We start from the raw sequence: 288358 nt of genomic DNA on the forward strand, positions 1-288358 counted from the left end.
TAATGTCTCATTATTCCATGACGCTCAAAAATGTCTTCAAATTGATTTGATGTAAACTCACCTTCTCGATTTGATCTCAACCACTTAATTTTAAACCAATTTCATTTTCAATTAAGGCTTCAAAATCTTTTAATTTTCAAATGCTTCAGATTTTTCTATTAGAAAAGTAAATCATGTCATTCTAGAGTAATCATCAATAAGCAACATAAAGTAATTTTTTCCTTGCAAAGTTTGTGTTCTTGTAGGCCCACAAAGGTCTGGTTGGACAAGTTCCAATGGCTTTGTCATTGGATACTCCTTCAACCTGAAGCTTGCTCTTGTTTGTTTCCATGTTGACATTGTTTGGAAAGAGTATTTGATGGTTAAGTGATCTTTGGCATATCTCTCATAGCTTGTTTGGTTCTGATTTTTACTAGATTATCAAAGTTCATATAGCCCATTCCTTTATGTCATAACCAATTTTCATTTGTTTGTCCCATTTAGCATTTTTCTCCCTTGATCATATAGGTTATTTGCTATTCCATTTGCATCTGCAAATATTTTTTTTGTACTTGCCTTTCTTATTTGATAACCTTTAGCATTAATTGTCAAGGTGCGTCTTTGATTACACATTTGACAAACACAAAGAAAATTATGCTTCAAAATTTCAACATACAATACATTTTCTTATTTTGTCTTTCCAAATTATCAAGACTAAAAATACATTTTCTAGTTATCCTTGTTGTAGTATTATCTCCAAATTTTAGTGTACCTTTGTTTACATCCTTCAAAGTGAGAAACTTGCTCTTGTCCCCTATCATGTGCCTTGAGCATCCATTGTTAATATGCCATTGGTTTCCTTCATTTTGGGCATGAAAAGTAGTTTTCACAAGCATAGATTTCTCCTATTTTTCTTGCTCTGTTTCCTTTTCAAAACTTTTGTGGGTTCTTCATTTTGTTTAACAAGACTTATCAAATTTCTTGTTCTGTCTAGGAGGCGTTGATGCACCCAAGAGTCTGTGTTGCAAGCCAAAACACAAAACCTTCACCAAACAATGAGAAGCAATCATAATCAATTTCACCAATAAATGTACACAATGCATTGATGAGAATGAAATGTTTACAAACGTATAGACCTTGTTCTTATAAAGAAAAAATTGGGAGAGTAGAGTACAAACAACAAGACAGATGTCCCAATCAGCAAGAAGAGTAGGTATAACCACTATTGCACAAAAAATGGTATACCTAACGTAATAGCTAGTAAATAGTTGTGCATCTAGAAGATTGCCAAATTCCTAAGTAAACTTAAGAGTATGTGCATGGTTAGAAACGCGTACCCCAACACCCCCCCTTAAGTGCAACTTAAGGAGAAATATGCAATAGTTGCAATTAGCGAATAAAAATGCAATACAAGAAGCATTATTGGTCCCAACCACATTGTCACATTAGGTACCCATATACAACTACAATGCAATGAAATGCAAATCTCTCACCTACAGAGAAAAGGAGAAAAGCCCTATGGTAGAAAACTCCTCTCCAAAAGAGAGCACAAACAAAAAATTGATAAACAAAGGTGAAAGGAAGGAAGGAGGACTCCTCAAGAACCCCCAAGGACTACTTCCTTCACGAAGATACAAATGATATCCCCCCCATAGGAGGAAATTTGAGAGACTAAATAGTCCCCCCATAATGCATAATCTCCCACACGAATGGTAAGTGTTTGAAGACATAAAAAGATCCAATTCTTACAAACAAATTGTCTCCCCTTAAGAAGAAACAAAACCATGTAGAGATGTAAGTATGCTTCCCATTTTGAATAGGAATCCAAATGTATGATGATGTCTCTAAAAACTGCATGTGTCTCCTTGTCCATGAAAGATGATGATGTCACATTCCAAGTTGGTACATACCCAATCAAATGAAAAAGTGACAAGGTGGAATGGAACTATGTGAAAATTGATATGGAGCAAGAATCAAAGATGAATATGATGTGACAATAGGAATGCAATGACTGTCATCAAAGAGGAGAGAAATCCCCTCAAGAGTGTCCTCCAAATCTGAAATGTGAGACTCCACAAACAATGAACCAATGTTTGTCAAGTAGGAATCGCAATCAAGAAGACAAATAGATACCTCATGCAATAAATCACTAACAATGTGTCCTCTAGCCTTGTTTGAAATACAATGATGTTCCTTCTTATCAAGGATGATGGAAGTCTCAAGTGAAGGTAGATCAACTACCTTTGACAATGAATCGGGAACCTCAGAAGAAATCTCAACGTCAACTAAAGTTTCAAAATGCTCCAAAGTATAAAATTTCAAAATAGTATCATAATCATAAGGTATGTTCTCTACAGGATGAAGAGGCACACTACAATTTGAAAGAGGATCATCTTGGAATGGCTAAGAATCACAATCACCATTTAGCTCCCAAATTGTCATCATCTACATGCACACCAATAACTCCTAGGACATGATCTCTATTACAATGCCAAGCAAATAGCTTACCAGGTGTGCTAGGTAGAGGAACTAGATCATACGATTAAGGCAACAAATGAAGCCAACGAAAACGAGTAATGATTCCATCTCACCATTTGACATAGTTACCCCTCTTCAAAATAAATAATGATGGATGAAAAGAAAACGCAATAATAAACTATGACGATTCTTCAAAAAGATAAATACTAGCCATCACAATGGAAACCTAAAAAATGATTAAAAAATAGTCAATTAAGTAAAAACCTTATTTTGAGCCCCCAATTGCTCCATATGACCACAAATGACTCTTCAGCAAGAAAGAGGGCCCCTTAGGGCAATAAATTGTTGGGCAAGCCAAACCAAGTGAGCAATCACGACAAGACACCATAAGCCAAGTCTCACTCAATCGCCCAACTCGCATAGACAACTCCACCTATGACTTGACTAGCCTCCGAGTGATTGTCCACACATTTGAGCAATAATCCCTATGAACCAAAGGGATGGTTCATCGGGAGTGGGGTGGGTAGGAGGCTATAGATTGGGGTGGGTGGGAGGCCTAACTAATTATTTAGTGCACCCGGATGGGGGGAACTATTCGAAAATTGTGGGGGCAGAATTATCAATAGGTAGGCCTCTTTATCTACGTTACATGCGAAGCGTCACATCCGCCTCACATCGATCTCTAAAGGATCAGTCAGTTTTCCGATGAGGCCGCACATCCGATAAACGTCGTACATCCCCCTCACATCCGCCATTGATCTTAGGTAAAATAAAATCATCCTAGCACATCTGTTGCTGACCTTAGGTAAAATAAAATACACAACTAAGGATCAACACAAGTCAATAGCCAACATAGATTACAACCTCATGCGGGTGAGATGATGCCCACCACAGTCAACATAAATTAGTACTCACTATATCTCATGTGGCTATCAGATTATTTAAAGTTCTTAATTATGTGGTGCAACGAAGCCGATTTGTAGGACCACCAAAATGCATATTCTCAGGAAACCCTAATGGCTCTCAGAGTAGACAAACCAACTTGGATGCCCCGCATAGATTGCAAAGCCAAAATCATTTTGTTGTGATGTTGAATCGGCCAATACAAGCTGCTTAAGATGGGAGAAAGGTGTTTGCGTGAAGGAGAGAAGCATCTATGTGAGGAAAGAAGCTCGATCCACAAGCAGACAAACCCAAAAAACTACCTCAATCGCCAAAAACTGGACACAAATGGCCAATTGATGCAATGGGGTAAATAAGAGCAAGCCAACCATAAATCTAGTATGCATGCAAAGAATAATTCCTTTGTCTCTCAAAAAACTTGCAGCCTCAATTAGCATTCAGATCTCAAACCAAAACTGCATACCTCCCTCAAAGAGCTGCCAATAAACAAACACACACAAAACATGTAATTTTTCGTGAAGGAGCTCAAACAACCAAAAAATGTTATCATCTTGATCCAAAGAAGGAAGGCCCCTACTATGTTGCCACAAATTGTAGCACCATAGGAAATAAAATATGGTCTCGATTCCAATGAGCTAGAAAAGGGCGATAAGACCCATCCAAAGAACATGGGAAAAAGCTTGAAACATTGGTCAAAGTACCAAACAAAGTCGGCCCTGCAATGAAACCATAAAGCTACCTACCTCTATAAACAACTCTTCTCCGCAGGTGAGGATCGGTCCAGGTCTCAAAACCCAAGAACCTATCCCAATTTGAAGCAAAAAACTGGAACAAATTTCCAAATTAAATCTTACCAGGCAGGAGCAAAGACTCCAGTCTGCAAGGCATTAAAATAGCAAATACAAAGGGATGCCCAACCAAAATGCCACAAGAAACAAAAAAACCACAAATCTTTGTTGCCATGGCTTCAATGATTGAACCGTAAACAACAATTTGCTAGAAAAAAAACTTAGTAATAAACCTGAATGACAAAACAATATTTGGCAAATGAAAGGGCAAAATAATCTCCAAACAAGATGCCCTTGCAGGAAAACACTGGATCTCAAAATTGGTAAAAACTCACTGAGCGGGAAGGGGCTATAGTCACAGTCACTTTGATACCAAGTTGACATACCTAGAAGCTTGTGCTACAAGCCAAAACACAAAACCTTCACCAAACAAAGAGAAGCAATCACAAGCTAAATTACCAGTCAATATGCACAATCCATTGATGAGAATGAGAACAGATGTCCCAATCAACAAGAAGAGTAGGTATAACCACTCCCGCACAAAAAATGATATACCTAACCTGATAATTAATAAACAGTTGTGCATCTAGAAGATTGCCAAACTCCTAAGTAAAATTAAGAGTATGTGCATGGTTAGAAATGCGTACACCAATAGCAGGTTCCACAAAGCCACTTCTACAAAAGCATGCTATATGACCATAGTTGTTGCACTTATAATTTTGTAATCGAACAAATGAGCAAATTAATTAGTTTCTATTTAATTACTTCTTGCATGTGCCCTACACTTTGTTGCTTTATGACCAAAATGATTACAAAAAGAGAAATAACCAAAGAAAGAAGTCTTGAACCTAGTCATATGAGACTGTCTTAGAGAGAATGGTATTATGAATGCATTTTCTTTTGTGTTGTTATTGTAAGGGGTGCTAGTTTTCTATAGAATAGTTTATTTCTTCTTGTTGATTTCATAATCGATGGATCCCTTGAGCACATCTGCTTAGGCTTTTGGCTTTTATTCATTTATCACCTTTGGATTCTAAATATTCTTTTATATTTTCTTCATAGCCAAGACTAGTCTTCATGAATGGTGACTTTGGAAATTGATGATATCATCTCAGTTTTCAGTACTTTTCTCAAACTTCAAGCTTATGTTCAATTGACCATAGTTTTCTCCAATTCCTTTCTTAAGGAAACAATTTGATGCAACCATAACCGGTAAAATCCTCAAAGAGAATCAACTGGCTCATGCAGCAAGAGTAACACAATGAAAGCAACAGGAAAACATAGCAAGATTATAGAAACAAATCAAATTATTGCCTTAGAACTTCTGGCAACCAACTGGTTATCATCATACAATCATCATAGAACATCCGGTAGTTAACCGGTTACATGTAGGCTTCAAGCCAGATACAATCCAACCGAGACTCTAAGAACCAACCGGATCACAAAAGGCGAATATCAATCCTTATTCTCAATTCTACTTTCTCTGCACCTACAAATGATTACATAATGCCATATTTATACCCACCGGAACATTTCCGAGTCGGCCTCACAAGATTACATTTACCAATGTAGGAAAATGAAACGTGTAACTAGGTCGGCCCTAAAAATTAAAGAAATCTTTTCGGAAAATAACAACCAAGAAGTGTGGTTCAGCAGGAAGGTCGGCAACATGCCAAAGAACATCGGACAAGACCCAAAATAGATCCACATGCTAAGAATCGCTCTAGTAATGAAGGAAAGTCAACCGGTAAGCACAAGAATTGTCCCGGAACCCAGATAGCCAACCAAAAGCAATAACTGACTGGAAAAGAATCCAAATGGACTGAAAATCTAGAATTAAGCACATGAACCATCTTGGAAACCAGAAATAAGATCTGCAACGAAAAGCAAGCAACTACCTGTACCAACTGGTAAGACCACATAAAACTACACAATGAACTAAACAAGAACAAAACTGAAAGAAAATATTTTTGGTTGATGCAAGATTGCTCATTGACCGGGGATGCTCCTGCATCAAACACCCAAGGTAGGAAAAGATGTTCCATGAGAGGCAACTCATGGACATCTAAAAGGATTCGGAATAAAAACCCCATGCTCATTTATGATCCAAACATCTTCTTTATCTGCCAGCCTCTTCTTTAGCTCCTCCGCTACCTCAACCGTCTTCTCTAACACCTGACTCTCTTTGTTTCTCTTCCTTTGCTTCAAATCTGCACATTGTCTCTGTTTATTGCTCTCTTTCTTTTGTAACTCTGATTTGTTTCTGCCACAAGACTTCATCCGATTTGTTTCCATAAGCTTTTTGTCATCCGGTTCCATCTGTCCATCAGGCTCATATGTCAGATCCTTCTGCAAACTCATGTCACCCTCGAATATAACCTCCGCAACCGGTTCTATCAGATCTTTCTGCAAACCTTTCAATATAACCTCTGCAACCAATTTCTCAGTACTGCAACTTTTCCCAAGGTTCAGATTCTTCACCTCCTTCTCTTTCTCCTTGAAAGAAATCAATGTGAACTTCTGCCCATCCTTCTCAATAGTGACTAGGTTTCTTCTACAGTCATAAATAGCGCCTCTATCAAACTGCCAAGGTCTTCCCAACAAGACATGACAAGCACTCATAGATACAACATCACACAATACTTCATCCCTAAAAGGCCCAAAATTGAAATTCACCAAACATTGTTCCTTTACTTCTATCTTTTCATTATCTTGCAACCAACTTACCTCATAAGGGCAAGGATGCTCAAGCCTCTTCAATCCAAGCTTCACTACCATCTCTTCAGATACCAAATTGCCAGTACTTCCACTATCCACAATAACCTTGCAACACTTACCACCTGATTTGCACATAGTCCGTAAAAGACTCTTTCTCTGAGTAGATCCGGTATCCTTTCTTCTGAAAATAAGGGACTCTCCTTGCTCCGGTGCATAGTTAGATCCGGTACCTTCTCCTTCCGGTTCCTCACTTGCCACACAACTTCTTGCCATTCCCTGATTACATTCATAGAATCTATGTCCGGTTTCTCCACACTTGAAACATTTGCCAAGAAATTCTCTACCGGTACTGCCAGTGCCTTTCCTCTGTGTTTTCTGTTCCAGTTCTTTACTCCACTTAGGTTTTGATTCCTCCTCAACATTCTACTTCTTTGTACTCATTTGTCCCTTGAATCTCTCCTTCCCTCTAGGATTATTTGGTTGTCTTCTTCTCATCTTCTCCTCAGCCTTCAAAGCATACTGGTAAGCTTCTTCAACTATGGAAACCCTCAACATACTCATCTCATCCTGAATGTTAAATGCAAGTCCATTTATGTACCTTGCCACCTTTTCTCTATCCATCTCTCTATGTCCAGATCTAATCATCACCTTGTAGAATTCCTCAGTATATTCCTTCACAGTCATGTTTCTCTATTTCAAGTTCTGCAACTTCGTAAACAATTCCAACTCATAGTCTCCCGGTATAAACTTGCCCTTCAATCTTGCAACCATCTGTCTCCACCAGGTGATCTTCATTTCATCATTCTCCACTCTATCTTTCTGCAATTCTTTCCACCACAAGGCAGCATGCCCTTTCAACTTATTTTGTGCCCAACCGGACTCTCTATGGGTACTTGATATCTTCAAACTCGAAGTAATCCTCCAACTCTCCGATCCAATCGATTAGATCCTCCGGGTTCAGCGTTTCGGAAAAGTTTGAAACCTCCACTTTATGATCTTTACTCGCTTGCGCCACTACTCTTAGGAATCTTTCCTCTCTTTCATCTTCCAGTTCTTCAGCTTCTTCTGCTTCAAGTTCTTCATTGACTTCTTCATACTCATCCTCAGATTCAGGGTTTCTCCGCAAACTAGCCAAAGCGTTTCGGATTTCGTTCCTCACTTCATTCTTGAAGTCCTCCATCATCTACTCTACCCTCAAGGGGTTTGTCCTTCTAGGCGGCATCTCCTCTTTCGCTCCGGTGAACTGCCTCAACTCGGTGATCTGACTATTGGTTTCAATTGCCTCCCCTCGGCGATCTATTCAACACACGCGCAAGCTACCTCCAATCGACGATCTATCCACCCAAAGGAATGCCTCAATGTTCGCAAACAACTCTTCCACCAGCCAGTTCATAACCAACTTTGATACCACTTGATGCAGCCATAACTGGTAAAACCCTCAAAGAGAATCAATCGGCTTATGCAGCAACAGTAACACAACGAAAGCAACAAGAAAACATAGCAAGACTACAAAAACAGATCAAATTATTGCCTTAGAACTTCCGGCAACCAACCGATTATCATCATACAATCATCATAGAACTTCTGGTAGTTAACCGGTTACATGTAGGCTCCAAGCCATATACAATCCAACCGGGACTCTAACAATCAACTGGATCACAAAATGCGAATCTCAATCCTTATTCTCAATTCTACTTCCTCTGCCCCTACAAATGATTACATAATGCCATATTTATACCCACCGGAACATATCCGGGTCGGCATCACAAGATTACATTTACCAATGCAGGAAAATGACACGTGTAACTAGGTTGGCCCTAAGAATTAAAGAAATCTTTCTGGAAAATAACAACCAAGAAGTGTGGTTCAGCAGGAAGGTCGGCCACACGCCAAAGAACATCGGACAAGACCCAAAATAGATCCACACGCTAAGAATCACTCCGGTAATGAAGGAAAGTCAACCGGTAAGCACAAGAATGTCCCGGAACCCAGAAACAATCAACCCCATCTACGAAGGTGATGACAAAGTTGAGAAGGCTAAGCTCCAAACACATAGAAGACAGTTCAAGAGCTTGAAAATGAAAGATGAAGAAAATATTGTTGTCTATCTCCTCTATGTATATGAAATTGTTAACCCATTAGAGGACTTGGTGAAAAGATTGAATATTTGATGATTGTGCAAAAGGTGCTAAGTTGTCCCCACTTAAGATTTGATGCAAAAGTTTCCACCATGAAGAAAAGAACTTGAATATACTAACAAAATTTCTTTAATCAAAATTCAAAATTCAAAATTTCTATAATCAGTAATGATAAAGAATTTCAAGAGATATTAATGAAAAAATAAAACTTCTCACGTCACAAATTGATGTTTTCCTTCAAAATCTAAAACCGTTGTTAGAAGACCCAAATGATTCTTTATTTCAATAGGTTGCTGCTAGATTTCTAAATTGAAAGAGCAGTTTTAATCACAAGTTCCCATTTCATGAGGTTGATATTATTCGTGATACCAGTATCAAAACAAATTCAATAAAGAACAACTTACCAAAGATAATTTCGCTTTGGAGGCACCCGTTAGACCAAAATTTCACAAGAATTATTTTGTACTAGAGCTTAACATTTTTTTGTAAGTCCTTGAGAGCAAGCCTTTAGTGGAGAACACAATGAGTTCTCCTTTGACTCATCCTCAACTACAGTAGGTTTCATATGTTTATGCAGAAGAAATGGATCTTTTTCTCCAAAGTTATCAAATAAGAAGAATTCTTAATCAAAGAAAATGAAAAGTCATCAGAAAATCATATTTATGTTCTTGCTTGAGGGATGGGACACAATAATATCATGATTAATAATCGAGAACCTAAATACATTCATTGAAGCCTATTGCTTTAAATAGTTTAAAAAGAAACATTCTTTCCTAGAACTAACATTATGCAAAAAATCATTTGCAAAGTGAGCTATAAGATGATATTTTTCACCATGTGTACTTTGATAATAATTTGGTGGGCAAATATTCAATGCTTGATGATCTTTCATAATCAAACTTTGAAGGTTGGTAAGTCAAAGTCTAAATTGATAAAGCTGATCATGAAATGTTCCTACCTCAAAGTACCCTCCTAATATCAACTATGCATTCAATAGTTCAAGAGGCAAAAATGTCTAGCAGTTCCAAAGGTTAATAACTGAACTATGTTTACAATTACATGTATGTTGTAAAGACAAGTGAACAAGATAAATTTCAACACATCCAAATTATTATGCCTATAGATGTACTATAGCCATAGCACCTTGCTAGATACCTTCAAACAGAAGCTCAATATCTTCATTTGCTACAAATGTTTTTTTGTTATAGAAAACAGTCATCTAGAATGAATGTATATTAATCAATTCATGTTATATCTCTCACCATATGATCATTCCCACCCACCTAAACCCTAGATATTTGAGAAATTTGTGTAGGGGTTGCAAGCCTCTATACTATCACAACCCGATTTCCAACTTAGGAGAATCGGATACTTTACTCACTTGTAAATGGTTTCATGCAACTTTAGACACCTATTTCTAACCATCACCTAATGTCACATATTAATTGTAACACATTCCAATTTCTTAGTCCCCTTCTACATTACTCTCTCATTTCCTATCTTTAGTTAAATGATATCTCTAAGAGCCCCATCTCTAATAAATTATTAAAATGCATTTTAATATTCATTTATCTATATCCAAAATAAATCCATTTATCCATATTCAAATAAATATAATTTTCATTATCCATCAAATCCACAATATCCACTCAATACTATTTTGTAACCCGCCTCATTACACCACCACTATTTTTATCATATACACACTTATTTATCCAAAATAAACAAAATCTAATAGATAATTATCCTCACTTATTTGTAACTCCCTTGACTATTGTTAGTCAAGGAGGATTCCCTACTTTCGTCTATTTGATCTCAACAATCCATTAAGATTGAGTCTCCACTGTTCACATTCCTCTCTACAACTCTATAAATCCACTTTTATCCTTCACCCCTCCATATACTCGAATGATGATTTTGCAAGTACATATTTATTTGAGTACCTATATATTCCATCCAAGGGCACATCTAAAACATTTGAGGTTAACATTTGCTATTAATTCAATGATTTATCTTTTTCTTTTGCATTGCTTGCTTGCTCTATTTGAGGTATTTCCTTTGTTTTAGAATAAGATCTTAGATTTGTTATTGTTTCTTGTTTTGATTCAAAATACAGATACGCATTTTGGAACACCTAATGGGACCTTGTCCCTTCTCTATTTTTCTTTTTTCTAAGCATTTAGAGCTTGTTTTGTTATGTTCAGTATAAAGGATTTGTGTTGAACTTTTGTAGATTACACTCTCACTTAAAATGAACTACATTATAAGATTTGGAGCACCCAAAAGCCCAAAAATCCATATATAAAGTGTTTAATTTAGACAACAATGCAAGAAAAGAAAAAAATTGTCTACAGAGGCGACACAACATCAATACAAGTATACTAGCCAAAAAAATATATATTTTTGTTTTCTAAACTTTGTTTAAAGCTAAAAAAAATTACATTTAAATTTAAAAATCTAAAAAAGAAAATAAAAATAAAACAAAAACAAAATTTTAACACCCATGCAAAGAAAGGTATGGGGTACTGCATACCGAATGCCATGCCATTAGCAAATGTGGCAAGGTCTAGGCCCACACCACCTTTGTTGAGGCACTTAAGCCCCCACTAATAGCCTTAACAATTGCCAACTAACCATTCAAATTTACAGATATAAAAAACTAAAAAATATGAAAATTTAAAAAAATATATAAAATTAAAAAATATTAAAAATTAGAAAATTAATCAGTAAATAAATAATAAAAATTAAAACAAACAAAAAACAAAAATTAAATCCACCAGCCTAATAGAGCTCCACTCTAGCCCCTCCTAATAGAGCTCCACTCTAGCCCCTCTCTTTCATTTGTAAACTAGTTTTTTTCAACTCCAATAACCTTTGTGTAGTTGGAAAGCTAGTTTCGAACTCCTCGTTATGATTAAAGTGGTTTTTGTAGATTTTAGCCCACTTTTTAAAGGTACTTTCCTCTAAACCTCTCTTTAGTTTAAAATTTTCAAAGATTATAACATTTGCAAATGAGTGTTTGATCACAATTGAAATCAAACTTTCCTCTGAACCTCTCTTTATTTTGAAATTTTCAAAGATTATAACTTTTGCATAGTGTTTGCTCACGATTGAAATTAAACTTAAAATTAATTCAAATTTTGATTTGGGGCTTAAAATTTGTGTCTTTTGACCCTAAAGTTGTGTTTGAACTTTGCATATGCTCTCCTCTTGCACCTTGAGAAATATTGAAGATAAAAAACAATTATAATCTTTTGTTTTTTCTAGGAGGCTTTCCTAAGGATTTCATTGCCCCTTTAAGGATTTCATCACCCTAAGGGGCAACTTCAACCCTAGCATTTTGAAAGGATATAAATAGTGAGGGGTGAATTAAAAGACACCTCTCGGAAGTGGAAATTTGTCATTCTAGACTAAGCCCATTAAAAACTTACACCTTAAGAAAGTGAAGGTGGAATGTCAACTTACCCTCTCCTAATTGTTTGCCTTATTTTTATCTTCCTTCCATTTTCATGGAACTTACACCTTAAGAAAGTGAAGGTGGAATGTCAACTTACCCTCTCCTAATTGTTTGCCTTATTTTTATTTTCCTTCCATTTTCATGGAACCAAACCTCGCATACCCTTGGGGCATAACAAGGATACCCCCCTAGTTAATATTTTAAAGCTTAGTTTAAGACAAATTGTGCATCTTTTCTTGTGCTCACAAGGATTAATAAACCTATTTATTAATTTAAGCTTATTCATGTGTATCATTCATGTATTAATGTTTACATCACCCTCCCCACTTCCAACCAAAAAGAGGATGCTTACCAAAACTACACCATGGGATTGTCTTTGCTTTGTTTCTTTACGTGATTTAATCTTAGTCAAAAAATCCAAATGAACCAGAAAATTCGAAAAAATCCAAAAACAAAAGGAAAAACCAAAAACCTAAAGAAAAAATTTAGAAAGCCAAAAACCAAAAAGAGAGTTAAAAACCAAATCATGGATCTATATCCTACCTTAACAAAGCCAAAAGTCATAATCAAGCATAAACCAAACACTATGAGCACCTTAGATCAAATTCTAGTCTTAAATCAAGCCAAACACAATGATGATGATGGTGGTAGTTTTGTTTATCATGAATGAATTGATCCCTTCAAGCTCGATGATAATAGTCTTGTCCACCACAATGAGCTCTTGCAATCCCTAGATGCATTGGAGTTGATAGTGAACCCCACATCTCCAAGAATCACTTACAACCAAAATGCTTATCACATTGAGAGAAAAAGCAGAATTTTCCTATGCAACCTTGAAAAACGATCGAGGAGGATGAATAAAAAACCCATGATACCTCAAATAATTAAATAAAAGATTCATAATTTCAATACATGTAAATCAAATCAAATGAAGTCATCTCATACATATAGATCATTTTCAGGTTCCAAGTCATCAAAATGGAAAAAAACTACCTAGGGCATATTCTAGAATACATGCATGGATAGAATTGAAGAGCTCTAAAATACCTTTCCACACCAGAAGAATTGTGAAAATTGGAGATATAGGCAAAAGGTTGTGAACTTGGAAGCCAAAAAGGAAGATTTGAGTTCAACAAGCAATAAACTATACCAACATCAAAATTTGATAACGAGACTTGGCTAAGCCCGACATAAAAGCACCCTTGCTACGCACAACTAGAAAGTACTCAAAACCAACTTTTTGACAATATCTAGTTTCCCCAATTTTGACACTATATGCCCATGTTATTCCAAAAAGAAAAAAAGCTCCCTTATGACAAATTAGGGCTAGGAGGGGGCTTGTAGGGTTCATTAATGAAGCATAACATTACACAATGGAATATTTTTATTCCCCATTGGAATATTCCCCTGCTAGGAGGAAAAAATTGGTCCCTAAGAAAATTCCAAATTACCAAAATATACAATGGTGGAATATTCTTTTTCACTGCAAAATTTGACGTCCACCAAGATTCTAAGTGATTGTCAAAATTACAACCACCAAGATCTTCCATTAATGAGGCAGATTTCATTGAAAAGTGTCATTGTCAACAAAGGGTTTGAACATAAATAGTAAGATTTCTATTGCTAATGGTGAAATGTAAACCGTCGGTAAGTTGTAATGCTATTGGAAAAGGTGGAGAGGAGTCAATTTGTGAACATCAATGGTTTGTTTGAGCTGCCAAGATTTGATTTGACTATCACTAAAAAGAGTAGCACGTGCACCTTTGTATGAGCTTGTAAGGCATACATACATAGTTGTCCTATAGTTACCAAATTCTTAATAAATTCTTTTAAATTGAAAACCAAAAATTTTCTTGAGATCTATACAAATACAAAACATGCACAATAATGGCAATAGGGATCCATACGACACCATACAATTGTATAGACATATGGATGACTAGGCGAGATTCCCTACTGCTAAAAAAAAACTTAAATTTTTTTATCATTTTAGATCCAACAATGATGCTTAATTTGCTCCTAGATGAGCGAACTCTTCCCTCAAGGTTGAATCTCCCAAAAAACAAACAAGTCATAGATCTAGTTCTCTAATACCATGTTGAAGTTGATGGCTGAACCCCATAGCTCCTTAGATATCACCTACAATAAAATCTCCTATCACATGAAAAGAGAACAATTCATGATTGTGTGCTATGCAACCTTGAGAGAGAATTAATCCACAAAAGCATCTGATATTGAAAATGAATTTGGATGATTACAATGTACAATAATGAATGCTTATAAAAGCAAAAAAACACTAGGTGAGGATGAAGTTAGATCGTGATAACATCTTATGCTATGAGACAACATGACATAAATATAAAATAAAACACTTCTAGTTTTAGCTTAAGTGTAATAGAGTAAAAAGGGACTATAATATCCCCATTCGATCTCTAAAGCCAATCGATCAAAGGGAAAATCATAGTCCTTGGGCATCGCAAGCCTAAGATGTCCCATGCATGAAGTAGTTAGTAATAAACCTATCGTTATCCAAGAAGAGTAAACAATTCCATTAAATAATGATTAATTCCTTAACAAATGTTATTAAGAGTAATATTGATTAAGGAAGAGACAATGTTGTTTGCAAAAGTCATGGATGTAACTCCTCACATCATGCCAATTCGAGGAGTATAAGGAGAGGATCATGGATTCTCAAGAAGGCATTCAATTTTGGTTTTATATATTCAATTAAGATTGCAAGCGCTCAAGAGAGCCATAGCATTGTCGAGTAAAGGTGGTACTTAACCACCCGTCTACAAGGCTAAGATGCATGAATAGAGAGTAGACCAAGCAGAGACAATGTCAAGGGAACATCGCACCAGTTAAAGATTTATTCAGGGACAGCGACACATAGAGGCACCTCTCATACATACAACACATGATCATAAAGTCATAAATAAAAAACAACGAATATATCTTCTTGCTAGTTTACCATTCTTTCAGAATTCATATCAGAAGCATGGCATCATTATTACTAACATGATACTATCTTCTATCAATATGCGTTCAATAATTAGGACCATTTTTAATAAATCTAGTTAGAGTCATTCTTTAAGAAAATCAAAGGTACATAGTAGAGATCTATATCCATTTATACAATCTTTTAGAAGCTATTGATTCTTTGGCATACTTGATCTCTTGATTTATAAGATTGAAGGCAAAATTTACAGTGAAAGGGACATTACAGGGACCTAACTGGTTAATGATTAACTAATTAATTAGGTGTTGAACTATTTGCTCTAACATGATGACATTATTCTAAGCAAACTAGGACAAGACTCTAAAGTCAATCCATTTCTAAATCCCAAATCCTTGAGGAAAAAAACCAAGCCTTATCCTTGCATAAAAGTCCATCATCTAAGCCTTCATAATCATATCAATCACCCAATCCTACTTTATCGAAACAACATATTAAGTATCTCATTCAAGGACTTCTTGCAAAGGATCATAATCTCGACATAGAAAGAGAAAGGATGAGGAATCATGCAACAACCCCAATCCAATGACATCATCCTCTACTAAGTGCAAGTTTATGGTCATCAATGGAATAATTAAGATTGTCCCAATGCCTAGGGCATGTTCCTCTTTCCCCATTTAGTGCCTATATCTACTTTGTTTGAACCATTGTTGTTTCACAACACCATTTCAAAGAGGAGAAAAAATGTAGGCATCTATTTCTAACCATCACCTAATGTCGCATCTTAGTTGTAACTGATTCCCATTTACTAGTCTCTTTCTAAATTCTCCTTTTATTTCCCATCTTTAGTTAAATGATATCTCCATAAATACCCATTTATATTAAATAATTAAAATCCATTTATCTATATCCAAAAAATACCTATTTATCCAGATCCAAATTAATATAACTCATTATCGACATAAAATCATAGTATCCGCTTAATATTCCTTTGTAACACCCTTGCTATGGCACCATTATTTTTATCATATGCATACAAGTTTATCCAAAAAAAAGAGAGAATTATTCTCACCCATTTGTAACTCCTCTAACTATTCTTAGTCAATGACAATTCCCTAAATTTCTTTCATTTAATCGCAACCAACCATTAAGTTTGAATCTCCACCATTCAAGTTCCTCTTTGCAACTTTATAAACCCACCTTTATCCTTCACCCTTCTATATACTTGAATGATCATTTTGAAGGAACATGTCGATTTGAATACCCACATTTCATCCAAGAGCACATCCAAATTGAATCCAAGGTTTCCATTTGGTATTACTTTCAATTATTTATGTTTTGAGTTGCTCTTGTCTCATGTTTTGATTCCAAATCTAGATACACAATAACTCATATTGTTTACCTTGGTTGCTACTTGTAAAAGAGAATCCATGTTTTCCATAGCATTTGTATTGGGTAATCCCACAATAATGGGTTACAAAATTGTTAGATCCTAATTTTTACTTGAAATCATATATTTATTTAAAAATAGAATGACTTGAACCTTAAGAGGTTCCATTTAAAGGATTTTAATTGAAGTGGGTTAGATCAAACCACCCTGGATAGAACCCTCTAGATTTACATAATAACTGCAATGAAGTCTCCTTTGCAACTATCAAAATACCAACCAAAAATCACTTTTACTTTACAATTTTTCAAGGGTCAAATAAATTCAATTACAAGTTGTGTTTGTTACAAGTTGTGTTTGTTAGGTATGTATCCCTTATTATAAGTTTTCCAAAAAAGTATAATTTTGAATATGTTTAATTTCATTACTATATTTATTTTTTATTTATTGTGAATGTAGTTTTTTCATCGAACATTAAGGTCTTTGTTTTACACATGGATAAATAGGACAATAGAGAAAAAAGTTATGCATGACATACACCTCTGTCCAAATTATAATTATTTTGACTTCAAAGATATAGATATAGATATAGATATCAATATAGATATCGATATCGATATCTATATAGAAATAAATTATAAAAAAAAATATCCTACGTAGAAAGATTTATAGTTTATTTCTATTTTTTTTTTTAAATATATTTTTAGAATCTACAAAAATAAATTCATAAATCAGCAATGTTCTTCATTTAACAATTCTTAATGGTTTAGCTGTTGTAAGTGTTAGAAAGTAATTTCATTATGCTGATTTGGCCAAATAATGGGAACCATTATTGTGGGTTGATAGTATTATGTTTTCCAATTTGCGATGTTTTGTTATGTCACATTGTATTTTGTTGTTCAGTGATGTAATGCCATGTTTTCTTATTATTTACGTGATTTAAGATGTTCATTTTTAAGTGATTTAGGAATTGTCTAATCTCCCAACTAATAAAGTATCGATCTATTATAAAGTTATAGATTCGACAAAAAACTCGACATAGACTTGACAAAAAATCCTCAAAATTACACACAAAAAAAGATATCAATGCTTTTAGAGAACATAAAAGTCTAATTTGACTATCAATTTGTCATAATTCGAACATTACACCTACCATATGACACTCAAAACTCTTAAAATTTGAAATTTCAATCGCCATGTGTGTTATGTACAAGCGCTAGATAGTCTAGGATTAGTACTTGAGAGTCCAAGCCTAAGACTTGGGAGTCTTGGAGCATGAAGTTCGATCGAGTACTTGACCAAACTCAGCTAGCCTCAACCAACCCAAGGACTTGGGAGCTTGCAGAGTTTTGTAAAGTACTTGGAGAGTCTTCAAACTACATCTTGTCATCCCTTTGTGTTGTTCTAATGTTTGTAAGACTGCGAAAAAAGCCTCTTGAAAAAAACAAATCATTGAGGTCATGAAGACAAGTTTATCCTCTAGTTGTAGATGCACACTCAATAGAAGAAAATTCACACCAATGGACTAAGGACAGCTCAATTAAAGGGTCATCTTATAGGTTTTGAAATGTCATTCAAGCATCCAATCAGAGGTAAAGGGTATGCCATACAAAGATGTCCACTAATTGCTCATATCAAATCATCTTAATTCAAGGATATCTCAAGAATAAAGAACACACCACAATAGAAGGCCAAGAAAATAGATGCATGTTAATGTAAAGGAGGGAGAATATTAAAAATGTAAAATTCAATATATGGGGATGAGTGCCATAAGATTTTATTTTCTTATGAAAATTGGCTTTAGATGCAAAAGCACTTATGCATTGATAAACACACCAATATATTATATGATGATCAAGACCACAATGCTCAAGCATGTGAGAAAGCGGAGGAGTGATGTATTTAAGAAAACAAATAAGTTACAAGTGCATGGAAAATAGTGCAAGCATAGGTCAGAAGGAAGACTTCGAAAGAAATTAAGTTTGTGACCAAACATACACATCAAGGGATAGATGTGCATCTCTCCAAAGAATTGGCATTTTTCTTATAACAAGAAAGATGCATGAAGAATAAGAAGTGTGAGGGGCAAACCCTCAAATTTGTATCACACATCAAGCCAACTTATTAGCACAAATGAATTTAAGCATTTCAAATTGAAAGTCAATCTGTGTCACACACGTGGTCTAGCTAGAATTGTTCTAGATTGAAGGATTCAATTTGAACCACAACTTTTCCAACTAGAAGTGTATATTAAACACATATGGATCATCCCACAATGCTAGGTAGCAAACTTGGAACATGAACTTTTTGAACTTTAGTTGGGAGAAAAATTTCTTACTCAAACCTTTGAAAAAAGGTAATATGCTTGCTCAAAGGTACCTTCTTTCAAAGGTCCTTGGCTAGGTCTCTCCACCTTGCCTCTCCAACTCTTCTAACAATTTTTTCTTATAGAGCATAGATTGAGCCTCCAAACAAAATGATGTTGAAAAACTAATTTGCAAGACCATTGCCCTCAAAATGATCTTCCAAACAAGTATAATTTTAATATATTTTAGTTTTATATATTTATTTTTTATATTTCACTAAACATAGGTTTTACATCGAACATCAAGTTCTTTGTTCAACATGTGGAAAAATAGTAATTTAATGAAAAAAATTCTGAAAAATATCTTGGCATTAGGTATCAATGTCCTTGTTCCAAAAAAAAAACTAAACTCTAATACAAAACTATGCATTTCGACATACACCTATGTCTAAAAACTTAATTTAAAAAAAAAACGCAACAAAACATTATGGAACAAAATGTAAGCGCTAGATATTGGTGTTACAAATATATATTTAAAAAAATTACAATTGTATACTTAGTATAAGAAAATATGTGTTACAACATAAAGGACACTTTTAAAAACTACTGTCTACCACAAAAAAACAAGTTACTAAAAGTTACAAGAAAAAAAATGCAATTTATTTTCAAAGTTTTGTTCAAAAATATATTTCGAATCTATAGATGAAATCCCACAAGACATTAGTTCACATCATCTTCAAATTCTTAACCGTTCAATTGTTGTATGTGTCAGAAAGTGAATCATTCAGTTGAAATTATTAATTTCAATGTCCTCCTTTGGCCAAAATGTGGGACTCATCATTGTGGGATTACCCATATATAGTATCACCTTGTGGCCAATTTACCAAAACCATCAAGTTAATTAAAAAGATGATATTCTTATAACTTAGATATGACTATCTAAAAATATAATTTTATAAATTTATTATTTTTTAAAATTATAATATTTTTGTATTTTAATTATTTTTTGTTTTTACTAAAACTAGATCACTACCATGAGAACATAAGGTTGATTATATTGTCAAAAACAATACTCAAGTTTATTAAAAAAATGATGCACTAGAAAAGAGATTCAATGTTAACATATAGTTTTTTTTTTTAAAATATGTATCAAAATGGGAAAAAAAAATTCACGTGCTTAAGTTTCAAGTATTATACACACTTAATCTCACTTTTTCTTTTTTCAACATTTTATCATCACATGAATTAAAGTATATATAAAAGTATACATAGAATTTTTTAACTTCTCTAAAATTATAGAGACGTAAAATACATTTCAAAACTACATTAAATTATATAGTTTCAAAATTCAAAACATGTATGCCACATTCTAATCATTCAAGTTAAAAAATTAGATCGACGTTAGCCATTTCCTTTATAAAAGTGTGATATAATTTTGAACTTTCACCCTGCTAGGTGGATTGAATAGGTGCATACCTCTCTAAACGATCAAAGTTCTCTCGTGTTTGAAGGTGTGTTAAACCATTTACAAACAAAGGAAAGGATCAACCAATGCCTATAGAAAGAATCAAGGGGTGTGTGAAGAATAAGTACCCATTTATAGAAGACAATTTTAAAAACACAAAAAATGATAGTGTTTATTTGTGCACCAACATAATGGAGTGGAAGTTCATCTTAAAACTAAACTTTCACCTCAATGCACCAACATGCAACAATGTATAATATTATAAAGGCATTCCACAACAATAAATAATGTCTACAACTAAAAATTTGGGCACGTGTCAATAAAAACAATTTCATCAACATCATAATCTTCAACCAAATACATAGGTGCATGTATTGTTCAAATAGCATGCTTCTATAGAGTACTGAAACTCCCAATTTTGAGGTGTATACAGAATGATGTATACAAGCACATATGAAGGAATTGACATGTACACTAGCAAGGAAAACAAATGTTGGATTCAATGTTCATGTGGTTGTATAGTAGAATAGTGTGCCTAATATGAAGAAACCTCTTTCTACTCAAACATGCCTAGGCAAGCTATTGTGCACAATTATAAAAGTACCAAATTTTTTGGAAAACTATTTTAATGTCAAGGTGTGCACTTGGGCATTGGCACACACCTCATGTAAGGACCTACTTTCCTATTTAAAATGCCTCCCAAAGCATTGGAACATGCTTGAGATTGTTAGTGCACCTACCTAAAGCCATTATCGACAATAGTCATTTTTTAATGCTAAGTAATTAAGTAGGAAGCTTTCAACGATCTACAAGAACAAATTTAATTTGAGTTGCCCAGTTATGGCCATTATTAGCTTGTGACAAACAAATACATTGACTTATTAATATCCAACCTTCATCAAAGAAGTGCTTAATTCCAACAATACTTCTAATTTTTCAGCAATTTTCATTCACAATCAAGTTGAATAAAAACTTGAAAGATGAAGGTCTCAACATCATCATATGGCATGTTCGACAAATGATATCTTTTTGCATTTCAAGTTAAAGGACTATAATTTCTACTAGGTTTGATGCAAAAAAATCGACGACACAAGGGAATTTTTAGGCTAGTCACCAAGAATCAGAAATCATTAAGAGTTTCAACACTTCTTTAGAGAGATCACAATGGTCACAAAAAAATTAAAAAAAATTAAAAAAATAAAAAATAAAAAAATCTTAAAAAAATGAACTCCGAACTTTTTAGAAAAGCCAATTATTAGGGCAATTTTTGATCTCCCTATTTTTTGCTTCATAGTTTTTGAGTATAGCATATTCTAGGATAAACTTTTTTTAGTCAAATCTCATCATGTATAGTTTCCCAAAACTTTTAGCATCCTGGAATAGCTCGAAGTCAACTATTTTTAAATTGTATATTTCATCGTGCAAGGGACAAGAGCTTTTAAGGTATAGTTGTAATGATTTTGATTGTTAGTTCAAAAGGCAATCACATGTAATATTAGAATTACTAAATAATATTAATTTGTAGTAAAGCTTGTAAATGATGCAACAGACCATAGTTTCTTTTTTTTTTAGCATAAGGAAATAAGCTTGAGTAATTATATTAATATAAGCATAATTACAATTTATATAGTTTGAGTATATGGGAGTGCTTACAATAAAATCCTTTATGCTGATTTTGAAAGGGCCATAGCCAAAATAACAAAGAGCTGGACCAAAAAAGTCCTAAAGCCATGATAAGACTTGTGACTAAATTAGAAAGGGGTATGCTCAAAACACATAGAATTGACCATAATTGACGTAGAAGTGAAATTAAATTGTTTCATTTATTTTCATACAATTGTTTGTAAATAGCATATATAAGTGATCTTTTACACGTATATGGATGAATGGTAATTCTCATGCTAGCATGTTGTTTAAGTTGCCATTCATCAAAGATTTTATTATTATTGTTATCCTAAATTTGTTATTGGTTTGATGATATTTATTATGCATGGCTTTCTCATGAATGTTTATTCAGATGTATAGATATGTGTGTTCAAGGTTAAAATTGCTTTGGCATATTTGCTAGCTAAGTATTGCAAATGAGTGTACAAGTGTAGCTTGTGGCTTTATGCCAAGTCCTAAATTTAATTTAACCACATGTCATTCATGCTTATGTGTTAGCCTATTCAAATCTATATGTACTTACCCTACTTAGCCTTTGTTTTTAGCTAGATGGCATAAGCATGTAGTCATTGTATTCATTTAAAGTAGAAAAGCATAAAACCCTTTACCAAGTGTTGAAACTAAGTCTAAGCCTTTTACCCTACGCAAAAGAAAGATGCATATTTTCATTTTATTTAGCATGAATTTGAACCCTAAAAATCATTGTAAAGAATATGATTCATAAGTACATATTGTGTAGTTTTAATTTAGATTACTTTAGTTTATAGGGCACTTCCCCTCCTACTTCAAATAGAAGTTTTATTGCAACTATGTTATGTTTTGTGAAAGGTGTGAAATAAAATGTTAACTAGCCCTCATGTAATCACCATTGCTCTAATACTACTATTATTTTAAATGCAACAATATGCACTTACCCACATAACATATTGATTTAAACCCAAGGATTGATCCTTGTGCACATTAATTTATCACCAAATATAAAGTATACTATGGTATAATACAAATTTTCTAATAGTGGAAAATTCAAGGGGAGTGCAGCCCCTTCTAGCCCTCTGACCCCCACATATTAATTTCTCAAACCAATACCCCCCTATTCTAGCAGGCTAATTAATTAACCCCTTTAGAATAGTAGGGCGCCTTCTCGTCTTGTATCTTTGGGAAAAGCTCCCTAATATTTGGTCCAATTGCGTCTTCACTTGCTTGAAGAACTACGTGTCGTCATGTGTATGATAGCTCTAAACCATTAATAGTGGAAAATTCTCTAATACTCAAAACTATACTCTAAATCATAAGGAAGTAATGAGGATAAGACAGAAATATATGCAATATGCATTAATATAAATATATATCATATTAAACAAAAGAACAAAAGAGTGAGTAAATATAAACAAGAGAAAGGGGACATGGGTATAGAGACACATCCCCACAAAAAGATAGACGATATTGACTAATTCTTGTTAGGGATTGCACCCAACCCCAAAAGCTAATATGCAAACCATCCTTCACAACAAAGGGAGAACCAATAACTGAGATGGTATTTCACCTATAACCAAAATGTATAGAGATGAAGTGAGCACAAATGTACATTAACCTTGATTATAAAACAAAAAGGCAATAGGTAGGAGTACACGAGATCTTGACATGTCTTAATCCTATGTGAGCGTAGGTAGATTATAACCACCCCCAACTACCCAGTAACAAATATTAATGTGCTTTGAAAATATTAAATAATGTTGGTTACCTAAGTTGGACTTAAGTAAACTTGAATAGGAAAATCTATTACTCCAACATCTCCCCTTATAAGCAACTTATGGAGCGAACGAAAATGCAATATGAGATGCATTATGGGTCTTGACACAATAGAGCCATATTAGGCACCCATGTACAACCACAATGCTAATCTCTCACAAACGGAGAAAAACCTTGTGGGAGAAAACTCCTCTCCAAAAGAGAGAACATGAAGGACTAAGAAGCCTCCAAGACAATGTCCCAAAACAAGAACATTAAGAACATCACTGAAGCATGGAGAACTTGCAGATAGTTGTCAAAAGATGACTGATATGGTGTTGTAACTAAAGAACCTCCTTTGAAAAAGATGATGATCAGGATCAAGAAGACAACAATCTACATGAGTGCCCCAAAAGACACTACTCGAACAATGATCAGATGACAACAACTGCAATAAATTATGTCAATCAAAAATACAGATGGCACATAAATCTATATGAGTGACCCCAATGTCACTACTCAGCCAATTAAGTTGCATGAATGATCTCATCATCACCACTCAACCAATGAAGCTGAAAATATAGGTGCAATAGTCCAAAGAACCACAATCAATGGAGGAATAAAAGTTGCCTCAACAAAAAAGGAATGCAAGATTGTCTCAACTCACTGCAAGCGAAACCAAGGAAGCACTAGCACAAATAGTATAATACCCACCCCCCCCCCATAATGTTGTCTAGGGAGAAGCAAGATAGATCCACTAAAACCGTGTCACAAAGCAATATAGGAAGGACATGATACAATATCTAAAGTGACCAAGAGAGTACGTACAATTGAACAAAGGGTGTGCATGAAAACTGCTCACATGCATGAGGCAAAATCTTGAAGATCCTATTGTTTTCATGGAGAGATGCTCACTTGATAAAAATGTGATTGGCAAACAACAAAGGCACTACACAACACCGCATGGCACTTTATAATACAATGAAAGTACAATAATATGCCACAACATTTAATGCAAAATCCCCCCAAAAAAACATGTACAAGAAAGTGGCATTGTTTCAATGTGTCTACAAAAGATGCTAAAACTAATTCAAAAGGACAAAAAATGTAAGAACAATATTTGCACCAATGGAAAGTGCACGGAACCATCTTTCTAATGATACCTCATTTGCCAAGAATGGATGACAAAATGCCCAAGTTATGGCAAGTGAATGCGAAATTACGGAAGGAATTGATGATAAAAACAAATTGCCAACCATTCAAGAGAACCCGCTACGAATTTAGAAATATTTTTGCAAAGAATGTGAATACTCGACCAAACAATGGAATCTCACTAGTGTAATTGAGAGCACCCCCTTCAAAGACACAAAACTCTAGAAAAGAAGAAACAACACAACCTAACAATAGTGCAAACCAAGAATATGTTTTCCACAAAGACAAATAAAAGAGATTCTTCTAACCACAAAACTTGTCAAGACAAATCTGAAACAACAAAGCTTGGAATGAAAAACCAACTTCTAATTAAGAGCTCAACAAATAAATAAAACGTAGGATCAAGCAACAATAATGGCTTGCAAAAGTGATTGATTGCACCAAATAGATGAAGGCTGCATCCAATGGATGAAGCTGATAAAAAAAATTAGGCGTTGGAGCCTATTTGCATGGCATTGGTGCCAAATGCAAAAACATAAAACTCCACATAGGTTAATCACCTAAAGACTCCAATTTCGAGGCGAATGAAGCTCTACTAGAGTAAATAACTCGCTACTAGTCAAACCTAAATCTGCCTACACGAACATCATGGGCACCAAGTTACATGAAAAGAGACCAATTGAACACATCCTCCTCATATGTTGGGCACTCTTGCAAGGACCTCAAACAGGAATGGTGAGAACTCTCAAACTAGAAGGGGATTCGTGATTGTGGGCTCTAATGCCATGTTAGGGTTTACACCCAATCCCTAAAGCCAATTTGCAAACAATCCTTCACAACAAAGAGAGAACTAACAACTGAAATGACATTTCACCAATAACCAAAATGTATTCAGATGACATAAGTACAAATGTACATTAGCCTTGCTTATAAAGAAAATAGGCAGTAGGTAAGAGTACACAAGATCTTCGCATGTGTCTTAATCCTATGTGAGGGTAGGTACATTATAAACATCCCCAACTATCCAATAACAAATATTAATTCACTTATAAAATATTAAGTAATGTTGGTTACCTAAGTTGGATTTAAGTAAACATAAATAGGGAAATCTATTCACTCCAACGACCCCTATTATAAAGAAGATTCATAGTACAAATGCCATAGCTCAATGAAAACATTAAGTTTAAAAGAAAGCATTGTAGTCGACCATGATGAAAAACTTTAAACATTTAATGGTCCAAAAAAATGGGAGTACATGAATAGTTAGGAGTAGTTCTAGATGAATGCTTACAACAATTATAGGCATAGCCATCCACAACCCTTCAAAGGATTTGAAGCACCATCTCATGGGAGTACATGGTCAACCTTTAAAGTTCTTAGTAACTCCATGGCATGGGAGTATAGCCAAATAAGCCAATTCTACAAAGGGAGACAACTCAAATTGATATTGGGTTTGAGAGAAAGAAGTTTCAACAAGAAGAAAACCTTCCCTTCATCCTCACAAAAATTCTACCCAGGGCACCCCTTTTGTCTCCCCAACTATTGCTACTATAGCCACTTTCATCACAACTCCATTCAAATTGAAAATTGTAGTTTCATCCTTGGCGACAACTTTGTCCTAGGAAACTAAAGTTGCATTCTATCCATTGAAATTATGGGGATAGATGTAAACTTGCAACATAAATAACAAATACATATACAGGGAGAGAAATTTTCTAAATCATGTTAATAGGAGTTATTCAATTAACCTTTGTATACACAAAAGTTTTAATGGTTTTGAACTTCAATCGTTGCGCCTAATCCCTTTAGACTTTGATATATGTATATTACTACTAAGAGGATAACTATCTAATCATCCTATATAGAATCTCATTGTATGAGCAACACGATGAAGTAACAAACTATTACATGTGTAGTTCAAACAATTTATATCAATAGCTAGCTATTCAAGAATATTTTGACTAATGTATTCTATATATGTTGGAGAAGATTGTGTAGAAGGTGGACATAAAATAAAAAGGTTAAAGATTGTATTGAATAATCTAGCTACATATGTAGTGGCAAGAAGACTACTTAAGGAGAGGTACCCAACACTTTTTTGAGCCCTTGTGCTATCATTTGCCTAACATTCTCTTAGAAAAAAATGCAAACTTGATTGGTCGAGACCCATGTTGTAAGATGCTAAGAAAAAGTGGAACAATTTGCAACTAACTTCTTTAAAATGTCAAGCATTTATAGTTCGTTAACATCTTTGAGAAAAAAACATGTAATCCAAGCAAAGAAGAATTCTTCTTATAATAAAGTTAATTGAGAGAGGGATACAAAGATATCTTTTATGATGTCTTTGCAAAGAGAGAAACAAAGATCATCAAGGTAACTTTAAACTTCGATTTACACTTTAAATTGTTTCGTTTAATTTGGTGACATACAATGTCTGAGAATTTGCCAAGATCTAGAGTCCAATTGATAGCACATGAGAGATAAAATATTGATAAGAACAAATTGTATTCTCATCAAGATGCAAAATACCATCAACTAGATTATCAAAAATTACGTATAATGTAAATGGGCCTGCTTAAATAAGCAAGGCTATGAGAGCACACAATCATGACATGTGGCCCAATGAGATATAAGGATGGGTAGGAGAAACAATAAAATATTCCAAAAGAGGTGGATCACTGACCGAAGGTGGAATGTAACAACAAGATAAGACCACAAAAGGTGGAATTTCTCCTACAAGCAACTTCCCTATGTGCACACTTCCCTAAGTGTTTCATATGCAAACTACTATGAAATGCATTACCCTAAGTCAACTTAAGTAAAGTGTAATTATGAAACATAATTTACACTAACACCCCCCTTAAGTGCAACTTAGGGGAATGTAGACTCAAGCTAACAATGCAAGATGGGTCCTGGCTACTAGGCCATGTTAGGTACCCAGCTACAAATGCAATGTAATCTCTCACAAACGAAGAAAGAGAGAAAAACTCAATGGGACAAAACTCCCCTCCAAAAGAGAGATCAAAACACACAATGCTCTCAATGATGAATGAGAAGAACAAAACCTCATGTGAGGAAAAAATCCCCCGATAAGAGATAGGAAGAGAGACCATGAAGCCCCCCCCTCAATGTAGAATCTCCTGCAATGATGGTCCAATGATGTTGATAAAAAAATCCTTCCTATTAGGGAGAAAGAGAGCCAATGTTGCACCAAGAATGTCAAAGTGTGACAAAACCAGGTACCAATGTCGATGAAGAATGACCAATGAATCACTCACTACAACAAAATGAAGATTAGTAATAAAGGCAACCTGCTTTGAGCATCAACTAGATACTCGTCAATGGCAGATTGGTACAATCTAAGTCTCACTAGAGCCATGCACAATCTTGCACAATCTAAGTCTCAACTGAATTCATGCACCAAGTCTCACAAGATATTTCCTAGTCTACGAAGTACAAGAGGATTACATCAAAATATGTCATCAATGACAAAGTAGAAAGAGGTGTGGCACTTTATTTTAGTGTGTTACAACATAGCACATGCAAGAGAATACATGATGATGCAAAGCTAGAAATATGAAGATGATGGCACCAAAAAGATGCCATGTAGAAGACTACAGATAAAGATGCCTCTGATTGGGATGTTGTCAAGAAAAATGTAGGAGCAAACTGACATCCCCCCCCCCCTTAGTTGTCGGTTAGAGAATGTTGCAAATAGGTATAATACACAAGAAAAAAATGGTTCCTAATTTTGCTTATTTAATGACAGTTTTGTTTTTAAAAACTTAATTAAAAGTTAATAAAAATATTTATTAAAAAACTTTATTAAAACTTAATAAAGAAAAATTGAATTTTTTTAATGAGATTTTTGAATATTTGACAAAAAAAAAAAATTTAAATAACAACAAAGAAAAAAAAACCTATGATTTTATTTTTATATTTGATAATAAAACTTCATTAAAAATAATAATAAAGGAACTTTTTTTATTTTTTAAACATAAAAACATTAAAACAGTAAATATTAAAAAGTTTTTGTTAGAGTTATCATGTATTAGCTAATAATTATTTATTTAATTATTAGTCTCTTATACTCTACGCTTAAGCTAAACTTAGGCATTTAATAATATTGTAGGTATTTAATAACTATTTCTAATTATTAAATACACATTATCCTTTTAGGGTTTCTTTAGGGTTGCACACCTTTAGGGTTGTTAATATCCTTTTATAAGGATTGTATTGGACTTTTTCATTACCGATTCCCTCTTTGAATGATAATCTTCTTCTTCAAAGCCATACTTATTTTTTGCCTCCATTCTTCTCTTGTGACATGTTATTTTCTTGTAGGTGTTCTTGGGATCTCTGAAGTTGTATTTTCTCAACTTCTTCATGGTATCAGAGCCTACAACTACTACTGCTTGTTCCTGATTTTTTAGATTTTTTTTTTGAGGGTCTCAAACTTTTTCAGAGTTCTTTTATTTGCATCTGGGGAGCTTTTTTGTTTTTGGGAATTTTGGGCTCAAATGGACCTCATTGTTGAGCTCAGAACACCCAAAAACCCACGTTTTCATATAAAATTTGTCCAATTTGGACAACTGTGGCTTTGGCAAAAAAAAATATTTTTGCCTCTTGGACACGTTTTTTGAGACAAAAAATCAAAAAAAAAATTGGGAAATTTAACGACTTGCCCAGGCCGAATGCCCAAAAATTGGTGGATTTTTTTTTTTTAAAAAGAGAAGTTCCAAAAAAAAAAAAAGCGAACCCATTGGTAGCGGGGTCAGCGGCCTCTACAAGTCCGTACAGCCTGCAGCAGGCCGTGGACTCGGCCACCGTGCCGCCAACTATTGTCCTCCCGACCACCCTCCACTCCCGGTTGCCATCCGCGCTTTGACCGCCCTCTGCTCCTGGCCGCCTGCCGCTGCTCCTCCCGCCCTACGACCACCGCCTGTCACTCCCGTCGGCCTCCCTGCAGCCACCACCTACCGCTCCGGCCGCCCTCCGCTATCACAGACAATACCCTACCTCGGAAGGCACTTTTTGTTTGTTTTAAAAAAAAGATTTTTTCAAATTATAATTTTTTTAATGTGTTTTTTAATATTTTTATATTAAGTTTTTTAAAAATAAAATTGAAGAAGTTGAGAAAATACAACTTCAGAGATTCCAAGAACACCTGCAAGCAAAATACATATCACAGGAGAAGAATGAAGGCAAAAAACAATAATGGCTCTGAAGAAAAAAATTATTATTCGGAGAGGGAATCAGTAATGAAAAGTACCTGCCACGGCAAAGTTGTACCTGCCATGACAAGGACAGAGACCCTAAGGGGCCGCAGGTCCCCTGTAGGATATGGGTTGGCCCCAAAAAACAAAAAATTTTGTTTTTTTTGTTTTTGTAAATTCAAACCTGTACATACAAGTTAGTACGAGGAACATACAAAGGATTTTTTTTCAACTCGGAGTGACAGGTCGATTTGGATGAGTGGACAAGCGATATTGAGATTTTTGGGTGTTTTGAACACGATGGTGATGTTAGATCTTACCCAAAGTGCTCCAAAATTGCAAATCGCTCTTGGGACAAGTCACCACCCTCCACCTTCAAACGACACTAGATTTGACCTCCGGTGTCGGATTTGAACGAAACAAAAATCAATTCTAAGTTTCTTGAACCTCCTCAATCCAATGGTGACCTCAAAATTGACCCAACAAGCTCTAATAATAGCTGCAATAGAAAGCTCCAAAATGCAAAACCCCAAATTACATCAAATTTCTCTTAATTGGCAAACCAATGACACTCTAATGGCTCTAATACAATGAGAGAATTTGTCAAAAATAACCACAATCTAGAGTTCCAATGGAAAGCACAAGAGAGAGAAAATATTGATAAGAACAAATTGTATTCTCATCAAGATGCAAAATACCATAAAATACCATCATCTGGATTGTCAAAAATTACATACAATGTAAATGAGCTTGCTTATATAAGCAAGGCTATAACAGCACACAATCATGACATGTGGCCCAATGAGATACAAGGGCAAGTATGTGCAATTAGAAGAAATAATACAATATACCACAGGAGGTTGATCACCCACCGAATGTAGAATGCATTAACAAGATAAGACCACAAAAGGTGAAAATTCTTCTACAAACAACTTCCCTATGTGTGTTTTATATGCAAACTACTATGAAATGCATTACCCTAAGTCAACTTAAGTAAAGTGTAGTTATGAGACATAATTTACACCAACACAATGTATCCGACTTTTTCAGTATTTTTGGCTGTCAAAATCAACATTTTGTACATTTTGTCAATTACAACAAACAAATTATCAACAATTTAAGAACGGTGTAATTTAATGATTTGTGATATTTTCTATGTAGATTGAATTATAATTTAAAAAAAAATGTCTCTATCATATTTGGTTAGTTTTTTACTAAAAAACATTATATTTCTACTATTTTTTACTAGCATTTTACCCCAACACAACTTAAACTACAAATAACCATATTTTCATGATTTGTTGGACAAAGATCATAAACAACAAACTCTAGTGTATGAATACTTTTTGGTAATTTTTTATTAAACATTCTATTTATTATTATTTTTATTGATGATAACAAAATTTTCAAACCTAGCTTCTACAATATTTTACCATAATGGATCCTTTTACATATATATCAAAAATATGATTTTTTCATTGAAACAAGGACATTGATGCATAATCTAGTGCATCTTTTTAAGTTTCTTTTAGCATAGTTTATTATTTTTTCCTAATGTCTCAAATGAAGGTCATTATATTTTGTAAGATCTATGTTGATTATTATTTTTTAAAATATAATATTTCAAAAACATAGTATGTTATACATTTTAGAAAGCCAACATTACAAGTTATATACCTATAAATCTTCCTTTTCATATAAATTTGTTTGATCTTGAAAACCATGAGGCGAATCAGCAATCTTTGTTATGAGGTGGATAGGAGCAAAGAAGACTATAGAGGCTCCACAAAGGGAGCTTGATCTAACCCTAGGGAATTTCAATTGAAGGAGACTATATATCTACCCTCTCAAGGCTTAAATTGACCCACCCTACTTAAATCAAAACCCCCATGCAATTTTCAATCATGGCATCATCTCATCTCATCCAACATGTGGGACATAGCATTGTGTTGCACCTTATTTTCATCTTTTATTAATTCTAATTATAACATAGAATTCAATTTTTATAATTTTTATTTATTTTCATCACAACTTAAATTTTGTTTGTTGATTTTGGCGCCTTTGATAAAGTTTGGTGCTTGGTAAATCAAAAGTACCCTATGGGTTACATTTATGGCCATTCACATGCTCAAGGAGACCATCCAAAACTACAAATGGAGAGAAAAGAAAATTTAAGCTCATTTGAAAAGTCATTGACCAAAGGCGAAACTATCAACACTACCAACTTATTCATCCAATAAGGAACTACCTTAACCCCAACTATCTTGATATAAGACTTTAGGGATATAGATATGGAGGTTTTGTTGGGCCTCTTAGCATGCATCGTGAAGATGAGGATTGACATTGAAGTGATTAACCTAATTATTGAGGAGTTGCAAATGTATAGATAGGTTAAGAGAGCTCGTTTTCTTTCCATTAACTATCTTAGAAAGAGTCACCCAAGCACTAGATAACAAAAAATCTCAACCATCACTTTAATAAATACTTACAATTATTTCTTTCTTACAAAGTTTTGAAAGTCTTTAATTATAATTGTTCGGTGGAAAAATTGAAGTGGCAAGGCCCCAAACCTTGAAAAGCTAGCTCTCTTAAGTTTTTCCCAATATTGCACTTCTAGATGTGAGTGCAACTAGACATTATTTGAACAGGGAAGCACAAGAAGTTAACACAAATCACCTCAATGACTTCATCTTCTTAAAATATACCTTTGTCCAAACAAGGTGGACACGTCTACTTTTTTAACTTGAATAATTGATCTACATTGTGCCTAAACCAAACTAGATGATGACCTACATGTATATTGAAGATATGGTTGATTCGGTAGGGCAAGTAAAGGAAGGTGCAACAAAAGCAACAAACATTAGATTGGATATTTTTGAATATGAAGATTTTGATCTTAAGGAATCGCATGTTCCATTTTAGTTCAACGGTTGAGAAAACTTTTTAATTTGAGGGTGGACACATAATCAATAGCAAGGAGGATATAAACCATCACTATGATGTATGTGGGGAAGGGACAATCATAAATTACCAAACCGTGTGTTAGTGTTTTGATTTGACCCTTTAAAAATAACACAAAACAAATTAGCATATAAGGTAGAACCATCCTTTAGATTTTAAGGGGTAGGTCCCTTTTGAAAAATGGAAGAAGCACTAAGTTCCCTTACGCAGAAAATTACAATTAAAAACTACAAATAGAAATATTTTTCCAGTATTTGAAAAAAACTTAAAACAAAACATATCCTTTTGTTCTTGAGAGCACAAGACTCTTTAGCACTGATGCACGAAATAAGATTTTAAATATTTTTTACATGATGTAGACAACTTAAATTAATAGTAAACAATCACTATTTATGTAAAAACAAACAAAAAAATATAAGTAACACACGAATCAAATTGAATATCAGAAACTTCAATAAATTGAATCAATGAATTAAGTACAAAGCCATCATCAAACACTTTAAGGAAACCAATAATATAAAACCTACAAACCCAATAAAGTGATTTCCTTGACCTAAAGTACACATAATTTCACAAGATTCTAAACAACAATTTTAGTGGCAAGCAGGCACATAAAATTCTAGTCAAAAATATAATTTCAAATAGCACTTATTAACACTCTAAAATAGCAAGCCCTTGATGAAGAGTTCGACGTGCCAATTCTAAGCAATAGACATGGATACCCATGCACATACGACAAATGCATGGGAAACCTCAAAAGAGGGATGGATCATATCAAACTGATAAATTATAGGGGAAATACGTACAAGAATAAGAGTGCAAAGAAATTAAGAAAAAAACAAGAGACAATGTGCCAAAATAACATATCAATTCAATCTTGTCTACAATATTCAACCTATATTAATTCTTAATATTATGACTATAGTCAAAGCTTATTCAACCCACGACTTGCCTCATGTGTGGAAGCAAAAACAAGGCCACTTAGCCAAATAACCCGACATGTAGCAAAAGGCATGAAATTAGAGATCTTAACTTCTGGAAGACATAATACATCAATACTAGAATATTTTTGTCAACTATCCAACTTGGACTACTTCCAAGCGAGGTTAGTGAGACCTCAAATATTCCATGACAAAAAATTCAAAAATCAATATCATGCATATCATTCCCATCCTCAAGATAGGAGAAACAAGTATACAAAATATCAACAGTAGACTAAAAGTTGGGAAGGCAATTTTGTTGTTTTTTTGGAACCATCTTGCCCTCTTCTATATACCCAAAAGGGCTACGAGAGTAACACAAGCTATTTGGTTGAGACGAAAGCATCAATGCAAGTTGGGATGTTTGCACAAAGGTAGGACGAATAGAAGCCTCAACTGCAACAGGAGCTATAACGTCATTCCCCTTCTTAGAAGAGTTTGAAACGGGCACTGAGGATGGCGATTGCTTGGCAATTGTTTCACTTATATTAGTTGAACCATTATAGGATGCAAAGGGTTTACCCTTGCAGATAACTATAGTTCATTGTTCTTTTGGCTTTGAAACTTCTAGAGTGCGCTAAGTGTCAGAAACCTTAGGAGGTGACCGAGCCCTTGAAGCAGCTAAGGGGCAGTCCTTAATTCTATGCTCTGAAGACTAGCAACGAAAACAACTACTTGCCAAATTCAGATAGAGCACACATTGAGTGTGGCAAAGACCTATCTAAATATCTTGAATTGTCTCTTTAAGGTCACGAGACAAATCAACTTCAACACAGATCCTTTTTGGGGGTCAAGCATGATAAAAGCGGTCGTGTTCAACACAAACAACTTTACCAAGAGACTGGGCAATGGCATGCAAAAACAACCAACAAGGCAAAGGCAATCCATGGAATTCAACCTCAACTGGAACATTTGACATCAAAGACAATAAAGTCTCCAGACCAAGGCTGAAAAACCATTGGAGAACACCTAACATACTAAGGTCCATGTTGTAAAATAGCCTAGACATGGTTTACCTCATAAAAGTGGAAAAGAAAAAAAACCTTTCGTCAAGTTTTGGACGCCATTCAGGCAGACCCCATGAGGGGTACATGCCTTGGCAACCCAATACTAGATCATGCTTTTAGGGGTACCCTCCCAACAAAATAACCTATAGGAGTATGTTGCTCTAACAATTGACATGCATTATTAAAATCATGAATGGGTAAAATGACATCTACAAGCTTATCAGAAGATGTACCTCATGAAACACTTTGGGCAACAATGTTTTAGGATGTTTGTTCACAAGAGCCATTATTGCTAGTCACCAAAGCATCAACACTAGCAAAAACTATTGTGTTGAGCCTGGTCGAGGCCATCATAAAACTAAAAGACTCCCATAGTTAATGTGGTATGATGCAAGGCTAAGGAAAAAACACATCATAAGCAAGGAAAAAATGGTATTTATGTTGTAAGGTGTGTGCCCTTGGTCTCCGTGTGTTGTTCAGTGTAGTGCTTGGGTTTGTGACATGGCTTAACCACCTCTTGTGAATTATATAAGTCTAGTGGTTGTATCGGGCATTAACAGGTTGATCTTTTGGTGCAACCATAACCACACTTGTAATAAGTGATATCAGAGCTTGGTCACAGGTTCAAACCCCTCGCTTGCATTGGGGGGTGGGGGGATCATTGCAAGGTGTGCGCCCTTGGTCTCCTTGTGCTATGCAGCATAGCGCTCGGGTTTGTGACATGGCTTAATCGCCTATTGTGGATTTTGTAAGTCTAGTGGTTATATCGAGCATTAACAGGTCGATCTTTTGGTGCAACGACAACCACACTTGTAACAATTTCTTATGCCTCTTATTATGTATACCCCTCATACATGCAACCAGACATTTCATTTCCACCACTATCATATCCAACTCCAAACAAAAAATCATGAAATGAATCTTCATACGAGATTATGAAAATAAGATAGATTACAAATATTTATGTACCATACTAATTTGACATTGATCCCTAGAATGGAAAATATAATTGAAAAAATAATTTAATAGGAAACCCAATCCTTTTTTGCTTCCATTAGGTGTGGATTGAAAAATTAAATAAATAATTGTGCATAGAGTAAACCACAAGAAACTAGAAATATAATTGTTTGTCCATCTTGCATCTAGCAAAAAAATTCAAAAATCCCTCTTTAGCAATATCAATGTTGCAATAATTTAATAAAATATCTATTAACCTCAACAAATTTTACAAAATCAAAGTAAAATGGTAAAAACTCTAAACGTTTTTTATCTCATTGTTGCCAAGTGAGACAACTTTAATGAATGAAACCCCCAAATGGTAGTTGTCCACAAGGAGTAATTCCCCATTTACCTAATATATTGTTTTACAATGTAAATCAGTCAAATCCTTCTATTCAAATCAAACATGTATCTCTTGTATGGTGTACTCGTCACTTTGACTACTTAGGAGTAAACAATTCTATATATAATTACTACATAAATAGCATAACCGATTTATCTTTTTGGCCTCATAAAAGAAAAAAGAAAAAAGAAAAAGAAGAAAATTTATTAATTTTTACACAATTTCATATCCTTTACAACTAACTCCCAACCCATTCTACGCTCTTCCCCATAATAGTTAAGAAAAAAACATTAATATAACTACTGATGCAGGATCATTTGGGCCCATGAGAAAGCTTACATCAACGAAAAGGATTTCCTAGTTTTAAGTTTCAACTATTGTTGCTTTGTCTATTTTTTGTACAACAATAGATGATCAAATTCCCAAAAATTGTAGTCAGTTTAAGGCCGAGTTATATCATTATCTCCTTAAGAGGCCAAATAGGTATCCACATTTCAAATATGGTGAAACTCTGACAAAAAAGGAATGAGTTATCAAATTGCGGAATTTCACCCAATAATCAAAAATTGTGGAACTATAGACCATCTTAGATACTTATGTTGATCTCTGCTAAACTCCATGGAATAGGGAATCACAACTAAGTTCCTTGATAGTCAAATTGTAAAACTTTGAGCTTTGCTTAGACAAGTCACAAACCCCATAAAATTCCTGCAACTCTTGACATTTGTTGATTCTCAATGTTCCTTTCTAATGGGCAGCCTTATGGAATTTCATCAAGATGGTGGCTACATCTCAATGGCATTCAATTTTTTGCGAAACCTAGAAGTACCTTGTTTCCCCTTAACATCAGCAAATATTGTCTTGCAAAACTTTCGATTAACACCTAATATTGTCCGATTATCCCTCAAATCTATGCAAATTACCTTTAGACCTTCTTTCCCCCAAAAAATATTTACAAAGAGGCGGAAACTATATATTTATAGTTTTCCGAAAAAGGAAAGCCAAACTTCGATCATTAATCTAAAAAGGGAATCTATTAGATGAGATGAAAGAACGTTTAAGCTAAAAATGAGTCTCCTTGTTGGACTATTTGCCCCACACTCCTCATGCAAAGAAACAAGGTATTAGATTAAATTAAAGAGACCACAATCTACAAATTTAACTACTCACATACTAAGTACTCAATAGTATTTTAATAAAAAAATCATTTTTTTTAAAACCAAATCTAGTGAAAAATTCACTACAACACTTATTTATACAATACTTTGCATGAAAAATAAATAAAAAGCCAATTGTAGCTCCTATGGTAAAGACAGTTTGAATAAACACAAAGTAAGGATTAAAATACAAAATTGCCCTTATATATTTGTACTAAATTTATAAACCTTCAAAACAATTTTTGACAACATATATCTCTATGGATGGACCTTGTCTAGAAGATCATCTAAAAATAGTTGTTCCCCAAAAATAGCTTGTCAAATAGTTGGCTCCTCACATTGCTTCCACATTCTAATCATGGCAGATCTAAACAAGTCATGGAATACTAATAACCATTGATGACTCACCAAGCAATCTCGGTGATTTGAATCTTACCCCTTTCTCAAAACATCTAAAATTTGATGTCCAATGTCTTGAACCTTGTCCATGATCAAAACCTTTAATGCGACAAAACCATCAATCTTGAACTAGAAGATATGATAATCAATGTCTCATAATTATTATTCTTGATGTGGAAAGAAAGGAAACAATTGTTGACCTTCAAACTCTTATAACTAAACCAAAGAATCTACTACTAATGACAATAAGATGGGAAATGTGTTCCAATGGTGTCTTTTGTGTTTTGAAAGTAAAATTGGACTTCTCTATGTAGAAGGTGTGCCTTTGAGACCACCTTGCTCTTTTTGTATAATTTGGCATTACATCATCATCAAAGAGACTTTCTCTCTCTAAGTGCATGTTTGAGCTCCTTAGAGCAATGGTTCACACTTTCAATGAAGCTAACATTTAAGTGTCTAAAAGCATGCAAAATGGGACTTGGGAAAACCTTTTGTCATGTTTTCAACTAGACACTGACACTCAACCCTCCTAGATTGCACATGATTGTAGTATTTCACTCCTAATTTATCATCAACAAAATAACATTTATGTGACATAGGACGTCCCTAAGGTCTGCCATTCACTTTTTCATTTTTTTAACTTTAAATATTTTGGCATGTAAATGGCCTCCTAGGACACCCTTATATGTTATATGTGGTTTCCTTCTAATTATTGTTTTGTTTCATCTTTAAGTGAAAAGGTGCACTTTTTAGTTAACTAAGTGAATTCAAGCTCTAATTTGTCATTATCAATTAGAAGCTTATACAAATTTTCACTTTAAACTCACTTTTTATTAAAACCTTTTATTGAAGCACTTTTTCATGTTTGAAATTTCACTTAAGTGAATGAGGCATTTCTTTTGGGATCTCATTACGCATGTTCATGTTTTAAATTTCATTGAACTAATTTTATGTCCAAAAAGTTAATTTGAAATTGACATACTATAGCCTTCCGCCTCTCACTTAACAAACCAAAAATGCAAATTTGACCTACTAGAACCCTTCTCACCCTCAAAAGTGCACTTATATTGACCTACTAAGTACTTATTTCACTTGAAACCAATAAAAAAGCAATATTTCTCCTCAAGAGCACATGCTTGGGAACTCATACACCCTTATTCCAATTTTCTAATATTGAAACATGTGATTCCTTTGTCCATGCAAACTATAGAAGCCTTAATGACCATATCCCTATCATAAATTGTTGTTGCCTTCTTTTTATCGTCCAAGTTTATCTTCAACTTGTTGGAGTAAATCATTCTATTCTATTTATGTTTACTTAATTCAAACTTAGGTGACCGGCATATTTTATTAGTTGCATTGCATTTAATATTTCCTATGTGCATTGATATTTGCATCATGATAGTTGTACAGACCATCAGATCCTATTGAGACACTTGTCCTTATCCCGTGTTCTCTCATCTCTCGCTCTTGCCTATTTAAGAAAAGCCTATTGTACATCTGTAAATTATTTCAGCATTATCATTTATCTTTCTCGGTGAAATATTTATCTCTCTTTCTTTGAAAGTTGTTCCAGTCAACAAAAATTACGAGCCTAAGATACAAAACCATGTCGGAGAAAAAGAGACCCTGCCAAGAATAACACCAAAGGTAAAAAAAATGGTATGGATTCCTAGCAATATATGACAGCACTAATCACAACTGATACACCAACAAGACATGTAGGAACGCAACCGATCCAAGGTCAATTAGACCATCTGTAAGTGTCAATCAAGTTGAAAATGCCTGCTCTTTAAGAACAATAAAGATCCCATGCTACACAAGTGAAGGCAATAAAAATTGCCTTTCAACAAAGTTCATCGACCCCAACAAAATGACAAGAGAGCATGAGAAACTCAATCGCCTGACAACTTTTAGATATACATTGTTGCCTTGCAACGGAACAAAACTTGTGGATTTGTTAAGCAAAATGCTTGCAATGGCAAAGGTGCACAGGCTCAACCAAAAATAAGGCCTCCTCAAACACAAGGAAATCGTCATGATAATATAGCGACAATATAAACTCTCTTGATCAAGGCAGTAAACCGCTGGATAAATGGATGGCAGATCTACAAATGATGTTGAGTGCCAAATGATAATAGAACAATAAAACACCATAAAACAATGCTCCCAACTACAAACCAAAACCACCTAGTGAGAGACTTCCCAATGCAACCTCAAAAACCAAATTGATGAAAACTCTCTAATTTGGAAGGGGATGCAAGATTGCAAACTTATACCATGTTAGTGTTTCCACCCAACCCAAGAACTCAATTTGCATACCCATAACCTTCACAAACGAGAGAAAAGCAACCTTCCAGATGTTATTCCACCAATAAAAGGAAAATGTATTGAGGTGAGGTACCATGTACAAATTCTTTGCTTAAATAGGCAAGAGCGAGAGATGAAAGAACACAAGATAAAGACAAGTGTCTCAATAGGAGGTGAGGGTAGGTACAACAACCATGATGCAAATATCAATGCACTTAGGTAATATTAAATGTAATGCAACTAATAAAATATGAACATAGTTACCTAAATTGGACTTAAGTAAACATAAATAGAATGAAACTATTTACTCCAACACCCCCCTTAAGTACAACTTTGGGAGAAAAATTGTTATGCAAATGATGCAATACTAATACGAGCATGCAATATATGGGTCCCAACAACTACGCTATGTTAGGTACCTATGCACAACTAATCTCTTACAAAGAGAGAAAAGAAGAAAACCTCATAGGACAAAACTCCTACCAAAAAAAAGAGATGCAAATCATGTACAAGTGAAAGATGGAGTGATGTATGGAGGTCTCAACACCAATAAAGATGTGAGAAGACTTATTCCATTAGTGCTATAAAGATGTAATTAAAACCAACAATGGCAACTTGTATTCATACATAATTTTTTATGATGATATTCAACTATCATAATACATACCATATTTATCGGTTGATGTAGTAGCATGTTGATGTGATATTGTACTCTATTTGTATTCAAAACTAATAAAAAACACTTAAGTTTTATACACTCTATTTGATGTGATGTGCAAACATATTTTGCATGAAATTTGTCTTTAAAGAAATTAAACATTTTTAATTTGCCTTGTCAAGTTTTTGTTCTCACCGAGTCCAAGTCAAAAGTATGATTGTAAGTTTTGGCAAGTGACAAGCTTTTGAACTAACTCACTTGATATTGATATCTCCTAGTGTCCATTAGATGTATATAAGATGCATATGCTAGTATTATGTTCTTGCCTATCCATCATGGAGTCCTCAATTCATATTCCATAGAGCTGTTATATCCCCTTTCCAAGAGTAACTCATAAGGAGACCCTTAATCTATTATTTTATTTCCCATTGGCTAATGGATTGGTGCAAAAGAAATAATTTAATAATTTTACATAAATTATCCAATAAGTATTTTTATGATATATTCATAAACAAATAATACGTTTTTATTACAAAAGTCTAAAAAACGGGACAAAAAGTGTTCCTAAGAATGAGGCCCAGAAATAAAGTAAATTAAAAAAAAAAAAATCTAGACACTTTTCAAATATTATATTTTGGAGGGAAAAGCAGAAAAAAAAAATTATGTTTTGGAGGGAAAAGGAGAAAAAAATAATATTATATTTTTCCTCTAAGGCCTATATAAGAAGTTTGGCATTGGATAAAGTTACCAATTTTATGTTATCAAACCCATTTCTCTTAAATATTGACTTTAAAACAAAAATTCTTTAGCAAAAAGTGGACCCAACGATGAAAACCCCCATATTCATATGAATAATTCCATCTAGGAATTATTATTGTGCGGAATAGTTGCAAAGTTTTTCTAGTTTTGGTTATTTTGGTTCTGTGGGATTTTCAAGATACATTACAGTTTAGGGTGTGTGGAGTTTCCAGATTTGGTTTGAGAGAAGTTTTGAATATCTGTAAGAAGATTTCAGATACTTTTTTTAATGATATATAATTGGTTAAATCTGTTCTATTATTTTGTACCATTATCCTTGGCTAACCATACCATTTCTTTCACCAGTTCTTATTATCATTAGTTATAATCATTAAGGTATTCTTATTATTGTTGATTATAATCACGATGGTGCTGATTTCATATTGACTAATTTCTATTTAAAAGGTTATGAATTATTGTATTTTATATAGAGGTTGTGATTCATATTGTGAGGAAGTACTAATATATTTTTGGGAGTATGAATATTGCTTTCATACCAATCAAGATTAGGGTGATCCATTTTATGAGGCATCACTAATATATTTTGAATATTTGAAACTGTTATCGTATAGTGCTAAGATCGTTAGCAATCAAGATTAGGGTGATCCATTTTATGAGGCATCACTAATATATTTTGAATATTTGAAACTATTGTCGTATAGTGCTAAGATCGTTAGCAATCTTTAAAGGCTGCAACCATATTATAGTTTGGCCTGTTGTACATTTTCAAAGGCAGTTGTACCATGCTGTATATATGTCGTTTGGTTTTATATTTCACCCCTTACAAAATATATCTTTTTTTTATATTATTTCGCAAAAAGTTGTGTAGTTGCCATTCAATATTTTAGACCATTGAATATTTGAAACTGTTATCGTATAGTGCTAAGATCGTTAGCAATCAAGATTAGGGTGATCCATTTTATGAGGCATCACTAATATATTTTGAATATTTGAAACTATTGTCGTATAGTGCTAAGATCGTTAGCAATCTTTAAAGGCTGCAACCATATTATAGTTTGGCCTGTTGTACATTTTCAAAGGCAGTTGTACCATGCTGTATATATTTCGTTTGGTTTTATATTTCACCCCCTACAAAATATATCTTTTTTTTATATTATTTCGCAAAAAGTTGTGTAGTTGCCATTCAATATTTTAGACCATTGAAATGCTATCTTATTCTAATTTTCTTTATGGTTTACTGCCAAAATGATATAAATTTGGTAGTTGATTTCAGTATTGTAATTCTGAATGTCTATGCCACCATGACATCAATGAATTAATTTCATTTCTAATATTTGATGTTTTTGATTAAGGCACAAACAAGTTTTGAATAGACCCAAAACCCTTTACAAGCAGATTTTGAATGGATCTGGAACCCTCAACCAGAAAGTTGTCCTAACATAAGGAACATGAAAGCACCAGACAACCATGGGTTAAAAAGGCACCCACAGCCAGATACATAGGTTTTTTTTTTAAAAAGGCTCCCACAACCTAAAACAAAGCTGCAAAAAGAACAGCCAACAGCCAGCCTAAAACCAGTCCCCAACCAAGAACCATCGCTACTCTTGCCGGATCAGAGAGTCATGTCAAAAGAAGGCTTAGAGAGCTTGGCTTTCTTGCCCTTAACAGAAATCCAGCCCTCATCCACTTGCGCTGCCTTATCATGCCAAGCCAGCGCACAATTATCCTGAGAATGAATGCTTGCAACCACCGTCTCAGAGATATCATCAATATTCCTCCCTGTAGGCAAGGTCTTATCAGAAACGCCACCAGATTTGATAGCCGGAACGCTATCACTAGAAATTGCAGCCTGAGGCCCAATCTCTCTCTCTCTCTTTAGGGGTTTCAACATGATAATCTTGCACAGCTTCAGCACCCCCACCATTTATGACATCTGAGAGGATGCCCCAAGATCCTGTGATTCCCTCGCAACCACCTCAGAAAAACTCCTATGTTGTTCAGATTTCTTCTCAACTGTATAATGTTGTTGAAAAGCACCTTTCCACCATGTAGCCGTCATTGCCTTTTTTTCAAATTTACATTGTGTAGCCGCATGACCTATTTTAAAACATCTTCTACAATGGAAGGGAATCCCTTCATAGTCCAATGATTGAACCCAAGAACCCTTAGAAGATTTAAGTAAAATCTCAACAGGCAACCCTTTTCAAACATCCATTTCAACCAAAATACGAGCAAAGGTGGAGTGAAAAATATCATAGGATCCATCATCCACCATCAAAAAATCTCCAAGTGCATCACCCACTTCCTCTAAAAGAGTATCGACCCATAAATGAAGGGGGAGATTAGGAAGCCGAACGCCAATCAGGATCTTATTAAACGTTTCAGAAGAAGGGTTCAAATCATAGTGCTAGGGCTTAATCATCAACAAAAATCTGTCCTCCCAACTAAAATAATGATCACACAAAATTGTTTCAATCCTAAGCATTATCAAACTTAGCAATAAAAAACCCCTTAGCCATGGGGAAAATATGAACTTTACCAGTAATAAAAGGCTCCCATTACTCTGAGATCCAGGTGTGCGGCTGAGGGAGGCAAGGCCAAAAACCCCTAAATTGACAAATCACACCATGTAAGGAAAAAACAAAAGCATTATGATCTATTTCCTCTTCCATCTCTGTTTTCAGATTAACGGAAATGGCATTTGCAACAGGAACGAACCCACCATCAAACGACTATCTCCCTTGTCGTGAACTCAGAGCCTTCTGCCCACCAGACACAGTCACGCCAGTGGTGGCATTCAACAACTTTCCAAAAGGTCGCACTCCCTGTGGACAATTAGCAAAGGGTCGAGACGAAACACGGTTCGCAACAGAGAACTCCGCATCATCCACAGGGGAGGCCGAGGGTCATGAAGTGCTTGATGCAAAAATTGAAATCACCCCATGGGCGGGAAGAACCGTTGCAACCATGGGTTCTCGTAATAATGTTTTGGCATAAAACCCTTTGTTACAAATCCAAAATAGTTAATTTTACAACTTGCATGTTGATGTTTTTACATTACATTAATTCTTTATATCACAGGCCTCTCAAGTTGAAGATCGAATAAGAATTGGGGGAGGTTCGGAAGGACATGGAAAACAAGAGGTATTTCCAATACTTAATGTCAATCTATGCAATTCACTATTAAATTTAATATGAAATTTGTAAATTGTTCTAGAATGCTTGCGGCCAAAATAAGCATTTCATTACTTCCAAATTTTGTAACAAACAATATTGAGTTGCCTGAATTGACGCCAACAACAATTTTACTCAGGTGCAGGTCAAAGTCCAAGGCTCTATCGATCTACTAGATCATGAAACAACGTAAAATTTATAGAACAACAAATCTGAAAAACCTCTTATTAATATGCAACTTAAACATTACAACATTACAGCAGGAGTATAACATACAATACATTACAATTCAACAAACACACTCGGCTTTTTAAAGGCCTGGGCATAAGCCTTACAATCACAAATATTTGACCTCGACAACTTCCTAAATATTCGCATAGAAACCAACTTCAATCTGCAATTCGTCTCCAACTTCTCTTTGATTCAACCCTTAAAGGTGAAGCCCCAACGAGAAACTCCCTCCAAAGGACCTCAACATACTTACTTATGGCTCACAAAGGAGTAGTGGTGGTTTCTATTGTGCGATGTACAACTCGTCCCCATCTGTTTTGATGGGGACCCTCTCCTGTTCCCCCCGGCAATTGATCAATATGCAAGTGTCATTGCTGCTTCGCCTTCCAACCCCCGATAGAAGCCCCAAACAAAATGATCACATACAAAATCAAATCATTAAGGCATCAAACATAGAAGGTAAGGTTGAGTTTGCATAATCCTCCCATCATCGCCGAACAAAGGCCAAAGTCGAGTTGAGCTTAGGTTGGAACAAGACGAAGCAAGTAAAATTAGTAGCATTTTGAACTAAGGCATGTTGTCTTGCGTCGCCTTTCATATCGTCGAGAAATGTCCCAACATAAATACCGATGAGGCTATTGAAAAAGATAGAGCTTTTTGAAATCAAGCGAATAAAACCTAAGTTCAGCTCTCTGTTTTTGGGGGCGTGGAACACAAATAGTGTTATTTTTCAGCTACCTGTTTTGCAAAAAGTTGGCATTATTGTCATTGATGTCAACAAGTTGCAGAGAAACCAAGGTTGCAGGTTGCAGAGTGATCAGGGTTGTGAAGATATCAAAGGTTAGACAAAATGTAGATGTGTCATGACCAAAAATTGCAATTTTCAGTCGTTGCTATGTTCCATCCATTTTTGTTCTCTATTATTGCTCTTAAGCCTAGGGTTTAGGGTTTATGCATTTTAATCAAGACTGTGTTAAAAACCCTTCAATCTGTTATATTTTTGAGTTACCTTTTTCCACTTATGTCGAGGGTCATCCTGTCATTATGCAGGGCCATGTCTTTTTCCTAGGCATTAATCTCCTTGGTTGGTCTTTTGTTATTTTCCTAAGTCCTAGCACTTTATTTTTATTTCCCAATGGGTGGGCCCCTCTGCCTCCACATATTAATGTTTGACCTAAATTTTATTAAGTCCTAAGGCAGCGGAAACAAGTTATAGCTCGGGCTACTAAAGGTACACAATTCTGCACATGGGTTAATCTGACGGTTGTGTCTTAATCACATCAAAAAGGCGCTCAATGGTTATACAATTAAGGTTGACAGTCACCGCAGCAGGGAAGATAAAATCCGAACAGATTTGACGGTTCCCGTGTTCCTGCAATCAAAAGTTGTAGGGATGTTTATCACTGCGGCATCATGCGATGCTTCCACGTGTCCATGCCGAGCAGTCAAGGTAGAAGGTTGGGCTGCAGAGATGAGTTGTAAAGTAGGCCTGACGCAAAGCTTTCTGATTGGTTGAGAGAGAGGTCTTTTGCATACGTGGAGGTCAAAATCAGTTTGACTTATGAAGACGGTTCGATTTGCCGACCTTGAGGCAAATCTATGGTGGAGATTTAAACTTGTTTTTGAATTGTTTTGTGTTGTTTCTTTGCAGCAGTTCAGACCTGAAATGGTGAACGACAAATTTGATGTCATGGATGCATGTCGATAGATGCAGAGGCTGATGTGGCTGCTGACTGAAGTAACGTGGATGCAAAAAATGAAGACATGTGGCTACCAAGTGGATGACAATGAGATCTGATATGCTGAGGTTGATTCTTATAGAGGTGAAGGTCGATTTAATGAGGCGGTTGTCGATCCTTGGAGGGTAGGTCGAAAGAGCATGAAGAACACATTAATGGTGGATCTTTTGCAGGTGTTTGATGGGCTCGAGATGATCTACGGTGATTGGATCAGATTCACTGGGCAGATCAAGTTTACTAAAGACAACAACCTAATGTAGAAGGTGAACAGTACATAGACCAAAAAGAAGAAAACACAGAAGAGTCATTTAATGCGTGTGCTCAATCCAAGAAGGAAAATCAAATCTGATTCATGTCAGGACAAGAATGAATGACTCCAAGTGGAATAAAAAACATTCCTTGATGTAGAGCTGTTTATACAGGGCAGTTAATGTGATTCAACTGAGGTAGTTGAGCCTGTTGAGACTGAGTGGGAAACAAAAAAAAAAAAAGAAAGAGGGATGCAACAACTACACTAGAAGTTATTTGTTGTTGGGTGAAGTGAAGAAGGTGTTGTAGTCGAGTGCTAAAGGATGAAAAAGATCTGAACAGAGATAGAGATATAGGAGCAGCAAAGTTCAATTATCAGAGTGCAGAAAGTCAAGACAACAAGAAGCAGTAAGGTGCTGAGTCAAGGCAGAAAGGTAGAGCAAGGAACTGATCAGAGCAGAAGACATATAGAGAACCTAGATCAAAAAGAGATAGACAGGATAGAGAAGAGATAGTTACTAGCAAAAACAAAAAAGCACAGTTGAAGAAAAGTAGAATAGAACGAAGTGCAGAGGGCAAAGAGAGAGAAAGGAAAGACAAAAGAAAACCAGTAAGGTGCTACAAAACTCCATTTGTAGTGAGGTATCTAATTTGTAATTGAATCTATACTTATTGTAAACTCTGAGTGGGTGCTCAGAGTAAGGGTAGGTGCTCCTTTGATTTGTAGCTCATAAAATTAGGGGTTGGTGCTCCTTGAGTTGGTGCTCAAAATATTAGGGATTGGTGCCCTAAAACTCATTGTAATTGTTATTCATTGTGAGGCCGGATTGGAGCAGTAGACTCCAGCAACTATTCTCAACCAAGTTTTTCCCACATTGGGTTTTCCTCGTACATCTAGTGTTATGTGATGTGCCACTTATGTGTGTGTGCTTGTATGTTTGATACATTTGCTCATTGCTTCATAATTATTGTTTTAAATGCTTAGATCCTTTAGAAGATAAAAAAAATTTATTGATCACCATTGATTCACCCCCCCTCTCAGTGGTCCATTGTGTTCCTACACAAATTGATGTAAAATAGTTGTAGGCAGCCGATTAAGTGGTTGAGGGGGCAGTTGGGAAGTTATGGGAGTTATTAGGTATGGGCTAAAATTGTCAAGCTTCTAGAAGGTAGGTTATCTAGCCACTGATTCAAATCGTAAAATCTATAAAAGGTCGGTGCCTCTCTTTTGTATAAGGTTAGATTTTTTTAAGAGTTAGAACAGTTAGCAATTAACAAATTAGGAGTAGTAGCAAAATAGGACTATTGGAAAGAAATTGTTGTAATGGTATTAGAACAAATAAATGCAACATTGAAGCATGGTGTTGTGTTGTTTGTCCTAATTTATTTGCATGGTTTCTCTTCAGTTGGTTAGTTAGAGTTCAATGATTTTAATGGTGAAGTGTGAGGGCATTTGATGTTATTTCAAGTTCATACCATTGGAGGCTTGTTGATTGTAGGTCCCTGTGCATGATTAGTCTAAACCTTTTTATTGTGATTAGTTCAACTGTAGGTGTCTGTCTTAGAGTGTGCTAGAATTGGGTGCTTGGATAAATGTCCATAATTTGAAAAATCCATTTATCCCTTGGAGCTTGCACTATCCCTGTGGAGTTGTGAGGGTGTCACTGGCAAAACAGGAATTAGTTTGTTGGAAGTCTATCTACCTAGAGCATCAATCATTACTATCATTGTCCTTAAGCCCTCTAAAACCTATCCTTTTGCTTTTATTTTCTTAGCTTGAGATTCAAAGCATCAACAGATGCGGGCCAGCTTGTTACATTCGTAAGTCCCCTCATGTTTACCAGCAAAACACATTATCGCTAAGTTATCCTAAGCCGTCAAGACTTGACAGTTGGGACTTTGAGGTTGTCCCCTTTGATCATCTAGAACAACATTAGGGATTTCCTTATTCAAGAGAGGATAGGATACTTAGCATTCTATTTTGTGTTGACCGAAAGAGTAGTAATACAATATCCCACATCAATAGTTTCCAATATCTAACCATGTTAGGACACATATCAAGCCCCCATTCACCCTTACAATTCACAAATGGGCAATTAAAAACCATCGCTTTGTCATTTATGGCATAAAATTTGCCTTCTGGTCACAATTGCAAAGATACAAAGAGTATCATGATATTTGCACTTGGCTTATAAAGTTTCATGGTTGTTGCAAAGTACTGCAAAAGAGCAAGTCGAAGAGTTTTGCAAGGGTCTAGGAAGCTATAAAAGTTCAAATGGTATACAATGTTTGTGCTCCATGGGTACACGTCCCCAGTGTCGGTACTCATGTACCCATATCAGGAACAATACAAGGATGTGGGGACATTTTTCTGCCGTACCCTATTCATTTAACGTTCATGCCAAAAAAAGAAGAAACGTTTCCAAGAAGAAACATTTCCTAGAGGAAACTTTAATGCAGTTAATGATGCCACACAGACATATCACTCCACATACCAAAATCTGGCAAGAAAACTAGGGTCTGATGTGGCACACCTCCTCTGATCTGCACAAACAACTTCCCAATCATCGCCGAATGATTTCCCTCTATAGAAGCACCTAGAAACTACTTGTTCTATGTAGGGGTTAAAGAACTACGACTTTGCTAACCACAATTGTTGAACAAGATTTAGGTATGTTGGAGTAATTTTAGGACAATTATCTAATTATTTATTAATTAGGTCTTTTAACTATTTTTCCACTTAATCTAAACTTAGGTGCTTTATTTTATCTAGGTGTTATGCTTTTTGTGTCTAAGTTCACCTAGAGGCACTTCTAGTTAGCTTGTATAGCTTGTAGCTGAGCTTAATTTAGCTCCTACTTTGCATTGCTTTAGTTCATCTAGTTTTAGGATTAGGGCATCTCTTTATAGGTGTTTGATGGTCATTCTCCCTTGGGTATAAAAACCCAACACTATCAAAATTGGAGATTATGCTTCAATCTGAAGGAAAGGAGGCAAAACTTACAGGGCTTCCAAGTAAGCCACTTAGTTCAACGACAACATAAAGAATGGAAGTTTCCATCCACAAATGTCCACTTATATCCATGGAATCTCTCTGTTCAAAAATGGAAATAAGAGGAAACAACACAAAACCAAGGTAGTTCACAAAAGATTTAAATGATCCGAATTCATACGAGAATTCAATTACAATACGTGGCATGATAAACCTACAATATTATGAGAAAGTGAAAGTGAATGGATAGAATGGCAATCTCATAAAAATAGATGTTCGCCTTCAAATTTGAATTTTATTCAAACCAAAATGATGTATATATAATTATTCATGTTGGTGTTGGAGATAAGCCACACCCGGACTGACGATGGACTGGTCCAAGAGGGGCTTGTAGCTCAGTGGTAGAGCACTCCAGCAGCGTATGGAAGGTCCTAGGTTCGAGTCCTAGCTGGTCCATGTCTCAACATGGTATCAGAGCTAGGTCCAAGCTAGGAGCCCCAAGCACACGAGAGGTGTGGCTTAAGGGGGGGTGTTGGTGTTGGAAATAAGCCACACCCGGACCGACGATGGACTAGTCCAAGAGGGGCCAGTAGCTCAGTGGTAGAGCACTCCAACAGCGTATGGAAGGTCCTAGGTTCAAGTCCTAGCTGGTCCATGTTACAATAATTCAAAATACCAACAATCTGAAAATGTGATTTATTGAAACCTAGAAAAAACAAAAAAAATTGAATTTCCAATATTTTCTATTTTTGCTCGTGCTAACAACTCTAGAATGATTCACTAATACCTTCAAAGTGCTTTCAATCATTAAAAGAGATTGCTTATGTACAAGCAAAGAAACAAGTGGATGTCAAATTTGAAATGGATAATGAAGACATTTTTCGGCCAAATATATTGAGCAAATAGACTCAAAAATCCTAAAGAATGACTTTGGAAAGAGGATTGCATCCCCTTTCCAAGTGTAAATCATAAGAATATCCTTAGCCTAAAACTTTATTTTCGATAAGCTAATAAAGTGGTGCAAGGGAAATAATTTTATAATATAAATTTAAGCTATCGAAAAAGTAATTTTATGATACATTCATAAAAAAGATAACTTATGTTTTACTATTAAAAATGTTCTTTAAAAAGAGGGAAAAAGGCATTCCTAAAAAAGAGGGTCCAAAAGTAAAGTTAATTAAAAGGATATTTTAGATGCTTTTCAAATATTAAGTTTTGGAGGGCAAAGGAGATAGAAATATTATTTTCATTTTCTCTCAATATTGTCTATATATAAAAGGAGTTTAGCTTTGGAGGGGGTAATTAATTCCATATTATCAAAAACTCATTTCTCTTGAGATTAACCATTGTTTTTCTACCCTACGATGAAAACCTTTTGGCAAAAAATAGATTCCACAGTTAAAACCCTCTTATTCATATGAATAGTTTCATTCAGGAATTATTATTGTGTTGAACACTTGAAAAGTTTTTCTACTTTTGGTTATTTCGGTTGTATAGGATTTCAAAAACGCATTTCAGTTTGGTGCGATTTGATTTTCCAAATTTCATCCATGTCTAGAGTTTCCAAATTTTCATTTCTGGGAAGTTTTCAATATCTGATTAAGAAAACTCGGAATATTTATCTTATTACGATTTAATTGGTTAAATATTTTAATATTATTTTGCACCTTTTTGCTTGGTTGGCCATACCATTTCATTTCACCAGTCGTTCTTGCTAATTTATTTTTTGATTGGTAAACAACATAGCCAGAGGATTATATTAATATTTATAAGCATTTACATATTCTGTTTAGATTGAAAACCCAAAAAAATTGGTCTTGCAACCCCAATTGTCCAAATTCTTCCATTAGAAAAGAATTGCAAAGTTTTAAGCTGAAAAAGGGCTGACATTCAACCTTCAAAGTCTAGAACTTAAACCATTCGGACAAAAAATTATAGAGTCCAAATGTATCTATAAACATAAAAGCAAAGACAAAGATTTTAAACAAAGATCATATTTGCATAGCATGGAAATCGAGCATCCCTAAACTGAATCCGCAACCCAAGCACAACCCCTGCCCCACGAATGTCCACAACCCTTGCATTCACAGCTCTTCGGCCATCAACAACGCTCCCATTACGTTCCAATTTTGGAGGGATAAGGCCATTCAACCGGGCAAAGTCAAGGAATTCATCTTCTCTGTCTACATTGTCTGGTTCATCCCCCAAAAATCTCCATTCTAAAAACCTGACTGCCATTGTCGTGAACACCCTATGGCGCCTAAGAGCAGGGCCTTTTAAGTCCAATAAAAAGAGATAATAGTTGATGGTCTCACCTGGGACCGAAAATAATATCAGGTCACCCTGGCGAGACATTCCTATGCCAATAATGGCACGATTCAGGATAGTAGCCAATCTCACCAGATCATTTTGGTCAAAAAGATGCATGGTTAGAGCCAACACCTTCTCCTTGGAAATATGGATATCTAGAGGAGAGGCAACAAATCTTGAAGATATGTTGGAATTATCTCGAGGATACTCTACCCTGCTCAAAAAACCAGAGCCAAGGATAAGCTTAACTGCCAAAAAGACTGAATACTTAGAATTGCGGAGAAGCCTTTTGAGCCTTAAGTCTGTAATCTCGTAGAAGGAGACTTGACGACAATTGTAGGAAAGAGAGATGGGTGTATCCGCCCCAAAATAGAAAATTGGCTCAGGATGCCTTTTGATAATGAAGCCAAAAGGAGCTTCCTCCATCCTTTGGCTAACCCAGGAGAGACTTCTCTGCAAAATTGAGAAGAAAACCTACAACCTTCAAAACAGACAAGCGATAAGGCAAGGACAAGACTTAGCTTTTCTTTGTTTAAAATTCTTCCAACATTCTCGCACATTCCTAGGCTCATTAATGCGAAATGCCTAGAGTTGATGAGCCCAGAGAGATGGTGGCAAAAGGAATAGCTTCCAACATCACAGTATTAATTGATCAGGCCTTAAAGCGGTACCAACACATCACCACTAGCCTCGGCCAACGAATACGACATACTTTTCCTCCTGCCTGAGGATTTGACAAATTTGCTGACCTCATCAACCTTTCTAAGCATGTCACAAAGAATAGAATAGTTATTACTCATTTGCTACTCCGCAATCAAGAAACGGTCCTATATGACGTGGCATGCCTTCAAACTTCAAGGCGTCCAAATCAACTACCTTAGTGGAGACTGTAGTTGTCTAGTCCTATTCAACATACAGTAGGATGAAGGGCCCACAAAATCAAATCATGACTTCTTTGCAAACTTGCTTGGCGGGAGAAACTTGATTAGAAAAGAAGATCGTTGACAATTAAACGCATCTATTCATTTGAATTCAAAAGGTAGCCCAACTTTAAAAAAAAACCCGGATCCTAAATGGCTATTATAGAAATTTAAATTGCCTAAATTCAACTACTCTCTTCCTAACTCCTTGGGAATTAAAGCTCAGTTCAGGCGCCCACCAACTCAAAGAAGTACCAGTCGATGCCAACTTGGAAAGAACATTTGCTTCCATGTTTGCCTCTCTATATATGTGATTGCAGGTATAGTTATTAAATGAAGGTAGCAACGTTAGAATTCTTTCCAGCAGTGCTTGCAACTTTTAATTAATAGAATGAGCCATTTTAATGGCATTTATAACGATGGCAGAGTCCCCCTCAATTGCTAAATTTCTAATGCCTCGGTTAGAACACTTTGAAAGACCATAGAGGAGAGCTTTAAATTATGCTACATTGTTTGTATGCGAATGAATAGGCTCAGCCATCTTTCCCATCACTATTCCACTGTGATCTTTGACTACACATCCAATTCCAGAAGCTCCTGAATTTCCTTTAGAAGCCCCATCAAAGTTCAGTTTGAACCAACCAAACCGGGGAGGAGACCAAGCTGCACTTCTTCTGTCGCCTGACTTCTTTCCTAAGAAGGGGGGAGTTTTGATTCTATTCCATGTAAACCTCATTTTGTCGTCCCATGACGTGAAGTCTTTGTCCAAGTTAGTAGAAAGGGCAAGTTTGTTGTTAGTGTTCTCAACAATGGCTACTTCCAGAGAAGATAAAACTAACTCAACACTCCTTGCTTTTCCGTCAAATATTCTCCTATTTTGCTCCTTCCATAACTCCCATACTAGAGAAGAGGGAGCAATTTCCCACAAAGAGCTTAAAATGCCATCTTTCAGTCTGATTGGCCAGCTTGAGAAAAGGGAGACAATGTCATTTGGTAGAGTTGTAATCCAACCAAGTTTAGCGCATAGACACCTCTGACATTTTGTAGAAAAGGGGCAATTAAGGAGGAGATGGTCTACAAATTCTTCGTCTCGTGAGCTTTACAGAGAATGCACCTTAAGCACCTTAAGGGACCCTCAAATCCCATCTTCCTGAATCTCTCTGGTGTGAGGATCTTTTTCTTGACTGCCAGCCAAGCAAAAATACTAACCTTGGAAATAATTCTATTATTCCAGCAAATCTTTTGAGACATATGTTGGTCTTCAGAATCCACTTGGTTTGCAAAAACAGTATATCCTACTTTAACAGAGTATTGGCCAAGTTTAGCAGGGGACCAGATCAAAGCGTCGATTCCATTCTGAAAACCAAATGCCTTTCCTTGAGGAGGCCAAAAAGTTGGTTTAATTATTTTAAGGGAAGGGGGAGGCCTTCCAATTTTTTCCAAACCCAACCTAGGAAGGAATTATCCCTTGAAAATTCTACATAATCCTTGAAATGAAGCCCCCAATGAAGTCTTAGCCATTCCCTTGTTGTTGGAATTGTTATTAAACTATCTATGCTAAAAAATCCACCCCAAGAATCCTCCCAGAAGAGACAAGAGGAACCATCTCGAACATCCCAAGAAACATAATCTGCTATAAGATGTCTGCATCTGAGAATAAAATTCCAATTCCAAGACCCTTTAGGATGACTAGAAGCTCTCAGAAAGTTAATAGGGTCTCTTATTGCTACATATTTCATAAGCATCATTCTTACCCATCTTGCACTTTGATCAATAAGCATCTTCTGGCTAATTTTGCTCCTAAGGCCTTATTTTGAATCTGAAGGTTATGTACTCCCTAGCCCCCTAAAGACTTAGGTTTACAAAATTTGTCCTAGGCTGTCAAAGCAATTTTATGCCTTTCATCCGTGTTCTGCCAAAAACAATTTCTCATCTTTTGAATGATGAAAGAATTCATACCCACTGATAGGGCTAGAAGGGACATAAGGTAGATGGGGAGAGCAAAGATAATGGCTTGAAGCATAATCAATCTGCCCGCCCAAGAGAGCCATTTCCCTTTCCATGAATTGGCTTTCTTATCCAATTTTTGCTTAACAGGGTCCCACAGTTTGGAACTCCTCAAACCCTTATCTATTGGGATCCCCTGGTATATGCAAGAGAGAGATCCCTTTTTGCAATTAAAAATTTTTAAGATCCTATTTTCTACAGATACTGGAGTAAAGAAAAAATAAATTTTTGATTTCTCCTTGTTAACCACCTAACTTGAAGATTTTCCATATGACTCTTGTATTTCCTGAAACTGGACAACTTCCTTGGATCTTGTTGTGCCAAGTAGAAGGTTGTCATCAGCAAATTGTTGATGCCTAGCAACAAAGTTGGTGGTTATCTTGATACCTTCCAAATTTATGTTGGCATGCCTAGATTTTATTGCTCTACCAAATGCTTCAGCAATAATAATAAAGAGAAAAGGGGAAATTGGGTCCCCTTGGCGAATACCCTATGAAGATGAGAAAAATCCTTTCGGTTTTCCATTAACAAGAATAGAAAATCTCGGTGTGGACATGCATTCATAGATCCAATGAATCCATTATCTACTGAACCTGAAAGCCTACATAATTTTACACAAAAAAAGCTAGTCCACATTGTCATAAGCCTTGGAAATGTCTAATTTCACTATCATACCTAGCCTCTTCGGGTTTTGGAGAGTATGAATTGCCTCTTGAGCCACAATAACCCCATCTAAGATTGAGCGACTAGAGACAAAACTTGTTTGCTCCTCTGAAATAATGGAATTCATTAGAGGTTTCAGCTAGTTTGTCATCACTTTAGAAAGGATTTTGTAGATAGAATTCTAGAGGGAAATTGGTCTGAAGTCCTCTAATCTGTAAGCTTTTTCTTTCTTGGGAATAAGAACTATGAAGGTATTGTTGATCTCCTTTAAAAGATTGCCAGATTTCCTTGCAAATTCTAATGCTTCCACTAAATTTGAACCAAGGGTCTCCCAGCATTTTAAAAAAAACCCTGTTGGAAAGCCATTTGGGCCTGGAGCTTTATCAAAGGGGAGCTAATTTAGGGCTATACTCACTTCTTCCAGAGAAAAGCTTTGATTGAGTTTTTTATTTTGATTCTCCGAGATCACTTTAGGAATGAAAGATAGCAGCTTCCTTTGCTCTAAAAGATCTGAACCTTCTTCATTGTTAAGTAGCTTGGAAAAGAAGTTAACAATCTCAGTTTTAATGATATCTAGATCATCAATGGAACCATTACCTTGGGTATCCATCCTTGAAATTCTATTTAAACCTCTACAGATACGAGTGACATCATGAAAGAATTTGTATTCCTGTCACTAGCCTGAAGCCAATTTTATCTCGATTTTTGTTTCCAGAAGATTTCCTCTTTAGATAAAATGTCTTCATATTCAGCCAACGGATGTTTTTCTTCTTGAAAGAGGACTTGAGTCATACCCTCCTTGATAACTTTGTCATTCAATATCTCCAACTGGTCCTCTATCTTCTTTTTGACAGCAAAGATATTCTTAAAATGCATTGCATTCCATTCTAACAATCGTCTTTTAACATATTTAAGCTTGGACACAAAATCAAAAAGCTTGGAACCTTCAAAGCTTACTTCGCTCCACCATTTCCAATAAGAGTTAAGAATCCAACATCCTTCATCCACATGTTTTCAAATCTAAATGGTGGTTTAGAAAGGTTTGGAGCACCCTACAAGGAGAGAAGAAGAGGAAAATGGTCTGAGCCTAAACATGGAAGAAGAGAGCAGCCGAGGGGGAAGGCAAAAGAGGAAAGATCTCCCATCCAAAAAAATCTGTCTATTTTTTATGCTATGTAACTAAAGCCACGTCTTCTATTGTTCCAAAAGAAAACATTATCATCAGACTCTATCTCAAAGAGACCATTTTTGTCAATCCAATTATTAAAATCCTGTTGAGATCTACCAAGTCTAATGATACCTCCCCTTTTGTCCTTAGAACTCCTGATAGTGTTGAAGTCCCCTCCTATAATTAGGAAATGATCATGGATAAGGGATAACAGTCCATCCAAATCAGACCATAGAGAACGTCTGAGGGCATGAGATGTTGGTCCATAAACATAACGAGTAGGAAAGAAGTATTAGAGTGCAAATGAAGAACTCTCACGGGTAACAAGTTTTTGTTAGAAGCAATTCCTTGAATTTGGACAGCTAATGGTTTCCAGATTATCAACAAACCCCCTGACAAACCTTCTACAGATACTGCCACTTGTTGACTAGCAGAAAAAAGGTGGCCAATTTCCTCTCCAAACGATTCTGCTTGGAGGCAATCTAGTTTTGTTTCCTACAACATGAAGATTTCAGCATTGGTCAAGTGTCGCTTGTTGGGGGCATTAAGACCCCTAACATTCCACGAAATTATTTTCATTGTTGTTCAGGAAGGAGGGATCCCTTCCGTACTTTCCATAGATCAGTAATTTTTGTTTGACCCTCTGATTCTCCATCCTTTAGAAGTTGCTCTATGCGGGTCTTCCTACCTCTTTGAGGAGATAAAAACCCATACTCAGGCATTACTTTTTCGTCAATCAATTGTTTGATGCCCAATTTTCTCTTTTCTTTAATTTTTGAATATAAAGTTGCAAGAGGAGTCTCCATCACTAGATCCGGGTCCTCGTCCTCATTAAGATATTCTGCAAAAAGCTTTTGAGAATTTTGTCTAAGTTTGATCCAAGGCAAGGGATATGCAAATGACGGCAGTCCAACAATGGAGTTGGAGATTCCGAGGAGAGATTAATAACATTTCTCTTCAACGAGGAGACACAAAAGGAGGGAATTGGAGAGGGATTCCGAGACTTGCTAGGAGAAGGAATAGACAATTCCTTGGAAGCCATAAGATCATTAGAAAGCGGATCATTAACTTCATTCATCTCTTGAATAATATCTTCCTTCAGAGTTTTTGCTTCAATAAGAAGATTAGATAAAGCTACATCCTTATCCTTGGAGGAAATGGCCAAAGAAGAATTCTCACCCACTTGTAACCTTCTCACTCGGTTCCTTTTTTTGGAAGCTTTCCTAGGCCTAGAAATAAAGACGCTAAACGCACCCCGATTTAAAGGGGGAATCTTGCTTGAGCCATAAGATTTCTTGGAAAGATTTTTGTCCTTCAATTTTGACTTTGGGGAAAGGATAAGATGTTGACCAAGGGGGATGGAGGGCAAACATCTTCTAGAGCATATCTGATAGGCTCCATATGAGGAGAGTCGTCTAACGAAGGACCTACCGAAACCTGAATCTCCTTGTTAAGGTCCTGATTCTGAGTCTGATTCACACCAGCCTTGTCAAAAGAGGGGAAACCAACTGGAACAGTATGAACTTGTTGGAGATTGTGATGCAAAGCTGGAGGACAAGAACGATCAGCTAACTGAAAGACTGAACCCCTTGAACCTTGCAAAGAGTTACCATTTAAAATTTGGTTTTTGAGAATACATTTACCGGAGATTGCTTCAGATAACCTTCTAACTTTTTGTTTCCATCTGCCCACCTCAGAGACAATATCTAGTTCTCCATAAAAGCCTAACTCAAGGTCTATTTCGACATATATGTTGGCAATATCCCCTTTTTTTTCCATTCAAGAAATCCTCTTTAATGCCTATTAAATAGCCCAGGGCATCACCAATCTTTATAAGCGCCTCAACGCACCAAAATTCAGAGGGAAGCCTGACTAGTAATAACCAAACCGGTGATTTTTTTATCCTATAATTCATAGGATCAAAGCAGGGCTTCCATTCAAAGAGGTGAAAGGTCAACCCACAATAGAACAAGGGACTACCATTTGAGACTGTGTCTCAAAGCGTGGAGTCTATACATTCAATAAGGAAATAATCATTTTGCAAAGGGCAAACCAAAACCATACGAAAAAATGAAGAGAGCCACCAATTAATGATATCCTAGTGTTCCCCCCTGATCCTGCACCATGTAGCAAAAAGTGCATTCTCCTTTAGACGACCTATTTTAGGATTCATAGCATCTAAAGGCATCACAAAGAGTTTACTGCCAAGACCTTTCTTCTTCCAGTCAGCCTTGGTTGAGACGACACTTAAAACTGATGACGATGGAAGGGAGAGGTCTTTCCACCCCACCTTCTTACAATTCTTTTTGAAGCCTCCCAAGCTTTGTTTCCCATTGAGCCTAATGAAGGAGGTATAGGTAGAGTCTCTGACATTTGAAGAAGATGAAAGGCTCTTGCCGTTCAATCTAAGACCTCCCAAATCTTGGTTTCCTTTGGAAATGTTGAAAGGGTTTTTAGCTGGGACTCTTTCTGTAGGAGAAAAAAAATAGTCAATCTTTGCTGAAGCGGGAAAGCCCGGAAGCACTGCATTCCCTCGAAGATCACTTAAACGAGTTCGCATACTGAACTCAGAGGTGCCATTTGCTCTAGCGGGTCGATTATGGAGCCAGAAGTTGCGAGGAGACAGAAGAGGGATTCAATTCACTCCAATTGCAAACTTGTTCACCCAAGAAGCAAGATTATTCGCATTTTTCTGATTTAAGTGGGAATACTTCAAACTTCTTTGAAACATGGAATGAGAGCGATGAAGACGACCTTTAGAGGCAGAGGACTCTAAAGAAGCAAGCCGACGATGATTTAGGGCATGAAGCCGAGGAGGATAAAGAGGTTTGGACCAAGCAAAGGCTCGGAAGCCGTGGGAGCCAAAAAAGCGATCAGCCATCAAAACCCTCGATAGTGGTACTGTTCTTTGGCAACTTGTTTGGGGTCATTTGATTCTAGTTATTATTGCTGATTATAATCACTTATTTACTGATTTCTTTTTGAAACACGTTGGACTACCATATTTTATAAAACGGTTATGATTCACATTATCAAGGAAGTATTCATATGTTTTCAGGAGTATGAATATATCTATTTTACCAAATCAAAATTAGGGTAATCCATTTGATGAGGTATCATTTATATATTTTGAATGTTTGGAAAGTGTTGTCATATAATGACCAAGGCAGTTTGCAGGTGACAAAGGAAGTTTGCAGGTGACAAAAGTTGCCTATTATATTATGGTTCAATTTGGCCTACATCTTCAAAGGCAATTGTACCATGTTGCATATATTTGGTATGGTTTTCTATTTCAAATATTACAAAATATTTTGTTTTCTATAGTTATTTCAAAGAAACTTTTGCACTTGATTTTTGTTATTTCAAATCAATGAAATAATATTTCTGAATGTAATTCTATATGTGGTTTACTGCTACAAAGAACAAATATTTAGTAGTTTATTAAAGTATTGTATGTTTGGATGGTTGTCGCCATTACATCAGTAAATTAATTTCATTTCCAATATTCTCATGTTAATATGTGCATTTCACCACTAGATTCAATATTAAGTTTGTAAATTGTTCTAGAAAGCTTGATGCCAGAGTAATCATTTCATTATTTCCAAATTTTGTAATAATTCCAATATTGAGTTGTGTAGCTTGCAGCCAAAAGCATTTAAATACAATATAATTCCAAATATTTCACAATGTGCTCTCTCCTTGCCCATATTAGGATCTTGGTAATCGAAAAATATTAAGGTTTCGTACTTGTTCATGGTGAAAGTGATTTTATTTTATTGATTTAATTCACGATATGCAGGTGTCTTAATTGTCACAATTTTTTCTTATTTATATATTAAAAGGACTAGACACTCTTAAATAAAGAATTAAATATATTATAGGTAAGGATTACAACTAATTTAATTTGAGAAAATGTTTGTATTCAATCATTTTAAATTTTCAAGAACCAAAGCCTTTCCTAAGAGGAGAATGTATTGGCACGTTGAGTTCTAAATATAAAGAGAGTATTGATCAATATTCCAACCAACTTCTAGCTATTATGGAACCAAACTTAATGAAATTATGCCATTTCGGTTTCTAAATAACAATGAGATGTGGACGAACTAAGGAGTTGTCATACATGGAAATTGAGTGCAAAATGACAATATACAACAAAGACACAAGGACTCACCTTGAGAAACCCAATCAACAATGAAACCCAATTCGATAATGACAATTTTTGTTCCATTGGGATGTATTGCTTAAATTGCTAAGTATCAATGTAATTAAAACCTTTGCCAAGCCTATTTTTCAACTTACAACTTGTTCTTCTACCACTTTTCCTCCCTTCATTTTGGTCTAGCAATTTCTTCAAATAGGATGTTGAAAATCTACACCTTACACAAGATTCGACAAATCAAGACCACCACATTGTTGCAAAATCTATTTTTTCTATCACAACAAAACCAACCCTTTCCAACAAGCAATGACTATGAAACCACCATCTATTGAGAGCCAATAGGTTTAAAACTGCCCCACTGCACAATGCTAGTGATTTCAAAAAAGTAAGTTTGGGTGCTGACCTTTGTAGTCTTCATTTGGTGATGAGCTTTCTGTTGAATTCTATATGTATCACAACTGTGTTCTTAGATTTCTTTTGGTACCACAAAAGCTTACTCTTCAAATATAAAAGAATTTATCCCTCCATCTCTAAAACTTTTGTCCAATACTCAAGCACAATTCCTTCGCATTCTCCTTCTGAAATCTAATGAGCTTCAGAATTGTACAATTTAAGGATGCTCCATTCATTTATTTCTGATTCTTCTTTTTCCCCAATTCCATATTGAAATCATTATTTCTACCCTGTACTGATTGCAATAGAGTAGTTAACATTGCTTCTTAACATGAATGAATAGAAATAGGCTTGATTGGATAAGTTTAACTACTGTTTTTCACTTCCAAAATCAGTTTTTAATAATTATGCAAAAGAAGCGTTTAGGGTATTTTAAAGGCTTTGGAAGAATGTGCTTTGAACTCCAATAACATTTTTGGGTCTTCCAACAGTTTATGGAGTTATAAATAAATATAGTGCACTTTGACAACCACTGTTTATACTCTTCAATAGCAAAGCAATTCAACACCTTCTGACAAATAAAGCTTGATGACATGGGTAAAGCAAAACAATTGGCAACATTTTCTAGTTGAGTTAGAACCATATCATCAAGAATTCTCACTCTATTTTGGGGGCTATCAGATATTCCTCTTTCTACAAAAGATGTTTTATTTGGCTAAATTTTCTCCCCAAAATTAAGTTAAAGATAAATCTCTTTTATGTTACTATTGTATAAGGTTTTTATTATATATATAGCATCTATTAGTTTTTGTAATATATTTCTTATTTTTGCTCATTGTCGCTGAAAATCATGTTTGAATAATTAAGCATAACATGTAATGTCCCCATTTTCAGTTCACTCCAAGATTGTTGTTAACTTTGTCTTTCTCACAGTTAAGGACCTCCATATTATTAAATTAAAATAATCCACAAAATACACAATTAATCATTAATTAAAGCAACTTGCTCACATATACAATGCATTTTTGGATAGTGTGACTTGCATAATGATCAAATGGTTATAGTATAGATTGACGCTTCAACAAGCCTATGAGTGCATTGTATTATTCATCTACTTCATTGTCTTACGAGTGAATATAGACCATGTCAAATATAGAGGAACAAAGAATGGTAAGTTTCTAGAGAAAGGAAAGTCTTTGCTTTAACTTATTGATAGTCGACTCAAAAAGATGCTTTGGCCTTCTCTTCCAGCATCTTTCTGGAACAACAATCATCCTCTTCCCACAACTTTGCTCACTACTCTTACCTCTCATGGATTTGCATCCACCATTTGTCGTTCCCCTCAGCTGAAGTGCTTCTCCTCTACTCTTCTCCTTCATGGGATCTAACCCACCCTTATCCAACCTCTTCCACCAAATAAAATCTCCACTCTTCTCCTTTTGAGGGTTTTGACCCACCACAAACTGTCCACCTCCACCAAAATCCTCTTGCAGCATCCTCTACTCCTTCAACATACAAACACACCATATCTCCACACCAATTTGCAACTAGACAACTCTTTGTATCCGCTATCTTTTGACTTCTCTCAATAATATAAAAATCGAATTCTCCATTAGGCAATGCATGAAAATTATTATTTACTTCTACTTCTACAATGTCCCCTTCATCACCTCTCACTACGACAACTTCGGGTAGCTCATATTTTTTCTCATTTCCTTCACTTGACACAAACAACTCTTCTATTTTCATGACATCTACTACAAGCAACACACCATCTTTGTCAAGTCCTTGATCTACCTCTACTGCAACCTCTACATTTTGAACTTCTTCCTCTTCTACTACCACAACCTGTGAGGTTCTTTTACCCCATCACATTCTATACTTTGACTCACCAATTGATGATCCACCGTGACCATTTTCTCCTCTTTTCTCTCTTCTTTTCTCACCTCATTTCTTCTTTTCCCTGGTGTGGATTGCTACTCTCACTTCTTTCTCCGTTTGCCTACATTTGTCCTTCAAGGGATTGTTCCACATTCCATAACTCTTCCCAATATCATTCCAAATTGGAATCATCGCGGGTCTCCTCATGACCCACATCATCCTCTTCTTCAAACTCATCCTCTTCATCTCATCTGTTGCAATCTTTTACAATCACTTCTTATGCTTTACTATTTGCAAAACACTTTCCTTCGTAGCTTATTGGCTCTCAATCGCCCAAGACTTCACACACCTACAAGGATTCTTTTGAGCTCTCCACAACTACTTCACACTTTCAACTCTCTTTCCACGATTTGTCCCTCTTAGCTCTCAATCGTTCAAGGCTCCTCACACCTGCAACAATTCTTTCAAGTGTCTCAAACAACTCTACTACTTCAAACTTCACCCACATGTCCTAATGTAGACTCTACACACTCAAGACCTCTGCCTCTAATACCAAATAATGCAAGAGGAACTCCCTTTGCCTTCAAACACACATTGGCACAGCAAGCAATTCACTACCCACAAAACCAAATACAAACGGCACAAAGATTGCAACAAAACTACTTAGCCTTATTCAAATTGACCTTACAATAAACTATACATATGCAAAAATTAATTACAAGCTTGGCCCTTTGTCAGCCATTCTCTCTTTCTGCACATTCCAAACTTCTTTTTATACACTACAGCTTCTCAGAGCACCTCCTCTTTGCACTCAGGTCTCTCCCTTTTGGCCAATAATCCTCATCGATGCATCTTCTCTACTTTACTACAACCACCTTCACTTGGCCGCTACCCGGACCTCTCTTCTTGGTCGAAGGCCCCCTCTGTGTTTACTAACCATTATGTTGTTTTTATAATCTACTTCCAGTCTTCAATGACTACATCCCAAAAGGATTGATGAGCTTCCCTTGCTCAATTTGGACAGCCTATTTGGTTCCTATTGCCTGTGAATTTGAACCCCACCTGTAGTGTTATTAATTTCTTTGCCAGCAAATAGCTCAATGCTTGCCATTCGATGGATGACCCTTCATTGACCCCTGCAGTCTGTTTGCTTCATCTCCTCGATGCCCAAACATCACACGATAAAAGACAAAGGGAGTTGAACAGGTTTTACACTTGTCAATTACTTTTGTTCATAAGTTTTTAAAGCCTTTACATAGGCTGCAATCTATCATGAAACCACATTTCTTTGACACAAAACAAAACACATTCAACTATTGACTCATTATGCTATATGTTGGTTGTAGATTCCAATCACCCTTTTCTATTCATCAATTGATCCAAAGCTCCAATTCAACGCATATTCCATCGATGCTCGCATAAACTGAAGTGTTCGACTTACACCTTTGAATTGGATTTGATCGAAAGTTTCTCAAGCCTTTCTCACCAATTCATTTCTACGATGACCGGGTTTGTCTGTGAAATAGACATTCCTAAATTTGATATTTGCTTGCACACTATCCAAATCCATAAGTCAACATTTCTTTGAGACATTATGTCAAATAGTTCATGATTATATCATAGGCATTCCATGAAGGAAAAAAAAGTGAATCAAATGGTAACATAGGCATTCTGTGGTTACTAATTTAATGTGCAAAAGACACTCTTTTGAGGCTAAACAGCTTGTTGCAATTTGACAGTCATTGAGCATAGATTCATTAATAAGTTGCCATTGTGCATCTCTTGTTTAATTCTTTTCAAAGCACCACAAGGTTCAATCCTTACACGGCATCTTCTTGCAAGAATCATGTCTTATAGGCTGGCCATAAATTTTTGCAGGTGACATCTTCTCTGAACTGTTCATGAACTTCAACAGAATTTTTGTGCTTTCTCAAAATTAACTTATTGCATCTTCTAACAAAATTCCTCTATTGTTTGAATTCTAATGGATTGGACGTCCATGCTCTGTTCCAAAGCTTTCACCTTAACAACAAGCCGACCACTAAAGAGTAGAGATTGTATTTAAGTTGCTTATCACAGCCAGCTGAACAGAAAAACCAGAACCGACAATAAGGGAAGATGCCAAGCTAAAACCAAAACAAGCCAAAATTTGAAGCAAACAAACTATAACTCTTTTTGGTCAATGCTGATTGCCATATGCCCAATGCTGCTGCGTCAACCAATTAAGTTTGAAGGTTGTTTTGAACTCCATAATTTTGAGCATTAACTCCACCCTTTGTTAACATTATATAAAGAGCAAAAGATTGAATATAGGATATAGTACAATATACTATGAAGTTTATACTACAATATAGTATATGTTATACATGGCGAAATTAAATATTTAGTTAGTGATATAGGATTAAATGGTTAGTATTATATAATCCCCATTTGGAGTTAGTCTATCATAGTAAATAGTTATTATTATTTAATCCTATTTGGGGTTAGTTTACCGATTCGGAGTTCATCTAACTACCTAGATATTTGTTAGGTTATAAGGTTGCAAAAACACCCACGCAAATCAGATGTGAGATATTTTAGAGGTTTGGGTGTAAAAAGTGGTACATTCAAGAAAATAGGATAGGAAACAAACCATATAAATTGAATAAATACCTCTCCTAATCTGATCAATAAAAATTATGTTGGTATGTGCTTATTGTTGCATTTAAAATGACACTTCATACACCTTTAACTGCATCTTTTCTTGAATTTCTGAAAAATGCAGCAATAGTATGTTTTAATTATTGCATTTAAAATAGCATTTGCCATACAACTTTTACTGCATCTTTTCTCAAAAGCAGTACCATTAACTGGGAATCCAAAGTTTCTTGTATCTCTTTGGCGCATGACATAATATTTTGAGCACTTATACAAACAATAGACAAATATTATTAAATCAGCAATAGACCACTTGGACCAGGCGAGCAGTTGTTGATCAACGTCTTCTCTTATTATGAGATTCTCACCCAAAATAGAAAGAAATAACTCTCTGCATAATTGCATATAAATTATTGACATCATTATTACACCGCTCTATTCAATAACATCCATGAATTTCATAACAATAGCCTCAGCCAAGGAAACAAGAAAAACTTGAACATTCACTCTAAACTTCAAAAATGTATCTTGTAATTAAATTGCAATAGTTGCTCCGCCTTTACTTTTCAGCATATATTCTTGGATATTAACATTCAAACTGCCTTTTCCATGTTGAATTAATAACTAGTAGAAAAAATTCCAAAGTTTTCCACGTTTCCATATTTTACCATATCTCAAAATGTTACATCCAGAGCAATCCAATCCTTTCCCAAGTTTCCAAACAACGAACTCAACAGAAGATACCATACATCCACATGAAAGAGAGAGGGAGGGATGGATGGAGGAACTATGATTCCACACAGCACATGCTTGGAGATTTATAGTTTTTCCGAATGTTGGGAATTACAATCTACTTAATTGGATCTATATTTCTAGTTATAACTGCAAAATTGCTTTCACCAGCAAAGGTGGCATTTGAAGTTGATTAGCACTATTTATTTGATTTCTTCATACAACTCTAAATTTCTTTCCCTTTTTTCTTTTATATATGACTCTGGCTGGGATGCAATATCCATCCCCATCATAGAGAGGCCATTGTCCTGAATAAAGCCTACTTCCTTGATAAAAAATATTGATTTCGAATTTTCCTCTTCTAGTGACAGATTGAATCCCTCTTCACTGTACTCTGTTTTTTCCCTCTTTCCAAATTACATTACTTGCCTCAAATCCACTACTAAAAAATCAAATATTCCAGTAAAATACTATGGCATATTGAGAATGTTTTTGAAGGACATACACATCCAGACATAAATGCATGTAGGTTTACGAACACAAAATTACCCTTTAAGTGGCCAAATTTGTCACTCTTTGGTTGGTAAGTTTATTGTTTTGGAGAGTTAAAATCATTTGATTTCACATTTGATATTTGTTGTCCCCCAATCTCTAACTCTCATGCGGCCTTTCACTTTTAATTTTCCTTATATATTCTTCAAGCTCTTCAAGCATGCGTTCAACAGCTTATCTTAGGTTTTAGCTTTGAAATAGTTATGATCCGATTCCTATACAACAGTATAATGGTCCATTTATAGATTTGACAACAGTATAATGGGCCAGTCTAACTGGCATCTACAAACAGCTCATCCAATGACCTCTGTAAATGAGCTGATTGTGCATGATAGATGAACACTCTCTTGCCAATCTTTATTGATATAATGAAAAAGTCCACATTAGGGAAGTTCTTCAAACTTATTGGTCAGTTTAACTTTTCAATCTAGCAACACTTTTTTAATGTTTTTCATTTTTTAGACTGAATTGTGTCCTTCGGCATGAAGCAGTTCAAAAAAATTATTGCATACTTTAATGTATCCAAACAGTCCTTCCTAAATCCTCAATCTTTTGGTCCATCAGATAAACAATAAATCACACCACCTGTGTTTCTCTGTTCTGTGGCACTAAACTGTTGCTATCCACTTCAAACGCCATTCAGCGACTCTTCAACTAACACTCTAGTCCAATGAGACCATCTGCCATGTGAGGAGTGTCCCTGCAAGGAAAGTCTCGACTGCCAAACTTAGTGTGCTGACTAGCCTGAGACCTAAAACAATATATTGAACGGTTAGCTTTTTACATCAAAACAAAATTAATTATAACATAACATTAGGTCCGAAAACTGCAATCTGGAATTTGCAAAAGACCATGCCAACATACTTAGCGGCAATGATTCTGTAACTGACCCCAGGAATGTTCACTGCTATTAGATTACGAATGTTTAACCTGTTGAACTTCGTTTATTCTTTAGTGATCTAACTCTCGTCTCATGTTACCATCTCATATTAAAACATTAATTAGAACAGAAAACTGGGTAGCAAAAACTGCATTCTGAAAATCACAACGATTTACCATTTCATGGCAGGGGACTTGACAGTTATGTAACTGTAATTAAAAAGAATGCCTCTCTCTTGCTTCTCATAACATCGGGCACAGGGGTTAGGTCAAACATAACTCAACAAATAATAAAAGCGGGTATATATTGCTATATAAAGGGTAAATCGAAAATATGATCTTCTTTGGGCTTTCCGCCAGAGAGATCTAATTCACCAAATTGGTGTCTTGCTTGGCAGTCAACCAGAAAACTACCTCTACTTAAACTTCAAATGTGTGGAATGTGTGGACACACGCAGATATGTGAATAGGTACATGTACAGATTGGAGGGAGGAATGCCAAAAGAATGCAAAGATCACCGGCGATGGATGCAGCTGCAGTAATACGAAACTGTGATTTCGCTTCTCAGAACTACGCGGAAACAAACCTGAAGAGCCAAAGCCTTTCCATTTCCAGTAAAATATAAGTTGAAGATGAGTAGATAGGGAATAACCTTAAACACTACTTACGAAAAAAATAATAAAAAACAAGTGCAATTGATCGCGGGTATCTGCTAGATTTTAAAGTGTATTACCGAGAGAATGTCCGCCACATTTTGCTCACATAAACTTCGTTTCCTTTCCTGAAAACCCCCTACGCGGAAAGGATCGATTGACATTTATCGTTTCATCTTCATTTTATCGGGAGCATTGCACAATATTTATAATATACTTGGATCGACCTTCAAGCTTTTCGAGGTTACATCGTTGAACAAATTGCCTCTTATTGTACTTCGATAAAGTTTACGTTCCTTTTTGTTTCATTTCCATTTTAACAACTTTTCACTATTTTTATAAGATATGAATTAGGTAAGTCATCTTCGACCCTCCCGTCTTAACAAAAGGTTTTCCTTACTAATGGCATCATTCTGTAGATTAGCTGGGTAGCAAGGCTCAAGATTTTTTTGGAGAAAAATGTTTTAACAGTTTTTTCTTTTGTAAGTTGCCTATTGTTGTACATTTATAAAATTTAAGTTTATTTTCCATTTTATTTTTTAACAACTTTTCATTATTCATAGGATATGAATTAGCTAAGCCATCTCCACGCTCTTCGTTTAAAAAGGTGGTCTAAATTATTTAAGGCATCCTTTTCGTGGCAAAGTGATAGATTAGCTTAGCTAAAAAGCAAGACCATTAATTAGATTTTGAAGTTCTTTTTGGAGAAATATGTGTATTAGTTTTTTCCATCCTACTAGCTAATTGTTTTGAAGATGTTTTGAAGTTCTTTTTGGAGAAATATGTGTATTAGTTTTTTCCATCCTACTAGCTAATTGTTTTGAAGATGTTGGAGTGTTTATTTAATTTCCATGATCCGTTAAATTCCATTGATTCCCACATTGTTTAGAAGGTTTTATAATGTTTTGTTAAAATAATTGTCAATACCTACTCAAGCAAAGAAACACTAAATTTTCCTAATCAAGTTTAGAATCAAGTTATTTGAGAAAAGAAATTACTTATAAATTTCCCTAAAAAGAATCAACCAAGCTCTCTAGAATGAACCTGCACAATAACTTGTCTTAGTCCCTTGAACTCCATTACTTTTTAGATGCATGGGATGTAATTTTTTCTTAATAAATAAATATGATGGCATTCCAGGATTTTGTCATCAAGAATGACAAAGGAGACTTGGTATGGGGTGGTCAATATGTGATTCTTCTTGGCGACCTGAAACGATGTATGGAAACAAAGATACGACATATTGACATTGAAGGTAATAACTGTTAAGTTCTTTCAAAATTTTGTGATCAAAATAGAAGAAATGGAGATATGATCTGAAAGTTGTATTTTATCTGCTATAGCGTGTTTTAAAGATGCACCACACTTATCAATTTCGGTGTGTGCGTCCTCCTCAATGTAAGCATGCTATATAAGTGGATGAGGGGTTACGTAGTGAAGAGATATGTCTTCCCACGTGGGAAGACACATCTCTTCCCTACGTACCTCTCACCACAGTATATAAACTAGTCACCGTTTACTTACCCAATTAGAAGGAGTGAGAATTGTTTGAGAATCGCTTTACCACCCGATACCATGAACGGTGTAACCGTTGGTCAAACGCGATAAGTTAACTTTGGTTTTATTTATCATTAGTTAACATTAACATATTAGTATATGTAATCAAATTAATATATATATATATATATATATATATATATATATATATATATATGAAATACTACGACCAACGTTACAAAATTAACAATAACCTCAATGTGGTTAGAGCTATTATTCCAGTCAATGCCCCAAGTTGGAAATCAACCATGTGGTTGTAAGGGATTCGGGAAGTTCTGGATGGAATGAATTACAAAATTAAGCACATATATCAAGGGGCAAATAAAGTGGCAGATTATCACTCTAATCATGCCATCAATCAAGAAAATGAAACCATCATTTCAAATGACACTACAGTGTGGAATCGGGTTTTGTCATCAAGAATGACAAAGGAGATTTGGTATGGGGTGGGTCGATTAAGCTTCGTGATGGCACAAACAATGATGTTGAATATGTGATTCTTCTTGGCGACCTGAAACTATGTATGGAAACATAGATACGATAGATCGACATTTAAGGTATTAACCTTAATATGGTTAGAGCTATTATTAAAGTCAATGCCCCAAGTTGGAAATCAACCATGTGGCCAGTCAATGCCCCAAGTTGGAAATCAACCATGTGGCCAGTTAATGCCTCAAGTTGGAAATCAACCATGTGGCCAGTCAATGCCCCAAGTTGGAAATCCACCATTTGGTTGTAAGGGATTCAAGAAATTCTGGATGGAATGAATTACAAAATTAAGCACATATATCAAGAGGCAAATAAAGCGGCAGATTTTCACTCTAATCATGCCATCAATCAAGAAAGTGAAACCATCATTTCAAATGACACTACAATGTGGAATGATTTGGATCTGATTGATGATGGTCTATAAATACGAATGCCTCCATTATAAAGCTAAAAGGACAAGAAAACTTTCTTTGCAAAAATAACGTGGAAAAATCATGGAGAACACACGAGAACATCATATGATGTCTACAAATCTATGATCCCATCTCCATTGGGATTTGATGACATCACGCAAGAATCTATAAAAATTGGTTGGATATGGAGATCAATCTTTTCTACGTGATGGTGGGGTCCTCTATAACTAGCGGAATAGAGTTGGAATATATCTTTATCCAAGAGTGTGAATGTAGATGCTCAGAGAAGCCTGAAGGCAAGCGTTTAAAGGAGATCTTCGATTTCAACAAAGACATGGAAGAGGGAGTCATACGGAACATCATCAACAAGAAGCCACTCCAAGGCCCTCATGTCCACAATAGTGAACTCCTAGAGCGATTTGTTTATAATATTTCAGGGACCACTGTGGACAACACTGCAAGAGCCGACAGTGAAGACTCTGTGGAAACTGAAATCAAAATCCTTTGAGGGTTTGGTAGTGAACGTTGTCAGCAACGAGGATGCCATTAAGGATGAGGACATTAAGGATATCATTGCAATGATGAGGAGGATATCATTGCAGTGATAGAGGGATGGCCTAAGTGTTGGAATCAATCAACACTGAGAGGGGAGGAGGGGGGGAGGGGGGGTGAATCAGTGTTTTACAATTTACAAACCTATTAAGTTGATCCTTAAACCATTGGATGCATAAGAATGAAAGAAAAATGTTGAAACATAAAGCAATCAACCACACAACCATAACACCAAGATTTTTACACCACGGTGGGATTTGAACCCACAATATTATTATACTATGGCCAGAAGTATCATAATATTACATAAGGGGAATGCACTTGCATTTAGGCACACTGCCTAGAGCTCACTGCTCAATTACATAACAGGGCAACAACCCCGGAGGAATCACTATCCTACAAATGGAATACAGTAGTAGTTATAGTAGCATCTACAAATGCCAAAGATCAGTTTCGGTTAAGCACAATCTGACTATCATATGCTACTATGTCTTTCTGCTCTGTTCTATTGCACAGTCATCTACAAAAGCACCAATTCTGCTTTTGGATGCTCATTCACATACCACACATCCACATTCACATATCTCCATACCTAAAATGATCATCTAGATTGACATTATATATCTGCATAACCTAATAAGATCTCAAATATGTTGGCTTCACAAAAACCACATAACACGAAACATGAAACGTGTAACCTTAAATCGGCTCAATTTGCCCACAAATCCAAATGTGGACCCAAACAGGATGATAGCACGCTTCATATGAGTCAGCCCAATCACCTCGAACACGAAACCAATCACCGAAATCAACTCAACAATTTTACATCACACGTTACACCAAAATAGCACTGCTCTAACTGAATTACCAGATACTGGGATTGCGAAATAAGTTGCCTTGAACTTCGAATCATCTGCCTTGATCACCACAACCAAAATTACATCACCAATATCAATATGTGCACAATGATCTCATGCTTTACCAGTTACTGTGTTCCACCTTCCAGACTTATGCCTTATGAACACTATGACATTCGGTAAACCAAATCTATGTACACCGGATGTGATTTCTAAATTGGGTTGCCATCAATGACAACTCCTAAGCATCATTCATGCACCAATCTTCACCGGAACAGTTCTCTTGCCAACAATCTCCCCCTTTGGCATTGATGGAAAAACTGTGAAAATTGAACTATACACTCAAGACTTCGAAACTTAAAATTTCACCTTCAAAATTTCAAACTTTCCAAGAATCGACAAGCTCCCCCTGAGAATTTACACCATTTTTCACTCTTCTCTCTCCCCCTTTGACAACAATGCCAAAGATAGGAATCTGCCAATACTTATATACAGGGATATGTATAGTTGTTGCTCACAAAAATTTGAAAATATCTACAAAAATTGTTCTAAGGGAAAGCAAATGGCTATCCCATGCGTTCTTCAAGCTCTCCAAAATGTTGATCATTCCAGTAAAAAGATAAGTGTCCATCTCTGCTCCCTATCTATCTGTCGGAACAGGCTTATTCAGAGCATCTTTAGAATCTTGCATGCTACTCATTAAACAATCTATCCTTGGAGCGATAAGACTCCTTACTTCACCTACTCTAGCCAAAATTTAGTCCTTCTCCTAGTTTAGAATCTTAATCTTATTCAAAATACTCTAAACTTGCGGTTCAAAACCGATACCTGGGACTGACTGAGGTGCATATGACTGTGATATGCTAGCAAGTTGCCCTTCACATTCTCTTATTTTCTTGTCAATGTCTATAGTAAACTTGGGCAAAAACTCGGAGCTTGGCGAGATTGATCCAACTCATTGCATTTACATCTATGGATCAGCACTAATCCCAAACCTTTTTTTCACTAATGTTTTGTCTTGTCAATAGGTTTTACCATCCATGTAATTTATGTGGTGTTGGTCTATCAACCATTTATTTCAAGGCTTACAGATTTAATGATCACTTGCAATTTTTTGGTCTACTATTACCTTGCTATGTAATGATAATTCTGTAGTTGATGTATAACATGAGTTGCTTATTAATAGCGACTTTTCTACTTTCATTCCGCATTGCATAGGAGTGTCACCTACTTCGGTGTCTTATTTGCGAAATTTTGCAAATGGAGAACAAGCTAAGAGTGATTCTCTTGAGGTTCTTTTGGGAAAGAAGAGATGACGTGGATTATACCAAAGAGAAACTTTCTAAGGTGTTCATTCTCATGTGTGCGCAAGTAGAGATCTCTATTCATTTGGTGGTTGGCCAAGATAGCTTAAACACCCATGAGAATGCCCTATTCTCAAAGGTTGTGTCCAGGTTTCTCACTTTTTGTATGGACATTTTATTGAATGTTGAATTGGCGACAATCCTTACACACAAGGACTTGACATTGTTTCCCAAATTCACCAAACTGCTCAATATGACAAAGTTTGGATTGTTCAATGGCATCTTTTAGGGATACCATGCTTTCTTTTGAGCACCGCTGACCCAAGATGAGATTAGACATCTTTGATGGAGTATTTGATATGTTCACTACTCTACATCTTTTGTTGGGACATTGTGAGCCGCTTCCAATTGCACCATTGAGCATTGTGCCTCCAATGGATGATTTCTTCCTCTTTTGAGCCTAGGTTGATTGCATTGAAAAAATTTCTAGGTTTGTGGTTGTTAGTTGTCAAGGTGTTCCTGATCCTACTGGTATTTTTTCCTCTGATGGTGTTAGTCCCTCAAACCCAGAGAGGGTGAGTCATTGCTCAGTTCCAACAGTTCTGAAGACTTGGCATCAAATGACTAAGAGTTGGGACTATTTTGTATCATCTCTTTAGATTCCCTATCTTTTTGGATACCTCGGTATTGGTCAAAGGCAATGTATTCACTCTTAAGGTTTTTTGGGGGTGTCTTGAAAATGTCTTATGTACATTTTGGGCAAATTTTTGATCTAATTGTAAACTCTTTTTTCATTGGTTAATACATATCATTCACACTGTCATCTTTTATTGAAAAATATTTGCCCAAAATATAACATAAATCATACAAGCTTACTTTTGAAAATACTATGAAAAGTTTAATATATTCTTAATTTTTACTTATCTTAAAAAATGTAACACCATCAAATCAAATATGTGTTCCAACCTCAAAAAACTTATGTTTTGTATATATCATATTATCATGACACTATAAACACATGTGAATGCCTCCAACATGCCATAATCACATCACACAACTTCCTCTATTTGACCTTCATCCAAAGCCATGTCATATGCACAACATTTGCATTCATTCCCTCTCTCTTCCCTATTATGAAACATCCACTAGTTCACATGAACTTGTGACAATATCAAACTAGATTACTCCAATGTGCAAAATATTTGTTAAACCCATGCATTATACATATAATCATTTCAATATCACTACTCAATATACATCTAGTTTGCAATGCAATACCTATGACTAAAATATGTACATACATAATGTCCAGGGTTTAGTGTCTACCCTCTTAACATTGTTATATGTACACATCGCAAACTTTTCAACAAGAACTATTCATGTGCCCACATACTCATTTCCAAGATTGTTTCCATGTTTCAACAAGAACTATTCATGTGCCCACATACTCATTTCCAACATTGTTTCAACAAGAACTATTCATGTGCCCACATACTCATTTCCAACATTGTTTCAACAAGAACTATTCGTGTGCCCTCATACTCATACTTCTATGTGTTTATGCACCTAGTAGCCTATGTTGCAAGCTGAAACCAAACCTCAACCAAACAATGAGAAGCAACCACAAGAAGCTATTTCACTAGTCAATGAACAAATGCATTGATGTGTATGACATATGTTACACTGTATAGACCTCGTGCTTATAAAGCGGAATACAAGAGAGAATAGTACATGTGATGAGGACGAATACCCCAATCAAGAAGAAGAGTAGATATAACCACTCTGACACAAAACAAGATATACCTAACCTAATTAGATAATGTACAGTTGTATGCATCTAGAAGAATGTTGTTCCCTAAGTAAACTTAAGAAAATGTGTACAACATAAATACGTACACCAACAACACCCCGTAAGTGCAACATAGGGAGCAATATGCAAGAGTTGCAATCAATGAATGAAAATGTAATATGCAATATGATATGCATTATGGGTTCTAATAACATCGCTATGATAGGTACCCATGTACTACTACAATGCAAATGAAATGCACATCTAACACAAAAGGAGAAAAGAAGAAAAACCATACAAGAGAAAACTCCTCTCTAAAAGAGAGAAAAGAAAATACTAAAAAGAAAAAGTGAATAGAGGGATGACTCCTCAAGACCCCCCAAGGACTACTTCCATCACCCCTTACATCAATCGCAACAAAACATATTGAGGAGATGCCAACGGTTTAGTGTGGATGTATGCAACCATCTACTCCATAGGCAAATACTCCAAGGAAAGGACACCATCTTGAATGAGATGTCGAATGAAGTGCATGTGGATCTTAATCTGCTTGGTACATTGATGCTCCACTAGGTTGCGAGAAATATGTATGGCACACTAACTATCACACCAAAGAGTAGTGGGATGACCAATAGGAAAGCCAAACTCAACCATCAACTATCAAAGCCAAAGAACCTCTTGACTAGCTAAGACTACACCTTGATACTCGGCCTTTGTTGATGATAGTGAAGTAGCAATTTGCTTCTTGCAAGACCAAGCAACTAGACCAAAACCAAGACAAAAGAATAAGCCAACAGTAGACTTTCGATCATCAACATCACAAACCCAATTTGAGTTACTAAAGCCCACAATCTCAATAGCACCTTATGTGTATTGAATGCCACACTGAGCAGTGTCCTAAATGTACCTCAAGATATGCTTGGTTGCTTTCCAATGACTCTAAGGAGGATATTGAGATAAACAAGAGAATAGACCAATTGCAAAGGAAATATCAAGACGGCTATGTGTCAAGTACTAAGGGCCACCAACCAACTGTCGATACAAGGTAGCATCAACTGATGGAGTGGTGCAATTGGTAGACAACGCAACACCTAACTAAAAAGGAGTAGGGGTTGTCTTGCAATCAGCCATCCCTAACCTCTGAAGCAAATTAAGAGTATACTTTTGTTGAAAAATATAATTATTCCTAGAAGACTGATGACCTTGGAGACCAAAGAAGTAATGCAATAGACCAAGCTCAGTCATATTAAATCACTCTATCAAAGCTCATTGAGTATCCTCAATAATGGTAAGAGAACTCCTTGTCAAAATCAAGTCATCCACATAGAGAACAAGAATGAGAAGATCCCCCCCCCCCCATGCCTCTAAATGTAAACCGTAGGATCAAAGTGGCATGGAGTGAATGCAGAAGCAAGTAAAAAACTATCCATCTTCTCATACCAAGCTCTAGGAGCTTGTTTGAGACCATACAGTGAACAACATAGCTTGCAAACAAGTGAAGAATCTTGCACAGATCCAATTGGTTGCTCCATATAGATAGCCTCTTGAAGATAATCGTGCAGGAAATCACTCTTCACTTCCATCTAATACACTAACCAACTCTGAGATCCAGCAATAGAAAGTACAAGATGAATGGAATCCATCTTGGCTACAAGAGCAGAACTCCTAGAATAGTCAATACCCTCAACTTGAGAAAAACCCTTAGCCACTAGACAAGCCTTATGCCTATCAATAATACCATCAACTGCAAATTTGGTAAGATACACTCACTTGTACCGAACCAACTTTCTTCCCTTAGAAAGAGGACCCGAATCCCAAGAATGATTCTTCATCGAAGAAGAATAATTGTATGTTTGTTATTCACATGGCTTCCCTCTCTCTTTGCTCATATGAGGCACTCCCTAGTTTACATGAACTTTAACAAAACCAAACTAATCTCTTATAAATCAATTGATTATAGTTAAAGGTATGCATTATATATCATCTTCTCAATACCTTTTCTCCATGTAAAGATCTAATGTGCAATGTAATGGTCCTATGTAATATGAGGCACTCACTAGTTTACATTAGCTTTAACAAAACCAGCCTAAACTCTTACAAATCATTTGATTATAATAGAAAGTATGCATTGTATCTCATCTTCTTTATACCTTTCCTCCATGTAAAGATCTAATTTCCAATGAAATGGCCCTATGTCAAACATGATTGCCAATTTTGTGGTTCATCTCCCCCCTTTAGATTGTTGTGTGCATGGAAGCCATATTTTCTTCTATACACACTACTCAAATATTCACATATTCATTACAAATATGTGTCGCTATTTCCCACGTTAATAAAGGAGCTTAATGCTACAAAATCTCTTAAATATATATGCTAATAAACCACAACAAATCTTATTTGTGGGCTTGTGCTTAAATGGCAAGGCCATAAGGTTCTCAAGATGGACATCTATGTTGATATCTATAGTTGGAATTCCAATTGGTGGCTCTTTTAATTTCATTATGGCTTCTAAATTGATTACAATTGATTAACTAGCTTCTAATTTGAACAAGTCGAAGGGGAGGAAGTCACCCTTGTGACCTCCATTGGTTTGGAGCAAGCTTCAATAATCCATCCTTGTTGATGATTAAAAATAAAAATAAAACCAACAAATCTTTAAGAATTCAAAATATGTTGTTATTGTCTCATAGATTGATAATTAGCTTCCTTATGTTAGTCAAGGTTTGTTGTTGCGCCAAAAGATCGACCTTTTAATGCTCGATACAAACACCAAAGATAAACAAACCACGAGAGACGGTTATGCCATGTCGTGAATCCCCAAGGGCGACACTTTGCAACCAAGGGGATGAAGGGTGCACACCTTCCAACAACACCCCCTTGGCACGACCAAAGGATTTGAACCCATGACCTCAGCTTTGATGCCATTTATTAGCCAAGGTTTGTCGTTGTGCCAAAAGATCGACCTTTCAACTCCTGATACAAATACCAAAGATAAAAAAACCATAGGAGGCGATTAAGCCATGGCGCGAAACCCCGAGAGCGGTGTTGAACAACAAAGAGGACAAAGGGCACACACCATCCAACACCTTATACTTTTTTATTTATGTTCACAATTATTATCTTCATTCATTTTCTGCTCTTATGACATCTTAGCTATATTTTCCCAAAAAATTATGCAATATCAAAGTGTCCATATCCTCCTTATAACACCTAATCAAATATTAACCCCATACCACAATATTGACGAATAATCTTCTAAGTGCCTCTTTAATGAAAAGAATTTGCAAATTCACACCACTTAAGAACAATATTCATTCAATACTTTCTTAACATTCTATTCAATTTTCCTTTTTGTTAAAACTCAAACTTTGTGTGTAGTTATGGGCATTCATCCTGTATAGTTTTACACAAGATACACTCCTTTGAATCAATCTTACACTCATTACCCAAAAGTGAATTTTTTACCATTTCTTGGATATTATAATCATACTTAACTATCCTCTACGTGTTCCTTCATGGAATCATTGCATTCCATGCACCTCATTGCTCCAAAATGGGTTTAGAAAATGTATGTTTGATCATTAAAGTTCAACGATAGTGTGAATTATCTCAAGAAAAGGAACTGTGAGATTTCGCCAAGATCAAGAGCTCAATGAAAAGTACAAATAGAGACAAAATATAGGACAAGAATAAACTGTATTCTCATCAATAGATAAATGATCAATAGTTGTTCATACAATGAATATGAGCCTGCATATATAGGCAAGGCTATATGGGTATGTGAGCACACAAACATGACATGTGGCTCAATAAGAAACGATGGTAGGTAGGAAATAGTTGTGGTAGGTAGGAGAAACAATAAAATATTCCACATGAGGTGGATCACCTACCAAAGGTGGAATTATCACTCCACAATAAGTGGATATGATAAAAGTAGTAACAAGATCACACCATAAAAGGTGGAAATTCTCCTACACTCACTATCCCAATGTGGCACAAACACCCAAGTGTCTTATACCCAAACTACTCTGAAATGCATTATCCTAAGTAAACTTAAGTAAGGTGTAATAATATCCAACATGAATAAATAATTACACCAACACCCCCCCTTGCTTAAGTGCAACTTAGGGGAATGCACTTAAGTCTACAATGCAACTAAGCAATGCAAGATGGGTCTCGGCTATGAGGCTATGTTAAGTACCCATGTACAAATGCAAATGCAAATGCAAATGCAAAGCAAACCAATGCAATGAAATCTCTCACAAAGTGGGGAAAGAGAGAAGAACCCAATGGGAAAAAACCCTCCCCCAAAAAAGAGATGAAAACTAGATACAAAGAACTCTCATAGAAGCATGTGAAAGAAAAAACCCCATGTGAGGAAAAAGTCCCCCCCATATGAGAGAAGAAGACAAGCTAGGTATCCCCCCCTCAATGTAGAATCTGCACCAATGATAGAAGCTCGATAATGAATGAAGAAACTGCTCCAAGAACGTCGAATAACATTCCTCCCCTTAGGAAGAAACAAAACCAAAGGTGTATCCATGAAGTCTCCCCAATCATCAAGGGAAGATGTATGAAAAAAACTCATGATGAATGAAGTCTCTGAAAACTGCTCAAGTGTCCCCATGTTGATGCTAAAAGATACCCCCTCCAAAGGTGGTAAACTACTCCACAATGCTGAAAAAGGCACTCCAAGATCTAGTGGAGATAAATGTAGAACAAATCCCAAAGACTCACATGTCTCCTCTAAACATAAAGAGACCTCCTCCAACTGTTGTACATAAGTAATCACAATCATGTCAACCCCAAAAGAATGATCATGTAAAGAATGAACAACAGGGTAAGAGTGTTCCCTCACAACAATCGAAGAAGGGTTATCTTCATCAAAGAGAAGATGAATATCATCAATGATGTCTCCCAAATCTGCAATGTAGGATTCCACAAACAAACCTGCAATGTCTGTCAAGTACTCATCCCATGAAACTGAAGCTGGAAGACAAGATATATCTTGTTGTACTGAATCACAAGAAGGCAAAATTGTCGCACTATCTGCATCATCGGGTGTAATAGGTGATGTGATATCAATAGGAGGAGATGAAACACAACGCTCAAGAACAAGGTTACATGTGAGAATTCCCAAGTTCAAGTACCCAAAGCTCTCCTCAAAATCTGAACCATCACAAGAAGTGTGATCATCATGTTAAGAATCATCATATGTGAAATCATCCTCATCAACAAAATCTGAAAAGGAATGTAACCGAGATGCATGATCAATCACCCCAATCGCAAGGATAGCTCTAGTCTCCAAGTCTTTAATGAAAACTACCTCAGGTGTGAACTCCACAATTCTCTTAGTTGCGCCATGTGTGATTTGATAGATGGAAAGGAGATTGTTTGTCAAGTGGGGTACACACAACACATCATTGAAGGAGGTATCCCCAATGACAATAGTTTCATTCCCAATCACATCCATGTATGTATGATTGCCCATCAAAATCTACGGCATGGTGCAAGGCTCAAAAGTAGAAAACATAGACTGCGAAGATGCCATATGATGAGAAGCCCCTGAATCTAGAACCCATCTCCCTGGATCATGACTTGTAGTAGCACAAAGAGCTTTTCCTTTTCTTGTCCCCAAAAAGTGAGTCTTCCCACTTGTAGACCCCATGAATGCTTGCCCTTTCCCCTTTGATTGTGCGGAAGTGGAAGTTGATGAATCATCCTTCTTGTAGGCATTACGCAAATCAATGTGAGAGCTCATCAATCTTTTTAGAATGGCAACGACGCTCCTCATGACCAAACTTTTTACAATAGGCACAAGTAGGTCTCTCCCTCTTTGGTGAATTGTCCCTCTTGGAAGAGGATGAATCTACTTGTTGTGGAGAAGATGGTGCTTTGTCCTTAGGCTTTGATTGTCATTTCTTCTTGTTTGAGTTGTCCTTTCCTTGATCACCTTTGTTCCCTTGATTTGCCGCTAATGCTTAAATCTTAGAAGTCTTAAGAATGCCCATGCTTATCAACTTAGTTTGTTCCATCATCAACATTTCAGTGAAAGCATCAAATGTAGGTATTGTGTAGCTTGAACCCATTGTCATCCTATGGGTTTGGAAACTAGAAACAAATGCTGCATATTCTTGTGGAAGTTTGCTCATCAAATTGAAGATCAATTGAGTATCCATCTTATCAATGCCACAATCCTTGGGTTGTGTCCTCAACTCTTTTGCCTTAGTGAAATAATCTTGTATAGTATCAAAGTTCTTGGGATCTAACATGGTGAGATCACTATCAATTTGATATCCCCTAATCTCATCAACTTGACCATACAAGTCTGAAACTTTTGTCAAGCATCCTTGATTAAGGTACATTTCTCAATATGAAAAAGGAGATCCTTTGATACATACTTTCTTAAGGTACTAATTGCCATGATATTTTTAGTGAGCCATTCCAAGTGAGCAACAAAATTATCCTTAGGATCAGCGGGAGCAACAATAGTTCCATCAATATAATGAGTTAGTCATTTTTTCATAAGTTTACTCCATGCATCAATTTTCCAAGTAGCATAATTATGAGGAGTTAAGAGAGGAAACTTAGGAGAACCCATAGCACCAAAATGGAAAGAACATGAACACAAAAGCACAAGAGACACCCCCCCAAAATCTCAATCAAAGTACCCCACCCAGAAATGATGATTTTGGCACTTTATATGTAGTGTGTGTACAATAGGCCACTTGCAACCAATGGCAAGGTGGACTTCTGATTTTGTTTTACAATTGTCCCAATAAGCTAAGAACTACAATGCAAAAGACCAACAAGATAGATCTATGCAATACAAGTGCCAAATTGGCCAAAAAAGACCATATGCTGAAAGTACAATTTCTACCCAAAATCGCTGCAAATTGATAGCATATTATGAGAGAAGACGAAAAAATTATGCACTTTCAAAAAAAAACGACACCTGAAAAGGAGTTCGTATGAAGCCAAACGGAGTCCCGGAAGTTGCAGAAACGAGGATTGGACAAGTACAGTCACCAAAAATTGAGATTTCTGAAAAATTTGTCCATCAAAATCATAAAATAATTCTACCGCGAGACAATACACGAAAAATTAGCCCATTTCAAAAAAAATTGCACCAAAAAAGGAGAAAAAATGAGCAAGATATGGCCTTCCAAAGTTGAACTGCAAAACTGAAAAGCTCAACAAGAGAGCACTGATAAATTTTCAAAAATGATGACGTTAGCAATCTGCAAGCCTAAATTTGAGGATCGTATGGCCATCACAGAAAACTTCATCCCATGTTGATGTGGTGTCCATACTGTACGGACTGATGATGTGGAAGACGAGGTGGCAATACGGAGTGACGTGGATGACACGTGTTAGGTGAGTCAGCAGATGACAAGGCGTTGACGTGCCACTGTTGAGTGAGATGACTGGGTCGACGGTACTGTTGACTGCGTGGCGGGGTCCACGTGGCGAAGGCCGCGTGGAAGCCACATGGAAGGGCGAAGGTGTGGTCAGAGAGGTCGCGTGTTAGAGCAAGTTGGCATCAGCGTGGCAGAGAAGGGTCGCGTGGCAGAGCAATAGCAGCAGTGGTTCTAGGCGGAGGTCCCAGAGCGGGGTGGTGACCGTCAGGTCGGCGGCTTGACCACCGGGAGATGCGCTTCGACAGGACGGAGGCACATGATGGTCGGAGCGGGAGGAAGCAATGCCGGAAAATAATGTCGGCAGGAGGTGATGTGCAGGGACCGGACAGAGTCTACAGTGCTGGGAATAGCAGCACGAGCGGAGTCGGTCGGAAAGTAAAAAACCCTGCAGAATTTGAAATGCACAGAGGACGGTGCAGGTGGGGTGGTCTGCGGACCCCACACAAATTTTTCGTTTTTTTTTAATAAAACTTTACAACAATAAAAAACTGCGAAAACAAAATTATTTTCATAAAAAAAATTAATTTTTTTTCTTTTTTAAATAACTCCGCGCCATATAGCCAAATTGGCTAAATTTTTCCTCCAAGCCCCAAAATTGACTTTCACCCAATATAGGCAAATTTATAGTCAAAATTCATGAAAATGGCCACCCAGACGCGATGGTGAGGTTGGATCTAGTCTAGGACGCCTCTAAAAGATGTTGCTACTCAGATCTGCCTCTTAACGTCGCAATAATGTCTCTCAAAAACGAATCAAATGGCTCTAATACCTTGTGAGATTTTGCCAATATCAAGAGCTCAATGAAAAGTACAAATAGAGACAAAATATAGGACAAGAATAAACTGTATTCTCATCAATAGATAAATGATAAATAGTTGTTCATACAATGAATATGAGCCTGCATATATAGGCAAGGCTATATGGATATGTGAGCACATAGACATGACGTGGCTCAATGAGAAACAAGGGTAGGTAGGAAAAAGGTGTGGTAGGTAGGAGAAACAATAAACTATTCCACATAAGGTGGATCACCCATCGAAGGTGGAATTATCACTCCACAATAAGTGGATATGATAAAGTAGCAACAAGATCACACCATAAAAGGTGGAAATTCTCCTACACTCACTATCCCAATGTGGCACAAACACCCAAGTGTTTCATACCCAAACTACTATGAAATGCATTATCCTAAGTAAACTTAAGTAAGGTGTAATAATATCCAACATGAATAAATAATTACACCAACAGGAACAAAAAAAGAAAACAAGGCAAAATGTATCTAGTCAAAACGGCAATTGCATTGGCATCTAGATAACACCTTGACATCGTGTTGGTTTCCATCAATAATGCCTAAGATAACTTTGTATGTATGATACATATACATAAAAGGGATTTTAATGTGATGGAAAGCACGTTTTGACTTTTATGACTGCAAAGAAAAGAAGAAGAATATTAGCGTACAAAAAGAGATAAATAATCATTATATTCATTGTAAGTTAGATGAACATGTATATTCAAAATGTTGGAAGCTCCATCCCAAAATACATCCTAAAACTAAGAGAAAAGAAAAAGAGGAAACTGAGAAATATATGCTAACCATCCAAGATATTGGTATTGAAATAAAGGATGGTTTGGTTACAGATAATAAACTTGGATGCATGACCACAAAGGAGAGAACATATTTTTCACCACAAATTAATAGATCCAAGTTCACAATATAAATTTTTTATTAAATCTATGCTCTTATTGAAATGATAAACTCTTATGCATTGCCACTAAGCAAAGAGTTTAATAAACGTTTTTGTCTTGAAGTTGCAAATTAAGAAGACCGGATTAAAAACATTAATAGATCAAGTTATCAATGTAATCTCACTTGAGAAAATATAGTAAAAAGACTTAGTTTGAAGACATAAGAGTGCACCATTTAATGGGTCTCAAAGGGTTAATTCTTTTGTTTCACCAGTGAGGAGTTCTCATTGGAGCCCTCCGGAGCCGGGATGGATAAAAATCAACTTTAATGGGGCATCTCGTGGAAATCAGTGACCTTTTAGTGTAGGATGTGCAGCCAAAGATTGTAATGGAATTGTCATTGCTAGGTGTAAACAACGATTGGCATCCAGCACCAATAATGAAGCCAAAATAAAAGCGGTTGCTTTGGCAGTTTAAGTGGCTAAAAGGATAGGTGTGAAGAAACTCCATCTACAAGAAGACTCTCAAATCATGACGCAAGCCATTATCAGAGGTGAAGCTCAAAATTGGAAGACTGATAGAGAAATTCAATGGATTGAAAATCATCTCAACTCTTTCCACGGCTTCAAAGTGTCTCATGTCCTCAAAGAAGGTAATAATGATACTGATTTTTGTGCCAGCCAAGCTTTTCACTTACAAGTTGGCAAACTAACCTTAGACACCTACCTCCCCAATGGCTATATCTTGGAGTGATTTGAATTTGCCTTGTTGCCATGTTTCGAGTGGTGAAACTTGTCAATGTTGTGGAGATGATCAAGGGAAGTAAATGCAAGTCAGACTCAGTATGATAACAACCCTCATCAAGCATGCGAAGAGATGAAAATCTTTTCCAAATCTCTTGGGCTTGTTAGCATAATTAAATGTGCGACCACAATGGATCAAGCCGACCACGCATTTATGTACCACCCGCATGCGAATTCCATCCAGTATCATATCTAATAAGCATCACCAAATTCAAAAGGTCAAGAGCATTAAAGTCCCCCTAACCAAGGATGATGATATTTGTCAAGGCTTGGCTTCCTACACAAGCCAAAATAACAGGAGCAAAACCACTGTGCAGGAATGATACAATCTCACCAGAAGATTTTGTTGGTCTGCACTTTGACTCAATGCTACATCTACACGAGTGAGAATGGAGCCAAACTTTTTCTTGCAAGCTTCGAGGCCAATGATGGCGTTTTGGGGGCAAATCTCTGACGAAAGGTTGACGAACATATTATGTTTTCAGGAGAAGGAATTCCTTACCCGAGCTACGATTGTCCTTTGGGAGGAATATCTGGGAGCGCAATTCAAATATTGCACCAATGTCGACATTGCATCCATGTTTGCAGCCTGGTGCTTTGAACTCGAGGACAAGGAGCAGGTTGAATGGATTGTGCATGGATGTGTCCGCGAGGAGTAGTGTGGAGGCCTTGAGGATGATGCATGATGGAGCGCCCAAATGGGTCTTGGCTCCATGTAAGCGAATTTCGGCCTCTGCTACACCCATACCTCCTATGGAGCGCAAAATCCAATAAGGAGGTTTGTCATGCCTTTGTGCAAATTGGAAAGCAAGGGGTCAAAGAGTATGTAAAGGCGTGGGAGAGGCAAGAGTTGAGACTAGAGCTGGTGAAATGGGGCCCAAGTGAGAAATATTTACAATCTGGCAGGACTTCACCTTCCAAACGTAAGCGTAGTCGCCCAAGGGATTCGAAGCAGAAGCAAAGCCAACAAACTTTATGGATTGGCTTTCCGCCTTAAGACAATGATGACACTGATGACTAAAAGGAACAGATGGAGCATGGCGGGGATGCAAGTGGGAAAGGCAGGGAAATTGTTGTTGCAGATTAGTCTACATAGTAAATTATTTTGTTTTCATCTTTGATCGACTCTTTGTTTTTTAATGTATAGCATTATCAAGGCATAAGAGCTGCACACTATGGGTGGGGAACCATTATCGTTTTGATTTAGTATGTTCAGAGGTGGGGGAGCTTGATACAATCTTTGTGATTATCTTTGCATGGATATTAAGAACTTTGCTTTTTGATGTGTTGAAGATGTAATTTTTTGTTATTAACGATAAAAATACCATTAACCGATAGAAAAAAAGACATGAGTGCAAATACATTCGTACCCATTAGAATGGATGAAAAGGGTTATAGAGACAAAAATAACAAAAGGTACAAAATTAAATATGGGGTGAATAAACAATACATACATGAGATTGAAGCATATGAAATTCCTCTTGATGCATTTAACATTGTTTTTGGTAGTTGATACAGGAGCATCCAGGCTCATGAGCAATCTTCCATCACCCAAAAGTGTTAGAAGATTTTATAAAGAAAGTAACCTTTGGCATTTCATTCTTGTCTTATTCTTTCAATTTGGGTACCAAAATGAAGGGAAAAACTACTGAATTTTGAAAATAAACTAATGACTCTTCAATTACCAAATGAGCACGAATTGGTCTAGTATTTTGCTCATTTTAAAGAGCAAAATACATCTGCAAGGCATTGCATATGGTGCAGCAACATTTTGAAAGCAAAAAGTATATTTTATTTCATGTTTTTGAAAGAATTTAAGAGGTGGAAGGAAAAGAAATGGCAAATTTGGGTGCCATTTTCTGGTGCCTCAATAGACTATATAAAATGTAGCTTTTAATGGTGTTAAGAGGCAGCAATCAATAGAAGCAAGGTTGGACAGAAAAAAATTGCAGGTTGCTCTAGCGGATTGCATAAGGAAGAGTGCAATAAATCAGCTTGTGAAGAGTAGATGAGTAGAAAAAATGTGTACACTAGGTAAGGAAATTAAAAAATGAAGGTATTATTTGTTTGGAATGGAAAATATTGCGCACATTGACCATGAACCTCTACCCTTGCCTTAAAACTAAAACTACACCCTACCACCTACGACTACATATAAAGTATATAATATTCGGCTTTTACACATACAAAGTATACATGATTGATTTTTCTCCATAAAAGAACAATGAGTATCAAAAAAACTTCATACCATAAAGATTTTACTCCTCGTCTTGTGGTGGCTTGCTCACCAAGTAGTCCTCCCAGAATTTAAGGCGGTTTTTTGTGCTCCTCCTTCCTCCAAGACCCAACTTCTTCATCTCTTGCTCCCTACCACGGAGGTAATATTTAAGGAAATTCTAGCCCACAAGGGCTTCAACCCGATCCTCCTCTTTGTCACACAATGCACTCCACAGCAGGAACGACCTTGGCAGTGGTGTAAACTCAACATGAAGCCAATCACCATTCCAAGCAACAAACCCTTCTCCTAGCTTTGCCATACAATGAAAGCTCCCATTCCATATGTCCAATCCTCTTTCACTAACTCCACCATAACCCAATGCAAATCCTCTTTATTGCCCAACTCCAGACACCAGGCCAAGAATAATGATGCAATGTCAACATTTGTGTGATTTTTATACTCCAATTTCATGTATTGTTCTCCAATCATCATGTCCACAATTTGTAGAAACAATGGATCTGCGAAATTAAAAACATTCTTCATTCTTCCCTCCAAGATTTTTCCCAAGAAAGCAAGTTGTTGCTTTCTTGTGAAAAACGTAAAATTTGCCTGCATTGTTTGGTTCTTTGCAAACGTTGTCATCTTCAATGCATTTTCCTTCTAACAAATCAATTCAAATGAGCAATGATGAGTCTTTTCCATCTCTTTAATAACATTCACATGATTATTGTTTCACAAGGACCTTCCATCCAATAAAAATCATAATTACGACTTCCTATGGTTGCAATTGTATCACCCCCGCCCTCAAAATGAGTGTCTCATAATCTTCCCAGATCTCTTCCACCATATAACCATTTAATGTAACCACCCACTTTGACAAGGTGTCGGCCACATCATGCCCTTGTAGCTTCATGTGCGTGACTTTATAATCTGAGAACCAAGGCTATTATTTTCTACTTATTTTTATAAATTTATTAAGTTTCCAAGCCATAGAATCACCTTTTATAGTTGCATTTATAATAATTAAAGAATCCCCTTCTAAATGTAGTCTCAAGATTGAGTCTTCTCACCATTTTAACTACCAATAATGTTGCCTATGCTTCAGCTTCATTGTTTGTTCCATCCGTCAATTTTTTGGCTTCAAATGCTACAATGCTTCCAGTCCAATCCCGTGCCACATAACCCGCCCCAGATGGCCTTGGGTTACCCTCTGATGCCCCATCAAAGTTTATCTTCACCCATCCCTCTTCCGATCTAAACCAAGTTACTTTTTGATTCAAATGATCAACGGGATCAACCCAAGAAGGCCATTAACAAACCAAAATTCGATCAGAGGCCACTTTCACTAAATAACATTATCTACTTGACTGAAAGGAATCTTGGTTGAGTTAATTTGAGAGGTTGTTCCATTTAATTTTCAAGTTGTCCATACATGCAGGGTATGATGGGATTTCTACAATAATTTCCTTTTGGTAATAAACTATTAAAATGGAACTAACAATGTTTTGGTACATATGTTGTCTAGGCTACTTATTTTAGCTATGGTTATGGTAACTCACTCTAAGCATTTCACAAAAGAGATTTGCATTGAAGAATATGCAAATGACAAGCACTTGGAAATACATATGAATAGCATCCATCATATGTGAATTTAAAAATGACAAAGACTCTCATAATCACTTTGGGAATACATATGAAAAACCTCCTCCATAAGTGAATGTAAAAGGTGAAAAAGACTTTCATCTTCAAGATGGATTACTCTATAAGGTAGGAAAATTATGCACAACAAAAGCACAAAGGTTCTACTAATGAGGGACATTTAAATCTACTCCTTTTGTCTTCCAAAGTTGGGGCCCACTTCTACATATCCACTTTATTTAAATTAAAACAACTTATCCCCATAGACAACCACTTTGAAATTTTATTAAATTAAATAATATTAACGTTAAATATTTAATTTCACTTTAATATTTTTTTACGCTATTAAAAATAATCACTCGAGACCACATCAACTGCCAAATATATCATCATTGAATGCTTTTATTGACATTCCTAAAATAGAAATACTACCAACTAACCAAAACGATGTCCAATTTGTCACCTACTAAAATAGAAGAAAATAGACAAATTGTCTAAATCCCCTCCAAAAATAATCACACTAGAAATTCTAACCAACTAAGCTCAATGCAGCACATGTCATAACCAGATTAGCTAAACTAAACATTCACTAAGTTACCTTGAGTTCCCTAACCCTTACTCATTAGCCTACCAGAAACCGCTAAATAAGCTAACAGTCATCAAGTTAGTGCTTAGGAAGACGACATTATGGATTGTAACTTTTCAAGAGCCTCTTCTCACCAACCTTACCTTCTCGACACCAAGATTGGGCCTCTATTCAATAGGCCATACTGACAACATCCATTTACGTAGCAAAAATTCTTCCATCCAATGTGTCTTTGTTGTCTTTTTGTAGTTGGGATGTGACTTTGTTGTATTTTTGTAGTCAGGATATGAACCATTCAATCTTTTGGCATTCACTCAATGGTTCCTCTAGTTTCCAACAAACCTTCTTAAATCTTTCATCATATGCTTTAATCTACACTAGGTCCCTTTTTTCGCTTACACTCTGTAGGGATATCCAAAGTATCTAAGTTCACTAGGAAGTTCTTCTTGGCTTCTTCCTAATTTTTCTCATGCTTCGGATATGTCTTCTTATACCAATATAGTGTATCCTTTTGTAAGGAAGCTACAAAGTCTAGTAACTTAGCCTTTTCCTCCTTAATGTCTTGTCTTGCCCAAAGTGACTATAGCAAGAAGATATGTTATGTGGTGTTCAAAACAAACATTGATAGCTCAATAGATGACTCAATTTTTGTTTGTTTCTTCTCTTGAATAATTTGTCTTTTCCTTCCTCATGCTCTATATTATGTGGGGATTGTGCTCTCTACCCTTATCTCTTGAAAATTTAATCTCAAAGTATTCATCTACAAGAATCTCTTCCCAATCTATTGTCCTTCTCTCTTCTCTCTTGTCTCTTATCTTTATGGTATCTCTTAAAATGAAATTCTCCTAATCTTACACACATGGTAGATGAGTCCTTGCCTGGGGTTGTGACTCTTCATAACATCATTTTCCTTTTTATTTGTTAATAACATCTCATTGTTTAGTGAACGTAATTCTTCTCCCAAAATATATCTAATCCTCTTTTCATTTTCTATTTCTTCCTTTGTTCATTAATTTATACTTCTATTGACTAATTCCCTCAAATATTCATCTTGACTAGATAGGAACTCCTCCAGTGTTTTAAGAAATTCAAGAAATATATCATCTAACGTGATTGTTAGGTTTGATAGATCCAATCTTATTTTTGCACTTTTGGAGAGCTGTAGTATGAATGGAGCCTCTATGCTACTACAATCTCCTAACACCTTTTTAGATCTTCCATAATTGTTTATGCTATTCTCCAAATTGGTTAATAGGTGTCTTCCTTTTTCTCACCTTGAATATGATTTTTCTAGTGTCTTTCATCCTTCTTTGTTTTCTTTTTCTTTATCCTCTTCGACAACACCCACATTAGCATGCTCAACAACACCTTCACTGGGGCACTCAATCCTTACCTTTTCCACATTTTCCAATACTTTGTGGTGTCTTTCCTCTCTCTCAGTCCTTTATTTTGACATGTTCACTTTTTTTGTTAGTACAATTTGTTTTATCATCTCTCTTGAATTCATGAATTATTCTTATCTCCTTTGGCCATGGGTGTCTTTCATTTGGGATTGCATTACTCCTTTATCTTTTCCCATGGTAGTTATTTGATATCTTTTCTATTGGTCACATCTTTTCCAGTATTCCTTTTAGAATTCCTCCCCCTTTCCATTCTCCATCACTTTAGTGCCTAACCCCTTCTCACAAAGTAGACACCAAGGAGATATTGTTGCATACTACCAAAACATTTTCATCCTTCCTTCTTCTCATATATCCAACTTAAAATTTAAAAATTTGATTATATCCTTGCTATCCTTTATACAACCTAACCAAGGTTCTAGCAACAAAACCAATGTTAGCAACAAAAATAAGGAACACAAACCGAAGTTTGGGCCCCAAGTAATTTTTGTGTGTTGTATTTATACCTCAGACTCAGTTATACAAAAGGAGCAAAGAGTTAATCTAAATAGAGCATAAATTAGTTAATTGAACAATGCAAGCATATAACATACCACAACATATATATAATTCTGATATATTGTTATTATCAAGATCAATCAAGTACATTCATTTCATCCTTATCTCTCCTATTATATCATATACATGTATCATTTCTATATACTTCTCATTCCTATCTTTCTATGCATACTAATCCATACACTAGATACACATACACACTTTGTTACATATATCTAGCAGATAGAACATGACCCATCTATTCTATCCCTATTCTAGATTATATATTTTCATTCTCAAGCTCCACAACCTCGTTGTGGTAAAGTGTGGTAGGTTTTGTGTTGATTATGTCTTCCCTTCACTCCTTTCTAGCCACACCTATCTCATGAGTAGTAATATGTTTGCCCTTGGCTTAAAATTTTCACAACCTATAGAGCTACCCCTCCTTGAAGTAGAAACATTCTTCAACCTAGGTGACTTCCTTTGCTTGCAAGTCTTTGAATTTCTCCACAAACATCTTTGCCATATTTCTCTTTATGAGTCTCTTTTGTAAAAGGCTCTAGTTGGTTTACCATTGCCATAGCTAGAATTAGCTTTGAGATTCGTGGAGTAAATAGCATATATACCAAAATCATCATGCTCCCTTTCTTATCTTTTATTACCAAAATCTAAGTCTTTCCCATATTTCTCTTCCTAAGCCTCTTTTGTAAAAGGATCTAATTGATTTACCATAGCCATATGAGGAATTAGCTTTGAGATAGCCATATCAAGAATTAGCTTTGAGATTGATGGAGTAAATACTACCAAAACCATCATGTTCCCTTTCTCATGAGTAGTAATATGTGTGCCCTTGGCTCAAAATTTTAGCAACCTATAGAGCAACCCCTCCTTGAAGTAGAAATCATCTTTAACCTAGGTGACTCTTTTTTCTCCAAAATTTTACAAGTCTTTGAATTGTTCCCCAAAATCTACGTTTTTGTCATATTTTTCTTCACAAGCCTCTTATGTAAAAGGCTCTAGTTTGTTTACCATAGCTATAGCCAAAATTGACTTACAGATTAGTGGACTAAATAGCATATCTACTAAAATCGCCACGCTCCCTTCTTATCTTTTATTAACAAAATCTACATCTCTTCCACATTTCTCTTCATAAACCTCCTTTGTAAGAGGCTCTAGTTGGTGTACCATAGTCATAGCTAGAATTGGCTTTCAAATTGTTGGGGTAAATAGCATATCTACTAAAACCGTCGTGTTCACTTTCTCATGGTAGTAATATGTGTCCCCTTGGCTCAAAAATTTTCCAACCTATAGAGCAACCCCTCCTTGAGGTAGAAATATTCTTTGACCTAGGTAAACCCTTTTGCTTAGGTCTTTGAATTTCTCCTGAAAATCTAAATCTTTGTCATATTTTTCCTTATAAGCCTCTTGTATAGAAGGCTAGAATTAGTTTACCATAGCCATAGCTAGAATTAGCTTTGTCATATATTTTGTTACCATTGATTTACAATATGTTTCATATTCTAATTTACTTAAAGCTTGCTTATATTGTAGAGATTGGTGACCAGTACACACAATAGTCTCTTTACCAAATGCATAATGTCCTGATTTGATGAATAGCGTAAATAAGAGCATATAATTCACTATCATAGAGTGGATATCCTCTAATTATTGAAGTGAGAACTTTTAAATGATAAGAAATAGGCTTACTTCGCTATAGAAAGAGGAAGAGGTCACCCATTGCATATTCACTTATATCAATTTCTAACTACAATATTGTTATGAATAGGAAAAGCAAGAAAAAAGGCATATAAAATTTTATTTTTCAAGAAAAAGGAAAAGATACATTATACTCACCATATTGGATATTGCTCACATAGGCTATTGTTGGAGTATTATAACACATATAATGATTCAAAATCATTGTAATATTGCATCATTTTATAAAAGTATTAATAATAATTCTCTTGTATATATTGCGGGCAAGCAAGTATTGCATTTTTAAGAGTTGTTTCGACTTCCTCAAAGATAAAAAAAAAAAAAGTTAAACTTGGATAATAATTATTTAAAGGACAAAATTAGGTTTAAATTTCAAAAATCCAAGTTCCACCTTTTGATTGTTACTTCTTCAATGAATGATGGTCAATTTGATCTTCCTCATAAAAGTCTTCTTGTTTATATATACTCTCCTTCACAAATTTGTATATACTCTCCTTCTCAAATATCCATATATTTTCACTATATTGCTCACATAGGCTATTGTTGGAGTATTATAACACATATAATGATTCAAAATCATTGTAATATTGCATCTTTTTATAAAAGTATTAATAATAATTCTCTTGTATATATTGCGGGCAAGTAAGTATTGCATTTTTAAGAGTTGTTTCGATTTCCTCAAAAATAAAAAATAAAAAGTTAAACTTGGATAATAATTATTTAAAGGACAAAATTAGGTTTAAATTTCAAAAATCCAAGTTCCACCTTCTGATTGTTACTTCTTCAATGAATACTCTCCTTCACAAATTTGTATATACTCTCCTTCTCAAATATCCATATATTCTCACTAATGCATGCTCCACGCTTAATTTGAAAGGTTATATTTCTATTATATCTTCATTTGCTTCAAACATATACCTATTTAAAAGATCTTAAATATTCTTCATTTCTCCACACCCTTTTCCACAGATTTCCACAAATCTACTTGCACCTTTTTATATATTTTTGCTTTACATTGTAAATCTACTTCAAATGTAACAATATCTCATTGTATTGCATGCAATTCAGCCTCACTATTCATCTTCTTTTATACCACTCAATTTCATGCCTCTTTATTGAGATAATGAAATTTCTAACAAGGGAGACGACTTTTGATTATTATAGTAAGGGTCAACCATGTTTAAATTAATTTAAGCATTGCCTTTGATAAATTTAACTTTAACTATAATTGCATTAATTCTTTTACATTCATTTACATTAATTAATCCAAAGATTCTTTATTTCCAAGCTCATATCAATGTTACGCTCAACAGATGCAAACTTTAATAGAGAAATATATTGCCATTTCCTTTCTATTGTAGGATAGCATGGTATCAAGAAATAGTAGGATGCTTCAAAACATAATCACATTGATCACCTTGATTGATCCTTAGCATATTAGCAAATACAAATTTTACCTACAATCAATCTTGGGTTCTTAATTTGTTGAGAGATCACACCCAAGGGAAAGAGTTGACAAGATCGAGTGTTACAAGGTTTGCAACTGTTTTCCCAACATTGCAAAACATTATTGGTTCATGGACTTCTTTCAAACAAATGTTTGTGAGTCAAGGATGGCTAGACTCTTATTGAAAGAACCCTGGAGGAGAAAGGGTTGCAAGAATAGTCTTTCAAAAAAATTGCACAAAGACCTACAAACATCGTGAAGGTAACCTCAAATTTTTGAATTTAAATTAAAATCGAATATTTTATTTTTTAGTTTCAGATTTCCATTATAAATTTGTAACTTTAATCTATTTGTATTTGTAAATTGTAGGAGCCAGAGCCCTTGGTTAGAGTTCACTATTTGGTTGGTGGGGATCAAAACCCAATGGGTTGTATTTATGAGGCCATGGATAGGGCCAAAGAATCAATCAAAAATCATTATAAAGGGAACAACCTTAGCTTTGATTCCATTAGGAAAATCATTTAAAAGAGGAGGAACAATCAACTCCACCAGCCATTCCATGCAGCAAGGTACTTCCTCAACCCTCATTTTTCTATTCAAATACCTTCTCACATCCTAATAGAGAGATTTTGGAGGACTCGAAGACATGCATTCAAAGGATGACACCAAAAGTTGAGGTGAGAAGCCTCATTGTCCAATAATTGGAAAGTTATTGTGTTGGACTAGGTAGATTCTTTTCTTCGAAGCTAGCTACATGAGGAAGAACCACTCAAACACCAAGTATAAAATTTGTAGACTTTATTTCACATGCATCTTACAAGCTACAAATTTCAAGTTTACAACTATTCATAGTTTGATAAAATATGTTTTGAGATTGCTTTCTAGCTCTTCAATATTCCATTTTGCATGTTCTTGGTGGAGCACAGGGTTGCAAATATCCCAAAGCTCCAAACATTTTCTCTCCATATTTTATGCCAGCCTTGTACTACATCCAACTGCAAGAGAAATTGGAACTTGTTTGAGTCCATACACAAGAAGAGGAACAAACTAGCCTAAAACACCTTGATGACTTCCTCTATGTGCAATACAACCTTCTGTTGTGCACAAGAAGGGTAGAGGACAAATCAAAGGACCCCATTAATTAGGATGAGATAGATCCTTATAGCAATTGGATAGGTTAGGATGAACAACCTCCATTGTTTATTGAAGATGAGATTCTTGATTTTGGGAGATAGGCAATGGAGGGTCTGGGTGTAGCAAGAGATGTAGAGTTGGATGACATTCATGAGGTTGAGTGATGCTATTGATGAGGTTGAGTAGGAATCATTGCCATCTAATACCAAGTTGGAGTTTAATCCACAACCTTCTATGCCAAGCAAGGAACTACAACAAACTCCAAGGACTAAGACATCTACCTCTCCACTAGTTTTCACTTGATTAGGGAAGAGGAAGATATTAAAATGTTGTATTTACTATTTTCATTTTGTCAACTATCTAAATTGTATCATGCTATCAACGATCAAGCGGTCACATAATGATGATTGATTTTGTACTCAAATTACCATTCAAATTGATCAAATTTAATAGAAAAAACTTTTGTACTCATTTATGGACTTATTGGATACATCTTGTCATTGAAATTTGCTATAAAAAAAAGTCTCTCACGAAACTTAAGCAATTTTTTAAGTTGTCAAGTCTTTTTCTAAAAAAAATCAGTCTACTGAGTCAAGTTTTCCAACTATGTGAAAAACAATGATTTACTTGTTGCAAAGAATGACTTGAAGCTCCCAAAAAAGAAACTCAAAATTCCAATAAAACAATAGGATAGAGATGTGATCTCAATAACAGGAGCACCAAAACAGTTCATTGTATAATAAAAATGCTCAAGCTCTACAGTATATTCAAGATCCTTTAATGTATTATCATCAAAGGTCTATCGTCTTCATGATCAATTAGAACATCATATTCAATATACTCTAATACATCATCATCAAAGGGTCTATTGCCTACATTATCAAGTGGAATGAGGCAATCTAATGGAAGACCATATGGGAGTAGAGATGTCTAAGTTTTATTAGACCTCCCAAATTGTAGTCAAAGTGTGCAAGGGCACTTAGTTTGTAAGATATCACAAAAAGTGTCAACACTAATAGTTGAACAAATGAATCATATGGATATTATCAAGTGGAAGGAGGCAATCTAATGGAAGATCATATGGGAGTAGAGATGTGTAAGTTTTATTAGACCTCCCAAATTCTAGTCAAAGTGTGCAAGGGCACTTAGTTTGTAAGATATCACAAAAAGTGTCAACACTAATAGTTGAAAAAATGAATCATATGGATATTATCAAGTGGAATGAGGCAATCTGATGGAAGACCATATGGGATTAGTTTGTAAGATATCACAAAAAGTGTCAACACTAATAGTTGAAAAAATGAATCATATGGATATTATCAAGTGGAATGAGGCAATCTGATGGAAGACCATATGGGAGTAGAGATATGTAAGTTTTCAATGACCTCCCAAATTCTAGTCAAAGTGTGCATGGGCACTTAGTTTCTAAGATATCACAAAAAGTGTCAACACTAATAGTTGTACAAATCAACAATATGATATGATCATTTTTATCAACCCAAAATGATTTATTCCAAGGTATATCTAATCCTTCAAGGTATATCTTATCCAAGGATGAGTCCATAAAGATGGGCAATATTGAACCACCTATGATGTGTTAAGATGCCTTTTTGCCAAGACTCATAATTGTCCTAAAAGTGATTACAAAAGCATGTGTTGTAGAGAACGTCACATAACAATTATACACTCCTCAAAAGATAAAATTATATATTAGAGATCTCTAATACATATTAAACAGCTGAAATAAAGTCAATTGACCAAAACAATACATTTCCAAGGGCTAGGTTGTGCATGTAATCATCCAAAATGTAAATATGCAACAAACTATATAAAATATTTCTGGCAATAAATCTTAAAAAAGTGCATGGATGGTTGTGGACAACTTCTCAATACCTTTCAAATGTCACAAGAATCACAAGAATCACAAATACATATTCCTGAATTGGCTAGATATCTTTTTTTTGTTACAAATTTTAATGATCCAAGAATGCAAATTGTGAGAGGAAGGTTATTGGTAGTGAGGGGAATAAGAATAAAAACTTTGTTTAGGCGATCCCTATTATTTGTAAATCCACCTATCTGACAAAGAAAAATAAAAATACATGTTTAATGCAGCACCATGGTTAGTGGTATATGATCAACAAGTGTTTGGTTTACAAAATAGAGCATTATTTCTTTAATTAGGAGGTAACAAAGCAAATAATCAATTGAAAATCATTCATACAGATGTATTTTCTCCTATTGAAAATCCTTGGAAAGTGTCGTAAGGCTCTTCGAATGTATTGGGAAAATAATTTGTAATATTTAATTCTCACCATTATTTTTCTTACATTCATATGGGATGATGGGTTCCACTAGTAGCAGCAAAAATGGGTTGTGAACACAATTACTTAATATTCTTTGCCCCTCTTATGGATGTCTAGAATAAGATATTTTATGACAAGTGAAAAAAGCGTGACCTATGGGCTTCTCCAAGTGGGAGCATGGAAGAGGCAAAATGTGTCTCTTAGTATCCGATCATTTATTGCATTTAATGTAATGTTTATCTTGCAAGTATGAGCGTCTAAGTTGGAGGGAAGTATTGGAAGCTAAACCAATGTCTTTTCATGTTTCAGAAAGGGTTTTTGGTCATGAGGAATGAAGAGGCTCCTTTGAGAACCCATATTGGTGGCTTTGGAACTCTTACCATTCTATAAATTCATCCTTTGGTGTAAACTTTAGGTATAACAATTGAATGTAGATTTCTCTGTAGGAACGAAGCACAAATGGGAGGTATAAGGAGGTTGTTCACATGTACATAGATGCTGCTATGGTGGAGCCAAAGAGGACAATGGAAGTGACTATATTGTAAGAATATTTGTTCCTGATAATGCAAGCTTGTCCTCTCTTCTTGGTCAAGGGTTTCTCTATGTAATCACAATCATGTGTTATGTGATTCTTTTGTGTTGTCCATTTATGTCTTATTGCTACTATCTTTTGTTGATGTTAAGCATTGTTTATTGCTGTTATAAGTTCACATAAGATAGGTTGATTAAGCATGATAAATAAATTGTTTTTGCCATCATAAAGAAGAAGGATGTAATCTTGGTTTTCCACAATTAAGGCAACTTGATTTTCAGATTTGCATATGACAATTATCATGTTATTGATTTTCAGATTTGCATATGACTTTCAAATTTTCATGTTATAGCTATAGCTATCCAACCCTTGTATCTCATCCTTTGATTATTTTATTGAATAGAAGATTGATCTTCACAATCTTTAGTATTTAACATATTTATTTCCAACACCTTCAGTATAAATTAAAGGAAAGCATTAATAATATAGTTATAAAAAAGGAAACACTATATTATTTAATTTTTTGCATTTAAAATGTTTGTTAGAGAAAAATACAAAAACAAATTTTGTATTAAAAAAAACATGAAATATTACAAGACATTTCTTTGTCATATTTCATAAAAACAATCATAGTGTTAAATATAATAATGCCCCTCATTCATATTTATAGGTAATGCCCATCATGTCAAATTACTACATCTAACACCTAAATTAGTTGCAAGAATGACCTATAGGTCATCAAATATGTAAATCATATCAGGTTTGCTAGAGAAATCGAATTATTTAGTTTGCATTATGGGAAATATTTATGCATGGAAATAGTAATTAACCGTATATTCACAAGTATAACAAATAGCTTAAATAAGCTAACTAACTATAAACAAATGCTGACAAGCCCAACTGTTGAAATTATAGCTAGCTCGGATTATGTTTCAAATTTAAATGTTGCATAAATGCAATTCAAATTTGGTGTATAACTTGTGCAATTGAATTACTATTGGGTTGGGCCCAAAATCACACCATGTAACTTGTGATTGAGTTAAATGTAAGGGAGACTCATAATGTAACTTGTAATTGAGTCTAGCCCCAAATGAAACGTGTGATATGCAATTATTTATATAACTTGTAATCAAATTATTGGGTTGGGTCCAATTGGAAAATGTAACTTGATTTGGGCGCCAAGCTTGTCAAAAGGAAAATAATATGAATAAGTCAGCCTAATGAGAGGATTGAGTCTTGTATATAACAAGACTCAATCATAGCAATCAGATATATACATTCAATCAATCATTCCTAGAGATAAAATATTTTGTCGTAGTGAATATCCTCTCTACTCTTCTTCTGTAAATTGGTCTTCACAAAATCAACGAATTGCTTGATAACAGCTGGGTGAATTTGTATGCCAGACTAGGCTATAGATCTCCTTCACATATGTGCTAAATATTGTGCATGTCAAGCTCCATTCCAGTTCGGATATGTGCTTCTTCAGGTAGCAGACTTATTGGCAGATTTGTTGGGTGATATCAAGTTGTGACAATCATCTACCTTACAGCCAAAACCCTGCTTGTTCATCTTCAGATTAGGGTCTACACATAAAGGAATGCATATTGACAAAGCACTGCCCTAGAGGGAGGTTTTCCCAGGGTATATTGTGTTTTGTGTCTCTTGTGTGTTTACATTTAAGTTAATTTCTGAGTTTACTTAAATCTTATCACTAAAACTAACACCAACCATACTAGCAATACGAAGATAATGATACAATATCCAACATTCCCCCCATATTACATCATTGTTTTAATGTAGTAATAAGAGAATTCTAAAAAAAAATCAAACTTCACTCATGCAAGATGCTTGATGAAGATATCTGCACATTGATCCTAAGTTGAGCAGAATTGAAGTTGAATATTGTTTTGTTGAACATGTCCTCGTATATAAAGGCAATCAACTTCAATATGCTTGGTCTGTTCATGAAACACTGGATTACAAACAAGCTTGAGAACACTCTGATTATCACAATAGACAACTGTAGGTTGGTTTTGTAGTACCCCCAATCCTTCTAATATGTGACAGAGAAAAACTGATTCACAAACTGGTTCACAAACAGGTGCACTTGCTGCACAATATTTTGCTTTTGTTGAAGAACGAGCAACTATGGGTTGCTTCTTACTTCCCCAAGAAATAGGTCCTAATCCTAGGAAGGAAACAAATCCAGATGTGGATTTCCTATCATCAATAAAACCTGCATAATCACATCTTTGTACCCTGACAAGATGAATTGCTCATTCTTTTTAAATTCCAAACCATGATCCATTGTACAATGTATATAACTTGAGACCCTTTTTGTTGCATTCCAATGGGACATTTTTGGTTCTTGCATGAATATTGATAGATAATTAACAACAAAACTAATATTTGGACTAGTGTAAGTCATGTAAATCTAACCTCCAATCATTTGACGATAGAGTGTTGCATTCACTTGTGCAGACGTATCAGATGTAGATAACTACAATCTTGAAATACAAAGATATAGTGATTTGCTTGCCATACCTCTAAGCCTAGACAATAGTGCAATAGCCCGAGATCTGGCATATCAAAAGCCTTCCTAAGATCATTTTTGGTTGCCTCAACCATTTCTTCTGAGCTGCCTGTAATAACTAAGTCATCAACATACACATTAATTATCACAATATTCCCCCCTTGATCCTTGAGGTAGAGATTTGGATCATATGGATGCCTAGTGAAACCATGTTGTAGCAAATGTTCATCAATTTTAATATACTAGGCTCTAGGAAACAATTTGAGACCATAGAGGGACTTAACAAATTAGCATACCTTTTCTTCTTTACCAAGTGCAATATATCCCTCTGGTTGAGTAATATAGACCTCATCCTTAAGGTCTCCATTGAAAAATGCACTTTTTACATCTATTCGATATAGTTTCCATCCAAATTGAGCAGCAAAAGCAAAAATTATTCTAATGGTTTTAATTTTTGTTGTGGGAGCAAATGTTTCTTCATAGTCTATACCTTCCTTCTGGGCATAACCCTTGGCTACAAGTCTAGCCTTATATTTATCTTGAATATCCATTTACAACCAATTGCTTTCATCCCAGGTGGTAGATCAACAAGCTCCCAAGTGTTGTTTTTCATCAGAGAATGATACTCTACATCCATAGCCTCTTTCCAAGGCTTTGATTCTACTACTTCCTGAAAATTAGATGATTCAAAATTTTCAACAACTGAAGTCATCAAGGCTAGATTTACCTCACCACGAGCCATGTTGTGAGTCCTTGGACCTAAAGTTGAAGTGTCTAGAATTCCATCTAGCTTTGCTTCGCGAATGGTACTAGTATAGCACTTTGGTAAAGGTTTTGTGACATTTGTGGGTGTTGATTGACTATCAACGTTCCCATCCATGTTGAATATAGGAGCAAAATTTGTATTAGGTGACGATGTGGGAGGAGAACCTTACTCACTTTTATCATCAAAAATTGCATCTCCTCTAATGTTTATCTACTTTGTGTTAGGATCCATAAGGCAATATGCCTTAGATTCGTTACTATATCCAAGAAGTATGCATTGCATTGATTTTCCATCTAGTTTCTTCCTTGTTTGTTTAGGAATATGCATATAGGCATTGCATCCAAACACACTCAGATGTGAAATAGAAGGCTTTACCGTTGTCCACGCTTCTTCTAGAGTGTACAACTTTGGTTGGTGCACAATTCAAGAGATATTTTGTAGTGTGTGCAACTTCAACCCAACATGCATGATCCAGTTGAGAATCGTTCAACATACTTCAAACCATCTCCATGATGATGTGATTTCTTCATTCAGCAACACCATTTTGCTAAGGTGTGTATGTTGTATTTAGTTGAAGCCAAAAAAAAAAATTCCTTCATATATGTGGAGAATTTTTTGTTGGAGTATTCCCCCCCTCCCCTCGATCTGAGTGGAGGATATGAATACGACGATTCGTATCTTTCTCCACAAGAGTGCGAAACTCTTTGAAGTAGGAAAAAGGTTCATCTTTATGCTACAAGCAATATAGCCACATTTTCCTTGTGTGATCATCAACAAAAAGCTAAAAATACCTGAAACCATTATGACTAGGTGTCATTGGATCTCACAAATCGATATGCACCAACGATAAAGGTTGGCTTACACGATCCTCACTTGGATAGAAGGGTGCTCTATGTTGTTTTCCAACAACACTCGACTTCTCAAGTGATGGAAGCCCTTTGACCATGCTTTTCTTACTGAGTGTTAGCAAGTAACTAGAGCTCAAATGACCAAATTTATAATGCCAAATCATAAAAAGATCATTATCCTTGGTCACTAAGGCTTTGTTATTTGCAATTGTATCAAGCCTAAAGATTTTTCCAATCTCAGTAGCACTGGCAACAATCTTTTCAGTTTTAGACTTATCTTTGATAAAAACAAATCTTTTATCCTCATTGCTATCAAACTCAATCCTAAGGTTGTGGTCAAGAAATTGATTAACAAAAAAGAGATTTTTGGTCAGTCTTGGCACATACAAGACATTAGTAAGGCTACAACGATTTATTATACCAAACTGCAAAGAGATGTCACCAATACCTTTGATTTGATTGGTGGTATCATCTCCAACAGTGACTATACCATGATGGGGTTTCAATATGAGAAACCACTTCTTTTCTCCAGTCATGTGTTGTGTAGTACCTGAGTCTACATACCATATTGAGGTGAATTGTGATCAATATTCTGAAGTGTGGGCTGAAAGCACATATTCCTCGTTCAAATAATCATCTGCTTCAGCAACATTGCTTTGTTGCTTTTGTTTGTTCTGTTAATCCCATTGCAGTTTGCCACTTCTAAATGGCTTCTTTAGGGGTGGTTTGTTGGATGATCCTTTATTGAAGGACTTCTACCAACAATTTTGCACATCATGTCCAACTCTTTCACATATTGGACACTTATTCTGAGGTCTAGATGAGTTACAGGATTTGGGAGGTCTATTGAATTATTGCGTAGGCTTCTTGCCTTTATGATGTGTAGTCATGGCATGATCCTCCTCGCTAATATTATTGCTTAAAGAATCTAGCTTTTGAAGGAGATTTACTAGCTTCTCAAAATTAGGTGTCGTCTCTGTGACATTCAAAGTTGTCATAGACACCTTGTATCTGGACAGTAGTGCCCACAAAACAACAGGCACTAAAATTGCATCATCAATTGTTTCCCCCATTGCTTATAGCAAGGCTCTCAACTCTGCAATCCTTTTGAGAAAGGATTCTAATTGTTCTCCATTCTTCATCTTTAGGCCACATAACTGACTCGACAAATTTAGGATCTAATTATGATTCTTTGCCTCATACAACGTCTTCATCTTGTCCCACACATCTTTGGTTGTAGATGAGTCACAGATAAAGGGCTAAACATCATCAAACACGCTGAACAAAATGATTAATTTTGCTTTTCTATTGACTTGATCAAAAAAAAATTGTTCATTGACATGTGTATTGTGTCGTGATGTGGTATCGCTCACCACATCCCAAGCTTCTTCAAACTCGAGTTGAGTTTTGAGTTTGATTTTCCATGTAGACTAATTGGTTCCATGCAATAGCTAAGAATTTGGAAGAAGAAATTTTGGAGAACTTCCTACCATTTTGTTAGTGCAATAAGGTGTTTTATTGAGCAAGCAAGGAGACTAACATAGGTTTTATTATTGATTTTCCACACATTTTTGCAAAATGGACAATGCATACAAAATCACTGGACATTGACAAAATTAGGTGCAAAATAAAACACCCCTTAAAACTTCAAAATGTATAAACTCTTAGAGAAAATCAAATAAGAAAGTGTGACTCTCTTAATCACAAGCTTGTGAGAAGACATAACCTATTCTAATTCTCACTCACAACCTATATTTATTTATAAATACATTGCAAATTGGACTTGCACATTCATAACCATGAAATTTAAAAACAAAAACTTATCTCTAAATCACCACCATGACGTATTCGAGCATTCTACCACTAATCAATGGTGTTGCTCGAGTTGTCTTCTTTATCAATGAGATAAAGAACACAAAGATAATGTGCTTTTCTCTGTAATAAATGGTGCACCAACCACTCTATAATCGATGGTTGATTTATTCATAATATTACTCTGATAGAGAAGGAGCCATGACCAACACATGAACCATGAAGCGGTAAAAAAGGACCAAATATGCCAATGATGAACAAGCCACGGATCAATTCTAGAGATAAGCAAGGCAAATAGGAAGCCTAGGATCCTAACCAACGAAGCCAAGCACCATAAAATGACACACAATAAAGTCGAAAGGCACAATGCCTGCCAATGATGAAGAAGCCGCCACAAAAGAAAATGGCATCTGTGTAGACTGCAAACTCACACTCTGGTACGCCACGCCAATGCAAGAAAAATACCAAAATGAATTGTCAAAGTACAAGTTTGGAACAATGAGCAAATCTCTATGGGGAAAGGTACGTGGGTTGATAGCAAATGAAGCTTGCAACCAAATGTATCCACCATAGAACCAGTAAATGGGATCGGGCCAATAAAAATTTTACAAAGTCTGATCAATCCTTGGTCTCAATGAATCACCTAAGTAATATAATCAGGCCAAAATGATTGACTTTACATAAACCACAAATCACGCAGCCACCAAAAACAACGTATCATAGATCTGATCATACTATGATTCTGCCTCTTCAAAAACGCTTAATATCCTTCATAGGACAAAGCAGGCCTCCTCCTAGCAATGTGTAAACTACCAAGAAGGAAGGATGATGCTTGCGACTTTGGAAATGTTGTTGAACACAGGCTTCGAATTCTGACACACCAATAGAGAATCGTTCAACATCAGGAACTGACACCAACTCTACCGGTGCAAGAAGGTCTGTGCTAAACAAACTGAAAGACAAACAATTTTTATTGGACACACTGAAGGCAATAGAATAGGCATCCTTAACTCCTATTATATTGCCTGAAATGGAGGCATTTCCAACTCACAAAATAATAGGCACAAAATTTGTATCGCTTTGATACCATATCAAGTTTGGTAGAGCAATTGAATGATTAAGTTTGCATTATGGGAAATATTTATACACGGAAGTAGTAATTAACCGTGTATTGACGAGTATAACAAATAGCTTAAATAAGCTAACAAACTATAACCAAATGCTACATTTCCTTTTCAAGAGATAATAATCCCCTCCATTCTATAAAATGGTTTCCAATGCTCTGAAAAACAATCCTTCAACAAGAACAAGAAATTCCTAACGAGACCTTGCACTCCCTTAACAATCAGGCCCTCACATCTTAAGAAAAGTGAAAACAACCAAAGAATAGAAGTGCTTCCTCAATTACAATCCAATACAAACAAAACAAAATTCCACTATAAAAAGAAAAAGAAAAGTGTCTCATTTGTAAGAAGGGCATAATCATCAAGAATGTTGGTACGATTCATTTGACAACTATTAATCTAGTTAGTGAAAGCCATAAGAGAATTCTCGAGGGGAAAATATGACGAATTTCTATTGGGAAAAAACACAAGCAACATGAGAATTGTGAATATTTATGACATTCAAGATACAACCTAATTATCACCTACAATCAAAGTTTGACAGAGTTAGACATCTAGGAATTAATGTTCACATGGCTTTGTTAGGACATATTTGTTAGTAATAAAACATCACTTGTATAAAATAATATACTTAGTTGTAAGGGAGATTTTAGTTATGTGAGTTCTTAGAATAACCCATATTATTAGGGAGTGGTTCTTATAATGTAGAAGATTAAACTCACATAAGTATATAACGTGTTAAACGATGTAAATGTAAAATGAAATAATAAGTATTATTATAATTGTTTTGCTCTTTGAAAACCAGCATGGTATCAAAGCAAGTGGTTTGGGCTTAACTCTCTCACGAGAGCACCCAAGAACATGAGAGAGGCTTAAGTAATAACATTAAGTAAACCTAGTATTAATTAGCATAGGCAAGTGGATTACTTTTTTTTTTTTGGTTAGTCATCATGCATTATTTTTTCTTCTAAATTCCCTGAAGAATTGTTGTGTGAAAAGTATGTGTCGGATTCACTCCAACACAATTGGGCATTTTAAGAAAGGATGTCACCTTGCTGAAATGCTTTGCTATTCTTGGAGGCCATTATCATTTCTATCTCTTTCTATGTGAATCTCAATTTACTTAGGGTATTGCATTGATTTAACATTGTTGGTAAACAGATTTGTCACTACGATTTCGTCTCCAAAATTGACCCCATTCACACAAAGAGCAATGACAATTGTGCCAATAGTTGGAGAGATTGTGATGAAGCCACAATATTCCTCTACGTTGGAGAGGGTAGCAGTGCATGACCTCAACCCACCAAGAATATGGGGGTATTTGTAATTTCTACATACTTTTAACCTAAAAGTACAAAAAGGAAGAAAAACAATACTAAAGAGGATGAATAGCAAAAACCCCAAAAGTAGACATACGAATACCAACTGAGATTTCACAATTGATAACAATTGCAAAGGGGCTTTAAGCACAAGATAAGTTTTGATATGTGATGGTGAAAGAAGGATAACAGATCTCAACATATGAGGAAACAAGTTATCTTATCACATTCAAACCATACTAGGGCATGATTGTGTCTCATCATTTACATTAATCATTTGAATTGAAGACTAATGGATTACATCAATACATTAAGGGGTTAATAATTCAACATACAAGAAATTAGTAACAATAACTCATGAATACGTTCAAGACATACAAACTCAATGCATTGTTCATTATTATTTTGAAAATATACAAGTTCAAAAAACCCTCAATTACAATGTGTAAACACAAAAGCTTTCCAAAAGTTTCTCAAGAAATTTTTTCAAGAATTTCCCCTTCATAAGAGTCCCCCTTTTCATTTGAATTAGCCTTGTATTGATAGGCTTTTAGAAAGCAACTACATTGTAACCACACAACATAACTACTTAGAATAACTACCTAAGGTAACCACTTAGGATAAATTCCTAAAATAGTTACTTAGGATAACTTCCTAAGTGAATACTTAGACTAACTACCCTTTTGAAGAGAAGTTAGGATTTACCTAACTTTTACCAAAAAATTAAATCCAAATTCTAACTTTAGTTACAATTGGTGAAATAAGTCACTTTTACAGATAGGTAATTTGAATTGTTAGAGCTTTCAATTCAAAGGCGTTATGTTGAAGTACATTTCCATCTTTGCCTGCATCATCTCTAGCCCTTGTAACCATCTCACAAGTTTGTCAATTGTCTTTGAAAAATCTTTTCCATTGTAAAATATTCCACATGTCATCCTTTTTGACACAAGATAAAATTAGAAAAGTTGGACACCTTCATTGCATAGTAATGCCATACCCATCAATACCTTCGTTACTCTAAGCATGCACATTGTATGTGTGATGTAGTAATCCATCATTCTTTCCATTGAGCATCCACAAAAATAAAGGTGGTCTTCCTTGGTCTTGAGGAATTTCACCAAATTGAATTGTATGTGTGATGTAGTAATCCATCATTCTTTCCATTGAGCATCCACAAAAATAAAGGTGGTCTTCCTTGGTCTTGAGGAATTTCATCAAATTGAACGTCTTGTACATTCAATATTGAATTTGTGAAGATGTGACCTATTTGATGTAGAAAATGTTCCAACCAGGCTATTTGTGGAGACTAAAGAATCAATACATATACCCATTCTACTAAGACTCATCTAATAAGAACTCTTTGCATCTCAATTTTGAATTGAATACTCTTCAAGTTAAACAATATTCCTTTAGTTAATAAACATGAAGCTTTAGGACTAATATTGTAGGATCTCTTACACTCAATCCCACTAATTAATCCACCTTCTCTAAACTTTACATTTCAAATAGTCTCTTCCCCAATGCAATATTAAGTAAATGTTTTGAGTCTAGAAACATCTTGTTGATCCCATGTGTTTGTGCACATACAATAGCCCTCCAATGAGTTTTAAATGAAACAAATACAACCTAAACATTTGACTTTGCCTTTTAATACTAGCACAAGCTCTGATTGTATTTTCTTTGTGTAAGGCATCAACTCAGGTGACCCGAAATTCAATGGCACCCACCCTAAAAGCCAAGAAAACTTTCCTTTCTATTTGGCCTCTTATCAAGAAATCTTGTATACTTCCTAGCCAATTCTTGAAGCCTTACTTATACCTCGCAAGCACTGACAACATCATTTGCATAATAGGCAACATTTCTAACTGAGACACTTAATTGAGCCCCATAATGTTATCTTGAAGTCGAAGATCACATTCTCACGAAACTTCATCATATTCTATGCCAAGGACAAAGCACGTTCATATTGTAAATGCGTATACCATTGCATTCTAAGAGATCGTGTTGTATTATGGAATTCTTTCAAACAGTTCGAGTGCATTATTAAATCAAAACTTTTGACAGCTTCCCTGGGAGATTCATTTTGTGTGCATTGTGCCATCATTTCATTCCTTGAGATGACATCTATTTTGAGTCATCTTATCAAATAAGCTACGACCTTTGCACAAATGTTGACCAAAGCATCCCAAATTATAATATCTAATAAAAACCTCCCTATCAAAAATGCTTTGATGGATGTTTATGACTTGTTTGACTTTTTCATTTTCTCACGAGCAAAGAGAAATTTGGCTTTACACCTACCAACTGCATTTGGTCTAAATTTTCTAAAGCCTTTTCAACAAATTCATTTTCTTGTATATATGGCAATCATGGTATTTCATGAGACCACATTTCTTTGAGGCATTCAGGCAAATGTTTTACTACAAAAACCATCCACATAGCTGCTATAAGTACTAAGAAAATCATGTTTACACAATCAAAATGCAATTAAATTTGCTCCGACATTTGTAAAGTCACCTCAAGATATTCATTGTGTGCTCTTCCTGCAATTACTGCAAACTATGCGGTCAAGTTTCTAAAGCAATTTCAACATGTATATTTTGTGTATATATTGCAATTATATCTCCCATAAGATGACCTGTCAATTTACATGTTGTGTCTATACTTTCCCATTTTGCCTATATGTCTAATTGCACATTCCAAACTTTAATTCCTGACAACAATCATTTATTCTCCATGCTTTGGTGGACGTCCATACACAATTTTGATACTTTCCATTGTTGGCACAAGACAAGGAGGAAGTTGGCAAAGGTGAATTTGGTTTTGCAGATGTCAACTACATTTGCTTGAAAGTTTCAAAAGACTTTTCAACATATCCATTAAGGGAATATCCCACAAACATTCGATACAATGAGAACACATTTCTTCAGGCCATTGTTCCAAATAGTTATTGTTTTGTGTATACTTCCACATATGTCCACTAAGTGCATTTGCTTGGAATTTTCAAAAGCCGCTTCGACAAATCTACTTTGCGAAGAACATCCAATCATAGCATATCATGAGACCACAATTATTTGACGCAACATATCACACAATTTATATGACTTAGTTGAGCTTTTGCAATCATGTTTTGATAAATGTTCATTATATGTTCCAAAGATTCCATTCTAGTGTGGCTTGGATATGGTGGCAAGCTATCAAATGGCGTGCAAGCATTGCATTCCCTAAGATGTCATCTATTTGAGAAACTCGCTTTTGTGTATTCTTATGAGACCACATTTCTTTGAGGTGTTCTATCATTTGGTTAAGGTGCATTGTCAATGATTTCCCATTTTGCAAGCATGTCTACAAGAGCAGCTTTACACCTACAAACAATATTTGCCTCAATCTTTGAAACCTATTCAACAAATTTGTTTCCTAACTCCATCACACTCCATGAGTTGAGACCTTGTTGAAGCATTTTGTCAAATGACTCTGGTGGTAGAATCACTTGCCATTTGCATTTTCTTAAAATTTCTAAAATATTTTTCAATAGAGAAACTGAGATAGCTTTTAGGCAGTTTTAGAATTAGTTACATTAACTGACTTTCCCACAAAGAAGGCATCGCTATTTTAATTAACTTGGCCAAGTTTAAAGAATCACCGAAGAATAGGTATCGACACTACATCAATGTTTTAACAAACTTAGGAGACTTTGTTGAATGACCGATAAAATGACAATTGACTTGTCTTTAAGATTGCCTCCGCTTTTTCAAGAACTTCACAAAGTTAAATAAATTGTCGATGAATAGCTGCTTGAGCATATCAGTGCTTTGGGTGCTTTTCATAACTTGTTGATCATGTTTTTAAAACCAAAAACTTCATTAAAAGAGATGACATGGTAAACTTAACAATTATTAGATCCCTTTCGCTTATCAGATTTTCGAAGTGCTTTAACAATAAAACCTAAGAACCAATATGAAAGGTATTCCTTATTGTTTTAGTATGATTATAGAACTTTGCTAAATGACTGAACTTTAGTATAATTAATTGGTTTTTTTTTTTGATCGATAACATATAGTAATATATTGCTTTGAAAGAAAAGTATTACAATCGAGGGGCAAAAAGACAATCTGAAAAACCAAGGTGTCACGTCCCTACTACAAAAAAACCCAAGCATCTACCTACTAAGACCCATAGTCACAAAAAGGGTGGCTTACGTATACAAAAAGGACCACACCACAAACCCTAGCTAGCCCAACCTACCTACAAAACCATCCCAAAGCTTCCTCTCCTGAGAAATTGGGAATGCCCCTGCTGGAACCAGCCACCTGCTGCTCACTCCCACCACCTGGCACCGTTCCAGGCCTTCCTCCACACAACGACCCACGCTCCACCACCTTCGTTCGTTTCTTTGGGAGCTGATGACAAACCAAAGGCCTCCCATTCTCGTCCGGGGGGGCCTCAGACCGAATGGGAGTCACCTTCCCACGGATGTTGAAACGTTCAGTCGGCCCCAACTGGCGAACAAAGTTCACAATCTCTGCCCAGCCATTTCTTGTGTCCTCCACCTACAAAGCGACTGGCCGAGAAGCAGACCAAACTACAAAAGGCTACAACTCCCCAACATCCACACCAATCCTCCTGCTTGGGCCCTCCACCATCCTCAACCCCACACCAATGACAGAACGGGCCACCACATCCTGCAAGCCTCTTGCCCATTTGGGTCGTAAAACCAGTGAAGAGATCCACTACACTTCCTCCTTCGACTTCCCCACCTGCAAGGCCAAAGCAGTAAACAGAGACGAGATGTCAAGATTTGTTCTAGGTCCCTAGTCCTGAGAAAGAAACTCCTCTCCCAATAGAAGCCTAATTGCCCTCCAAAAGACATCTTCGTCCACTCTGAAAACGTTCGAAAGCCTGATACTCGAAACTGGCCCTCGAAAAGCAGGCAATTGTTCGTCCGACTCCAATGAAAAATTCGCCTCCATTCTATCTCTCTGCTACACAGAAAACAACCCTGAGCACCTCGTCAAACACCAAGCTTTCCCACAAAATGCCAGGAATCAACACACAAGGGACTTAAAGGCCGCCTCCATCTCTTGTCATGAAAGCTTCACACGCTTCGCATTATTCCCAACATCATCGCCAGTCACTCACTCCGCACACCTCCATCATCAACCAACACCTCAAGGCCACTTGCAACAAATTTGAAGAACACACACCACGAAGGACTTAAATTCCCACAGTACTAAGGTTGCAAGTGGTCAGAACAATTCGAACTTGGGTTCACTTTTCCAAAGCCATCAACTTAATCTTACTCAAGAAGACTACAATCTCTAAAGTCCTCAAACATGCTAAACAAATTTTCCAAGGAAACATTTGCTCCCACATTAGAAAGTTTGTCAACTTCCAAATTAGCCTCCCTCAGGACATGGGTTATTTTAAAATCTTCAAAATTGTTCAGCAGCAATTGCATCCTACGCACCTGCTTATCTAGAAACCACACTTCCAATCGCCCTTGCGCAATCCCATTCACCACAACCTGAGAATCACCTTCTAAATGAAGTTTCTTGACTCCCAATTTCCCAGCCATAAGGATTGCTTCCACCGCAACTTGACATTCGACAACATTGTTCGACCCATGCACCAATCGCTTGGCCGCAATGGCCAAAAGGTTTCCATGATCATCTCGAGCAATCACCCCAGCACCCGAGGGCCCTGGATTGCCCCTCAATGCTCCATCAAAATTAATCTTAATCCACCCCTTCTCAGGTGGAGTACACTCCAGGGTTGGATTGCCCTTACTCTGAAGATTAGCCCTCAGCAACCCATTAACAGGCCTGAATTTGACAAGAGGCCAACTCAACAAAAATTTAGCATCCGCTTGTGAGAAAGCAGTCTTGGCTAGATTCACATTAAAGGCAGCATTCGAAACCAATTCCGAGATGGCCCTCTCCAATCTAGTAAAAAATCGCTTACAATTTTCCGCTCTACCATCAAACACTCTCCGGTTTCACTCCTTCCAAAGTTCCCATAATACGGTAGAGGGCAAAATCTTCCAAATAGCAGCAAAGATGGAATTTTTACCCAAACTCGGCCAAGATTTCAACCATTCACACAAGTTCCAAGCCATGGGGCCCATCCAATTCAATCTCTGCAAACCGAAAAGCCATGCCTTCTGAGCAAAATCGCAATTTAGCAAAAGATGATCCACATCCTCCTCAGCCTTTTCACATAGAACACAGCGAAAAGGACCTACAAACCCCATTTTCTTCAGGTGATCTCCAAAAAGAATCCACTTATTGCCAGCCAGCCACGCAAAGGCTCTTGCTTTCGGAAGGCACACATTGTTCCAGCAAATCTTAGATTCCCACTCCTTCGTCTTGGCATCTCTTTCCAAAAGAGTGATTCCCACTTTCACCAAGTAGCAGCCATTCTTTGACCCGCACCAAATGATTTCATCCTCCTTTGAGAACGAAACCTGACGATTACCCATGATCTTGCTCAGATACCTTTCCTCCGCTTCCCCCAAATTTAAATCTCGAGGGTCTTTCCAGCTCCTTCTCTGCCCCAGCAAGGGTGTATCATTCGACAAAAAATCACACACCTTAGAGCCCCAAACTTGTCCAGTCTTTAAAACTGTCTTCCAAGGAGCCTGGGATTCTAAAGATGGATGTCCATCCCAGGAATCCTGCCAAAAGTTCGCCTTACACCCATCACCAATACGCCAAGAAATGTGATTTGTTATCAGGCTTCTACAACTCACCAAAAAATTCCACAAAGCTGACCCTCTTGGGGGATCTCTCATTGTTAGGATCCTTTCCTTCTCCCTGCTATCCAAATACTTAGCTTGTAAAATTCTAACCCATCTCTATTCCGGTATACTATACATTTGCCAAACCAACTTAGCCCCCATGGCTTCATTAATAATCTTCCAATCACGGAGTCCCACCCCTCCCCCACCTTTGGGTTTACAAACTCTGTCCCAAGCCATGAGCGGAACTTTATCCTAATCCTGACTACCATTCCACAAAAACTTCCTCATCTTCTACTGCATATTCTTGATGATAGAGGCTGGGAGTTTGAAGCAAGCCATTAGGTAAATAGGCATAGCCGAAACAACTGTCTTCAGCATTAGGATGTGCCCAGCCAAAGAAAGCCACTTACTCTTCCAGCCCTCCATCTTAGCTTTACAACCATCAAGCAACCCTTTACACATATCCGACTTTCCTGCTCCAGCAAAGAGCGGCATGCCAAGGAACTTACCAAGGAGTTGACCGATCTTTATCCCGAACACTCTAGCAATAGCTCTCTGTGACCAACCTTCCGTATGAAAGAAAAAAACCTCTGATTTGAGCCAGTTTATCTCCTGACCAGTAGCCCCCGTGAATCTGTCCAAGACTTTCTTCATGACCGAGGCCTCGCGCATAGAAGCAACACCGAACAGACAGGTGTCATCCGCAAACTGAGAATGAGTTGTGGAGACAACCCCTTAAACAATCTCAATACCCTTCCACAACCCTTGATCTCTCTTACTAGCAATCGATCGTCCAAGAACTTCAGCCATCAAAATGAAGAGAAAGGGGGATATTGGATCCCCTTGCCGAATACCCCTAGATGTTGAAAAGAAGCCATGAGGGCTGCCATTAACTAAAACCGAAGTTGAGAACTGTATAATCATGCTGGAAATCCACTTAATCCAAGACTTACCAAAACCAAATCTTTCCAACACAGCCACAAGAAAAGACCTATCCACCCTATCATAGGCTTTCCAGATATCAAGCTTTAAAATCATTCTCCTCTGTCTACCCTTCATAGCCATATGAATAGCTTCATGGGCCACAATCACCCCATCCACAATATTCCTTCCAGGGGTAAAACCACTTTGCTCACAGGAGATCAACTTATCAAGAATTAACTTAAGCCTGTTGGCAGCAACTTTTGAAATGATTTTGTAGATGGTGTTGCACAATGAAATAGGACGAAACTCCTCCATCCCAGCCGGCTTGGCCTTTTTAGGAATGAGCACCACCATCGTACAATTGAATTCCTTCAAAACAAAGCCTTCTGACCTAGACTCTTCAACCACTGCAAGCAACTCCTCGCCAAGCACCTCCCAGAAGGATTGGAAAAAGAACGCTTGAAACCCATTTGGGCCTGGTGCTTTCTCCCCACCCAACCCAAACACCGCGGCTTTAAATTCCTTCAGTGAAACAGGCTCCTCCAGCATGGAGTTGTCCTCCCTGGAAACCAAAGGAGGGATCAGCTCCAGAAGCTCCACCTGAACCCCCGATTGGGCTATCCCATTCTTCTTCCACAAATTTTCAAAGAAACCCACAGCCTTTTTACCTATACTATCTGGGTCTTCAATAACCGAACCATCCGCAAGCCTCAAAGAAAGAATTATGTTAAGACTTCGCCTCGCTTTCACTGAACTATGAAAGAATTTCGTATTTCTGTCACCCGCTTTCAGCCAATTAGCACGCAACTTATGTTACCAATAGATCTCCTCCCTTTGCAAAACTTCTTCGTACCTACTAAGGTGGTCTTTCCTCGTCAAGAAATCCACTTCATACATACCTTCTGCCATGACTTTAGCATTCAAGGCCCCCAGATCACCTTCGAGTCTTCTCTTCTCATCAAAAATATTACCAAACACCTCCCTATTCCAAGATTTTAATTTCTGCTTCACATAACTAAGCTTTTTGAAAAATTGATAGGCAAGGAACCCTTCCACCACTGAGGCTTCCTTTCACCACCCCACTACAAGCTCTTTAAAACTCAGTTCCCTAAACCACATCTTTTCCACCTTGAAGGGACATCGTATTGGGACAGCATCATTCTGCACAACCAAGGAGACCAGAAAATGGTCTGACCCTGAGATGGCAAGTACCTCAGCCTCAAAAACAACAGGGGCAACACTCCAATCTCCTGCAAGGAAGAATCTATCCAATTTCTCAGCAATATTGGAAAAACCTCTACGCCTATTACTCCAAGTGAAATCCCCTCCTTTAGCAACCACTTCTAAAAGAGCGTTGTCGTTAACAAAGGATTGGAAATCCAAATGCGACTGGCTCAACCTCCTCACCCCTCCACACTTCTCAAAGGAAGAGAGGGTGGCATTGAAATCTCCAGCCACAATGGCTAAAAAGGGCCTCACTTCCTCAAGGCACCTGGAGACATCCTCCCATAATTTACACTTCTCTATAGCCAAAGTTGGCCCATAGACATTAACAAGAAAGCAAGAGAAATTCATAGTCTTCGAAAACACCTTAACCATCTGCCAATACTTAGAGCTTGACACAACTTCCACATGAACAGCCAAAGGATTCCACAGAATGCCCAAACCCCCTGACGCCCCATCTGAATCCACAAAGTGACCCGACCATTTCTGCCTAACCCCGAAAATGCAAGCAGCAACATCACAACCCAACTTACTTTCCTGAATACAAATTACTTCCAGCTTGGCTTGATCAAAACCTCTTTTGACTAGACGTCGCTTGTCAGAGGCATTGCAGCCCCTGACATTCCAAGGTAGGAACTTCATTGCTGCCCAGGAGAGAATAAGTCTCTCCTGGATCTTAGAAGCCTTGTCTGGCCCTTCATGTTGCCTGCTTCCTCAAGCAATCTCTGTCTATTCTTTCTTCCTCTCAACTTCCCTTTAGACTTAGGGGGATTTAAATTAGACTGTTCGATAGTCCTAACTTCTGTCTCCCCTACTTCTGCCGATAGTCCCAAAGAATCGTCACTTAAACCTTCCTCCTCCTCAGACTCCAACTCTCCTGTTACTCCATTACCCTTGCTTGGGGACATGTGAATGTCCTTGTATCTGATTATATTACCTTCTGGATTCACACTAGGATCCTCTACCACCACCAGGGACTTAGCACTTTCACCCATCTCCTGGTCCTTCAACCCATCCGCTGAGGTGTTGTAGAACCTATGCTGAGATGGATACCCTCCCCCAATTTCGCTTTCCTTTTCAACAGGCCCAGATCCTACCTCCATCAGCTTCCCTTCAAATCGAGAATCACCATCCCAACCACTGCCCTTACACACTTGATCCTCTTTCTCTTCTCCCAAACGAAATCCTTGACTGTGAGAGAACTCAACAACCTGCTCAGGCAATCCGCCTGACACCAGCACAACAGGCTTATCTCCATCCAACATAGAGGCCTGCTGCAGCTTCTCCTGACCTGGATTGGAGTCAGAAAGTTCTTCCACCCCTACTTGCATATCTAAACAAAGGTGAATGACCTCATCACTTGCGGCCTCCGGTACAAAACTCAGATTGATATTTCCCAAGCTCTGGTCTGCAACTGAACCAACTAATTGCTGCTCCTCCAAAGCACGATCTGCCTTTCCTTTACCCTTTTGACCTGACAAACAGTCTCGATCCTCATCGCCCCATTCTTTACAAATCTTACATTTGACTATGATTTCTTCGATTTCTATATCTTGTCTCCATACTCCTTCTGGAGACCTCATTTCAACAACCTTTGGAAGCCCAAGATGCGGCTTCCACATAACACAGATACATGCATACATGCATGAACTGAGCTTATCAACTGCTTCATCTGACTTGATAAATCTCCCTATTTTCTCCCCTACACTCTTAAAGATTTCCTCCTTCCAATACTCATGAGGAAGATTGTACAGTCTTATCCACACAAGAATTTCCTCAATGGTAGCTTGTCTTGGGTCAAAATTAGGGGTCCAATCCCTTATATAAAAACCAACTCCCGACATCAAAAACAGCCCCAACTCCATCAGAGCAGTCTTCTCCTCAGCCGAACTAGCAATGATAAGAAAAAACCCATTAGTAAGAGTTTTTATCTCAAAGTGGTTACCCCATTCTTCATTGACGCAGTTTCTCACTCTAGGAAAAGCTGGCCATTCGCCTCCCCATTTCATGAAGAAGGCTCTTTCGCGCAGAAATAGTACCGATTCCTTCCAAGCCTCCGATTCAATGCAGATACTTACCGATCGGTTCTCAGTCGTTGTCGTTGTCGGTATCCCACCCAAAGAGGGGTCTTTCAGGGGGCACTGGAGTTTCTTCTTTATCCTTTCCTCCGACTGTTGTTTGGTCCATTTCGAAAAGTTCAAATACCTTGAATGGCCCCATTTGGCTTTATCAAGCTCAAAAGGAAATCGATTGTTCCCCCTACTACAAGCCTCCCTCCGACTCCTTCCCGACTCTTGCCAATGCCACTGGTTTGAACGCGGAGGACACCATGGCCGCCGAAACACCCTCTGTTCAAAGTCATGATCCCATCCCCGCAATTGAGCCGCACCTCCACCTAGAAACCCTAGCTTCCTCCTGCGCTCCTCCATCCTAACCAATTCCCCCAGACCGTATAATTAATTGATTTTACTCGCTTAAAACTCAACATTTTTAACAAAACCATTTTTGCACATATCTCGCTATTGTGACTTTCGAAATGAAATCCATTTGAGATATCCTCTTGACAACTTTGCTAAGGTGATGACAACTTGAACATTCTAATAAAACTCTCTGTTTTGCCATGACTGTTAGGACTATATGCCAACAACAGGGAAGCGAAGGCGACAAGATATAACTACAACTTTGTTTATCGTGTTTGAAAAAAGAGAACAGTGGCATAGTATTCACAATTATGCATATCATCATCTGTGATATTTGAAATTGGTTTCACTTGGATCAACTTTATTTGTTCCAACATGTGCAACGAATTAAGGACATACGTATTCGTTTTTAGCATGAATACTTGTTTTCATTGCCATCAATATGCAAAGGGGTAGATGACTTCCTCTAATCGAAAACCACAAAAACTTGGTAGGAGAAAAACCTTAATAACTTTTGAACCATTTGACCTTTTGGCACAAATTTTTTCTACGATAACCAGAATTCGATTGTAAACAAAACCTGAAAAAATGAGCACCTCACAAGCTATCAAAAGCCCGATTTAAATGTTTTTCAGAAACAGGTTACGAAAAATATAAGTTGTAACATCTCGAAATCCGTGATTCAAGTAAAAACAAAAAATTGCAACATCGCTTGGAATAGCATTAGAAACATCATCATAAAAGGATTGTGTGCTATCTTGCCAACACATTTTGAGATTTAATTGTTTTAGTGAATCTTGACAAACTAGAGGACTATTCCTAGGATTTTGACTAAGATCACCAATGTATCTACTTGGAAATGATAGAAAAGTCAACATGTGATGGTTCTTAGGGACGACTTGTACTAGGAATTACTCAATGCGATGGTTTTGATAAAAAAATTAAAATTAAAATTTAACGAGTTTAAAATTGGGGCTAACAAACTTCTTGATGAGTTTAAAGAATTCAGGCCTGCAAATTACCCTTGAAGCCTTTCCTCTTGCAAGCAAACTAGTTTAAAGAATTGATGCCTAGTGGAAGTCAAGGAATCTTGACAAAGCAATCAATGGCTTAGTTGTGAATCCATTTGCATCGACTAGTAGATTGCAAATCTTGTGTGGGATTTATAGTGTTGGCATAAAAATGTTATCACTAACAAAACAATATTCTTTTGGCCCCTACCAAAAGTGTCACCACATAGTGGCTTATTGACATTTATTTCAGGATTGTGACGGCCTTGTTTTTCTGCAATTGGAGACCAAGAAGAGCAATGCTCACTCTAGAATAGAATAGACATGTATTCATTGTGCTCATGGTGTTCTCTTGCTTTAAAAACATGCAATGTTGTCATCCATTATATATATTGATACCCTCCAACCGTAAAGATATTGTAGAGTTGGTAGTTATAAAATATTATTGGCGACTAGATGGATGTCGACTGAGGAATGCCTCTCCTGCACCCATGACTACCAATGTTCCTATGGAGTGTTCTCAAATAGAATCAAACTTACAACCCCACCAACCACACACAATGAAGCTAGAGGATATATTGGTTGAATAAGGGGTTTGTGGTGTTGGATTTATTGCAAACTTGCAAAGTAGTCCTCATAGTGTAATATAAGATGCACTCACACTATTTGGTTATATGGAACATTCTAGAGGATGTAGTGTAGACAATGCCTCAAATGATGGTATTGGGAAAATGACCAAGATTCGATGGTCTTTATTTGGTTGGTTCAACAAAGAGGGAATTCCTTCTTTAGATGATACCAATAAAGGTGTAAGAAATGGTATTTATCCCCAAAGAAGGAAAGGATAATCAAGCAGCCCAAGCAATTATGAGCAATATTTTGAATAGGAGGACATGGTGTGTTGGATATGGCATAAATATTGATCTATATGGCTTGCCTTAATCATAACTCTACTTATATATTAAGTTATTCCTCTATAGTAGGTAGGGTCAGTGAAGTCATTATTTAGTGCTCATGACGATAGTGTGTTGGTCTTGTTTTATTTTCTTCAATAAACTATTGTCATCAAAAAGTATAATAAAATATAAAAGTGTTTAAAAATTATGAGAAACAAAAATTGCCCAAATTGTAATTAGACACATTATCGCATGTATGTGACATTCATTTTCTCGAGGGGAGAGCATTCTAAAATTGAGTCTCAAAGTCAAATTTTAAAATTAAGTAGCAAACATCTTGGAGATAGGAGGCAACGAAGGAAGGAGATGCCCCATGCCTTGTCATAACATGTTAGCATCCTCCCTAAAATGTGTGCTTCATATTGCATATTCAAAATTATTCAATGATATATTATGACGCATAACATGCATCATAAATTGATCAACAATGTAACTCTCATCTTACATCCTCTTACACATGTCATGAAATCTTTTTTGACACTTACATTGTCATAGATACTCTTACACATCTTACAAGACAAGATATTCTCTTTTATAGATAATATGGAAAACTTTGAGTTTAAGTAGCGGTTTAATTAAGGTTAGCCTTTTTGGATTGAAGGAAAGGTTATTGTGCTCTTTTTGGGATGATGATTGGGACTAACACAATCCTAATTGTGTTTTCTTATCTTCTTGACCTAAAGTATAAATGTGACTTATCCATCCAATCTTCAATATGTTGTCATACAACATGGTGTACAAATTTGAAAATAAAAATCTAAATGTGTCTAAGGTTCCATTACCCACTACCACGGTATCCTAGCCCAAACTAGATTGTAATGTTTCCTATTGATTCAAGGGCAGAAACAAAAATGAGGGTGGAAATTATAGGCATATAGCATTGTAACCCTATTGGAGGAGATCATCAAACTGAAACTTACCATTTTAGAGTAGTCTATCTCTCAAACATTATGAGCCACATGTGAGAATATGATTAATATTACATGATAACATACACTATTTTCAACTAAGGGCACTATTTTCAACTAAGGGGTGATAATGATCCTTAGAAATGTATATGATTATTTACATTTTCCATATCCTTGTGCATGTTTTTTAAATCTAAAAATACATAACTTATTATTTTCCAATAAACATAATCATTAAGTGATTTGTATTTTGTATTAGGATTATTGTACACAAACTAATTGTGTTATAACTAGAAAGAGGAAAAATAGACTTAATTGTTTGAACTGAGTGATTGAGTTGTTGTGTATAGTTGCATTTGTGAGCTTCCAAAGGTTTCAAAGGAGTATAATTGGGCAAGATGCTTTGTATTTCCTTTGTTGCTCAGGGTACTTCCTTATGTTGTCCAAGGTATGATTGTTGCTTATGACATCTACTATGTGAAAAAAAACCTTTGTTATGTTAAACAAAATCATCATAACAAATTCAATGAGCTATCCACATTCCACCTCATGTGGAAGATAATTATTCTTAGTGTGTGATATGTTGTGTATTATTGTGTTGCTCTTTGAATCAACATTGTAAAATGCTTATGGTTGTTTCACAACAAACCAGTTTGTTGTTGGAAGATTTGTTTGATTGTGAAATGAAAAAAGTCACTTGGACTAAACATAGAAAAAGGATAGGTAAGTAGTTCTAAAAGTTGTTTTAGGTATAGATATGTGATTTGTTTTAGAATTTGTTATAACCAGATGCCATCCCCAATATCTATATAAACTTAGGAGTCATAGAAAAGCATTAAGAATCATCCAATGTTTAGATCAATGATTTCTTCATAGCACTCAACAATTAATTCTAAAAGATGTTATATTAATTAAGGTGCCAATATAGAGAAATGTGACGAATACATTAGTCTAATTGACAAAGGGCCCATTCATGAGGACTCGTGGATATTCTTCCTTTATCAAAATATACCACATAGTTAATTCAAATGGTTCTTTAACAAATCCTCGCAGATTTTGAAACAACCATTTAACAATCCAAATGAGAAATTGTTACTTATGTGATTGCATATTTGATATTTCAATTTTCATGTTTGTTGATACAATTACTTTATTCCAAGTAATAATAAAAAGCCATGTCCCAATTTGAAATAAATTCATTTTTTGGTTTGCAATAAAATTATTATGTTCTTCTAAAATCTCAATTCTTTATTTTTCCAATTCATCTAAATGTCTCTAATTAAGATTAGTATATATATATATATATATATATATATAGATACTTACGGTTAAGAACTTGTAGTTTGAATATATTTTGTGAGGCACCTAGTAAAAGACAAATGTTACTAGATTTAATAACATTTAGTGTGCTCAACAATAGCATTTTTAAATCCAACACTCACTTTTCCCTTCAAATGATTTATCTCTACTTTTGTTTCAACTTTAAAATCAGACATGCAAATATTACCTGAATCTTTTCTTGATTTCGCTTGAAGAAGGTTTCTTGGTCCTTGTTTTCACCAACATCTCCAACATCAAATTTTTGAGGAAGAGTTCTTAATCTACCCCATACAAGACTAATCTTGGCCTATGTGCTCCTTGTGTGCTCAAACAATCTTGATAATGCCTCATTTGATTCTGATTTTTCATCATGATCTCCATGTTGCTCTCAAGGGTTATCACATAATTGTTCAAATTTTCAAGATTTTCCATTCTCACCTCTTCATTCCAAGTGATTCTTAGATTACAAGGTAGCAATTCTTTATTCTTTGCAGCCAAGTCACTAGCATACAATCGCAACTATTTTCGACAAATCCCAAGAATTAGTGACTTTCTCATACCAAATCTATCCTTAATCTCATCAAAATATTGTACTTGTAAGAATTAAGAAACGATAAATTCATGGTATGTGATAATTATATTCAAAACAAATGTCAATCAAGAAGGAAAGTCAAAGAATGCTACAAAAGATAATTGAACACATACCTTATTTTAGAAACCCTCAAAAGAGTAAACTAAATTTGGTAGTGGTAAATATGCACTACTAATGAATTTATTAATAGAAGTTGGATGAATACAACAAACCATACAAAGTATTAGAATATATTTGCCATTTACTCCACATGGTTGCGCATACACACAATTAAATCTATGACATGAAAAATGATTGCAATTCTACTTCTCAATGTTCTACGACAATCAAATTCACCTTGCCCTAATACAATCCAAACCCCCGGTTGTTCATAATAGTACTGAAATGTCCTTGTCCAATAGGTGGTCCCAAAAGTGTAACTAGGAGGTGAAATGTCTAATTGTTTGCTTCAAATTTTTCATTTTCAGAAATTAAGACAAAACCATCCCTACACATAGATCGAAATTTGTCAATTGCTCAAAATCCCCATTTTTAATGAACTAGCGGTTTCATCATGTTGACAAAATTAGGTAAGTTTAACAGCTGCACTTCGAAAACTGATTCCTCCAATGAAATGTGTCTTTTGTTGATCCAGGGATCAACCATACAAAAGTCCACACCCAAACCTTAAAAATATTTGGTGATAGGAAGAGAATTTAAGATTAAAGTTAATAAAAGTATACGAGGAAAAGATTAATGTGCCCATGGCATTTGTACAATTACAACCCCGTCCCTGCAAAACTAAAAATGGATAAACACAAACCATGGAGTAGTTAACAACATAGTTTAAAAGTTTCCTAGAAACTAGTTGACTCACAAGTTTTCAAATCTAAGATTAATGTGCTCATGGCATTTGTACAATTACAACCTCGTCCCTGCAAAACTAAAAATGGATAAATACAAACCATACAGTAGTTAACAACATAGTTTAAAAGTTTACTAGAAACTAGTTGACTCAAGTTTTCAAATCTAAAAACCTACCGAGTACTGCTGCATAAATCAGAACTAGTTTGGTATGCAATATATGCCTTGAAATTGCAAGGACATATGCAAATGCTTTCTCATCACTACAAGATATCCATGTGTCCACAAATAAAACAATCTTCACAACTACAACTACAACTTCAAAAAAAACACGACTACAAATTAAAAAAAGCATTACTCTGACTATAATCCTACAACTCTTAAATACATTTGCTGCAAAAACGTGACAAATATACAACGGTTTTGTGCTAGATGGAAAGTTCAATGATTTAGGGTTTAGTTATTGCAATTTTATAAGTGTATGTAATCAATGTTTGATTGTAATACATAAACTACAGATTAGAAAAATTATTACATGAATCAATGTTTTCTATGCTTTCAGTTTTCTACTTATTTGCACAAAAAAATTGGGGGCATATTATTCTGCTTTAGGTTTAATGTAAGTAAATTTCTCCAAGTTTTGGAGAGCTTTTCCCAAGACGATGAGTCTAACTCAAATTTGGGCCTACCAAGGTTTGTCAAGTCATGAGATTTAAACTGTGGTTAAGAGGTGGGAACAACCACCACTTCACAATGGGTCCACAACCATTCAAGTAACCATCTAACAGTCATATCCCTAGTGGCTTGACTTTGACTACGCATTTAGCAGCCATTTACAGCATATCCTTTACTATAAAGTTTCTTTCCCTTCTAGTAATTATTAAAAACAACCACCTATTACTTAACTTCTGTGCGAACTTGCCAATGCTTTAAAACAATATGAAACCCACTTAAGCTTTCTCTGACTCAAGACTTCTAAGACTTTACAACCTCGTCTCACGTCAATTATAAATATTCAATTATTACATGGATGAAGTAAGCATATCAACAATAACTCACTTTAAAAATGATCTTTTGACCTTCTACTAGGACCTTTGAACAACCCATTATTTAAAGTTGACTTCTTTATATAAAGTTCAGATAAACTTTAGTTTTACATACAACATACAATATTACATCTCAAGAATCACCAACACAACATTTTGATTGTCATTTTTTTATAACAGATGTTGGAGGGGTCCAAAAATGACAGACCAATATGTCCACAAGTAATATTAGTATTTTATAGTATTTCAAAAAGAGTACAAGATTATAGTAGTAATATATGTAAACATACACATATTTGGAATTTTGTCTATAATTTAATCTTAAAACATTAAATTTTGTTGATATAATTGTTGTTAACTACTACTGATTCCAATTTTCAAAATAATGAGCACTTCACAAGACCATACAAGGACTTATGAAAAATAACCAATAGTGACGCAACTATTTGAGCATACCATAGGAAAAAAAGGTTATTGTTCTAAGCAGAATTAAACCTTAATTCTAATTCTATAGGTTGGCTTCCCCATTGAAACATTGCATAAATATGAAATCATGGACATAGTATTGGACCTTTTTCAAGTTTGTCTGCAGGCAAGTCCTTTACCATTTTTTCTTAAATTACAAGGGCATCTGGTAATGCTTTATCAATTATTTGTTCACTGAAACAAGTTGTGTTCCAAACAGTTATATATCAGCTCAGAAAATTGCAGATTACAATTAAGGTTTCAAGAATTGCTTATCACTATAGCATGCAAAAGAAAGGACAAGATTCAAAGCTACGAGGCTCCAAAATGGTTCAAGCAGCACCCTCAAAAAGAAAAATGTATGACAACGAAACATTAAGAAAACAATCATTTAGATTATACAATTTGGAATGGGCTTGCAAATCTCTCCTAAAAAGTAATTATTATGAACATTTTAAGAGTCCATTTGCATTGTAAGCGCTAGTACAAGCTTTATACCAATAGACTCTTAATGAATTTTTTTAATTTTTTTTAAATTTCAAGAGTAATATACACTAATATATAGAATATTTAAAGAATTTTTATAATCCTACCTATCCTTGCTGATACTATCCACATTTATGTACCAATTTTTACAATGCAAACTTTAAATAAAATACTTAAAATGGTTATGAGAAATACATGAACAGGAAACACACATGAAATCAAATTTAAAATTATATTTTGCGGTATTTAATGGTTAACTGTAATTTTTGCTACATAACTAAACACATTGAAGGGCAATGTTAAATGTGGCATAGAAGACATTGCAAGTGGTCACCAAGAACCTATGAAAGGATGCCACCTAGGTCATGCCAGGCTCTCCTATGTAATCCCTTTTTTAAAACTACTAGAAAACTAGAAGAGAAAGCACTCCAAACATCCAATTTGACGGACTGATTGCCAACCAATAAAATAAGAACAATGCCTAGTAGATTTATTGCAGTCACTCCCAAGTACCTACAAAACACAAAGGGGAACTTCTCACTACTATCACTAATAACGGGTTGGAAAACAAATATTAGACTTAATTTATCCATAAGAAATTTGGAAAGCGCAGCAAAACTAGATGGCCACCTTTACGAGAAAGAATGCCAAACACTTAAAAATTACAACATACATATCTCCACAATTTTTTGAGATTGATCTAGTAAGTTTTTTTGTTTGATCATGAATCGGAAAGTCACCCAAAAGAATTTTACAGAGGTGAAATAGAGTGTACTACAGAAGAAAATAATGACGAAAAACTGTGATCCAACATCAGGTGACATTTGACGTCAAACAATATATATCTCCGCAATTTTTTGAGATTGATCTAGTAAGTTTTTTTGTTTGATCATGAATCTGAAAGTCACCCAAAAGTATTTTACAGAGGTGAAATAGAGTGTACTACAGAAGAAAATAATGACGAAAAACTGTGATCCAACATCAGGTGACATTTGAGGTCAAACAATATAGATTGATTCTGGCTCAATTTCCAAGGTCTTACAGAGAAAAAAATTATTTTGCAAAACGAACGATCTACACTAAGATTTAGCTTTTGGCACAATTTCAACCTATTTGCAGAGTTTATTTTAGATGGCCAAATTTCAAACTTACATCTAAGGAGCTGTGATGTCAAATTCTTGAAGAACTTCAGAACCTAGATGCATTGGTTATAAATCACTTCCAATCTAAATAATGCAACATAAACACTAACCCACAACTACAACTCTACATAGTAGAGGTTCCTCAAATGCCAATTTAATATCACTTTCAATGACCTCACCCTCAACAAGCAACTCAGTCAGAAAGGATTTCAATATAAATAACTGGTAAAACTACTAGATCTATTACTTTCACCTGTGATGAGGGGATTGAAGTTTGAACAACTTGGTAATTCAAGGAACAGAAAACCTAGCATTCATATTGAATATAAAATTCCATAGCTAGCAAGGAAGGATAAGTAAAGGCTTGAGGACTACCCAGCGGGAAGAGCTTAAGAGCCAATGCACGTTGAGCACCACAAGTAGCCAGCACATTGACCACGGTGTGCCAACTCTTTAAACTCAGCATATTTATAGCATCTAGTAAGCATGGAACCACTGATGAGGATGACAGTGACTTGAATGATTACTCAAGCTAAGGGTGCTACAAACTTGGCATCACATAATAAGATGAGAATATAGGGGATAAAAAGCATTTCCAATTCCATCCAACACTCTCACATTTTTCTATTCATAACTCATGGGTTTACTAACCCTTGTTATTAGCTAGTGATACCTAAATTGTTAAACACCATATCCTCATTTTACTTTTAATCACAAGGGAAATTCTGCCATAATGTTATCTAATTGTACCTATGGATATGAATTAGGCAGAATACACCTGATATAGTAAATTTATGTGCCACATCTTTATTTTAATTAAACCAATATAATTTTTTAGTTAGAATGACAGATAAAGGATGTGGTTGCAATTTTTCAATGTCAAATTTTATTTATACTCCCATTGGTTAATTTTGCATGAAATGCTTCCTTTTCTTTTCCCAATACCACATGTAACTGTGCGGTTCTATTACTACCTATACAAAGAATGTTTAAGCAAGCATGAACAGAAGATTTTCTGGATAGCTATTTCCTGCTACGGAAATTCCTAGTAGTCATATTTGAAGAGTCAAGGCAAGATCTGAATTTTCACAAAAAACAAAATCACTCCGTTTTTAGTCTATATATTCAAGTCTCCAGATCTACATTTGGTTTATAGAGGTTTTGATAAAGTTCCACTAAAGATGTATGCTCTCACATAATCCATTTTCAGAACATCTTGCTTTGTTGTAAACCATCTAATGCTTGTGTTGTTAATCACAAACTGGATTTTTCATATCTTAAATAGCGTTAGAAATCAAACATCATTCCAGATTCTGATTACTTCTTAGAATCCTATCTAAACTAGGATTGCTTATTCCTTCTTAAAAATGTCATGTTCCATAAAATGAAATCCTCTAAAATCAATTGTTTAAAGTCTTTAACAACCCGTAATAAGAGAAAAGAAAACAATCACATTCATGTAGTTGAAGCCCTATAAAACTCATCCACAAAAATTGGAAATTACTACAAGGATAAAGGTGAGGTTACCTTCTTCACCTGGTCCAGCTCTATCTCCTCCCTCTCCTGTTTGGTACCGACCTTTTTATTAGATCTTTTTATCTCGTTCTTATAGACCTTCACTAAAAATGTTAAAGCAATCATTAAACTACAATTTTCCGAAGTCTTCCAACTTGAGACCAAAAATACTACCAATAACTTCTTATACTTAGATTGTTAAAGATATGTAGAGTCAAAAAAGTCTATGATTTCTAGATAAAAACCAACCAAAAGTCAAGCAATTCTAAGAATTTACCTTCACAATGTAGTGGATAACATCTTCAAACTATATAACACAGGTTCCAAAGACAACTACTAAATTGTATGTAATATGCACACCAGTTTTTTTTGTTTTCTGTTTATGTTGATTTAGAAAAATAGGTGGAGATACAGAAAGAGTTTGTTTGCAACAATCACACTTGCAACAATATAGAGAATGAAACAACTTATAAATCACAGCATTCAGGAAACGCCACAACTCGAGATATTTCAGATTTATCCCCAGAACTGAAATTACAATATGTCATAAAAATAAAATAAGAGCTACCTGTTGATGTGTTTCTCATGCACATGCGAACACAAAATAAAATACCCAAAAGTATCTTATCCTCTCTTGAACAAAGTTACTCAAATGCTGAAGATTGGCTTAAGGATCATTTAAAGCAACTCCAAGGTTCATGAATGTCAGGTCACGACGTGTAGATAAGCACAGTTGGTCGTTGTGTTTGCTGTTTCATCAAGGGGCCTCACGTATTCTTATGATCTGAATGCTCAAGGAATGGTGTTTAAGTGATATACAATGAAGCTCTCTTATTACTACTACTAGACGTTTATCAAAAAAAATAACAAAGGATGAGGGTTGAGGGATACTAAAACTATATCTAGGAAGGCAAGGATGAAGGATGATTTTAGTGAAACTCAACTAGTCTTAGTTTTGCTAAAAAAATAACTCCACTAAGGCTAATGCAATCTTCTAAGGAGATCAAATGAATTTCAAATTATTATCAAGCAAAGACACCATCAATTTGATGCATATCAATGATTAAATAACAATTGAACTTAAGCACATTTAAATATTCCAATTAACCACACAAGGCATATTTGCAATCAACAAACAGCTAGTGGTATGGATTAAGAGTTCCACCATAAATCATACGCAACATTCTATTATTCAATTCTAATACTTAAACAAAATTCTAAAACTTGGATTGAGAACATGAATAACCATGCATATGCTCCAAAGATTAAGTAGAAACACCACACATCAATGTCTTTATTAATCCAGCAGCAAAATAGCAACAATTGTTCAATTTCCTCTCATACATACAAATGAAAAATGGCATCTTATATAGGGCTCCAAAATGAAATGGAGGGCAAAGATTGCCCTGAAATGGACAGTTGAGATCAAAACCCTAATTAGGGTTAGTTCTGGCCAACTAACCAACTACATAATTAACCAATAGAAATAAGGCATGTTTTGACACAAACTTCAAGAAAATCTCCACCAATGAAAAAATTAACACCATATGCAGCTCATAACAAACTTTCTCCTAGAAGATCGTTTCCTTCATCCTTCTCTTTGATGGCAAGTGCAATGAATCTAGACATCACTGCGTTGATCTCCTCCATGGACAAGTTAGGCAAATTATCGAGTTTGATCTCAATTACCTCCAATGCATCAGCACAAGTAGCAAAGACCTTTTGCCATTCTGTTTCTTGCTTTCAAAACATTTCCATGAAGGCCATGAATGAACATGCTCCTATCAAAACAGCATTTGAAAAACCCGTGGTTGGCAAGAAGATAGACCTCACTTGATTACGCAATTCCTGAACACTAAAACCATCTTCATCAAGCATATCTTGTAGGAACACTTCTCTTGTTGAAATGATGGAATGTTCTTGAATTGCCTTGAGCGATTCCTCCATCTTGATGCAATCATCTTTTGTCTTATCAATAGTTTCCTTCTTAGTCAACAAAATGCAATACCATCTGTTGAAGTCATATAATGCTTTCACATCCATTACTCCACCATCAATCAACATTTGTTTGGGAATTTCCTTCAATGTTTGTAATCGTGCAATAGTCCTATTTCGGATGAACTGAAATTCCTCCCATATCTCCATAATATTTTGTATTCTACACAAGAATGTGGTGACTCTTATCATAAGTTTGTAAATACTCATAAGTGAAGGCACTAGCTTGCTGAAAAGAATTCTCGATCCATGCCTTAGTGGTTGAGCTATTATCCTCGGTTCTTCTGCCCCTTCAACTATTTCTTTGGAAAGTATTTGAAGTGGAGGAGGTGCATCTTCCTCTTGTCTGGAAGACATACGATGGATGTAATCTATTAATTGCTTGTTTTCCTCTTTCAATTGCCTCTTCTTTTTGACTTTGATCTCCAATTGCTCTTCCATGTTAGAGGCTGATCCTCTAAACTCTTCAACAATTCTGGAATACTTTTTGGGCTTCTTTTCTTCATTCTGCTCCGCTCTTGCAAGCAAAGTATCCAACTCTCTAACCTCATCTACTATCGTCACCGGCTTCTTCATTCTTTCTCTTAGCCATTCAGGTGCCTGATCATCCAACTCTTCTAAATCGGATTATTACTACTTACTATTGGGGGCCATGAATGTGTCTTGATGATGTCCTTGATTTTGATCCTCAACATCCATTTCTTGTATCTCTTCATTGGTATTGATTTGCTGATCATAGATATGTTCTTCATCACGAGGTGGTTAATCAACCCTCTTGCTCCTCTTGCTATATGGTGTCATTAGATTCATTGACACTCCTCCTATCTTGTGTATTACGAACAACTCCATCTTCCTGTGATATGCTCTTTCCTTTCAATGTTGCATTCATATCGACAAAGATGTTCACTTCTCTTTCAGAAGGAGTACTAGTGGTAGATGGAGTCCTTGTTGATTTTTGCTTCTTTTCCTAAGATGTATTATCATCCATCCTTTTCCTCTTATTTGCTTGGGCTTGTGAACTTTCAGGGATGTCCTGTTGATTGCTCTCTCCTTGTGTGTGTGCTTCATTTTTTGCATTTTCATCTTCGGACTCCTCTGATTCTTCATATTGATAGGAAGATGATTCTTCATTATCCATTCGGTCATATGTCAAAGTGATGCCATTTGCCCTCAACTTATCTGATTGATACAATATCCATTTCCTAGTGTCGTCTTGCACTATTTGATTTACAACTTCTAATTGAGTCACATCAAGAGCATACCAATCTATTGAAGGAAGGGGTTTATCCTTTTCTTTTTTGTAGTGTGGTAATACCACATCTTCATCTCCTTCAAGCTGATCCAGCACCCGCAATACTTTTGTTTGTCTAATCAATTTGTGAGAGAATCATGAGTATATTCTTTCTCTTATCTCGAAATCATCTTTTGCATTAGCCCAATAATCTTCTGCATGCATGATGTGGGGAAACCTCTCTTTATTCACAGTTTGGATGTTATGATAGGGATCAAAATAGCTTCTCGCGGTGTGAGTCCTAAGATTATAATATTGCAGTTCTTCCTCAACTGCTTGTGCTGCTAATAAGGTAGGACATTTTTCAAGTGATTTTCCCACCGAGACTTGGAACGTAGTCTTTGCTTTCTTCCTTTTCTTCTTGATTGCATCATAGTCTAGGTATTGTCTGGACACTCCTAACAACACTATTCTATTAGTAGGATATCTTGGTAGTCGATAGGCATATGAAGAACACCCTCGTATCCTTAAATATGTGAATTTTGGAAATTGAGTATACCAACATCCATACTTCTTTATCGGGTTCATCGACTCTTTGGATAATCCAATATGAGTGCCTCCTTGCAATCTCCTCACAATGTGCATGGTGAATGCGTCATTCACTCTTTTGAAATGAGCAACACTATTCCTTAATTGAAACTGTGGATATGCATCATTTGAGAGCATTTGTCCTTTTGCTGGTCCAACAGGTGCTCTAACATTCAAACCTTTGTTTTTTCCATATCTTGCCAAAATGTATACCAAGTATGAACTCATATAGAATGTTTTGGTTTGCTCAAAATTCCTCAATTGCTCATGTAGGTTGTCACTGACTATCTTAGCTCAATTGATTATGTTGACACCTTTAATCACTTCTTCTATGTAATACCACATCCAAGAGTCGTAGGGGGCAGATTGTGGAGATCCCATGACCCTATTCAGCATCATTATGAATTCAGCTATTCCTTCCTTGAAATCTGGCTTGACGAGCATCTTCTTGGGCATTCTCTTGGTACGACTCCATGGTTCTACGACCCAATGCTTGTTGAGGATGTCGTCACATGCATCTAGCTTGCTTTGGTATAGTGCTAGTGCATCATCCTTTCTCTTGTAGATTTACTTATCATGTGTAGGCACGTTGAACACTTCTCCTATAGATAGCTCAGTGAGGTATGCTATCTTGCTCCCATCTGGTGCTACTATAACCCTTCTCTTCGAGTCATAATGTCTTGCACATTCTAGGACTATTCACTGCATTACACTGCTGGTGGGAAACATGCAATGTGAGCAATGCCATTCCTGGTGAGTTTCTTCGCCATGTTTGAAGTGGAATATTTGCCCTTCCCGAACACTCGATCTCAAAAATCCTCCATGTTGGTGTGTCCAAAGTTGGTGTCACCAATCTTTCGCCATTTGGATGTGAGCTTGGTTTCGTAGAGTGTATCTTTGCATTCAATCTTCATTTGGACCTGCCTCTTGTTTCCTTGTGCCTTCGCTTCAGTCATTGACCTGCAAATAATATAAGTTTGTTACCAAAAAGCTATGACTCTTAGAGTTTGGAGGGATAAATAGCGATAAATGAGAGTACTATCAATATTTGACTTAATATATACCCTATCTAACCTTTCTCTAGGCAAAAAAATCTTTATTAAAACCTGAAAGTTACAGCCCTTGTGACAGAATCAAACCTGAGAATAACAAAATGAGCTTAGACTTTCATTCCTTTATAGCAATTTACCAACTCCTGGGGTTTGTGAAGGTGTTTTGCCTAGAAATGCGCTCTTACAAATGAAATTTACCAAATGTTAAGGTCTGATTTGACCTTATTTCACCTTGTATATGCAGATGTGGGGTTAATCACACTCAGATTCTGATCTGAAAATTGATCTCCAAATCAATTCCACTCTCCTTGTGAATGAGTATATGATCTGCAATGATCAAATCTATCAAAATCACTGATTGAAGGTGAATTTGCCTCCCTTGTAGTTGAATGTTTGATCAAAGTAATGATCAATTCTTCAATCAAAATCGCTGTTGTAGAAAGAAAATCGTGATTTTAAGAGGTGCATATCAGAAAGTTAAATTGGTCTTGCCCTTCTCCCAAATGTATTTGATCAGTTAAATGATCAAATGTGGAATCAAAATCACTATTGCAGGGATAATTCGCCTTCCTCAATGCTAGGAAATGGTCAAATTCGCCTTGCAAATAACAAATGTGAATATCGAATTGTATGGTTCGGTGATCTTCTTGAAATTGCAGAGTAGATTGCTTTGTTTGGTGTCTTAGAATGAAAACATAATGCCTCTTATATAGGCATTGGAGGCATTAAGAGGTGTCTCTTCATTTTAAACCTTCCTAGGCCGACTTTTCATCTTATCAAAAAAAACGTTTTCTTGTTCTTTGGAGGCTGACTTTGTATAGCCTTGGTGGAATTTTGAGGGACCTCTGCCCTTAGTTGGCTTTTAGGAGGAGCTTTGCCCTTCACTTAGGATCGGCTTTTACAATGATCTTTGCCGCATTTGCTAGAGGGTGTCTTTTGAAGGAGGCTTTGCCATCTTCGCATCAAATCGGAAAATTAGAAGACCTTTGCCATCATTTCTCAAGGTGGAAATTTAGAAGACCTTTGCCAGACAAACGTCAATGCGGCAATTTGAAGGACCTTTGCCATATAACATACCTAGGCAGAACCTGGAAGAACCTTTGTCAGTCATGATCTAGGCGGAATTTTGTAACACCTTTGCCACTATTGCTCAAGGCGGAAATTTGAGAGACCATTGCCATCATAGCATCATGGCGGAATTTTGGATGACCTTTGCCACTCAAGCACCAAGTCAGAATTTTGAGGTAGCGTTGCCAGTTGAGATCAAGGCAAAAATTTGAGAGGCCTTTGTCATGTTGATCAAGGTGGCTTTTTTAAGACCCCTTTGCCATGTCAACACTAGATCGGATTTTTGAGGGGGCTTGGCCATGTCATTGCTTGATCAGGTTTCTCATCCACCTTTGCAACTTAATACTTTGATCAACCATCTTAACTTAGCTTTGTAATTCACTCCATTAGTCAACCAATTAAGTGACTTTTGCAATTGATTTGCATCCAAAGTTTCATCATGATTTCAAGACTAGACTTGGCAAATTTTGAAATCTTGACTCAACACTTCATCTATTGGCCATTTAAGGTTTCTTTGCACTAGATCTTAATGCTTTAACACAATTGACCTAAGTGACCCCAATGGTCCTAATCTTTAAATACACCTGAAACTTATGATTGACAACGCCTTAAGACAAAGAAAACTTTACTAAGAAAATTTCATTTCAAAGCCTAACCTTGAAAGCTAGCCACTTGACCAACTGCTATTGTTGGAAGCAAAAGAGGGGGTCCTTCCTCATTTTGATGGGTTGATGTGTGAAATGGTCACAACACTACAAGATCATAAATTTACATTACCATGCCATTTCTAACATAGACAAAATTTCTCGTTCACTTTCATAATTAATTGCACTTGGAACCAGCTCTTCCAAGCCCATAAATCTGCACGCCATAATCAAAATGAGTCTCCTTTGCCCACATTTCAAATGTCCAACTCAATATGCCCTAGACGCCTCCCATAGGCCAAAGAAACCCTCCCAGAATCCTCAATTGGGGTCAAGAAGCCCTCAAATCACCTCCTTAAATGGTACAACTTGCTATAGAGGAGGTACAAACAGCCAATAAGATCCTTCAATCTCCTTCAAATTGACCTCTCACAAGTCTTCTCTAAAAATACTTTGTGCAAAACTAAAGATACAAGCCAACAATTAAGCCCAGCTATGATTCCTAAATGGAATCACCAATAAAACTCCCACATTGGATCTTTCACTAACGTAGAAGATGTTCCTTGTGTAAATGATGTTCAATTTACATTCAATATGCAAGTTATATTCTATTATCTAATTTGGTATTATTACTTTCTTATTGTATATATCTAACTATCTTCTTGCTTGTGGTAGATGAGAGGAACATTTAATATTTTCTATGTCCTATCTCAAGAATGCCACTTACTATAAGTATATGACAAATGAGGCACGGTCAAGCAATGCCTTGATCGGTCATGACGGATCAAGACATTACTTGATCGTGCCTTTTTGTTTATACTAACAAAGAGCATGTTACGTAAATGCCAATCAGTGTGGAGTATGACCGAAGATTATCAGTGTTTACCAAGCGCTAACACCCGATAGTATATCGGTGACTGTCAATGCTAACAGCCGATAGTTATCGGTGTGTTAGCCTTGACAGCCGATAACTATCGGTGTAGACTAACACACCGATAACTATCGGTGACTAACATAATACCACCCGATATGCATTCCCATATATATTACATGCACCCCGATATAATATGCAACCCGATCTAATATAATATGCAATCCTATAATATATTAATCGGTGTCATCATTAATTATGTTTAATCGATATTCATCTAAATACAAGATTCATTAGATAGATGAACATGAGGAAGATACATAGTATGATTAACCAATAGTTTGTCCATATGAAAATATAGAATGGCTATCAAGAATGAATTAATTGCTTGATGGTTTTATCATAGTTATCGATATGATAAATGATTGAATGAGAGACTTCATTTATCTCTCATTCAATCATTTATCTTACCGAAGCTATTATGCATTAACACCTTGCATGGGTTTTCATCCTCACAAAGCCACAGGATGAACAAGTTAAACCAGCAATTGCATTCTCAAAATCTCAAATCCAAGCATATATAAATGAGCTACAAAAATGTTTAATATAGGCTCCCAAAAGCCCACACCCAGCCAAGAGAGTTACTTTTTAATTTAATTCAAAAAAATTTAAAATACTTATGTTTCCCTAAAGTTGGTTCCCACCCCAATAAAGTCATTTTATTTAATATTTGGCACCTTACATTTTGAATTTAACTTTGGATGCCCATAAAGAATATTTAAATAAATTAAACAACGATAAAGTTAAATATTGAATGGTGATCTACCAGTGCTCCTGTTGATAGAATTGTTGTAAGCAAATTCTACCTATGGTAAGATCAAGTCCCATCCCTTGGGTTTATCTACTACTAAGCATCTCAAAAAATTACCCAGACTCCTATTCACTACTTCAGTTTGCCCATCAATCTACGGATGGTGTGCAGAACTGAACTTCAACTCTGTTTTCAATTTCTTCCACAAGGTCCTCTAAAAGTATCCAACAAACTTGGTGTCACGATCTGAAACTATACTTTTTGGTAGACCATGTAGTCTTACCACACCTCTGAAGAATAAATCAGCAATGTAGGCAACATCATGGATCTTCTGGCATGGGATGAAATGTGCCATCTTTGAAAACTTGTCAACCACCACGAATACCAAATTATTCCTCTCTATGTCCTTGGTAAACCAAAAACAAATTCCACACTTATATCCTCCCATGGCCTCTCTGGTACAGGTAATGGTTGATATAGCCCTGTATTCTGGCTTACTCCTTTAGCCATTTGGCATACTCTACAACTTTGTACAAATCTCTTCAAATCCTGCGATAACTTGGGCCAATAATAATGTTCACTAATAATGGCAATGGTCTTATCTCGACCAAAGTGTCCTGCCATTCCTTCGTTGTCCTTCTCTTTGATCAAGTTCTCTCTCATGGAGCTCCTTGGAATACACAGCTAGCTTCCCCTGAACAACATGCCCTCTTGGATTATGAAATCCAGCCATCTTGTCCTATCTAAAGTAACAGGATCCTTGCAAGCTTTCCAAGCCTCTGCAAAATCAAGATCCTCAGGATACAAGGTCTTGAGTCCATTGAACCCAACTACTTCAAACTGCATTTCTATCAACAAAGTTTGCCTTCTACTTAAGGCATCTGCAACTTTGTTAGACCTTACACTCCTGTGCTTCAAGACAAAAGCGTAACTCTGCAAAAACTCTGCCCATTTCAAATGTCTTTGATTCAATTTTCCTTGGCTATTCAAGTATTGTAATGCTTGATGATAAATATACAAAACAAATTCTTTCAGTAACCGATAGTGTCTCCATTTCTTCAATGCCTGAACATGGATCAGCCCCCAAAAAAGAAACTCATCTTCCAAAGAACCAACAAAGTTGGGAACTAAACAACATAACAAACCACTATTGAAATTATGGAGAAGATGGATAGCAAGACGTTCTTGGGTACAGTGAGAATGATATTGAGATTAAGGTGTCTCAACCTTTACAAATCCTAACATTGATTATTGATTTATTGCATTTATTTAGTTATTACTTTATTTTAATTAATTGCCTACAAATGTCTAGTCAGCTAGTGGAACCCACAAGCTTGGTGGCATCCTACTTGTTGCACACGTGGAGGTGGTTGTCGCACTTTGAGAATCTTGCATTAAGTATATGTAGGTGAAAAGTGTCATTTTATGACATTTATGACAATATTTACGATCATTATTATGACAGCCTACGACAGATTTTATGACAAAATGGAGAAGTGGCAGGAAGCATCTTTGCATGGAGAAAGTGGGCGCCCAAGTTGGGCTATGAACACGTTGTACGAGGATCTATTATTCATAGTAGTTACTGTTGTCATTTTATGACACCCTCGGTCCATCAGTGAGAACAGATCAGAGATATGTTCCATGGACCAGCGCTGCCCTAGTTGATCAAGGAGAAAAGCAATGGAATTATGAAGTGTGAAGTGTTGTCTTGTCAAAAGGAAGTTCCTAAGTCTTCCCAACTTCGGTGACCCAGGTCTCCGAAGTTACCCCGGAACTCCGGAACCCCCAAGTTCCCAAGTTCCTTGTTCTTCTACTCCGAAGTTCCCCCCAGCTACGGTGACCCAGGTCTCCGAAGTTTTCCCAACTACGGAGACCCAGGTCTCTGAAGTCTTCCAAACTACTTCTGGCTTGCAACACTTCCAGATGGCGTGATCGACACTCAAAGCTTTAAATGCTCTGACAGCTTTGGTGACGTATGCACCTCCTTTTGTGAAGCCACAGGGGTGCATTTAATATTTTTGGCAGGATTTCCATCAGGGGAGGTAAGGGGCCATGCCTGTTATGGTGACTTATGTCATGTCTGCATACTCTGACTTTGGAAGGTCAATCAATCCACCCTTCTTAGAGTTGCCTTTTGTGGGTATGGCTAGGTTGCTTGCATGTACAAGTCAAGTGCATGCAATTCGCTGCACTCCCAGACTAACATACAAGGGTCATGATAACTCTTGTAACCATTTTTCTCTATAAAGGCTGTTACGCCTCATTGTAAAGGGTTCTCTCCCTATTGGCTTGAGCTATTCTATGCTCTCCCACTTCTCTTGTATTTATCTTGCATTTATGCAACTGTAAGTTTGGCCTTTAGCCTTTGAATGAATTGGTATTACATTCTTGCCTTCCTTCAACTTATACATGTTGTGTATGTTTCCTTACCTTCATCATAGGTGTATGTTTTGTGGCTCTTCTCTCCATATATGCTATGTTAACTTGTTTTTTCTGAGTGTGGCTTGGGGGGATCCTTCTCCCCTCTTGACACTTAGCAAATTCTAACCTCCATACATGCGTTTAGGTCACTCATGCAACTGAAGTTTGTGCATCTCTTGGGTATTTCAGTTGATTCCATGTGCCATTTCGGGTGGGGAGAGGAACAATCTCTTATCTTGGTGCATCACCTCCTTTGATTTTAAGAATTTCTCTCTTCCCTTTACCTCTACAAGTTGTTAGGATAGGGTTAGGAGTAAGTTTTGAAGTGTTGAGTTGGTTCAACATCTGCACTTGGATAGAGAAGGAAGCCGGCCTTCTCCGAAGATTCAACCCCTTGCGTAAGGTCCCACGCTTCAGGGTTGTTTCCATGTTTTTGTTTCCATGTTTCACAAGGTTGCTGAGTTGATGGCTCAACAAGGGTGCGAGCTTTTGTGATAACAGTTTTTGGCACACCCCGTGGAACTTCATTCGATTTACATGCTAAGGATTCAGTGTTGTTCTTGGCATCTCAGCCTTTAGAGGCATTCATCTTCAAGCACTTGGCGACTCTGCTCCCAAGACCAGTCTCGTGTAGAATGACCTGTTGCTAGCTTGGGACGAATTGGGGGAGAGGTTGTGCAACCAATTCGAAGACAAAAGTGATCACCTATCACTTGTGGAGCAGTTGACTACGATCAAGAGAGCACCCCACAAGTTCATGGGAGATTTCAATTTTAGATTCCAAAAGACATGGAATAGAATTCCTACTCTAGTGAAGCCATCTCCAAATCATGCCTTCTTGTATAATCTTAGAGCTCTCAACAGCAATATAGCTGTCATGGTACAATCAATGGGTGGAGCCTCTCTACCGGGTGCATATGACATAGCCATAAGGGCAGAAAATTGTTTGATTCAGGCTGGGAAGATAGCTTTAAGGCCTCCAATGCCTCTCTTCCCAGAAGCTCCTACTCAACAACCCACCTTGGCTCCTATCCCCATGGCACCTGCACCATCCACACGCTCCACATCCTCCAATGAGCTCCATGAGGTCAAGGCTCTATTGCAAAACTTTAGCAATGAGTTGGTGACACTAAAGAGGCAGCAAGCCCAACATAGCAGACCTTATCAGGCACAAAATCAGAACTATTAGCAAAATAGGCCACCCTTTCAAGGGCAAAACCAATGGAGCAACGCCAAGCCTTTGAATAGTGTGAACCCCACAACCGCAAGCAACTCAAAGGCGATAGTTCCAATGCAAAATAACCTCACCCAAGAGCAAGATTGGTGTCAACCATGCAATCAGCCACACAACCAAGGTGCATGCCAAAATGGAGGGTTTGTCCAAACCTTAGTGGTACAAGATGAGCCGACCACTTCTGGCTAGCAATATGACTCAAATCAGCCTAGTGTTGGCACTCAGGGTTACTTACAAGGGGATTCTACCTTTGTCAATTGGCAGGAGGCAGAATTATGTGGTTTGAACCAAACAAATGGTGAGTCTATGCTGCAGCATACAAGGTCAAAGGAGAGAGCCATGGAGGCTGCCTCACCTGCAACATCAGCCCAAGCTCCAACACCCAACATAGCCGCCCATGATACAAGCCAGAGTATCGTGCAAGGGAGCAGAGGCAAGAAGAGGCCCAAGTCGTCCAAAGAGCATAAGTAGACCTTGTAGCCTCAAAGGGTCCTCTAAAATCAGTCGGTATCCCTTTCAACATAGTTGATCAGATGAAGAAGGCCAACCTCAACGTCTATATGTGGTAGGCCCTTTCAATCCCATGTCAAAGGGATTTGCTTAAGGAGGCACTGAAGGATGTCGATCAGTCAGGTGGTGAGGCAGCAGTCAGCGGAAAGGCAGTCTCCACCAGTTTGGTTCAACCCAAGAAGGAGGAAGATTCAAGCAAGATCAGCAAGCCTCCCCCTTTCTATCTATCCTTAATCATAGGAGATAATTTGGTTCACAACTCCATGATAGATTCAGGAGCTGGTAGCTCAGTCATGCCTAAGAAGGTAGTTGATCTTCTTGGCATAGAATACGAACCTATGACCAAAGGGGTGGTCCAATTAGATGGCACTTCTATTAAGACAGTAGGGTTGGTAAAAAATTTGAAGTTAACCTTGCATGCATACCCTAGTTGCACTGTCTTGCAAGACATATCAATCAGGGACCTCCCTGCCTTCTTTGCCATCTGCCTGTCTAGAGACTTCACCGCCAAGATGGGTACATGTCTTCTGATTGGTCCCACATGCTATTATGAACAAGGTATGGTACCAAGGTCACCATAAGGGCAAAGCCCATTCCCCAAAACCACATTGAGCGCTGCACCCCAAGCCCTATAAACATGAATTGCACTTTCCATGAAGAGGGGGAGGAGTGTACTGTCCGTGAGCCTGCCACTCTTTTGCAAGAGGTTTCTGATTGCTTGTTGGACGAATGCGCTATTGCTTTTTAGTTTGATCCATTAGCTGAGACTGAAGAGACTGGGCTTGGCACCTATTGTATCCATGAAGAGGATACTCCTATCCCTAACCTCACCAAGACACAAGGAAACTCGGAGGGGTTATGGAACATATTTTTTGATGGTTCAAGAAACAAGAATGGTGCAGGTGTCGGTGTGATGCTTGTTTCTGCTCAGCGAGAGAAATATTTCTTCTATTTTAGGCTTCAATTTGGTTGTACCAACAATGTCGTTGAGTATGAAACCTTGATCCAAGGCCTCCAACTTGCACAATGCAGAAAGATCAGATCTTTGCAAGTATTTGGAGATAGTGAGTTGGTTGTTAATCACATTCGAGCCCAAAGTGTACCAAAAAACAACCTACTCAAATCATACAAACACAAGGTTTGGGATTTGATTGAAGGATTCGAGGCCTTCAATATCCAAAGCATTCCTAGAAGTCAGAACAAGCATGCTAATAGGCTTGCAGTGGTTGGTGCTCAATTCGACATACTAACGAATGTTGCAAGTGAGAAGGAGCAACACATCAGGTTGTTGTGAGGCCTTCAGTCCCAGACAATCAAGTAAATTGGCAAGTGTTCAAAAGCGAACAGCAGATCATCAACTGCTTCCAAAATGAAGCAGAGTTTTCTGCTAAAAATAAACCTAAGTTGCAAGACCAGTATGGAGATCAAATCATGCAGCTCAACTGCAACAAATTGCCTAAAGGTCTAGTTGCCTTGGAAGGCATTTTCAACTCGGATGATCAGTTGAAGAAGAAGATGAACTTGGCTGCAAAGAGGGGTGATTACAAGCCACTTGTTGTCGCCGAAGGTAGGTCCTTAAACTTGGGCAAGGTGTGTTCCTCCACCGAGCAAGACGCCTTTGTTGAGCTTTGCCAAAAATATGATGACATAGTTGCTTGGACCTATGAAGACTTGAAAGGTTTTAACCCTAGCTTAGCCCAGCATACTATAGAGCTAAACTCGGATGCAAAGCCACTTAGACAAAAGCAAAGGCCAATAAACTCCAAGATTGAGCCACTAGTGAGGAAGGAGTTGACCAAGCTGATTGAAGCCAATATCATCTTCCCTATCAAGCACTCCTCCTGGGTAGCCAACCTTGTCCCTGTAGGGAAGAAGAATGGGGAAATCAGGCTATGTGTAGACTTTAGGGATCTCAATAGAGACTCCCTCAAGCATCACTACCCCCTTCCCTCTATGGAGCAGATTCTCCAAAAGGTCAGTGGCTCAGAAAGATTTTCATTCTTGGATGGGTATTCAGGCTACAATCAGATCTTGGTACAAGAATCAAACAAATACAAGACTGCATTGACTACTAAGTGGGGTACCCATGCTTATTGTAAAATGCCCTTTGGGCTAGCCAATGCAAGTGCCACGTTCCAAAGAGCAATGGACATGGCTTTCAAGGGTCTATTAGCAAAGTTTGTGCTTGTATAACTTGATGACATAACTGTTTATTGGAAGCATGCAGTTGACCATCTTGGTCATCTTCAACAGGGTTTAATGAAATGCATGGAGTATGGTGTGTCCTTGAAACCTAGCAAATGTGTATTTGCTACTGATCAAGGAAGATTGCTAGGACACATCGTATCCAAGGAGGGTTTCACCATCGATCCAAAGCAAGTGGAGGCTATTCTTTCTCTTCCACTCCCCAGTCACAAGAAAGGATTGCAAAGTTTCCTTGGTAGGATCAACTTTGTGAGGAGGTTCATTCCCAAGCTTGCCACCATGGTAAAACCCCTCACTTCCATGTTAAAGAAAAACTTGGCTTTCAGTTGGACCAAGGAGGGAAGGGCTGGTTTTGAAGAGATGAAATAAGCAATTGCTCAAGCCCCTACCCTTGTCAATCCTAATCACGAAAGGGATTTTATCCTCTATACCTTCGGAGGAGAATCCAGCATCTCAGCTGTCCTAACACAGCTGAACGATGACAATTTGGACCAACCTATTGCTTTCTTTAGTGAGAGGCTAAAGGACTATCAGCTTAAATATAGCTATGTAGAGAAGCAAGTCCTTGCTGTTGTAAGGGCATTAAAAATGTTTAGACACATGTTGTCCAACAACAGGATCCAGCTCTTAGTTCTGCATGCAAATGTCAAAGATTTCCATATAAACAAGGACATCAGTGAGAAGAGGGCTAGGTGGATAACCAAGCTCATGGAGTTTGACATCAACATCAAGATCACCAAGCTTGTCAGAGACAGGGGCCTATGTGAACAGCTTGTCTCATCTTCTGAGACTACTTCAGAGGTCGCCCTTGTGTTACAAGAGGATCAACCAACTGGCAACAACACTCAATTCAGTTGGGTAAGTGACATGACCACCTTCTTAATGGAAGGTAGATACCCCCAAGGTCTGGACAAGACCAAAAGAAGGCATTTCAGGTTGCAGTCCATTCCCTATGTCTTAGTGAATGGCACTCTTTTTCGAAAAGACTACAATGGAGTCTTACTAAAATGTATCGAGCAAAACTAACTTAGCAGATTGTTAGAGGAATTTCATGATGGCTCTTCAGGGCACCCCACTTCTCTGCAAAGACTACAACTATCAAAATAATGAAGGCGGGTTATTACTGGCCATCCTTATTCAGTGACTCAAATAGATGGGTGAAGAATTGCAAGAAATGTGCTCTCTTCTCTGGGAAGCAAAGACTAGCTGCCCTACCTCTTCATCCCATCCAAGCAGATCAACCATTCGCCCAATGGGGTTTAGACTTCATTGGCATGATATACCCACCTTCTAGTGCTGGCCATAAGTGGATCTTGGCCGCAACAAATTACTTCACTAGGTGGACGGAGGTAGTTGCATTGAGGGATGCCATTGAGGCCTTAGTGTTAGAATTCCTTGAAGGAATTGTGACAAGAGTCGGTGTCCCCTCCACCATCATATCAAACAATGTCAAGGCATTTGTTGGAACCCAAATCAGTTCTTGGGCACTTAAGCATGGTGTATACTTGAAGACATCATCCAACTATTACCCTCAAGGTAACGGCTTAGCTGAATCCTCCAACAAGAACCTCATCAGAATAATTAAAAGGACAATTGAAGACAATCAGAGGGCATGGCACACTAAGTTGAGGACAGCCTTATGGGCTGACAGGATCACACCCAAGAGGGCGATCGGTAACTCCCCTTTCATGCTAGTATATGGGAAGGAAGCAAGACTCCCAACTTCCCTAGAGTTACCCTCTCTTGAACTAACAGATCAGCTGGAATTGACAGAGAATGATGCCATGACAGTAAGACTAGCTGAGCTGATGGAGCTAGAGGAGGTTAGAAGTCAAGCTATGCATACACTTAAGACTCATCAAGAGCAGGGCAAGAAGGTTTTTGACAAAAAGGCTACTAATAGGGTCTTTAAAGAGGGAGATCTAGTTCTCAAGTCGGTTGCAGACGGAGCCAAAGCTATGCGACACTCCAAATTTGATGCTATCTAGAATGGTCCATATGTCATCACTGGTTGCAAGGAGGCCAATGCATTTCATCTCTCCAAGCTTGATGGCGAAGTTCTTCCAATCCCAATGAATGGGAATCATCTCAAGTCTTGCTTCTAAAGAGGTTGTTGATGACTATGTAAATATTAGACTAGAGGTTGTTTTGCTTTCATACGTGTTTATGCACATGCCGCATTCTCCTTAAGAGGGTGTGTGCTCTAGTTTTCAGTTTTCCTTCAACTGATGACGCACACATGTTTTGGGTCTTTTCAGTGACTCAGTGCCCAATGGATGCTTAAGGCTTCTGGACTTCATGCTTAGAAGGCAAACATCCCACAGAAATCGCCAAAAATAGTGTCATTTTATGACACTCTTGGTCCATCAATGAGAACCGATCACAAATATGTTCCATGGACCAGTGCTGCCCCAATTGATCAAGGAGAAAAGCAATGGAATTATGAAGTGTGAAATGTTGTCTTGTCAGAAGGAAGTTCCTATATCTTCCCAACTTCAGTGACCCAGGCCTCCGAAGTTACCCCAGAACTCCGGAACCCCCAAGTTCCCAAGTTCCTTGTTCTTCTACCCCAAAACTCTGGAACCCCCATGTTCCCAAGTTCCTTGTTCTTCTACTCCAAAGTTTCCCCAACTTCGGTGACCCAGGTCTCCAAAGTCTTCCAAACTACTTCCAACTTCCAACACTTTCGGATGGCATGATCGACACTCAAAGCTTTGAATGCTCTGATAGCTTTGGTGACTTATGCACCTTCTTTTGTGAAGCCACAGGGGTGCATTTAATGTTTTTGGCAGGATTTCCATCAGGAGAGGTACGGGGCCATGCTTGTTATGGTGACTTATGTCATGTCTGCATACTCTGACTTTGGAAGGTCAATCAATCCACCCTTCTCAGAGTTACCTTTTGTGGGTATGGCTAGGTTGCTTGCATGTACAAGTCAAGTTCATGCACTTCCCTGCACTCCTAGACTGACATACAGGGGTCATGATCACTCTTGTAACCATTTTTCTATATAAAGGTTGTTAAGCCTCATTATAAAGGGTTCTCTCCCTGCTAGCTTGAGCTATTCTATGCTCTCCCACTTCTCTTGTATTTATCTTGCATTTATGCAACTGTAACTTTGGCTTTTGGCTTTTGAATGAATTGGAATTACATTCTTGCCTTCCTTCAACTTATGCATGTTGTGTATGTTTCCTTACCCTCATCATAGGTGTATGTTTTGTGGCTCTTCTCTCCATATATGTTGTGTTAACTTGTTTTTTCTGAGTGTGGCTTGTGGGAATCCTCCTCCCCTCTTGACACTTAGCAAAGTCCAACCTCCATACATGTGTTTGGGTCACTCATGCAACTGAAGTTTGTGCATCTCTTGGGTTTTTCAGTTGATTCCTTGTGCCATTTCGGGTGGGGAGAGGAACAATCTCTTATCTTGGTGCATCACCTCCTTTGATTTTAAGAATTTCTCTCTTCCCTTTACCCATGCAAGTTGTTAGGATAGGCTTAGGATTAAGTTTTCAAGTATTGAGTTGGTTCAACACCTGCACCTAGACTGAGAAGGAAGTCGGCCTTCTCCGGAGATTCAACCCCTTGCACAAGGTCCCACACTTCGAGGTTGTTTCCATGTTTCACAAGGTTTCTGAGTTGATGGCTCAGCAAGGGTGCGAGCTTTTGCGATAACAGTTACCATTAGTTCTCTTACAGTTGTAAGGGTCGCCAGTTATTATTATTTTATGACAGCTATAAGAGGTGTGAGAGCATCTATCATTCCTTAATGTGGCTACTTAAGAGGTTTGAATGACGAGTCATTTGGTGATATGCATGTGTCATTTGCATGGTTACAAGTTGCTGGAAAAGTGTGCCTAGTGTTTTGCACAACCCCCTCTTCTTTCCTCATCGAAAAGCTTCCTCCTTTGTTGTATTTCTCTATATAAGGTGGTCTTGGGGAGCATTATGTATGATATATTTGCAAGTGGAGTTGTATGCTGCCAAAATTAATCCAGATTGTGGGTTGTTGGTTGTATACTCCTATTGAAGAAGCTAAGTGTTGATGTTGTTCTAGCAATCTCTTGGAAAGTGTCCCATTCGCTACATTGTCAACACTATATGATAGGATGTCCTTTCGAGTCATATTGTATTTGATTTCACCCTCCTTGTTGATTTTGATAATCGCCCAAAGATGCATTATGTGGCTTCGATGGAGTGAAATGGTCTCCTTGCATAAAGAGTGCTTGTGTACTACTTTTCAGATTGTATGGGCACTCCTTTATTGAATGACTAATAAATTAGCAAATCACACAAAACATCTCCCTAAGACAATTACCTTCCCTTCAAACTTAGAGTATTGTTCTCAATTCATTGTCACTATTGTCATTTGTACTTGCATCTTCCTCTATTTTTCTTTTATTGCACAAAGACATTTTATCTTCAATTTCTATGTCTATTGCCGATTGTAGGCTTCGGAATAGGACAGGGCTGGTACTACCTATTGTCATTTTATGAAACCCTTTGTCCATTAGTGAGAACCAATCAGAGATATGTTCCAAGGACCAGCACTGCCCCAATTGATCAAGGAGAAAAGCAAAAGAATCATGAAGTGTGAAGTGTTGCCTTGTCTAGAGGAAGTTCCTCCCTTGGCCTTTTCTTCCTTTCCCGGAACTCTGGAACCCCAAGGTTCTAAAGTTCCTCCCTTGACCTCTCCTATTTCATTCTCCTGAAGTTCCTTCTTTTTCCCTTCTCTCCAGTTTCATTCTCCTAAAGTTCCTTCTTTTTGCCTTCTCTCCTGTTTCCTTCTCCGGATATCCGGAACCCCGAGGTTTCGAGGTTCCTTCTCTTTGCCTTCTCTCGTTCTTTCTTCCCTGGAACTCCGGAAACCTGAGATTCCGAAGTTCCTTCCCCTTGATGCCTCTTTCTTCTTTTCCCAAAACTCCGGAACCCTGATTTTTCGAAGTTCCTCTCCTTCTTTCCCTTTCTCTTATTCTCTCCGGAACTCCAGAACCCTTCCATCTTTTCTTGTACCCTTTCCCGGAACTCCGGAACCTCGAGGTTCTGAAGTTCCTTTGCGCAGTTTTCCCAAAACTCCGAAACCCCGAGTTTTCGAAGTTCCTTTCCCTTGTTTTCTCCGAAACCCCATGGTTCCGAGGTTCCCTCCTAGCCTTTCTTCTATCCTTTCTCAGAAACCCTGAGGTTCCGAAGTTCTCTTCCTTTGCTTCCCCTTCTTCTCCCAGAACTTTGAAACCTCAGGGTTCAGAAGTTCCTTCCTTCCTTGCCTTTTCTCTCTAGTTCCCCCGGAACTCCAAAACCCCGAGGTTCTGAAGTTCCTTTCCTTCTCTTCCTCTCTCTATCCTGGAACTCCGGAACCTCGATGTTTCGAAGTTCTTTCCTTAGCCTTCTTCTAGTTCTCCGGAATTCCGAAACCTTGAGGCTCCAGATTTCCCTGCTGCGTTTCTTTTCGTCTCTCCCAAAATTCTGGAACCCCGAGGTTTTGAGGTTTTTTCCTTGTCTTCCCCACTTCAGGAGCCCGAGCTTCCAAAGTCCGCAAACTTCCTTTCGACTGGCGACACTTCCAGATGGCGTGATCAACACTCAGGGCTTTAAATGCTCTGATAGTTTTGGTGACTTATGCTTGGCAGGATTTCCATCGAGGGAGGTACGGGGCCATGCTTGGTGATTTATGTCATGACTGCATACTCTGACTTTGGAAGGTCAGTCAATCCACCTTCTCAAGGTTGCCCTTTATGGTATGGCTAGGTTGCTTGCATGTACAAGTCAAGTGCATGCACTTCCCTGCACTTCCAGACTGACATGCAGGGGTCATGATCACCCTTGTAACCTCTTTTCTATATAAAGGTTGTTAAGCCTCATTGTAAAGGGTTCTCTCCCTACTGGCTTGAGCTATTCTATGCTCTCCCACTTCTCTTGTATTATTTTGTATTTTGCAACTGTAAGTTGGCCATAGGCCTCATAATTAATTGAAATCACCATTCTTGCCTTCTTTCAACCTATGTATGATGTGTATGTTTCTAACATTCAACATAGGTGTATGTTTTATGGTTCTTCTTTCATATATGTTGTGTTAAATTTATTTCTCAGTGTGACTTGTGGGAAACCTTCTCCCCTCTTGACATTCAACATATTCTAAGCTCCATACATGCATTGGCTAAGCTCCATACATGCATTGGGGTCACTCATACAACTGAAGTTTGTGCATCATTTGGGTGGTTCAGTTGATTCTTTGTGTCATTTCGAGTAGGGAGAGAACAATCTCTTCTTGGTGCATCACCTCCTTTTATTTCAAGCATTCTCTCTTCCCTTTACCTTTGCACTTTGCTAGGATAGGCTTAGGAGTTAGTTTTTGAAGTGTTGAGTTGGTTCAACACCTACACCTGGATTGAGAAGGAAGTCGGCCTTCTCCAGAGATTCAACCCCCTTGCGCAAGGTCCCACACTTCGGGGTTGTTTCCATGTTTCACAAGGTTGGTGAGTTGATAGCTCAGCAAGGTTGCAAGCTTTTGTGATAACAGTTTTTGGCATGCCTAGTGGGACTTCATTCGATTTACATGCTAAGGATTCAATGTTGTTCTTGGCATCTCAACCTTTACAGGTAGTCATCTTCAAGCACTTGGCGACTCTGCTCACAAGACCGGTCTCTTGCACGGGGTTTGTTCCTTACTCTGGAACCCCGAGGTGTCCAGGTGCGGAAGTCAGTGAAGCCATCTCAACCCCAGAACCCCCAGGTTCCGAAGATCCTAGGTCCGCTACTTCGGAAGTCCAGTACCCCCAGGTTTCGAAGTGCTTAGGCCCGGACATCCAAAACCCCCAGGTTCCAAGGACTCTGCTCACCAATTCAGTCTCTCGCTCAGTCAGGTTGCTAATTTCATGCCCATAATTCATACAAGGGTGTCTTCTAGAGGTAGTTTCCAATTCGAAGAGCTCTCATCTTCAGGCTCTAGAAGGCGGAGATGTAGACCTTCATTATCTCCAATTAGGCAAGTCAGGGTCGTAAACACTCCGTCTCCGAGGTCTCATTCTACCCCTCTATTCACAAGACCATTACTATCAAGGGCTCCCACCACTCATATCAATAGACCATTGTTTCACAGGGCATGAAATCAGGTTTTTGTTACCTTCAATGGGGGGAGTCCCCATATTTTGACTCAATGGAATGATATACTAGTAGTTGCGTTGAAGAGTATACCATACTTCACTGGTGAAACAGCTACTATCCCCATTGAGCACATTCAAGACATTGCAAACATCTGCTCCGTCCATAATATCACTCAGGATGATGTTGATGTCAAACTCTTGGCCACATCTTTGAAAGGCAAAGCTTTCCAGTGGTATAGAGGGTTGTCGTCGAGCTCCATTCACAATTGGGACAAATTAAGGGAGAGGTTGTGCAACCATTTCGAAGACAAAAGTGATCACCTATCACTTGTGGAGCAATTGAATACAATCAAGAGGGTACCCCACAAGTTCATGGGAGACTTCAATTTCAGATTCCATAAGACATGGAATAGAATTCCTGCTCTAGTGAAGCCATCTCCAAATCATGCCTTCTTGTATTATCTTAGAGCTCTCAACAACGATATAGCTGTTACGATCCAATCAATGGGTGGAGCCTCTCTGCCGGGTGCATATGACATAGCCATAAGAGCAAAAAAATGGTTTTATTCAGGCTGGGAAGTGTTAGAGACCTTTTGCACACATCACCCCATTGCAAATGGGGACCCTCCCTTTTTCCTGCTTTCTAGGGTTTTTGTTAGTGTTCGTGACCTTCCACTTGAGTTCTGCTCGGTTCTGTCAAGTTTCGAACGGTTTGAGTCCTAAAGATTGAAAGTCAGTTTGTGCAAGCCAAGTGATAACAGAGTCTGGATACTGTCGAAGTGCCTAGAAAGGCCAAAGGACGAAGAACGCAATTGATTTGAACGAATTTGAACAACTTTCTAGTTTTAGAAAGTTTGCTTTTCTGTGTTTTCCTATTTTTTAGGAAGTTTCGTTTTTGGCATTTTTAGTCCAATCCTCGGTATGGCTATTTTTAGAAAGTTTTCCCTATTTTTTTAGGGATGCCCGCTTTTTGCATTTTTTTTGAGGGGGGGGAGTTTTGTTTTTGGCATTTTTAGCCCAATCCTCGGTATGGCTATTTTTAGAAAGTTTTCCCTATTTTTTAGGGATGCCTGCTTTTTGCTTTTTTGGAGTGGGGACCTAGGGTTTGCACTGGTACAACTTACCTACTTCGATAACGATCCAAAATTTTCAAGTTTTGACCTAAAAAGATAAGTTCCTACAGTTTAGGGGTCAAGATGCTTCAAATGGTTTGCCTGAGTATGGATTTTAAATTTCAAGTTAATCTAGTTAAAATTAAAGCAATTGTGAAATTTTGAAGTTTCCCAAATATTTTCTAAGTCTGGCTAATTATTGATGGTGAGTGTTATGGCAGGTGATGAAAACCCCGCCCAAGGTGCTAACGATGGAGAAGCATGCAAAGTCCACCTTGGTATGTGGTGCTTGAGATAGGAAAAGTTTGCCCAAATTGTGAACTCTCCAAACTCCGCCCTGTCGAGAGGGATAAAAAGTCCGCCCTGTCGAGAGGGATGAAAAGTCCACCCTATGGGGATGCCTAAAAAGTCTGCCCTATGAAGATGCCTAAAAAGTCCACCCAAGCATGATGATGGAGATACCTAAAAAGTCCACCCTAGGAGGAAGGCATATGAAGTGAACATGAGAACCTCCGCCCTATGGAGAGAGATCAAAAGCTCGCCCAAGTTGTTGTCTTCAAAAGTCCACTCTATGGATGAAGTGAAAGGTGCTCAAGATCAAAAAAGTTCGCCATGTGTAGAGGTTAAAGTCCGCCCAAGGTGATAAACTCTTGAAACTCCGCCTTCAAAAAGTTCATGCAACTCCAAAGTCCGCCATGAAGAAGGAAGCTCAAAACTTCACCCATGAAGGGAAATGTATAAAGTCTGCCCTACTTGATGATCTCTCCAAACTCCACCCCGAGGAAGAGGCCTATCTCTCCAAACTCCGCCTAGGAAGATCGTTTCAAAGTGAACAAAGTCCGCCCAAGGTAAGTAGTGTTGTGAGCTACCAAAAGTCCACCCTCCAAGCAAGGTGAGTGGTGCCTAAGACTTGCAAAGTTTGCCTTCATGTGCTAAAGGTATCAAGTTGAATAAAGTTCGCCCTTGGAAGTATGAATATTGGAAATGAGCTCCAAAAAGTCCGCCATGATAAGTGTACACCTCAAACTCTGCCCTCCAAGCTGCCTAGGAAGCCAAAAAGTCCACCCTATGGAGATGCCTAAAAAGTCCGCCCATGAAAGAGGTCTAAGGAGGCAAGAAAGTACGCCTTAAGGTGGGAAGATAGCAAGTGGCATGAAGCTAACAAAGTCTGCCATCATGGAAGATAGAAAGTCTGCCTTGAACGAGTTGTGTGAAGAAACTAGCAAAGTCCGCTTTGGAGGACATGCAAGATGATTTCGAAGTGAAGAAAGTCCGCCCAAGGTAAAAGTGGAAGTGTTATGATATCTCCAAAGTCCGCCTTGAAGAGTAAGATGGTACGAAATGCAAGAAAATCATGTAGTAGATCAAAGTCCGCCTTGAAACAGATGTAGTAGACATTGACATTAGGAAAGTTCCCACTCTCAAAGGTCCGACTTACATTGCAACAAGTTAGAGATGTGACCAACAAAGTCCGCCTTGTCGAAGTGTATAGAAAGTTTCGAAGTCTGCATAAGGTGATGAAGGAAGATGCCTACCTCTCAAAAATCCGCCCAAGTCAAGATGAAGTCAAAAATACTTGCTAAGTATTGAAAAACGAATATTCCTTGGTGATGTCATCCAAATCTTCATGAAATTCGAGCTAAGTTCCAAATTAGAGAGTTTTGAAAAGGGATATTTAAAGATCAAGTTCGAATCAGAACTAAAAATTAAATTGGAAACTTGGATTTTGAGAAGAGTTCGAACTAACAATGAAATTAGAAAGTTTTCAAAACAAAAGGTATTGCAAGTATAGTTCGAATTTGAGCCCATAATCAAATTAGAAACTCAAATCCATGAAGGAGTTCGAACTTGAACCTTAATTAGAAAGTTAGTCAAGGTTAAGGTCTGCAGATTTGGATTGAATTTAAACTCAAAATTAATTTAGAAACTTGCAAGAGTAAAGAGGTTCGAACTGAAGGAGATGATTGTACAAATTCATTTAAAATTAGAAACTTCCTCCATGAGCAAGATCGAATTGAAGTCAAGAATGGAAGTGCATTTGTGTGTTTCTAACTTTGAATTTATAAACAATCTCTCCTCTCATTATTGCACAATAAGAGTTCGGATTTTATGAAGAGAGCATTTTCAAGCAAGCTTCTTGCAGGTCTGAGGGTTTTTAAGAAGTTTTATTGCAGATTGGAGGTGTTGCAGGGTGATCTCTTGCAGATTGAGCGAACTTTTGGAGAAGTTTTAATGTATCTGCAGATTTTGGAGTTCAATCAACTAATAGAAGGCAGAACTTTCAAGTTTTCTGAGTTTTGTTCCTTTTATATTCTCATTTCTGTCAAAGGTGAAGTTGATTGGTGGGCAGACTTATCAATTTTCTCAATTTTTCTGAGTGTATTGGGGGTGTCTTTATCAGGTTTATCCAAAATTTTGATAAGAAGATCATTTTGGATTGGACATTCTTTCTTTCAAGCATGACCTGTTGACGTGTTTTTTATGACAGTGTCTAACACAAAATAAAGTTGCCTAACGGTCACTTCACTCTCTCTTGATCAAAGTACGATTGCATGCTAATATAGTAGGAGAATCAGACAACCGACTCCAAGGTTCCTTTAAGCTACGAATGTGACTCAGTTGGCTGATCTGATTGCTGGTAATCCAAGGGGCCTTACGTATGTTGAAGAAATTTATGCTAGCTCGAGAATTTATTGACACGGATGATTTGCAATGAAGCTCTAAGTTTTAGATTTTTGGACTTTGAAATATGCAGAAAGTAAATAGGGATAGGGTAGAGGGAAACTAAACTAAAGGTAATCTAATCCTAGGAACAAGGAGATGGGATAACTTGTGCAAAATCCAACCGCACTTCGCTTTGCCAGCAACGCACAACTACACGAAGGTGGTGCAATCTTCAGGGGGAGTGCTAAAGATTTTCAAATCGTCAAAAGAAACCATCAGATAGAACAATCTCTTCTAACAATCGAAGTTGAACATACACATATAACGAGGCTCAAACTAACTTTGCACGGTATGCAACAATCAGCTGCACACCAAAAGTATGAGCACGAATTTGGCAACAAGCAATCCTATCAAATCCAGTTCATCTAATAGCATGAAAACAAATCTAATCTATGAAGAGAACGAGACCATGCGAGTTCCAAAACAACACAAGAACACACCAACAATTGAACAATGTATTAAGTGTTTGCTTCAAAAACTCTTAGCAACAATCTCTGACGATAGTCTCTCCTCCTTACAAATGAGGGGGTTACCCCCTTATATAGGCCTCAATCCATGATTACATGCAAAACCCTAATTAGGGTTTGCCATAAAGATTCCCCACTCAAGGTGCAACAAGGTGGGACTCTTCATTAAATAACCCATTACGCCCACTTACAATAAATTTAAAAGGGCCAAATATAGCGCCCATGGTGATGATCATGCCCGGAATATAACTAACGTCATCATAAATGCCTACCACTCTCCAAGCGACGGCGACATGCAAGAAGAATCCGTCATAAAACCATAATGAGAGGACGACATGCAAGAAGATTCCTTATCCTGCGGTGGCATGCGTTGACCGATCCCACGCCTTAGTCAATGTTCCTTCAGCCATAAATACGCCATCACTATTCAGTCAAAAGACTTTCGTCCAAAAATGGACGACCATTTTCTCGTTCATTAATGGCGTATGCGATGAACCTACCGACGACGGCCACTAGTTCTCCGATGGAGACACTTGGCACATTCTCGATGTTGAATTCCATCAAGGCAATCTCCTCTTCGCTTCTGGAAAAGAAACTTTCCCACTCTGCCATGGCTTCCTGTGTTTTCTTCATCATACCGGAGAATGAAGAAACGTTTGCAAAATGTTCCTTAGGAAATGAACCGACAAAGAAGAAATCATGCAACTAGGATTTCAAGGAATTCACTGTTATTCCTCCGTCGCCGAGTTTCCTTGAAAATAAAGCTTCCATGGCACTGAGGATTTCTTCTTGTATCCCTCTGATAGACTCCTTCAAGGTGACGGAATCAATGCTGAATTTATCAAGGGTGTTCTTCCCTGAACAAATGGCATAGAACCATCGGGGAAAGTCATAGGCTTCATTCTCTTGGATTACTTTCCCGTCTACCAATGTTTGCCTTGGAGTCTGTTGACGTGTAATTTGTACACTATCAAACACAGAATAAAATACCTAAAGGTACCTTATCCTCTCTTGAGTAAAGCCTCTGAATGCTGAAGATATCGCGAAAAGGATCAATCAGGGTGACTCCAAGGTTCTGTATGTAGGATCTCTACGTGTGGATAAGCTCTTTGTGGTATGATGTGATTTGCTGGAATCACAGGATTTTACTAGCTTAGATTTGAAAAAAAGGAAAAAAGATGAGGGTGAGGAAAGAATCTAATCCTAATACTAAGGAATGTAGGAGCAATGATTGAGCTTTGATAAAATTCTAACTAAGTCTTGTTTTGACATCCCAGGACCATCTCCACAACGTTAGTGTGATCTTCGAAGGAAAGCTTTATGATGTTCAAATCATCACTGCAGGCATAGACACCATCAAGCTGATGCATATCAATGAAGAAGCAACAATTGAAGTTAAGCTTAAGCTGAATGATTCCAGTTGACTACACAAGGCAAGTCTGCAATCAACAAACTGCTAGTAGCATGGATATACGAATTTCACCATCAATCAAGCACATTTCTTCCACTCATCTAATAACACGAAATCAAATATGAGAAGTATAGAGACCATGCAAATTGTTGAATCGACCCATAAATTTCACCATTTCTTCAATGAAGTTTCACAAGTCTTTTACAACAACCTCTTGGCAACAATCTTTGCCTTCTCTCTCTAATCTACTCTAATTGCTATTCTATCAACTAGCTAATCACCTTCTAACTACTCTCTATCTGTCTTCTTTCTAACTGCTTCCAACTGCCTTTACAAAATGAAGAGTCGGGGCTTATAATAGTGCCCTTCATACAATTCGATGGCTAAGATCAATTTGAGATCAATGGCCAAGATTCAATAATGAAAACCCTAATTAGGGTTTGTTACAACCATTACACAACATTTAATGCCTGACCAATGATAAAATTGCATCTTTAGGACACATGTCTTCTCTGGAAAAATCGACCAATAGATAGCTGGGGTAGGTACATAGAAGTTTGTGCCACCTCCCATGAGTTAGGTACATTGAATCTGGACATGCTGAGGTGGATCAATCCGACTGGAGGAGTGATGGCTGGGATGCCACCTCATTTGACACTTGGTTGATACTCAATTTGGTAACGTTGAGAAGTTAGCCTTAATTAATTCTTCTGGAACTATCCGCTTCTTCAACGAACCCTTTGCTCTGACTTCTTGTGTCCTTGATTTGCAGGATGATGATGTACCTCGCCTTGGAATACTGGACTGGAAGAGGTCGCCCTTATCCTAATGATGCTGGATCGAAGAAGGTCGTCCTTGTCGATGCTTGACTGGAGGAGGTCGCCCTTGTCCTTGCTTGATCCTCTTGGAGGAGACTGTCCTTGATCTGGCTTGATTTTCCAACTCCGGGATCTCCATTTGATGCCTACACAACATTTCAAAATTAGTAATATATCTTGAAGTCTAGAAATTAAACTTAAAAGGAAGATTCAAGATTTCAATTAGGAAACCTCATGATAAATCTTGAGTTATCATTTCCTAATTAACCATGTAATACTTAGACTTTTCTAAAAAATGTCTAAAAAAAATCAAACCTTAAACAAGGGTGTTAAGATGATTTTGTCATACCTCCTCTTGAGTATTAAACTCTAAGAAATGATGTAAAAAATAGATTTCGCTAGGCAAAGTGTAGATCAAAGCCTTCTCTTGAACAAATTGCACCTCCTCTTGCTTTGAAAAGAATAAACTCCACTAGCCTCTTCAAAAATCTGCAAATTCGCCTTCAAATACCTTCAAAAAATCTGGAAATTATCCTCCAATATAGCAAGAAATTCGCCTCTCCAATAGCCTTCAAGATGAATTTCGCCCTCCTTAGTCTCCACACTTCGTAGAAATTCGCTCCACTCCAACTAGATTTCGCACCTTCAATTAGCTCTCCAAATTCGCACTTGAAAGGATGATTGAATGATTTGAACTGTGAAAAAAAAACACCTCCAATATATAAAGCGCTTTACCTTGATTCTTGTTGAGGCCGACCTAGCAAATAAGCTTTAAAATAAAATAAAATCCCACTAAGAAGAAGGCCGACTTAACAATAAAGGCAAAATAATGACCATTAAGCGCTCAACTTTTAATTTTTTTTTAATAAAAATTAATTTTAAATGCCTCCAAGGGAATTTTTATTAATTTCAAGGCTTAAAAATTAATTTATTAAATTCAAAATGCCTTAATATTATGTGAATTTGATTCAAAATCTCCAAAGGGCTCAAAATTAGCAAATTTGGTGAATTTGTTAAGAATTTCAACGCTCAAATATGGTAAAAATAAAGAATGCCACTAACTTCGCCCTGGACCCTTGGAGAGGGACAAGAGCGAACTTGCAATTTAAGCCTTGCATTCTTCATTTTTAATAGCCAAAACTTCATCTAGGCATCTAAAATGGCATTTTTAATTGGAGCCTTGAGTTTAATTTCACTTGATCTCTAGGAGGGAAGTGCATTAGGACATTTTTCGCCCTGGACCCTTGGAAAGGGACAGGAGCGAACTTTCAATTTTTGCTCTCAATCCTTCATCCTTAAATTTGTCAACTCTCCTTGTGGGGTAAGTGATGATCTCTTTCACTTGTTCCATGCATGCTCAATTTGTTTTCGCAAGGCAAAATAGGTGTTTCAAAGATTTTCGCCCTGGATCCTTGGAGAGGGACAAGGGCGACTTCTGCATTTTAGCCTAGGATTATCAAGTTTTGAAGTCAAATCTTTGTTCACCATGCTTTAGAAGACCTTTTCCATCCTTGCACAATCTTGCCTTAGCGTAATCTTAGAGGGAAGTTATTGGTTTTGCAAAAATCGCCATGGTCCTTCAGTGAGGGACAGGAGCGCTTTTGAGTCCTTTGCACAAATTCTTAGTCATTTCAACCTTCAAATTACCCTCAAGGCGTAGAACATCATTCTTCACTCCCTTTTGAGTCTTGGAAACAAAAAGTTATCTCGAAATGCAAGGAAAGTGGGCACACTTAGAAATTTCGCCCTGGACCCTTGGAGAGGGACAAGAGCGAATTTGCAAATTGTCATCAAAATTTGTAATCCTTGCATCTCAATTCCACTTCAAGGCATTTTAAACATCATTTCAAACTTGCGCCTTGGCTTAGATTTGTCCAAACTTGGCGAGAAGGACTGGATATTAGGTTTTTCGCCCTGGTCCCTCAGAGAGGGACAGGAGCGATTTTGCAAATTCAAGTTTTATCCGTCCTTCATTAGCCCTCCAAATTATCTTCAACGGGCTAAACATGCCTTCTTCCATTCATTTCAATCACAAAACTTGCCTTGTCTTTGCAAGAAATTTGCACTTTTTGAAAATCACTCTGGACCCTTGGAGAGGGACAGGAGCACCCTTTGTCATTTGGGTTGATTTCCTCCTTTGTTGACCACTCAAATTATATTCAACGGATAGAACATGCTTTCCTTGATCTCTTTCAATCATAAAATCACTTTGATCCTGCAAGAATAGTGCAAATTTGAAAATCAAGCTCCGGACCTTCAATGAGGGACAGGAGCGCCCTTTGCCATCATGATCAAATTGTTTCATTTTTCATCTCGAAATTTCTTTGCTAAGGAAGATGTTATCTTGCTTCATGCTATGAATAAATTCTCATGTCCAAGAAAGGTCACAAGATGGTGCATATAAAGAAAATCACTCTGGTCCTTCAGTGAGGGACAGGAGCGATTTTTATCTTTGTTGCCCAAAATTCACCATTTTTCAAACTTTCAAACTTTCAAATGCATCCAGTAACGTCCAATCTTCTCTCCGGAAAACCCTGCACAAAACAAGTTAGCCAAAATTAGCGAGAAATACACTTGAACCACATTTACGCCCTGGACCTTCAACAAGGGTCAGGAGCGAAATTTACAATCTAGGCTAAATTGCTCAATCTTTTAGTTTCGAATCACTTCACAGGGCAAGGTAAGATCATTTTCAAGGCCAGGAACAAGGTTTCAAATTCAAGCGAGTTGGCAAACGAAATCTACAATGAATTTCGCTCTGGACCCTCAACAAGGGTGAGGAGCGAAATTCCTAACCTTGGCCAAAATTCATCATTTTCTTCAAGGTGTTCAATGAATTCCAAAGTCCAAACAAAATGCTTTGCAAATCAAAATTTGGTCGAATAAGGCCAGGAGTGAGTCCTAGGTTGATTCGCCTTGGACCCTCTAGAAGGGTCAGGAGCGAGATTCGCCTTGGACCTCCTGAGAGGGGAGCGAAATTCGCTCTGGATCCTTAGCAAGGGTCAGGAGCGAAATTTGACTTTTTTGAACTCTCCGACAAGATAATTTTATGGAATATAACATTTAAGTATAAGTCTTCTTTCTTATACTTTAAGTTATATTCCATATATACTTTTAGGATGTTTGAGAGTGGTTTCAGACCTCCAGGAGTTATATTGCAAAATCTAGTTTTTGGAGGTTTTTCAGTTTCCAGACTTTGTCAAATTTCAGGATCAGGACTTTCAGACTTAGCCAAAATTTCAGGATCGGGACTTTTAGACTTAGCCAAAATTTCAGGATCAGGACATCACTCAAGCAGGACCTACTATCCAGGTGATCCCCTTGGCGACACTCAAAATGCAAAGGCCAACTGACAAAACCCTAAAAAACCTAAAGAACAAACCCTAGAAAGCAAAAAGCAGGGGTCCCCATTTGCAATGGGGCGATGTGTGAAATGGTCACAACAGAGTCCTTGTCAGGGCCCTGAGTTGGGAAATGGTTAAGTCTTGGTAGACATCAACATCTTCCCATAGTCCTTCCGCCGTTTCCAACCTACTTAGAAGGGCCACGAACCTTGAATGGAGCTGAGCTAGATCTTCTACAAATTTCCCTGCCTCAGCATAAACATCTTCTACCCATTCTCGGGAATTCTGTGTCATTGCCTTTGTAAGTTCTGCATCATCAATTACTTCCTTGGGAAGGAAGGGAGCAAGAGTGGATGAAGGACTCGCTTCCCTGAGGGGTTTCTTGAAACTCCTGACGTACTCGCATAGAAGTCCGTTTTCCTTCTTCAGCCACTTGCATTTTGCCTTTGAATTCAGCAATTTCTCCCTCATGGCAAAGGAAGAATCGTCGAAATCTCCCATTACTTGACCAGTGGAAGCATGACCAAGATCCACCTATCTGATGACGTAATCTTCCTGCCTAATCTCACTCCTATCCTTATCCACCGCAAGTTCAGCAATGTGCAAGGTCCGGGCTCCGGATTCTTCCCTGACTACCTTGGAAAACTTCTGGGGGGCTTTTCTTTCCGGTGGCTGATCCATCCTCTTCAATAATTCTTCTAATTCCTAACCAGGATTGGTCCCTCCTTCTGCTTCATTTCCCAATCTGCCTACCAACCAATCTAGCACGGGAATGGAATGGCTGTAATCCTCTACATGCTCCCATTCTTGAGATTCCTCTTCCATTTCGCCAAGGATAGTCTCTACGAAATTATCTTGTCGAACTTCTTCCAGGTGCGGGGAAACTTCTTGTCTCTAACTTCTTGGCTAATGACGGCCTTGTGAAGCGTTGATGCTAAGTATATCAGGTGCTAGAACGTTCCCTGGAAGTGGGCCTGCTGGATGTGGGAACATTCCTACTTCTTGTACGCTTGCGGAGCTGACTAGTGAATGTTCCCTTCCTGTCCTCATTCTCTTTTGTGGAGGCTCCTCCTGTTGGGCTTCTTGCTGAACCTCGCGCGGGATTTGCTGTTGGGTATCCTTTGTCTTTGTTACCCTTGGCCTCTTTGGGACACTTTTTCCTCTGTCCACCCGGGCCTCTCTTCCTGCCTGACACTATGAAGAGCCTTTAGTTGCCTCACTGTGAGAATCCAGATTTCCCATGAGCTGGTATGTCAGATGGACATGGTTTTCCACCAACTTTCTTGTCTGCCTGTCAATCCAATGCTTAGTGAATTTTAGCATTGGCCTAGCTAAAATGTTCAAATCATCTACCTCAAGCTCCGACCAATCTGGCAATAGGATAGGTTGATCCTTTATCCTCTCGAATTCGGGTTGCATCAAATTTGAGTCTTCCTTCACCTGGTCTGGTACCTGATGAATCTCACTTATTCTGATGGTGTCGAGGGGCAGTCTGGAGTGCATTCTTCTCCGGACCTCAAAATCATCCTCGGCACCTGCCCATTAATCCTCCAAGTGAGATCTATGTATGAATTTGACACCGGCAACCTTCCTAATCTGGCTATAAGGATCATATTGGGCCCTGGAAGTGTAAAATGGTAGGCGATAGAACACCAATTCGCCCGCTGCACTTTCAGCAGCCTCCAATCTTGGGCATATCTCCATGAAATCTCCCAAGACAATCGGAAATTCAATAGATTGCTTCTTCTTCTTCTTCTGCAGTTGATCGTAGGCAATCAACTGCCTCATGAGATTGAGCAATATAAGCTTATCTGATGGATATCTGGGCAATTTGTAAGACTGGAAGGAGAAGCCCTGCGCCCTGACGTAGGTGAACTTGGGGAATTGCAGGAACACGGCGCCATACTTCTGGACCAAAGCACTTGCCTGTGGAGACAACCTCATGTGCAACTTATTTTGCATAAGTCGTGTCAGGTACATGGTGAAGGTGTCATTCGTCAACTTGTAAGAATTCAGGTTGTGGAGATGTAGTTCAGGATAACATTCATGCACCTTCAGCTGAGCTGGCCCGCAGCCCATGACTCCTCTTGCTGGCAGCCCATCGAATCCTCCCCTTCGTGCAAGCATATAGAACAGGTAGGAACTCATGGAAAAGGACTGAGATCTTTTCTCCTGCAGGTTCTTCAATTGTTCATGCAAGTAGTGGCTGATCAATCTAGCCCAGTCGATCAGTGTATTCGAATTCATGATCTCGCCTATGTAGAAGAACATCCAAGGCTCAAAGTTCACCGAGTGCGAGCATCCCATTACTTTGCTCAGCATCTTTATCATGTCCACATACTCCTGCTTGAACTCGAAGATTGTGAGAGTTTTGGGCATCTTGGAAACGTGTACTCTAGGCTTCAGCAACCACTGCTTGTTGATCAAATCAACACATCTGGCGGGGCATGTTTCATAGACTACTTGAGCACCGCTGCTGGTCTTGTACGTCATGGAGTAATGTGAAGGGATTCCGAAGGCTTCACCAATTGCCTATAGAGTCAATGTTGCCAGTAACTTGCCGTCTGGCGTTGAGATTGTCTTCCACTCCAGATTGTAATGTGCTGCACATTCCAAGACTAGATCTAGGCATTGAATGGCAGGAGGAAAGCCAGCTGCTGCAACTATTCCACTTCTCACAATTTTGACAGCTGTCGGAGATGGATTGTGTCCTGCAGTTCCGAACATTCTTATCTTAAATGCAGCCCAATTGAACGTGCCGAAGTTGGTATCGCTGATCTCTTCCCATCTTGAATTCAACCGAGAATGGGGAAGAAAACCTTTCATCTCTGCTTTGATCAATGCCTACCTAGAGATAGTAGCCGCCTTGCTAGGTTCCGCCATCTTGGGAATACTTTGAACTGATGAAAATAGAGACTAAGTATGAAAACTCTTTGCTTCTTTACTCTTTCTTTCCTGAATCTTGCAAGTGAAAAATGAAATGTTTTTCCCAACTTATATAGAATTCCCAAGAGGCACCAAATTAGTAATTGCATTTATGGTGCGTCATACTTTCCTTAATTACTATGCCATGCAAGGCAATTTCCCATGCGTGTGAATTCAAATTTAGAACTTTCCTTAAATGCTCCAAGTCATGCGTCATACTTGGAAGATTCCTCCTGCCAACTCATTGATTTCATTCTTTCCAATTTTGAAGGATCTTTCTTAGGATTTGCTCGATTCCACTCCAACTTGCTATTTCCTGCTTTAGAAGGAATTTTCATGCCTCTTCTTCACATCCCTACTTTTTAGGGATCTTCCTAAATTTTACGAGTTAGGTTCATTGGATGGGGAATTTCGTCCTGATTCGAAATCTATAAAAATTTCCATATTTGGCCGAGATTTGATGTCTAAAAATAGAATAACTGAAAATTCGCCCGAGGGGAATTTCTGCTTTTTATTCCTCCTTGACTCCTTGGATTCCGTGCCTTGGGCAAAATTTCAAATTTTCTGCTTGGGTGAAATTTTACCACGCCAAGAAATTAATGAATTTTCCTCTGTGAATGACTTCTTGGATTCAGCGCCAGAAGTAGGATGACATAGTTGCTTGGACCTATGGAGACTTGAAGGGTTTTGACCCTAGTTTAGCCCAGCATACCATAGAGCTAAACCCGGATGCAAAGCCAGTGAGACAAAAGCAAAGGCAAATAAACCCCAAGATTGAGCCACTAATGAGGAAGGAGTTGACCAAGCTCATAGAAGCCAATATCATCTTCCCTATAAAGCATTCCTCCTAGGTGGCCAACCTCGTCCCTATAAAGAAGAAGAACGGGGAAATTAGACTATGTGTAGACTTCAGGGATCTCAATAGAGCCTCCCTCAAGGATCACTATCCCCTTCCCTCTATGAAGCAGATTCTCCAAAAAGTCAAAGGCTCGGAAAGATTTTCAATCTTGGATGGGTATTCAAGCTACAATCAGATCTTGGTACAAGAATCAGACCAATACAAGACTACATTTACTGCTAAGTGGGTTACCTATGCTTATTGTAAAATGCCTTTTGGGCTAACCAATGCACATGCCACATTCCAAAGAGCGATGAACATGGCTTTCAAGGGTGTATTAGCAAAGTTTGTGCTTGTATACCTTGATGTCATAACTGTTTATTCGAAACATGCAGCTGATCATCTTGCTCATCTTGAGTAGGTGCTCATGAAATGCAGGGAGTATGGTGTGTCTTTAAACCCTAGCAAGTGTGTATTTGCTACTGATCAAGGAAGATTCCTAGGACACATCGTATCCAAGGAGGGTTTGACCATTGATCCAGAGCGAGTGGAAGCTACTCTTTCTCTTCCACTCCCCACTCACAAGAAAGGATTGCAAAGTTTCCTTGGTAGGATCAACTTTGTGAGGAGGTTCATTCTCAACCTTGCCACCATGGTAAAACCCCTCACTTCCATGTTGCAGAAAAACTTGGCTTTCAATTAGACCAAAGAGGGAAGGGCCGGTTTCGAAGAGATCAAACAAGCAATTGCTCAGGCCACTATGCTTGTCAATCCTAATCACGAAAGGGATTTTATCCTCTATACCTTCGGAGGAGAATCCAGCATCTCAGCTGTCCTAACACAGTTGAACGATGACAATTTGGACCAACCTATTGCTTTCTTTAGTGAGAGGCTAAAGGACCATCACCTTAAATATAGCTATGTAGAGAAGCAAGTCCTCGCTGTTGTAAGGGCATTAAAAAAGTTTAGACAAATGTTGTCCAACAACAGGATCCAGCTCTTAGTTCCGCATGCAAGTGTCAAAGATTTCCTTATAAACAAGGACATCAGTGAGAAGAGGGCTAGGTGGATAACCAAGCTCATGGAGTTTGACATCAACATCAAGATCACCAAGCTTGTTAGAGACAGGGGACTATGTGAACGGCTTGTCTCATCTTCTGAGACGACTTCAGAGGTCGCCCTTGTGTTACAAGAGGATCAACCAACTGACAACAACACTCAATTCAATTGGGTAAATGACATGACAACCTTCTTAATGGAAGATAGATACCCCCAAGGTCTAGACAAGACCAAAAGAAGGCATTTCAGGTTGCAGTCCATTCCCTATGTCTTAGTGAATGGCACTCTTTTTCGAAAACACTACAATGGAGTCTTACTAAAATGTATCGAGCAAAACTAACTTAGCAGATTGTTAGAGGAATTTCATGATGGCTCTTCAGGACGCCCCACTTCTCTGCAAAGACTACGGCTATCAAAATAATGAAGATTGGTTATTACTGGTCATCCTTATTCAGTGACTCAAATAGATGGGTGAATAATTGCAAGAAATGTGCTCTCTTCTTTGGGAAGCAAAGACTAGCTGCCCTACCTCTTCATCCCATCCAAGCAGATCAACCGTTTGCCCAATGGGGTTTAGACTTCATTGGCATGATACACCCACCTTCTAGTGCTGGCCATAAGTGGATCTTGGCCGCAACAAATTACTTCACTAGGTGGATGGAGGCAGTTGCATTGAGGGATGCCATTGAGGCCTCAGTGTTGGAATTCCTTGAAGGAATTGTGACAAGAGTCGATGTCCCCTCCACCATCATATCAAACAATGTCAGGGCATTTGTTGGAACCCAAATCAGTTCTTGGGCACTTAAGCATGGTGTATACTTGAAGACATCATCCAACTATTACCCTCAATGTAACGGCTTAGCTGAATCTTCCAACAAAAACCTCATCAGAATAATTAAAAGGACAATTGAAGACAATCAGAGGGCATGGCATACTAGGTTGAGGACAGCCTTGTGGGCTAACAAGATCACACCCAAGAGGGCGATTGGTAACTCTCCTTTCATGCTAGTATATGGGAAGGAAGCAAGACTCCCAACTTCCCTAGAGTTACCCTCTCTTTAACTAGCACATCAGCTGGAATTAACAGCGAATGATGCCATGACAGTAAGGCTCGCTGAGCTGATGGAGCTAGAGGAGGTTAGAAGTAAGGCTATGTATACACTTGAGACTCATCAAGCGCGGGTCAAGAAGGTTTTTGACAAAAAGGCGACTAATAGAGTCTTCAAAGAGGGAGATCTAGTTCTCAAGTGGAATGCAACAAAGCCAAAGCTGGGCGACACTAAAAATTTGATGCTATATGGAGTGGTCCATATGTCATCACTAGTTGCAAGGAGGCCAATGCATTTCATCTCTCCAGGCTTGATGGCAACAAAGTTCTTCCAGTCCAAGTGAATGGGATTCATCTCAAGCGCTACTTTTGAAGAGGGTGTTGATAACTATGTAAATATTAGACTAGAGGTTGTTTTGATTTCACAAGTGCTTATGCACATGCCGCATTCTCCTTAAGAGGGTGTGCGCTCTAGTTTTCAGTTTTCCTCCAAGTGATGGCGCACACATGTTTGGGTCTTTGGATGAATCAGTGCCCAATAGATCCTTAAGGCTTCTAGACTTCATGCTTAGTAGGCAATCATCCTGCAGAAATCGCCAAAAATGTTGTCATTTTATGACACCCTTGGTCCATCAGTGAGAACCGATCAGAGATATGTTCCATGGACCAGCGCGGCCCCAGTTGATCAAGGAGAAAAGCAGAGGAATCAAGAAGTGTGAAATGTTGCCTTGTCCGAAGTAAGTTCCTCCCTTGCCCTCTCCTGTTTCTTTCTCTGAAACTCCGGAACCCTGAGGTTCCGAAGTTCCTTCTTTTTGCCTTTTCTCCTGTTTCGTTCTCCGAAACTCCAAAACCCCGAGGTTCCAAGATTCCTTCTCTTTGCCTTCTCTCGTTCTTTCTTCCACAAAACCCCAATGTTCCGAAGTTCCTTCCCCTTGCTGCCTCTTTCTTCTTTTCTCGGAACTCCGGAACCCCGAGTTTCCGAAGTTCCTCTCCTTCTTTACCTTTCTCTTCTTCTCTCCGGAACTCCGGAACCTCGAGGTTCCAAAGTTCCTTCTTTTCTTCTCCCCTTTCTCGGAACGCCGAGGTTCCAAAGTTCCTTTCCCTTGCTTTCTCCGGAACCCCGAGGTTTCGAGGTTCTCTCCTAGCCTTTCTTCCTTCCTTTCTCCGAAACTTCGAAACCCCGAGGTTCCAAAGTTCTCTTCCTTTGCTTCCCCTTCTTCTCCCGGAACTTTGGAACCTCGCGGTTCGAAGTTCCTTCCTTCCTTGCCTTTTCTCTCTAGTTCCCCCAGAACTCCACAACCCCAAGGTTCCGATGTTCCTTTCCTTCTCTTCCTCTATCTATCCCGGAACTCCAGAACCTCGGGGTTCTGGATTTCCCTGCTGCATTTCTTTTCTTCTCTCCCGAAATTCCGGAACCCCGAGGTTCTGATGTTTTTTCCTTGTCTTCCCCACTTCGGGAGCCCAAGCGTTCGAAGTCCCGGAACTCCAGAACCTAGTTCCCTGCTGCATTTCTTTTCTTCTCTTCCAGAATTCCAGAACCTCGAGGTTCCGAGGTTTTTTCCTTGTCTTCATCACTTTGGGAGCCCGAGCTTCTGAAGTCCCCGGACTTCATTCCGACTGGCAACACTTCCGGATGGCGTGATCAACACTCAAGGCTTTCAATGCTCTGACAGTTTTGGTGACTTATGCACTTTCTTTTGTTGAGCCACAAGGGTGCATTTAATGTTTTTGGTAGGATTTCCATCAAGGGAGGTACAGGGCCATGCTTGGTGACTTGTGTCATGACTGCATACTCTGACTTTGGAAGGTCAGTCAATCCACATTCTCAGGGTTGCCCTTTGTGGTATGGCTAGTTTGCTTGCATGTACAAGTCAAGTGCATGCACTTCCAGACTGACATGCAAGAGTCATGATCACCCTTGTAACCCCTTTTCTATATAAAGGTCGTTAAGCCTCATTGTAAAGGGTTCTCTCCCTACTGGCTTGAGCTATTCTATGCTCTCCCACTTCTCTTGTATTATTCTGTATTTTGCAACTGTAAGTTGGCCATTGGCCTTATAATTAATTTAAATCACCATTCTTGCCTTCTTTCAACCTATGTATGTTGTGTATGTTTCTTACCTTCAACATAGATGTATGTTTTATGGTTCTTCCCTCATATATGTTGTGTTAAATTTATTTATGAGTGTGATTTGTGGTTAACCTTCTCCCCTCTTCACATTCAGCGAATTCTAACCTCCATATATGCATTGGGGTCACTCATACAACTGAAGTTTGTGCATCATCTGGGTGTTTCAGTTGATTCTTTGTGTCATTTCGGGTAGGGAGAGAAACAATCTCTTCTTGGTGCATCACCTTCTTTTATTTCAAGCATTCTCTCTTCCCTTTACCTCTGCACTTTGTTAGGATAGGCTTAGGAGTTATTTTTTGAAGTATTGAGTTGGTTCAACACCTGCACCTGGATTGAGAAGGAAGTTGGCCTTCTCCAGAGATTCAACCCCCTTGTGCAAGGTCCCACACTTCGAGGTTGTTTCCATGTTTCACAAGGTTGTTGAGTTGATAGCTCAGCAACAGTGCAAGCTTTTGTGATAACACTACCTTCATCTTTTTTCTTAATGATGAAAGTAAACCTTTAATGAACTACTGCTTTTTTAGACCATAAGCCAATTCTTTTCGAATTGTAACAAAAAAAAATTTAAGTCCACAATTATAAGCTCATATGGTTTTGTGCTTACCTTGTTTCGTATCGTAAATTTCTACTACTATTTCATCATCACGAAGAAATTGAAGCTCTCCTTCAAAGGCCTTCTTTAATCTCTCCCATGAATTTATGGAGGCATGATCAACTTTTGCATTCTAGTGAATTGCTACACCTCGCAATGTGGCTAGAAAAGATCATATCCAAATTGCTTTATCATCTTACCCATTTGTTGTTCAAATTGTTTCACAGTTCTTACAATGTCTAACTGGATCCTCCAATCTAGTGCCTATACACTTGGGCAACTTTTTATTTTCTCCACTAGGACTTGCCATGATTTTATTCGGATGCAAACCTAGCACCTGGAATCTCCTTGCTTGAGAATTTTGATTCAAAAGTTTCAGTGCTTCTCTCACACTCTTCGCCACATATGAATCTTCAACTCTTCCTTCAGCTTTAGCCTTCAAAAAACTTGTTTTGCCTTCAGAGTTTCATTTACCTTGGGGTCAACTTCGTCTCCTACGATTGACAACCTTTCAATGCCTGAAAATTACTCTCATACAATTAGTGAAGGAATGTTTCTTTGTCTCCCAACTTGCCTTGTCTAGAGAAAGGTCATCTCGACTTTTCAACCTGACTATATTCTCGAAAAGGGCTTCGACTATCTTCCCCTCCATTCCCTTTGCTCGATGATCCTAAAAAAGCACCTAATCTCATGTTCATGACCACCTTGTGGCCTCTTCTCGCCTCTATTGGGATCTAAGGGTATGAATTGCTCAAATCTGACCCAATTTCTATTAAGGCAAAAGTGGCAAGTGTTTACTCGCTAACGCTACTAGAATGAGCATCAAAGAAATAAATAGAATAATAGATACACATGCTAGTAATAATTCACAACAATGATTTCATAAAGATTTGTCTCTCCATTCATTTATTCATGCTATTTGCAATAGATACAAGAATTCACATACACAATCTTGACCATGTATACAATGAGAAATATATAGAATAGCCGATAGACTTTGAGAACTGCAACCATCGGCCAATTGTCAACTATCGATAACTTCCCAATTACAATGCAACTAATATGATTATCTAAATAATACCCGTCACTTTTTTAAAGGAATCAACCAACACAAACAAAAAATTTAAATTTGACTGCATAAAAGTGACCTTTATGTTTTAAATTTAAAATTGATGTAAAGAAATGAAATGCAGATCTCTTGATAATGTTTATGCTTGTAATTTTTAAGATTTTAAAAACATTGGTTTGATATTTTTTTTATAAATTTAGGAGCAGAATTTGAATTGCTGAGAAATTCAAAAAAAATGTGAGCTTAAGTTAATGTCACAAGAAAAAACAGAAAACAATTTTGTTTTTCCCTAACATTTTTCCCAAAAAGATAACCTTTGTATCTAGAGCATGGAAACAAAATTAATTTTATATGAATATTTTTCTCGTTCTATAATTTTGAAGTCAGCTTAGCAAAATGTCATAGTTTTCTTATAATCTCAACTATTGTCCAATTTTTTTTATTACTTTCAAAAATACACACACATATATATGTATCAAAAAAATTGAATGTTATGATATTTTTTGATTTGTAATTGGCCTCATGTTTGACAATATTTAAAAAAAAAACATATTAAAACTAATCATAATATTAAAAAATATGTAGTTTTGGATTCTAAACTTTGAGCTCTACAAAAAGGTATTTTCAGAATTTCATGAAAGTTGGTCCCCTAGTCAGAGAAATTCAAAGTTGTTTTTTTGAATTTGCCCCCAAAATGGGGTTAAGTTACCACATGGGCAATTTCAGTTGACAATGTTTCGACCTAAATGCTTTTGGTTGAAACCCTTTCGTCCAAAACTTTACATGCAAATTTTATTGTGATTCAAAATTTCAAAAGAAAAATTTTAATTTTAATTTTAAAGTTGAGTGAAAGAATATTGCCCGGAACTCTTGCGCCACATATAGACCACGTGGTTTCAAGTGAAACCCTTTTTGCCCAAAATCATTCCAACCAAAATTGTTTGCTAGAAAATATTTAGTTGATTGAAAGTGTGACACAACTTTGTGCTTTTACCATTGCAGGTCTCTTTGTGATCCCCATGTGCTGATGCTTCCAAGCGTTGAATATGACTTGTCATTTCTTGAAGGTCTTCTATGGCTTCTTTGATCTTGACTCCAACAACTGCTTCTTTCCAGGTGATGCAAGAAACGTTGTCCTCCACTTGAACACTTGGATCATTGGGTTCGGTTGCGCTATCTATTTGTAATTCATGTTCATTACCACCGGATGGTGTTGCAATGTTTTGTTCTTTCGATGATGCCAACTTCATTTGTTCAAGATAGACACTTCAGATTCTATCTGTAATGCATTCCTTTGTAGGCTCTAATAATCTGATCTGACATTTGACCTGGTTGATAGCCTCTTCACATATTGGACAAGTGAATTCTGAGTCAAGTGCATTGTGAATCCGACACCAACGGGGAAGCAACACGCTTTCAAGTCGTTCATTACCCAAATTCTATTTGATTTTGAATTCTCAACTTGAATCTTGAGAAAGGATCACTTCCATTGACCTTATCATCAAGCTTTATGCACAATTCTAGTTTTGGAACATCCCAAAAGAAGATTCTTCATTATAGAACCAATTCTATCCTTGACAAGAATGTCAAGCAATTCACCTCATCATGCTTGGTGGTTTCATGAATCTGGCACCTCCCTGGTAAGGCAAATTGAGACAAATTCCTCGGGTGCAGTTGTGCATTCAAATCTTCCTAAATCTGAGCGATGTCCACAAGGAGACTATCTTGACAGAAAGAAATATGAAATGGTCGCCCATCCATTGAGAAATCTCTTTTTTTATTTTTTGTTTTCTACTTTTTTTTGGATTTTGGAATTTTCACTTTTTTTGGATTTTCTAACATATGAGAGAACTAACATATCTCTGATTTCGCACACGAAAGCTCATACTGGTTCTGGCCAACTTGAATTTCTTCACTTGCGAAAATGAACGATTTCATGTCCAGGCCCTCCTAGTGCCAATTTTGTTGGTTGGTGTTCTATGACCACGCCCACACAGAATAATGTTTCCAACAGTCACTTTATTCTCTCTTGATCAAAATCAAATGTATGCTAAGATTGCAGGAAGATCATACATTGACTCCAAGGTTCCAACTGCGTACTAGTGACTTTCTAATGGATATAGACTCGTTTGGTGGATGTTGTGTTGGACATTGCTGCTGCTAGGATATGTTGTTGTCATTGATGTCAACATATTCCTACTTCGGTGATTGCTGATTGGATTATTGGGATCATGGTTTGGTGTATGAAGTATTCTAGTATCATTATATTCTTCTGTATTGGTTTTGGCGATCCGAAAGGCTTAATTAATCATATCAGGTGATCCGGTTTTACAGTTTGTTTATCTGATCAGTGCTATGTAGAGTTCAGTATTTCCTCAAGTATATTCCAGTGTGATCAAATCTTGAGCTGAGATTTTGAGAGATTGTTTGGGATGGTCTTGTGTATCTTCATTTCAGATGGTTCGTGATCTGGTGCTCCACAAGTTATCTTTTCTTCGTAACAGTTGCTATCGTTTGAGTGTTCTTGAGGTTCAGATGTTGATCGATGATTTGATAAGTGGTGTTGGTGCAACTGTTAATGATGATTCTAATGTGCTTGTTGGTGTCTCCTAAGTATGTCCTATTTGTTTTGATGATTCGCATTGATCGTTGTGCAATTGCTTGGTAATTTTGCTAAACTGGTGATGTTCTTCGTGTTATGCGATTTTCCTGGTGGTGTAGCGTGTTGCGGTTGATCTTGGCATGATTTTCGATGGAGATGACCGTTTGGGAATTTCATTTAGGTCCATGTCATGTCATGTATATCATTATATTGGTCCAGTGGTCGATCAGTGTATCGTGTGATGTAATTTTGTAATTGGGTGTTGAGGGTTTAGCAAACCTTGTTATCAAGGTTGATGATTTGTATAAATAGGTGATATTGTGATGTAATTTAGGAATCATGGTTGTGTCTGCATTATCTGAGAGTGGTGTATGTGCGAACAAGTGATTCATCCTTCGACATTGTGATTGAGCAGAGATTGGTGATGAAAAGCAGACAATTGTGCTTAAAGGGAACTGTCATCAGGCATTAACAGATGTTATTATTTCAGTTCATTCCTTCTGGATTTGATGTAGGAGCATAGTTTTAAAACTCGTGGACTCGCCACGGACTCGCGAGTCCATGGGAGCCACGAGTCGACTCGCGAGGTGAGTCCTGGTGAGTCCATCTAAAAGACTCGCGAGTCTTTTGCAAGGACTCGCGAGTCTTTCAGATGGACTCGTGCAACCCAGAAAAAAGGTCATGCAACCTTTAAAAGTGAGTTTTTATTTTATTTTTTTGCCTTCATTTGGCGATGGCCCTTGACCCCAACTTGGGGGCGCTGCCCCCAAACCCCTGTCGAAAAATATAGGAGGAAATTGCACTGATGGAAGTAGTGAAAATTTAACCTCCGAGTCTGATTAGGCTCCATATAACAACATAATTAGCATTGAAGAAATCTGGGTATTTAGATTTAGTATTTCAAATTTCAAATATTGCGCGTTTGTAGATCATATGACATGTGTAATGTTTCAATTATGGCTCCTATGTTCTCTAAATGCATTAATTTCTTTATGTTTTTTTGTAAAACTATGGTTTTTTTTTTGCCGAGTCTTTCGCGAGTCTTTCACGAGTCCGAGTCCAAGTCCAAGTTTTTGGTTTGTCGAGTCCGTGGCGAGTCCAAGTTTTTGAACTTTGTGTAGGAGCATCCCCAGTTCATGACAATCTTGCATCAACCAAAAATATTTCCTTTCTGTTTGCAGTTTCAGAATTTCTTTTTGTGTTTCACGGATTTGGCTCACCGGAACCTGTGGAGTTGGATTTTGCTTGAAGGCTTGATCATCTTCCTTGCCCCCAAACCGTGGAGCATTTGGATCATTTTTCAGCAAGTTATCACTACCGGTTTCCGAGACAGTTTTCTGGTACCAGTTGCCTGATTGTAATCTACCGGGATCTACCGGATACTTTTTGTAGCTTGCGGAGCCCTAAGCATTGATTCTGATGTTCCTAGACGTGTGGCCGACCTTTCCTCTTGATTTACACTTCATCATTTGGATTTTCTGGAGGAATTTCTTTGGCAAAGGCTGACCTTGTTGTTTTTACACGTTAAGTCTTGTTCTTCGGGTTTTGATCCCTTTTGGGCCGACTGGATCCCCTTGGATCGTATAAATCATTGTAATAGAGCATTAGAATGTATTGAAGGAGTTAGACGGAACATAGAAGCGAAATATTTAAGTTTGAGGTCCCCGTTGAGACCTGTTCTGTATTTTGACCATGTTTTAATAGGCCAGTGAGCCGGTTATTGTAACCCGGTCGTTACCGGTTGGTTGTAATCAGTTTTCATGATATAATTCAATTTGTTCTGCATTGCCTCCATAATGTCCTTGTGTTTCCGTTGTGTTTACTCTTGTTGACCGGTCTGGACTAATCTCTTTGAGGTCCCTCCTAACCGGTGACTGCCCGATCATTTTGTAAGTCAGTGAGACTTCCTTGTAAGGTAGTGAACCTTCTCTGAGGGTTGTAGCCTTCCGAGTTATTATATTTGAGCAGTGAGCTCTAGGCGGTGTGCCTGAATGTTGGTGGATTCGCCATTGTAATATTTTCACATACTACTACAGAGTATCATCTTATCATGGGTAGGTTCCCACCATGGTTTTTCCCTTAACCGGGTTTTCCACGTCAAAATCTTGGTTGTGTGTTGTGCTATTAGTGTTCTTATCTTTGTTGTTGTTGCAGTTTATCAGATTTGTATTTGTGGTTGAGTTTATTGATCCGGTATATTGTTGCCAACAATTGGTATCAGAGCTAGATCCTCTGGAAGAAGCTTAACCGCATGAGGAGATCCGGGATGGCAACTGGAAGTGGAAGTGTTATCTTTAAGAAGAGTCTAAGATTTGATGGTAGTAACTATGCTATATGGAAGAACCGGATGGAAGTGCACTTGAGATGTCTTCGAGAAGATTACTAGAAAATTACAAAGAATGCCTATTTTGTTCCTCAGAATGGACCGATTACTCCTGATGAGATCAAGGAAGTTGAAAATAACATTAGAGCGAAGGAAGCATTGCTGAGTGCCCTGACTGATTCAGAGATCACAAATGTAATGGGACTTCAGACCGCACATGAGATCTAGGAGAAGCTTGAAACTCTATAGAAAGGAGACAAACAAGTAAAAGTTGCTAAGTTGCAGAGTTTGAAAGGGAGTATGAGATGCTAAAGATGGGAGAAGATGAGAACATAAATTCCTTCATGGCTAAGGTGAATGATCTTGTCCTAGGTATCAGATGTGTCGGTGGAACCCTTGAAGAAGATGAAATTGTTGCTAAAGTGTTGAGATCTTTGCCTCCTGTTTACAAACATAAGGTAGTTGTTATTGATGAGATCCGGAGTGTGACTACTGTAACAAGAGATACGCTGGTTGAAAAGATTGTTGCGTTTGAGCTGAGCGAATTTGGTGAATCGCATGGAAAGTCTGAGACACCTTTTAGAGCATCTGTATCCGGAAAGAAGAAGTATGATCCTGATGAATGCAGAATATCCAGATATGAAAAATAGAGAAGAGAAATGAAAGAGAAAGAAAGAGAATTGGATGAGCTTGAAGCATTGATTGCTTGGAGATTGCCTAAAGGAGCCGATGCGTGTGATGGAAAATCGCCTTTGAAATGTTTCTCTTGCAATAGGGAAAGACATTTTGCTTCTAGATGCCCAGAGAGAATGGCTAAGTATGATAAGCATGATAAATTTGATAAGCATGATAGAAATGATAGATATGAGAAGCATGAGAAGTATGACAAGCCTTACAAGCCTAACCGGAAGTATAAGCATCAGAAGAACTGTTATTATGTTGTTGATGAAGGTGTTACAAATGAAGAATCGGAAGGAGATGAAGTTGTGCTTATTGCTATCAAAGAAGATGGACCGGTACTTGTTGATTCCACAAGCTGCACTATTGAGGAGAAATTTTTAGCTGCTAAAGTTGAAGAGAAAGATGAATGGGTGATTCATAGCGGTTGTTCACATCATATGACCGGTGATAAAAGTAAATTTGTGAGTATGGAAAGATATGATGGTGGAATAGTAAGATTTGGAGATAACAAAGCCTATGTGATCCATGGTAGAGGTTCTATTTCCTTCGATGGGAAGCATAACACTGATGATGTCTTGTAAGTTGAAGGTTTGAAGCATAATCTTTTGAGTGTTGGACAAATGATTGATAAAGGTTATGATTTACAATTCAAGAATGGAAAATGCAAGATCCTAAATGCCTCTGGTATAGAGATTGCATCTAGAACTAAGACTGAAGGTAATATCTTTCATTTGAATGTTGGTGAGAAAAGTTTTTTGATTGCTCAGATTGATGAAAGTTGGTTGTGGCATAGGAGAATGTGTCATGTTAACTTTGATTCAATGATTAAGATCAGTTCTACTCAAGTTGTTAGAGATTTGCCTAAAATTGTTAAGCCTACTAATCCGTTATGTAAAGAATGTCAAATGGGTAAGCAGTTAAAAATTTCTTTTAAGAGCAAGCAGTATACATCTGATGGATTGCTAGATCTTGTGCATACTGACCTATGTGTACCTACAAATGTTAGAAGTGTGTAGGGTGACGGATACTTTATGTTACTAATTGATGATTATTCCAGGATGATATGGGTTGTCTTTTTGAAGGAGAAATCAGAAGCATTGGACAAATTCAAGATATTCAAAGCAAAGCTTGAGACTGAGACAGGATTGAAGGTGAAATGTCTCAAAACTGACAGAGGAGGAGAATTATGTTCCGGTGAGTTTGATTCATTCTGTGAGATGCACGGAATTAGAAGACAATTATCTGCTCCTAGAACCCCACAGCAGAATGGAGTTGTTGAAAGGAAGAACATGATTGTTTTGGATGCTGCAAGGACTATGTTGATTGAAGGGAATGTTCTGAAGATCTATTCAAGAGAAGTTGTTAGCACTGTTGTTTACACATTCAACTGAGTTCATATAAAAGGTGATACCGGCAAGACTCCTTATGAGCTATGGTTTGGTCATGTTCCTACCGTGAGATATTTCAAAATTTTCAGTACCTAGTGTTATATCAAGAGAGATGAGGATATAGGAAAGTTTGATGCAAGAAGTGATGAAGCAATTTTCTTAGGATACTCAACACAGAGCAAAGCCTACCGATGCTAAAATAAGAGACTAAGGAAGATAGTGGAAAGTGCAAATGTGAAGGTTGATGCGAACCTTGGAAAAGAGATCAAAGCATGCAGATATGAAGATAGTGGAAACATTAAAGAGGAATCACGCCACTATCTATTAATTACCCTTTTCTCTCAATATGGTGTCCATAATGCATTGAATGCCCATCACTACATTCAAAATCGCCCATCATGCATTAATGTTCCGCTAACTCCTCAAATATGACAGCTGCCATGCATTGAATATGCCACCACTCGGTCAACTTCTCCACCAGCAATAAATGCGCCACCATGCCTTCATGCAATCAATAGATTCTTGTCCAAAATTGGACGACCATTATCCCATTCATTTATGGCAAATGCGACGAATTTGGCTATGACGGCTTCCAATTCTCCTACGGAGACACTTGACACAGTCTCTAGATTTAATTCCAGTAGTGAAATGCCCTATTCACACTTGGAGAAAAACTTCTCCATCTTGATGCCGCTTTGGAAGAATTTTAACAATTTTGTCCACTTCTGAAGAAATCCTATACGTCCGAAATTCCAAGAAAGAGAATCTTTCTAGAGAGATTTTTGTCCTGAAGGAATTGTCTTGTGTTCTCGTGCATACCTCGTCTTGGAGAAAGATTTTCTATCAACTGACCATTTTTTCCATATCTGAGAAATTTTGTCCTGTCCAAAGTTCTAGAGAGAGAAAATCTTCATACTTAGCCAATTTTCTATTATTTCAAAGAATTTTGTCCCGAAGGAAGGAATTTCCAACACAGCCAAATTTTCATTGTTTCCAAGAATTTTGTCGTTAGAGGAAGGAATTTCCAACACTCAGCCAATTTTCCATTGTTTCCAAAAATTCTATCCTGAAGGAAGGAATTTCCAACACATCCAATTTTTCATTGTTTCCAAGAATTCCATCTTTAAGGAAGGAATTTCCAACACTTAGCCAATTTTTCATTGTTTCCAAGAATTCTATCTTGAAGGAATTTCTTCATACCTTAGCCAAATTTCACATTTTCCAAGGCCTTGTGCATACCTAGGCACATTTTGGCCCTTCAGGAGGATTTTTGGCCTAGACCCCATTCTGGTGCTCTCTTCTTTGTCATAGGCGCATTTAGAGTGAAGTGGAGGAAATTTGTGAAAACAAGAAATTCCTCCTTGCCTTGATTATGGCACTCTCCTCTTACCTTGGGGGCATTCTGCCTATGGAGGAGGAATTTGAGTTGAAGGAAAATTTCCTCCTTGTCATGTTTCTAGCACTCCATTCCTCTCTTGGGCACCATTTGCCTAGGATAGAGGAATTTCAACTTGAAGGAGATTTTCCTCCTTACCTCTGTTTTGATGCCTTGTCTTGGACTTGAAGGAGGAATTCTCTGATACTTAACCAATTTTTCATTGTTTCCAAGAATTGTGTCCTAAATGAAAGAATTTCCAATACTTAGCCAAATTTACACAATAACCAAAAATTTTGTCCTAAAGGAAGGAATTTCCAACACTTAGGCAGTTTTACATGGCTTCCAAAAATTATGTCTTGAAGGAAGGAATTTCCAACACAACGCCAATTTTTCATTATTTCCAAGAATTCTATCCTTAAGGAAGGAATTTTGGCTTGGGAGGAAAAATCCTCCTTGACCATGGAATTGTGTCATCCTCTTGTCCTTGAGTGCATTTTTGGGGTGGAGGAGGAAAATTCCTCCTTGGCTTCATTTTTGCGCTCTCCCTCTGTCCTTGGGCGCAAATTTGAGGACGTGGAGGAATTTTGAAGATTTTGAAAAATTCCTTAGGGAAGGATTTTTTTGGATTTTGGAAAATTCCTCGGGGAAGGATTTTTTTGGATTTTGGAAAATTACTTAGAGAAGGATTTTTGGGATTATGGAAAATTCCTCTGGGAAGGATTTTTTGGATTATGAAAAATTCCTCTGGGAAGGATTTTTTGGATTTTGGAAAATTCCTCCGGGTCTTGGGATTTGTGCCCAAGAATAGATTTTCCATGCTTTAGAATAATTTTTCATGCTTTTTCACTTTAGGAAAGTATTCCATACTTAGCCAATTTTTTTATCATTTGTCTGCATTTTCAACTTTACTGATTTGGAACTTGGATTTTTAGGAATGCTTTGCCATCAATGTCCTGCCCACTGCCTAAGATAGACCTACCAAAAATAGACTTACTAAAAATAGTAAGTACTTCCAAACATCAAATTAGGTTTTTTTTATCATTTGTCTGCATTTTCAACTTTACTGATTTGGAACTTGGATTTTAGGAATGCTTTGCCATCAATGTCCTGCCCACTGCCTAAGATAGACCTACCAAAAAAAGACTTACTAAAAATAGTAAGTACTTCCAAACATCAAATTAGGGCAAATCGGGAAAGGGTGACACTAAAAATAGAAAGTTTGTTTAAAGGCAAAATTAGGCCAATTCGAGACACAGTTAAACTTTATAAAACTAGAAATTGCTAAAAATAGTAAGTGCTCAAAATTCACTCAAATTTCACTGGTAGCTTCCTTGAAGGGTCCTCACTTCATTGCAACATTCAGATTTTCCAAAACCCTAAGAAAATGACCTCAAATCTAAGTCTAGAGGGAAAAAACCCTAAAATAGACAGAACAAACTCCAAGCTTACTCAAATTCGCTCAAACACTTGTAGACTTGATCAGAATTTACCAAAACACTTGCAGACCTGGGGAGACTGAAGGGATTGCTGCGAAAAGACCTAAAGAACCACAACCAAATGTTGGCATTGTGTTGTCATTGATGTCAACCAGTAATGGTGTCATTGATGTCAATCGGTATAGCATGTTACCGATATAGCTTGTCACCAGTAAATATGGGATGTCGACCGGTATGGGTTGTTGGGATGTTGACCGGTGAATAGACATTGAAGACAGATGGCATTATGGCAATACCAACCGGTGAGTGATGTGTTGGCAGTGTATGGTTGCCAACTGGTAAGGAAGCAAGGTTGAGCTAATGGAGAAAGTGTAGGCAACCGGTATACAGTTGGATGTCATACAGCAGGACTCCCACCGGATGAAGATGTTGTCACCAAATGAAGAGAAGATTGGCAGATAGTAAGGTAGACAAAAGGGATGTCTACCGGGTTATGAGTTTTGATTGAAGATGTATCTGCTCAAACAGGAAAGTCACATTGGTGCAACACTGGAAGCAGAACGCACAATGTAATGACAATTGGTTCCCACCATTTATTTGTCAGCAGGTGACAAGGGTCCACTCTCACCGGGTGATTGGCAAGTTGAGTGCAACGGTTCATCTACTCCCACCGGTAAGTGATAATGCTCTGGGATAAGACAGAGAAGTTAAAGGCACGTGATTGAAGGCTTATACCGGATGACCATAGTGGAACATGAGGAAGCCAGCATGTGAAACCAGAGATGTGAACCAAATCAACAAGAGTAAGCATGATGAGCTACCGGGACAGAAGAGGAAGAGTGAGTTGTGATGTGTTTGCCACCTTGGCAAACCGGTTGAGAGAATCGGTCAAATGAAGATGAAGGTAAGATTTAGCAATTCCAAACATGGAGTTACTGGAATACTAATATCAACAGAGATCCACATTGATGATTGATGTCTGTGTTTGTCATGCCACCAGTATGCAGGCAGGTAAGTAAAGTATGTTACCGATATGCAGACAGAAGTGTAGTCAACCGGTAAGGATGTCAACCGACAAGAGACCAAAGAGGCAAAGGTGGAAAGCTCTCATCAGATGGAAATGTGCATTAGTGTCTTACTTTGAATGTATGTTGAGGATTGACATGTTTGGTGATCGGGCTAATGTATCCCACCGGCAGAATAGGTGACTGCATGGTTCAAAGGTTGACCGGGCATTGCATGACCAGTAGTATAAGGAGAATATCGGTTGTATGTTTGGTCGGTGCCTGAGCCTGAACTGACACAATGAATTGAGGTGGATGTTGATGAAGATGACATGTAGATACCATGTGGCAAGCATGCAGAGGTCGGTGAAGAGTTCTTCAACGAGGTAGTTGCAGAGTCGGTCGACATTAAATGAAGACCCCGAATATCACGTGTCGATGGCAGAGGGTTGCGGCTCAAGATAGATCAAAGGACAAAGATCTGATTCCTTGGCATCATAATCGATTCAAGATGTCCAGGTGCAAAGCATAGTGATTAACCAAAAAAAAAAGGCCAACAAACAGGTCGTAGTTTGCTAAGTATAGCAAACGTGTATTGGAAGAAAAGAGATATGGCGGTGTCGTCTGGTTTGTTGCAAGTTGTGAATCTCAGAGATGAGATCAAATCCGATCTGATACGGATGGAGTTGGTGGAGAAAACCCTAGCGCGCCAAGTTTGAAGTTATGTTTTGGCGGGAAGACTGATGGATATATAGGCAGGAACAAAATTCAAGATGATTAATTCCGCAAGATGTTGCATGCCGGAAGTGGGATAAGACAGAGAGTTGATCAGTCAGAGTGTTGAAGAGCAAAGACATTGAAGCGACTAAGTGCTCAAAGAGTATAACCGGCAAAGAGGGGTTTAATCGGCAAGGTTAAGGCAATCGGTAGATTGTCACTGAGCTTGACAGAGATGTGAATGGGTAGTGTTAGAACTGGTAAGAAGGCAGCTGTAGTGAGCAAAGGAGAGCAGAGAGAGAGTGAGAAGAGGTTAGACATGGCAGAGGCTGAGTAGCAAAAGATTCAGAGAGGTTGAGCAAAGTACCGGTAGTGACAAGAGCCAGTGGGTCAAAGAAAAGTAAACCGTCAGAGAAGAGGTAGAGGATGAACCAGTAAGGTTGCAGTAGAGAGTGAAGGAGAGCAGGAACAATGTGAGCAGAGAACCAGTAGAGAACAGAGCAGAGGTGAACTGGAACCAATAGAGAACAGAGCAGAGGTGAACTGGTAAAGAGATATTTGTGAGAGTTACAAAACTCATTTGTTACAAGGATATTACCGTTGTATTGATTTGATAACACTCATTGTAGATCACTGAGATGGTGCTCGGTGCAGGGGTTGGTGCTCCTTTGGGTTTGTGCCCATAAACAGTTAGGGGTTGGTGCTCCTTGGGTTGGTGCCCTGAATCAGTAGGGGTTGGTGCTCCTTTGGGTTTGTGCCCATAAACAGTTAGGGGTTGGTGCTCCTTGGGTTGGTGCCCTGAATCAGTAGGGGTTGGTGCTCCTTTGGGTTTGTGCCCTAAAATCAAGGGTTGGCGCTCCTTGGGTTGGTGCCCTAAACTTTGTATTTAGCTTTATTTGTGAGGCTGGATTGGAGCAGTAAACTCTAGCAGCATTTCTCACCGAGGTTTTTTCCCATATTGGATTTTCCTTGTATATCCGATGTTATGTGATGTGTCTTTTGTGTTTGCTTGCATCTTGATCTCTCCCTTATCTCACCGATATGTCCTCTTCGTCTTTGATATGTTAACCAGTACTCACATTTACGATTAAAAGGGTTAAGTTTGGAAACCACTGATTCACCCCCCCCCTCTCAGTGGCATCTTGTGTTCTACACCAAAAGACCAAGAGAACCAAAAATGCAGGGGATCCACATTTGCAATGGGGCGATATGTGAAAAGGTCACAACAGGTACCTCTATCTACTACAGAAGCATAATACATTGCAGCAACATCTTGTTATGCTCATATTATGTGGATGAAACAAACTCTTAAAAATATCGGAGTAGTGTATGATGAAGCTATTCCCATCATATGTGATAATACTAGTGCCATAAATATTTCAAAGAATTCAATAATGCATTCAAGAACTAAACATATCTCAATCCGGTATCATTTCTTACGAGAGAAGGTTGTAGAAAATGAAGATTGGAATATATTTTTACAAAAGAACAGATTGCAGACGTCTTTACTAAAGTGTTGGCAAAGGATACTTTTGAGTATCTCTAGCTGAAATTAGGGGTCATTGCCCCTCCTTTCTCTAACTAGATGCATAGATGAGGTGCATCTTTCTAAGGGGAGATTCAAGGCTTATTCTTTGTCTCCTGGATTTGATGTTGTTTCTTCTCTCAGGGAGAGCAATGAGTATTTAGTTTCTTTTGGATTCTGGAGAGTAGTGTTAGAAGGATGGTATTTATGTAAAAAGGAATGTTGTAGAGATCAATATGTCATGTTGAGTTGTGCCCTTTGTCTTTGATGTCAAAGGGGGAGAAATCTTTTGAGGTTACTATGCTTATTTTGCTTATTTTTCAAGTGTTGCCATCAATGACAAAGGGGGAGATTGCTGGAAATCTGAGTTATGTTGTCATTGATGTCAAACTTGTTGATTCGGATGGTCTAGTTCGGATATGATCTTGTACTATTGTAGGTCTCTCTGACTAGTGTTGTTATTGTGTTTGATGCAAGTTTCTCTGACTAGTGTTGTTGTTGAATTTGTGCTAATTAAGTATCTCTGGAAAGTTACACTTGGGGCAACTTCAATATGCATGAAAGAGTAATTAAATCACCAGTGGTAGAATGCTTTGCATTCCTCCAGTTGGTGAAAATTATGTTTTCTGGTTCTAAATGTATTGTCTGTGCGCTCCGGACATTGCATCATCTACTTTTCTAGTTTGCGGATTGTTGAAGTTTGTTGTTGTTCTTTGACAATGATGGCGTATGTCAAACTGGTCTGGAAAGTGCTTGGTGGCCTTTGGATATGTGGAATCTTGTGTTGCAGTTTGGTGGACATGTTTATTTGGTTCGTGCAATATTTCAGTTCAATTCTCTAGTGGTGTTTCTATTCCACAAGTGAGTTATGGTTGTCTATGCTTAGTATGTTCAGTTTTGTTATATTTTTCAGTGAGCCCGATTGGATCACACTTTTTGGTATGGATATGCATTGGAGGTTGAGTTAGAATATTGTTACGAGTCTCACTGTGGTGTGTCGAGATCCACATTAAGTAATTTGCATTGGAAAATGTTGTGGCTGGTTGGTTATTGAGTTTTATTGCATATCTACACGTTACGTTTGGTGTTGATTTTGGAGGATGTGTTAGTGCATTGGATACATTGGATTTGACTTAAAAGGATGTGTTGTGAAGGATTTGGGTCCCCTATTTCTCTTGGAGTAGACTGCATCGGGTATTTTTGGTCTGGGTGGCTTATTTTATGCAATATTGTATACTTTGTATTTGGTCGACCCTCAACTAGATTTTTGATGCTCTAACTTGTATGTAAGGAGAGTGTTCTGTGAGTTGTGTAGTGGAAGGAGTATAAATTGATGTGGAGTGAATGTGAATGATGTGCAAGGAGACTTGATATTGCGGATGAGTGAAAGTCAATTTGTGAAGAGCTTTAATGGTAATATATTCAATGTGATAGTGTTCTAAGACAGTGGTTGATGGCAGATATGTTTGCCATCATATTGGTCGCTTGACACAGAGGTTCAAGGACAATTTCATGATCATGAGATTCTTCTCATACTAGTTTTGCTATTCGTTTTTTTGATGAAAGACAATGGGTCTCTTGGCAGCTCTTTGTATTTTGCCCTAAAGCAGTAAGCTTCAATTGTGCAAGTCTATGTATCTTGCTCTAAGGTAGTGCGCCTTAGTCTTGCAAGTCCATCAGGTACATGATGCGCCTTAGCAATGAGACTAAAACATTGTAATCAATCTTATTTATATTGTGAGTATTATTCTCAGTATAGTTTTTCCCAGTTGGGTTTTCCATGTAAATCTAGTGTTCATGTGTTGATGGTTGATGTTTTTCAATATTGTTGTAGAATGGTTAAATATTGCTTAAATTTGATAGATCAATTTTGTAGAGATCCGAACTGATTCACCCCCCCCCCTTCTCAGTCTTGTCGTGGGTTCAACACCCTCTTGACTGATGCATTGCCCCTGAATTGATCATAATTCTTGAAATAGTTTGGCTTATCAGTATTAGGTTCTAAAGCCTACTGACCACGATCCAAAATTGGGGCTGAAACAGAGCCAGATGACTCCCTCTCTACTTCCTCCTGTGTTGTAAATTCTTTTTTTTGTTCTTTCCTAGCAGTATGGACTGCTAAAGCAGTAGCAATATTCCATCCAAAGAGCGACAAAACACCAACATCTTTCACCATTTGCTTGTGTTAGTCGGGAGTGATATTCTCAACATTAAAATCAAACTCCTTTATTATTTCTTCTCTTATTATTGCCCATTTAGATGGTGGCCTCTTATTTCTCTCCCCTGCGACTCTTTTTTGATATTCCCCTCTATGTCACTACAAAATCCTTGAGCTCCTATGTCTTAACAAATTCATCATCAGACATGAATTGATTGCAAGTTAAAGCTCTTATGTCTCCAATGGGATCATCTTCAATTTTGAGATTTTCCATAGTCCTACTAGGAGGCACCACAAGTACAATTTTCCTTATTACTTGAGATGAAGGGGATGGCGGAGATGAGGGGTAGTCAACCAAAGATGTGACTGCCTCTTTTGCTATTGCCACCAGGGCATCTTGTGGCTCCTCTTTCCACAATCTTTATTCCTATTTCCTTCTGAGGCTGCACCTCTACCCTCACCTCCTTAGCAAGATGCTCCATACGCACAACAAGTTGCTTACCCTTCTTAATTATTTATGTCCAATAGGGCTTGGGCACTAAGTATCAACTTCTCAATTTTAACAAAATAATCTAGCTCATTATGGAAGAAGCCAAAGAAATATGGTTCTCATTCTCTTCTTATGGCCTCAGCTCCCTGAAACATATGCCATTTCTTCCTCCTCTCCTAAACTTCCTCAATTGAGGTGCAATTCCTAATGATGTCTTATTAACTAGGTTTTCATGATTGCTATTAAGACCTAGGGACTTAACAAAACCTTCTGGATCATGATTCATGTGATCTCCCTACTCATCTTGCATGGCTTTAGTGCAAAGTATAACTGGTCTACTGCATCCTTGTTTCTAGCTATTAAATCTACAAATCTACATTGTGTTGGGAAGAGAAAAGATTTATGTGCTTTCTTGAAAGCAATGAGATTCATCTCACTTAATTGTCAGGTGTCTTCCAAGTAAGCAATTCTCAAAGGAACACATCTTAGCAACACATGAGGTTGCATTGGTGATCCATAAATCCTGAATGTTGTGGTCTTTGAGTGGAGAAACCAATCTCCCCAATTATGCGAAATCCCAAGGTTCTTCCTCTGCTATGCAGCTCTGATAAGGTCCATGACCTCCTTTGGGATTCTCACTTCAAGCAATGCAAAATAGCTCAACACTTTTTGAACAAAGTGCTCCTCAAAAATCAGAAAATCAGATTTGTCATACTCCATATCCCAAATGTAGGCCCAACACTGGACTAGCAAATCTCTCCCCCGATCATCTTGTGTCTTCCACAACAAGGCAAGATCCCAAAGCCTCTTTCCACTCTATAAGATCATATGGCAAATAAGTGAATACCATTTAAAATCAAACTTCTCTAAATTGGCTTTAGCCTTGATAAAACTTTGATGAATCTAATCCTCCAAGTGCTGAGCAAAATCAAATTATGTATTCTTCATCACATCTTGGATATCAGCAGCTACACACATCATATCAATGAGCATTTTGTCCCTAGCATCTTCTCCAAATAGTTGATAGACATTGTGGTATGTTTTCACAAAATAGACCTCAAAAATGTCAAGTGAAGGGTTCTTTTTCAAACCTTGAAATTGCAATAAGCTTCTTATCCTTACCGTTCCACCTAAACTTGATAATCAGCTTGGTCCGGTAAGAGCACATCATGGACCTTATAATTCTGTTCAAGCTCCTTCAAATCAATCTTTGGCAAGTTGGCTCTACTCAAACTGAAACAATCTGCAATACTGTAACTGTTGCCATTTATCATGTGCTGACCACTTGCAGTGATAATTGCTTTCTTCCCAACATCATACCTTTGCATAAGTACTCTCATGAAGTCTAAATCAATAAACACATTTGGCACCACGAGCTTGCCAAGACCAATCTCCCAACCATTCCTCATTGGAATCTTAAAACCTCTCTTCTAGAACCAGTTCTAAAAGAGATCCCAACCTGACTCCAAGATCTTAGCATCTCTCACACCATGAAGAGCATCCAATAATCTATCCTTTGGATCTCCTAGCCCACACACCTGATGAGGAACTCTCTTGCCCTTAAATAATCATCCATCTTCTTTGGAGCTTTCCAACTCATCTTGGTTGGCTAGGGTTTAACTGTTCACAGTTAGGGTTCAACTGAGCTTACTTCAAACACTATCAATTCTCTCACAATTCAGTTGAACAAGCAATTACGACCAAAGCTACAAATTCAAGCTAAGAATATTACTGACGTCCTACTAGAATCATGCTCAGCTCTGTATCGCATGCAAAAAACCCTAATTGTCTTTGCAAGTCTTCTCAGAGCTCAATTTAGCAAATTCTCTTGAATGCTAGCACTTCTGTGTTTTGAAACTGTCCTACGAATGCTCTTATTAACCTACAACGGTTACTACCTCAGCTACTGCAGTACTTCGCCATTAATTCCAGTTCACATGAGAAAGATTTTCATATTTGTAACTGTTTGCTGCCTTTGAATGCATGATGTCGATCTACAACGGTCATGCGAGAATGGACAGCCAGGATTAAAAGATCGAGCGCCCTATAACCTTTGTAAAGCCTTGTTTCAACCTTGGGCCCACCTTGACATGCGTCCTCATTGTGGAACACCGGAGGCGTGATTAGGATCTAAGAACTTTGATGCCTCGAGGCCTTGCCCAAATCAAATGGCTCCACCGTGCACCAACGTGTCTCAAACTTCTCAACGGGCCCATCAACAATCAGACGGTCTGCGTGCTTCTAGAGGCCCGATAGCTTTAACAGGTCAGAGGGCTTCGAAGCCCTGCTAGATGTTGATATACTTCTTAAGGACATAGGAAAAAATAAAACACATACTTAGGGTAAAAATAAAACTGGATGAACGAGTCGCTAGGAAAAGGGGTCGGTGACCGATAAGACTCAAACGACACGAAGTTGTAACTAAAACCAGAAACCTCTTACTGGTAATCACCACAAAAATATAACGATACGCTTAGGAGATATAAGAGATTTTGCAAACCAAGGGTTTAAGGTTTAAGGCATTTTCAAGGCTTAAGACAGAGACTAAACCAAGGGTATAAAGGGCAATTTCGACTAGAATTTAAGGCGCTACCACCAAGGACATGGTGGCATAGAAATGGCTTAACTCAAAAACACTAAGCTTACACTTCTAAGCTTAAAAAATGTTAAACACTTCGAGTTGACTGACATTTTCTAGGCTTAATATGTTGCTTAAGGTGTGTGGTCACACTATGAATACACTTCAAGACTTAAATGTGTTAAACACTCAGAGTTGACTAACATTCTCTAGAATTAATATGTTGCTTGGTGTGTGTGGTTTAAGGCTGACCGGTGACATATTAGCAAATTTAAAAGGCATCATCATCCTACATTTGGATTCCACTTCCTAATTCCTATACAGAATGGGAAGCATTCCTGCATTTGTACTTGGTTTATCTTCTTCCCAAGGGGATAAATGTTGTTTGTAGGCATTGGACCATGTTTTGCCTCCAAGCACTCACCATTTCTACAGGGCATTATTCGTTATGGGGGGCTATGTAGTCTCCTTTCTATCATATGGGGGATCTTTGATTGTATATACATGATGTATGTAGTCCTTGGGGTGATTGAGTCCTCCATCCATGCATCTTTTTTCTTTTCTCTCTTTTGAAGGGGAGTTTTCACCCATATGGTTTTCTCCTTTTTCTCCATTTGGGAGAGATTCCATTTCATTGAATTTGCATTGTAAATGGGTACTAACATGGCCTACTAGCTGAGACCCATCTTGAATCTTGCTTTCATATTGCATATTAATCTTCTCCTTAAGTTGCACTTAAGAGGGTTTGTTGGAATAAATTAATTATTTACTCATTATGCTTAATTGCAACCTTAGGTTAGTTGTTATTTAATATTTCCTAGGTTGCATTATTATTTGTGCCGATAGTTGGCAAGTAGTTGTGCCTACCCTCACATCACTGCTCTTGACTTAATAAGGAGAGCTCTTGTATATTGTATATCTTAATATCATCATTTTTTTGGTGAATGTTTACTTCCAAATGGAATTAACTTACGAAAAATAAACAGAATACAGCAACATAACAGAATAACATTTAATAAATACTACTTTGTTATGTTTTGTTAATAACGGCAGTGTAATTAGTTCCCAGAGTTGAGTAAGTTGCCAAAGCTTGCCAACCTTAACCAGCCGTTCAAGACTATTTATATCATTGTTGTATCACAAACAGTTCACGTTGATGATATACAAAATTATACCTAGTAATAAAGAAACATAATTCTGCCATATTCTATGTTAAATATTTATTTACTGTTATTCTGTTGTGTTGTGTTTTGTTTATTTTCCATAAGTTAAGACTATTCCATTCGAAAGTAAACATTTTGATGTCGTTGCCGATACAAACTCAAAGATCAATATGTTGTAGGTGATATGCACACATAATGGGTCAACCATTCGAACAACAAGTACGTGAAACCAAAAATGACAATGAAGAAGTGGTAACACAAGAAGAAGCACAAGAAGATCGATTGAAGGAAGACTTGGTAGATCTGTGGGAAGTTTCGATCACTCAATACGTGCAGAGGTAATTGTTGTGACGTTTTCACACATCGCCCCATTCCAGATGGGGACCCCCTAGTTTTTAGGCCCTCTTGGTCTTTCATTTTGGTTTTTGGGGTCTTTTGGTGGCAGTCTCGTCAGTCTCTCTAAACTTGCAAGTGAGGGGTCAATTTGATCAAGTCTCCTTTTCGTTTGAGCGAATTTGGTTAAGTCTAGGGCCTGTTTTGGTCATTTTAGGGTTTTCTCCTTAAGTCCTAGATTTTAGGGGTTTCTTTTAGGGTTTTTGAAAAACTGAACTTAAAACTGGAATTGGGACCCTTCAAGGAACCTCCCAGTAAAATTTGAGCCAAAATAGAGCAACTTTCTAGTTCTAGAAAATTCCTATTTTTTAGGGATTTTACTGAGGCCCAGAATGTCTTTATTTTGCAACAATCAAACTTACTAATTTTAGTAATTTCTATTTTTAGTAAGTCATTCATGTGTCCTGTCTTGGGGTCTAACACTGACATCTTGAAAATTTTCTATTTCTGGAAAGTTCGTTTGTGCCAAGACCATTCAGGCAAGCAGCAAAGATCAAGCATTCACGACTATTCCTAAATCCGAGAGGTTTGAAAAGCAGACAAAATCACTCAAAAAATGGCTAAGTGTTGGCATCCATTCCTGATGGTGGAAAGCTTCAAAAATGTTCTAAGTCTTACAAGGGTCACTTCAAACGGCGATTCATCAAGAAATGAGCAAATTGAAGGAGTCAAGGAAATCCTGAGGAGAATCCAAAATTTTATGAAATCCATGGTAAGAGTTAAAATTTGCCTTAGAAAGTCACAAAGCACCAAAATGGAGTCTCCATGGCACCGAAATTGCAAATTTCCTCCCCTTCTGCAAAAATCCGCCCTACTCCTCAAGAGAGCGCCAAATAGGAGAAGTCAAGGAGGAATGGAAAAAGTATGAATTCTTCCACCCATGCAAAAATCCGCCCTGGACTAGAGGAGGGCGCTAGAATGAAGTGTTCAAGGAAAGTTTGAAAAAGGTGTGAATTCCATGACCAAAACAAAATGTCGCCTAGGAATGATGGAGGGCGCCAAAATAGACATTCCATGGAGTGTGGAAAATGCAAAGTTCCATGCACAGTGAAAAATAGCGCCCAAAAGTGAGGGAGGGTGCCAAAATGGTATGCTCAAGGAAAACGGCCAAAATAATGTATTCCTTCCTCCTAGCAAAATTTTGCCCTACTCTTAAGAAGGGCGCCAAATTCACATGGTCTTGGAAAAAGTGCTCAAGGAAGGAAATCCTGGACTTAGTCAAAATAGCGCCCAAGAAGGTCATAAGGCGCCAAACTCAAGGTGCCTTGGAATTCATAGAAAATCATAAAATCCTCCCTCTTAGCGCCCAACAAAGCTCAAGGGCGGCAAACTTAGGTGGTCATGGAAAAGACAAAAATGAGGGAATTCCTTGCCTAGGTGTAAATAGCACCTAAGGCATGAGGAAGGGGCCAAGCCAAGGTAGTCAAGGAAAACATGAAAGGCATGAATTTCCCTCTCCAAGTGAAATCCACGCCCATATACAAAGATGAGCTCCAAAATGATTAAGACATGAAAATGAGGAAAATTCCATGGCAAGATGAATTCCATGCTTAATCTTGAAAACTTGAAAAATTGTCTGAGGCATGAAAATTCAAGGGTCAAGGAGGAATGAAAAGCAAAAATCCCCTTTGGAAATTTTTTGAAATTTCCATTTTTAGACACCAAATCTTATCAGAATCCGAAATTTTTTGTAGATTTGGACTCATGAGAGAATTCTCTCTCCTGGACCCGAGTCCTAAATTATAAGAAAGTTCCTAAAAAATAGGAGATGTGAAAATTGGTCAAAAAGCTCCCTGCGAACATGATGAATTCAAAGAGCACAAAAAATTCCTTCAAGGAACAAATTTCCAAAATTTCTTCTCCTGCTCCAACATGTGCCCAAGGTTGGAAGCAAGACGTAAAAATCAAGGTTCAGGAAGAAAAGTTCAAAATTCAAAAAAAATTTCCTTCCTCGAGGAAGAATTGGACCCAAGAAGAAGAAATTCCTTCCTTTACAAGAAAGTGAAAAAATTGACTAAGTGATGGAAATTCCTTCCTTCGCGACAAAATTCTTGGAAAAGGTGAGAATTTGGCTTAGTGTTGGAAATTCCTTCCTTCAAGACAAAATTCCAGGAAGGTGAAAATTTGGCTATGTGATGGAAATTTCTTTCTTCATGACAGAATGCCAAGAAAGCTAAAAATTGTGTTGGAAATTCCTTCCTTCAGGACATAGTTCTTGGAAATCATGAAAATTGGCTAAGGCATGAAGAATTTCCTTCCTCGGGGGTAAGGAACAAATTTCTTTCCAAAGGAGAATTCCTTCACAACATGAACTCCACGTCGAGATGAATTGAAAGTGAAAAAAAAAAATTTGTTTGGCAAGGAAGAAATCAAGGATGAATTGAACAAGAAATTTCCCCTCAAGAAAAAGTTTTGAAAAATCCATTTTCGGGCATCAAAAATCATTCAAAATTCAAAATGATGATAGATTTGGAGTCGTGGGGGAATTTTCTCTCTCCTAGACCGTGGGACCCTAATTTGAAAAATTTCTTAAAAAAATAGGAAATGTACAGAATTGATGAAAATCCTTCTCCAAGGCAAGGAAAATTCTTCCCAAATAAAGTTTTCTCTCCAAGGGTTTCTCGCCAAGCGGCAACCGGGTCAATGCATGATGAATTAATGGAGCATCTTTTGAATCCAGTCGTTGCAAGTGGAGGTGACGGTGCATTTATGGCATGATGGGGCAGTTTTGCATGGAGGAATCATTATTGCATAATGGACAATCTTTTGCATGAGGGTACGTTCATTGCATAGTGGGCACTTTTTGAATGTAATGGTTAATTAATGCTTTATGGGTGCCATTTTTGGCAGGATTGTAATTAATTGTATATGGGCATAATAGGCATTTATTGTTGATTCCCACCTTGTTGAATCATGTGTGGGGAATCTATCAGGGAAAACCCTAATTAGGGTTTTGCATTTAGCCAAGGCATGAAGCCTATATAAAGGGGTGACCCCCTCATTTGTAAAGGAGGGAGATTTGTATGAAGTTGTTGCGATAAGTTTTGAGATAATAATAGTGAAACATTGTTCTCTGATGGTGTCCACTTAAGTTATTTTTTCAAGACTTGTATGGTTTAACCTTCCTCACTTAGAGTAGAGTTTTATTTTCTCAGTTGTTAGATAAAGTGCTTTGATTTCTGTCATGTCCCCTCCTTGATCGTTATTTATAATCTAAATGAAACAATTATTATTATAAACTAATATAATCAACAAATGATTATTTGAAATTATTAATATTTAATTATTAAATATTATTATTAATATTTATTAATAATTAATTATTAAATATTATTATTATTATTCACAAATTAATATTGAAAATTATTATACAAAAATTATTTAGTAATATGTGAATCACATTTTATTATTAATAGAATTTAATATTGTTAATACAATTAATATTACTAATGCAATTTAATATTGATACTATTAATATAATTTAATACTGTTAATACAACTTATACAACTTATACTGTTAATATGATATAGGAGGCATGTATTAACATAAAAACACTATTAATTTAGTATAACTTAAAGGTGCCAAAATGACATAATGATGTTAACGTAACCTGAAACTAATACAGATCATGAGTCTTCAATCTTAAGAATAAAAACTTATACACCTTCCATCGCTCAAAATCATCTTATGCTTATTCGATTAAAATAAGAACTAGAGTAAGATGTATGATCAAGGTCAAAAAAAAAATATATATTTTAAGAGTCACGATGACAAAAAAATGATTGCAAGAGTTATATATAGAGAGGACACGACTTCTCCCATCTAACCCCCTTTCGTAAATATTTAAGGGAAATAATAAGTTTGGAGGAAGGCATCGAAAGAAATATTTTTATTTATTTATTTCAGACCACAGTAGCAGAACTTTCTCACACTGCATAATAAGGGATATTAATCCACCCAATTACAAGGTAAAGACCCAGAAGCACAAGGTTGAATATTCAGATACAATGCCAACCATAGCAAGAATATAAAGACTAAAGTATACACGGAATATAACCAGATAATCATATAAGGATATCATCTGCGATCATGGAATAGATGAGAAATAATTAAATATAGTCTTTGCTCATAAATGGAGGAGACGGGGGGAAGAATATCGGATGCTGGCAGTTGCTGGGCTATCGAACTGGTAAGCAGTTTCTCAGTGGTACGTGAAAATAAACTTGCATTATTTATAATATGAAAACTCCTTTCTTAATAATAATTAAGGTAACATGGTTAGAAGGACATAAGCTACACTAAATATATGCTGGGAAATTACAATAACAGCAGTAAATAATATAATAATAATATGAATGATTAATTATTAACAGTGACAGCAGAAATTAATATAATATAAGGAATTCACATCCTAATTTAATAGTAGAAAGAATAATAATATGATATGGTAAATCAAGGAAAAAATAAGTAAACTATATAGAGAGAGAGAGAAATTACATGAATATATACACAGAAAATAATTAGTAATCCATTGAAGATTATAAGTAGAGAGTACTTAACCAGATTTACATTGACACTAAATGCATCAAATATAAATAAATAAATTTATCAAAGAACACGACTACCAATTAATTTAAGTATATCAAATAAGAATTAAATCAAAGATACAAATCAGAGGTTCATAAATAAATAGGTAACAGGATAAATAAATAATTGATAATTTTTGTTAAACGAAAACAGAATGTCTTAAAACAATCCTTAACCATAACCAGTTCTGTATTTTCTATTCTCCAAGGGAGATGGGTGCTACTAGGGAAGGGCAGAGTAAAACCACTTCAATTAAAAGCCCCAAGGGTGAATGGACTAAGTTCCGGTAAACTGGATCAATTTTATATTCCAATTCTCACTATAGGTTCGAATGGTTGTCTCGGAATTAAATTAAGGGAATTATCAATTGGGGAGATATATCGGTGCTTATAAAAATGAAATTATTATCAATTCAGATCAGAACTATTATTAATGTCACAGGCAGGACAGGCTTATTTCCGATGGCATGCATGGTGGTGTGATTAATATTTATGCTTAGTATATGAACCCCAATAATTTCTTTATGCAGAATAATATTAACAGTCTGAAATATGTATTATAGGAATACATAAGTTCATGAAAGTGGCAGACCAGATCTGACATGCGTCAGATCTGTCTCCCACTACCAGCCACTGGATATATCCATCACTAGTAATATTTTAGGCAGCAGTAGTAATAATAATAGGTTATTAGGAAATATTAAAATCATTGTCAACATATATATATATATATATATATATATATATATATATATATATATATATATATATATATATATATATATATATATATATATAAACATATATATATATCACTAAGGAATAATATAAAAGTTATTAATAAGGATATTTATACAATAACAGATATTAATACAACAAATATAATTAATGTAATATCTTTTAGAAACTACTCTGCAGTAACATACAATAATCCATTAAACTCGTAATAAAAAATATGTAAATGATTTATAGACGAACTGGAATAAGATTAAATTATCTAGTACTTGATAGACTAAAGAAAGAATATCACAGATCTGCTTCATGTTAAGATAGCCTTGACTCTTAATTAAGATAGTTTAAGTCATCAGTACTTTGAAATAGATTAATTATGGTTCAAATCGGCCTAAACCTAGAAAGGGACATTACAATTTCAATGGAGAATGTAATGGTGTCTGATGAATTTCCATGGTTCATACTTTTTGCATCTTGCTGATTGTAAGTTGTAGTGTAAAGTTAGCCTGAGCCACTAAACTTGTGCTAAGTTCGATTGTGGACAGTCATTTGGATTGCACCGTTTTGGGTATTCAAATGCACTTTCTCCATTTGAAAATCCTTCAACAACCTCAGAAGATTGCACCGGTTCTTGCGAAGTTGTAGTTAAACTTGGCGAAGCAGAGCTTGGTTTATTTGGAATTTGTCCACCAGAGCACTATCCATTGATATCACTGCCCTTAGGAGTAGATTTAGATCCTCTAACCCTTTCCCCTTTAATTTCAGTCCATTCCAATTTAGTCCATTTGAAGCAGAAGCACCGCAAAATTGCCACATCTGATGATGGAGTTCCAGCCACAACAAAGAAGTGAAAGAACGATCGAAATGTAAGGCCCCTTGGATTACCAGAAATCACATCAGCCAACTAAATCACGTCCGTTGCACGAAGGAACCTTGGAGTTAGCCATTTGAACTTTCCGCAATCTTAACATACGATTAAACTTTGATCAAGAGAGAGTGAAGTGACTATTGGTAACTTTATTCTGTGTTCGACGCTGTCATAAAAAACACGTCAACAGTAATCTCGAGAGCGAGCAGTCCTTGAGGCACAGTACACGACGACCTCACAGTGAACCCTACGGTTTTCAATCTTCTCGAAAGAATCCCAAGGTTGTTGGCGCAAAACCTAATTGAATTGCAAGACCAATAGGTAAAACCAACCGAGAGCAACATCAACAACAGATACTACAACAATACAAAGAGAGGACCCATAGGGACGAAGAAGAGCAGAATACTAACAGACATCATACCCCCGACAATTAGTGCCCCTACGACCAAATAAAGAATGACGTACCAAAAACACTCGAGAAGAAGAGGAGGTATTGGTAAGAAGATCGCTTAGCCTAAGAGAGCAAAGTGAGAGGAGACGAATCATCAAAGGTTCGACAAGTCCAGCGAGAAGTAGGAGTCAGAGTGCTAGCCAAAGCCATAGTCGGGATAGAGGAAGACCGCATGCGTTGAGTGAGTTGGAGGAGGTTGCCAGAAACGTGCCACTCTCAGACGACGAAGTAAGCAAAGATCTCGCCGACCACGTAAGTAACCAAACCATACACTCTAAATCTAGTACCAGTACCAACAGCTCCTCCATACAGTCTACGTGACGAAGAAGAAAGGAACCTGCAGACAAAGATTGTCAAACTTCTTGAAATAAATTTATACTGAATTGGGAATATGTCCCTCACCGAGCAACCGACAATTAGGGGGGTCTAAGCCGAAGACTCTGAGGGGAGAGAATATAGAAGCGAAGAAGGTGACCAAGGTGTAGAAGGTGTAGAAGGTGGACGCGTAGAGAGCTCGCATGTGGCTGAGAGTGCAAGAGAGGCACAGGTATGCAAACGAGAGCAAGACGGTCCAATCTAGTCGTATACACACAGTACCTTCCAAGTGAAGACAATGTTGAACACCCAATAGAGGCAAAAACTCCTAAAATTCACAAGGGATGGATCGAAGGATCCAATACGCTATTGCAAGACCTGTATAACAATATGGGAGACAAATGGTCAAGATGACCACAATTACTGGCTGAAGGCATTTCCCGCTACCCTGCGGGGAATTGCCATCGACTGGTTTACAGACCTAGAGGCTAAGCACAAGGCGGGATGGAGTGAACTAAAGAAAGCATTTCAAGAAGAATTCAAACTGCTGAGAGATAATAATGAGATTGTTGCAGAAATTTACAGCACCAAACAAGGGAAGAACGAGAACGTATGAGCATACAATCGTAGGCTCGAGGAACTGTTGAAGATGGAAAACAAACCAGCGGATGGACTCAAGAAACAGTGGTTTGTCGAGGGATTGATTCCTTCCTTGCGGAAAAAAATGAAAGTGGTGCCACCATCCCCATATGCTGATGCTTACAATTGAGCGATGGACATAGAAAGCAAGAATAAAACATCCCAGGGAAGAAGAAGGCCAGTGATGATGATAGTACCAGAGCAAGCAGCGATAGCAAATCAAAGACCGTACAAGCCCTATGAAGGGATATGTTGTGAATGATGGAGCTAAAGGTGGAGAAAGAGGGCGATAAGGACGATAAAGAGTTGTGGTGCACCAACTACAAGGCAGAAGGTCATACAAAGGCTACTTGCCCAAAGAAGTCATTATATGACATCTGTCAGGTATTGGGACATTCCATCAAGGAATGCCCGTACAATCTTAAAACAAGCACACAAGTTCTCTTCACCCAAGGGGAACAAACAACCCCTTCGGCCACACCTCCAAAACCACCTACCAACTCTAATGCATCTCCAAGAGGGTATTGAAATAACAAGCAAGGGAATAATAATAGCAATAACACCCCACGAAGGAGAATACAATATGACACGAAGGGTAGACCCATGATCCAATGTCGGAGTTGCAATGAATGGGGTCACTTCGCACGAGATTGTCAGAATGGCCAAAGTAACAATGCAAGGTTGCTATGCAAGTGGTGTGGACTCAAAAACCACGAAGACACTGACTGCCCAAAACAGAAAGAGGTGAATATGTTGGACGTGAAGGAGCCAGCTAAGGAAGTACTGGCGATTACCACACTCCAGACTAAGAAGGCAGTATATGCTGACCCTATACAGAGAAGGAAGGACTTCAGGAAGCTAAGGTTGATGTTTAACAAGCGCTGACGGAAGAGAGAAGGGTTTTGAGCAAGGCCGCCAACACTCCACTTCGGTCGGAGTCGAAGAAAACTATCATGAGACAGATGTTGCAGGCCACTGTACCACTAAGGGTATCCAGTTTTGTACAATCCATGTCGCAACTAAAGATGGCCATTACCAATGTAGTCAATGACGATACAGTCAACCAAGAGCACAACAAGCCAACGGAGAAGCCAACAGGAAGCCTGGCCATTGACCCGCTGTTTTGACGATGGGCATTGGAAGGAAGTCGGCCATAATCGAGATGGAGATAATGGGATGCAAGTTGACAAACACCATCATCTACGGAGGCTCGGGCATGAACATGCTACCAAAGGAGACATGGAAGGGTCTTGGCAAGCCAACACCCTGGCCACCAACCTTCCATTTGGTAGATGTTGATCAGCACGACATCAAACCACTTGAGACGCTTAGTGCATAGAAGGCTACCATTAGCACCCAGCATTTCTTTCTAGACTTTGTCGTCATCCTGCTAGAGAACAAGGCATACAACACCCTCCTCAAAAGAGGTTGGCTAATCATGGCGAAGGCAAACCACAATTGGAAGAAGAATACATTCTCCATTGAGAGTGACAGGAGGAAGTACATCATCAACCTACGGAGTCAAACAGTAAGCCAGGAGTTGGCATCGAACTCAAAGTCCAAGAATGGAGAGTTCGCGACAGAGGAAGGGGGGACAATGGAACTATTGTGCATTGCACACGCTCCCTGTCGCCGACAGGGTCCCCCTTCCTTTTTTGGGCCTTTCTGTCTTCGCCCTGTTGAGTTTCGCGCAGAGTGTCTTGCGTCCTTTCGAGCGAGCCCGCGATCAGTCCGTAAGATGATGGTGTGAACGGAGGAGCCTGTGAATCCATGAGGTCAGTTGAGCCCTTGGGCACGAATTCCAAGAGATTGTTCAAGCTTGTAAAATCGCCTCGAATAGGCGTGTGATGATAGAAGTTGGTATAAGTCCGCCAAGTAAGGGATAAAGCATCTGAAGGTCGCATGAGGACCCAAAGACGCCAATTTTCGCATAAAAATAATGGGAGGGATTACATGATGTTTTTAGAGGTTTGCGGGATTTGTATGAATGGCGATTTTCGCCAGCTGAAAGGTAAAAGAAGGGCAAAATCTTTAAAGTGCCTCAAGGTGCCAAAATTGACAAAATGCCCAAAAGGGCCGAATTTCGGACCTTAAGGCCAAAGTGAAAGAAAAGTGAAAATTGACAAAATGCCCAAAAGGGCCGAATTTCGGATCTTTAGGCCAAAGTGAAAGAAAGGTGAAAATTGACAAAGTGCCCAAAAGGGCCGAAACTCTCAAATGACACTTAAATTGCAAAATTCTCAAAACACTAAAAGTCGCCAAAGTTGACAAAGTTGTCAAAAGGTCCAAAGTTTAGCAAACCACACCCAACTCCCGAAAATCGCGACTTGGAGAAAATCGCGATTTCTTCAGAGGTTGCGAGGTTGACAAAAGAGGTCAAAGTACCGAACTTCGCGTGACCAGGGATGAATGCGAAGTGTTTAAATTCTGAAAAAATCCCCCATTCCTCCGAAAATCGTGATTTATGGGTTAGTTGCAAGAGAATCTTCCAAATTTGAAAACCCCTTCCGTTTGCTAAGAGTTCGCATAAGGTAAAATCGCCCAAGTTTGGAGCCGTAAAGTGGAAACGCGCAAGGTAAAAATCGCTGAAGTAAATCACCAAAATCGCCCAAGGTAAATTGCTAAGTCTAAGTATAAAACCGCAAGTTCTTTCCAAACCATGGGCGCGAAAATTTGAATTAGAAGTTAACCGTTAAAATTCAAAAAATTGCAAAACTCTTCTATTCAAATTTGTAGGTTGTGCAGATTCGCACCATTCATTTTCGTCAGGTAAGTCTGCTTCACCTCTCTTGAAATCATTCGAAATATTTATAAATTGGATAGATGTGTGTGCAAAATTAATTTAAACTGATTAAATCCGAAATCGCATCTTTTTCCGTTTATAAGGCGTCATGCAAAGCAGTTAAAATCAGAATTTACTCCTAAGAATCAGCTAGAAAATGCATTTTCAAACTTAGGAAAATTTCTCAAACTTTGTCCATTTTGAAATAAATGCCTAAGAATAAATCCGCAATCAAAAAGCTTCGTAAATACTTATGTTTAAATCAATCGAGCTTTTAGCTAACAATATCGTGATGTTCTTTCAATTCGGTTTTTCGAATTGATCCTTGAATGCTGGTATATCCTTTATCTAACCCACTTTACTTCCTTTATATCGCCTCGTAATCCGCATCCAGCTATGCAGGATAAATGCCTAAATCGACGGTAGAATCATCAAAGACGCCTGCTACAGCCGAGACATCGTAAGCATCCAAATCAAATATCCCTCGCTGAGTTGAAAGGATGAAGTATCAGTATCAAAGAGGGGGACTAAGAGAGTCAAAAGTTCAGAGTGTCTGGGACAATGTCGGTGATACTGACCTAGGCCATATTGATATCCAAGATTTCAGGAACCGAGTCTTCTCCCCTAATGCCTATGGCAGTTCTAGACAGATGATGGAAAGTGGCATCGCCCAAGCAGCAGGATTTCCCCCAGCAGTGCAAAAACTATGAGTTAGTAGTGGAGGCTGCTCGACATTACCAACCAGGTTCCAGATTGGTGCTCCTTGAGGACATGGTCCTCGCTAACTTCACTCCTGAAGCCATTGGCGACGCATTTGATATTCCCTTCCCAAACAATCCCACAGCCACGACTATAGATGAGGCGCAAGTGGTGTATGATATGAATCCCGCCAGGTGCAGAACACTGATCAATGAAGAGTGGTACAAGGAGAGAAGACATCCAAGCGTCAGAATTGGAAAAAAGACCCCATCCCAGGCACAGATCCCCACACTCTCTGACATCCTGCATCCCCATGATATCGGCATTTTCAAAGAGTGGTACTGGACTATCACCATGAAGAATGACACGAGAGAAATCATTGATAAAGAAAACGACGCATGCGAGGCAATTCTGAGAGGCATGCAAGAACTCGGCAAGACGATCCTCCGATCAATGGTCTCAGGATGGCGAAATGACCTGTCCGATGATGTGATACAGCCAGACTGGGAGGAAAGACTAGGGACGGATAGGATCACCTATTCCGCCAGGGACCTGAGTTTTGCTGGTCAATTCCATTCAGACATGTTGTGCTTCAAGCGTAATCGTTCCAGCTAGAAGGACGGTTTGAAGCACGTGGACCAGTACCTTGAGGGCATGTAGTATAAAATTCTCCATCCTCCTATGCCTCCATTTAGTTTGCTATTCCAATTGTGCATCAGGTTCCAAGAATATGTTCGTAAAGAACGTGTAACAGGTCGGGACCTTTGGCAAGAATATTTGCACGGCAAGGATGAATTACTGGAAAAGGGATGTGAAGCTGAAAAAGAAAAAGTGCTCTCCTAAAGTTCTTTTTTCTTTTGAATTCTGAAAAGTGCAGCCAAAGGGTCCTATTTGACTTCCAAGTCAACTATAAATGTTAACTTTATGTATGTGCACTTTTAGATTATTTTGGATAAGTTTTAATTACCTTTTTGGGTAGTTATTGCTCCCTTTGGGGTAGTTGCTGATATTTGCCTCCCATTTATGGGTATGGGCAGCCATGTTTTATAGGATGAATTTGGGCCTCTTGTTTAGATTAGATCTTGGCCATTCATCCATTTTTTAAGCCTATTTAAGGGGACTGGTTTCCCCTCATTTTGTAAGAAGTTCATGGATTGTTGTTGAAGCTCTGGCGAAATTTACAGGATTTAATGCTAAGTTAAGACTGTTTCAAGTTTCCCTATGAGTGCATGGTCTCCTTCTTCATTAATTTAGAATTTTCAGTTATGTTTCTTTCCTTTATATAGCATTTTCTAAAGTAAACATCTGATAGAATCCTCGCTGCTCATACCATTAGGGAATGGCTGATTGTCTTTCCTTCTGCATGGTTAATCTGAACCTTTCATATGCTTAGTTCGGTTATTGAATGCTCACTGAATGAATGTTAAAGTTCTGATGTTGTATTTAATAGCATGAAAACTCAATTTTCCCTTGAAGATCGCATTAGATTGATGCAAGTATTGTGCTTAAATGGCTGATAATTGCTTAATCTAGTTATTTGGAGGTGTCTGTCTGTTTACTGAATATGCTATCCTAATTAAATAGCTTAGATTTTATGTACCTCTCTTTCCCTATCCCTCTTTTTCCTTATTTTTATCAAGAAGAATCCACAGTCCTACTGAAAACAGTATCAACCCAACTTAAACCATTCGATAAGCAAGACCATTAAAGTCCTAGGGAACTCATCCAGCAATTGCCTATTTTACCATAAGTCCCCTTGTGTTTCCAGCAAAAACACATCAACACATCAAACCACTGAGTAATCCCGTAGTCAAGACCTAACAAACGAAACCTTGAGGTTGCCCCCTTTGATCAAACATAAGAAATAGCATTAGGGATTTCCTTATCTCAAGAGAGGATAGGATACTCAGCGAGTACATTCTATTATGTGTTGGCCCTATGGAGTTTGCATCAATGCGACTTTAGACACGTCAACAGGAACCCAATGATGAAGCGGAGTTGGGACTTGGAAGTTGCTCAGAGGATAAGACAAGCTCCCTCAATGGGTTGTTCCACTGGCAGATGGAGGACTACAAAGTCTTCCACCCTGAGTGTAACATGGTGCAAATTGGGAAGATTGAAGAAATTGGTATGGAGAAGGTCACCTTCCCTCCAAAATATGGAGAGTACAAATAGGGAGTGGCAAGAGTAGATGATACGCCTAGTCACTAATTTGAGAGGGATAAAACGATAAAATATGAGGAACCAAACATAAAGGTTGACCTAGGGGAACAAGACAACCCGAAGGTTATACTGGTAGGGGGAGGACTGGAACTCCGTTCTCAAGGCAACAGCATTCAAAATCTTTATGGAATACAAGGATGTCTTCGCATGGACATACAAGGACCTTAAAGGGGTACCTACGAAGCTGTGAGTACATAGAATACCTCTCATACCAGGTGCACAACCCGTACAGAAGAGACTGTACAAAATGAACAAAAATTACACAGCAAAAGTGCAGGAAGAGATTGAGAAGATGTTGGAAGCTAGTATCATTTTCAAAGTAGAAACAAGTGAGTGGGTCTCACCAATCATGTTATCCCTAAAGAAGGAAGCAAATCAAATCCGAATTTGTGTGGACTTTTGATGTCTTAACCCGGCCACAATCAAAGACCCCTTTCCAATCCCATTTATGGATAGCATACTAGAGGAGGTGGCAAGCCACGAGATGTACTCGTTCATGGATGGGTTTTTCGGGTACAACCAGATCAACATTGTTGAGAAAGACAAATTGAAGACCACGTTTGTGGTGGAAGATGGAACGTATGCATACAATCAAATGTCATTTGGGTTGTGCAACGCCCTAGCCACTTTCTAGAGGTACTATTGCACATCTTTGACAAAATGTTCGTGGGCAACTTCAAGGTTTTTCTGGATGACTGGTCTATTTACAATGGATAGGAGACCCACCTCACTACACTGAGGAAATGTATGGAGAGGTGTAGGAGGGCACAGTTCGCTCTCAACCCGAAGAAATGTTAGTTCATGGTGACGTAAGGCAAATTACTGGGTCACATAGTTTGTGAGGGATTGACAACCAACCCTGACAAGGTAGGGGTCATCATTGAGATGGAAAGTTCGGAGGATGCGACAAGAGTCAAATCCTTGGACACATGGGCTATTACCGGAGGTTCATCAAGGGATTTGCACAAATTTCACATCCGTTGGATGCAATGACGAGGAAGGGTGAACCGTTCGTGTGGGGAACAAAGCAAGAGGAGGCATTCAAGGAACTTTAAGTCCAGGTTGGTAAGTGCACCTATCTTGGTGTACCCCGACTAGGACAAGGAATTTCACGTGCATGTAGATGCTTCCAACTATGCCATCGACACCACATTGGCACAGGCAACTACGGAAGAGCTAGACCACCCCATTTTTTTTGCCAGCCACCTACTCTCCAATGTCGAATGAAGCTATAGCAAAATGGAGAGGGAAGCATTGGGCATGGTATACTAGGTGCAAAAGTTTCGACACTACTTGTTGGCGACACCATTCACCTTTTACATAGATCACCAGGCGCTAATGTACATAGTGAACAAACCAATCATCCAAGAGAGGGTGAGTAGGTGGCTACTCCTGCTACAGGAATTCACCTTCACCATCATCGTACGGCCTAGAAAGAGCCACATCATAGAAAACCAACTTTCAAATTTTTAGGTCCGAAGAGCCTCCAGAAGGGGTGAACAAAGATTTCCCAACAACCACTTGTGTTTCAAATCACTGTATTGCCACCCTGGTATAGAAGCATTGGCGAGTACCTGTCTACCTCCACATTTCCAAAGGACATGCCGCCAAGTGAACAAAGGAAGTTGACTCTCAAAAGTAAAACCTTTCAACTCATCAATAGGTTGTTGTATAAGATGGGACCCGATCAGGTCCTATAGAGATGTGTGATGGAGGAGATCCCGGGAGTGTTAAAAGAGCCACACAAAGGGTTAGCTGGAGGCCACATGGGTCCAGACGCCACCGCATGGAAAGTGCTACTAGCAGGACTGTGGTGGCCAACCCTACACAGATGCTTGAGAGTGGGTACTCGGGTGCAACACATGCCAGAGGGCCGGCAAACCACTGAAGAGGAACTTTGTGCCCCTATTCCATTCACAGCCATAGGAACTATTCGAAAGATGGGGTCTCAACTTTGTCAAGCCACTAAAAGTGAGTAATATACACCGGTGTCGATACATTGTAGTGGCAACAAAATACCTTACCAAGTGGGCAGAGGCAAGGGCACTTCCGAACAACACTACAATATGTACAGCAAGGATCCTCTATGAACAGATTGTTACATGGTTCGGCATCCCCGTCCAGATCAAAAGCGATTGGGGGGCACACTTTGTGAATCATGTCATTCAAACAATGATGACAAAGTTCAAGATATTCCATAATCTGTCAAGTTCGTACTACCCCCAAGCCAATAGACAAGCGGAATCTACGAATAAGGTGCTAGTGTCAATCATATACAAGTCATGTAGACTGGAGATGGAGGATTAAGAAGAAAGACTCTCGATCGTACTATGGGCATACCACACTACCTACAAGGCCACAAAAAGACACCCCTCGTTCCAACTAATGTACAAACAAGAAGCAGAGGTGCTAGTAGAGTACACCGTACAAAGCCAAACCGTCTAGATGATGCAAAGAGCTTGAACGAACGTCTTTTAAATCTGACTAAGCTAGATGAATGAAGGATGACAGTAGTGGGCAATGGAGGTGGCTCAACGGCGACGAAAGTTTTGGCATGACAAGCACCTCCGATGAATGAATTTCCAACCGAGACAGTTGATGCTGAAGTATAACGACCGTAATGAACTCTGACCCGGGAAGTTTAAAGTTCGTTGGTTGGGGCCATATAAAGTGAGGGAAGTTAGCTTGAATGGGGCAATAAAATTATCAACTCTGGACAACAACCCCATCTAAACGGATTGAAGTTGAAGATCTACCGAGAAAGGGAGAGTCCAATGGTAGCAATAAACATGTTGAGATATGCAACCAGTGGAGATTGGACAGTTGGACAAAGTGATGAACTTGAAGAAGACCATGCAATCACCAAAGAACCGTACAGGCCAAACATGGACTAGGCCAAGCCAATGATAGCACCAAAGGAAAGGCTAACAAGGAAGAATGTGGATGGTGTCGCAATCCCGAGAGTCCACAAACACCTTACCAATGCACTATTTAGCACACCCGCACTATGGATGCAGATGAATGGATACTAGAGGTGGAAGGCACCATATGAGGGGAAATATTCGGGCTATGTCACTATGACATAGACGAGGAGGCAAAAAGGAAGAGGAAGAAGGGGCAAGAAGCCAAGGGAGAGGTCAGGGACAAAGACTTCGAGGAGGAAATCGACCTAGAAGAGTATAGTACCACCCTTGGGCCATGTTTGAAGATGGCGGTAAAGATCGACGACTTGTTTGTCGCAAAGAGAGACGAACCTAACAAGGAGATTATTCGACGATGCACCACAAGGGAGGGAAGAGACAGCCACCCCTCCCCACTTCGCACTCACTATGGAAGGTCATTCCCAACCCTGCAAAACCACCAACAGTCAACGAAGAGGAAGCAATTTGGTACCATAAGTATAGGAGTCGCTATGTAGATAGGAGCTATAAAGGAATTGTACCGATGCCCCTTGCTGACAAATTATTTGACCTCAAGTACATTGGAACCTGTTGTGACACCACTAGGAACCTATTGGTGGCAGCACGCATCGGAGGTCAAGGTCCGACCCAATGTGGAACTGACGAGGACCAAAGAAAGGCTGATGAGGAAGATGAGGAGCCACAAATAAAACAAAAAGGCAACAAAGAGAAGTACAAAGCCAAGAAGGATACAAAAAGGAAGAATGGCTGCCAAATTGTGAAGGTCGGATGATTCAAAGGGAAGCGAAGCAAAGAACAAGGAAACACGAAAGTAAGTCCAAGTAAAAAAATAATGAAAAAATTAAAAGGTGTGATTTTTCTTAAAATATTGAAGGTTAGGAAGTTGGAGATGAAAAGAAAGTAGAAAGTATTTTTCACGAGTAAAATTAGAAAACTAATGGAAGAAAAAGTAAAATTTATAAAGTGGCAAGAACATAGAAAAGAGAAAAAATAAAAAGCGGTCAACAAGGCAAAATAAATAAAGTAAAGAGAAAGTTATCTTTCTCTCCATTGTGAAGGGTTATAGTTGTTTGCAGGTTCTAGAAGTTGATCACTCCAACATGTTCAAATCTTAATTTGTTATCAGTTACCTTACAAGTGATCCAAATTTGATTCCATACTGTGATTCTTTAACATAGACTTAATTTGATTTCGTACTGTGATTCTTTACCATAGCCTTTATTGGGTTTTGTAGAATGATTAATCCCTTAGTGCTCCCATTTACTTTTGAGCAGATTCCATGTCAACCTTTACAATGCGAGATAAACAAATTGGCTGAGTGGTAGATAAACAGATCAGCATCTCTTTCATTCAACCTTGTTTCTTGAAGTGGGATAATATCAATCCTCATAATTACATATGGAGCTTAAACAAGTGCCTTCTGTTAGGGGCATTAAGGCCCCTAACATTCCATGTTGTTATCTTGCTTCTTGTCTTCTCTTTTTCGTTTGTTTATCTTCTTGTCTTTTTTATTAAAGTTTGGTTTTGATCGATAATCTTTAATGCCAATTGGCATACTCTCCTAGACCTACAATATCCAATTCATGTTTACCAAATTGGCTGAGTGGGAGATAAACAAATCAGCATCTCTTTCATCCAGCCTTGTTTCTTGAAGTGGGATAATATCAATCCTCATAATTATATATGGAGCTTAAACAAGCGCCTTCTGTTAGGGGCGGCCCCTAACATTCCATGTTATCTTACTTCTTGTCTTCTCTTTTCTGTTTGTTTGTCTTCTTGTCTTTTTGATTAAAGTTTGGTTTTGATTGATAATCTCTGACACCAATTGGCTTACTCTCCTAGGATCTACAATATCCAATTCATGTTCACCCAATTCTTCATTCTCCGATTCATGTTCTTCTTCAAATCCGTTCCTATCCACGTCCTTTGTTTCTCCAGCTTGCTTTGACTCCTCATCTGGAATTGGATCAATGGCCTTCTCGGTCTCCAATGGTATGGGCCTACTCCTTTTTGTCCACTGCCACTTATCTTTCTTCTCCCACAGTGGGCAACTTGCACCTCCATTCTTGTTCTATCACTTTTATCTCTAGAAGTTGGTGATAGTTGTCCTCATAGTGAATTCTCCTTCTCCTTTTGCAATTGAAAAGGTAGTATTTTGGGTCTTCCTTCTCTATCTATTGTTTCCAAAAGCCCACTCTTGTTTGCAATTTCACCATTTTCGAAATGTTGTGAATGTGAATCGATATTGATTGAATTTGTGCAAATATTAGGGTTTCCCCATTTCATAGTTCTATCTCTAGAGCTATTACAATTGCATCACCAATTTTTGTGAGCTTCCCTAACCAGTATTCATATGGCAAATTGTACCTGCCTTATCTAAATTGGGTTCTATACAAGGTTTTTCTTGGTGAGACCAAAATTTGGAATCCACTTCTACAAATATATGTGAAACTCATCAAATTTCCAATCACTTTCCATGATGTTCTTCTTCTCTTCTTTCGTGGTGAATACAGTTACAAAGAAGCCTTTCGATAGAAATTTAACCATAGTGTCTTCCTTCAAGATTCCTTCAATATACCTTTAATTTCCTTTCTCAAAGATTTATTCCCCATTTTTCTCCCTACTAAGGCTGTTTTTTTGTACAATGGATAAGTCAATTATCCTTTCTTCCAGCTCTTTTGCCACCTCTATTTTTTCGCAACATGCTGTACTTTGTTGTGCCATTTCTTATTTTATATGGGTATTATCATATCACCTATTATTGAATTCATATATTATTATATAATATTGGAGGTTTGGTTTCCTATTTTCTATTTCTTGCATTTTTTTCCAAGAAATATTATAACACATGGAATGTTAGAGCTTTAGGCCGTCTATATGGATACGAGGGAGGTGTTGAAGCAATTGCTTGTCACCCATACTAATGGTTGGTTGGAGGTTACCAGTGCCTACTCTTTGCCTTTGTGGATGGATAGGGTGCATGAAAGAGCCCCATAGAAGAACTCAATCATGGGGCAAGGTCCCAAACTTTGGATGTTAGCATTAATGGTGTGTCTTCGAAGGCCATGGAGGATGTGCTTGCTTGTGGGGTTTTGTTAAACATTCAAGCAACAATGCCAAAGGTGCAACAAAGGGTGTTGAAAGTTATTCCATACCCGGCCTCCTCTGTACCCACCCAATGGCCCAATCTCTATCTCCCCCCACCCACCCAACTATCATCCACCCACCTACCCCGATTAGGCAGGCCCCCCCGCTTAAGCCCCCCCCCCCCCCGATTATTGCCAGTACTATATCCATCCACCCCGTTGCAACCGGTTGCCTCTCAAAATATATATTGCCCCCCCGCCCTATAAATTCTATGGGGGATTATCAAGACAAATACGACCCTTTATGCTCTATAATAATGTATTATTTTCAATTACATTTGTTTGGCTTTGGTTGATTGGTTTGCTTGCTTTCCTATTTTAATAGTTAGTGTTGCCTTTAGGTTTTTCAATTAAGTTTGTTTGGCTTCGGGTAGTTGGTTGTTTGTTTCTTTGGGTGGTTGATTGTTTGTTTTCCTCTTCAAGTAGTTAGTACTGCCTTTGGGCTTTATGATGTTTAGTTGTTTGGTCAGTATGACCATTTTGGATGCAAACTTCTTTTTTGCTTAATGTTTAAATACCTAAGAGAGGGGACTTATAGAACCCTCACTATTTAATCTAAAAAAGATCCTAGTCAACTCCCTAGTTTACTCACTAATTGAACTCAAAGTGCAAATAGATGTCTAAGTCCACTATAATCATCTTATAAGTTAAGATTAAATCACCTTCAATCGATGAGGTTGCCTTTCAAACCAAACTTAGTTCTCATCCACTTGTAATTTAATTCTGAAGGTAGAATTCAAATATAGAAGCATTATGGAATTTAACAAAAATAAAAAAATAAAAACCAATCACGTATTTAGCATTTCACCACGGATAGTAGAGACCCTAAATATGTTTCGCACTATCCTAACAGTGCTTCATATCGCCTTAGTATCTTCAACATGTACGCATCACACAAGTACATATTCAATGATAGAATGTAACGATTTACACAAATTAAAAATAAAGTTATTCTATAAAAACTGTACTAATCATTCCCCTAGGTTCTTCCCTCCACGTCAGCCTCAAAATTTCGTCATGAAAAGAAACACTGGAATCTCTTACGTACACACCCAACGTACGGGAAAATTCAACCGCTATATCGCTTCAATTATATATATTCTATCTGTCATCCTAAAAAATGGAAAGAGCAAATTATCAAAATTCTACTAAAACGCGAGGGTTTTCAACTTCAATTCGGAATATTTGCTTGCGCAATTGGAAAATTTCCGGCTTCTTGTACATCAAATTTCCAAGCAAAGATGCTGCCGTATTTTTTAAAATAACAAAAAAGAAAAATTTCTTCAATTTCATAAACTCTCCAAACGAAGTTACTAAGAATGGTAAACAAAATCGCCCAAAGAAAAAATTAGTCTCGGCAAGATAAAGTTGGGCTAGATTTTACAAATTAGCAAACAAAATTGCTCTGACTTTTACAGAAGAGGTATACAGAAAAACCCTAAATTATTGTAACTGAAATATATTGCTCTAAATTGTACAAATTTCCCCAAGCTTTGAAAATATGTTTAAAAAAAATTGCGCATATTTTTCAAAACGGTTAAACAAAATTTATCTTTCAATCCGTCAGAAAATTTTGATCTGAAATTTCAGAATGAGCAGACAAAAATAGCTCTAAAATTCAAGCATAAACAAATAAATCGCTCCATTAAAATTAACAATAAAAATGGCTTTAGGATTTTAGAATTTACTCTAATTTTTTAATATAAAAGCAGAAAACCGCTCCATTAAAATTAGCTAATAGAATAGCTCTAAGAAAATACTCTGAAATTGGACAAAACGCTAACAAAATATTTCCATTGCATATTATCAATTAAAAGTGCTATCAAAATCAAGAAATTACTCTGAAAAGCTCGCATACAATGCAAGACACTCTCAATTTACAAAAGAAGTATACGAACAAATATGCTCCTTGGCTCTACACTAAAAAAAATTCTCTAGATTTTCAAAATAAACAAACAGATTACCTCTAAATTATGAAACAGCGCAAACAAAATCCCTCTAAACTACGGAAAAAACAGGAGAACAAATATCTAATACAAATTAGGATATAAAACTTGCTCTGCATTTTTTGCAATTTAGCAAAACCAAGAACTAGCTCTAAATTTTTAAAATATAGAAAAAGGACAAAAATCCCTCAAAATTCTTTATAAGTGCGCTATTAAAAATTGGTAAGCATATTTTTAAATGCAGAAATGCCAAGGAAACAGAAATTTCAATACATTGCATTGCATACCTAAAAGTTTTGAGTGACTGTTGATCTGCTAAAAGAGAAACCCTGGAAATTTTCTGGCGTACATAAAGCGGGTAACGGGGCTAAAGTTAGAGCGAAAAGCCCGATCGATTTGTTCTGGTGCTTAGGGTTTTCCGCTTATTTAGAGGTGAAAAAAGCAAAAATTTAGCGAAATTTTCTTCTTCTTGCTCTGTGTGACAGCGAATTAAAATGTGCCCTTCGAGGTACAATAGTCGTTTTTGGAGTCAGCCACGTTTAAAGAGTGTACCCCGTGAATCTTCTTGACGTTCGTGTATTCAATTTAGTTATTAAGAACCATTATTCAGTTTAGTTATTAGGAACCATTATACAATTTATTTATTAAAAACTATTTTTCCCTTGTGTCTACATTATATAATCTATGCTAGATGTTTTTTGATAAAAAAAGCATAGAATCTCGTTTGTGGGGTTCAATTTTCCATGAACTTTTTTGGGTTGAGACAACGAAATTCGCCAAACAGAGGAGGAGAAATATTTGCAGTTACGGTTACCGTGATTTCGCAATTATGCTCCTTACAAAAAAGCAGGGAAATACTAAATATACATATTGTGTGGAGTGGATATATCATTTTGACTAGCGGTTAGGTGGTTCAAATAATAACCTTCAAAGAGCTTTAACCACACAAACAAACAATTTAATTGTCCCTTCAAAAAAATTTTAAAAAAATAAGTCAAGAATGAAATAACAAATAGTGGATGCAACCTAACCATTAGTTAGAAATTCAATGGTTAGAAGACAATGTGCAATTACTATCAAATTTTACAAAATATGTTTTGAATCAAAATAATCAAAGAAGTTAATAAAGCATCCCAAAACTCATGGAAACAATATTTTAATAGAAAAATAGTTTAGACATAGAAATAATATTTTAATAGAGAAATAGCTTAGACATGCAAACAATATTTTAATAGAAAAATAGTTTAGATATGAAAGTAATTATTAGAAAAATTTACATTGTAAGATTTTTTTTGTTTTGAAATTATTTATGGAGTACTTTATTTAGATAATAAATGTTTAGAAGTTAAACAATAACAAATTTGTAGATTACAACTTCTTAGATTATAATTTTTAATGTAAGTCAAAATAATATCAAGTACAAATATATGCATAATAAAGTTGATTAGATTGTCAATATAAAATTAAATCTTTTTATACAACTAATCATGATGAAGAATACCATGTTTAATTTCTTTTAAAATCAATATTAATTTTATACTTTGCAATCTATTAAATTGTTGGTTTTAATAAAATATAAAGAAAGTTTTTTTTCACTTTTTTATTTAGCTAGGCGAAAGGTGTGAAGTGATAAAAACCCTAGGCATAACATATGTCGAAGAAATATTCTACAAACCATCGTCGTTCTGGAGGTTCCAATGTGGCTCAAATCAGTGGCAAGCCAAGTCGGGGGCAGTGTTGGCCCAAAACCAAAAAACATTCTGATGAGGATAGAACAAGAAAATATATGGAGAACGAGAAAATATATGAAGTCGCTTCCTGAAGACTAGCAATATGCCAAAATTGGTAAAGTTTTAGAAATGCAACTTCTTGATGAATTTGTAGAAGTTATTAGTGATTGCTAAAATATAACTATAATTTTATTTTTCATAAAAGGCATTCCTTCTTAGGCAGATTTTTATAAATGGGCCCATTTTAATTGGGAAAGTCAAGGCTGGAAGATTGAGACCCTAAGAGGTCTTGGCAAAGGGTATTTTTCTTGCATGTTTAGTCAACAAATCATGCTCAAGTTGTCTTACAATAAGACAATTGGGTCGTATGTGGGAAAATTTGCTACTTGCAAGCTTGGACTTTTAACTTTTATCCTGAAGGACCCTCTCATTCTCGTTATCCTATGCAGGTTCAACTCCCTTTTCTTAACTTGGCATTCAAACCTTTCTTAATAGATAATTTGGCTCAATTAGGTACAGTTATCTGGTGTGAACACAATTTTGATAAATTTTCAAGCTTGAGGGTTCATCCTAGGGCTTGTGTGGAAGTAGACCTGAATAATCCTTTACCAAAAAGCATCAAACTTATTGGTCTAGGGTTTGAATTAGACCAACCAATGGTCTATTTGAATAAACCAAATGCTTATTTTTATTGTAAGAAAAAAGGTCATCTGATATGTGATTGTCCCATCAAGAGAAGCAAATTGGCTCAGTTGCCTCAGACCTTGGCATCCAACAATCCACCCCCCCTTGTTCTTCACATGTCACTAACAATACCTCTCCTTCTTATCCTAATCCCTTCATCCTTTATAATGCTTGTGGTAAGTTTGTCGCTTCTTATAAGGATGCAATTATGTCAAACTATTGGAGAATGGTTAGGAAAAGAAAAAATCCACCAATATCTTCCTCTACTTGTGTTCCTCATTCTTCACCCTGTTAATCCTTCCCTCCCCCTTCTCCTTCTCCCAAGCCATCCTATTCCCCTTCCCATCACTCCTCTCTTCAACCATGCTCTTGTGATTCTCCAAACCCTCCCTCTCACTTGAATCATAGATCTAGATCACCTTCTTCCACCTCCATAAGTTGAGAATTCAAAGAGCAAGAGCTTATTATTGATAACAGCTTCAGCTTACTAGCTTAGGGTGGCAACCCTCCAACTTGTCGAGTGTGAATCTTAAATACAGTCTTGGAATGTTAGAGGGATTTTCCTCCCTCGTCGTAAATATAAAGTAAAAGATATGGTTGTAAAATGGAAACTTGATATCTTATTTTTCCAAGAAGTCAATGATATTAGACTTGAAGCTTCCTTACACGATGTTTGGAAAGATGCCACAATCTTGCATACATACCAATTGGATGGTAAAGGTGGTGGTGTTATAGGAATGTCAACATGGATTTCAAAAAACATTATTAGTAAGGGTGAAGATCCCTCTCACATTTGAGTGTAGGTTCTTATTAATATCAATGGTCATCCCATTGGTTTTTGCTCCATTTATGATCCTAGTTTCTCCAAAGAGTGAATACAACTTTGGGACTAGATGACTAATAACTTACCTAGTGCAAATTAGATCCTTGGAGGTGACTTTAATATGGTTGAACAACCCCAAAACCATAGTTGGAATAAACTGGGAAACCTTAGCAAGGATGAATTTGAAAGTTGGTTGTTTTGTCATAACTCTCTAGGTGTGGTTGACTTGACTCAAGATAAATTTGCTAGCCATTCTAAAAATTGGTTTACATGGTCCAATTACCAAATGGAAGAAAATAGAAAAATAAGAAGGTTGGATAAATTTAATGTCTCTTCTACCCTCTCATTGGTCTATGATCCTTAGGGGTTATGTGTTCAGGTAGATCAATCTTCTCCCCCTTTTTGATCATTTTCCCGTTGTGTGCACTATTGCTCCTTCCCAAAATCCCATCATTGAGAATTCTCTTCCTTTTAAGCTTAATGTTTCTCACTTAAATAATCCCACTTGTCTAGCTACCCTTTAAGGGATTTAGAATTCCTTGCCTAAGCCTAATGAAGGGGGTTCTTGGATTGATTGGGGGTGTGTTATCATCTCTTATTGCACTAGTTTTCTTAATTCTTTTGTCAAAAAAATGGCGTGGCAATGGAAATGTAAGAAAAAATATCTCCAAGGAAAACTTCCTCATGTCAAAAAACTTCTCAATGTTGACCCTAGTAATATTAAACTTCAAACTTCTATTGATGTTGTTGAAACCCAACTACGAAAAAGTGACAACAACAAGGATCAGGGGATTGAAGTGAGAGAAAAATTACATTGGATTAAAGGAAATAAGGGTACTAAATATTTTTTTAATTATCTCAACTACAAACACAAAAAAAAAATTGGTGCTATAAGAAACAAATTAGGTTCTCTTCTTATTGATCTAGTTGAAATATGCAATGCTTTCAAACATTTTTATGAACATGTCTTCAAAGAGGATCATTGGTAGGATATTCAAAATACTCTTGAGGATCTTGTCAAAGATCAAATTCCTACTCAAATAGACTCTATCTACAATCGTCATTTGGATATAATTCTCTCTTTGGATGAGCTGGAAGTTGCCCCTTCTTTATGGCTCCTTATAAAGGTCTGCATAGTGATAGGGTCCCTATGAAATTTAATTGGATGATGTGGTACCACATTAAGGAAGATTTTTATTTTTTATATTCGGAAGCCTTTGGAAAGGTTCTTTAGGTCTAATCATTAATGGTGTATAATCAAACTTCTACCCAAAGGAAGGAAGGAAGGAAGATCAGATCTTTGGTAGGCATCCTATCACACTTCTTAATACTTCCTATAAAATCATTACAAAAGCTTTAGCTAATTGGATTAACGAGTGGTGCAAGAAATCATGTAAGATGAAAAAAAATAGTTTTATAGTTGGTAGATACATCCTTGATAATTTGATTTTGGCTTGGGAAACATGTGAGTGGGCCAAACAAACTAGTTAGAATGTTGTTCTTATCAAACTTGATTTTGATAAGGCTACAATAGAATTTAGTGGAATTTTATTCTTAAGATTCTTCAATGGTTGGGGTTCGAACCTAAAATTCAAGCTCATATTCAAATTTTGTTTCAAGACACTAACTCTCAAATTATCATTGATAATATGAAAATTGGTCCCTTTTCTTTACAACATTTTATTCGTCAAGGATATTTGTTATCTCCTTATATATATGTACTTATAACTGATGCATTGGGTTATATGTTGCAAAGGGCAAACAAAATGAATCTTATTTCTAGAATATTCATTCCTCAAGATGTTCTTGTTAATAACTCCCACTATATTGATGATAACTTATTATTCTTATAAAATTATGAAAAAGGCATCTCTAACACGATGGATGTTTTGGAATTATATTGTATTGTTTCTAGATCTCAACTTTCTCATGATAAAACTAAATTCTTGATGATTTCGGATGGACCTATCCCACCATGGATTCTATAGGAATGGAAATAAATTAAACATGGTGAAATTGTGAGGTATTCCTTTGTCTTAGAGTTCCTCTCTCTAATATGTGGCATGCATCTTAATAGAGTGAAAGCTAAACTTTTTAATTGGGGAAACAAATTTCTCATGTGTATTACTCATCCTATTGGATGCCTTCCAACAAAAATTATGACAACCTAATTAAAATCATTAGACAATTTCTATGGCCAAATGGGATGTAAGCATGTGTTTTATAGCCACTTCTTGGACCATCCTTTGATTATCGGGATTTAACTGTGTAGTTTTCAAGTCAAACTCATTAAAACATGTTTCATGAGTAGTGGTTCACAAGAACCTATCTCTCATGAGAATGAATGAATCAATTGATGAGCTAAAGGGTCTCTATAATGAATGGTTCATAAGGTACAACACTTGTTGAGGGTTTTACAAATGGGGTTGCAAGCTATGTGGGTTTAACCTTGGAGGAAACTTTGTGGTTAAGTGCGCTTGAGTTGGAGTGGTATTGGGATGGGTCAGCTCCCAGGAAGGCCCAATGCTTCACCTCTATGAGAATCACCTAGATGTAATGAGTTCTAAGTGGTCCATTCATTCTCATGAGATATGAGTTCTTGTGAACCACTACTCATGAAACATGGGTCAACAAGTTTGACTCAAAAACTACACAGTTGAATCCTAATATCAAAATCATAATTTGACTTGCTATGGAAAATATCTCCTACTTATCAATTGATGAGCTAAAGAGGCTCTATAATGAATAGTTCATAAGGCACAACACTTGATAAATTTTTTACAAATGGCGTTTCAAGCTAAGTGGATTTAACCTTGAAGGAAACTTTGTGGTTAAGCATGCTTGAGTTGCAGTAACACTAGGATGGGTGACCTCTTGGAAAGGCCCAATGTTTCACCTCTGTGAGCATCACCTAGATGTAATGAGAGCTAAGTGGTCAGTTCATTCCCATGAGAGATGGGTTCTTGTGAACCACTACTCATCAAACATGGGTCAATGAGTTTGACTCAAAAAGTACATAGTTGAATCCCGATAGCAATATCATAAGCACCAAATGTCAAGTTGACCAACTTCTCAACAATAAGAAAACCTATATAACTCAAGGTCTTAGGCATGTCTTGAAAATATGATTATTGTTCCTTTTATATTTTGTGGGGCTTGTAAAACTATATTTTTTGAACTACCCTTTATTATCATATTGCTATGTTGCATTTTCTTCAAATATTTATGCTCCATGGTCAATTCAATTGTTGTTGTTATGTATTTACTGTTCCAAACATAAATTTGTCATTGTGAGTCTTGTAAAATTATACTTTTGAGACTTCCCTACATAATCATGTTGTTATGTTGCATTTTATTCAAATATTTATGCTCCATAGTAAATCTATTTGCTACTACGATGCATTCATTGTTCTAGATAGATCTCATGACAGTTTATTAACTATCTTGTTGTAATCATTTATGCTTTTCTTTAAAAAAAAAAAAGTCTAGATGTCTAAATTAATTAAATTAAATATTTAATTAATTTAGCCTTCCTACATAATTAATTAATTAATTATGGTTATCCCTATTCCTCTCAAAATTAACTAAATCAAATTTAATTAATTTTATCACTATAGCCCAATAATTAATTTCTCAATAAATTAATTATCTTTCTCATTCTTCTAATGTCTATTCAAATCATCAATTCTTCTAAATTCTTCTTAGTTAATTAATTCTAACTAATTAACTCAATCATGTGATTCCTACAAATCATTTCTTCTAATCTTCACTTAGCCTAATTAATTCTTTTGGAAGTTTGATTAACAATATCCCTTAATTTTATATTCCTCCACTCATTCTCTCTCTTCTTTTCACATCCTCCAAGCTTATCCACTTGTTCTCTAATCTCTCATTAGTCCACCTAACCACCTCTCTTAAGCATTTGTACAACCCTAATCCTCAAGATTACAAGCAAGTCAACCATTTGTCATAAATGGCTTGTCCCCTTCACCTTCCAAACCTTAAATGTACCTACTTTGGCCATGTCAAAGGATTTCAAATCCTTTGCACATTCCCATGCCCTCTCTTCCCAAGGAATTTTTAATTTCTTTTCTCTTTTCTTTTTCCCATGCAATCTTTTATTTGGGAATTTTTAATTCCATTGTCTCTTTCTAAGGAATTTTTGATTCATTTTATTCTTCCAATGTGCCTAGGGATCTCTTCCCCATTCACCTTGACGAGTGTGGAGACAAGAAATGTCATTATGGCAAATCTTTTGGTCTCTACACCATATCCTCTCAATCCTTCTCGTCACTTTCATTCAATCTCCACCCTCCATTTCAAATTGATCTTGACCGTCCATTTTGACCTCCTCCAATCTATAAATTGGAGTCTCCTCCCCTCATTTCCATATCTCATTTTCCATGCAATTTTATGCTACTACTTTGAGCCTAGAAATCCCTCATTGCATCCATACTATAGCCAAATTCATCCACACACAGCCATTTTTACTCACTCTTCATCCATCATGCCACCAATCCACCTTGTTGTTGTATAGTGAAGAGCATCCCACATCCATATCAAGGACCAATCCAATCAAGCGAAGGAGGGGCACATCCTTGGCTTCATCAAAGGTCAAATCTGAGAATCAAGAGAATACATGTGAAGGTATAATAGTTTTCTTTAAGTTTATTTGAATGTTTTGTATTTATTTGGGTTAAATCTAACATTTAACCTTCATGTTTGTTTTCCCTTGGTTCATTTTGGCATGCCCGGTGGGAGCCACATCCCTTATCACTGATCTTTTTTGTGCATTATGAAGGATTTTAGTTGCAAGTTTCTGGTTCGACGTCTAAGACTACATTTCAACGTCTCCTCTTTGCTAGATCGACGTCTACGCTCAAGGGAATCAGCGTCTCCATTCAAATTTGAAAATTCTCACTAATCATTTCTGCAGGCTTTCCCTAATTAACTATTAGGACCCAAAGGCAACTAGGAGGGGGGGTGAATTAGTTGTCTATTAATTTCAACCCAAATATAACTTAATCAAACTTGATACATAATACCGGTAAACCAAAGATAATGTCGGTTAACAGATTAACAATTAATATTAATACCGGTGAAACTTAATGCATGAAACAAAAAGAGAAACAACATCCACAATACATAACACAGAGATTTGTACATGGAAACCCTGTAAGGGGAAAAACCAGGGTGGGAAACCTTACCCACAATCAGATGATACTACTACATATAGTATGTGTGTACAAATGGGGTCTGGACATGCAGAAAGGCCAACCACCTAGAGCTCATTGCTCAATCGCAAAATAGGAGTCACACTGACTACAATTGGATGATTAAATCCAATGATAATGTACTGCTCAAAGTAGCATCTCCAATGTTGGATTCAGTACCGGTTAAGATTTGATAATCACCTTCTCTATGGTCTGCTCATATGATCTTCTATATTCACACATACCATGTTACAATACCATAACCATATACCTTCTCTATGTTATATATCTTTCTTCTACCTTATTACATCATCTCACAAATGAGATCTTACATATATACCAAGACCTAAGACCAAATGCGTAGGTCGGCTCACAAAGAATATTACAATTAAATCAATTACAAATAAGTCAAGATGTGATGCATCATGTTGGCTTAATGCAATTACAACAATACCAATATATTAAATCATCTCCATAACATGTTGTGCTGATCTGGAATAGATAATGCATGTCGATCCATAACCTAGACCAATTTGCCGATAATAGCAAATATGTCATCCTGATTAGACCAATAACCAAAATACCAAAACCAAGTGTCCAAACCATGTCTTCGACATAACCAAGTGATCTCCAAATGATAACAATTCATCCTCAGTGTCGGTGAACAATATAACTTGTCAGTGAACCAAATATCGGTGACTATGCATGTCACTGAACTTGTCGGTGAACATAATGTGCCAGTTCAACATAATCAAATATCTCTAGAAGGATAAGTGTTGATAAGTGTTGAAATCAATGACAAAACCAATGCAACACATCCATAATACCAACATTAACGTTTCCATTTCATATTTCAATGTCTCTGCTTTTCTAGCTTTTCTAACAATTTCTTTACATTTTACCTTGTGTTTAATCAATTAAAAGCACAAAAATATTAAAATATCAGTTAAAAATCACATAAATATTTAAATTGTAGTTAGTATTTTCAGTATTATTCTGATTTTTAACAGTAATTTAGATTTCTTAGGCTAATTAGGCGATATTTCTCGGAAGTAGCGCTTCAGCGTCTACGAAAACATCTTGCATCTGCGTTGTGGTTCGGCATCTCCACCGAACCTATATTCCCACTTCTATTAAATTTTTCAATTTTCAATTTTTTTGTGCTAACTACTTTCCATAAAATGTGTTTCAACATCTGCGTAGATGAGCAATGTTTTTTCTTTGCTTTGGCATCTCTGCAAGTATAATATCTCTCTGAATTTTCAAATTTTAAATTTCAAATATTTTTTATCACACTATTATTTTTGTTTTAGTTTTGGGCCTTATTTCAACGCCTGCACAGACAATAACGTCTGCATGAATGTTCGGAATCTACACTTGCACTTTAGCATCTGTGCTGGAGTAGTTAGAATTTCTTGTTATTGATCAAATTTTGAGTTTTGTAGGAATTTTTGTGTCTCCAAAACCACTTTTGTCAAACTAGTAATTGGTTTTCTTGCAATATGCTTGCCAAAGACTTACTTTTCCACTAGATTTAGTTTTATCTTTCTTGCATTTAGATTAGACAACATACATATTTGTGGGACTAAAAGAGAACAAGTGTCTATTGTGTTTTTGTGCACTTGCATGTGTGGAGCAGTCCCATAGCTAACGCACACTATCCTTTCCCCCCGATCTAAGTGGTCTTAGGTGCACGAGAAAAGTGTTAGTGATGCTCGATTTTTTATTTTTGTAGGTAGAGGGCATGTCCCCCCTGTTGACAAATATTTTGACACACTCGCCAATAGTCAGGTAGTCAATGTGAACACTCACCACCTCTCCTGAAAAGCAATAAATTATGGGGAACTAATCACTCCAAGGTCTCGACAGTGATTGGCAACTCAATGGTTAATGTGGTTGTACCTGTTAAGGGGCTTGTTGGTTGAAACTAAATCCCAATAATCATTAATAACTTAACTTCCCTGTTTTTTGTATTTTATGCTTTTAAGATTCTTCTGGAAATAAATTGCAAGAGATAGGGACACAAGAAAATAACAGTAAAACCAATTCAATGACAACTTGATTAGTACCTTTCAATCCAAAAAATCATCAAATATTATCCAAATCAGCATTCAATAACAGACCTCCAGTAAACCTGCAAAGTCAGCAACCTCACAGACTTATGGAAAGAATATCACCACAATATTGTTTATCCCAGTAATTCTCATACACCACTTACGTGCGCAGTGTGATTCGTAAAGCAATAAATAGAAGATCAAAACAAGTTGTTGATTTCAAACAATAGATATTACCAGATTACAAAGAAAAAACTCGTAGAGCATATGCATAGATCGGGCAATCTATAAGGTGTTTCTTGTATTGATTTCAAAGAATGTGTCACAAAATTAACTCAAGTTCATAACAATCTCCAAAAATAATCTAAAATTTCTAAGTGGGCCTCAAATCATCAATTTGTGGACCCTTACAAATGAATCAAACTCCTCAATTTATAGAGTTTTTTGTCCTAATTTCTAGGAAATAAACCTAATCTAAATTAAGAACTCAAAAGCTAGGAGTCGCAGTTGACTTGCAATTATTTTCCTCTATACTCCAGTTAACTACTACGAAACGGAGGCTGGGTGAGCACTACAAAGACCATGTTGTATGAACCAGGCTTTTGTAGTCATGCAAAAATTTTGGTCAACACTGAAGCATGAGTGGGAGGCACAGTTGGAGTCCTAATGGGGAGGTCATGCAAAAACTCCTTTTAAAAGTCATGCTATCTTTAGCAACTATACGTTTATCTTTTACTTCTTTTTATAGGATTTGTGTGCAGGAAAAGCGGGTCAATGAAACTTAAAATGCGAAAATGTGGTCTCAAAGAGGCTTGTTCACACACCCACGAGACTTCTTGGTGCAAGTTATGGAGTCATGAAGAATGACTCAACTTCCCAAGGTTGGTTCCATGGTTCTCTATCTCACAGGGTCCCTCAAGCCAATGCCTTTGCTCTCGAATCACTAAGCAAAGTGGCTTAGGGATGACGAATGCAAGAATGAGGGATGCTTTGGATTGATGTGCATATGAAATGCATCCTATCTATGCATGATTCTACAAATGCAATAAACTATATTATAAGATGACAAGATTAGTAGCAATACTATCCTAACATGATATACTAGTTAATAATTTAAGCTAATGATAAAGGAAATAGTCTAAAATGCTTATTAGATTAATTCCTATTACATAGAGAAGCTAGATGTATTGATAAATTTGAGCATAAATGAGATACTAAAAGCTTGCATGGATCCTCAAAATGGAGGAAGGAGAGCTCTATTTATAGTAAAAACAGGGCAATGGATGGTCAAGATTGAAGGAGTTAATCAAGGGTTAGGATTGAAAGTTATCAATCCATGTTTACAATTTTCACCAATGAAATGGTGACAATTGTCAACATAAGACTGGTTGAGAGGAGATGAAAGAAGCATTAAATGCTTGAGAAAACCTTATGGTTACCTTAGGAGGTAAGGGTTAAGGTTAGGTTAGGGTTATCCAATGGATAAAGCTTTTACCCAAGGGGTAAACTCTTGTGCAAAGGTTAAAGGGATAACCATGGTCAAAGCAATGAATGCTTGATGAGATCCCTGGGTTAGATGGAGGTTAAGTTAGTCAAAAAGTCTTTAACCATGCCACTAAGGGTTAGTTAGCCATTAATGGTTTGAAGACTTTGGGGACAAATTTGTAAGAGTCCTTCCAAATTTGGGGGTATTCAACAAGTTAGCTTGTTGAATGGATAAAGGCTTTAATGCCCTTTGAAGACTTTACTCCAAATTTGAGAAGTGACCTCCTCAAATTTAGGGAAAGGGGATAATGAATGGGTTTGGGTTAATTGATTAGGATTAGATGGATTCTAGAAGAAATTAGGAATAGGGTTAGGATGCAAGTGGGAGATGTAGGAAAATGCAAGTGGGTGAGGGAAAGTAGAATTAATTAAAATAAATTGCTTTATTTCAATTTGGTTGCAAGTTAGGAAATTAAATAAATTATATTTATTCAATTTGGGGTAAACTATTAATTAAATGTAAATTTAATTAAAAAGTAAGAAGAATGGATTTTAATTAAATTAAATGATTTATTCAATTAAATGATGTAAAGGGCTTGAGTGAATTTAACTAAATAGATTGAATAATTTACTTAATTAAATAGAAGGATGTGGGTGACTTAATTAAATTAGATTTAACTAAATAGAGGAATGGGAATAAAATGAACATTGAATATTCATTTAAGAATACGGTCATTTTTATACGTCTACATTTTGCCCCTCTTTGAAGTGACGTGTCTGCACATGTTGATTCAAAGAAAATGATGTGTTGCCATGATTTAGTTATGATCAATTTTTATGTCGAGATGTTCATGTCATGCCCCAGATTTGATAACCGATGCCCCAAATTTGATAAATGATGTTGATAATGCCCCCTCGGGAGATGAATCAAAATTTTTGAACATTTGATTTGATTTGGATATTTTTGATAAATTTATGGCATTTTAATTTTTTGTCTATGTTGAATGTGATAAATTGATTCATCTCTCGATAATGATGTTTGGTAGAGTTGCATGAGACACCACGAGCAATTTACGTGTTCCTCCACATAACCCTAATTTCGATTTACCCTATAAAAGGGAAAAAGTGATTTCTTTTTGTCTCATTTGTGCTTGTTGACTTTTAGAGAAAGTGACACTTGGATAAAAGTCAACATGTCGGTTCCTTATGCTTCTCATCGATTCGAGCGCATGCGGAGGTATCGGAGACCCGTTGCGTATGGACCACCAGTAAGTCAACCTTTTTGACCTCTTTTGGATTTTTTATTTTGTCATTTTTTTATCATGTTTTCAATTTTATCACGCGGATTTGTCGGTTTAGTGTGTCAGGGTCAAAGCATAGCACACACGATAGGTTTCGTAGAGCGTAGGGTTCAAAAAAAAAGGATAGCATCCAAAAAGATTAGGGTAGCGCATCTGCAGGTTAGGATAGCGCTTAGGATTAGGTTAGCACATTGGGATCACAAGGTAGCCCAGAGGGCAAAATGGGTAGCGCATAGGGTTTCTAGGGGGTTGCATGGGTAGGCCTAGGTAGCGCGTAGGTATGACCTAGCGCATAGGATTAGACTTGTAGTGCAAGAGCAGGATAAAATAATGTATAGGGTAGTTTAGCGCTTGGGGTAGGTTAGGTGGCGCTTTGGAGAAAAGGGGTAGCACATAGGTTCTGGCTAGCGCATAAGGTGGATTGGGTAGCGCTTTATGAGGACAGGGTAGCGCATAGTAAGTAGTTTAGTGCATAGGGGAAAAAATTTAGTGAAGTGATGTGTGGATGAAGAAAATTGGTAGGTTGATGCCAGTTTTGCCGGGATAGGTGCAAATTGTCGGTTTGCGTGTCTGATGTCATTGTTTTGATAAGTTGTCCAATATGAGTTCCGATATAACTTGATTTGATTTGCAATTTTTCAAGTTGATATAGATTTGATGTTGATTTAATATGATGTGGTGTTTGATATGGATGTGTTTGATATGAACTTGATTTGATTTGCATTATTTCAAGTTGATATATATGTAGAGCTTGAGTTGTTTTACAAGTTGCATTGATTGTGGAACTTGAGTTGTGCTACAAGTTGATATGAATGTGAAACTTGAGCTGTGTTACAAGTTGATTTGATTGTAGAACTTGAGTTGTTTTACAAGTTGATATGATTGTGAAACTTGGGTTGTTTTACAAGTTGATATGAGTTGATATGAAAATGGATTGATATGATGTGGAACTTGATTAGATTTTCAAAGTTTCAAGTTTTGATATGAATTTGATTTTTATATCAATGGTTTTGATGAGCAAACTGATATTGGACTTGTTTTGCTTTTCAACAGGATTGCCTTGGAGTGGTTCAGTCGCGTGAGCGATTTCTAAGACCATGGTCATTGATACCACGATTGACACGGGCTGATAGAGATATTATTGAGAGGTGTGGCCTATCCTCGTTGTTAGAGATGCCTCAGTTTATCGTGAACCGGGGTTTATTGACAACGTTGGTTGAGAGGTGGCACAGTGATACGAACACCTTTCAATTGACGACAGGTGAGATCACAGTGATGCCTAAGGATTGTTATTGGATTCTACTGATTCTTGTGGTAGGTGCATTGCTACCCTATGAACAGACTGAGGAGGGTGGGACTGAGGCACTTCGCCGGATTCTGCAGGATGATACTGTTTGCGGGTATGAGATCCCCTGACAGGAGTTCTTAGATTTGGATTACGCTCCTCTACCATCAGTTTTGGTAGGTTTTATAGGTGGTTTCCTATGTCCCAACCGTAGGTTGAAGGGACTGGCAGTGGGATAGGGATTGGTTCTGGAGGACATGGTGACACAGGGTCGCCGATTTGCATGGGGGTCGGCTATGCTGGCCCACTTATACAGGGATTTGCATCAAGTGGTATATTTGGGTTATGGTAGTCTATCATTTGGAGTCACATTGCTATAGGTATGGACATGGGAGCATATTCCCACAGCTAGGCCACTGGCGGACAGAGATAGGCCTATTGGGTGTGCGTACGCATACAGATATCGAGGGATAGTTGTCCAGCGTAACCTGGGCAAACTAGATCACTGGAGGAGAGTTTTGGATGATATTGATACGGTTGTCTGGCGACCATATACAGGTTGTGAGGTATGGATAGAGGATGGGATGGAGATGCCCTATGTATATATATCCAAGTATCTGATAGGGCGAACACCCTTTGTTATTGAGAGGTTTTTGCATAGTCGGGTGCTGCAGCAGTATGGTCGACAGCAAGGGATTCCATAGGGAGCATTTTTTTATGCTCGACATAGACAGGACATTCCAGAGTGGGGACCTACGATTGATAGCGCAACGACAGTTAAGGAGTTCTTCCACTTAGCCAGCCAAGTATGGGACTATGCCCCTGAGATAAGGGATGCAGGTATGACTGATGAGTTTGCCGCACTCTTTGTAGCGTGCACAGTGGCCAGGATATCTAATCCAGTGGAGATGATTCCCGCTTTTGATGATGAGGAGGATGATCAACCTAAGAGGTTAGGGAGACAGGGAGAGGCTGGTGAGGAGGTGGATGAGGGAGGAGGTGATGGAGGAGGAGGTGATGGCGGAGATGGTGGAGGAGGTGGCCGAGGTTGGCAAGGGGATAGAGGTAGATTGGATCGGGAGAAGAGAGGAGATAGGGGTGGAGATGGTGGTGATAGAGGGATATAGGTGGAGAGAGCAGTGCAACGGGCTATGGTGGATAGAGGGAGAGGAGGTTTGGCTATCAGAGCTAGGGGTGAGGAGAGGGTTGGAGAGGTGATAGAGGCAGTGGGAGGGCATGATGATTTCAGATGACTGGCCCAAAGGAGGAGATCAGATGTTTTACCTCCACCAGCACCAAGGATAGGTAGAGGGACAGGGGTACCCCTTCACAGGTACCCCTATAGATGTGGATTTCGATGCATGTGGAGGATGCACAGATTAGATCATTGCATTTATCAGTGCAACATTTGCAGACACAGTTGTTGGCGCATCAGCGTCAGATTATTCAGCTGACCACAAAGCGCGATACTGAGATAGAGCATCGGGGTGAAGCAGAGGAGCTCGCAGCGAGTTTGCAGAGAGCAAGAACAGGTGGCCCGGTGAGAGACACCTTGAGAGAGTTGGCTTTGAGTGCTAAGGAGGTGGACTACTAATGGAGACATTATGAGGATGCGGTGCCTAGGGAGCGTCGAGTGTAGAGTTTCACAGTGTCGAGATCTAGTTGATCTCGAGAGACTGGGTTGAGGACAAAGAGAAGAGGCGTGATAGGGCCTCCTAGATAGGATCCACCTGGAGATCCAAGTGTTGGGACATCTACAGCGAGATGGTCTCCTTCAGGAGATAGTCATACCTAAGAGACGTTATCTCTATTGTATTTTGATCATTTTATTGTATTGGCACATACATGACATATTTTGTACATTGATCATTTTTTTGAGATATATATATATATATATATATGACACCATTTTCTTTGATCCTTATGTGATGTATTATGGAGTATGCTTTCTATATGCTTTTGATTATTCTATGTTGATGTAATGCTTAGATAGATGTATGTGATGTGATATGTGATAAATATGATGTGATAATGCATGATGTTGTGAGATGTATGATATGATATGATGTGAGATGTATCTTGAAAATGAGATGTATGATAATGATACGCAACTAATTATAAATTGATATGCAACTAATTGTAAAATTATATGCAACTAATTGATTTGAGCATCCTCATTTTGCATTGGTCATCCCTGTATAGCTACATGTTGTTTGCTTTCTTTGTAGGTACCATCATTGAGCATTGGTTTGTTTTGGGATATGTTGAAAATTTATACAAGCATAATGGTATAATTGAACCATAATGACCTGAGAAAATTTACATGATTTTTTATTTTGCAAGATAGCACAAGCGTCAAGGTATAATTGAACCAGGACGACCTGAGTGTGGATTGCGTATAAATAGACAAGATTAAACCATTTGTATGCATAAAGTGGAATCATGTCTTCAGTGATATGTTGTGAATCACTTCTCAAGACAAGTATCGACACAGTACAAATGATCGCCTCACAGACAGAAAACTAAAAAAAAAATGGAGTCCCCATGACTTTCTCCAGCTTGAAGCATTTGTTGAGAAAAGGTAGAAGATCCAATAATTCAAAAAGTTCAAGTGCAAAAAGAGTCAAAACTTAATGCAAGATGCAACATTTGATACTTCAGAAAATCATCCATCATAGTCTTTGAGTCTCGTTAAGTGATCAATGTGTGGTTTTTGTGATTGTTGAGTTTTGTTTGCTGGATATGATGTTCTAAGTTTGCTACTAGTTTTGACGTCTTGAACGTGCTGCAAGCTCTAATTGATACTGCCCCTAGCCGAGTGTGCCTCTTAATGTGGATATGTACAGGGATTACCAAGCCATGGTGAGATGCGGTGAAAGGATATGTGGATAAACCAGGATAGTGACTACGCTAAGTATGTCCTGGATGGATATTGTGATAAAATGTCGGGCGATGGCCGATATAGAAACCCAAAATTGTCTAGTCTAATTAAATAAATATGTTATTTATTTAATTATTTTAGCCTAATTCTTCTATTAATTAAATAAATCTTTATTTATTTAATTAATTCATTTATCCTCTTCTAGCCTTATTTCTCATTTAAATAAATACATTTATTTATTTAAATTACCCTTTTTCCTAAATTAAATAAATATCTTATTTATTTAATTGATCTCACTTCTTCTATTAATTAAATAAATCTTTATTTATTTAATTAATTCATTAACCTTTTCTACCCATGACAGATGTCATTCATCTCTTAATTCATACACTACCTACCCCTTTCATTATTTTATTATTTCTTTTACCTACCCTCTAATCATAGCCGACCTCCTTTTACACCTCTCAATCTTATCCCTCCATTTCATATAGTGTCTTCTATATAAGGAGATGCTTCCTTCATTATCAGACCCTGACTACTTGATCAATTGACTACACTACGATCCTACTTGCAACCACATTTCCATTCTTTGTTGAGCTCTTGTGCACATAAAATCTGAGAGCAAATATATCAAGCAAGATCAATGGAGATAGGAAGAATGGAGATCCAAACCCTATTAGACATGTGATGGTATAATCTTTGTGATTTCATTTGATTTGCATTGTCTTAGGTAATCTTCATATGTTATGGTGGATCTTTGTTGTTGTTAGGCTAGGGTTTTGTGGTTGAATTCATTTAGCCTTTCAATATCGTTATTATTGTTATCCATTTTCACCATATACATTTTGGCACGCCCGGTGGGACCCTTGTCCCTTTTTGCATTTAACATCCTTGTTGCAGATTTTGTATTTTGAAGTTGCAAATCTGGCGTTTTTGACAATATTTTGATATTCTCGCGTCTGCGTACTTTCGGATCACATTTTTGATTTTCTGGCGCGTCTGCAACATCTGGAATCGCGTCTGTGTTATCGGTAGTATTTTATTTTTGCAGGTTCCAGAAATCGCGTTTGCATTCCTCAGTTGCGTCTGCGGTGTTTTTAGCCGCGTATGTGTCCAGAGGTCGTGTCTGCATTTTGGAGCCGCATCTGTGTCTCATAGAACCGCGTCTGCATCACGAAGTCATGTCTGTGTCGAGGGTAATCGCGTCTGTGTACACTGATTTCAAATTTTGAGTTGCTGATTTAGTTTTTGAGTTTTGGCATTTAGGATTTCAGATCTGGTTTATTTCGAGCTAACATTTTCAGATCCAACGAAATTGGTGCAGCTTGCCTTGAAAGTAAAATTGTTTGGTTGAAGGCCCCTATTTTCACAAAGTCTTTTGGATTTAAAATTTACCTAACTTGTGTGCTTGCAGGAGGGGGTGATTATTTGAAACAATCCAAACTACTAACAACTCTTTGTTGCAGGTCCTTGGCAAGGGTTTTGATTTTTATTGTGTGCCTTGTTTTCATAGACTAGCAAACACTTCAATTGGTGCACTAAAATTGAATCATTGTCTTTTGTGTCTTGAGCAATAGGCTCTTTTTGTTTAATCTTTAGAGGGCCTGTCTTCCCGTGTGGTCATTAGGACTACTAGTGAGAAGAGAATGACCCAAGTGGTAGCGAGGAAAACCCACCTCTTCCGAACCACTATAAACAACTATATTCATGGTGAAAACTATGGATAACATGTGCTGATTAGTTCATATCGACACTATGTCTCCCCATAAACCCGTTTGATCAAATTTATTTGATCAGTTGTAGGGCGTAACCCCTACCGGTTGGGAGCCTTCTATATTTACAGAGCTGAAAGTGCCACATGTATGGCCACACGAGCGGATGCCCTTACTAGCACCTTTTTGTTTTAGAAGCCAAAATCCTTCTAGTTGTTGAGGTAGGAGGTCGGACCTCTGGTAGCGGCCCACACACATACGGTTCTTAGTAGAGATACAAAGTTTGCCACGGGGAGTTTTCGTGGGGACTGATGCTTAGCTGACTCAAGAAGTGAGTGCCGAGGGTGGAGCCAGTGAGGTCAAGCATCTAAGTATCCGCTTTGAATAGTGTAGCCTTGGGGGTAAAACCCCATTGGGGATCAACAACTATTGTCTTGGCCAACCATAAGAATTGTACTTGACTTATTTTAAACATTCAAGACCAAACAACAAAACATTGTGTCTTTTGTGTCTTCAAGTGTATGCAAAACATTTTTACATCAAACAACACACTTTTCTTGGAGTCATTTTGGAGTCTAGACACTTACAAACATTGGGTCCTCATCAACACTATGTCCTCTTGTCACGAAAAAATAGTCAAACAGTCATATTTGGTCACAACAAAACAACTTCACAGATTGGAAAAATTGCACAAATTTTGTAGAAACACGTCTGTGTCTGGCATAATAGCGTCTATGTGGTATAACCGCGTCTGTGAAGGGCAGAAACGCGTCTGTGTCCCCATAATCAATAGTGCATTTTACAAAAATATCAGAAGCGCGTCTGTGTTAAACAGAACCATGTCTGTGTCAAGAAATCGCGTCTGTGAAGTATACAGGCATGTCTGTGTTCAGAATTGAAAAACTGTTATAGTCCAACAAACAAACACAATTAGTTTCAGAATTTTTGAGCTTCCTAGGTTGTTTCTCCAGGTTTTCATCTAGCATTCAACCTGTCTTTGGGTCTCACACAGTCCATCATTGCTTCACATCTTACATTACATTCACATTTGTCTAAACTTGAGTCAAAAGGTCACTTGCTTGTCCTCATCATACTTTGTCAACACACTACATACAACAACATATTGCTAAGTGGTCCCTCATCAAGGTCTATCACCTTTGGGTCTCATTTGGTCTTAGAGTCAATGTCAACTTACCTCATCAAGAGAAACTATCCTCTCTTTGGAAGTCACACCTACTCTACTACATACATACTTGGTCTTACACTTTGGACATTGCAAGTACACCTCAGATTCATTTACATTCCATCCAACTCTTGGTCTTTCATACTTTTTTCCATTTTCATCTAGTCTCACACATATCGGTCAATACCTAGTTCATGGTTGAAACTTGCCTTCAAAAGTCTAGGAGAGAAACTAAAGAGGCTCAAGAGTCCGCAAACATGAGTGTCTATGAGTATGACAATGATGTCTTTTTCAATACTGATCATAACACATTACCTGACATGGATGCCTATAGAAACATTCCAAATGTTGAGAACATGGACACTACAAACAACAATGATACACACAATGACAATATGGACAACTTTTCGGTACATTCAACAGATGTGGAAGAATCCATTATGAATCCCCATTTCAATCGATTGGTTGAGGAAATAATGAGGAGGGATAGGCAATACTTCTTACAAATGATGGCACAAAGTGGAGCCAAAATACCTCATGATTTTGACATGTCTCAAATAACGAAAAATCAGCCTTTGCAACAACCTCACTCCAACATGGACCAAAGGAGGCCTAATAGTGGAGGAAATAGAGGACCACATATGGTACCTGAATCACCATCATCTTTGTTTCAAAAACCAGAGGTCCCACATACACATGGTCAAACATATGATACGCACCTTCGCAGACCATTATGGAAGTCTTATGCAGAAAGATATGCTCAATCACATACCAATGCTAAGGATCAACCACCAAAGCAATTGGATATTCAAAGGCATGCTCAAAATTTGGACACAAGGAAACCCCGTGTCAAATTTGGGGGCAACACATTAGAACATGACATGCCTGTAGAATATGGTATACATGGACAAAATAGATATGGTGTTCCTCAACATGAATCTATACCAAGTGGTCCATATATGCAACATCACTATAGACCTCCTCCATATGAACATGTGTATGATCGATATCATCCATATATGCAACATGCTCCTCCTCCAATTGGTGCCTCAAGCATAGGGTATGGTCCAAGAAGTCGATCTCCACCTAAGAGAAATTTGGAGCAACAAATCAGGGACTTACAAAAGAAAATGGAGGACATAAATACACCGAAGCCAACATACACAATGAGAGACATATGTCCTTATCCATTTGACAAGAGCATTCCAATGCCTCCGTTTCCTACACACTTTGTGACACCTAAATTTGATAAGTATAGAGGAAAAGGGGATCCTAAGGCACACATAAGACAATTTTTCACAGCTTGCATTGAGGTAGCAGCAGAAGAGACATATTTGATGAGATTATTCCCACAAAGCCTAGGTGATCAAGCTATGGAATGGTTCTCCCAACTTCCACCTAGTATTAAGTCATGGGGTGACTTAGTAGAGGCATTTATTCAACATTTCTCCTACAATATAGAGACAAACATATCAGTCACTACTTTGTGCAACACCAAGCAAAAAGAGGGAGAGTCTTTTGCATCATTTTTACAAAGATGGAGAAATCTAGCCAGCAGATGCTCTTGTGAAATTCCACAAAAACAAATGGTAGAAATGTTCACCCAGAATGTTAACAAAGACATTGGCTATGATCTAAGGAAAACTTGTTTGTCCACCTTCAAGGACGTCATTGAAAAGGGTTTAGCGATAGAAAAGGTCCTAATTGAACAAGGAGTCATTAAGATATTCAAGGAAAACAAAGATGACTTTAAAGGAAAAGACAAGCCAAGATTTTGGAATAAAAACAAGAACACAGTCAATGATGGTGTTGTTGATGCCAATACAGTGCGACCCGAATTCATTTTTTCCGGATCAAATCAGGTGAATACTCAAATAACTTCTAAATCACGAAGGAAGTACACCCCATTGGGAGAACCACTTGAGTCAGTCTTCAAGAAGCTAGTGGCAAACAAGGTAATCACAGTTCCAGATTTTCCTCCATATGAACCAAAGGTTAAACCAAATTGGTGGAATGATGATGAGTATTGTGAATTTCATAAGAGAAAGGGTCATAAGACAGGAAATTGTCATTGACTGAAGAACATCGTACAAGATCTCATTGATAGAGGTGACATTGAGATTGAGGGACACTCATCCAATCAAGAACATGAAATGTTTAAGGAACCATTCCCAAAACATGACAAGGGAAAAGCTAAAGCCACAGATAACCAAACCAACTATACTAGAGAATCTTACAACTATGATTCAACTATCAATCACATCTTGATGGACAATTACGTCTCTACCATTATCATCAAGGACAAAAACCCTGAGAATTCTACCCAGAGACCCAAGATTTTCCTAAAAGGTGTTGGATCTTCTTCCAAACCTACCTCTGAATGTCATGTTACAACCTGTCGAGGTAAATTTAATTTGCAAGGTGCTCCAACCAAGAACACCGCTTCTTCATCAACTAAGCCTGAGTACGACCTTGTAGAATAGTTAGGGAAGACACCCGTGCTCATCTCCATCCTTGAGCTCTTACGCATATCCCCCACACATAAAGCTATTCTTGACAAAGCCTTGAGAGACACTGTCATTCCTACTAATCTGAATGTGGACCAGTTTCAAGCCATGGTGGGATACCTTTCCATTCCACACTCTCTTACATTCACAGAAGCCGATGACGCCTCTGTAAGTTAGCCACATAATGCACCACTACACATTGAAGCCTTCATACATAAACATCGAATAAAACAAGTCCTGATAGATGGAGGAGCTGGTCTAAACATTTGTACATTGAGCACAATTAAACAATTGGGATATTCTGATAAAGTTGTGAATTCTACAAATCAAATCACCATCAAGGCATATGATGGTGAAGAGCGTTCATCCAAGGGCACAGTCACCTTACCTCTTAGAGTTGGGCCAGTTACAAAGGATGTGGTTTGTCAAGTCTTGGATCTAGATCTCACTTATAACAGATTGCTAGGACGTCCTTGGATTCATGAAATGAGGGCAGTCCCATCCACATATCATCAATGGATTAAGTTTCCTCACAATGGAGTGGAGGTAACAGTTAATGGTGATTCTAATCCGTTCATATACTGCAATAATCTTAGATAAAAAACTGAGACCATCATTCCCAGTAATCGTGAAGCTATTCCTTCCTCGGCATACATTGATCTTGAGTCATTAAAACCTTCGACATCAAAACAAGGTGAGCTTAAAGGCAAATTTCAAGACAAGGGCATGGGGGAATACACTTTAAATCAGACCATGTACTTATGACAAGTCATGAGCTCCCCAAAAGAATATGGAAGACCACATCCTAACAAGCAAGTATCCATCATGGTACTCAAATGGGACCCTACTACCTTTCAAAGATGGGGTGAACTGGAAGAGGAAGACTTATACGAAATGCTTTACAAAGATATTGAAGATGACACACAAGATCACATCAGTCTACCATGTGAGAAATATGGCAAAGGCTTCAAGATTCTACAAAAATTAGGGTATGATGGAAAAAGCCCTTTGGGGTTACGCAAGGAAGGCATCATTGAACCTTTATAACCTGAATTGACTTTCAAAAAGGAACGCTCGAAAGGATTTGGTTTCTTGACTTCCAAAGTCCACACTCAAAGGATAGAAGAAGCCTTACAAATCAAAGCTATCAAAATTCAACAAGAGGATCGCTATTCCACAGACTCCAATGAATGGGAATGGGGTTCAGATAAATCCTCCAGTGACTACGAGCTCACTGAGACATTCAGAGAGCCAGATGAACCCACAGAAGAAGAGGAATTTTATAAAAGATTCAAAGTTGGTCAAGAAACAACCCATGAGGATTCCACACAGTCCTTATCTCAAGGTCCCAGGTTGAAATCACATAGGATGAGAACACCTGTCCCGAAATGCGCTACTAGTGATGATAATTTGGATTCGTTCGCGATCGAGACTGATGAGGAGAGTGCCATCGATGACCTCGATAATTACCTTGACATACCTAAATATAACTACATCTTCACTCTTAGCCCTGCTAACTTCGAAGACATTAAAGGCCTTCCCCTTGTTCACCATCAACTCATTGACTGGGATCATGAAGGACCTGCACAATTCGACACATTCCAAAATGATGAAGCTTTTATTGACTATCTTGGCATACGAGATGATCTTCCCCCTAGGGACCACAAAGTGGGATACACCATAGAACTCAATAGCGTGACATACTTTGGTGAGGGTGTCGGACCTTCCAGTCGCAAAAATGTGAAAATAAGAACAAATCAAGGGTCTTATGGCGAAAACCACACTGTGGAGCTGTCTGACCCCAAAAAAAAGTAAAAAGAAAGGACGTATCTGAGGGCGAAAACCTCTCTGAGGCACCCAAAGATGGAAGGCTCGACATTCTCCCAGCATCATATGAGGAAAAGTCATCCATGTTGGTAGAAGAGACTATCAGAACAAACATTGGTACAAAAGAGGTTCCACACAACATATTCCTGGCTCAATCGTTGACGGAGTCAGAAAGGTCAAAATTCATAAGTTTCTTCAAAGAACGACAAATCAACTTTGCCTGGTCATACACTGATATGCCTAGATTAGATCCAGATTTGGTAATGCATCATTTGACAGTTAAACCGGGGGCAAAACCCGTGAAACAGAAATTAAGAAAGATGCATCCACAGGTGGCATTACTAGTCAAAGCAGAACTTGAGAAATTATTGGATGTCGGATTCATACACCCAATTGATTATCCTGAATGGATCTCCAACTTAGTGCCTGTCAGTAAACCAGATCGCAACATCAAAATTTGTACAGATTTCAGAGACATCAACAAAGCTTGTCCCAAGGATGACTTCCCATTACCAAATATTGACTTAATTGTTGATCTTACAGCAAGTCATGAAATATTATCATTGATGGATGGATTCTCTGGTTATAATCAAATAAGGATCGCGCCTGAGGATCAAAACAAAACATCATTCACTTGTCCCTGGGGAACTTTCTGCTGGAATGTCATGCCCTTTGGGCTAAAAAATGCAGGTGCTACATATCAAAGAGCCATGACTACTATCTTTCATGATCTCATGCACGTAACAGTGGAAGATTATGTCGACGACCTCTTGGGCAAATCAATAGATAGAAATACACATTTGGACATACTTTCAGTCGTCTTTGATCAGTTGGAAAAATACAAAGTAAGATTAAACCCCAAGAAATGTGTCTTTGGAGTAACCTCCGGGAAGCTCCTAGGATTCATTGTATCCAAAAGAGGAATCGAAGCTGATCCAACAAAAGTCAAAGCCATCTTGGAGATGCAACCACCAAGAAATATCAGTCAACTTTGATCTTTACAAGGCAGACTCCAGTCCATACGAAGATTCATAGCACAACTTGCAGATAAGTGTAATCCTTTTCAACACTTGCTACATAAAAACATCAAATTCAAATGGGATGATAATTGTCAATAGGCTTTCCAGACACTCAAAGATTATCTTCTGAATCTGCCAGTTCTGATGCCACCAGTTCTAGATCAGCCTCTGTTACTATACATATCAGCTACTCCAACAGCACTGGGGGCACTCTTACCACAACAAATTGCTGAGGGCAGAGAAAAAGCAGTATACTATATCAATCGCACATTGGTGGGATATGAGCTAAACTACACACCAATTGAGCGTGCATGTCTCATCGTGGTCTTTGCTTCATAGAAATTACGACATTACATGCTCACTCATAAGACTAAGTTGGTTGCAAGGATAGATCCATTGAAATACCTTCTCAATAAAGCAACACTTACTGGGTGACTAGCAAAATGGGTAATGATCCTGAGTGAATTCGACATCGAGTATGTGGACAGAAAAGAAATAAAAGGACAAGCCATCGCAGATCAATTAGCAAATGCTCCCATGATAGATGATGTTCCTCTAAGTTCAGAATTTCCAGATGAATCCATTTTAACAATGTCACATGCAAAGCCATGGCAACTATAATTCGACGGCTCATACACACAGCATGGGGCAGGAGACGACATCCTCTTTATAACTCCTCAAGGGGATTCTATACCAAAATCATACCGCTTATCATTTCCTTGCACTAACAATATAGCGGAATATGAGGCATTAACAACTGGGTTACGGATTGCAGTTCAGTGGAAGATCTAGGAACTTCGTGTTTTTGGGGACTCTCAACTTATAATCCGTCAAGCAACTGATGATTACCAAACAAAAGATGAAAAATTAATGCCTTACAAACAAATGGTGGATGACCTAAAACAACACTTCACCAAGATAGAGTTTGAGCAGATACCAAGAGAGCAGAATCGCGCTGCAGATGCCATGGCTACAATTGCTTCATTGATCGATCTACCTCCAAATGAGACCCGCTATGAGTTCTTGGTGGATAACCTTTTGGTTCCTTCATATGAAATCATTCCTACTAAGATGATATGTGTCATCGGTCCCGAGTCCCAGTTATATGGTTCCATTTTCACATACCTTCGTGACAATACCCTACCTCCTGATCTATCAAATAACCAACGTCGCACTTTCATTCGCCAATCTTCTCGATACGTCATTTTAGCTGATATCCTATACCGGCGAAGTCTAGATGGCACTCTTCTTAGATGTTTAGAAAGCGACGAAGCTCATACTGCGTTACGTGAAGTGCATGAAGGGATATGTGGTCCACATGCTAGTGGTCCTACCTTGGCCGAGAAACTCATTAGGACTGGATATTACTGGCCCAATATGGAAAAAGACTCATATCAGTTTGTCAAGAAATGTAAGCAATGTCAAATTCATGGAGACCTCATACATGCGCCAGCACAAGAACTTCAACCAATTGCGTCTCCTTAGCCCTTTTGTCAGTGGGGATTCGATCTCATAGGCAAGATCCACCCTCCTTCCAATGGTCATAAATTCATTATCACTGCCATAGAGTATTTCACAAAATGGATTGAAGTTGTACCTCTCACACAAGTCACCGGAAAACAGATTGCTACGTTCATCTTCAACTATATCATTTGCCGATATGGTATTCCTATTCCATTATCACGGATAACGGGCGTCCCTTAAAAAATCAGGATGTTCGTGAACTCTATGACCGCTTCCATATTTCCCATTGTTTCTCCATGCCATATTACCCCCAAGGTAATGGCTAAGCTGAGGCGTCTAATAAAACAATCCTTAAAATCCTAAAGAAGACAGTCGACGAGGCTGGCTGTAATTGGCATATCCAACTTAATCCTGCACTTTGGGCTTACCGCACAAGTGTCCGCACACCTACAGGAGCTACACCCTATTCACTTGTCTATGGCGCTGAAGCTATCTTGCCTATTGAGGTCGAGCTACCCTCTTTACGGGTCTCTTTGCAAAACATCGTCAGTGATGAAGACTATAGGGTCTCTCACTTTCAAGAGCTTGAACTACTGGATGAACGAAGACAAACTGCTTTTAATCATCTCAAGGCTTACCAACAACGAATGAGTCGCAGCTACAATCACAAGGTCAAGCCTCACACATTTGAGGTAGGTGATTTGGTTCTCAGAGAAAACCCCAAAAATCAGCAAGACAGAGAGAAGAAAGGCAAGTTCGAACCAAATTGGCTTGGTCCTTACATCATCATAACAACATATGGATCTGGCGCATATCAGCTCTCAACTACAGAAGGTGAACCTTTGGAGGATCCTATCAACAACATGCACCTTCACAGGTTCTACGCATAGCTCTTTGGAGTATCCTATTTCAAAAATAAAATAAAATAAAAAATTTCAAAAAATACAAAAAAAAAATAAAAAAATTCAAAAATACCATAAAAAAAATCGTTACTTGGTGAAAACCTGGCAAACAGGCGCCTTGTGACATAAAAAAACATTGAAAAATCGAAAAAAGTAAAGAGAAATAATTTCGTCCAACGGTGAAAACCACTTCGGTGGCGCCTTGGGCAAGTACCATGGTGAAAACTGGGTCACCAGCGCCATGCGTAGAGACATTGCTCCTCCCTTCTTCAGGATTCACTTTCATCCTTTCACTTTGCACACACTCACAACCTATTCGTTCATAATAAACTTACCCATTCCCATCATGGCTTGTTATTGATCTACCCTAGATTGGTTAGCCATTCATAATAAATCTCCCTTTCCATCCATAATAAATCAGATCCTATCTGTGGCTAAGGCAAATCCTACGTCTAGTGGTGGGTGTGGAACTGAGAACATCACATGTTTTGAGGAGTACAGTTTCTTCCAGCTTCCTTTAGTCTATCCGTGCACAATCCGCAATAAAACAACATTTGCATCATAGATCCATAATAAAGTTTCATCTTCTCTGCAATAAAGTATCAGTTTCATGGATTCAGTCAGTTTCAGATGAGACACAACAACAACAATGGGCTTCAACAAATCAAATCTTTCAACAGACTCAGACAACATATGGTTCAGTGCTATCTATCCATTTTGTGAAAGTAAACATTATGACCACAATCAAATAAGACTTATACAAGTGACAAAAGACACTAAATTTGAGGACTACAGTGGATGTTGGTGTCGAGTCTTGGTTTTCTTTTGATTTCATCTTTTGGTGACATGTCTTTTAGCTTTTCCGGGATGTCTCTGACTAGAGATTTTATCTCCAGGATGTCTTTGACTAGAAAAGTGAGGATGGGGTATCGTCACCTATTTGTATTTGCTATCAGTGGATTGTCTTTTAGTAATGCTATGATTTGTCCAAGGATATGAGGACACTGCGAGTCTAGTGTGAACTAGGGCATTCCTTGTTTGTGACTATCTTATCTCCATGCAAATAGGTACAATGACTTTCTGGGTCGAACATATGCCTCGATTGTCATAACCTACTTGCCATAATAAAACTCAATGATGATAACGCACAAGAAGCTCTTTCACTTTCATATCTTCTATCTTCCATCCCCCTTTCTTGATTGACTTCCATCATCCTTCTCGAGTCCACGTAGCTTGCTATCACATGACTGAGTATAATGACAGACCAAAAACATTTGCATTTCATGTAGTTGCACCTGCATTTACCACATATAAGCATTTCATACATACATATAGATATCACAATTGCATCACATCTTGCACACAACACATGTTAGCACAATTTACATTTGCATTATCATATTCATTTGCATTTCATACATTCACATTGGGATAACATATTAAAAACATAAAAGAACAAAAATATGGAATTTCATCATATACATATTTGCATGCATATCATAAGCATCACATAGAAACATACATCACATAGGTACACATGCATATAGCTGTCACAAAGATGAATCATCTCATATATATATATATATATATATATATATATATATATATAAAGTGTCATGATACAATGATGTCAAAATCATATGGCTACAATCACCTGCAGGTGTCTACATCATCATACAAAAATGGTACAATACTAATACATAGGGAGCCCTCTACGGCTACGATGAACTCCCTCTCTTAAAGCCGGCTGGCCTCGATGGAGTTTGAGCCCTAGAAGGACCCGCCCCAAGATCATCTCTCCTGGCCCCTATGTCCTCTGTAGCCACCCCTCGTGTCGCCCTATCCGGATAGAGGAACCCACCGATAACTCCTGCCAACACTGTTGGTAGTGCTAATCCTGTCCATGTCATGGTGTCCCAAGCCACATGCCTGCCCTCATCTCCAGTTCTGGGTCCTAGAACACTCATCTCAGGGCCTCCCTATCTCCATCTCGATAGTAGGGAATCAGCTCCCCATCGATCGGTATCCTCAGGATCCTGTATACATCCTCTAGGGTGACTGTCATCTCACCCATCGGCAAATGAAACGTACATGTCTCGGAGTGCCATCTCTCCGCCAGTGCAGTCAGCAATCCCATGTTTGCCCGAAGCTTAGGCACATACAGAATATGTCTCAATCCCATAGCCTCAATAGCTGCTCGGTCCTCGAAGGTCAACTTAGGTCGCAACCTCTGAGTCGATGGGAATCTCTCCCGTGACTCCAACATAGGCAAATACTCCTGTAGTCAAGCAAATCAATCATGTCAGTCATCGTGGCATTCAATGTTCATCACAAAATGCTACTTTTTATCTAAGTGCATATGGCATTCTACCCTAGTGACACTCACTGTTCATCACAAAGTGTTGCTATTTATCCTAGTGGTACTCCCTGTTCATCACAAAGTACAACGTGTGTGGCACTCACTGTTCATCACAAAGTGCTGCTTACATTTGCACTCACTGTTCATCACAAAGTGCTGCTCATATTTTAGTGCTCCCTGTTCATCACAAAGTACTATATCTTGGTACTCACTGTTCATCACAAAGTGCCTTGATCTATCCTGTCCTAGGGCCTCTGCTTGAGTGAATCCTCTTGAGTAGTTTCCTAATTGGCAACATATGTTCTATCACAGAATTGTCAATCCTAGCCCTATTTGTTATCCTAGTCTTCCCTGGAGGACCTGCTTGAGTGTATCCTCTCAGCAGTTTATCCAATCGACAGCGTATGTTTATCACATAACTGCCGATTTGACCTAGAAGACACAAATTCACAATTTTTTGACACAAACGTGCTTTCCTGACATAAACGCACTTGAAGACTGCATAAACGTGCCTGTTTTACACAGACGTGCTTGCAAGACACAGACGTGCCTATGCTCTTCACAGATGCGCCTGGGCAACACAAACGCGCCTTTTTGGCATAGACGCGCCTACATATCACAAACGTGGCCGCATTTGGCACAGACACGTTTTCCAACACAGACGCGCCTGGCACAAACATAGACGTGCCTAGTGAGCATAGACGCGCCTGACACCAACGCAGATGCACCTGGATGTTTTTTGAAATTTTTGGCCCCTAACCTAAAGCACATTTATTACTCTATCTACCATGCATTAATGACAACAATAAATGCATCAAAGTACAAGGAGGTTTTGTGGTACTTACTCCTACCTCGGCTGGCCTCTGGAATCGGCGAACGCGGTCGAATCTGTAAACAAAGGCCATCGTTGCTGACTACTACTACTCTTTTCTCTCTCTGCACTCTAATCTCTTGGATGTGTGGATGACAATGAGGATGTATTTCCCTTGTGGTCTATCTTATAGACTGCCCTAGCCCTCGTTTCTCGAGTCAGTCTTCATTATCCCATGACTTTGTCACTTTATCCGGTCAGTCCTTTCTAGCCTCTCTTTCTTATCGAGAGATTGTCTGCAATCTTTCCAGACATTTTCATCCAATCTCTCGAGGGGGCATATCATTCCCATCTTGGGGCAACTCTGTATCAGTTCATCTTATCTTCTTTGAAACAAGGCGACAAGCCGCATTGTCTCAAAGAGGGGCAAAATGTAGACACCCAAAATTGTCCAGTCTAATTAAATAAATATGTTATTTATTTAATTATTTTAGCCTAATTCTTCTATTAATTAAATAAATCTTTATTTATTTAATTAATTCATTTATCCTCTTCTAGCCTTATTTCTCATTTAAATAAATATATTTATTTATTTAAATTACCCTTTTTCCTAAATTAAATAAATATCTTATTTATTTAATTGATCTCACTTTTTCTATTAATTAAATAAATCTTGATTTATTTAATTAATTCATTAACCTTTTCTACCCATGACACATGTCATTCATCTCTTAATTCATACACTACCTACCCCTTTCATTATTTTATTATTTCTTTTACCTACCCTCTAATCATAGCCGACCTCCTTTTACACCTCTCAATCTTATCCCTCCATGTCATATAGTGTCTTCTATATAAGGAGATGCTTCCTTCATTATCAGACCCTAACTACTTGATCAATTGACTACACTATGATCCTACTTGCAACCACATTTCCATTCTTTGTTGAGCTCTTGTGCACATAAAATCTGAGAGCAAATATATCAAGCAAGATCAATGGAGATAGGAAGAATGGAGATCCAAACCCTATTGGACATGTGATGGTATAATCTTTGTGATTTCATTTGATTTTCATTGTCTTAGGTAATCTTCATATGTTATGGTGGATCTTTGTTGTTGTTAGGCTAGGGTTTTGTGGTTGAATTCATTTAGCCTTTCAATATCGTTATTATTGTTATCCATTTTCACCATATACAGCCGATAGTGCTGAACTGTGGATATAATGGTATGGATATAGATAGAGGAGTTGTCCTCTCACAATAGTGCCTATTGCCAGGTTTTCACCAGTTGCTTTTATTGTACCTCTTTATTTGCTTTTTCTTGATTTTGTGATATTTTTGATTTTTTGACTTTTCCGTGCATTAGACTACTCAAGTGTAGTATTTCTTCAGATGGATGTTGTTGGTTGGTTCATTGAGCACATCTCCTTCTGAAGTTGTTAGTTGATAAGCGCCTGATCCATAATCGGATATGATGACATAGGGACCTAACCAGTTAGGTTCAAATTTCCCTTTCTTTTCCCGATCTTACTGATTTCTAGGAATTTCCTTGAGTACTAGGTCACCAATTTTAAAAATTGTAGGAATGACCTTGTGGTTGTAGCTTCTACACATGTGTTTCTAATATGCTTTGAGATGAGTGTAGGCACATTGGCGTCTTTCATCTAGAAGTTCAAGCTCTTGCAGTCGGTTAACTCGATACTCTTCATCTGGAAATAGGCCTTTCAAAGAGACTCTGAGAGATGGAATTTCTACCTCCAGGGGTAAAATTGCCTCTGATCCATATACCAATGAATATGGTGTAGCTCTCATAAGTGTGTAGATGCTAGTTCTGTATGCCCAAAGTGTCGGATTGAGTTGTACATGTTAATCTTTGCCTGCATCATTCACTATTTTCTTTAGGATTTTCAATATTGTCTTGTTGGATGCTTCTTCCTGACCATTCCCATGTGGGTAGTAAGGTGTAGAAAAATGATGTTGGATTTTAAATTTTTCACATAGTTCTCGTACATCTTGGTTCTTGAAAGGTCGTCCATTATCTGTGATGATGGAACTTGGAATGCCATATCTGCAAATCAGATAATTAAGGATGAAAGAGGCTATTTGTTTCTCTGTTACTGTGGTCATGGAAACCGCTTCAATCCACTTGGTAAAGTATTTTGTTGCAGTTATAATGAGCTTGTGTCCATTTGAAGATGAAGGATGAACTTTTCTAACTAAATCTAGTCCCCACTAGCAAAAGGGCGAGGATGTTATGAATGACTGCAGTTCCTGTGCTAGTGCATGTATAAGATTGCCATGGATTTGACATTTAGGACACTTCTTTGCAAAGTGATAAGAGTCTTTTTCCATTGTCAGTCAGTAATATCCCATTCTTAGAAGCTTTTTAGAAAGAGTAGGACCACTTGAATGTGTGCCACAAATACCTTCGTGAAGCTCTTGTAAAGCAGAGTCATATTCATTATGATCAAGGCAACGAAGAAGAGTACCATCTAGACCTCGACGGTACAAAGTATCAGCAGTGAGAGTATAATGGGCGGCTTGCCGGATAAAGTTGCATTTTTTATTTTGAGATAGGTCAATGGGTAGGATATTGTTCTTAAGATAGTCATATATCAGTCCATATAATGGAGAGTCTTAACCAGTCAAGGCATAGATAATATGGGATTCAAAATGTTCATATGCTGGGGAGAACAGTTGCTCTACCAGAAACTCGTAACGATTTTGTTGCTCTGGAATTTGTAGTAGTGAAGCGATAGTAGCCATCGCATCAACCGCTCTATTGTCCAACCTTGGTATTTTCTCGAAGGTGATGTGTACAAAATATTGTTTGAAATCATCCACAATTCGCTTATATGGCAGCAACTTGTCATCCTTTATCTGATAGTCATTGTTGATTTGATTGATGACTAGTTGTGAATCTCCATAGACTTTTAATTCTGTGATTCTCTTTTCTACGACCATTTTGATGCCTATAACCAATGCCTCATATTCAGCAACGTTATTTGTGCATGGAAACATAAGCCTATATGATCTTTGTATGGTGTGCCCTTCAGGAGTAATGAATAGAATGCCAGCACCTGAGCCATGTTGAGTATAGGATCCATCAAAGTATAAGGTCCATTGTGTTGTAGAGATAGCAAGAACATCTCTGTTTGGAAATTCGATCTCCATAGGTTGTTTTCTAGGTAGTGGTGCTTCTGCCAGTTGATCTACAATTGCTTGTCCTTTGATAGCTCATCGTTCTGTGTAGTGGATATCAAACTCATTGAGAATCATGACCCATTTAGCCAATCTGCCTATAAGAGCTGCCTTGCTGAGTAAATATTTGAAATGATCAATTTTTGTGACCAACTTAATTGTGTGAGCTAGCATATAGTTTCGGAACTTTTGAGAGGCAAATACCATTGTTAGACAAGCCTTCTCAATGGATGCATAGTTGAGTTCATATCCGTTTAATGTCCTGCTGATGTAGTATTTAGCTCGTTCCTTGCCCTGTTGATCCTCTTGTGCTAATAATGCCCCCAGTGATATATCTGTTGTTGAAATGTAGAGGATGAGTGGTTTCCTTGCTATTGGTGGTACTAGAACTGGTGGGTTCATTAGATATTGCTTGATTTAATAAAATGATTCTACACATTTGGCTTCCCATCTAAATGGCACATTTTTATGTAGGTAATGATTGAACGTGAGACTTTTATCTACTAATTGAACGATGAATCACCTGATTGATTGGAGTCATCCTTGTAGAGATCTAAGTTGACTGATGTTCTTTGGTGGTGGCATCTCCATAATGGCTTGTACCTTTGTTGGATCTACTTCAATACCCTTAGCTGAAACTATGTAGCCTAGCAACTTGCCTAATGTAACCCCGAAGACATACTTCTTAGGGTTGAGCCTGACTTGGAATTTCTCCAATCTGTCAAAAATCTTTTCTAAGATGTTTAAATGATCTGCTCTGGTGAATGATTTAGCTAGTAAATCATCCACATAGTCTTCCATGAAGGTATGCATCATGTCATGAAAGATTGTTGTCATAGCTCATTGATAAGTTTCTCCTGCATTCTTTAAGCCAAAAGGCATGACATTCCAACAGTATGTTCCCCAGGGTCAGGTGAATGCTATTCTATCTTGATCCTCCGGGGCTATCTTGATTTGATTATAGCCTGAAAAACCGTCCATTAGTGATAGCATTGCATGGCCTGCTGTGAGGTCTACAATTATGTCGATACTAGGTAAAGGAAAGTCATCCTTGGGATAGGCTTTGTTAACATCTCTAAAATCAGTGCATATTCTGATACTGCCATCTGGTTTTGATATTGGTACAATGTTGGAAATCCATAGTCGATGGGTCGAATGAACCCACATCTAATAGTTTCTTCAGTTCAGCTTTAACCATGAGTGCCACATGTGGATTCATCTTTTGCAGTTTTTGCTTGACTGGCTTAGCTCCTGGAGTAATGGACAAGTGATGCATGATTAATTGTGGATCAATCCCGGGCATATCTACATATGACCAAGCAAAGTTGATTTGCTTTTCTTTAAAAAAATTGATAAACTCTGATCTTTCTTCCTCTGTCAAAGATTCGGCTAGGTGTATATTCTTGGTTGCTTCTGTAGTACCAATGTTGATTGATTGAGTGGGATCAATCAATATGGGTGATCGCTTGTGATAATGCTCAAGAAGAGTGTCAAGTCTCCCATCTTTAGGTGCCTTACAAAGGTTTTCACCCTCAGATGTGTCCTTTATTTTTACCTTTTTGTGATCTATTGCTGCCATTGACTGGTTTTAAGCAGTAGATCCTTTATTTTGTTCATTTTTGGGACTGAGAGACTTGGCACTCCCCTGATTGCAGCTGTCATTACTTTGTTTACTGGTAGAAGCTATTTCCAGGTTAACAGTACACAAGTAATGGATAATGGATTCGTTGTTTGGGAAAATTGGTATATCATGAGTTTTAGGTTCATCCCAGTTTATGAGGTCAGGAAAGACAAGTGGTAAGGAGTTGTTTGGTGGATCAAGTTCCTTTGTTGTAAGTGTCAGGACAGAGGTATCATCGTGATTGGTCGGGGTGTTAAGGATTTCGTCGAGGTCTTCAATGGTATTATCTTTTGTATAGACTTGTTCATAATGTCGCTGCTCGTTTTCCTTGGCATCATAGATAATTTGTGGACCAAATTCAAGTGGTCTAGATTTTGTCCCGCATTCTTCTTGAGATATGGGTGTATGACTATCATTTGCAGAAATATCTTCAGTAATATTAGAACAACTGCCCCATTCATATTCATTGGAATCAGTCACAGAGGTATTATCCTAGATTCTAGCAGTGCTGTGAATTGGTACGTTGTAGGGTGAGAACAGGTCTTTGATGATTGATACAAGTTTGATAGTTTTCTCTGATTCTGTGTCAGATCCTGCTTCCACTCTTTGCATTTGTTCATATACTGTCTCTCCTCGGGGAGGAATGATGTTATCTGGAGGTGATGCTTCTTTGTTGGATATTGGTTCTTGAATATGATGTGCTTCTATAGTAGATGCTTCCTTCGTTTGTTTGATGGGCTTCTCTTGATGTTGTTTTTGTTCATGATTTTCACATTCTTTACGTATTGTCTTAGTTGAATCAAATAGTGTTTCCTACCAAGAGTATTCCTTGTATTTCTTCTTTTCTTTCCACTGGGGTTTTTGATATTTATGTGGTGTCTTCCTTGGTAGTAGAGTGAGTTCATATCCCAATCCTTTTTTGTCTTTACTGAATTGTGAAGGAGGATCTAATGGTTCTATGACGCCTTCTTGATGTTTTCCAATAGGTCCTTTACCCTTGTATCCCATTTGTTGCATGATTAAGTAGCCTTTTCCATACAAGTGTGTTGGTATAGCTACCTCCACAGTAGTTGCTCTGTCTTCTTCCTCATCCTTGTACAACCATTTAAGGATGTCTTTTTCCTCTGATTCATGTGCTAGAGTGCCTAGTTGGATAAATGTGCCATCAAACTTGGTGATGGGTTGTGTTGCTTGATGTGTTGAGGCTGTAGGTAATCCATGAGATTTAGGTGATGCTGGTAAGTTGTCCAAACACATGGGTTCCAAAGAGTATTCTCCCATGCCCTACTCTTTGATTTTCATCTTCTATTTGAAATCCATAGATAGTGATGTAGACTTTTCTTGCTGACGATCTGGTGCTAAATTACTTTGTTTTTCTCTATTATGTGGAACCAAACTGTTTTGGGCTGCCCCCATAGCATTGTAGTGTTAAAAAGGATTGTGATCTGCTGATATAGAAATCTCTTGCCCATTGTAGGGGAACTTAACACACTGATGATAAGTAGAAGGTACTGCTTGCATTTCATGTATCTAAGGTCGACCCAATAAGATATTGTATGTGAGGTCTATGTCTAAGACTTGGCACATAGTGTCCTTTTGTATTGGTCCTACTTGAATTGGCAACATTATTGTTCCTTTGGATGATCTCTCTTCATCGTCATAGGCTTTGATAGTGATCTTTTTGCGTGGATCAATAGATTTCTCAAAGAAGCCTAATGCACGGATAAGCTTTAAGGTACAAATATTGAGTCCAGATCCTCCATCTATTAATACTCTTTTGACTCGATGCTTGTAGACTAAGACTTCAATGTGGAGTGGAGTATTGTGTGGATGGCTCAATAAGATATTATCATGCTCTGAAAAAGTGAGGTTATGAGGCCCTATCATATGAGCTACCATGGCTTGGAATTTGTCAGCATCTAGATCTTGAGGTACATTTGTTTCTAGTAATGCTTGTTCCAAGATGTCTTTGTGTTTTGGCGAAAGTTTGAACAACTCTAGTATAGATATTTAAGCAGGAGTTTTGCGCAGTTGACTGACTAGATCATATTGAATTTTTGGTATGGTGTTTGTTGTTGACATATGTCCCTTCAAGACATATTTTTGAGCTTTGGTTGTGTGTGGGAGAAAAAGTGACACTAAGCAAGCATGCCCTAATCTCACTTTCAACCACACACTTGTGGAATACGAAAGAGCCTAGAGGTATCACACAATTGGCTACTTCTTCTTGTGGAAGAGAGAGCCACGGGCTACCTATTAGGATTTCTATTCCTTTGTTGTAATTGAAAGATGAAATAATGCAAGTTCAATCCCTAACCCCAAAGTGCAAGTATGAACTAATAACAAGATTACAGAATTGAACTTAAATGATGGAAAGCTGTAAACACAAGGACAAGACAAGAATGCAAATGCGTACCCGGAGTTAAAATCTGACTGAAAATGTTCAGGACGGGGGCGCGGGCGCCACTGTCCTGATTCTGCCCCTGAAACTGCTCCGGAAACTGCTGTTTTGCACTTTGGAAAAGTTGTCAAAAATGCTGAAAATGCTGTCTGTCAGGAGGACCAGGGTGCCCAGCGCCCCTGTCCTGGCAGGACCAGGGTGCTCCACGCCCCTGTCCTGGTCTTTTGCTTTGAAATTTGGTGGGAAGGTCTGTTTCCGTCTGCTTCTTCCGGATCTGCAACCTGCGGCGTCGTCTGAGTCCCAAAACCTGCACTTATATCTGAAAAGGTGTTTGGGCGGCTATATAGGGTTTTGCCTTAGTCAAACCCCCACTTCGGTGATTTCCACCTCCACGAATAGCCAAGTTGTATTGTAAAATGTATTGTGTGTGCAGACCTAGTGTGTGTGCAAGGTCCTAAAATGCAAGAAAGCAAACTAGAGCAACCTAGAAAGTAAACCCTAATTGCTTGTAAATGATAATGTAAATGCTCCAAATCAAGATGCAAAGTGATCTAAAGCATGAATAAAGGATATATTGAAGCTTATGCAAAGACATGAAAACAACATGAAATCATACCCAACCCTCAAGGGAGGGGTACAAGCCAATCTTCAGTCGGTAATCTCCTATTGTTCTTCAATGTCTTCCAAGCCCTAAATGAATGAATGAAATTGATAAATGCTTGATAGAAGGATGTTGAATGTTGTTGAAGTCTTCAAAGATCTGCTCTTTCGCTACATAGAAGGTCCTTGAAAGCCCAAAAATCGGATCCCTTCCAATGAGGAAAGAGAGCTCTTATGTATGAAACCCTAGGTCGTAAATTCATATTTTGGCCGACCTAGAGATTGAATATCCTGCCAATTTCTTGGGGTTAAGCTTTATTTTATGATTGGATCGTGCTCCCAGAATTTCGGGAAAAATGTCCGGGACCATGTGCACGGGCGCCATGGTCCCGACAACTTTTCACCAAATTTTCAGGGCCATCGGATATGATGATTTTAGAGAGAATCCCGAAGTTACAGGTGATTTCAAGATGTTTTGACCCCCGAAACCAAGCCCCCAAGTTCAAAATAGGACCTAATTAGGGTTTTTGATAAAATGATGTATTGGAGGAATAAAATGGACACGGCACACTTTAATGAAAGGGCCCAACTTTGTGATGATGAAATGATAAAATAGGACCTTAGACCTAATTAATTTAATTAATTAAGTGCTAAAGGGGAAATGCAATGCAAAATGCAAAATGTGCCAAGGCGGGTGCTAAACTAGGTGTGAAATTGTACCACCCTAGCAAGTGCATACAATTTACGACACTACAGGTTGTTACGTTGATAGATTCATGTTCATGCTTATCTCTGATTGTGATGACATTTACTTGATTGTCCTTACCTGATATATGATTGATGGTGTTATTGTATATGTGATTGATACGAGCTCCACGTGTATCATTCGAGGTTGAAGCTCCATCCTTGTTGTAGTATGGAAGAGGATTTTTAAAGGCTCCATGGTCACCATTTGTCTTGAGACCATCGACTATTAAATCACCTCTATCAATCATGTCTTGAACAATGTTTTTCAGTCTCATGAAATCATTTGTTTGATGACCTTTGTTGCGATGAAAATCACAAAAGTGAGAGTCATTCCACCAGGGTGGTTTGATTTGTGGTTCAAATTTGTTGATTGCTGGTAAGGAGATAATTTTGTTTGCCAAGAGTTCTCTGAATGCTGACTCCAGTGATTGCCCTAGTGGTGTGTAAACGCGTTTGAGAAAATTGTTTGCATTACCCCTTGAGTTTGGATTAGGTCCTCGATTGGTATTATTGTTTTGGTCTTTGTTGGCATTGTTTGTGTTGAGTTGATCTTGATTGGTATTTGGTGCATAAGTGTTAGTGCCTTGGTTAGCACCTTTGGGATTCTTTGTAGCTTGAGGATTACCTAATAACACGAGCACAGGCTGCTTTGATTTTGGATCATTTGATTCATTGCCCCCTTCATTTCCATTGTTTTTGCTTCTGGTCCAGAATTTGGATTTGTCTAAGTTGTTGTTGTAATTGGATGAACTTGTTCCTTCTTTGAAGAATTTTAATGTTCCTTTCTTAACACATGCTTCTTCTACTTGGATGCCATTCTCAATCAACTTGGAAAAAGATGGTATGCACTGAAGTTTGAGTATGTAACTCATCTCACTATTCAAGTTGTCGATGAAGATCTCCATCTTTTCCTTTTCAGGCACATCTTGAGGATATCTCAAGACCATACGTCACCAACATTGAAGGAATACCATGAATGTTTCATTATTTTTCTGCTTGGTATTATAGACATCTAGCATAGTGATAGCATCTTAAATGTTATAGGAATATTGAGTTATGAATTTGTTGACTAGTTCATCGAACGATTTGACGGGGGATGTGATTTTGGATAACCATTCCATTGTTTGCCCTCCCAAGCTTCTTGGGAATAACCTCATCAAATAGTTGTCATCGTGTGTGGATTCAAGACTCGTGGTACAAAATTCTTGAACATGATCACAGGGATCACTTTTCCCATCATATTTGTCAAATTTGGGAACATCTGAGTTCAGGGGAAAAGCTACCATGTTTAACCGTTTGTCAAAAGGATAAGGACAAATTTTCGTCAAGGAGTACTGTTGTCCCTTGTTGCATGTCTTGCATTTGTCTTTGTAAAATTTGCATTTGTTGAGTGAGAGCAATCAAAGGTGAATTATTTTGCTGAGGGAAGGATTCTTCCCTTGTATTAGTTCTCAGCTGAAAAGGTGTGTGGAATGGTATGTTTGGTTCGGGGATGTTTTGCTTGGGCAAGTTTTGTTCTGGTAGATCTTGCTCATGTATGTTTTGTTCTAGGTCACGAGCTTCTTCCTCTCTTTGTCACTCTTGATATTCATAATGTTGAGATCTTGTTCTAAAAATGTCAGTGTCCAGATCTTTAGGAAGTTTAACTCCTTTGCTTGTGACCATGAGCAGATATTTTTCTTTGTCATTTTCCATGAGCCTTTCCACAAGCCTTTGAAATGAAGCGCTTTCTTGACACTCTTGAAGGAGTTACTCAGTAATTTCATTGTCCTCTAGATGCAGACGCTCAAAAGGATTTGATAATCTTTGATTCATGCTGGATTCTAGTTGCATTTCGCTTTGTTTGTTTCGTTGAGAGCGAGTAACAACGGGCATCTAGTAAAAACTTTCTGTGACAAAGGGAATGAACTCCTCTTCGATGTGTTGCTCAAGGGTTGGTGGTTCTAATTAGGGTATGTTGTAAGTGATGCACTCTTTGGGAAAGAAGGCCAGATTGATCTCCCCTCCTTGATTTATGTGTTGACTGAATGCTGATTTTTGACAGAATGCTCTACTCCTCAATGGTTCCTTGTCAAATTCGTAAGTTTTGTTTTGAAGATACAAGCATATATGATGAAGGAATGTGCAATGAGATTTGAAGAGTTGGAAATTGATGTATAAAAACTTATTTCTTTTGTTAAGTTTCGAAGAACTGGGTTGTTGTTTCTTCAACTTAGTGTTATGATAAATACTTTTTCTTCTCAGAATATGAGTATTAGTCATGCACAAGTGATCAATGGTTTCCTTTGATTTGTTTTGGATTTAGTTTAGCTTTTTTGGAAACTCAAGTTTTACTTTATCAAAGTGAAGGTTTAGATGCCCCCTCATGACAAAGTGTGTCAAATGATATGGAATACAAGCTTTCCTGATATGGAAACTCGATTTGACAACTTGAAATTTTAAAACAAGTGTATTTGGGGATAGAAATCCATTTGACTGAAGGATCTGTTTGATACTTGTGATGAGGTTTCTTGATTTTGATAGGAGAGCTATGTTTATCCTGCGACTAGTTTTCAGATTTTGGACAACTTTGTTCGATGGAAAATTTGCTTTGGAAATAGTTTTTGATACTTTGTTTTTGGTTTTTTGCTTGATGAAGTTCAGGCTGATGAAGGAAATCCTCCGAAATTGTTTTCAAAATTTTCAAAAATGACTTGTTTTGCCCCCTATTTTTGTGGTTTTGGCTATGTGCTAAAGCAGAGACGCAATGTGCTATAGAAAGTTCTCAATGTGCTAGAGAAATGACTCCATGCACTAAGTTGCCCCTTGTTACGCGCTAATTAGATTGTTTTGATTTTGTCTCACTTCAAAATGTTATGCGCCAATATGGGCCGCAAATGCGTTAACTGTTAAACCCTATGCGCTAAGGTTTGGTTTCCACGCGCTAAGTTGATGCTTCAATGCGCCAAACTATTTTCAAAATGCGTTATTTAAAACTGCTAGTTTGGATTCTGGTGAAGTGCTAACGTTAAGCCTTAATGCGCCAAGAAAAAGGTCTAATGCGCTAAAAGATGGTTTCTATGCACTAAGCGGTTGCTCTTACGCGCTAAACTGCCCTGATAGTTTGACTTGGTTGCTTTTCTATGATTTTTTTTTGGAATTTTGCTTTGAGTTTTCAGCGATAATAGATGATTTTCTGAAGTTACAAATGAAGACACAACACCAAAGAGACAACCATTTTGCCTAATCTAAACAATAAGTGTATGTTCTGCGAGGATGTGTTCAAATCCTCAATGTTTTGACAAGTTTAGATACAACATGCACTTCAGTCAGACTCTTTATTCAAGGGTCATAAGCAATATCATAGCCCACTAGTCTCGATACTCCGTTAGCTCAAACAACTGTGTCACCCCCTAGGGGGCGCCCATTTTTTTTGCCTTTTGCCAGAAATTAACTCAAAGTTAATTGCTTCACAATTGAGTAGTTATCTTGGGAGATATATGGTGAGCGATCTTGGGGGCGAATTCTTCCCCACCCTTGCACTATGATATTGCAAATGTCTGGATAATGACTCGGCTCAAAGTTTCTATGCTAAGGTTCATAATCAGGCTTCCCATTCGGCCGTCAGTGATAAAATCCCTTAGGAGGCTTCCAAACCTTTATAACAAAGGCTTTACATATCTCAAGGATACTGGGGGAAGGCTAATCACTACGCGCAACCATTGAAAAGGACTTTCATCACTTTCCACTTTTGATTATAGTGGCTTGGAACACTTGGCTTCAAAGTCGTTTCCCACTTAGGTCATTCCCTTCACACCAGCCAAAAATGGCTTTAAGAGTTTTTCAACCCCTCGGGAAGGTAGACCTGCTAAAGGATTTATTGCTCGAAGTAAAGAAAGCTTTTAAGAGTGGTTTGGCTTTTTGATCACCAAGTTAAGGGGAGAGCATATACCTTCCACTTTCGAGACAAAGCACACAAGTTCCTTTTAGCCTTTCAAAGCAATGATTTGCTAACTCTATATGGAGATGTTGCTCCACGAAAACATGGTGTTCCTTTTAACCTTTCAAGGCAATGATTTTCTGATCTATTGAAAAGGAATCTGGTCAACAAAATAAATGTGATGTTTCGTCAACAAAAGAAATCGATTCGAAAGTGGAAGATCTTCCCTCTTTAGTTGCAAATGACTTTTGGACTTTGTGTGATTCTTTACTTTGCAAAAACTTAAAATGGATCCTTTTATGCACCAAAGGATGGTGAAGTTCTTTTTAAGCCATTTGTTTGCAAAACTTGAAAAGTTGATTTGTTCTTTTTAAGATCCAATTGAAAATTTCTCTCCTAGAAAAGCAAGAAAAAATTATTCTATTTTGTGATTCTTTTTAAAGCCAAAATAAAGTGAGTTCAATTTTATTTAACAAGAACTAAAAAGAATTTAAATTCTAACTAACTTAAATAAGTTAGTAACAATTTAAACTATCTATGCTCCTAGAAATAAAACCAAGCTCCTATCTGCAAAAAAGAAAAAGAAAAACTGTCAAGAACCCTGCAAAATACCATGTAAAACCATTAGAAAATCCTGAGGATTTGGTGGACTTCAACAAGTCTAGTTTCGAATTCGGTTACAATTTTTAATTTGGCCTTTGTATGTGATGCGCTATAGAACAGACTGTATGTGCTACAGGATAATCCAGATGCGCTATCGGACATACTTGATGCGCTGAACTATTTTTTGAATACGCTACTCTATTATTCTCCCGCGCCAAGACCTATAGGAAAATGTTAGTGGGGATGATGCGCTAAGGTATGGTCTGCACACACTGGGGAATGAGTCCCACGCACTAAATAGTGAGCCGGATGTGCTGAAAGATCAACCAGATGTGCCAAGGGATGTTCCCTAAGCATTGATTCTTGTTTCCCGTGTACCTGCAAAAGTGTTTATTTTTAAAAACTGGTTTGATTAATGAGGTAGTGCCCCATGGTGGGAGCCAGAAATGTGTGTAGTAAAAGTGCGTCAATGAAACTTAAAATGCGAAAAATATGGTCTCAAAGAGGCTTGTTCACACACCCACGAGACTTCTTAGTGCAAGTTATGGAGTCATGAAGAATGACTCAACTTCCCAAGGTTGGTTCCATGGTTCTCTATCTCACAAGGTCCCTCAAGCCAATGCCTTTGCTCTCAGATCACTGAGCAAAGTGGCTTAGGGATGATGAATGCAAGAACAAGGGATGCTTTGGATTGATGTGCATATGAAATGCATCCTATTTATGCATGATTCTACAAATGCAATAAACTATATTATAAGATGACAAGATTAGTAGCAATACTATCCTAACATGATATACTTGTTAATGATTTAAGCTAATGATAAAGGAAATAGTCTAAAATGCTTATTAGATTAATTCCTATTACAAAGAGAAGCTAGATGTATTGATAAATTTGAGCATAAATGAGATACTAAAAGCTTGCATGGATCCTCAAAATTGAGGAAGGAGAGCTCTATTTATAGTAAAAATAGGGCAATGGATGGTCAAGATTGAAGGAGTTAATCAAGGGTTAGGATTGAAAGTTATCAATCTATGTTTACAATTTTCACCAATGAAATGGTGACAATTGTCAACATAAGACTGGTTGAGAGGAGATGAAAGAAGCATTAAATGCTTGAGAAGACCTTATGGTTACCTTAGGAGGTAAGGGTTAAGGTTAGGTTAGGGTTATCCAATGGATAAAGCTTTTACCCAAGGGGTAAACTCTTGTGCAAAGGTTAAAGGGATAACCATGGTCAAAGCAATGAATGCTTGATGAGACCGCTGGGTTAGATGGAAGTTAAGTTAGTCAAAAAGTCTCTAACCATGCCACTAAGGGCTAGTTAACCATTAATGGTTTGAAGAATTTGGGGACAAATTTGTAAGAGTCCTTCCAAATTTGGGGGTATTCAACAATTTAGCTTGTTGGATGGATAAAGGCTTTAATGCCCTTTGAAGACTTTACTCCAAATTTGAGAAGTGACCTCCTCAAATTTAGGGAAAGGGGATAATGAATGGGTTTGGGTTAATTGATTAGGATTAGATGGATTCTAGAAGAAATTAGGAATAGGGTTAGGATGCAAGTGGGAGATGTAGGAAAATGCAAGTGGGTGAGGGAAAATTGAATTAATTAAAATAAATTGCTTTATTTCAATTTCGTTGCAAGTTAGGAAATTAAATAAATTATATTTATTCAATTTGGGGTAAACTATTAATTAAATGTAAATTTAATTAAAAAGTAAGAAGGGGGGATTTTAATTGAACAAAATGATTTATTCAATTAAATGATGTAAAGGGCTTAAGTGAATTTAACTAAATAGATTGAATAATTTATTTAATTAAATAGAAGGATGTGGGTGATTTAATTAAATTAGATTTAACTAAATAGAGGAATGGGAATAAAATGAACATTGAATATTCATTTAGGAATATGGTCATTTTTTATACGTCTACAAGATTTATAATTACTAATGATACATGCAACCACCTCGGTAGGGGGATCAACAACATGCTTGATTTTGAATTTATACTTTCTCAAAACTTCCTCTGCATTGTTTCTTTCCCTTTCTAACTCCTCTATTGTCTCTGTAGCTTGTTGACATTGTGTTATCAAATATGTATATCTGTCCATCAATGCAACACTAAACTGAGCCAGAGGTGCAAATTGATGGGCCTCATACGCATCCCACTGGCAGAGTACCTATTCTTCCTCCATAGCTCGCACATTGGTTATTCCCAACCCAAAACTCCTAGTAGCTATCCTACAAAACTCTCATACTTTTCCACTATCTTGAGGAGAGGAGATCGAATATCCGTTACCTCCTTCACATACTGTTGAAGCATTTCCATCTTCAACTCTAAAATGTATGCGTAAGATTGCAAATTCCTATAGTTGTCTCCACCCAATAGGTCCTCCTTTATTATTTCTTCCTCGCCCAGATAGAAAACCTTATTCAAGACCTGAAACTGCTTGCTAAAAGTGTTGAGATTTTGCTCCCACTGCTGAGAGCAAGAAGCTAACACTCCTCCCACTTGCACAACCTTATTATACTCCCTCATAGTATTCTGCAAAAATAGTTTAATTTTGGATGTATTTATTTGTGCCCATGATTTTGCCGTGGCGGCGACCTATCTTACCTCAACCAATGCTTTTACATCTCCCTCTAGGAGTGATGAGATTGAAGATAAATTATCATTTATACAAGTATTGAAAGGCCTGCCCATCTCTACCAACAGTTGCTTGTACTGCTCTAGTTGTGCTTTGACCTCTGCATGGGAGGTGTATTCTTTCTCCATCCACCACCCGACGATGGTAGTAGCCAACTCCAAGGTATCCAATTCCTCCCACTTCGTCTGCTTACCTAATTTCACCCATGACACTTGGTACTTTGGATAGCTTTGATCTTCCGCTTATACAAGAACTACTATATCTGCAATCACCTCACCAGGACCTGTTCTTGACAAATGATGTCATCTTGGCCTTCTTATTTTTCCTTGGTTCTTCAGTGATTTCCTATTGTAGTGTAACTTTTGGTAACACTACTTTCCTTTTCTTTTTCTTGAAGGTGAATTCTAACCATTGCAAAACATCCTTATCTTTATCACCTTCGTGAGGCACGTTGTCAGCGGTCACTATGTGCATGTCTGACTGCTCTTCTGCCTCATCTTTCTACTCTTCTTTTGTGTTCTTAGGATCTTGAGGTGCAACAATTTGATGGGCCAAACTAGCTTGGAGATCAGTATCAATGTTCAACTATTTTAGTTTGTGTAACTCTCCTAACTTATCACTGACCTCTTTCTCAAATGTCCTACCATCTTTATCCATTTCTTCCATACCTTGATCGACAACTATCTCTTTCAGAAAATCCTCTTGGTCCTATGGAGTTAAGATTAACCTTTCGTCATGCGAATCTTCAACCTCATTTTGTTCTTTCTCTCCTCTAAGTGGTTGTTGTTCTATTGGCTCCTCCTCCTCTTGGTCAGAGTCTGATTCGATGTTGTAGACACTTATTGTTTTTGTGGTAGGTCTTAACACCTGTTTCATGAGAGGCACTAGTGTTGTATCAGTTGGTGGTGGTAGCAGCTGAGGTCAAAATTGGAGCTTGTGTTGTAGCGGTAGATGAAGGTTGAGTGGGTGCACTTGTCGTATCAGAAGGAGGAGGTTGTGCACTTTCATCTATTTTTCCTTTCTCATCTTCCTCCTGAGTGCCCTCTCTTGGCATTTTTCCAAATGTTGTCCTCACGGGAATTACCTCTGCCAGTGACACAGGACCCAACCCTTCTCTTACTCCAAAATCTGCAGCCTTTTTCAAAAGTTCAGATTTCTTCATTTGTTTCTTGACTTTCTTTAACAATTCCTCAGTACTCTCTTCAGGCTTAGCAACTTCATCTGGGTTAGTTGATGTATTCTTTTGAGAACTATACCTTATCTTACAAGCATATTTCTTATAACCCCTTGTCTGGGGAACACCTAAAGTAGATTCCTTTTGCTTCCCTTTTGAAGCACTTGGCCTAACCCTCAATCTTAGCCATTGTCTAGTTCTACCTACAATAGTTTGAGTTATTCTGTCTATATTTGCATCTTCCTGTGCTAACCACCTTATGGAATAGAGAGGATTCTTGTCAATTTCTTTCTCTTTATACATAGAATCCAGTAATTCACGATCATCCCTTAGTTCTTTGGGGAGATTGGTTTCTATTTCAAAATTTCTAATATGAGGTACTAATAGCCTACAATAATTCTTTTCTCTAACTTCAAAACTGTCATGGAGTTTTGCCCAAAAATCCTCCAATCTAGGCTTATGCCCCTCATATGCTTTTTTCATGGTTTGCTTTAACTTGCCGTAGGGATCTGGTGCAGAGGCACCTAAAGTACAAGAGATAAATGAGTTCAAGAGTCCTTATATCATGTATTAAAATATATTTGATTCATTTGTGATGTATTTGAGTCTAAATGTAAGGCTATGTGAAGCCATTTATATGACATTGTTAATATTGTTATGTTAAGGTCCTAGTTTGATCAAGAAGACAAAAATATGAAAGAATGTCTAATAAAGGCTAAAAATCATGTAAAAGGTCTTAAATAGGTTATTTGGACATGTCTAGGGTGATTTTACAAAGTGTGGAGTCATTTTTATTAAGTGTCATAAAAGTTGTAAAAATGCATAAAAATTGTAAAGCATGAAACAATGCAAAAAGGCATTAAAAGTTGTCAAAAGGAAGATGAAAGGTCATAAGGGTGGTTAAGTGGTTTCTAACTACCTAAATATGTATAAATATGATGGATTGGTCGAACCAAATCATATTGGAGAGAATAGAGAAAGAGGAGAACATTTTGGAGCAATTGAGTGAATTTGAATCTCTTATTTTGATTGGTTTTTTTTTGTTAAGTTGTTGTTTCCAAGCCTTGTACGGCCATGTACGGCCTGGAAACCCTGTAATATAGTAATGGTTAGATAGTATATTGAATCCTCTTTCCTATACTTTTGGTTTGATCAATTTTTATTAACTATGGAGGAAGTTATGAGATTTTTCGTGAAAGTTAGTATTTGCAGATTCAGGATTTCTGAGAACAGTCATAGTGAAATGCGTGGTAAGAACGCATATGGAAGATTCAAGAACTCTAATTATATTAATTGGAAATATATTTGAGTAATATTTCATTTCCTTTTGGTTTGGTTCAATTTCATGATGATTTGTGGAATCTATGACATTTTTAATGAAGACTGGTTTTAAACCCTCTTCAATGGAGTTGCAGGAAAAGAGTTGTGATGGTATAATTATTTATGATTGGTAAAAATAAATAGTTTACATATTCAAAAACTAGATTCATATATTCTTCAGATGGAATTGGTTTGGTATCATTTGAAATTTTTTTGAGAAAGATATATGATGCCCTAGGCAGGGGTTGGAGTTTTAAATCTGGATTATGACAGAGACATGGATCATAATTTATAGTCTGAAAAATAATTGTTTGGGAAATCAAATGAGATTATCAGACCTTAAGATTTTATAAGATGATAGATAATGTAGTTATCTACAAACGTTGTATTTTCTATAAATTTTGGTTTGGAGTTTTGGTTGGTCAAATAATTCAATCTTTAAAGACTGTCTTGAAGACAACAATGTTGTGGTTTTCTTTATAAGTTGCCTTCGTTCAAAGATATTATTGAATGAATGTTGAAAGGATCATAAAGGATCCTATTGATCATTTGGTTTGTAAGATGCTGTGCATCAAATTGGTATCAGAGCTTGAAGATCTTGAGTGTGTGGGTAGAGCACCGAGGGAGGCAATCCACACCAGGACCTTGGAGATTTGGTATTTGTTTTGTTGATGAGTTTTGGTTGCAGGTGCTCATCCATCTTGCTGCATATGAAGGTTGGGTTGTGTAAAGGGCCAACAGAAGGTCCAAGGCCAAGGAGTGGTCCAGTTGATTGCCAAGAGACTAGGGAGAGAGGCATAGAGAAGGACTCCTAGGTGAGACATTTGGGAGAGTTGTTTGTGGTGAGTTTGAAGCGGCAATTGAAAAGGTGGATCTTTGACTGATAAGGCACCATGGAGTTGCAGCCATTAATACTCCACTGATAGGAGTATTTGAGAAGATAATTTTGAGGACAGTCCTGTGTCCTAAAGGGAGAAGATGATGGTGATAAAGGCATGAAGAGGAAAAGGCAAATGAAGGTAAAGATGAAGATTTTTGTCACAATTTTTTTTGCAGGTTATGGCACACCTTTCCAAGAGACTTGGAAAATTTTCAAGGTTGGCAGTATGGTGCAGAGGCACCTAAAGTACAAGAGATAAATGAGTTTAAGAGTCCTTATATCATGTATTAAAATATATTGGATTCATTTGTGATGTATTTGAGTCTAAATGTAAGGCTATGTGAAGCCATTTATATGACATTGTTAATATTGTTATGTTAAGGTCCTAGTTTGATCAAGAAGACAAAAATATGAAAGAATGTCTAATAAAGGCTAAAAATCATGTAAAAGGTCTTAAATAGGTTATTTGGACATGTCTAGGGTGATTTTACAAAGTGTGGAGTCATTTTTATTAAGTGTCATAAAAGTTGTCAAAATGCATAAAAATTGTAAAGCATGAAACAATGCAAAAAGGCATTAAAAGTTGTCAAAAGGAAGATGAAAGGTCATAAGGGTGGTTAAGTGGTTTCTAACTACCTAAATATGTATAAATATTATGTATTGGTCGAACCAAATCATATTGGAGAGAATAGAGAAAGAGGAGAACATTTTGGAGCAATTGAGTGAATTTGAATCTCTTATTTTGATTGGTTTTTTTTTGTTAAGTTGTTGTTTCCAGGCCTTGTACGGCCATGTACGACCTGGAAACCCTGTAATATAGTAATGGTTAGATAGTATATTGAATCCTCTTTCCTATACTTTTGGTTTGATCAATTTTTATTAACTATGGAGGAAGTTATGAGATTTTTCGTGAAAGTTAGTATTTGCAGATTCAGGATTTCTGAGAACAGTCATAGTGAAATGCGTGGTAAGAACGCATATGGAAGATTCAAGAACTCTAATTATATTAATTGGAAATATATTTGAGTAATATTTCATTTCCTTTTGGTTTGGTTCAATTTCATGATGATTTGTGGAATCTATGACATTTTTAATGAAGACTGGTTTTAAACCCTCTTCAATGGAGTTGCAGGAAAAGAGTTGTGATGGTATAATTATTTATGATTGGTAAAAATAAATAGTTTACATATTCAAAAACTAGATTCATATATTCTTCAGGTGGAATTGGTTTGGTATCATTTGAAATTGTTTTGAGAAAGATATATGATGCCCTAGGCAGGGGTTGGAGTTTTAAATCTGGATTATGACAGAGACATGGATCAGAATTTATAGTCTGAAAAATAATTGTTTGGGAAATCAAATGAGATTATCAGACCTTAAGATTTTATAAGATGATAGATAATGTAGTTATCTACAAACGTTGTATTTTCCAGAAATTTTGGTTTGGAGTTTTGGTTGGTCAAATAATTCAATCTTTAAAGACTGTCTTGAAGACAGCAATGTTGTGGTTTTCTTTATAAGTTGCCTTCGTTCAAAGATATTATTGAATGAATGTTGAAAGGATCATAAAGGATCCTATTGATCATTTGGTTTGTAAGATGCTGTGCATCAAATTGGTATCAGAGCTTGAAGATCTTGAGTGTGTGGGTAGAGCGCCGAGGGAGGCAATCCACACCAGGACCTTGGAGATTTGGTATTTGTTTTGTTGATGAGTTTTGGTTGCAGGTGCTCATCCATCTTGCTGCATATGAAGGTTGGGTTGTGTAAAGGGCCAAGAGAAGGTCCAGGGCCAAGGAGTGGTCCAGTTGATTGCCAAGAGACTAGGGAGAGAGGCATAGAGAAGGACTCCTAGGTGAGGCATTTGGGAGAGTTGTTTGTGGTGAGTTTGAAGCGGCAATTGAAAAGGTGGATCTTTGACTGATAAGGCACCATGGAGTTGCAGCCATTAATACTCCACTGATAGGAGTATTTGAGAAGATAATTTTGAGGATAGTCCTGTGTCCTAAAGGGAGAAGATGATGGTGATAAAGGCATGAAGAGGAAAAGGCAAATGAAGGTAAAGATGAAGATTTTTGTCACAATTTTTTTTGCAGGTTATGGCACACCTTTCCAAGAGACTTGGAAAATTTTCAAGGTTGGCAGTATGGTGCAGAGGCACCTAAAGTACAAGAGATAAATGAGTTTAAGAGTCCTTATATCATGTATTAAAATATATTGGATTCATTTGTGATGTATTTGAGTCTAAATGTAAGGCTATGTGAAGCCATTTATATGACATTGTTAATATTGTTATGTTAAGGTCCTAGTTTGATCAAGAAGACAAAAATATGAAAGAATGTCTAATAAAGGCTAAAAATCATGTAAAAGGTCTTAAATAGGTTATTTGGACATGTCTAGGGTGATTTTACAAAGTGTGGAGTCACTTTTATTAAGTGTCATAAAAGTTGTCAAAATGCATAAAAATTGTAAAGCACGAAACAATGCAAAAAGGCATTAAAAGTTGTCAAAAGGAAGATGAAAGGTCATAAGGGTGGTTAAGTGGTTTCTAACTACCTAAATATGTATAAATATGATGGATTGGTCGAACCAAATCATATTGGAGAGAATAGAGAAAGAGGAGAACATTTTGGAGCAATTGAGTGAATTTGAATCTCTTATTTTGATTGGTTTTTTTTTGTTAAGTTGTTGTTTCCAGGCCTTGTACGGCCATGTACAACCTGGAAACCCTGTAATATAGTAATGGTTAGATAGTATATTGAATCCTCTTTCCTATACTTTTGGTTTGATCAATTTTTATTAACTATGGAGGAAGTTATGAGATTTTTCGTGAAAGTTAGTATTTGCAGATTCAAGATTTCTGAGAACAGTCATAGTGAAATGCGTGGTAAGAACGCATATGGAAGATTCAAGAACTTTAATTATATTAATTGGAAATATATTTGAGTAATATTTCATTTCCTTTTGGTTTGGTTCAATTTCATGATGATTTGTGGAATCTATGGCATTTTTAATGAAGACTGGTTTTAAACCCTCTTCAATGGAGTTGCAGGAAAAGAGTTGTGATGGTATAATTATTTATGATTGATAAAAATAAATAGTTTACATATTCAAAAACTAGATTCATATATTCTTCAGATGGAATTGGTTTGGTATCATTTGAAATTGTTTTGATAAAGATATATGATGCCCTAGGCAGGGGTTGGAGTTTTAAATCTGGATTATGACAGAGACATGGATCAGAATTTATAGTCTGAAAAATAATTGTTTGGGAAATCAAATGAGATTATCAGACCTTAATATTTTATAAGATGATAGATAATGTAGTTATCTACAAACGTTGTATTTTCCAGAAATTTTGGTTTGGAGTTTTGGTTGGTCAAATAATTCAATCTTTAAAGACTGTCTTGAAGACAACAATGTTGTGGTTTTCTTTATAAGTTGCCTTCGTTCAAAGATATTATTGAATGAACGTTGAAAGGATCATAAAGGATCCTATTGATCATTTGGTTTGTAAGATGCTGTGCATCAAATTGGTATCAGAGCTTGAAGATCTTGAGTGTGTGGGTAGAGCGCCGAGGGAGGCAATCCGCACCAGGACCTTGGAGATTTGGTATTTGTTTTGTTGATGAGTTTTGGTTGTAGGTGCTCATCCATCTTGCTGCATATGAAGGTTGGGTTGTGTAAAGGGCCAAGAGAAGGTCCAGGGCCAAGGAGTGGTCCAGTTGATTGCCAAGAGACTAGGGAGAGAGGCATAGAGAAGGACTCCTAGGTGAGGCATTTGGGAGAGTTGTTTGTGGTGAGTTTGAAGCGGCAATTGAAAAGGTGGATCTTTGACTGATAAGGCACCATGGAGTTGCAGCCATTAATACTCCACTGATAGGAGTATTTGAGAAGATAATTTTGAGGACAGTCCTGTGTCCTAAAGGGAGAAGATGATGGTGATAAAGGCATGAAGAGGAAAAGGCAAATGAAGGTAAAGATGAAGATTTTTGTCACAATTTTTTTTGCAGGTTATGGCACACCTTTCCAAGAGACTTGGAAAATTTTCAAGGTTGGCAGTATGGTGCAGAGGCACCTAAAGTACAAGAGATAAATGAGTTTAAGAGTCCTTATATCATGTATTAAAATATATTGGATTCATTTGTGATGTATTTGAGTCTAAATGTAAGGCTATGTGAAGCCATTTATATGACATTGTTAATATTGTTATGTTAAGGTCCTAGATTGATCAAGAAGACAAAAATATGAAAGAATGTCTAATAAAGGCTAAAAATCATGTAAAAGGTCTTAAATAGGTTATTTGGACATGTCTAGGGTGATTTTACAAAGTGTAGAGTCATTTTTATTAAGTGTCATAAAAGTTGTCAAAATGCATAAAAATTGTAAAGCACGAAACAATGCAAAAAGGCATTAAAAGTTGTCAAAAGGAAGATGAAAGGTCATAAGGGTGGTTAAGTGGTTTCTAACTACCTAAATATGTATAAATATTATGTATTGGTCGAACCAAATCATATTGGAGAGAATAGAGAAAGAGGAGAACATTTTGGAGCAATTGAGTGAATTTGAATCTCTTATTTTGATTGGTTTTTTTTTGTTCAGTTGTTGTTTCCAGGCCTTGTACGGCCATGTACGGCCTGGAAACCCTATAATATAGTAATGGTTAGATAGTATATTGAATCCTCTTTCCTATACTTTTGGTTTGATCAATTTTTATTAACTATGGAGGAAGTTATGAGATTTTTCGTGAAAGTTAGTATTTGCAGATTCAGGATTTCTGAGAACAGTCATAGTGAAATGCATGGTAAGAACGCATATGGAAGATTCAAGAACTCTAATTATATTAATTGGAAATATATTTGAGTAATATTTCATTTCCTTTTGGTTTGGTTCAATTTCATGATGATTTGTGGAATCTATGACATTTTTAATGAAGACTGGTTTTAAACCCTCTTCAATGGAGTTGCAGGAAAAGAGTTGTGATGGTATAATTATTTATGATTGGTAAAAATAAATAGTTTACATATTCAAAAACTAGATTCATATATTCTTCAGATGGAATTGGTTTGGTATCATTTGAAATTGTTTTGAGAAAGATATATGATGCCCTAGGTAGGGGTTGGAGTTTTAAATTTGGATTATGACAGAGACATGGATCAGAATTTATAGTCTGAAAAATAATTGTTTGGGAAATCAAATGAGATTATCAGACCTTAAGATTTTATAAGATGATAGATAATGTAGTTATCTACAAATGTTGTATTTTCCAGAAATTTTGGTTTGGAGTTTTGGTTGGTCAAATAATTCAATCTTTAAAGACTGTCTTGAAGACAGCAATGTTGTGGTTTTCTTTATAAGTTGCCTTCGTTCAAAGATATTATTGAATGAACGTTGAAAGGATCATAAAGGATCCTATTGATCATTTGGTTTGTAAGATGCCCTGCATCAAATTGGTATCAGAGCTTGAAGATCTTGAGTGTGTGGGTAGAGCGCCGAGGGAGGCAATCCGCACCAGGACCTTGGAGATTTGGTATTTGTTTTGTTGATGAGTTTTGGTTGCAGGTGCTCATCCATCTTGCTGCATATGAAGGTTAGGTTGTGTAAAGGGCCAAGAGAAGGTCCAGGGCCAAGGAGTGGTCCAGTTGATTGCCAAGAGACTAGGGAGAGAGGCATAGAGAAGGACTCCTAGGTGAGGCATTTGGGAGAGTTGTTTGTGGTGAGTTTGAAGCGACAATTGAAAAGGTGGATCTTTGACTGATAAGGCACCATGGAGTTGCAACCATTAATACTCCACTGATAGGAGTATTTGAGAAGATAATTTTGAGGACAGTCCTGTGTCCTAAAGGGAGAAGATGATGGTGATAAAGGCATGAAGAGGAAAAGGCAAATGAAGGTAAAGATGAAGATTTTTGTCACAATTTTTTTTGCAGGTTATGGCACACCTTTCCAAGAGACTTGGAAAATTTTCAAGGTTGGCAGTATGGTGCAGAGGCACCTAAAGTACAAGAGATAAATGAGTTTAAGAGTCCTTATATCATGTATTAAAATATATTGGATTCATTTGTGATGTATTTGAGTCTAAATGTAAGGCTATGTGAAGCCATTTATATGACATTGTTAATATTGTTATGTTAAGGTCCTAGTTTGATCAAGAAGACAAAAATATGAAAGAATGTCTAATAAAGGCTAAAAATCATGTAAAAGGTCTTAAATAGGTTATTTGGACATGTCTAGGGTGATTTTACAAAGTGTGGAGTCATTTTTATTAAGTGTCATAAAAGTTGTCAAAATGCATAAAAATTGTAAAGCATGAAACAATGCAAAAAGGCATTAAAAGTTGTCAAAAGGAAGATGAAAGGTCATAAGGGTGGTTAAGTGGTTTCTAACTACCTAAATATGTATAAATATTATGTATTGGTCGAACCAAATCATATTGGAGAGAATAGAGAAAGAGGAGAACATTTTGGAGCAATTGAGTGAATTTGAATCTCTTATTTTGATTGGTTTTTTTTTGTTAAGTTGTTTTTTCCAGGCCTTGTACGGCCATGTACGACCTGGAAACCCTGTAATATAGTAATGGTTAGATATTATATTGAATCCTCTTTCCTATACTTTTGGTTTGATCAATTTTTATTAACTATGGAGGAAGTTATGAGATTTTTCGTGAAAGTTAGTATTTGCAGATTCAAGATTTCTGAGAACAGTCATAGTGAAATGTGTGGTAAGAACGCATATGGAAGATTCAAGAACTCTAATTATATTAATTGGAAATATATTTGAGTGATATTTCATTTCCTTTTGGTTTGGTTCAATTTCATGATGATTTGTGGAATCTATGGCATTTTTAATGAAGACTGGTTTTAAACCCTCTTCAATGGAGTTGCAGGAAAAGAGTTGTGATGGTATAATTATTTATGATTGGTAAAAATAAATAGTTTACATATTCAAAAACTAGATTCATATATTCTTCAGATGGAATTGGTTTGGTATCATTTGAAATTGTTTTGAGAAAGATATATGATGCCCTAGGCAGGGGTTGGAGTTTTAAATCTGGATTATGACAGAGACATGGATCAGAATTTATAGTCTGAAAAATAATTGTTTGGGAAATCAAATGAGATTATCAGACCTTAAGATTTTATAAGATGATAGATAATGTAGTTATCTACAAACGTTGTATTTTCCAGAAATTTTGGTTTGGAGTTTTGGTTGGTCAAATAATTCAATCTTTAAAGACTGTCTTGAAGACAACAATGTTGTGGTTTTCTTTATAAGTTGCCTTCGTTCAAAGATATTATTGAATGAATGTTGAAAGGATCATAAAGGATCCTATTGATCATTTGGTTTGTAGGACAACAGTTTGAGTTATTCTGTCTATATTTGCATCTTCCTGTGCTAACCACCTTATGGAATAGAGAGGATTCTTGTCAATTTCTTTCTCTTTATACATAGAATCCAGTAATTCACGATCATCCCTTAGTTCTTTGGGGAGATTGGTCTCTATTTCAAAATTTCTAATATAAGGTACTAACAGCCTACAATAATTCTTTTCTCTAACTTCAAAACTGTCATGGGGGTTTGCCCAAAAATCCTCCAATCTAGGCTTATGGCCCTCATATGCTTTTTTCATGGTTTGCTTTAACTTGCCGTAGGGATCACAGTACTCCCTTGCATAATTAAACTCCTTAAGATTTAGATCTTGAAGCTCCTGCTCTGTTGTCTTTGCTACCTAAATCGTTGAACAAGAGAAATAACCAATAGAAACTGAGAAATCTATTCTCGCCTTGTGTTTTGAGGATAAAAGAGTTTGAAGTCCGAGCATTCGCTTGATATATTATAACAAAATAATGCGATCATTATAGTATCGCGGCAACAACATAGGGTTCCCTATAAACCCACTAACCCTGATATATGTAGAGCGTGGTTCTGAATGAACCAACACGCCCATTCTCTGATGCTTTCCATTTCTTCTGGGCTTATCCTGTAATCTGTATCACCTGTGAGTTTAATGATAACAAGGAAAAGGAAGGCATTGTTTATTCTTTTAAAATGCATCTTTGCATTGCTTAGGGGGAGTTGTGAGTAATACTCCCACACCCTTTTCTGCCCTTCCTCATCTCCCAACTGGCCCTCTATTTATAGTCCTGGAAATTTACCTACTCGGGTAGCCACCCAGATAACATAGGAAGTGAAGAAGAATTTATTCGTTTGATGTACCTCCTTCATCTGCTCATGGATGTTATCAGAGAGAATTTGGGCCCAGTCAAAGTATTGTTTCCCTATAAGTATAGTTGTCATGCAATGGAACGTCCAGGGATGGAAATGTCAACAATCTGGCTTGTCGAAGGCCCTGCTCAACATGATGATCAAGTCTCATTGTAGCTCCTTGAAGTCTTCCCTCAAAATATATGTGGCTTTTAGCCCCGTCTTCCTCTCCTCTTCCAACTAGTTCCCATTCATATGCCTCCTGTTTGAAGTGACACTGTTACTCCATATTCTGGCAGCTTCTTCCTCTATTGTCAGGAGTATTTCATCCCTCACAGGGATGCCAAACACAAATCCCAACATATCTGTTGATAAATCAATTATCATTCTACCCTGATCATCTGTGCACTTTCTTGTATCTGCATTGTAGAACTGTGCAACAATCATAATGAATTAAAGAGCTTGGACTGATTGTGAGAAAATGGTTGCCTCCACCAAGCCTGATCTCTTAATTCTCCTCAATGGTTCCTCTGGCCTTGGATGGTACAATTGTGTCTTGGTATCCTCCAACTCGATGTGGCCCACCTTTGTATCTGTCACCCATTTAATTTGGTCATCCAACTTCAAAACATAGACCTGCCCTTTATATTGATATTTCATGGTTGTAGGAAGTTTGTCCAACTCCTTGCCTCTCTTGCTAGAAGTTGGATCCATCTAAATGCTCTGATCTGCAAGAAAGAATCATAAATTAGTCCATTGCATACCTAAAAATATCAATAATATCTTCCACCTCGGGACTTCGGGGTTCCAGGGTGAATAAATTTCTCTTAAGACAACTGACTCCAAAACTCTGGGGTTTCGAGGTTCCGAGGTTAGCATGGGCTTGAAAAACAAAGTCTGAAACTCCGAGGTTCCAGAGTAGATAAAACCACTGGAGTCTAGAACTCCGGGGTTTCGGGGTATATAAGAAAGGCTAACTTTGAGACTTCAGGGTTCCAGAGTCTCGGGGTAGTTTAGTAGGGCGCTGAGAAGATGCTTCAGAACTCTAAGACTTTAGGGTTCCGAGGTTAAAGAAGTGGCCAAATAAGAAAGGACCTCGCGACTTCAGTGTTTTAGGGTTCTAGTATTTGGGGGTAGTTCACTTTGTAAGTTTTAAGATGATTCAAAACTCCAAGGTTCCAGGGTAAAGGCACAACAAAAGGAATCAACCTTGGGACTATGGGGTTCTGAGGTGAAGAAAACTACCCAGTCCAGAACTCCGGGGTTCGGGGATGAACGAGAAAAGCTAGGGCACGCGAGAAAAACACACAAAAAAAGAAACATAAAAAAGAAAAATCTAAACTAAAAACTAAAAGAAACTAAAAGATCTAAACATGAAAACACAAGGAAGTAGAAAAAATATACCAACCTGGTGGGAGAAAACACGCAAAATCTCAACAACACGGAGGCACAAAATTGGGAGGTCACAATTGGAAGCTTTGAAAAACTTGAATGCATAAATAAACCTAGAAAAGTTCATTCTGCCTATTTATACCCCCAAAAACTTCATCTGTACCATTGTCTTAAACAAGACCTCATGAGTCCGGGGTTCCGGACTTCTGAGGCGAAAAACAAAACCCACCTCGGGACTCCGGGGTTCTAGGGTGAAAGCCAACACCAATAGACCTCGGGACTCCAGGGTTTTGGGGTTTCCAAGACAACACAACTTCGGGGCTCCAGGGGTCTGGGGTTCCGAAGTTGTTAACAACAAAACATGAAGAACTTGGGATTTCAGGTTCCGAAGTTCCGAGGCTTCAACTAAAAAAAAAACAAAAAAACCAAATCACGACTTTGGGACTCCGAGGATCTGAGGTTTTGAGGTAGTGACAAACATAACAAACACCTACCTTGGGACTTCGGGGTAGTACTTCAAAAATAAACAAAGGACTCCTCAGGACGCCGAGGTTCCGAGGTGTGCAGGCAAAAACTAAAAAAAAAATAAAGCAACATAAATAAAAAAGAGGGGCCCATATTTTCAAGACAAGGAAACTAATGGGGTTAGGTAGGAAGGGCATAACACCCTTAAGAAGCCCATAGGGCTAGTATGGGGAGAACAACCCAAGTGGTAATGGGATTTTAGCCAAGTTACCCCTCAACTGCTATATAAAAAATGTGAGATTAAAGTTCTGACGATGGGTGCTAATTTCTTACCTATGTTGATTTCCTAGCACCTATGTTCTACAAGAAGGAATCCTCCCAAGGGAGAGAGCATACATGGATGCTTGAAAGAGATTCCTACATTAAGAACCTTGTTTTAGTAAGCCAAAATCCTACATCAGTGGTACAAGGGATGCAAATCATACCCCAAAGTTACCTCTCGTGTACCCACTCATGATAATACATAAATCCCTCGGTTAAAAGATCTACGGATCTTCCAAGTAAGAGAATCTAGTATGCCTGAGAAGTGAGTGTCACAGAGGGGATCCAATGCTACCAGAATCTCTATCTGCCTGCTTGTTTGAGGTATCAATTTGTGCGAGAGGCCCATCTAATGGTTTCCTTTTTCAGCCTAGGATGTGTGTCTAATGTGTCATCATTTACATTTTTTATTAGGCTAATCTAGGCCCCCCATCATTTTCACGCTTATTATAAAGTATTAGCCTTGGCCAATCTGTCTTTATTATCTAATATTTTCTTGCCAAGAGTAGACAAAACTTAGCATTTTCCCAATTTGACCAAGTTTGACCAAATTCCCTTCAAAATCTTCATTCAAAACTGTCAAAATTGTCCTTCAGTGTCTCCTCTCTAAGAAAACTATCCTTTGACATCTCCCCCTCACTATTTCAGCGTCTTTGTCCTGCTTCAACGTCTCCACCCTAGTTAGGTTTTTAGCCAGTTTCATTCATGAACCATAAGACCGAATCACTCAAGCATCTCAAGAAGTCAACTTACCGCCAAGTCAAGAAGAAAAAGCCCAACTATAAGCAACTCCTCAAGCGTTGAAAATTTTTATATATCAATCAAAAACTCTTGTTGAAACATAGGACCTCCTTGCATCATTTCCATGATTACCTTCATGGTCACAACAAATGAGTTTGATGAGGATTCCTTGAGAATTCACACTTACCATCAAAGATCAGGTTTATCTCAAGGCATTAATAGGAGTGGTTGCATTCCTTTGTCCAACTTTCCCCATCCTCAAATCACTTATTGAGTCACTTGTCCATCTAAGGTAACCTTTCTTCTTCTCAAATTTTCTTTTCTTCAACCAATCCCTCTTTCGTCCACAATCATTATCATCTTTTCCAAGGACTTAGCATAATCAATCATCAACCTTAATCAATCCAATCAATCAAATCATCAAAACAATCAATCAAAGTCATCCTAAGGTTAATACTTTGTGAAAGTTTTGATTTAGACCTTTATCTTTAATCAATCATGAATTGGATTTTGTTCTTGGGAAATAATCTCCCCTAAGTACCTTTGCTTAATCATTTGGGTTGATCAAAACCCTAATCCTTTTGTCCTATTTTGCTTAGGAACGCAAGTCTATCCTAACTAGAAGAAGGCTTGATCAATTGTTCCTAATTCAAAGGTGTAATTTTTTACTAGCTTGGTTGCCATCTTGATTTGTGGTCAACATTATCAACTCCCATCTATGTCCTAATCCAAGGGCTAAGGTGTCATTTTAATCAAACCAATCTTTTCCTAACCCAAGGACTATCCAAATCAACTCCACTTTCAATCTAATTCATATAAAATAAAATCAAAACTCGTTGTCCTTTCATCACTTTTTTTCATCAAATCCAAATTATTCCCAAATTCCTTTCATCACTTTCATCTTCAAGGTTACCCGTGTATGGTCTTGAATCACTCACAAAAAGCGAAGATGGCTGCTGAAGGTAATGAGATTCTTGAAAGTAGTCACCTCTTTAATCACGATTCCCAACAAGAAGAGGAATAACTTATTGATCAACTTGAGCTTTCTCCATGGTGTAGAGAATTTTTTTGTTGAGTTTATTTCTAGGATGTTGGAATCATGTTTTTAGTTTTGTAATAAGGCCAAGAGGCCATAGAGTGTGTGCTCAAATGATTGTAAGGGCCCTAAGAGTCTTTGTTTGGTCAATGTTGGTTTGTGAGCTCTTAGGGGTACCAAGTAGAGCACTTAATAGGATAACTTGTTTTTGGGTTAATGTAGGTTGGTTGATGTTGTTTTGAGATTGTTAAGGTCATATGAGTCATTTGAGAGTGAGCAAGTTTGGGTTTGAGCAAAGTTTCTCACCTATGCAATAATTTGCAAAACTTGCTCATAGCAACTTTCCAACATTTTCATACACCAATGGTTAGTTGGTTGACACAATCAACTGTGAGCATTTGTAACTACTCCAAGGCTAGTATAAGGCTTGTAAAGACCGATGACAAATATTTTTCGAAGGTGGTTGAAGATCTAAAGCAAATAAAAAAGTTTTGGTTTCCCATTTGTGTGTGTTCTACCAAGTTTTTGTTGTTCTTGCAAGTTTGTACGACCTGTACGGATCAAGAATCCCAAAATAGGGATATAGATTATTAGTATGGTGTCTTACCTTCATTTTTTATTTTTTTTGGAGTCTTAAAGTGTTGTAGGTTGTAAATAATCTTCATTCTGTTGCAAGCAGGTTTAAGAGCCCTAAAAACTAGGGTTTTGAGAGCAAAATGGCTCCAACCTAACGTTCCATGGTGGATCTCCTCTCTGAAACCTTATGTAATGTTAGGTTGTAATGTATTTTATGTCTTCTTTTTGGATTTGAGTCAAGGGAAGCCAAATCATAGATTTTCCACCATACCCTAAGCTTGGCACATTGAGTTGGCAAGTGTTAGGAATCATGGATAAAAGCCCCTAATTGGGTGAGTCAGGTGGGTGAAGGAGAAGTATGATTAGTTTGGAATTTAATATGGAAGTATGTACCCCAAACTATCATCAATTCACTTAGGCAATCAGACCAATGAAGGAGTTTTGATCAATTCCTATTTTTAAGGCCTGGAAAGGGGTAATAAGGCCTAGTTAACCGGTAAGGGTTAGATATGTTAGTGACAAAACCCACCTCCAGTTTTGAGATATTATATGTAAACCTCAAAAGGGTGTCTAGAATGACAAAGAGTTCATAGGGTTTATTAGGAAGTTTAACTGGTGAATGCAGAATACCTCGTTGAGAGGGCTACTAGAACCGGCTAGGCCTAAAAGTACAGTTTGTTTGTAAAACATCAAATCAGTAAGTGTCAAAAGATCCTAAGTAAGAATTAGGGTTGGGAATATATAAAAAATCATACATCCTAATGTGTGTAGTTTGGGGAATGAAGATCCTATGGTAGAGGGGTTGAACTCTCAGGTTGAGTATGAAAGGGAGTGGGAAAACAAGGACTCTGAAGCAAGAAAATGGAACTCACAAAACAATAAGAACTTATCCTAGCCTAAGGACCTTGGGAGGGTTAGGGAGGGTAATTATTTTATACTCTTGGATGGTGTGAGGTGTAGAATAATTGGATGGTTCTTGTGTAGCTTGGAGGAGATACCTAAACAAGGTAGCACAAACCAGTGAGAGACGATCCTTTCTACATCACTCCACATGTCCAATCCTTCATAGAGGATCCCTACAATCAAGACATGATGGAAATTTTTTTTAAACATGATCCCAATGGGATTGTGGCTCAACTAATCACCCAAGGGGCATGTTTACCCCATGGATTTAACAGATCTATCCTTGCTAAATTGTTGGAAGGTGACCTCGTAAACAATTCCATTCTTGATCCCCTTTTTCATCCACAACCTACAACATCCATACCTACAACCTCTTTACCCCCAATTTCTATACCACCAAGCACTTGTAATCCAACCATGTCCCAACCTCCTAGGTTGACCTCACCCCTCCACAATTCCCTCAACCTCATTAACACTAGATTTCCTCCCACTAGCACCATTAGTGGGTCTCATCCTTAAGTCACTTCACAACCTCCTGGTTCCTCTTACCAATACATTGGTGGTGGTGGTGGTGGTGTCCCACTTGTATCCAACCAAATCCTAGGGTCCAACATGGGTCATTATGTCCCTAATGTCCACAATCAACAACCTTACATTTTGAAATAAATTTAGGACATGAAGGACCTTATCAAAAATTTCAAGGGTGGGACTAATAAGAGACCTTATACTTTTGAAGAAATATGTCCTTTTCCATATGAACCTTCCATTTTAGTCGCACCCTACCCTCCCGGTTTTGAGATGCCCAAGTTTTAGAAATACAAAGGTAAAGGTGACCCTAGAGATCACGTTTGTGAATTTTACTTCCTTTGTCAAGAGGTCTCCTATAGTGATGTCTACTTTAGAAGACTTTTTCCTAAAAGTCTTAGTGGAGATTCTCTTTCTTGGTTCTCACGTTTACCCCATGGCTCCATCAAGTCATTTTTGAACCTTGTAGAGAAGTTAGTGTCCCACTATGCATACAACATTGAGAACAATTCTTCTATGACGAACCTATGCAATACAAAACAAAGGCCCAAAGAAACATTTGACAACTTTTCACAAAAGTGGTGACATCTCATCAAAAAATTTCCTTGGGACATACCAAATTCATACCAATTTGAGTTATTCCAACATAACCCAGTACCAGAACTATCTAAACCTTTGACTTGTTAATGCTTGGACACCTTTGAACAAATCACTAAGAAGGGTTTAGCCTTAGAGAGTGTCTTCTTGGAAGAAGGAACACTGAAACATCATAAAAAATCTAACCAAGGTTCTTGCACATATAATGACAAGCCCAAGTATTGGTCTAAAAATAAAAATGTTATTAATGATGGAGTCACTGATGCCAAGCATGTGTAGATCCCATCTAATACCACCACCACCAAAAATCTATTTGACACTCAATCCAACCCTCGCAACAATGTCTCCATCCAAGGTCGACCTCCTCACTCCAAGAATCAACCCCAGTAGGAGTACACTCCACTTGTCGAACCTATTTGAGATCATCTTCCAAAAGCTTGTCAAGGTTGGCATTGTTGTCTTTCCAATGAGCTATCCTTTCGATGCAAATCAACCTAAATGTCGATGGTATAACAAGAATGAATATTGTGATTACCATAATGTCAATGGTCATGACACATGCAAGTGTATGAAATTGAAGAACTACATCCAAGACCTAATTTACAAAGGTGACATTGAGGTTGCAACTACAAAGCTTGGTAACTCGAACGATAAACTCAAAATGTATTAGGACCCTTTTCCTAAGAATGGTAAGGACAAAGCCTCATCATCTCATGAAGTTCATTATGACTATACCAATTATGTCTCCGACTTTGACTCCTTGGTAGGCTGCATAGAACTTGACAATACCCATGTCAACACCATCATAATCCAAGGAGCTGATCACCCTCCCACCTCTCACAGACCCAAGGTTACTATTCAAGGTGTACCTCCCCCACAATCATCAAACTGATCTACTCAAGCAAAAATAGTCATTCAAGGTGCTGCACCTTCCACTTCCTATCCTCAAAATGATTGTAATGTTATCACTCGAAGAGGGAGAGTGACCATTCAAGGAGCTCCTCCTTCTCCTCCTCCTCAACCCCCCATGTCGTTCACCCATCACTACGATATCCTCAATTATCTCAAAAAGACACCTACACAAATCTCTATCTCAGAAATCCTCAAGACGTCCCATGTTCATAAAGAGATCCTCGAACAAGCCCTTATAGAATCCCATGTCCTAGATAATATCAATGCAACACAATTCCAAGCCCTAATCGGCAACCTCACAACGCAACATCACTTAGTGTTCACATCCAAGGATGCACCATTTGATGATCCATCCCACAAAAAACCCCTTCATATTGAGGCCATTGCATAGGAGCATAAAATCAAGAGGGTCTTTATAGACAGTGGATATGGCTTAAACCTTTGTACATATAAGTTGATTAAACAATTAGGAATCTTTGAAGATCTGGTCAACACATTTGGAAAGATCGTAATCAAATCTTATGATGATACAAAAAAGGTTTCCAAAGGCACCATAACATTACCTCTTCAAGTGGGCCTGGAAATGGTGGAAACAACATGTCAAGTATTGGAACTTGATCTCCAATACAACATCCTCCTTGGTCGACCATGGATTCACTCCATTCAATTTGTTCCATCTACATACCATCAATGCTTAAAATTCCCTTATAATGGTAGATAAATAACAATCCTGATTGATCCTCAACCTTTCCAATACTACAAGCTTGTTGAAGGAAAGCATCCCTATCATTATCCACTCAACACACCTGCTCTACCGCCTCCATCTTATCCATCAAATGTTTCATATAATTCATCCCAACCTAAGGTGAAGGTCAAGATAATTGTCAATGGTTGTGGAGAGTACACCCTTCAAAATGCTCTCTATTTGGGTCAACTCCCACCCTCTCCTAAGTCATATGGAAAGCCAAAAGAAATCAAGAATCAAAAGAAACCCACTATGAAATGCAAGAAAACTACCTTTCAGTAGTGGGGCCTGCTTGATGAAGAGAGCTTGGAAAATGATGTCACTTCTTGGTTATATCGGGATGAATATGAAGCACCAACAAACATACCTAAGCAAATATATCCTAAGACATCTGTTATGGTAGACAAGATGGGCTAGAAAGGACATGGTCTCGAACCTCAAGAACAAAGAAGGAAAGCACCCATCTCTCCAATTTCTTACAAGCATAATAGGGGCTTGGGTTACTCACCTATGCCTCGGATCACTATCACTGGTGCCTCCTACTAAATTCAAAGACTACAATGAATAGGAATTCCAATAAATTCCTTTTGAATACCTTGATGATATATTTGATGATGTCCATATTAACACTATCACTCCTGTTACCCCTTCCACCTTATTTGAGCTCCAATTTGTTCACCCTAAACTTATTGATTGGAACCAATGTGGACCACTCGTTCTTGACATTTGTGCCGATGATAATTCCCTCTTGGTGTTACTTACTGTAGACACTTAAAAATGGTCAACGCTTGCGGAGTCATACTTTAACATTTGTGCATTGCCTCATTTTAGGTTTTTGCATCGCATTAACATTCTCCTATGTCACGCACTTGGTTTTTATCATTTGCGAACATCGAGTCATTCTTCTACATTCTTCATTTATCTCGCTCTCGAATTTGGTCTTGTCGACAACACTATCCAGTCATGATTTTAATCGATCTTATCCTATTGCATCAATGTGCGTGCTTATTTGTCATCATTTTGGACATCGTCAATCCTAATTAGGGTTTTGTCCTCCTATCAATCTTGCGATCAATTTGTCATCGATCATTGTCCTCTTATCAATCTTGTCATCTGGTGATCGATTTATCATCAATCCTTCAATCTTGTCGTTTAACGATCAATGTGTCATCGGTCGTTGTCATGTTCGATCTTGTCATTTTGCGATCAATTCGTCATTGATCGTGGTCATTTTCAATCCTGTCATTTTGCAATCTATTTATCATCATCTCTTGTCATCTTGTTCGATCTTGTCATTTTGCGATCGATTTGTCATCGATCGTCGTCCTTCTCAATCGTGTCAATTTGGATCAATTTGTCATTGTTCCTCGTCAATTGGCGCATTTTCTCAATCAAATCATTTATCACATTGGTCATTTATCAATCCAAAATTAAACCATGATCGAGTCAATTATCTTTCAAGACCTAATTCATCTTCTAGGGTTTTAGAATTTAATCATTTAACCTTGTGTGTGTCATTTCTTCCTTTAGGATTAATAAATTGTTTATTTATCCTAAGTCTTCTCATTACAATTAAATTTTCATTTAATTGGCTAATTATTCCTCTTTGTGAATTAATTAATAAATGACAAATTATTAATTAATTTACCTAATTTCTAATTTCCATCAATTTCCTAATTTCTTAATTTTCTAATTCCTAATTTCAATTTCCTCCCATTTCTCTCCTAAATTCATGGAAATGACATGTCAATTTGTCATAAAATTGTCATAATTGACAATCAATCAATTTTGACATAGAAGTTGTCATAATTTGTCATAAATTATCAATCAAGAAATTTTGCATAGAAAGTGCATAATTTGTCATAATTGACATAATTGATTTGCAATTTCCATTTGAATTGAATCATGCTAATCTTGTCATCTCTCCAATTCTTCTATAAATTGGATGATCTTCATCAATCAAGGCTAATAATCCTTAATCAGACTATCGAATTTAAGCTTCTAGTACTCTTGATAAAAAATCCCGTCTACTTGCTTTCAATTGTATGTGCACTTGAAGGTGAGATCCACAACCAAACCATTTGAAGAGGAAAGAAGAACAATGGAGCCGCATGAAGGAGCGTTGAAATCGTGTCTATGGTTTGCATAATTTCTTTGCTTTTGAATGTTTTTGTTTCATGTCTCTATTGAGTGTGTCTTAGGATAGATTCATTGCAATGAATGCTTTTGTGATTGAGCTATTATGTTTATCTTGTTTTGTGATGATTTCCTATTTCCTAACATACATTAATTGGTGAACCCGACGTGAACACTAACCTTCTAACCTCTTTATGGTGTTTTGAGTGCTCTCAAGTTGATTTGCAGGCCAAAAAACCCAAAAACAGGGTCGTGCAGGGTTTTCTGGAGACTTCTGCGCCTGTGTCCTGCATCCTACGCCTGTGTTGAGCATTCTGCGCCTGTGTTGAGCATTCTGCACCTGTGTCCTACATTCTGCGCCTGTGTCATGGGTTCTGCGCCTGTGTAAAGTCCGGAACAGGGGTAAAAATGCAGTGTTTTATTTGAAATTTGTTTAGTTTTTGTATTCTGTTTTCTGTGCTTTGGATTTTGGTACTAATTATCTGTGCAGAATCTTGGCATACGCATGGCAAAGACAATAAATCAAACTACTAACATGTGTTATGCAGAATCGATAGTCAAAGACAACAAATCAAAGTTCTAACTCAGGTTTTTGCAGGTTGCCTTGGAGAAACAACCAAACTTTGTGTTTGTGTTTTTTAATTAGGCACTTAGTGATTTTTAAATAGATTGGAATGAAAGTGTTTGTGCTTTGATTGTTGAGTGTGACATTGGAGTAGGAGAGTATGCTCTCATCCTTCTTAGGGTGATCAAAAATCCAGATCTTCGATACCATGCTCATGTCTTTGATTGTTTGTCTCCTTTAGAGGGCCTGCCTTCCCGACCACTTTGCTTTTGCAAGCAAGTGATAATCGTGAGAAGGGAATGACCCAAAGTGAGTACGGCTAGAATTCATTGGCATTCTAACTCACTATAAAAAAATACCCGATGAGCGAAAGCTTTGAAGGAAGTATTACGTGGGAATTGCAGTTACTTGGGAAGTGATGACCCTTGAACTCTTTCTCATATCAACATCTAAGTAGGGCCTCTTGGTCTAAATCGTGCTTGCGTGACTACATTTGTTTGGTATCTTGATGGGATTAATGTCTCAATCACGCTTGTGTGACATCAAGGAGTAATGCTTAACAGAAATCCTTACTAAACACCTTGTTTTTAGAGGCCAAAAACCCTTCTAGTTGCTTGAGAAGGACAAGTTCGGATACTTGGAAGAGATACTAAGTTCACCATGGGGACTGATGCTTGGCTGCCCTGAGAAGTGAGTGCTATGGAGGGGAGCCCGTGGGGTCAAGCATCTATGTATTCTCCTTGAATCCCATAATGAGTCTACCTCTCAAGTACCTAATGTCTTTGCCTACCATAAGAAATGTGTGAATGAGCACGATTGTCTTGAGTCTAAGTTGCAATATCTTGTATTCTTTGCTTGTCAAAAGTTGAATTGCATCCCATTTCAAAAGCAAAACAAATTGATCCAACATAAGTTTAAACACAAGAGACATTCATCCAACAAAAGTTTATCAAGATTCAGAATTCATCTTCAAACATGGTTGTCAAATATTGTTCAAAATCTTGTCTCAACATTCATGTCACTTACATTTAAGTTCATCCTAGGTTGCATTTTGCAAAAGTCATTGTCAAGTACCAAGGTTAGGTTTCACCTAAGTCATATTCCTTTGCATATCAATAAGAGTCATCCATTTGCATATGTCCTCTTGCATCAAAGTCATATCATTGTCATTCATTCATATTTGCATACCCTAGGTCTCTTCATTAAGCTTAGGTCATTATCATATCATATTAAGGTCACTTGCATAGTAATGTCCCTTTGCATATAGTGCCAAAATTAGGTTTTGTCATACTTGAGTAATCCAAATCTTTGATAAACCCTAAGTCATTGTTAAGAAGTCTAGACCTTATCAAACCTTTTCTCTTTATGTCATTATTGTCATTTGGTCAAACCTAGCTTAGTATCCAAGCATATAGGGGAGACGTTGTCATTTGTCCTTTTGTCACTTGGTCCTTTTGTCCTTTGAGGTCTAGACATCATTTCAATTTCCTAAGGGTCTCTTTTAGATTTGCATTCATAAGTTTGTCAAAATCTTGAAAAACAACCAAAAACATAGGTTGCATTCTTGCCATAGATTGCATCTTCATTTATTTAGTTTGCATTTAGTTGCATATCATACATTATCCTTGAAAAATTCCAAAAATGTTGCATTTGCATAGTGACATGTCTATTGAAACAAGGTTCCAAGCATCAATGATGCAACAAAGTTTGACATATCAATCGACAATGCAATCGAATTTTAATCCAAGGCAATCACAATTATATCGAACCCAACAACAAGGCAATATCGATCAAACTCTTTATGATGAAACAAGTCTCCAAATAAAAAAACTAGAGGAGAAACTAGCTCAAGAAGAAGAGATATTGGAACAAAGAGTGAAAAACATTGAGAAGAATAGATCACAAATGTCCAAAGTGTTTCAAAAATTTCCAGGTCGAAATCCAAAGGTTGAGCCAATTGATGTAAGATCTCTTCTTGAACAATCAGACATACCAGCTCTCCTCTCCCAAATAGAGATGATGAAACAATTTCAAGAAAGGAGACAACATCAATTTCAACATTATGTGCCTCCACAACAAGAACAAGAAGGTGTTTACTATCAGTCTAATTTTCAACCAATACAACAAATGGTTCAACCAATTGTCCAACATATTCAACCAACACAATCAATCGTTCAATTTCAACAATATGTCCAACCAACTATACAATGTCAACAAATGGTTCAACCAATGGTGGAATATCAATGTCAACAACTACAACCAAACATTCAAAAACAAAGGTTGCAGCACACACCAACCCAAGTTTCAAACATGTCAGAACAATTGAACCAAGTCCAATATCAAAACATGACATCAGATCAGAACCAACTCCTTGCCAAACAAGTTCAAATTCCAGATACAACCATGTCAAAACCTCGAAAGAAAGGTGGCTTTATTGCAATGCTCTTAAGGAAACTACCAAGTGAGTTCTTTGAGGAAGATCAAGATAATACAATTATGTCTAGCAATGCCTCATCCCCTCGCAAACACATGGACTCTCCAGTGGCATCTATCCCTATACCTCTAGAAGTTTCACAAGAACCTTCTATATTGTCCTCATCAAACAATACACCCAAGGATGCAATTACCCAAGGGCTATCCATAATTGATTGCCACAATAATCCAATTCATGATGCACATCCTTGTCATGTTTCAGAATTACAAGACCCAATGCCACCATGCACTTTATTGCCATTACCTGTTTTAGAGGACCCCATTCGAAGTCCCTCTTCCTCACGTTCAAGCATTGATTCCGGGCCAGAATCCATCACAAATGTTCAAAGTGCATTTCCTTCATGCCAAAGCATTGATTCCTTGTCAGAATCCCCCATGCATATCCAAAGTCCAACCTCATGTCAAGATTATAATTTAGAGCACGAAGAAATGAGTCCTAAAGAAGATCAAGATCAAGATCCTGAAACCTTATCATCCCATCCAATTGTTGACCGGGACCCCATTTCCCCAGACACTCACAATGATTCCCCTATTCTTGTCCATCCTATCCAAAGTCCTATTGACACTCCATTCCCTAGGCAAGATCAAGATATCCCAGTCCATCAAATCCCAAACGATCCCCTTCCCTTTCATGAACACAATGTCCTTTCAAATCCCATTGACATTCCACTTCCTAAGAAAGATCAAGATATCCTTTCCATCCTTTATGATGATCCCATTGAAAGTCAAGAGCAAAGCACCTTTAAGGAGGATTCCAATGATCTTCCTCCTTGTCAAGATCAAATTATTCATTCAGATCCTCCACAAGATCCACTTGTTCCTCCATCTCCACATCCTAATCCCGCATATCCACTCCAAGATCGCATTTCTTTTGATGATCCCATTATTTCTCCCATTCCATCTTTTGAAGAGCCTGTCATTGAACCATGTCCACTACACAATCCTAGTCCCCCTCATGATCCTAATCCCCTTCATGATATTAATGTGTCAGTGCAAGATGTTCATGAACCCTCAACATGCACAATGGGTTCTTCCACTTTGGTGAAATCCAATCCACTTCAGGATCTCATTATTTCTCTCATATCATATCCACCTCATAATGGACTCGCGTCTTCTTCCCAAAGAAAAGAGTATCCCACAAGTCAAGATATTCATAAAGGCAAAGGAGTAGATCTCCATAAGCAAGAATCTCTTTATGTCAAAGAAGATCTTAAGGGTCATGTCTACACAACTCACTCTCAAGATGTTGGTATCCCTCCATCACGATCCAAACATATCCCTTCCCCATCATACCTTCCATCCATCTTAGGTCCTTATATCCCTTCGTCCTCTATGCAAGGTCAGCAAAGGCACACATCCTTGAGTAAATTCCATCCATCCAAAAGAACTCCATTTCATTCATATCCATCCATGCTTTCCTTTCCCCCTCCAAGCAATTTGGATGCCAAGTATAAAAGTCATAAGTCTAAAAATCCACATGTATTCAAGGATCAACATGTCCAATATAATCGACATGTCAAAACAAAGAACAATATGATCTATAAAGAAAAGGAAAAATCCAAAAGGCCACAAAGGCCCATTGCTCAAAAACAAAATTTAGAATCTATATGGGTTCCTAAATCCCTTGTGCAAGCAATGCACTCCAAGGAACCACAAAAGCATGAAAAATCAAAAACCATGTGGATCCCTAAGTGGCTCCTTGAAGCACAAAAGCCTAAAGAAACATCCAACTTGGCAACCAAAGTTGCTATTCCTCCATCCAAACCTCTCAAATCTGTTCCTCCATCACCTTCTTCATCCGTTTTGGGCCCTTATGTCCCAAACTCCATATCCTTTCTTCCATCCAAATCTCAATATCCAAAATACGTCTTTCCTCCATCAGTCCATCACCCCTCAAGGTGTGTGCTAATGTCGATCTTGCCTTCATTTCCATCCACTGAAGCCCAATTCTACCAATACCCTACCTATTATCCAATGCATATTTTCCATCCTTCAATCCCTCTGGTCCAATCCTTTGCATAAATCCTTGCCTTAGTTTCATCTCATTTTCCATGTCCTTATCCTACCAACGTCTTTGAGCATACTTTTAAAGGTCATGGTCCATTGTTTTTTTTTCAAGGCTACTATCCAAACAAAAAGACGCTTGAGTCCTTCCATCCTCTATCATGTGTCCATCTTCTATTGAAAAAGTCAAAATACAAAAAAAAAAAAAAGTGAAAAAAAAAAGACAAAAAAATAAAGCAAAAATAATTCGTCCACTGGTGAAAACCTGGCAAACAGGCACCTTGGGCAAGTACCGTGATGAAAACCTGGCAAACGGGCGTCATGCGTAATTTATGAACTTCTTGCACACCACACTTGGGGGCAGGTTTTATCCTATCATATCCTTTTGTCCTTCATTGTTCCATTATCCTATCATACCATGTCATTACCCTTCATATCCTATTGTCCCTCATGTCCAATTTCCCTTTCCACCTTTGATCTTGACAAGGCTGAGGATCGTCATGAGCATCATGCATCTTATTTGTAGCTTTTAGTCTATCATAGCTTTTGGTATTTATCCATTTGCTTATTATAACCTTTCATCCATATTCCCTGTCTTATTGCAACTTTCTGCCACTATCCCTTAGCCTACCCCGACCTTCAGTCCATGTCCCTTATCCATTCTTGGTCTTGCTTATCCTATCCATATCTTATCACTATCCATACACTCTTTCTGCTCCTTGATCTTGATCTGACATAAGGACACAAAAATTTAAGCATGGTTTCAAAAACCTCTTGACATGTCCCTCATACCATGTTCCTGCTTTACATTGTCATATCCAGTCTCTTGTCCCATCACGCAATAGCCCTTGAAAATTGCATCCGTATTGTCTCCATAATAAAAGGCCTTTGTCTTCCGTCTATCCACCATCATTTTAGAAAGCCTATTTATTCACCTGTCATATTCCTTGCCTTGCTAGACACTGGGGGCAAAATCATAAAAATTGAAAAATGTCCTGAAATAATCCAAGAAAAAAACTGAAAAATGTCCTGAAATAATCATAAAAAATTGAAAAATGTCTTAAAAAATCCAAAAAAATCAAATAATGTCCTGAAAAAAAAATTGAACACAAAAAATCATTTCAAAACATTAAAATCCAAAAAACAAGCATTTTGTCAATAAAGGATCTCTTTTTGTGCATAGACAGGTCATTGAGTATACATCCAACCACTCGCAATTCAACGTTGTGCTTTAATGAAATCATGCTTAAACAGATGAACCTTTTTACTCAAACCAAACATTCAAACTGATCCAAATTGTCATATCAATCGAACGTTACCATCAAAATCATTTGTCCTTGGCTCTACTATCATGGGTCTTATACAGGGTGTGGTATACTCGAAACCAGAATGTGTCCTATCTTAGACGGGGTACCACATGTCCTGAAACCAGACAGCATGATCATCCTATTAGCACTTTCAACTTTTAACAATGAAGATCTAGATGTTTGTTTGATTTGTTGGAATTTGTGCATCTTATCTTTTTATTGATTTATCTTTGGCTTCGGTCATGTTCCTATGTTGCTCGATGATGTCACTGAGTGATTTAGAGTGACCGGGATGGATCATGGTCCTTTTCTTGATTGTGATTGTTGTTTGTCTGTGATGTGTCTATCTTTTGCAAAAAGGGTTGCATTTCAGCTCTGGCCTTCAATGCCATGATGCTACGCATCCATTTTGCTACATAAAAATAAAGGTTCTCACCTACAAAGTGCATTACTGAAAGCAAGTTTTCTTCATCTTTAACTGTCTTCTGTCTCATTTTCTTCTTACTAACATTTCTTCCGTCAGTTCAGATAGTCAGTTCGGTTTAGTGCTTCGATTTCCCCACACACATATGCTGCATCCTGCATCCATTTGGTTAGTACATTTGCATCACATCAAGCATCTTATCCATTTCATATTATAAATGTATCAAAAATGCATAAGCAAAAAAATATATACATCCATACATATTCCACAAAGGTCCATAAACAGTGCATAAGTCATCCATACAGGGAAAATCACATAAGTCATTTGCATCTCATCATATCGATGCATATCATATCACATATCATCATAATATCAGAGTACAAAATCAGACTGTCTGTCCTACGTATGGCCCGCAGGCTGACTACAAAATGTCAAACTACATAATGTCCACTGTCTGTCCTAAGGAGCACGTGCCTCTGTCACTGGGTGCTCCCTCTGTCCTCCTCATCCCTGCCATGTCTCGCGGATGATGTCCCTCCTGGTCCTGGCTGTGGTGGTCTCATCGGTCCACTCACCCCCATGCTGCTCAATGACCTCCGAGAGCGTGCCCTGCTCTCTG

The 288358-nt window shown here is 37.6% G+C and overlaps 1 long non-coding RNA gene across 4 annotated transcripts; it reads right to left on the bottom strand.

Annotated features, from left to right (window-relative positions):
* Positions 1 to 68450: 68450 nt before the first annotated feature.
* Positions 68451 to 212639, bottom strand: LOC131048793 (uncharacterized). Of its 4 annotated transcripts, XR_009106520.2 has the most exons (4): positions 212331 to 212639; positions 129644 to 129735; positions 123730 to 124061; positions 68451 to 68466 (listed from the first exon to the last, which is right to left on the bottom strand). It is a non-coding gene; the product is annotated as an uncharacterized LOC131048793 (long non-coding RNA). The 4 variants fall into 4 exon arrangements; XR_009106518.1 differs by lacking the exon at positions 68451 to 68466 and having other exon boundaries at positions 123592 to 124061; XR_009106519.2 differs by lacking the exons at positions 68451 to 68466; positions 123730 to 124061 and adding an exon at positions 124337 to 124914.
* Positions 212640 to 288358: the final 75719 nt, after the last annotated feature.

The sequence above is a fragment of the Cryptomeria japonica genome, chromosome 8 (assembly GCF_030272615.1).
Source record: "Cryptomeria japonica chromosome 8, Sugi_1.0, whole genome shotgun sequence".
In the NCBI taxonomy this organism is placed as follows: domain Eukaryota; kingdom Viridiplantae; phylum Streptophyta; class Pinopsida; order Cupressales; family Cupressaceae; genus Cryptomeria; species Cryptomeria japonica.